Source organism: Mustela erminea, chromosome 13 (assembly GCF_009829155.1).
Source record: "Mustela erminea isolate mMusErm1 chromosome 13, mMusErm1.Pri, whole genome shotgun sequence".
Taxonomy (NCBI): Eukaryota; Metazoa; Chordata; class Mammalia; order Carnivora; family Mustelidae; genus Mustela; species Mustela erminea.
In genome coordinates, this window is record NC_045626.1 from 16,633,735 (window position 1) to 16,868,003 (window position 234,269).

General features: G+C 45.8%; 2 protein-coding genes, 4 long non-coding RNA genes, 1 other non-coding gene and 1 pseudogene across 15 annotated transcripts; 4 read left to right on the forward strand and 4 right to left on the reverse strand.

Moving 5' to 3' along the window:
- The first annotated feature begins 6,835 nt into the window (after nucleotides 1-6,835).
- Nucleotides 6,836-8,068, forward strand: LOC116571543. Its single transcript, XR_004277905.1, has 3 exons — nucleotides 6,836-7,631; nucleotides 7,710-7,867; nucleotides 7,983-8,068. It is a non-coding gene; the product is annotated as an uncharacterized LOC116571543 (long non-coding RNA).
- Nucleotides 8,069-13,708: 5,640 nt separating this feature from the next.
- Nucleotides 13,709-17,288, reverse strand: LOC116571544. Its single transcript, XR_004277906.1, has 3 exons — nucleotides 16,849-17,288; nucleotides 14,705-15,301; nucleotides 13,709-14,046 (listed from the first exon to the last, which is right to left on the reverse strand). It is a non-coding gene; the product is annotated as an uncharacterized LOC116571544 (long non-coding RNA).
- A 5,490-nt stretch (nucleotides 17,289-22,778) lies between these two features.
- On the reverse strand, nucleotides 22,779-82,629 carry MALT1 (MALT1 paracaspase). Of its 2 annotated transcripts, XM_032309493.1 has the most exons (17): nucleotides 82,174-82,629; nucleotides 73,245-73,411; nucleotides 61,932-62,053; nucleotides 56,981-57,140; nucleotides 54,700-54,878; nucleotides 54,056-54,152; nucleotides 53,509-53,541; nucleotides 50,808-50,834; nucleotides 48,840-48,872; nucleotides 42,911-43,114; nucleotides 34,563-34,740; nucleotides 33,705-33,779; nucleotides 33,228-33,355; nucleotides 30,739-30,888; nucleotides 27,800-27,957; nucleotides 27,170-27,295; nucleotides 22,779-26,206 (listed from the first exon to the last, which is right to left on the reverse strand). In XM_032309493.1, the coding sequence occupies exons 1-17, from the start codon at nucleotides 82,446-82,448 to the stop codon at nucleotides 25,766-25,768; spliced, it is 2,553 nt and encodes an 850-aa protein (XP_032165384.1). In that variant the 5' UTR covers nucleotides 82,449-82,629; the 3' UTR covers nucleotides 22,779-25,765. The 2 variants fall into 2 exon arrangements, with proteins under 2 accessions (XP_032165384.1, XP_032165385.1); XM_032309494.1 differs by lacking the exon at nucleotides 53,509-53,541 and having other exon boundaries at nucleotides 82,174-82,628.
- LOC116571542 lies at nucleotides 60,847-61,325 on the forward strand (annotated as a pseudogene).
- Nucleotides 82,630-87,054: 4,425 nt separating the features above from the next.
- On the forward strand, nucleotides 87,055-87,157 carry LOC116572549. The gene has a single exon (XR_004278402.1). It is a non-coding gene; the product is annotated as a U6 spliceosomal RNA (small nuclear RNA).
- A 24,539-nt stretch (nucleotides 87,158-111,696) lies between these two features.
- On the forward strand, nucleotides 111,697-228,233 carry ALPK2 (alpha kinase 2). Of its 5 annotated transcripts, none has more exons than XM_032310529.1 (14): nucleotides 111,697-111,859; nucleotides 112,243-112,841; nucleotides 126,818-126,945; nucleotides 130,193-130,310; nucleotides 156,601-158,314; nucleotides 188,925-192,120; nucleotides 195,548-195,695; nucleotides 198,962-199,089; nucleotides 199,190-199,225; nucleotides 203,819-204,093; nucleotides 205,315-205,403; nucleotides 208,785-208,970; nucleotides 214,272-214,320; nucleotides 227,474-227,551. In XM_032310529.1, the coding sequence occupies exons 3-13, from the start codon at nucleotides 126,837-126,839 to the stop codon at nucleotides 214,315-214,317; spliced, it is 6,045 nt and encodes a 2,014-aa protein (XP_032166420.1). In that variant the 5' UTR covers nucleotides 111,697-111,859; nucleotides 112,243-112,841; nucleotides 126,818-126,836; the 3' UTR covers nucleotides 214,318-214,320; nucleotides 227,474-227,551. The 5 variants fall into 5 exon arrangements, with proteins under 5 accessions (XP_032166420.1, XP_032166418.1, XP_032166419.1 ...); XM_032310527.1 differs by lacking the exon at nucleotides 208,785-208,970 and adding an exon at nucleotides 209,011-209,228 and having other exon boundaries at nucleotides 111,706-111,859; nucleotides 227,474-228,233; XM_032310528.1 differs by lacking the exons at nucleotides 112,243-112,841; nucleotides 208,785-208,970 and adding an exon at nucleotides 209,011-209,228 and having other exon boundaries at nucleotides 111,706-111,859; nucleotides 227,474-228,233.
- Nucleotides 115,254-160,671, reverse strand: LOC116571945. Of its 2 annotated transcripts, none has more exons than XR_004278055.1 (5): nucleotides 160,474-160,671; nucleotides 148,339-148,463; nucleotides 134,653-134,871; nucleotides 124,251-124,341; nucleotides 115,254-115,517 (listed from the first exon to the last, which is right to left on the reverse strand). It is a non-coding gene; the product is annotated as an uncharacterized LOC116571945 (long non-coding RNA). The 2 variants fall into 2 exon arrangements; XR_004278056.1 differs by lacking the exon at nucleotides 160,474-160,671 and adding an exon at nucleotides 156,579-156,612.
- LOC116571946 lies at nucleotides 197,363-207,866 on the reverse strand. Of its 3 annotated transcripts, XR_004278059.1 has the most exons (5): nucleotides 203,671-203,820; nucleotides 202,567-202,665; nucleotides 199,395-199,655; nucleotides 198,432-198,486; nucleotides 197,363-198,296 (listed from the first exon to the last, which is right to left on the reverse strand). It is a non-coding gene; the product is annotated as an uncharacterized LOC116571946 (long non-coding RNA). The 3 variants fall into 3 exon arrangements; XR_004278058.1 differs by lacking the exon at nucleotides 203,671-203,820 and adding an exon at nucleotides 207,631-207,866 and having other exon boundaries at nucleotides 197,363-198,486; XR_004278057.1 differs by having other exon boundaries at nucleotides 197,363-198,486.
- Nucleotides 228,234-234,269: the final 6,036 nt, after the last annotated feature.

Below are 234,269 nucleotides of genomic sequence, written 5' to 3' on the forward strand. Positions count from 1 at the left end.
CCGGCCGGATTCGGGCTTCGTAGGTCTGAGCTACAACCAAGGGAACCCTCCTTTCCAGCAAGCTCTCGGAATCTGACGCTGGTGCCCTTTTTTTGTTTTTTAAATATTTTATTTACTTGAGTGAGCACACACGTGTGTGCACACGTGCAAGAGCGGATGGGGAGAGCCAAGTGCCCGCTGAGCACGGAGCCCAATGCCGGGGTCGATCTCACGACCCGGAGCTTGTGACCTGAGCTGAAATCGAGAGTCCTACGCTTAACCGACTGTGCCCCCCGGGGTGCCCCTGATGATGTCGGTGACTTTAAACCACAGTTTGGAAAAACTGGGAACTGAAGGAATGATTCATGAACACCAGAATTTCTCTTAACGTATATATATAAGGAATACACGTGCAGTGTAAGTAAATTCTAAAATGCAGAAAAAGAAAAGGCAAAACGTCACAGAAATGCCACCAGTCAGGGATGCTTCTCTCTATGTTCTGACGTCTGTCTTTCTACTCTTCTCCTGTGTGTGCACATCCCGGCTCTAGAAGGGGCACGCCCTGGCCAGAACGCTCGGCAGCTTGCGTTTTGCACTTAACGATGTATCTTACACACTCTTCCGTATCAATAATAGAAGTGTATGTCCTCTTTATGGTAGACTTTCCGGCATGGGTGGAGATCCTGGTTTTGGAGGGTCGGGCTGGGGTCTTTTACTTCCCCTTGGACTTGCACGATCTTATCTAGCCAACACCTACTAGCCTTGGGTAAGGCCGGAACTTGGGTTCACTTCTGACCCTCCGTGCCCTTCATTCCCTACACTTCATAGAATCCTTCCCCGGCCTGAGAAGTGGGGTGCTCCTGGTTGGGCCAGCAACAACCTTTGCTGGCTTTCTGGGCAAATATCCCCAGACTTCAGAAAGCCGTCAGGGGACTGGCCGGCCTCCGCCGCTGATCCTGAGCGTTTCTGGCTCCAACGGCACAGTCCAATCTGCAAGACTGGCAGTTTGGGATTCCACGGACTGTCCTTTCCAAGTCCCACCCCACCCCCACCCACGGGAGCCCCACGGGGACCGGGTTCAGGATGGAAACATGGGCCCAGGGAAAGCAGAGCCTGCCGCCTTTGAAGGGCAGAGATGGCCCCCCCCACCCCGCCCCAGCTCTGTCCCGAGGGCCCCCACAACAATGCAAAGTTCAAATCTATGGTTACTGGAAAGCGCATTTGGGAACAATCAGGGGCCCCCTGACCTCTGACATGTGACCTTAGGCCCACCCTCCCTGCGGGCTGAGACCAGGCTTGAGTCCTTGGAACCAAAGGGGAAAAATGTGTTAGAGAGGCCTGTTTTTTTTTTTTTTTTTTTTTTTTTTTTTTTTTTTTGAGAAGAAATGCACTTAAAATATAAACTCTTGTAAACTTAAAAAAAAAAAAAAGGTAATTGGAAAAATTGGGTTCAGTCTGAGAGGCAAACAAACAACAAAGCAAATCTTTTCACCTCCTGTTTGAGGCTGTAAAGGGGCTGCATTTGTATCTTCCCGGTGCTTTTATGACCTGGGGGCCAGCCTTTCTCTGCCTCTGGACTGGGCCGGCACAAAGCCCGGCTAATCACAGAGCCGTTTCGGAAATGAGGGTCTAGAATGGAATTTCCTCCACACGCCCCCCCCTCCCCCCCAGTCTGCAGCTTCCCCCTCTAGAAGGCTCTGGGCCCAGCTCCGCACAGGGCTGGAGAACAAAGGGACTGTCTCTCTCAATTTTCCCTGGAGCCTAAGGAGCCTTGTGTTGTACAAAAATTCAGTGAAAGCAGCTCTTCTGTTCCCTTCCCGGAGCTAGGGCTGCCTGAAGGAAGGAAACCGGGGGGCTGCATGTTTGTGGCACATACTGTGTGTAGAGCTCTGTGGGGGCAACACAAAAATGCATTTTGTACCTAGGAGCCTTGCCCTCAAAGAGCTTCCTATTTATCTGGAACGTCAAAACTCATGAGAACACCAGGGAAAAGTCAACTCATAATTCAAGATGGCCGTCCAAGTGACTGACCGATGAGAGGTCCAGGCCTTCAGAGTCCAGTAATTGTGAAGACAGAGGCCGTGTCTCCCTCATATGCGGAATTTAAGGAACAAAAGAGCAAAGGAAAAGAAAAAAGAGAAAGAGGGGGAGACAACCCCAAAACAAGACTCTTAACTCTAGAGAACACACAGTTGGTTACCAGAGGGGAGGCCCTGGGCAGGGGGATGAGGGAGGTAAGTGAAGGGGATTAAAAAGACACTTATCATGAGGAGCACCGAGTGGTATGTGGAATTGCTGAGTTGCTCTGTTGTACACCTGAAACTACAGTAGCACTTAGTTATCTATGCTGGGAAAAAAAAAGAGTTCAGTAACCGTTTAATATCTGTGGAGCATCTCTACTAGACACATCATGGGATGGGGCGTCTGGGGGGCTCAGTTGGTCATGGTCTTGGGGTCCTGGGATCAAGTCCTGCATCTGGGCACCCTACTCAGCAGGGAGCCTGCTTCTCCCTCTCCTTCTCCCTCTGACCGTCCTCACTGTTCATGCTTTTGCTCTCCCTCTGTCAAATGAATGAATAAAATTCTTAGGAAAAAAAAAAAAAAGCTATAGAATCACAAAGACCCTACGTGTCATCTCAAAAGATGGCTGCCACCACTTCTTTCCTTCCCCGTACATGCTGGCCTCTGCCTCTTGAAGAGGCGGAGTCTACTTCCTCATCCCCTTGAACCTGGGCTGGCCTATGACTGCTTTGACAAATGCATATGGTGGAGGTTATGCTGTGCTGGTTATTGCCAGGCCTCGCCTGGAAGAAGACTGGAAATTTCTGCTTGTGTCTTGGAACCCAGCTGACAAGAAACTACATGGAAAGTCCAAATGGAAGGACAATTCAGGCTCCAGAACTTTGAATCTAAGTGTCCCAAAGAAGAATGGTTTAGGAAATTCCCCTATAGCAATGGTAATGCCAGAAGAAGAGCCCGCCTGGGGAGGTGAGTCTATCCTCAAACACTGATTTGTGGAATTGGAACAGATTCCAGGAAGATGATTTCAGTTTTAGAAAAGCTGGAACTGAAAAGCAGACAGAGAGAAGGTGTGGAACTCAGGGCTCGGGTCCTCGGCGGTTTACAGAATCTCTCTCTGTCTTCCATAGACACCCCATAGACCCCCGTGTCTGTGGAGCAGCGATCACACATTCCTAATACACAGTCACACCGACAGCAAGAGAAGTAGTACATAGTAAGTACTCAGAAAAAGAACAAACTGCCAAAACATTTGATACGGAGAAAAAACGCTACAGGTCATCTAGAGGGGAAAGATCACGGGCTTGACAGCCTCCCGAAGGGTTACAGTAGAATCAGAAGAAGGATATTCCTTCTTCTGATGTAACATATGCGTCCCAGGGCGTGGAGGGACCGTGGAAAGCATCGTTTTCACAGCCAGTGAACAGTCTTCCAAAACGTGATTTTTTAACAATCACAGGGTATCCGTCTCATGAATAACCACAATTTATTAAACTCTCCCTTGTACATTTTGTGCATTTATGAGGTTGATAATTTTGGCTCTTATAAATAACACCAAAATGAAAGTCTCTGTAAATAAATTTTTGCCTGCATCTGATCTTTCTTTGAAGATAGATTCCTAGAAATGGAGTTAGTGGGCCGAAGGGTGATAATTTGAAAATATTCTTGATACTTGTTGCCAAATAGCCTGCTGAAAGCGTTGCCAGGCCGCGTGACGTCCAGCAGTGTGTCACAGGCCCACCTTGCATTCAGCTTGTAATGGAATGAGAAGAGGACATAGAGCTGCGCCCACTTAGGTGCTCCTGTTTGTTTTTAAAGATTTTTTTATTTATTTAAAAGGGGGGGGGCAGAGGCATAGGAAGAGAGAGAGTCTCAAGCAGACTCCTCGCTGAGCACGGAGCCCGGCATAGAGCTCCATCTCACGACCCTGGGGTCATGACTTGAGCCAAAATCAAGAGTCAGACTCTTAACTGATACACCCAGGTGCCCCTGTATGACCTTGGTTTTAAAGATTTTTTTATTCAGTTGAGAGAGAGAAAGAGAGAGGAGGGACATCTGGGTGGCTCAGTCGGTTAAGCATCTGCCTTTGGCTCAGGGTCCTGGGATCGAGCCCCACATTGGGCTCCCTGCTCAGCAGGTAACCTGTGCGTAACCTCTCCCCCTCCCCCTACATGTATTCCTCTTGCCCTGTTTCTCTGTCTATCAAATAAATAAAATCTTAAAAGAAAGAGATAGCAGAGTTGGAGGAGAGCAGGGCAAGAGGGAGAGGGAGAATCCCAAGCAGATGCCTCACTGAGTGTGGAGCCCATCGTGGGGCTTGATCCCAGGACCCTGAGATCGTGACCTGAGCTGAAATCAAGGGTCGGTCGCCCAACCGACTGAGCCACCCAGACCTCCCTGACCTTGTTTTAAACTAAATACATGAAAATAGATGCAAAGAGAACCCAAATGGTTAACGGTACCTAACTGGGTGTTGGGGGCTCAGGGGAGATATAATTCCTTCCTTACACTTTCGTGTGTTATGTACAATTCCTACATAAGTTGTGTACTCCTTAAAACAGGTTTTTGTTTGTTTGTTTGTTGTTGTTGTTGTTGTTGTTGTTGTTTTTTTGTAAAGCAGTAAAAGTAATAGAGCAGGAGGAACACTGGGCTCCGGCCAGGAAAACTGTGGTTCCAGGTATCCTGCTGACAGCGGGGTTGCCAAACCAGCTGCCAGGGGTCTCCATGAGGGGCTCCCTCAATGACCGGGGCTTTTAGAAGCCCTTCCCCTGAGGCCCACTTCAGACTAATGGTGTCTGCATTGTTAGCTGGGGTGGGGCCTGGGCATGGGTATTTTCAGAAAGTGACCCACCTGTCCTAATGTGAGACTTAGACCCTAAGGTGAAGGATCTAAGGATGGTCTCGAAGGCCGCGCTGAAGACCTCAACCCTAGCCAGGCTGGGGCCATCTCTGGGGCCGGGGGTGCTGGGACAGAGCACCCCCCTCACCTGTCTGCCTGCAGTGCTGAGCCCCGCAGGTGGGGCTAGGCTGACTCATGTCCGCCAGCGTTTGCAGACAGTGAGTCAGAACCAAGCAAAACCGCATCGCTGGCAAGGGCAGCCAGGGTCCCCGTCATTCCTAGAGCCGCAGAGGTCAGGTGGGCGAAGCCAGGCGGTGGCTGGCTTGGGCCCTCCCTTCCCGTGTTAGGGAAGCCGCACTGGTCATCTGCCTTTTTGGGGGGTTTGTGGTTGAGGAGAAAGAAGTGGAGGTGGAGCAGAAGAGGGGACAGGTAGGGCCAGGCTGGTGACCTCCTGCGCGTCATCTCGGCCAACGGGGAGCTGCCACCTCACGCTGGCCAGGCTCCCGGCCTCCTCTGAAGCCTGGAGATTAGGGCAATTTAATCCCTTGCTCCTCTCCTCTGGTTATTTCTGTGGGGAAGGGGGCTGGGCCCGCTGTGGGTTCCCTCAGCAACAGGGCCTGGCCCGGCTCCATGGTGAGGAGGCCCCAGCTGGGAAAAGCAGTGGGGGAAGGAAGGGAGGAGCCCCGTCTTTCTAGGGCCTTCCCTTCTCCGAGGTGGTGGGAGCAGTCGACACCCTACAGACGGGGAGGGGAGGTCTTTAGGGTCCTCAGGTCCTCCCCGGAGGGGAGAAGGCCAGAGAGGGGCCTGTGGCCATAACAGAGCTCATTGTTCAGGTGCTGAAAAGGCGGGCACAGCCCGGCCTGGCTGCAGGCCGCGAGAAGAGGTGTTGGAGAGTTCTGGAAGCCGATTTCCCTTTGATCAAGAGGAGGAGGAGAGGGTCAGGTCCGACAACCCCGCCTGGAGGCTGGTCCGGGCCTACAGCCCTCACACTTGCATTTTCTGACCAAACTAACTATTCCCCTGAGTGTTTCTATCCATGGAGCTTCTTACAAGCTTCTCTCTCCAGTGCCCTCCGCGGCAGGGATTCTAGTCCTCACCCCACGATGGTTCCATCTTCCCTGTATCTTGTGGTGATCACGGTTCCCTCTCCGCAAGCCTCTTCCAGCTCTGCCTCGTCCTGTCCGTCTCTCCCACCTCCTTGTTCCCATTAATCTTTGATTACACCCCCCGACCCCCCACACCGCGAAGGCAAACGAACGTCTCCCACCCTCTTTCCAGGCACGCCCTGCTTCAGGACAATAAAGGGTCCGCCGGCCTCGAGGGCGCCGGCAAAGCACCCCGGCCCGGCCTCGCCGCACAGGCCCACGTTGGGAACCAGACGTGAGACACATGCTTGAGAAAGGTTCGGTCACTGGTGAGTTTTAGACGTCTCGGGACTCACCCCTGGAAGCTTCAGGATCTAAAAACACGGCCGCTCTAAAAGCTTCCAGACTGCATCCAGGAGTCGGATGTGACCCCAGGTCAGATGGGACCCCCCCGTCTGATGTGAAGTCCCTTAAAGCATAAATGTTTTTGGGTGGAGACCTTGCTGTTTTTAGTCATTTCCCAAATGCCGGTTCCTTAGGGACCCTTGTTTCAACCTGGCAAACATCGCGAGATGAAGAGTCACGTTAAGGACCCAGGAGACCCAGCCACCCCCCTCCCGAGGTGCCTTTTTATTGCTGACGGCATCCCCACCACAGCGGAAGGGCACTCGGGCTCCTGGAGAGCAGAGCTGGGCCCCCAACCCAGCCGGTGAGACGGCGCAGGCTGGATTTGAACTTGAAACACTCAGCCGCCCGGGGGCTCTTTCTGGAGCGGCTACTGCCTCGTCCTCGTCTCGCCAGTTTTAGAAAGGGTTTGCCTTACCTGAGTCCTCGGAGGTTTGCGCCAGGAGACAAGTCCATTAGGTCGATGCACTTGAAGTGGGCTGGAGGCAGTGTCTCAGCGGATGCTTTTAGTGCCTGTTAAGCAGGTGGGGAAAGAATCAGATCAATGCAAGGAACACGATGTGTGTGAGGCTCCCTCATAGGGCCTGTAGACCTGCCCGTGCTCCCAGATGCTCGGACGAGGCTGGAATCCTAAGGCCTCCGAGGAGAACGGCTTGGCCCAAAGACAGAGGTGGTGGCTTTTCCCATGCTGGGGTGATTTTAGGGGAAGGGGACCTTCCTTATGGATGTATCCTTTAGATCCAGATTGTCTGCTATGAAACACGCCTGAAGAGCCAGCATTAAATCATTGTTCTGAGGTCCTCACTCTGTCTGGAGTCCTTTCTCCAAACAAATATGCCTGCAAGAAGGAAACCACCAGAGCGACGGGCCGTCTTCCTGGAAGGCAGCAGAGAATGGCCCTTGTGGGCCTGGGGAGGAGTAGGGGGAACTGAAAGGGGGGCATGAGGGCCTCAGTGTTCTTCCCAAGACGTCTGGGGGAGTATATTTGATTGGATGCTATCTGTGTTGTCATCTCTGCTGGGTTTTCCTGCTCTTCTCTGCTAGTATCTGACGGAGAACAGAAAAGGATGACGGAGAAGGGGGCGTGGGCGGATGGGGGCGGAGGAGGGAGCGTCTGCCTAGCTTGGGTAGAGAGGGAAGGTCTCACCTGGCACACATGTGTGCACAGGCACACACACACACACACACACACACACACACACACACACACACCCTGCACCATTTCGAGAGAATAACAGTGCCACCTGCTGGTTCTTTCTGTGCAAAGACGTCTCCACACCTTCCCTGAGGAGGCGGCGGCCCAGGTAGGTGTCATCCTGTCCTGATTTACTCTGGTTTCCCACGGTTGCAAGTCCCTCCTCACCCTCCTGTCTTTTTCTCAGAAAGTGAGCCAAGCCGTGAATGTGCCTTACAGCGTTCCCGGCGGTGCTCCGGGCCAGAGAGACAAGACTCCGCGCACAGACTCCCTGCGGAAAGTCTGGCTTCTCGGTGTCTTAGAACCCTGGCATTGTCCTTCTAGCAACAGGCTTGAGGAGCAGAGGTACGTGGACAGTAGGAACTGATCACGGCCACTGCCCCCCACCGGACATCCTAAAAAATCTGTAAATTACCAAAAGAGCAGAATCAATAGTTGCCTCCATTTCTGCTTCTCTCAGGTGTGGTCTCTCCAGTAACAGCTCATCTGGCTCTGTTGTAATTAAACAAAGTGACATCCGTCTGCAACACTGAGTCCCCACCCCCAACCCCCACACCCCCAGGCAGGTACCTGCAGGGAGGCTCCTCCCATAGCTGGTGATGTCAGGGTAGGAGGAAGCCGGCGCATGGGGCTTTGTTTTCCTCCCAGGAACGTGAAGCACAGGTCACAGGTGATCTTTATCTCTTTGGGTCAACCAGATGGTGACTATGATGAGCTCGGCCTGGTGCCTCGAAAGCGTCCTGTCACCACCGCTACGAAGGAACCCAGTGGGTACACCATAGGCACGTGCAGCTAAGACCCAGGATGAGGGGGCAGGCAGAGTGTTTTAAAAGGACTCATTACAAGGCATCGAGATGACTACCTGGGATGCTTCTGAATGATGGAGGAGTTCAAGGAGTTCTTTCCGAATGCTAACTCATAGATCCTTGAGGAATCGCCTGGAAGCGACTGGCCAGGAAAGGGAACGCCACCAGCACATCATTAATCTGAGGCCGGTGGCAGCAGAGTCAGGACAAGGAACAGGCTGTTCTTCCAGTGCCCTCGCTTCCGAGTCAGAGCCGTGAAACGCCCTGGTCAACAGCCTGGTTTTGCTCTGCGCCTGCTGGGTATGGGAGCCACCTCCTTGGAGGCCTCGTGGCCGGTAAGGAATAAGGCTCTGAACAATGATTCTGGATGAATCTAAGCAGGAAACAGAGAAGCAGCGGAGGGCTTACGGAGTTCCCTCTCCTCCCCCAAGTGTGAGTACAGGTGCCATCAGGCTAAAATGAGTATCAGGAGAGCTTCAGGGGCACCTGGGTGGCTCCGCGGATGAAGCCTCTTCCTTCAGCTCAGGTCATGATTCCATGGTCCTGGGATCAAGCCCCGCATCAGGCTCTCTGCTCAGCAGGGAGCCTGCTTCCTGCCCCCCTCTCTGCCTGCCTCTCTGCCTACTTGCGATCTCTGTCTGTCAAATAAATAAATAAAATCTTAAAAAATAAATAATAAAATAACCTTAAAAAAAAAAATAGAGCTTCCAGGGGGAGGACCCGGATAGGAGAGCACACAGAGGCCTCAGCGCCTACAGGGGGCGGTGGAGGGAGACTGCGTTTCCCAGCCTTCTTTAGCTCCCACGGGCAGCCTGCGTTCCTTGGCTTGTGACCCCTTCCTCTGACTTTAAAGAGCTTCCCCCCCAGTCTCTGCTTCTGTCACACATCACCTTCTTCCATTACCAGCTCATCCCCTTGTGATGGCGCTGGCCCACTCCGATAAGGCAGGATAGTCTCTCTGTCTCAAGATTCATACCCGAATCTGCAGAATCCCTTTTGCCATATAAGATCACAATCCGGGGATTAGGATGTGGGGAAATCTGGGTTTTTTTTTCTGCCTCTCACACTGGGCAGTCAGGGCAGAGAGACTGAAAGGCATTAAATCCTTCCATAACATCAATTTCTCCAAGTCCAAGGATGCTGGGACACCTCACCCATGAGCTAGCCATTGAAGTGCTGGACTGGGCCAATGTGAGCCGTGCTTCTGGACATGTCTCCCACCGTGGGTGCAAGAGAGGGTATTCTTGGGACTCTCTCGAGCTAGGGGTGGTGAGATACTGGTGCAGCTCCAGCTTCTCCCTCCAGAAAGCAGAGGAAGCCTGTTAAAGTTCAATTATCAACGGGGAGGGCCACTGGGGTTGCTGGGGAGATGCCCTTGTCCACAGCGGTCATGGGGAATGGGAAATGGGTTTCATAACAACCAAACCTCATCAAGTTCTTTTGGACCATCTCTGAAGAGACAGTCTGTGGCTATGAGTTAGAGGAATCCAAATGGAAACCACAAACACCACGTGTGAGCATTTCCTTCTGCTCTTCAAGGAACCGGGTTCAAAGGAAGAGTTCCCATCCGCGGAGACATGTCTGAGTTCCTGCATCCTAAAACCTCCAGGATGGTTCTGGCCACAAATCAGCCCTGCTGTCAGATCTTGCCGCGGCTTCTAGGATCTGATCTGAGCTCACGGGTGCCTCGGACCAACACCACCACCCCCCGCCCACCCCGCCCCGTCGCAGCCCACGCGGGCCCTGAGGGCTCCAGACTTAACTACTCCCCTTCTCTCCTGGTTCTGTGGCTTGGATGTCCCCTGGGGGATATGCTCTACAAACCATGGTCCTTGGGTCTGCATTGAGGAAGACCCACTGGTCAGTTCCCCTAGAGCCTCGCTTCCCTGCCTCACTTCCCCTCTCTGAAGAAGGCTCGCTCGCTCCATCTACGGTTGGGGATGGCCCCAAGTTTGGGGTAAGCGCACTTTCCCTCTTGAAAGCTTTTACGGTTCACACAGCTCTTTCGGTCTTTGACCAGGAAGAAAAATCTCAAGGGTGTGTCACATGGGAGTTTGTTAAGATGCAAAGCAAGAAACATGCAGCCCTGGTGACATTTGGGGGCAGATAAGTCTTTGTTGTAGAGGCTCTCTTGGTCTCTGTGACATCCCCAGCTTCTAACCACTAGATCAGCTAGCTACTCCTCGGAGCAGCAGGGCGCGGCAGGGCGGGGTGGGGGGGGCAGTTTTGCCCCCGGAGGACATGTGGCAAGATCCGGAGATGTTTTTGGATGTCAGACCTGGGAGTGGGTGGGTGGGGAGGTGCTCCTGGCATCCAGGAGGTCTGAGCTTGCACAGGACAGCTCCTCGGAGCAAAGAGTGATCCGGCCCCGATGTCAGTGGGGTCAAGATGGAGAAGCTCTGTTTGAAAGAAGTGGAAGTGGACATTTATAGTTGGTCCAACAGGACGGGGCGAGAAAGTCCTGAGGGAAGGACATGCCCCCCAGAACAGAGTTCATATCCCAGTCTCTCTGCTGATACAGCTGGAAATAGTCCTTTGGGGGCCATCATTGCCGGGATGAACATCCTCCCCAGAGGCCCTTCCTGGCAGGAGACTCGGGCAGGCGAGCACAGGGGAGAGCGTGCTTGCTTCCTCTCGGGCCTGGCTGGGGCCACCCGGAGAGAGTGAGCAGACGGGGGTGCAGGGCTGGCCCGGAGAAGGGAAGTTCTGGAAGCACGGAAGCCACGGGCTCAGATGCCAGGCTGAAAATCCAGTCCCCAAAGGACCGTTCGCAGCCTCGGTCCCCACACAGCGGGCAGGGCTGTTGGCGTCCTGCTTGGTACTTTCTGTCCTTTGCATTTGGTTTTTGTTGTTTTCGTACCCCATTTCTGTTGACACACTAATAGCTCAAAGGACATGCAGACATCACCCAGTTGTGCACAAAACCACAACAGGCCTCATTTACGAAAACCAACGAACAGGTAACAAAGGAAAAAGGGGGTCAGCCCACCTCTGGGGTGCTAGAGGCCTTCGGTTTTGTTCTGTAAGCCTGGCTGGGTGCTGGGAACTTCGGAGACGGGGAGGCGGGGGTTCCTGCCAGTCAGAATAGCTGGGAGGTCCCTCCCCACAGCCCCCGCCTGGTGACAAAGCGGGGGGTGCAGGCCGAGGGGGAAGGTCAGCTGTGGTGGGGAGCCACAGAGTTCCTGAAAGTCCCCGCGTGCTCCGGCGACAACCGTGTTTGCAAACCCTTTTCTTTTGCCCTCTCAGTAGCTTGACATAGAAGAGCCAAAATGCGTTTCAAAAACCAAGCGCAGGAAAACAGACCATCATTCTTGATCTCCTGTTCCACTTCCCTCTGCCCTTTCGCATGGAGGGATCGATCCCACAACCTCCCCGGGCTGTCTCCCAGCGGAGGGGGGCTCTGGGGCAGCCAAGTGGAGAATGAAGAAGCGACAGGAGAGGAAGAATGAGGATGGCCTCTCTCTGGCAGCGGTTCTCAAGAAACGCTGGAGTGGGAAAACGGCGCATTTTCTCTGGTCCTTTGGTGACATGATTCTCCCACTGAGGCGGTGGCGGAAAGAGGTGGTGTGACCGGCCGGCAGACGTATGAAGGATCCTGGGGTCGCACCGCTGACTTATTAAAGTTCTCATGCGGGTATTACTGATCCAGACGGACAGATGTGGGTCAGGGCTAGCTCGTCCGGCCCGGTGACCCTGACGTTGCTCCAACATGGGGGGCGGGGCTCACCCACCCACCCGTGAGCTCCCCCAGGACATGGTTGCCCCCAGCCCATCTCCTGGCTGTCCTCCAGCCCCTAGTGCTGCGCTGGTCAAAGAGGGGGTCCTTCGGCCATGTCCTTGGAGCCCATGTGCTCCGGGCCCCATCACTCACTTTCTCGGTGGCCTTGAGCAAGTCAGCCGCTGGGCGTCTGTTCACTTCTCTCCAGCGAGGACTTGATATCGGCACCTCCACTGAGTGAGGCAAAGGCCCGAGTGAGAGAAGCCAGTCCAGGGCCAGGCTCACGGGCGATGCTGCCTAAACATCAGCCCTTAGTATTAGGAGTTCAAGTTCTGTCTTGTTCGGCTTTGTATCATCAAAGACCAAATATCTCAGGTATTTGACTGCTTGAATTTTTTTTGTCCTAACTACTTCTCAGTTATGTACCGTACAGATTATTTTCAAAGTGATATTTGGGGGGGGATCTTGAATGCCTTTGGTCCCATTTCTGAACGTGGGCAGGAAGCCCTCTGGGGTCCTCACTAGGCTGCGCTGCCGGTTCTGAGTGGCCAAGATGCGGGAACGCAGTTGGAGATAGACGGGCTAGGACACTGTAAGGGCCAGAGTGATTCCATCCGGTTAAACAGTGATTTTGCTGTTTATGCAGTAAAATTTAGACTGACCCCCTCAGGGAACTTACTTAAAACAAGTCCTGGAAACCAGTTCCAGGTAACAAAGCCCAAATACAAGGGTGGGTCAGGCCAGGTGGAGACATCTGATCAGTGGGGTGGGGGTGGGGGCGCATACTGTCTCCCTAACTACCAAGGAGTATGGGCCCTGCCCTTTGCGCACCAATTCTGACCAAGGTGATAGGCTGATTCAAATACCTACTATAGGGTAAATTGTACTTCAATTGGTCACTTATGTGTGACCTAGCATGACTGTGCAGCTTTCCCTGTGTATCACAATTTCCTTGGTCACCTGTACATGGCCAGGCCCAACCACATGGCCTTTGCCCTTAAAAGCTAGTCTGTAAGGCAGAGAGAGGTCGCCCTCCCTGTAAGAGGCGAGGCTCCAGCCAGTCGGTTTCATTCTTGATGCTTGGCACGAAATAAAGGTTTGCCTGACCTTTGCTTTGTATGAGTCTCATTCCTTTGACCTTGGACCCAACAGACACCCCAGGCTCTGGGTCGAAGCATCCCTGGAAAGCTCACATGAGCCCTGTGGCCTGGAAAGCCTTTCCTCTCTGCCTTGGCTTCCTTCCATTTTTTTCTCAGCGAAATCTTTCTGCAGATCTCTGCCTTTTCTTTGAGGTTCACTCTCTGTGCCCCAGGCTCAGAGAGGCTGCAAATGAAAAGTCACAATAAAAACCAGGAGTGGGAACAATGTGAGTGCACTTAACTTCCTAACAGTTCGCATTTAAAACGGGTAAGATGAGGGTCTCCTGGGTGGCTCAGTCTGTTAAGCGTCTACCTCCAGCTCAGGTCCTGGTCCAGGAGTCGTGGGATCCAGCCCGGGTCAGGCTCCCTGCTCAGCGCAGTCTGCTTCTCTCTCTCCCCTTCTCTCCACTCACAATGAATAAATAAGTAACATCTTCAAAAGAAATAGAATGGTTAAGATGGTAAGTTTTATGTCAGGCATATTTTACCACAATTAAAAAAAAAATAAAATCACTTAAAAAAATAAAATCCCAAAAAAGTGGAGTGGGAGGGGCGGAGGGGCCTTCATTCTTGATGTGACAACCGGCTCCAGGAGGTTCATTCAAGTCCAGAATCGCGACTTCCAAGTTGCCTTCTGTGAACAAGCCCCCTCTCCCCTCGCTGCGTAGGGGTGGGGCTGGGGTTCCCGGCGCAGCTCCGACTGCGGGTTCTTTCCTATCGGTACCAGGAGGGGCTGCGGGTCTGGATTTGTTGACTGTTCCTCAAGGCGGGGGCTCCCGGCAGAAGGTTCCAGGGGCATGTGGCCACGCCCATGCCGGGGAGGGGCGCTTCTGAGCATCTCCGCGCTGTCTGGTGCCAGGGCTGTGGGAGCAAGAGGACAGACAGGACAGGGGAAGACCCCACCACCGGTAAGTTTGGCTTGGCCGAGCCTGGCTTTCAACAACCACCGTGTGGACAGCCTCTCCTGCATTCCCGGGCTTGTCCAGCCTCCTGTCGTCGTACTTAGCCACCAGCTGGGTTCGGGAGGCCCTGAGTGCACGTGGAAGCTCAGGGTTACACAGATACAAAACTGCTTCCTCCTGGGTCTTCCCGAAGTCGTTTGGGAAGGGCCCCTGGGGCTCCCAAACCTGTGGGCCCAGGACAAACCCAAGCCTGTGCTGCCCTCTGCTGGTCATCCCGACCCATGGCATTCCCTGGGTCTCTGAACCAGTGAAGGGGCACCTGGGTGGCTCAGTGGGATAAGTGTCTGCCTTTGGCTCAGGTCAGGCACGATCCTAGGGTCCTGGGATCGAGCCCCACATTGGGCTCCCTGCTTGGTGGGGAGTCTGCTTCTCCCTCTGCCGCTCCCTCTGCTCATGTTCTCTCTCTAATAAATAAATAAAATCTTAAAAAAAAAAAAAAAAGAACCAAAGGGAAACCAAGGCAAGGGCAGCCCCAGTGGGCAAGGGCAGGCCCATGAGGCTTATGGAGAGATGCAGACCTGAAAGGGACCCCATGGGCCCCTCATGCAAGCTCTTACCTGGTCTTACCCCTGGGCTTGGGGCCCCAGCCTGCCTCGCTGGTCCCAGTCACTCTGTGTGGATGCAGGCTGGTGTTCATCCTTGTAAGCCATTTCCAGCCCTGAGCTCTCTCCCCTTGGGGCTCAGGGAGCTTCCCCTGCCCTCTGCAGTGGGCTCTGGCTGCTAGCTTCCCTGGGGGGCTGCACCGGGATGTGCCCTCTCAGCAGCTTATCTGTCCACCATGGCCACCGGCTCCTATTTTCTTTCCAGAACAGTGTTCTAGGTGCTGTCCGACCCCATCTGGCAAGAGTCCCTCTCCTGCCTTCAGGCCACTCTGCCCGACCCTGCAGTCAGTCTGAAGGAGTATGTGACTCGGTCGTGCTCTGTCTGACCACCTGCAAAGTCCGCCAGCTGTCCAGAGGGCGGTTCCAGAGCAGCATGAAACACAAAGCCCTTCACCATCTGGTTCTGTCTTTTTTTCCTGTCTGTGCTTGACACCAGTGTCACCTCCTCCCTTGTTGTTCAAACGAGAGGCAGCTTACTGTGTGCAGCCCAGCAGCGCGGATTCCTACAGCACTCTGACCTCATCGTGACCCCTCTTGCCTCAGTGTCTGCATCTGTAAAATGGGGAGAATAGTAATAGTATGCCTCATAGAGCTTTTTTTCTTTTCTTTTCTTTCTTTTTTTTTTTTTTTTAGATCTTATTTAATTACTTGAGAGGGAGAGAAAAGAAGGTAGGAGCAGGGAGACAGGCAGAGGCAGAGGGAGAAGCAGGTTTCCCACTGAGCAGGGAACCCTATGCGGGACCTGATCCCAGGACCCTGAGATCATGACCTGAGCTGATGGCAGATGCTTAACAGACTGAGGTATCCAGGCATCCCTATTTATTTCCTTTTTAAAGACATTATTTATTTATTTGAGAGAGAGAGAGAGAGAGCATTGAGGGACAGAGGGAGAAGCAGATGAGAATAATTCATGATGTAGGAGAGAAGGGATACCCAAAGACTGGAATTTGGTGGAGGGAAAGGAGGCGGGACCCCGAGGATCCGTGGGGGGATCAGACGGGAGGAGGTCGTGCAGGGAGCGTGGGTGCAGATGTGGGTGTGCTCCTGTGGGCTGCGGTGGCTTCCATTGTCTCCGGGAGGGCAGAGGCCAGGCTCCCAGCCAAGCGGGAGAGGGTGGCAGGAGGAAGGAGGGTCTGCAGAGGAAGAAAATGTGTGTGGAAGGCTGTTGGGGTGGAGTTTCGCCAGCTAAACAAAGGGAGAGCCAGTGGAGGGGGGTTGGGGGGTGGGGGGCGGGAGGGGTGCGGTTGGTGTTTGCTCCAGTCCAGTCCTAGTACAATGAACGGGAGCGTCCAGATTAGGCAGGAAAGTAAGTTAAGAGAGGCTGGAAATGAAGTTAGAGCCACCCACCGCCCACCCAGGTGAGCCATATGGATTCGGCCGAACAGTTACTGTCGAGGGGACGGACACCGGAGGAGGTGAGCTGAACACAGAGTTTGGATCAGAACAGGAATGGTTTAAATTGCTTTCTGGGGTGACAGGTCCAGGTAGCTCCCGGGAGGGGTGGGTCTGGTTTGCAGGAAATGGTCTCTGCTGATGAGTCAAGGAAAGGAGAGAAAATACGCCGGGTGGGCCGCCAACGCGGGGCTGAATTTCCCGAGAAAGATGATGGGACACAGGACGGAGCTCAGGCTTCAGGACACGTGCCAAAGCCTCCACCCTGTTTTTCAAGATGGGGTGGGGGCAAGAATGAACTGTTTAAGAATGCTTTCTTACTTTGCAACGACGTGGATGGAACTAGAGGGTATTATGTTGAGCGAAATAAGTCAAATCAGAGAAAGACAATTATCATATGATCTCCCTGATATGAGGAATTTGAGAGGCAGGGCAGGGGTTTGTGGAGTAGGGAAGGAAAAAAATGAAACAAGATGGGATCCGGAGGGAGACAAACCATAGGAGACTTAATCTCACAGAACAAACTGAGGGTTGCTGGGGGGAGGGAAGTAGGGAGAAGGTGGTGGGGTTATGGACATTGGGGAGGGTGTGTGCTATGGTGAGTGCTGTGAAGTGTGTAAGCCTGACGATTCACAGACCTGTACCCCTGGGGAAATAATACATTATATGTTAATAAAAATAATTTTAAAAAGAGAATGTTTTCTTACAGAAATCTTTCTGCTTTGGTTTTGAGATTCCCTGGTTCTCACATTTCAAGGGAGAGAGCTGGGGCCGGAGGAGGCGCACTTCTCCTTCTGGCCAGGAGGGGGCGCAGGAGACCGCAGCCAAAGAGTGACTCCGGGGAAAGCTCTGGAAAACAAGGTGGACACAGCTCAGGAACCACCAGGCATCCTCTGCCATCAGTGTCCTTCTTAAGACAGGCTTAAGACAGGAGCCACCGGGAGGTCGGTCTTCTTGTGGATTTGTTTCCTAGCCAATTCATTTGCTCAGTGCCTTAAAACAACAGACCTTTATTGTCTCACAGTGCTGGAGGCCAGAAATTTGGAAGTAGTATGACTAGGCAGAAATTGAGGTCTCGGCAGGGCCGTGCTCCCTTGGAAGTTTCTAGGGGACAATCCTGCCTTGCCACTTGAGCTTGCGGTCCTGTATGTACCCCTGGCTTCTGGTTGCAGGGCTGTGCTCCCTTGGAAGTTTCTAGGGGACAATCCTGCCTTGCCACTTGAGCTTACGGTCCTGTAGGTACCCCTGGCTTCTGGTTGCTCCCCCCAACCCTGGCCTCCTCTGTGTGTCTTCTCTTGCAGCTCTTACAAAGACACCGAGCACTGGATTTAGTGTTCCCCAATCCAGGATGTTCTCGTGTCCACATCCTTGATTACACCTAAGACCCTATTTACAAATAGGGAGTTACAGGTCCTGGGGATTAGAACATAGAGATATCTTGTTTGGGGTCACCATTCAACCCACTAAACTTTCTTTCTTTTTTATGTATTTATTTGACAGAGAGAGAGAGCACAAGTGGGGGGAGCTGTAGAGGGAGAGGGAGAAGCAGGCTCCCCACTGGGCAGAGAGCCCAACATGGGGCTGGATCCCAGGATTCTAGGATCATGACCGGAGCCAAAGTTAGATGCTTCATGGACTGAGCCACCCAGGTGCCCCATCCCACTGTACTTTTCTGTTCTCTTTAGGTAAATAACCCAATGGGTGGCCCACGTTTTATTTTGGTGAAAGTATTATAACAGTTACTGAGTTTTTACTATAGGCCTGCCATGCTAAGGTCCTTACTGGGGCCCCTTATGCAATACTCACAAGCACTCCCGAGGCAGAGACTCCTGTCTGCACACAGGAACAGGGAGGCATTAAGATGCGGGTAAGCTATGGGAGCAGAGCTTCCAACCCAGGCCGCTGCCGCCGTAATCCCATGCCGCCTCTCAGTTCTTGGTGGGATCTCATTTCTACCGAGAAGTTGTCTGTGATTAGAAGTTAGAAGAATTTGGGGTGTCTGGGTGGCTCAGTGGGTTAAGCCTCTGCCTTCGACTCAGGTCATGAATCCCAGGGTCCTGGGATCAAGCCCCGCATTGGGCTCTCTGCTCAGCAGGGAGCCTGCTTCCTCCTCTGTCTCTGCCTGCCTCTCTGCCTACTTGTGATCTCTGTCCGTCAAATAAATAAATAAAATCTTAAAAAAAAAAGAGTAATGTTTCAGTGTTTAAAAATATTTTTCATACACTTAGAATAATGAAGTATCAAGCCATACTGTTAACACACCTCATGAAGAGTCACTGTTTGGGGACACCTGGGTGGCTCTGTGGGTTCAGCAGCCAACTCTGCATTTTGGCTCAGGTTACAACTTCAGGGTCCTGGAATCAAGCCCTGAGTTGGGCTCCGTGCTCAGTGGGAAGTCTGCTCAGGATTCACCCTCTCTTTCTGCTGCTCTCCCCACCCCCACCCCCTGTGCACACACTCTCTCTCTCGAATAAATAAATAAATCTTCAAAAAAAAAAAAATCATGGTTGGCTCTTTTTCTGGTGATATGGGAAAACTGTAAGTTTAAGTTACCAAATCAAGATGCCATTCCTTCTGTTTTCAACGTAGGGTTGCGCACTTCAAAGACTTGTATCTCTTAGATACAATATTTGATACTCCATTAAATATGAACATTTAATGTCATGCCACTTTTGCACTGACTGAGCATTTAGGACAATAATGATTGGGTATCTCTTCGTCATTGGGTAATCAGCAGCAGCACTGGGGAATCGTAATGGGCTCTGGTCTGGGTTTGAGTTATCTTGCTTCTGCCGCTTGTCAGCTATCCAGGGTGAATTCATGTCTTGATTTAGCCAAAGTTTCTTCATCTGTAAGTTGCAAGGCTGTTGAGAGTTAAATGCGGTTGTGTGTAAAATGATTGTACGTAGGTAGAATGTGAAACACTCCACCCCAAAAGCTTGCTCTCCTTCCTTTGCATAAACGTGTGGATCTGAGGCTCCTATGTATTCATTCGATAATGTTGATGAACCACTTATTCTGCAACATAACGGATGCACGCTACCTTTAAAAAGTTTGGAGAAAAAAAAATTTAAAAATCAGTTTGGGGATGAAATCACGAATAGAAAAGGGGATAGTTTGCCCACAGTGTTATTTCTTGCAATATATGAAAAGTAATCCAAAATTATTTTCAACTATGGGATTAGCTTTAAAAATCACTTACAGATGTTCACCTCCAGCCATGATGTAATGATAGGACTGGATTCACTCTCCCACCTTAAAACAACTGGAAAGCCACACACAAAGTATGAAACAATAGTTTTTAGATATTGGACAAAGGTCAGAGGTCACGATCTGTGAGAGAAGGGAAAGATAAGGGAGGATTGTGGTTCCCAGTGCTTGGGCTGCAGCAGAGGGAGGTTCTGGAATCCTGTCCCATCTGGACAGTTGTATTGTGGTTATGTAGGAGAACGTTCCTGTTTTTAGGAAGTACACACTTAAGTGTTTATTTAGGAGCAAAAAGTTAACCCTTTTGAATAGCTCAGGAAAAATATCATTTGTAGATGTATGTAGAAGATAGACATACAAACATATATATACACTTATGAGACAGAATGATAAAACATGTAAAAATGTTCACATAGGGAAGCAGGGTGAAGGGAATATGGGAATTCTTTGTACTGATTTTGAAGTTTTTCTCTAAGTTTGGAATGTTTCAAAATTTTAAAAAATAGTCAAAGCCTGGTGCTTCTTAATTCTTAATTCTTAAGTTCTTAATTCTTAAATTCTTAATGCAGGAATACTCAGCCAACCATTTCTACTACTTAAATGCTGTTCCACAAACCCCAACCATGATGCAAAAAACTGGGAATTACTTCAGATTTGTGGTAGGTACTTCAGACTTAGCTACTCTGTAACAGGTAGAATAAAAGTATTGAAGTTTAGCAAATTTACATGTCTATATCTATATTCGCAAATTACAGAACAGCTGTTTCCTAGATAAAAACTGGGAAATCCAGGGAAGCAAAGACAAATAATTCCCAGCAGAGAAACACTGCTAATCAGTGGTCTTTGTGTGTAGACAGAATGTGCTAGTAACTGGTGACATTAGATTTTTTTTTGAAAAGTTTGAAAGTTTTTGAAAATGGATGCTCATTTTGGGGTGAACAACATTCACTAGCAACTTATTTTTAAGCATTTCTTAATTTTTCTTTCTTTTTTTTTTTTAAAAAGTAAACTATCCACCCAAGATGGGGCTTGAATTCATGACCCCAAGATCAAGAGTCCCATGTTCCACCTACTGAGCCACCCAGCCAACCAGCTAACCCAAATGCAACTTATTTTAGAAGGCGATGCTACATTGCCAATACTATGAAGAGTATTTGGTAGGAAGCATCTTAGTAACACATAATACATACCATACTGTGTATGTACTGACTGGTACGGTTTTGAAAAGGCCTGATTTGAAGGATGAGACCCTTTTCAGAGAGCAGGCTCTTCAGAGGACTTACCATCTTGGTCCTGGCAGCCTTGCAGAGTATTGGAAGCCCTCTGATGTTACATCCTCGTCCCCATTGTGCAGATAAGGAAACAGAGGCACAGAGCCACAGGGCACACTTCAAGCCACCCTGCTGCTGGGTGCTGAGACGAGCGAACTCCTCCTCTGTAACACCACACTTTGTGTCTGATGCTGAAATATTTTTAGTGCTGTCAAATTGTAAAAAAAAAAAAATTAAATACATTTATACAGACATTCTCATGTTCTGAGTATCTTTTTCTTCACTAATTCATCTTTTATCAGTATGAGAAATAGGTCCTATAATTCAAGGGAAGTATTTAAAAATACATAGTTTAGTTAGGCCTGGGTAAAACTCATAATGTCAAAATAGAAAAACAGGTTGAAATTGCACAAAAGCAATATATACATTAAAAAAATATTTATTAAAAATTATTTGTTTGAAAAATAGAGTCCGTGCACGAGCAGGAGGGACAGAGAGAGAGAGAGAGAGGGAGAGAGAACCTCAAGCTGATTCCACACTGAGTGCACAGCCCAGTGTAGGCCTTGATCTCAAGACCCTCAGATTACAACTTGACCCAAAACCAAGAGTTGGATGCTTAACTGACTGGGTCGGATGCACCACCCAGGTGTCCCTAAAAGTAATGTGTAAATTCTGAGTGTTTGGCATCAGTTAACAGTGAAAAGCAATGATAGTATATAAATACCAGGGGAGGGGCGCCTGGGTGGCTCAGTAGGTTAGGTGTCTCTCTGCCTTTGGCTCAGGTTCATCCCAAGGTCCTGGGATCAAGCCCCACCACTGGGGAGTCTGCTTTGCCCTCTCCCTCTGCCCTACCTCCTCTTTCCCTGTTCATGCTCTCTCTTGCTCTCTTACTCAAATAAATTTTAAAAATCTCTAAAAAAAATTAAGTACTAAGGGAATATTCAAATAACAGGAAACAATTTAAAATTTATGAGGTCTTTTGTTTAAAAACCTCAGATTGAATCCTTATATTAAACTTGTGCCAATCTATGTATCAATGAATCAATTATCTGAGCTGTGGTTACATGACTGTATTTCTGGACTCTAACAATTTTGACTACCAAAGAGACCACCTTATGGTTGCTTTTGTGTGCAAGTAGGGCTACGAAAGGTAACAAACACTGGGGAAAAAGGAAAGGTCTGTTGTCCCTTTTCCATGTTGGTATCCTTCAAAGACTTTTTCAAGGCTATGATTTATTTGACCTGTTCACCTTCAGATGGATACCACGTTCATGTTTTATATTTGATGATCCATGTGTTGATTTCACTTTTTTGAATTAGAAATCATGTAACTTATAATTGCTAACTTTAGAACTTTTTGTTATTAGGGGCACCTGGGTGGCTGAGTGGGTTAATGCCTCTGCCTTCAGCTCAGGTCACGATCCTGGAGTCCTGGGATCAAGCCCCACATCAGGCTCTGTGCTCAGCAGGGAGCCTGCTTCCCTTCCTCTCTGCCTGCCTCTCTGCCTACTTGTGATCTCTGTCTGTCAAATAAATAAAATCTTTAAAAAAAAAAAAAAAAGAATAGAACTTATTGTTACTTTCCAGAAAATACCCCCTTCCCCAGAAATTTATATTAGCTTTGGATTTAGGTGAGATTTTACTACCCTAGTATCTTCCTCCCACTGTAATTGGTATCAGTGGGTTACTCTTCCGAAATGCTACTGCTGTATAAAATCCTCTGCTAATGTTATAAAGCAACTGACGTAAGAAGTCAACTCACATAAAAACATGGCCGAAGAGACAAAAAAAATACACAATTGTTATTTTATTTGTAAAATTTTTTGACACGAATTTTTAAAAATTGTTATTTAAAAAAAGTTTTAAAATTATAAATACACGCTTTTAAAAACTCAAATATACAGAATGAACAGCTGCGCAGTTGAATGTGGAAGCAAGCTGTATGTCCGCTGCTCTGCCACCACACAGGGCTGGAGGCTGGCACGCGCGGAGCACACACCTGGAACACGTCCATCCTCACAGACGGCCCATCGGATACTTCACTGGTTACTGGTCTACAGTGACCATAATTAAACACTAGTATATAAATTGCTTATTATTAGACAAGTTCTGTATACACTCTGGATACAAGTACCTTATCAGGCACAATTTTCAAAAACTTTTTCCTGTTCCATAGGTTGTCTTTTCACTTCCTGGATGGTGTTCTTTAAGAAAGTTCATTTGGAGGACGTGCCAATTTATTTTTTTCCTCATTGCTTGTGCGTTTGATGTTGTATACAAGAAACCCCATCGCTTAGTCCAAGGTCACAAAGATTTGCTTGTATGTTTTCTTGCCAGTTTCACAGTTTTGGCTCTTATATTTAGGTGTATGATCCATCTTGGGTTGAAATTTGTATATGGTATAAAGAGGGGGGATCCTTTAGCATGTGGCTATCCAGCTGTCCTAGGACTAGTTGTTGAAGAGATTACTCTGAATGAATGCTTTGGCACTCTTGTCAAAAAGCAATCGATCGTAAACATCCTAAGTTTATTTCTGGATTCTGTTATATTTTATATGCCCTCAATCCATGTTTATCTTTATGCCAGTATCACACAGTCTCAATTACTGTAGCTCTGAGGTTAAGTTTTGAAATTGGTTAAGTCTGAGTCTTCCAACCTTGTTCAAGATTGTTTTGGCTTTTGTCTTTTGCATGTGAATTTTATCAGTTTGTCAATTTTTGCAAATGAGCCAGCTGGGATTTTTGAAAGGAACTGCAGGAACTCTCTGAAGCAATTTGGGGAGCATTTGCATCTTAACAGTGTAAAGTCTTCCAATCCATGAACAACGTATTTCCATATATTTAGGTCTTCTTTAATTTCAACAGTGTTGCATAGTTTTTATTCCTCTTGATGCTATTGTAAATAGAATTTACAGAAAATCTCAATTTCAGAATTCACTGCTGACATTGAATGAAATAAAGCTGATCTCTGTATATAGATCTCTTATCTATCCTCTAGTCTGGTGAATTCATTAGTTTTTAAATGAATTTCTTAGAATTATAAGATTATGCCATCTGTACATACACAGTTTTACTTCTTTTCCAGTATGATTGACTTTTCTTTTTCTTGCTTAATTCCCTATCTAGAACCTCAAGTACAATGTTGACTGGAAGGCATGAGAGTGAACATTCTTGTCTTATTCCTGATTTGGGGGGAGGATATTCAGAATTCAGTCTGTTGCCAAGAATGATGTCAGGTGTGGGTTTTTTGTAGATGCTGTTTATCATATTGAGGAATTTCCATTTTATTCCTAGTTTATTAAGTGTTTTTTATCATGAAAGGTGCTGAATTGTATCAAATGTTCTTTCTCCCAACTGTTAAAACAATGAAGTCAATGAATGTAGTAATTTAGTGCTTTATGAACATGGAACAGTTGATCTTCATTATTTATGAGTCTGTTTGTAAATTTATCAATTTATTTGTAAAATTTGTTTGTAATCCCCAATCAAAACTGTTGGCACTTTTATGATCATTCATAGATATGAGCAGACCCATCAATTTCCTGATACACACGTTTCCAGCAGGGGTGAACAAGGACGTGCTCTGCCTCTGTTTCACTGCCCACCCCCAGACCTGACCAGAAGATGAGGGAGTGGGTGCAGGGCTGTGTAAGCTTTGGCTCTGGGGCCAGTTGGACAGGTATGAATCCCAACTCCTGGCAGTTATTAGTGGGGTGGCCTAGGAAGGTCACTTAATATTTCTGAACCTCATTTTCTCTTTTGTAAAATAAAACAGTATACCAGGATAAACTGTTTTCAGGATTTAAGATTATAATCTATTTGAGATATGAATACACAAACACTTCCCCTAGGAGCAATGGCTCTGCATTCACTAGTTCAGTATCCATAGTGACTTCCTGGACTATACCTACTGTGAATAATGAGAATTGTCTGCATATGACATTGATTTTTGGATGTTAAACAAACCTTGCATTTCTGGGATAAATCTTACTTGGTCATGGTGTATAATCCTTTTTATATATTGCTAGACTCAGTTTGCTAGTATTTTGTTGATGACTTTTGACTCTCCATTCATAACAGGTGTCGAGCTTTTGTTTTTTTGGAATGTCTTCACTTGGTTTTGTATCAGGGTAATACTGGCTTCATAGAATGAGTTGGGAAGCGTTCTTTCTCCTCCCATTTTTGAGGAGAGTTTGCAAAGGACTGGTGCTAATTCTTTAAATGTGTGGCAGAATATATCAGTGAAGCTCTCTGGGCCTGGTAAGTTTCTTTGTGGAATGCTTTAAAAGTACTAATTCAATATTTTTTGTTATTGGCAGTTGCCTTTTTGACATGCTTTAGGTAGGATGAAAGGTGGTAAGATCAATTCATTAAGAAAATGTTATCAAGGAAGACATATCCAGTGTTTTTAAGATTCAATAAGTAGCTGCCAAGATTATCCAGAGACAGAAGTATCCTGCTGTCTTGCTATAACAGAGACAAACATTTCATCATCTCTTCATGTGCTTTCATGACTTTAACAAGAAACTTCGGCCTGTTCTACATAAGATTTATATACAAACATCTTAATTAACACTTGCAGTAAAGTCCTGTAATCACAAATTAAAGTTTGTACATTTCTAGATTACATACAGACATGTATATTTACATATTATCTTTAAATCTACCTACAAACATAATACCTGTCTCAGAACCTGTCAGAAAGGAAGTGTGTAGAGGGATAAACACTGGAACAGAAATCTGGAGGTCTCAGCGTTGGGCCAGCACTAATGTAAACAAGATGACGCAATCTGTTTCTCCCAGTGATGAAACTAGGTTAAGCCTGATGATCACCAATGTTTTTTTTCCTGATTCTCATAACACAATGACTTATTCTACAATGCCATTTCCATTTTTCTTACTTCAGTGCTCAAAATGAAAATATTTTTGTTACAAACAACTCTTAAAAGAGAATGAAGAGGAAGTCCGTCGGTCAATAATGTAACTCCAACACTTTAAAAGTCCTGGGTTTGCCATGAAATATCTATCTATCACAGATCTTCTCTCTCTACAGATCCAGGTTTGCTTTTTTATGATGCCTCTCTTCATGTCAGTACTGCTGCCCTGGAGGCATCTAGTAATTATGATAACTTCCCAAAATAAGGAGGTCAGTTTTCAGAAATTCGGAGCCCCTCAGAGAGATTGAATGGCATGTCATCAGTTGTCTCCACTGGCACATTGCTCCTCCCGAACTGGCATGGATAATGGTGGGTGTGGTGACTTGAAATAAATGCATCTGCCATCCGGCTGCAGCGACAGTCATCTGATGGCAAGACGTTACTGGAGTTACCAAGGTGTGAATGGTAAACACCGGGGAATGAGTCCTGAGATGAGGGGTAACGGCCGGTTCCCGCTGAGGTGGATGCCGCGGTCTGATAAGGGCCGTTACACATAATACACGTTTGGAAGCAAGTTTTCCTGCCCAAACCTCGATGAATGTCCAGTTTGGCAATGAGGGGTTTGCCCACGTTCACCTCCTGCTTCTCTTCGACGGTATCTTCCAAACCTGAGTACTGATACGACAGGCAGACTGTGAAGATTAGATGTTCCTGAAAAGGAGAAGGAAGAATTATTTTTATCAACTGTGAAAGCATGCCGATCTTAGAGTATTACTGACATACACAAATACACACGTGATCACACAACAACAGCCACTCTCACTCCCCTTTCCCAGGTTCCAAATCCTCAAGGCTTGTTTACATCTTTTCTGCATTAAAAAAAGCCAGCTATAATCACCTTCCCTTTCCCTCAGTCAGTACTTTGAACTGGTAGAATTCTAGTTCTTGCTACTGGCAGTTACCAGAATCACGTGATTCTGGACTGTATTCCGGATGAACAGTTTAAAGGCATTTTTCTAAGCAGCGGGGCTTAGAAAACTTACCCTGCCCTACTAGTGGAGATAGGGAATGATCCTTTTTTTTTTTTTTAAAGATTTTTATTTATTTGACACAGAGAGAGACACAGTGAGAGAAGAAACACAAGCAGGGGGAGTGGGTGAGGGAGAAGTAGGCTTCCTGCTGAGCAGGAAGCCCAAAGCAGGGCTTGATCCCAGGACCCTGGCATCATGACCTGAGCTGAAGGCAAATGCTTAACGACTGAGCCACCCAGGTGCCCCTGGAGAATGATCCTTTAATGAAAAAAGCTGGCTTTACACCTAGGCTAAAAGTTTAGCTGTTTTAAAAAACATGAAATAATAATCCACAGTCCTGGGTGGAGAAGCAGAACCAAATCAGATTATAGGGTTATTCCAAAGACAAAGGAGACTATAGGTAGATTAGCTATGAACAAGGTGATAATTGTCTTTTGTTCTTTTACTAGAAAATGATTATTTGAAGATGCAAAGGTATTTAAAAGCACACTATGCTCTGAATCTCTAACTTTTCAACTGCGGAGAGTAATCACATATTCTCTCACCCAAAAATCCTCAGGCCATTACCAGGGACAGAACAGAATATGACAAGGAATTTTCACTTCCCCAAAGTCAGTAGTTAATAAACAGGAAAAGGAATAACCTTTAATTTTTGCAGCGAGCTCAGCCTAGTGTAGAGGCAATGCTTGGGAAGATCCTTGGACACTAAGTAGCTGCCGGTTTCTTCAGGTGTCCCTTTATTTGCATCTTTGGGATCAATATCTAAGTCCTGTGAAAATCAGCGGACATTATTAATGAAATCAGTTGAAATCACAACATTGTCTTTGACAGTAAACTATCTTTTTTTAAAAACTTTTATTTATTTATTTCAGAGAGAGAGAAAAAGGGGGAGAAGGGCAGAGAGAGGCAGAAGCAGATACCCTCTGAGTGGGGAGCCTGTTGTGGGGCTCAATCCCAGGACCCTGGGATCATGACCTGAGCCAAACGCAGATGCTCCACTGCGAAGCCACACAGGCATCCCTATAGCAGTAAAATATCTTTTTTTTTTTTTGACAGATGGAGATTACAAGTAGGCAGAGAGGCAGGCGGGGCGGGGGGGGGGGGTGGGGGAGGAGCAGGAGCAGACTCCCTGCTGAGCAGACAGCCCGATGTGGGGCTCGATCCCAGGACCCCGGGATCATGACCTGAGCCGAAGGCAGAGGCTTAACCCACTGAGCCCCCCGGGCATCCCTATATTGTGCTATTTTAAATAAAGAAGAAAGGGGGTTCTTACAAGAGGAAAATCGGTGACATAGGCATCGCACATCAGGACATCGGGTGGCTTGTGGACTATGCTTGTGTAGATTATCATGACATTGGAGAATTCGGCAGCAAACCCTAACTGAATCTGAACGCCGCACTGAAATTTAAGACACATACTCTCTGGCAGTTCTGAAAAAGAACAAAAAGAACAACTTACAAATAATCCCTTGAGGAGCCCTTTGGTAAGTTTTTTGTTCAGCAACAGACAATTGTTCCTTATGGGGCAAAATACATGGAGAGATTTTGCTTTCACTTAAAAATGTTCTAGAACTAATACATTATTCAAAGATACAAAAACACCCAGGCATGCACTTACAGAAAGAAAAAAACCCAAAAACCCGTGTTTTGCTGATCAAGCAAATAAAAATCTTTCATTTACTATTAGCTTACAGTTCTTGTCCCTCTGCATATGTCATTTTTTAAAAACATTTTATTTATTTTGTTAACAGAGAGACACAGAGAGAGGGAACACAAGAAGGGGAGTGGAAGAGGAAGAAGCAGGCTTCCTGCAGAGCGGGGAGCCCAATGCAGGGCTTGATCCCAGGACCCTGGGATCATTACCTGAGTGGAAAGTAGATGCTTAATGACTAAGCCACCCAGGTGTCCCTGCATATGTAATTTTTATAGTAGTAATCAAAAGTATCCACAGAATTGTAGAAAAATTTTCACTGTTGCCTCAATCTTCATTGAAAATAGTCTTTAGGGGCACCTGGGTGGCTCAGTGGGTTAAGCCTCTGCCTTTGGTTTAGGTCATAGTCTTAGGGTCCTTGGATGGAGCCCTGCATTGGGCCCTCTGCTCAGCGGGGAGCCTGTATCCCCCCCACCTCTGCCTGCCTCTCTGCCTACTTGTGATCCTCTCTGTCAAATAAGTAAATAAAAATATCTTAAAAAATAAAAAAGAAAATAGTTTTTAATAAAGTATAATGTCACTGAATATTTGTTACTGTGAACAAATCCAGTACTCTTGAATATTTCTGGGTTTTATTATTTTTCTATCATAGTCAATATTTCTTATATATATGTACTTAATGCTTTAGGATTATTAGATATAGCTGCTTGATGGTTTCTCATATGTGATACTCTCATTTACATATAATATTTACATATATTTACATACACTTACATAGATCTCACCATACATTTCCAAAATGAAGTAGTATTTTCTAAGTATTTACCTAGTTGATGGGATTAAAAAGGAAAAACTACTCTATCAGAGTTCTAATTTTTTTTTTTTAAAGATTTTATTTATTTATTTGACAGACAGAGATCACAAGTAGGCAGAGAGGCAGGCAGAGAGAGAGGAGGAAGCAGGCTCCTTGCTGAGCAGACAGCCCGATGAGGGGCTCGATCCCAGGACCCTGAGACCATGACCTGAGTCGAAGGCAGAGGCTTTAACCCACTGAGCCACCCAGGCACCCCTATCATAGTTCTAACTTTATTTTCTCTAATTACTACTTAAGTTTATTATTTTCCATATTTGTTTCTTAATTATTAATATATTCTCAAATTATATAGGCTAAATTTGCATTGTTTGATGATTAATTAATGTTAATGTTTAATGATTAATGATGTTAATGTTTCTCCTTTTACCATTTTGCATGAGCTCTTTAACATACAAAATACCAAAAAAAAAAAGTGCTCTCTTTCCAGACAAACTACAGCTCTAGAGCCTGTTTGCCTTGGTACGGAGATAGTTACCTACATCTAAAAGACAAGAAATCAGTATTATTTAAAGACCACAATCTTTTCATTATGTTTTAAATATTTAGGCCAAGAACTCTGGTGTAAATGTGGTTCTGTTCTGAGCAGCACCCATTCACTCCCTCACTCAACAACTACTTTACTGAACACATACTATGTACCAGGCATGGTTCAAAGTCATCAGCAAACAGAGGAAAATATTGGACCAGCCCATGTGTAAAGTTTCTTTCTTCCTTTTTTTTAAATTTGAAGATCTAATTGACTTTATTAGGCAATTCATGAATTGGGCAGCAGCTTGTCCACCAAGTAAAGAGATGCTCCCTTCATTTCATTTCATAAACTTTTTTTTACTGTTGAAACTTATCACCATGATTTGTTATTGCTGTTGTTTAGATCTTTTTTAAAGGAAAAGAATAAATTTCAATTACTTATCCAATTATCTGGAAAGCCAAGACAATACATTTACAACATTTTATATTTTAAAGTGCTTTGACATATTTAGCCAAAAGTCTATTTCAGAGAACAGACTATTATGAAAAACAGACTCTTATACAGAGATTCACCATATATAATTTTCACTTATCTACAATAAGGGATTCACCATGCAAATATTTGGGGCTCACAGCAAATGAAACATTTTTACTTCAGTCAATAATTTAAACTCACCTTTTCACTAAATCACATAGAATTACCAAAGATAATTAAGTTACAGATAGGATTTCCCCCTCACTGTCTCTTATCTTGCGCTGACTCACTGATGCAAGAGTCGCAGGGAGAGAATTCTCAGTAATACCCAGGAGCATATAATATTTACTGACCAGCACGCTTGTTTCTTCGCATGTGAGATCGCATCCAATAACCAACAGCCTTCCAAGGATCAGTTCTTGCCCCCATTTATAGATAACAAGTTTATCAAGTGGTAGAGACAGGATCAGAACCCAGGCCTGTCTGATTTTTCAAACAGCACACTTCCAACAGCTCACAATTTAAGAAAATCCAAGGGACTGTATATTAGATAAGTTGTTTAGTTTTGGGCTTGCCTACCAGGTTAAAATACTTTCACGAAAAAATCGAGAGAAAAACTATCAAAAAACAAAACAAAACAAAACAAAAAACCACAACTATTTATCCAGAAGGGAAAAAAACCTCCTTCATGATTTAATAGAGCATATCGTAGGAAAACCTCACAAGAACCAGGCCTCACCGTACCGTGTGCTTTGGCCCACTGCAGATTCCGCACCAGAGACTCCGCAGAATACGCTGTTCCCTGGATTGGGTCAGTGAGTGCTCTCTTTTCAGACAAGCTACTCCGAATCTCTAGAGCCTGTTTGCCTTTGGTGAGGTGACATTTACCCATATCTAAAAGATAACAAATAAGTATTAAGACCACAATCTTTTCATGTTTTAAATATTTAGGTCAAGAACTCTCCTGCAAATCCAGTTACGTTCTCAGATCACTCACTCAACAGCTATTTTACTGAACACCTATTATGTGCCGGGCATGGTTTAAAGTAATGGGAAACAGAGAAAAATATTAGGCCAGGAAACTTCTGAAGATCCCCTTTTAGCTTTTATCTTCTATAATTCTATTATCATATCCCTAATATCCTAAGCCTTAAAATGCACAAAGAATTGAAAGTACATTCCTTACTTCAAAGATTTTTATTTATTTGAGACAAAGAGAAGAAGTGGCGGGGAAGGGCAGACGGAGAGAGAGAGAGAAGCAGGCTCCCTTCAGGGAGCCCAATGCAGGGCTCGATTCCAGAACCCTGGGATCCATGACCTGAGCCAAAGGCAGACGCTTAATGACTGAGACGCCCAGGCGCCCCTGAAAGTACCTATCTTTACTGAAAGGGCAGCCATGATAACTTTATGTCTATACTCTGTTGAGAAATACATGTATTTAGTAAACAAATGACTACTTAACTATGCGAAAGGTAAGATTTCATGCCCATCTTTGCGTCAGACAGCTTTATTTTTAAGCAAGGAAATAATGTGTTACAACTACTGATATGGTTAAAGGACCACCATTCCTCTCCCCTGACTCAAAATAACCACTGTTCAATGTAGTACCTATATTCCCATGTCTGTCTTAATTTTCACTCATGCACAGGCATTGGTAAGTGGTTTATGCTAATGTTTTAGTTTTTTGTTTTTTTTTTTAAAGATTTTATTTATTTATTTGAGAGAGAGACAGAGATAGCAATAGAGAGCATGAGCCAGGAACAAGCGGGAGAACCAGGGTCCCTGCCGAGCAGGGAGCCCAATGTGGGGTTTGATCTCAGGACCCTGGATCATGATATAAGCTAGAAGCAGTCGCTTAACTGACTGAGCCACCAGGTGCCCTTAATGTTTGAGGTTTTGAACTTAACAAAACTGTTATCCTATATGCATACTCCATTTCATTAACATGTTTCAGGCAAAGACTTGTGATTACTGATAAATGTCAATTTAAATTTATAGAGCCATATATATCATATGCTTTAATATGAACAAAATTATAGTTTCTCTTACTTCTGTATGTATTATTATTAATAAATAAAGTTATAAAGTAATAATATCTGGTCTTTGATATGTCATTACTTATCTGGAAAAAAAAGAGGTAAAACTAAGATTGTTAAACAGAAGAATCTATTCTTAAATAGAAGCCAAATATAAAAACCAGATAAAAGCAGAACTTTTCCGGTTGAAGCAGGATGGTGGGAGGAGGTCAAAGCTCTGGTTGTCTATGTTAAATGGGAAAGTGGTTAAGTCAGGTGATCTAGCTAAGAGATCTACACTGATAAAAACATCAAAATAAACAAAGGTGACTCATGGCTCTTAGTGAAACACTCACGTATCCTATACTCCACCTGCCATCTTTAGAACACCCTTGAAACTCTGTTTCTCATGGGCTGGTTTGCAAAAGGATTGCCTTTTGGCATGGCTTCTAAAATGGCATTTCAAAAAACACCTGGCAATCTATATGTACTTGTTTGGCCCTCGACAGGAGCATAACATTATGCTGAGAAGAAAAGGGAACACAAGGAAATGGAAGACATGCTGTGAGCCCTCTAGGGTCATGTCCTGAAAATAGAATTTAAGAACCATGAAGTCCATAAAAAAAAAAAAAAAAAAAAAAGAACCCAGCCTTTTCCACCCAAGTCTCAAAATTTCTGCAAAACTGGATCAGTCTGATCCTGGGAGAGGATGTTCTCAGGACAAGTTTCTCTACAAACAAGCCGACAGAGCCATGCACCAGGCATGAGGCACAAACGAGGTACAGAGCTCTGAGGATGAAACTTCACTGATTTCGGTCTTGCCCAGGACCAGCCTTGTAGCTCGAGTCATGCTGCACAGATGGCACAAAGCTTAGTCACCAGGGAGAGGAGGAGGGAGGAAGGAATCAAACACGAGTGTTGCTGAATGTTCTAGAAAAAATTGCTTTATAAAAATAAATACTGGCGCGCCTGGGTAGCTCAGTCAGTTTAGCGTCTACCTTCGGCTCAGATCGTGATCCCAGGGTCCTGGGATCAAGTACCACATCGGGCTCCCTGCTCTGTGGAGAGCCTGCTTCTTCCTCTGCCTCTCTCTGTCTCTCATGAATAAAATAAATAATCTTAAAAAAAAAATACTAACTCCAAACCTGCACAATAACGGTAGGAATAAAACAATCATCAGAGAACCCCGAGTAGCTTTCTCTTTATTTTTTATTTTACCTTCTGCAACTTCATCCAGTAACACAGTAATTTTCTTGTCTTCTAATAATCTATCTTTTAAAAATTTCATAAAAATTCCATTTGCCAGCCCGGAATGCTGGATTTCAAAAGCTTCTGCTCCTTGACACCTTAAACACAGCAAAAAGACAAATTTTTTAAAAAAGTAAACACTTGCCACACGGGACTTGTGTAAATACTCATGAGCCTCATTTGCTTCCCGGCCTTTTGCATGACACCCTCATTGCGGAGCTTATCTTTAAGCAGGAACTAAATGCTGGGGGGGGGGGTAAGTAAAAAGAAGATGCCAAGATATGAGGAGCTAAAGTCCATTATTTAACTCATTTATCCTTTCAAGAATTATCAAGGATGAAAATTTATGCCTACATTCCTATGGATATATCTAGGCTTCTCATCTTTCATCAAAAAGAAGTCATTGAAAAATGAATGCATCTTGAACACGAATGTAAAATTCCTTACGTGGCGTATCCAAACACAATATTGGCAGTGACTTTTAGCGCATCCAAGATTGGGATAGTGTCATCATAGTCGTTTCTATTTAAAAGGGAGGAGGGAGAAGGACAGATACAAATATGAAAAAAGTTAAACAGCATTTTAAAAAGAGCATAAGTAATAATATAATGGAAAATCTGATAATGATATTCTATTATACATAACTGAAGATTATAGATTCAAAATGCCTTTATCAAATCAGGTACATATTTACCCCTAAATAATCTAGGGCTCTTCTGCTGTTGAGATAGCAGACAGGCACATCACCTTTTCTCTGGTTAGCTTTAAAACTGAAGTTACGTCTGAACTCTGGCCCTGGTTTCTCATCCGTATGGGCTGAGCAAGCACAGAACTGTATTTCCGAGAGGAATAATCACTGGTGCTATTCCGTAGGAACCCCGTGACCAACAACTGGGATCCACACCTTCAAACACCTGGTCTGGCTACACTCCCATATCTGCGAGACCAGGACTGACAGAGGCCCAGCTCTATGTGTACTGTTTCTATCAGTTCCGGGAGAAATCAGTGCAGTGAGGACTAGAGACATCTACAAACATTCTGAAGAGCTGAACCTTCTGGAATATAAATACATACGCATACCCTTTAGTTCCTCACTTTTGTTCTATAACAAATAGGAAAAAAGTTAAAGTGATTAACTACAAATAGAGAAATGGAGTTTCCTCCTTGGTCAGTTTCAATCTGTAATTACAAACTCACAAGCCTGAGTGCTTCTCAGCATTCCCAGGTTTGCCTTTGATTTCACTGTCAAGGCTGGTATTTATCTAACTCCAATGAGCTTTGTTTAACAAAGATGAGGCAGTTTACCTTTTCCTACACATGTCCAACAAGAACACGTTAAGCCCAGTTTCTTTTTCTTGCATCAGTTTCAGTATATTTTGCACACAGAGACAGTTTTCAGACCTATATGGATTTGGAGCATCAACAGGGACCATAAAGCTGTTGCCAAAGTTTTCATAACCATGCCCTGCATAATATAACAACCCTGGAAAGGAAAAAAAAAAGTGGTAAAAATTAATTCTAAATTGCACTTTGAACACACATGTAGCACTCTTTAGGAAAAAAAAACCCAGACTTTGTTTTCAAGTTAATGCAAGCTTATTTAAGAGATATCCAATTATAAACACAGTCCATGTTAACTAAATTTGTACAGAAAATTATTTTGACAACAGTCTTCAAGTATTGCACTTAAACCAACACTGAGATGCTGTCCTAAAGTGTATTTTAATTCGTAAAAATAATACATTTGTAAACAAAGGTATAACGTGGAATCCAATTTTATCTCATGATGTACAACAAAGAAAAAGGCTAAAGACTTCTTTGTTGACTCCTGTGTCTCCTCCGTGAGATCAGGAGACCAGGAGCTCCCGCAAGGCAGGGTTGGTATTATCTTTATCTGTGTAGTCCTGGCACACAGCAGGACTCAGTAAATTTTTAACGGATGGACAAATAAACACAGTTCAGACGAGTAGCAACGGCCATATCCAGAACAAGAAATTCCACAGTCATTTCCACAGAATGTGAGTAAGGGCTATAAAAATATAAATGTAGCTTTCTCTAAGCAGAGAAGGGAAATCTGTTTTCATGATTATTTTTTCTTTTTCTTTTTTTATTTTTTTATTTTTTTTTTAAAGATTTTATTTATTTATTTGACAGACAGAGATCACAAGGAGGCAGAGAGGCAGGCAGAGAGAGAGAGGGGGGAAGTAGGCTCCCTGCTGAGTAGGGAGCCCGATGCGGGGCTCGATCCCAGGACCCTGGGATCATGACCTGAGCCAAAGGCAGAGGCTTTAACCCACTGAGCCACCCAGGCGCCCCTATTTTTTCTTTTTCTTAAGAGATATAATTATCATTAATTTTCCATCTAGAGTCTCTTGAATTAATAATCTAAAATTTGGGTTCCTTTTAGTGTTCCATAGATGAGTCATTATTTCTTTGCTGAGAAATGATAATATAAAACGTGTACCAAACAACTCTGAAGATATTCTTGAAAAGAAGTTTATTTTGGCTATACAACGACTCCCCCAAGACATCAATATGGGCTTCCTTATAACAATATTTGATAGAGATACTTGTGAAGACATCCTCCCCTGAGCATGCAGTTTCTAAGGTCCACTGATGCTCTCTCAGCATTCTGGGTATGACGACTTCTATGGGACCCTATCTTTAACAGTATAAAGGCACTGAGACAGGGAACAGAAAAGCTAATCCTTTTTATCTACAGGCCCAATTCCTAGCAAAGAATGGGGCTCTGAACACTAAAACAATGTGTTTCATTCGGTCCTAGAAGGCAGGACCCCGGCCTACTTTACTTGAACTCCTACTAAAATGGGAAACATGGTTCTTTCTTATGTAACATTTCAGGTAACAAATGACAAAATGGGCGCATTCATTTATTCAGTGTGGGTTTATTCTATCCCGTCTGTGCCCTGAATGAAACCATGTAGGCACTGAAAGAAATGAAAAAGAAAAGGAAGACAAAGTTCCTGGCCCAGGGAGCCTGCAACTCATTCAGTCCTGCTCCTGCTGTTAGTCAAATAACAAAGAAAGTCAGCACATAATGAAATGCCATAAATTATGTGGTTAAGGAAACCCTGCCTGATAGGAGCAGGGTGCAGAGGGGAGGCAGGGTGAGGTGAGGCAGCGGTGGGTGGCCTTGAGAGCCCGAGTGCAATCTAGAAAGGGAGAGAGAACAGTGAGGTTCATTAGAGGCAGGGACGGCGGCGACAAACAAGGTGAGGACCCAGAACGGCCGCTCACAGAAAGGAGACCAGCCCGGCCAAGAATCCAGGTATTGCTGTAAAAGGGAGTGAGACCGCATTGATAGGGAGCATTTTGAAAATCACGACACAGGGAGTGGATTTAAGTCACTAAGCAATGAAGATCAAGTAAGTGAGAAAACAACCTGAAGAATAAGGGAGAATATTTGCAAATCATGTATCTAAAAGGATAACTTGTGTCTAGAATATGTAAAGAACTCTTCAATTTGACTACAAAAAGACAAATACCCCACTAAAAAAATGGGCAGAGGACCTGAATAAACATTTCTCCAAAGAGGATATACAAATGCAAATAACTACATGAAAAGCAAAACAAAACGATGAGACACCGCTTTGCACTTACTAAGGCGGCTATAATAAACACAGGCAATAACAAGTGCTGGCAAAGATGTAGAAAAAGTGGAAACCTCATTTATTTCTGGTGGGAATATACAACAGTGCACGCACTTTGGAAAGAGGTGAGGCAGTTCCTCAAAAAATTAAACTCAGAATTATCCTATGACCCAGCCAATGCAAGTGCAATCCAAGGTACACATACCCAAGAGAACCAAAAATGTGTGTCCACACAAGAACGTGTACACGAGTGTTTGCAGCAGTGTTATTCACAAGATCCACACAGTTTAAAAAACCGACATGTCCGTCTGCTGATGAGTGATGTGGTACGCCCATACAGCGGGTGATTATCCAGCCGCAAATATCACACAACACGGATGAACCTTGAAAACATCATGGCATGTAAAAAAAGCCAGACACAAAAGGACATGTATGGAATGATCCCATTCTATGAACCGTCTCAAAGAGGTAAATCCATAAAGCTAGGAAAGTGGATGTGTTGTTGCCAGGGGTGTGGGATAAGGAGGAATGAAGAATGAAGCTAATGGACATGGAGCTTCTTTTTGGGATGATGAAAACGTTCTGCAATTAGGTGACTGATGCACAGCTCTGTGAATATATACTAAAAGCCGCTGAACTGTATACTTCAAAAGAGTAAAATTTATAATTCTTTATCAAGTGCAGGTACCCCTTGCTCTTGAAGTTTGCATCAGACCACTTTGCTTTTATGAAAGACCTACATTGGTATCCACCTTTTTCTTTTCTTTCTTTCTTTTTTTTTTTTTAAAGATTTTATTTATTTATTTGACAGACAGAGATCACAAGTAGGCAGAGAGGCAGGCAGAGAGAGAGAAGGAAGCAGGCTCCCCAGAGAGCAGAGTCCAATGCGGGGCTCGATCCCAGGACCCTGGGATCATGACCTGAGCTGAAGGCAGAGGCTTTAACCCACTGAGCCACCCAGGCGCCCCTACTGTCCACTTTTGTTACTCAAAAGAAACCCAAAGAGGATTTCTGCTTCGATGAGAAAAGGCAAAAAGTGAAAAGAGCGCTGAGGGTATCTGCGGCCGGCATGAGCCCTGGAGGGGCAGCGCGGCCCCTTTCCCCAGGAACCACACCGGGCAGCTCAGCAGCAGCACCAGTGCTGTGAGCTGTGTCTGTGAGCCTCTGAGCTTCGCCTCCCTTTGGTGCGTGTATCTGTTAGCAAGATGTATCCTTCAGTAGTAAAGAAGCCTGTTTGGGTCTGGGAACGCTCAGGCACATGGTAAGTGCTTCTTCCCCTCAGAGGAGCGCTCTGCGTGCTCAGGACAGGGGACCTGCGTACAACATGGGACGCTCCTCTCCATCAGTCTGTTCACAGCTTCTGAAAGCCAGCTCTGCTGATTTCTAACCTTCATGACCCTGCTCCGGTGACCATCTCCTTCCTGTCCACCCAGATCATGACAAGTCCTCGAGGGTCTGCTCGGGCTCCGAACACTCGGCAGGCTCTCACCCAGTTTCTGGCTTTCTGACACATGGCAGGCTCGCCCCGCTTTGAAGCCCTGCAGCACCTCTCGGGGACACCCTACAGTTCTTTGTAGGTTTCATTTCTTGTCTAAAAATCACAATAGACAATCATCGTACACACTGGTAGAGATTTTTCATGGTTTTGAAAGCACCTTCATATACATGAACTGATTTTAATCTACATAGCTACCTTTAAATAATTTATATCCTTATTATATTCTTGAGAAAATTAAAAAGATCAAATGACTTGCTTAAAATCATATAGATGGTAGGTATCTGGACTCTAAAAAGGTATTTTTTTCCTCATATTAAGTGCCTTCTAACTTTGAGAATATAAATATATTAAGGGACTTCTAATTTTGAGAATATAAATCATGTTCTTTATTTTCTGGATCTCCTTCAACACCTAGCATACTTCTTTATCTGGGCTATGGATATAATAAGAAACTCAGTACATGCTTTTTGAATGCATTAAATTAACAGTGCAAACCAATCAGGACAGAGGTAGATGTGGAGAACGTCCCACAAAAGTCTGATTTGCAGTAGAAATGGCACCATTTCTACCACCGGTATTACTAGCCAGCCAGCCAGAGGGCTTGGGGATTGCCCCCGCTGTATCATGTAATGCGTCTGTCTCTAATAAGACTTACAACTTGGGAGAAGGACCAACTCCAAGGGAAGGTTCGGCCTCCAGTGACCAGGGAAACCTACGTGTGGTCTGTTATTTCAGTGCCATATGTCCTGCTCTGCAATCACCGAAACTAAGGCACTTAGAACAAAATACCTTTTGTGCTCCCCAAAATGATTTATGAACAGTGTAATAAGCATTTTGTATCAAAGTCTACATCCAAATTACATTGTGGGAGATTAAACATTTTTATGCAAAATAAACTAGCCCAAATCATGGTATTTTAAGAACTGCATCTGTAAGTACTTATTAATTTAATTGACTATCCCATTACTCAAGGATAGAGGCACAGAATAGGTATCTTTATAAATGACAAAAAATTCAATGTGTTTCAAAACACTATCCTATCAATTAGACCCTTAGGGAATTTTATTTCTGGGGAACATGATTTCTAAGAATATAGTTCATTACAGCTATGCATTCTTGTCCATAGAGAAGGACATAGCTTCGGTGAAGGCTGTCCCACCGTGCACTGAGCACCGTGCTCTGACCATGACCGCAGCCACCGCAGCAAACTACATGGCTCCTCCCCTGTTCACACAAAAGTGCTTTAACTATATGGTTATCATCTCCTATGATCCTTACGACACATCTCTCATGACCAGGGAGGTAATATTACTGTCCCCCTTTTACAGACGGGAACACAGTAAACAGACACTGATGAATAGTGACAGGGCCAGAATCTGGACGCCGGCCGGGCTGTGCTCCTGCTGCACTGTCTCGTGGTAACTACCGCTGCCATTCTAGTAACTTTACTCTCAGAAAATACAAACCGTCCGTGTACTGGTTATTCATGGCCTCACTATTACGATCATCTTAAAACCTCCATTTAAAAAAAAAAAAATGGAATCTGAGGCTGAACCTTAATATGTAACAACCTGGAAGCCGGATTTCTCTAGTTGAGGCCTGATGTGGAATGCCACCAGGTTCAAATCTCCACATAAAGTGAAGGAAAGTGGAATTCAGGAAATTACAACAATAGTGGGCCAGGCACCGGGATAATTATTTTATCTTATTTATTCGACAATCACCTCATTATGTTAGTTTACCACTTCATAAGTCTTTTCAGGCTTATGAAAGTGAACTAACTTGGTTCTAGTTACACACCGGTCAGCAGAAAGGCCAGAGTGTCGGACCTGGGTGAGCTTACTTGAGGCCCCCCTGCTTTGCCACTCAGCTCCGCTGAGCCGAACGACTCCTCTAGAGTAAGTAAGGCTTTGGCCGTATTCTGACCAGGCTCCTTCAGCATCCTCCTCCACAAAAGCACGGCAAAACTGCCGCAAGCGAGGAGGGTAGAAAGGCACAGGGTGGGGGAGATAGCAAGCCAAACAGTTGCTCCCTACCACAGTTACATATGGCAACTGGAAATCTTTATCTCCACTTGTCTGCAAGGACACATGGCAGAAATCAGTTATTCCTGCTCTTAGTGTGTTTTTAAAGTTTATATCTGTTTTAAAAGTGAATTACCTATTTTCTGTTCTGTTCTGTTGCAGTTTTTGCTTCTTTTATAAAGCCGCGGGCAACAGGATATAAAAGGGCATAAACTTGAGTGTATACTTTCCCTCTCTGCAGTTGTTCCCGCTGGATTTGCTACGCTCTGTCTCGACCCCTCCCCCACGGGATACGAGCCGTGACCTGGGGCTGCCGACTGGAGGTGAAGGTGCAGGAGAAGGGCCACCCCGTGAGCCTCTACCCCACTGACATTTCATGCAGATGTGCCTGATGTTTAGCATATTCACAATACTTGAAAATATAATGCAGTCACTCTGTTAAGACACCAATCAGTAGGATTTAAAAGCCACCTAGCTTTCGGGATGCCTGGGTGGCTCCGTTGGTTAAGCATCCAACTCTTGGTTTCAGCTTTGGTCCTGATCTCAGGATCGTTGAGATCGAGGCTTACAACAGGTTCTGTGCTCAGCACGGAGTCTGCTGAAGAATCTCTCTCCCTTTCCCCCTTCCCCCGCATTACCCCCCCTTAAAATATAAATCCTTATCAACTACTTTACCAATCTAAACCCTAAGTTGGCTAATATTTTTCCCTTTTGTCTCATTCCTTTCAGTGATGCTTTAGAAGCCTTTCCTGATACTTTATAAACAGAGGTAAATTAAATGCAATAAAAAGAATCAACAGACAGAGAGGGATCACAAGTTGGCAGAGAGGAAGTCAGAGGGATCACAAGTTGGCAGAGAGGAAGTCGGGCGGGGGGAGGCAGGCTCCCCACTGAGCAGAGAGCCCGATGTGGGGCTCCATTGCAGGACCCTGAGATCATGACCTGAGCTGAAGGCAGAGGCTTAACCCACTGAGCCACCCAGGCGCCCCTCAAAACACCATCTTAATCTAGACTAAAAACATATTAAGCAATTGCCAAGAAGGCACATTTGTACAGTATATTCTACCATATTTTCATAAGAAAAATGAATGTCCTCACACAGAACTACCACTCTACACACTCATAAACAAGGTTATGTTATTACAACATCAACCTAAGAGTTGAAATCCCAAATTTGAGATATTTACTTTGTTTTTTATTTGTGTTACAACTGTAATCCTATTATTTTATTTAAGAGGAAACTCATTTAAATAAGATTTTAAGATTCTCCCCATCCCATATATAATGACATGCTGAATCTTGGGGAAAGAAAAGTTTTTTCTTCCATTAAAAATTCTCCTTTGAGACCCATTAGCAATTCCACCAAGCCCACTTCATCATATCAGTCTAATTATAAATGAAGGGTTAAACTTAGAAATTATTGGGGTGCCTGGGTTGCTCAGTGGGTTGAACCACTGCCTTCAGCTCAGGTCGTGATCCTGGAATCCTGGGATCGAGCCCCACATCGGGCTCCCAGCTCTGCGGGGCGTCTGCTTCTCCCTCTGACCTTCTTCTCTCTCATGCTCTCTCTCTCAAGTAAACAAATAAAATCTTTAGAAAAAAAAATAAACTTAAAAATTATTGAAGTAAAATAATTTGAAAGACACAGAAGCTAAACTGATACTTCAACACCAGCATGCCTAACAACAGGCCCGGGGATGCCATCTGGCTGGCAGTCACATGTGACAGCACAGTATCACCGCACGCACAGCCTGGGGGATAACCGCTCCGAGAACCTCGCCGGATGGCCTTCCGTGTGTGCTTCTACCCATTACAAGAAGTAACTTACCAAAGAAATCACTTACTACTGACAGCATATTCTGTCTCTAAAAAATCTGTACCGTATTTGTGGTGTTCTTCACATTTAAATGAGAGAATGAGTAAAATGATTACAAATTTACCATTAGAATTTCTGTAGGGGCCCACCTCTATGTTTGTATAGAGCTTTCGTTCACAAATTGCTTTCATATGCTTCATTCACCAATATATTCTTGCTAAATTCTAGTTCCTGCTAAAGGACTAGAAAATACTAGGCAATAGAAGAAGACTAAAACATACAGAATGTACACTTGCTTCCCTCTGTACCACACACACACACACACACACACACACACAGCAGGACGATACATATACGCGTATACGACGTGCTATTTGGTCATTGAGCTTCACTGTACTTCAGTTCTTATCAATAAAACACAAAATCAATTAAGACAGGAAAAAATTCTAGTAAGAACAATATTGTTTTGATAAAATAAGCGATATGAAAGTTAGGACACTGAGCTAATTGTTCACATGGAACTTCAGAATGAAGATTAAATCCATCATTTTCACAATTTCAGTTGTAAAATTAATTCACAAACAATTCATTCATACACTTCAGCTGGATGTGTTTACTATACCTTTCTCTGATTTTTGTCTCTTAACCTAACTTGTACAGTAACGAGTGGATAATTATAAAAACCAAGATCATAAATATCTTACCATATACTCCTTTGTCTAAAAGTAGTAAAAATTCATCCACAGCATTTCGCATCTCATACTCAGTGAGATCCAACAGTGAAACAACTTTGAAATCTAGTTGTCTTAACAAGTTGGTCAATTCATATACATCCACCAATGGTGCTTTAAGCTTGGGGTGCTCCCAGTAATTCATATTTCCTATCAAGAGAGCAACCTTGTCCTTTGCTGTTTAAAAAAAAAAAAAAGAAGAGGGGGTATTTAGAGGAGGATATAAAGATTAAAATAAAACCTATGGAAATGGTATAAATATAATAAAACAAATGCTTTACAAATAAGATCTCATTCTTAATTTCATCCTAGAACTATCACTTTATTTAGCAGACCACTTTATATAGTATATAGTATATATACTATATGTAGACCACTTCCTGTAGTATACTGAGGAACACAGGTTGATAAATCAAACAACTGAAACTTATCAATGCTTTCGAGAACCAGGCAAAGGATATTTATGACTCATGTGAACCCTAATGGTAACAAATATTAAATTTATACTTTTATTGAGTTACAACAAAAGAAAAGGATATTCAACTAGACTTTTAGAGCAAATTTAAACAAGCAATGTTAGTAATTGGGTTCCCATCAAATTAGGTTCTGTTTTACTGACCGTGGAAGATGTTAAAACCAAAAGAATTACCAAAAAGAGGAATAGGACAAATTCTCGTCAGAGCAAGCAAGGGGAAAACCAAAGAGGAGAGAAAAGCAGGGACTTAACAAGAACTCTATCTGTACTTTGTCAGTTGATGTGCTATCTCCTTTCAGCTTCTTCAAAAAAAAAAAAAAAAAAATCCCCTGATCTTAGGGATATGTGAAGACCTTTTGTATGAATATCTTAATAGTTTATTTTCTGACCTTAGTGCAGAGATGTTGCTCAAAGACGTACCCTCATACAAGGCATTTCTGTTTCTTAGGGCCAAACAGACCCAAACCGATGCCTTAGAAAGTGCCAGCTAGCTTTACCACATATAGAGCGTGGTAGAGGGCAGGTCCCCACAACCACAGCTTTGCTAGTCTGGGGTTAGTGTATAGAGATTGGAGACCGAGCCACGCCGGGAGAACAGCGAAGGGCCACAGCGGGGACAGGCAGCACAGGTTCTGGTGTGAACCACGCAGAAGGCTGTAGGGGAGCAGCTGACAGGCCATCACCAAACCGGCTGAGGAACCGCCGACCAGGGCTGGGTGACCAACCTCTGTCACTTAATGCTGCTCAGTAGTTGCTTTATAAATTATCATGAAGACTGCTCTCATGACTGAAACAGGCATAAATAATCCTGTTGCTGACTTGATGTCTGCAATATGGAATTGAATTTCAGATGTTTTAAATCATTAAACTGATGAAAACTCTTTGGTGAAATTTCTTTCCACAGAAGACTTAAGTCTAGTGTTAAGCCAGGTCTGGAGAAAAACCTGTGCCAACTCTAAAATGGGGCTCTCAGAGTGAAAGAACACCCGCTCTGTGAAAAGCCTCAATCCTTTCTTGTTGTGGTATCTTTATTCTACATTCACAGTCTTAGAGGCTTCTTGCAAGTTGCTTATTCTAATGAGTAAACATATTTTATTTAATTTATTATTTTTTTAAATTTATTTATTTGTCAGAGAGAGAGAGGGAGAGAGAGCGAGCACAGGCAGACAGAATGGCAGGCAGAGGCAGAGGGAGAAGCAGGCTCCCCGCTGAGCAAGGAGCCCGATATGGGACTCGATCACAGGACGCTGGGATCATGACCCAAGCTGAGGGCAGCTGCTTAACCAACTGAGCCACCCAGGCGTCCCGAGTAAACATATTTTAGAAAAAAAAATGAAATGATACTTGAACATTTCTAATTCTGTAAAAGTCACTTTAAGGCCCACGTGAATGATCATCTTTTCTCTAAAAGAAAAGGTCAATTATCAAGACTATTTTAAACACAAAGATTCAGACATAAAGCTTCTACTGAACTGTCTTCAGTTCTAAAAATCATTGGAAAAGTTGAGGACACTCAGGATAGAATTCAAGAGGAGGCAGTATGAAACTTAACATTGCCTTTTTAAAAAAATTTCTTCTTAAATAAACTAGATCTGTGCTCTTAGACCAAAGTACCCACCGCATGGCAAACTTAGTTGACTAATCCACAGAAAAAAAAATTCTCAGTAGGATCAGAATGTAGGCCTGTCCATAAAGTGACAGATTCGGCTTAATGTACCTCAGACTGAGGAAAGTAAGAGAATGTGTGTCTCTGCCTCACACAAATCATGGGGTTCCCAAAGTTATGCAGGCAGTAAAGTGTTTGTAAATCAGAGAGGGTTTTTTTGATGGAATATTATAATTTAATTCTAATATCTGTCCTAGACTAAGTTTTACTGGCAAAAACCAATTATAAGAAATACAACAGAAAAAAAATCACTGACATCTAGGGGAAAAGACCAGTTTTCAAACTATGCATGTTTTTGCTAATGTCAATTCTTTATTCATGGATTTAGTCATCTGTTTAGAAAGAACAGTCGGTACAGTTTACAGAAGGCCAGGGTTCAACAATTCAAGAACTATGTGGCTCAAAATATGTGTAGCAGCAGTGGCCAGTGCTCTTTAAAAAAATTTTCCCCAATGACAGTTAACAGCCAATTCCTAAAATGTCTTAGAGCATTTTCTTGAGTGTAATGGTAATAAAGATGATGGGTAAGCAATCTTACCTTGCCCAATCTGCTTGTGAACAGTTCCTGAACGACAGGCCAACTGGGGTGCATTTGGAATAGAGATGCAGACCAGAGTGGTCAACATAAGAGACGACAAAGACCCATTCCAGAATTGGTTGTAGAGAGGAAAAGGAAAAGCCAGACTTTAGAGATACCACAGAGAAAGAAGCGGTAAAATGCGAAGTGGGGGAGATAAGGGCAAGGAATCAAAGACAATTTCAAAATAGCAACTACATAAGCAATTCGTGATGGCTTGCAAGTGATAAAATAGATGGAAGAAATCTTCTGAAGAAAAAAAAACACTTACTGTAAGAGCCACCCACAACTTCTTGAACACAAACCATTTATTGGAAAAAGGAAACAAAAATGCCAGTTGATTAAGCAACAGAATAATAAAACCACTTCAGAAAGATATTTTAACTACATGATCCTAGGCATCTTCCAAAGCTTAATGCAATGTATTCTGCAAAAACCGATATAATGCTACAGTATTAATTCCACCTGTAATTATGTGTGTTACTCATCCTCTCTCATCCAAAATAAAGAATATTCTTAACTACCTGGAAAGGAACCTGGTGCAGATTAAGTGCTATTTAGGTATTTGTTAAGTAAAATAACCTGTTGACTATCAAAAATTGAGTATTAGCATCAAATCTGATGGAATATACAGTCCTTGTTGGTCTGCACAAAATCTTTTTAATCTCTACATCCTACAAAGTCAAGTCCAAGCCTACCTCTCCAGAGGTGGTAGAAGGCAGCGATCTCCAAGGAGCCACGCTATCCTTCCTTGCCCTCAAGGGTACAGACCTGCACCCCAGCTCCCACCCTGAATCTGGGCTGCCCTGTGACTGATTTTCTCTGAACAACACAGTTTGGTGGGACACCTGCCAGTTCGTCTAAACCTTAGGAAATCTGGACGACTCCCACTTTTGAGGCCCAGACACCATGTAAAGAAAAAAATTTAGGTACATGGCAAGACCACGCGGGTAAGGAGGGGAGGATGGGGAAGGGGAGGGAAAGTGAAGTAGGCCTAAGGTTGTACAATGAACGGGAAGACGGAGGAGTACAAGCCCCTTTTAAGGGGGTAACCACTATTTAGCACAGCTACCCCTCAAAAGCTACCACTTTTCAAAAGAACCTAGCAATCTGAATTTTGATATAACACCTGGTTAGTGATGACTGATTCTGCTAAAAAATACTATATGGACTGCCCTTCCTACCCCACCACCCCCACACACATAAAGGTTACCCAGTTTGTGCTCGCTTCTCTGTGGCCTGTGGTAATCTCATGTATGCCACCGCTTGGTTTGAATTTCCGACTCTGTGCTGAGGAGGCTCATAACTCTACCGCTAGCCCTAGCCCTGGCCGCCTCCTTCAAGCTCCAGATCCATGTCCACAACTGCCCACTGTACATCTTCACCTCGATGTGCTCAAATACCTCATGCAGGTTAGGTCCTAAACGGATAGTCATCTAGCCTCTGAATCTTGCTTTCCATTCTGTATTCTCGAACTCGGTGAGCTCTTGTTGTCCACCGAGTGGGCCAACCAGCCATCTGAGCAGGCCTGGTGATTCCTCTCTACTTTTTATGCCCTATAGCAAGGTAATGAGAACAGCTTACTGATTCCATCGCCTAAAGGTCTTCTGAGTCGGCTCTGTCTTCTGCGTTCGCATTGGTACTATCCTAGTTTGGATTCCCATGATTTCTTACCTAGACTACTGCAGCAGTCTCTGAATTTTTCTCCTAACAAAAACATCGTCTCCCTCCAGTTTACTTTCTCCGTCCATACAAGACTGGCCTTTCAGAGACAAATCACAAGTTTCCTTCTAGTGGCTTGCATGACAAACGGGCTCCTCAAGGGCTGGCGTCCTCCATCTTCTCTCCCACTTTCCCTTTGTGCTCCACGATTGTGTGTGACTTGCAGTTCCCACAAGACAGCACACTGGCTTACTCCCTACAATGCTGTGACTGCGATGTCATGCTTCCTGTCTGGAAGGTCCTTCTAGTCATCGTTTTCTTTCAGATCTTTTAAGTAATCTCTAAACACAAGGTGGGGCTTGAACTCATAACCCCGAGATCAAGAGTCGCAAGCTCCACTGATGAGCCAGCCAGGTGACCCTCTACTTTTCATAAAGCTGCTAGCATTGCAACCTCTGCGGCTTCTCCCACCTCTAACCTCACTAAGAGATAGCATTAACCGCTTCTGTGTAACATGTAAGTTTCCTGTTTACCTAGTTGTATGCATGCTGCCAAAACAAAATCATTCCACGGAAGTTGACTAGGTCCCAGAAACTGAATTCATCATCTTTTTCAGCTCCCTGTTTACAATTTCTTTTACAAATATCCAAAATAAAACATTTGGTCTCACTGTCATTTAAATATTTATAATGTCAAATTAAAATGTCTTGAATCTCTTCATGACCATCATAAAAGCATTATAATGTCGCATTTTGACTAAGTATTTTGTTTTCCTTATTCATTTATTTTTTAAAAGGATTTTATTTATTTGACAGAGAGAGACAGAAAGAGAGGGAACACAAACAAGATAAATAGGAGAGGGAGAAGCAGGCTTTCCGCTGAGCAGGGACCCTGATGTGGGGCTCAATCAATGTGGGGTGACATCAGTCACCCAACAGCTCCTATTTACTTACTTTAAAAAAGTTTTTACTTATTCATTTTGGAGGGTGGGCACCTGGGAGGCTCAGCTGTTGAGCAGCTGTCTTCAGCTCGGGTCATGATCCCAGGGTCCTGGCATCAAGCCCTGCATCGGTCTCCCTGCTCAGCAGAAAGCCTGCTTTTCCCTCTCCCTCTGCTAGCTGCTCTGTCTACTTGTACTCTCCCTCTATCTCTCTGTTAAATAAATAAATAAATAAATAAATAAATAAAATCTTGAGAGAGAGAGGGAGAAAGCTTGCAAGTCGGGTGCGGGGGGGGCGGCAGAAGGAAAGGAGGGCGAGAATCTCAAGCAGACTCTGTGAGTCACAACCTAAGCTGAAACCGGAAGTTGGACGGCCAACTGAATGAGCCACCCAGGCGCCCCTATTTTGACCAAGCATTTAATTAGTTTATTTGTTAAGTAGGCGTGGGGCCCAATGGGGCATGGGGTTTGAACTCTTGACCCTGAGATTGAGCCCTCAGCTAAAATCAAGAGTCATACACTTAACTGACGAATAAGCCACCCAAGGCAGCCCTTGACCAAGCATTTCAAAGCTCGACTCACCCAAAGGCTGATCAGCTGTTTGTTCTTTATTGTCTACAAAAACATAAAAATATAAAAAAAGATAAGGTGTTACTGTCCATGATACAAATATCTGCAGGGTTAAAGACACATGGAAACAATGAACAATAACATCAGCAGCATCAAAAGACAGCATGTGGTTTCCTAAGAGCTAACTAATAATTTTAGTATTTTCAGATTCTTGATAAACATACCTGGATGGACAGAGTAGAATCAGGAGAGGGGAATGTTTTCAGTAATTAATGACCACAGCTGGGGTAGTAATCCTTAATATGCTAGGGAGAACTCAGTCTGGAAATGGTGGGTGGTGGTATTAAGCAGTGGCAGGAATGCTTAGCAGTTGCTAAAGGCTTACCTGGTACTATTCTATGCACTTCGAATATAATGGACTTAAGTAAGCCTCATCTTGTCTATAAGGTACACACTTCCTCCACTATATAGACAGGGACTCTGAGGCAGAGGGATTGAGTCATTTGCTCGAAGTAATGGAGCTAGTCTCACTCCACAGTCCATGTTCTTTGCCAACTACATACATAAAATGAAAAACCTCCCATCCTGAGGACCATGCAGCAAAAGATGCAGGAAAAGATGGGATTGAGTCAGTAGTGTGTCTTCTATTATAGACAGGGTAGCTCTTTTTGCATTCTTAATAATATATTTAATTATTGTAGTCTATTAAAAGTTCATTTAAAAAAATTCTTTTTTTTCAAAGACTTAGTGTTGGGGGCATCTCTTGATTCCTATTGTATAAGGATATAATGGAAGTGGGGCCAGGAAAATCTTAGAAGCTTAGTGGTGGTTTCTTGCAGAAGTTTTCCTGATAGTTTTCACAATGTTCGCTGTACAGCAAGAAATAAGAGAACTTAGGAAAGGAGAATTCTAACTAGACAAAGAGAAACAGCTAGCTACATCACTGCATGGGTCTGGATGTCCGAAGCACATGTCCCCATGAGGCTCCGCCACAGGACAGCACACGGGTAACAGAGGCCTTCTAGGTTGTCTCATTAGCATCTGTGTAATAGACACAGACTGATCATCACTGACGGTAACAGATGTTTATTAGTAAAATATGGGCATGAAACTAAGCAGACCAGTTATGATGCTAAAATAAAGAGAAATAACTTATTGGGAATACGAAGGATCACTTTAAGTAATAAATGATGTAACTGCCTTCTTCACTGCTCGGGGAAGGGTTAGTTTCAGAGTATCTTCCCAGGTTCCATCACTGCCTTTCAGGATCTTGGGCCCATGCTGATGTCCCTGTCTTTACAAGGTCCTCAGTATTACTATGCCTTTCATCACAGCTGAGCCTTTCCCTTTAGCTTCACCTGCTCAAAATCGGATTAAAACTGGCCAACATGATGAATATTTCTATAGTGAGTCTTTTTTTCTTTTTAAAAGATTTTATTTATTTGAGAGAGAGAGAGGCAGATAGCGATAGCATGAGTGGGGGGTGGGTGTCAGGAAGAGAAAGAAGCAGGCTCCCTGCTGAGCAAGGGGCCTGAAGTGGGGCTCGATCCCAGGACCCCAGGATCACAACCTGAGCCGAAGGCAGATGCTTAATTGACTGAGTCACCCTGGCGCCCCTGCTGTCTGTCTCTTAGTGGTCCATGGCCACCTATTTCTCTGCACGGCACCAACGATGCTCACTCACACCCCTTATACTTCAGATAAAGGCACTCCATTAACTGCCTTTTTATGGCATAGATCATACACAATGATAAAAATACACATTGATATTTTCGGTAGCTGCAGTATATTTATTTTTCTGTAGTCTTATAATCTAGAATATTTTTAATATTTTCACTCACATGAAATTATCCCTCATGTAAGTACTAAATTCAACCGTAAATTGTATTATTTTAATAAAGAAAAAATTTACAAATATTATTATAGCAAAAGAATATCTAGTTATTGTAGTCAAGCTAATGTGTTGGTTGTCTTACTCACCAGGATGTCCAAGATTATTTAATTCATCTAAAATGAAGTAAGAGAAAATAGATTAGTTTTAAATAACTGAACAGCCAATTTAGCACAAATAGTAAGACTAATCAGAGAAGTAGGTTTCAAGCTATTAAATCAGGTTATAATATTTCATTAGTTTAGAACTTGTCAAATGCCTTCATGGAGAAGCCATGCCACTACTAAGCATGAAAGGATGCTACTGTGGATTTGGTGCAGGACTTCTGAGCTATCACTACTTCCATTAAGTGACAAAAAGCTGAATGGACTCATTCATTGTTTCTTCAAAGTTTTAGATATTCTGGCCTTTTAGGAAAGAATAGGTTTGTTGCCTCAATGGTAAACTTCGTGAAACTAAGAAACAATCTCTAAGAAAAATCTATGATTTTTTTCTTTTTAAATAAACTTTTAGTTTTAAAATGGTTGGAGATTTATAGAATTAATGTGAAGACAGTAAAGAAGAGTTCCCGAATACACCCATACCCAGCCTCCCTACTTTACCATCTTCTGTTTAGTAAGCGTAAGGTATATTTATCACAACTAATGAACCATTAATGTCCTTTTTTCCTCTGGGACCCCATGCAGAACACATTACATTTTCTTATGTCTCCTCGGGCTCTTTGCTGTGACCATTTGAGGCTTTCCCTGTTTCTGATGGCCTTGGCAGCTGTGAAGGTTACTGGTAGGGATTTTGTGGAAAGTATCTCACTTTGGATTAGTTGATGCTTTTCTCATGCTCAGACTGATGGAATGTGTGTTTGGAGGTACAGTGGTTTCAGAATCATTAACCCGTACTCTCCGGCTAAAGGACAGATAAAATCATCTAAGCAAATACCCATGACACTACAGCCATCTCTTTTTCCTTTACAAATCTTAAGATGCAAATTAACACTAACAATAAATTAGAAATATTATGCTGTTGCTAAGATGTCACAGAGGAACTTATTCTTATCTGCCGTGTAAAGTCAACGGAAGAGCATCATCAAATTGTACAGGGCTCCGCACAACTTCTCTGGCCTCTTGTCTCATAGACTGCATTCATTTCTAGTTACTTAGGTCAGCACCTTGTTCTTCCTTCCCCTCTTCACTGACGCTGCTGCATACATTTGTAACGCATTTAGATTCTTTGGTCACATTCTGCATTCCATCCTGGGAATCCCCCCTCCCCTGACCTCCTACTAAATGACTTGCATACATGTATTCGCCATTATAATGATCATACAGAATAGTTTCACTGCCCTAAAAAAAAAACAACTCCTGAGCTTCACTTATTTAATCCCCTCCTTTTGTCCTGACCAAATATCTTTAACAAAATACATAAAGTGAAATAAGTAATATGTTCTGCAGGTTAAAAAAAAAAAGACATGATATAGGACACTGTAAATGGTATGCATCAATCCATTAATTATAAAACATCTCAAATTTTACACTTTTTTAGAAAGAGAAGTTGGATCTAATTCTCCCATTTGAAAGTTTTGAAATAGTTGGATCTTCATCTCTAAGCGGGCTGAAAGGTTGATGTGAAAATTAGAATTTGACAGTGTGTTTGCTACTGTAAAAACTACAGAGAAAATCAGACAGCACAAGAAACAGCACAGCAAGGCAGTAATTTCCATGCATCGCCCTGAAGCCAAAGGGCAGTGCTAGTTTGTATTTGTTCTTAGAGATACCCAACTTTGGAAAGTTTAAAAATCATGCAATTAGGCAAAAACGAAGTCAGAGAAGTTAGAGGAGCTTGTTAGGATTTCTTCACATAGCTTCCCTCCTGTAAGGCCTCTATAGACAACAGGATTGGAATCCCCTTTACGCTAGAGAATTCCTGTTCAAAAGTATGCATTAGGACAAAAACAGTAATGACAGTATTTCCATGTGACACCATACAGATACAAAAGACAGGAAAACCCAGGAAACAAAAGATTTAACTTTTTTTTTACTTTACCCAAGTAGACCCCAAGATTATGTAATATTTTAAAGAAGCAGAAATTGAAAAAATACTTTGCTATCTACAAATCAAATTCTGTAAAACAATGTGATGTATTAAGGGAAGGTAACTTAAGTATTAAAATTTACTCATTAAAACTTATGTGAGTAATTAAAACAAATTTAAAAGCTTATGTTGAAACAGATTTTCCAGTTCTTTATATATATTATTGTAAAGATGATATGGTAGATTAACCTATAGACTTGTAGTTTCGAAAAATGGATCTTACCAATTTTATGCTGCAATAGTAATATTAGGTACTTGATAAAACACGTGTTTAACAAGAAATTGCCTGTCCTGAAACTCTCAAAGAAGCCACATTCGCATTTGAACAGCATATAATCGCGGCTGAAAGGGTGGCTAAAATCTTAAATGATTATCCATGATAGTACAGCTTTCCATTTTTTAAAACTAATTTTATAAAGATAAAAATTAACATTAAGAATAAATTGTAAAATTTCTCTATTCATAAGATGTACAGAAATGTTATTCTTATTTGCAATAGAAAATCAATGGAAAATTAGATGCTTTATTAATGTGTTAGTTTAACAGCATCCCCGGCAATTTACAAGTCCTGAGACTCAGTGAAATTTCTTTCTTATAGCTAGTATTTTTTCCATCACTGCACACAGCAGACTAGAGCACACCACCAATCCCCAGGGAACCAGCATGCAGGATATGTGGTTTCAAACCAAAGGATTACACTACCTTCAGTGCACTCCACTGCCTCATTTGTTCTTCCTTGTTCCAGAGAAAACAAATGTGAACATACTGTAATTCATGATCTTAGGAACGGCAGCCATCAGGTAAACAAAGAAACGAATGTCATAGAAATATGCTGGCAAACCAACATACGCATCAACCTTCCTACTGCTGACAACCTAACTATAAATGCATGAGGCTTAAACAGAGCAAACTCCCACATTATGAACTTTATAATGGGACTGTTAGTTAATCATCATTCTTTCCTTTCTATGTCTGTGATGCTTGGTTTTTAAAAGCATTTTAATAAGAATCTTTTCCCACTTAAATCAAGTTTTTTGTAACTAAAGTTTTAAAGAAAACTTTTTTTGCCACAAATGTTTATGATTGTGAGTTCAGTATGTATTCTCTCAAATTTCTACATAAACAAGATAACTGGCTATTTAACATGACACTAAATAGAATGGGATAAAAAGCAGAATTTCCACTGCTTTAATGTTTCATTTTATATAACTTATATCCACTTGACAGAACACTGAGTAAGATGGCTTACCTATGATGATTTCTACCTTCTTGCTATCTTGACTATCTCGATCATTATATACATGACACCAGTAGGTTCCCTGATGTTCCAGATCCACATAAGGTACCTGTTTTCAATATCAGAACACACACACACATACATTTGCTTTCAATTTAATTTTAACTGGCTTGGAGAGAAACTTATTTTAAATTAGGAAAAAAACCTAGAACCTTTCAGTGGACTTTAGACATTCTTAGATTATTTTCATTTATTAAACATTAGCAGGCAAACAATGCAAGGATTCTAAAAATGGTGAGTTAGGTGTAGTACTACTGGACATTTTAAGGATTTTATTTTGGAGTCATCTCTACATCCAGCACAGGGTTTAAACTCATAACCTCATAATGAAGAGCTGTACACTCCACGGACTGAGCCAGCCAGGTGCCCCATCTGACATTTTACTATAAGCCCTTACATATGGGCTAGTGTTTTATTCCAGAACTTTTGTAAACATAAGAATGAGTTAATATTGAATAACAAGAGACTAGAACTGAAAATAAGGTAAACATTAAAATACCCCAACAAATATGAAATTTAATGTTTGTCTTAATTTTCAATTATACTACTTATTTTATATAGCAACACAAAAAATACCCAAATAACCAACTTCTTACCATGTATAGCTTTTTGGTCTCATGTATTAATGGAGATTCATTTTTGAACCACTGATAGTGAGGAATGGGGCTTCCAACAGCAACACACTGTAAGACCAATGTGCTGCCCGGCATCAGCTTTTGGGACCTTGGTTCAACGCAGATTTGCAACCTGGATTCAGAGACACCATCCACACTTCCTTAAATTAAAAAAAAAAAACTATCAATGAACATAAATAAAATCTCTAGGTTAGTAAGAAAAATTTCCCTCCTTTAACTAAAACAAACAAAAAAACCCAAAAATGTGTTTTCAAGCTAATATTTTTTATTATCCTTAACAGTACCTCCTAAAACTATGTTTCATAAAAGTGTGACACTTTTAAAAATATTAGATGTTCTGTGGATAAAAGGATGCTGCAGACAAGTACATTTAGAAAATTCTGGGTTAAACAAAGTTAAACAGATTTTTTTATTGCATGACTTCTCAGAGTTTTCTCCTTTTGTTTTTTTAAGGCTTCTCAGAGCTTTAAGTGTTAATGTGCTTTGGTGTATTTAAATTTTTTTTTTTTTACGATTTTATTTATTTATTTCAGAGAGAGACAGAATGAGAGAGAGCATGAGAGGGGCGAAGATCAGAGGGAGAAGCAGACTTCCTGTGGAGCTGGGAGCCCGATGTGGGACTCGATCCCGGGATTTTGGGATCATGACCTGAGCTGAAAGCAGTGGCTTAGCCAACTGAGCCACCCAGGCACCCTGTTTTGGGTGTATTTAAAAGGACAAAATAGTTCAGGTGGCTTCCACATGTGTTTGGCCACAGATTCTTGTTGGTGGGGGCAAAAAACTTACTAACATCTTGAGTGATGTTCACATTCAACACCGAAAGTTCTACATTCTGCTGTTTGATTTCACACATTAAAAGGAGTTTTGCTATTTGCATGGAATAAATATGGATGGATGACCACTAGCATTTCTTCCTGAGGCAGACACCAGAAAGCATTATTACGATTTTTTTTAAAGATTTATTTATTTTAAAGAGAGAGTGAGCGAGTGAGAGAGAGCATGTGTGTGTGTGCATCCATGGGGGGTGCAGGAGGAGAAGGGGAGAGAGAATCTTAAACAGACTCCATGCTCAGTACGGAGCCCAACACAGGGCTCAGTCTCACGACCCTGAGATCATGACCTGAGCCGAAATCAGGGGTCCAATGCTTAACTGACTGAGCCACCCACACGTTCCCAGAAAGTGTTATTTACTGAAGACTCATGTGTTGCTCTAAGGTTCTCGAAGAAGCAGGACTTGTCAGTGTTAACACAGTATTAAGTCTCTATCATGAAACTCAAGGTCTTACACAGTGCAGGTAACCAGTCTTTGCTAAATGAACAGGATTTAATTTATAAACATATTAATGTTCATTACACACACAGAAATATTCTAGAAAGATATAAATAATTCCCTTGTTTAAAAATGACTATTTCTTTAAAAAAGATTTTATTTATTTATTTGACACAGAGAGAGAGATAGAGATCACAAGTAGGCAGAGAGAGAGGGGGAAGCAGGCTTCCCGCTGAGCAGAGAGCCCAATGAGGGGCTCGATCCCAGGACCCTGAGATCATGACCTGAGCTGAAGGCAGAGGCTTTAACCCACTGAGCCACCCAGGTGCGCCTAAAAGCGACTATTTTAGAGATTATTTATTTAGGTGTAGAAGAGCTAAACTGAGAAAGAAGAATGGAGATAGAGAGCTAACAGAAAGTTTGTTTCCCACCTATTCTTCTGTCTGCCAAAATGACAAAGAATATAGGTCTCGATTGTGAATGTGAATACAGAAAATAACATCTGATAGCTACTCTTTAGAACAGGTATATTTTTTAAATCAGTAGTAGTTACTGGCCCAAAAAGATGGATGAGAGAGAGGAGAAAACCAGTATGATGAAATGCTTTATTGCAGGGAATGATACACTACCTGTCCTTTCATGTCAAAGGCAACTTTAGAGGTTTTATTCCACAACCCGATTTTGCCAGAGTGATACAACAGTTGGGAAAAAGACATACAGCATAGAAAGAAACACGAGGGATGTTCCCAGAGGCCAGCAGCAGGTTTGGCCTACGGCATCTGCATGTGTAGATGTCCGCAGAGAAGGGATCATAGCACATGGGATGAAGTCGGAACAAATGGTGATCTTCTACTGGTGGTAAGTACGTACGTGAGCTTCCGGTTCCGTTTGTGATACTGTGAAATTCAAGTAAACATTCAAAACAAAATAAGGCAATTCCCACTCCAATATTCAACTTAATTTACAGCTTACCCTGGAAGCTTCCTGTTACTTCAGTGATATCACAAACATCCAGCTGTGACCACTGGCTGAATTCAAAGGTGAAATTATTATTAACCCGACAGACATAAAAGCCTGCATCTTTTACATGCACCGTGTTAAAAATAAGTTCTGATGCATTTCCGTTTGGAATCTGCAAAAGAATCAGCAAGAGAATGTAAATGAATGACTCATCAAAACAACATGCCTTGTGAAAATGTGCCGTGCAAAAAAATGTCGATTTCTCTGGAGATCTGAAAAGCATATTTTCCCCCCAGTTCTAAAATATTTTTTACTTAAAAAAACAAACATTTTGAATAATTTAAGACTGAAGTCTTAGAAATCCACACTCTTACAAATCCATTAACTGGAGAGTTAAGCTCTCTCCCACAGATCTTCCAAAAACTAACAGAAAAGTACCTGTTCTGTCATTTAAAACTGTACAAATCATTGGTATTTAAAGACTCTACGATGGCAAATTTATAAGTAACATAGAAAGTTAGGCCTGGTTATTCATTTCAGTTCTGGCCCAATTAGCTGTGAGTACATAAGCAAGTTATTTGACCTTGACACTCCATTTTCTCATCTGCAAAATTCCATAAGAGGACAGACTACTGAACCACCACTCTTCTTTCAGGGTCTGGGCTGAGAAGGGCTATGGACAATACGTCAGTGATGGGAAGAAATGATCACCCAAGGGTTTCCCAAGCTCTCCACCAGGGCTTTGGTCACCACATTAGGGTTTTTCACCTTTGCTGCTCTCATCGATTTGTAAATGCCACCTGCTTCTGGCACATTGCCAAGGGGCTTAGTGGAGTGCCTTCTTAGATTACAGGAGCTCCCTTTCAAAGTATCCCTCTCTCTCCAAACCCCGACCAACTGAATTCCACTCTCAGCCACTCGGAACCTGCACCAAAGCAGTAGTCTTCTGCGAAGATTTGACAACTAGGACGTCTGACTGCCCTTGATACCATGTTAATGTACTAAGTCTGCTATCCCCCAGACTGTTAATGCACATGTTGTCTCTCCTCAAACCTCCTACAATCAATCCTGCCTCTCTTAGCCACCGACTTCAGAGAGAAACTCTCCTCTTCCTGCCACCAAGTCACAAAGCTATCTATGTATCTCCTTGTAAATGCTCTCTTCTCTCCGTTAAAATGGAAAATGCGTCTTCCTAGCAAAGGCTACCTGGGCTTAGGATCTGTGGGGATCCACTCAGAACCTCAGACCTGGTATGCAGACTAGTTCAAGCTGCAGACATCTGGGATCAACTGGTGATTTCTCTATCTGAAAGGTGCAGAAAGCAGCCTTCTCAGAGACTCCCCTGTCTGACTAAAACTACACACTTCTGGGAAATGAGGCTACCATAAATTCCTTCTTCAGGGTAGCTTTATCCACCAAGAATAAACCTACCACAAATCCCCTCTCCAGGAGGGTTTTATGGCCGTGATGGTGATGAAGACGGGAAGACCACTTGCACCTGCATGAATAATCCCGTCAAACTTTCTTATCTCCTGTTTATTCTTCCAGAACCCCCTTTGCATTTTTTAAAGAAACCCGTCTGTTCCTCTCATAGGGGCCTTTCTCCCTCCTCCCTTTTCCCTACTAAATTAGGTATGTAAGGCTCTAACTTTAACCAGTAATGGAGCTACTTCCTTTGTAAGTTCCCATACGAATAAACTTTTTCTGTTGTCAATTTGTATTTTGTCAGTTAAGTCACAGGCACCCAGAGAATGAACATAAGAGGGCAGGGGAAAGCTTTTTCCTCTCCTGTCCATCCCACCCTCTCTGACCTCGCTCCTGCAATTTTCTCTCCGCTTTACCGTCTATTTCTCTTTCACTGCATCACTCTCGAAAACAAACTCCAGTCCTTTGTATCTTAAGTGAGTGAAAAACCCCAACAAGCCGTCCTTGACTCGCACCCTCTCCTCTCAGCAGCACTGGAAATGCTAACTACCCTTATTTTCTTGAGATAGTTTTCCTTTTAGGCTTCATACCATTCTCTGCCGGATTTCCTCCCAGCTCTCTTACAGGTTCTTCTTAGTCTCTTTACTGGTTTGTTTTCCATAACATAAACTTTCAAAGACTCTCCGGATATCCCATCTGCCTAGCTGATTCATGGAACTGTCTAGAGGGCATTTTGAACTTAATGCATCTAAAACGAAATCCTTGAATTTTCTCCTTAAATCCATTTCTTTCCCAATCTTCAACACCTCAGTACGTGATACTTCCCCAGATGCTTCTGTAAAAAACCCAGGCATGGCATCATCCTTGATCTCTCTTCTTTTCTTCATGCCCCACCTCTAACCAGTCAGGTGTGGCCCACTCCCCACCGCAATCACCTGATCGAGCACTCCGCTCCCTCTCCACCACCCTGCCCCTGTTTCCAGTCTAGCAAAGGCCTGAGCTAACTGGTCTTTCTGCTTTCTCTTGCTTCGCTTCCAAGCGGCAGCTTTGCGTCTTAAACACATAAATCCTATCATGTTACTTCTCCTGCTTAAGACAGTTAGTGGCTTCTAACTTTAGATCACTCTGCTGACTTTCCTCATAGTTCTTAACTCAAAGAATTCTCCTATTTGTTTGCTGTCTCTCCTCACTGAGATGGGAGCACAGGACCCTGGGTGTCAGTGTTTCCTCACCATGGCCTTAGATCAAGGCCTTGCACAAAACAGGCACTCATCAAGTACTTGTTAAATGAATACATCTTAAAATAACCCTATGGCCATAAAGGTAGTCTGACAAAACTCGACCTAGTGAGCGCTTTAAAATCTTTTACAACTCTTGGGGAGCCTGGGTGGCTCAGTAGGTTAAGCATCTGCCTTCGGATCAAGTCATGATCTCAGGGTCCTGGGGTGGAGTCCCGCATCGGGCTCTCTGCTCAGCGGGGAGCCTGCTTCCCTTCCTCCCTCTCTGCCTGCTGCTCTGCCTACTTGTGATCTCTGTCTGTCAAATAAATAAATAAAATCTTTAAAAATAAATAAATAAATATATAAAACCTATTACAACTCTTCAAATCTAAGAAGTACTCTCCACTCCCTACATTTTTACCTTTCTGAAATCAGGGCATATTTTACAAATGATATGCTTAATATAGCAAGTTTAATCTGTTACTTCTTCCTTTTTGAAAGACATTTATTAAGATAAAAGCAACTCTGCAACTGAGAACACGTTATAAATAACTTTAGTTACCATCTCCTGAAAACCTCCATGAAACATCCTGCCTTAAATTCTTATAATCCTGGATGATAGGAATTCATATTACAAAAAATGACACTCGGGGTTCTAACACAGGCCTATCTAGCACCAAAGCCTACATGCAACCTTCTACTACAGTTCAGCTGCTCTCCCTTACCTGTGTATAAGGGATGGAAATAAAAAAATATAAAACTACATATTTCTTCTAAGGCATGGGATGATCTCATTAAAGGAAAGATCATGATATTAGAATGGCTCTTTAACTTAGTTTCAGGTTTGCAAATGTAGACTTAGCACTGAGTCTGGATGAAAGCTCAGTTATTTGACTAACAGGATGAAAAGAGTATGGGGTTTCAAGGTACAGTCTAGGAGGGAGGGGGTTAGGGGGAGCTAGAGTGGGAGAAGAGAGAAGCCGATCAAAGTGAGACACAACACCAGTGTGCAGAGTAGCTCAAAGAACTTATAAGAAAAAAGAATTCCAATATGGGATTTTAAATTATTTGTTGGGTGGTAAAAGAATAATGCTTCCCTCCACCAGCCTGAATTTTACTTTGGAATCTACCACAATAGCCTAAATCTTTTGATATAATAGTTAAGTGGAATCTTCCATTAGCCTTCCATGGCACCTTAAAAATCTTTTAATTAAAGATTTTGGTTTTCTTTTTCCAGGTGGTTGGGAAGATGGTGGACATTGATACTGAAGGTGCCAACCCAAAGCAGCCAACTACCTTTCAAAATAAGAAGAGAAACTTGCTTGGAGAATTGGAAAACAGAAGCTCTTACAATACCATAAAAACTTTGGTATAGGTTTAAGATCCTCAAGGAGGTCATTGATAGTCCTACACTGACAAGAAATGCCCTTTCACTAGTAATGTCTCTATCCGAGGGCAGATTCTGTCTACTGTGATCAAGATGAAGATACAGAAAACCACTGTCATCCACTGAGATGTCCTCTACCCCATATGAAAGTAAAACTGCTTGGAGAAAGACCACTAGAATATGTCCGTACACCTGTCCCCCTGCTTCAGGGATGTCCAGATGGGCAATACTGTCACAGCGTCGGCCCTCGAGCAAAACTGTGTGCTTCAGAGCGCTCCACGTGACCCAGGCTGCTGGAACCAAGAAGCAATTCCAGAAGTTCTAGGACTAGAGGGCACACACCGCCAAAAAATATAAAGTCATTGTTCAAAAAGAATAAAAGAGAGAGAGGTTTGGGTTGGAACATAATTTTTTGTTAAGGACTTTTGTAGGGGTATGTTAGAATGTACTGGTGATAGATACTATTTGTGAACACTGTTGTTCTAAATAATCCCGATTTTCCATAATTTCTAGAGTTTAGAGAATCGATTTTATCATTGCTTACCAATTTCTAAAAAAGATTTTATTTATTTGAGAGAGTGACAGAGAGAAAGAGAGCACATGAGCAGGGGGAGGGACAGGGAGAGAGGCAGACTCCCTGGTGAGCTGGGAGCCCGATGTGGGGCTCAATCCCAGGACCATGAGATCATGACCTGAGCCGAAGGCAGATGCTTAATGGACTGGGCCACCCAGGTGCCCTGCTTACCATTTTTTCATAAGACAACTTTCAGAACTGCCTTACCAAAATAATGGTTATTGACTACTTCAGTAATAACACAGCCAAGTCTATCAGATCAAAATTCCAAAAAAACACACTGAGGATAATGATGTTAAATAATTTGCTATCATTCTCTCTTATGACAAGGGAAGTAAAATACATTTAAAAAGTTACCTCTTTATTCATTTTAAACCATTGATATTGTACAAACGGATGTCCAGTTGCCCGACAACACAGTTTGACAAACTGTCCAGCCAAAACTGCCTTGGACTCTGGGTTGACGGTGATCTTTATTCCTTTAAAAAAAAAAAAAAGGTTAAATAAAGTCACAGAAAAGAGGTTTTCCTTGTTTATATTTCTGAAACCAAAAAAACCAAAAAGCATTTTGGAAATAACCTGTCTATTCATCCTAGTTGTAAACTGCCCATTCATATCTCCTTCCCCATCAGATTAAGCATCTGCGAGTTCCAGGCTTTGTAAAACCAAGAGGAAAGAAATTCATCCCCAGAAGACTTTGATCTACTGTATGCCCCATGGCTGGGGAGAAAACTGTCATCTTTCTTCAATTCTTAGAAATATTTTTTTTTATATTCTAACCCCTCTGAAATAAGGATGCACCTTATGAGAGAAGTCTGCTAGACAGCAGCCAGAATGGGGCTCTTAGCGCCAGCTCCTCAAGTACTCGGTCATAAATGCTCATGTGGCTGGCACTTCAATGGACTTAGGAGCATTGTTGCAAGTGGTGGCCACTGAAAATGTCTTCAGGACACATTTATTTCAGAGCTGTGACTTAGCATTCAAATGAAAATCACTCCGTACACAGAAAGGCACAGAAACAGAACAGCAGGATATAAATCCGACATATGATATTTTCTCATCTGAAAAATGACTATCAGCACCAAAGCTTGGGACAGCTTTATTTTTTTTTTAATTTTAATTCTAATTATTTATTTATTTATATATTTTTAAAGATTTTATTTATTTATTTGACAGACAGAGATCACAAGTAGGCAGAGAGGCAGGCAGAGAGAGAGGAGGAAACAGGCTCCCTGCTGAGCAGAGAGCCCTATGTGGGGCTCAATCCCAGGACCCTGGGATCATGACCTGAGCCGAAGGCAGAGGCTTAACCCACTGAGCCACCCAGGCCTCCTTGGGACAGTTTTAAAGAAAATCCGAAGTCAATTATGGAACTACCTTCTCACTGCTTCCCCTTCACCCCCACCGCTATCTCCCTCTCTATCACTCCCTCTGCAGAAGCCTGCTGCCATGTCATTAGGACACTCAAGCAGCCCTGTGGGAGGCGCGAGTGATAAGGGAAGTGGCCTTATCTCTGCCAGTGGCCATGTAAGTGAACCACCCAAGAAGTAGATGGTTCAAGTCTAGTCAGACCAGACAGCTGAAGCTCTGTCCCAACAGCTTGCCCCCACCTCATCAGAGGCCAAAACTAGAGCCCAAACCAGCCAACTAAGCCATTTCCAGGTTCCTAGCCTCAGAAACTGTGAAGTAATAAATGGTTTTTATACTAAGCTTTGGGTTTTGGGGTAATTTGTTATGAGGCAACAGATAACCAACACAAAAGAAACCAAAGTTAGGAAACTCTACGCTATAATACATAAAACTGGGTTAGCTGGCTTCTAGGAAGGAAGAAGAAAAGATCGTTTAAAACTTGTAAAATGTAAGGGGTGCCTGTGTGGCTCAGTTGGTTGGGCAACTGTCTTCAGCTCAGGTCATGATCCTGGAGTCCCCGGATCGAGTCCCACATCAGGCTCCCTGCTCGGCAGGGAGTCTGCTTCTCCCGCTGACATCTCTCCTCTCGTGCTCTCTCTCTCAAATAAATAAAATCTTAAAAAAAAACCTTGTAAAATGTAATTCCCTGTACCTAGTTTTATTTTCTTTCTTCATCTATTTTGAATATGATCTCCTAACAGTATCTTTTTCCTCTATAAGCCACCAAGCCAAAGGAACAAAACAAGATTATAGTTGAAGAGGAGTTAGTCCAAGAGTAGCAATCTTAGTACCTCAGAGATACTTACCTTTCCAGAACAAAAATAGTATATAAGGTAAAATAAGTATGTGAAAACCATTCCAGAAAGATACCAAAACCAAAATCCAAAATGAATAAACACTTATTGCATACCTATTACATTTGAGGGTGTGGAGAAACCCTAGAAAATCTTTAGTAAAGAGAGTAGAGCCTCTCAAAAAAGAATTTAAAATGTTTACCAAGGGAGAACTTTCCTATTCATTAGTTCTTTATGTTGATGCCACGTTAGCACAGTATGGAAGAAGTAATAGTTCTGGAACCTGTAGTATGTGTTGGTTGAAAGGAACTGTGAAGACAGAAAATGGGATGAGTGCTCTCACTCTGGCGGGCAAATTCACAGCACTGCGTTTAAGGCTCCCAATGCCATTCTTTAGCCACGAGAGACTTAGGGTCACAACTTCTAGATACAATGATTCTGGTTTTCAAAGTTTATGTGTGATAAGAAAGAAAAAAAAGCTGTAACAACAAAAGAAGGGAATATAAATCTGAAGAATGGAGGATTTGTACCTAAATGGGCTTTAAAATGTGGATGTCTTCTAGCCATCTCCAACTTAATGGTCCCAGACTCCTCAGAAACAAAATCTACTCCTGCATGAGACCCATCCATGTCCTTTCTCAGCCTGTCCCCATGCATCCAGATACTCAGAACAAAAACTTAGCAATGCCTCCCGAATCCCTCTTTTCTTCCTCAGTTTCCACGTGTAACTTCTCTGCAAGTCCTGCCAGTTCTGCTTTTCCCAGTCTCCACATCGTCAGTGCCATGATCTTAACCCAAGCCACTGTCAGCTGTGACGAAACTATATTACAGCCTGCAAACTGGTGTCCTTGCTTCCAACCAGCAGCCCAAATGTTTCCTTAAAACAAATTAATCCAGGCTGCCTGGGTGGCTCAGCTGCTTGAGCATCCCACTTACAATTCTGGCTCAGGTCATGATCTCAGGGTTGTGAGACTGAGCCCCACCATGGGCTCCACGCTCAGTGGGGAGTCTGCTTGAGATTCTCTCTCTCTCTCCCCCTCTCCCCTCCCCTCCACTCGCACTCTCTCTAAAAGTAAATAAATAAAATCAAATAAAACATAAATTAATCTGTACACTCCTCTGGTTAAAACCCTTGACTAACCTATTGTACTCTGAATAAAATCTACACTCCTCAGCACAGTCAGAAGGTCTCCCGTAAACTAACCTCGTCCCCACCCATCCTCCTTGCTCCGTCTACACTGGTCGTCTCTTCGGAAGCCAACCTATCTTCTACTTTGCTACTTACAAGTCCTCTGCCGGATTTCCCCTCTAACCCCCCACTGTTTCACAGCAGCCTCTTTCTTTCTCATCATCTAGGTCTCTAGCTTCTCTGGGAAACGTCTCTAAACCAGCTATCCCCCACCCCCACTTCTCGATTACATTCACCCCACTTTGTGGTCTTCACTGCACTAACCATCTGAAATCCCTGGGTTTTCTTGTCTGTTTCACCCACTAAAACAGAAGCTTCATGAGACCAAGAACCTTGTTTGTCTAAGTCACCGGTGTACCCGACACCCAGCACTCTGCCTGGTGCACAGGGCACGGAGAGTGTTCCACATGTATTTATTGGATAACTGCGTATCATCACTGTAATAAAAGCTACTATGGCAGAAATGTACTGACAGCTTTTCATGTGCCTGGTGTTTTGATCCCTAACCTTCAAAATGACCAAATGAGTTAGAGATTAGTTAGATTTATGTGACAGTGAAGAAAATGAAGTAATTTGCAAAAAGTCCCCCAAATTACCTTGAATAAATTACTTAATCTCTCTGAGACCAATCTTTTTTTTCCCCATTGTAAAATGGCAGAACCAGAAGACAAACCTAGGTTTCCTTGGGCTTTAAAATCCCCATGTTTTTGTTAATCTAGTGATTTTTTTTTTCCTTCCACCTTTATGGAAGTATACTTGACAAATGAAAGTTCTATACATTTATAGCATCACCATGTGATAATTTAATACACATACACACTGTGAAGTGATTACCACTGTTGACCTAATACATCTGTCACCTCACATAGTTATTTTCTAGTGATTTTTTTTTTTAAGATTTTATTTTTAAGTGATCTCTATGCCCAACACGGAGCTTAAAATCCTAACTCCGAGACCTAGAGTCACATGCTGGGGCACCTGGGTGGCTCAGTCGGTTAAGCATCGGTCTTGGGCTCAGGTCATGATCTCAGGGTCCTGGGACTGAGCCCCGCATTGGGTTCCTTGTTCAGTGGGGAGTCTGCTTCTCCCTTTTCCCCTGATCCCCACTCCCCGCCCCCCAGCTCATGCTCTCTTTCTCAAATAAAGTCACACACTCCACCAACTCAGCCAGCCAGGCACCCCCCCACCATGATTCTTAATGCACCTCCCAAGCTGACCGTCTGCCACATGAGCCTCTTACTGAAGGGACAATGTCAGGCAGAGTGCAGTGTCTTGCACCATGGCAGTGCTTATAAACTGACCATGGCAAACATTCTCTCCTATTATACAAAGAGACAAGAGTGATGGAAATTAAAAGGCTTTCTCCCTTGGGACATCTGGGAGGCTTGGTCGGTTAAGTGTCTGCCTTTGACTCAGGTCAGGATCCCAGAGTCCTAGGATGAAGTCCCGAATTAGGCTGCCTGCTCAGTGGGGAGCCTGCTTCTCTCTCTCCTACTTCACTGCTTGTGTTTCCTCTCTCCCTGTGTTTCTCTCTGTCAAATAAATAAATAAAATCTTAAAAAAAAAAAAAGGCTTTCTCCCTAGAGTGTCTTATAAAGAAATGAGTAAATTTAATGGACAAAGGGCCCATAGGGCCAGGATATCTTAAAAGGTGTCCTTCCTTTGTTGGGGAAACAAAACTACATGATTTCTAATGTACGTTAAGCTCAGTTTACACATCTGTCCTGGACCATTCATTTCAGTAGTTTGGTCTTTAATAAGCAAGAAAATAAATACACGTATTTTTACTCAATATTTCAAAGACTGAGAATTGAAAGGCACAATCTGATTTGGAAACCGCCCTTGGTGAGTAGTAAAGACAAGAAGTCGCACTACCTCCCATGCATTAACCACACAAATTTCCTTCCTCCCACATAGTGCTGTGTGGCAGGGAACCATGGTCAACCTTAACCACCCTCACGGGGCACCCACTAGTCAGAAGGTGCGGATCGAAGGTAAGGAAAAAAGATGGACGGAGCTATGGAGGGTATACCAAGGCATATAAATGAAAGTTCTGTTTTAAAGGGTGAATGCAGTTTCCTGGCAAACAAGCCATTTTCAGATAACATCTGCAAAGAAGTCAAAGAGGTTTACTCGATTTCCTGTAAACTGGGGAGAATCTGAACTAGGTATGATGGAACATGAGGATTGTTCATTCAGCACACACCTATGAGATCAGAGAGTTGTGATAGTAAACAATAAAACTAAAAACCTGCTGGAATTTCAAAACAAATAAGTTAGGGTGACTCTTGACTTGACAAAAGGATTCACCATAGCTTTTCTTTAAGTTACCCCCACTCAGGATGCATTTAAATTTTTTCTTTTTTAAAGATTTTGTTTGAGAGAGAGAGCAGGCAAGCGAGAAAGCACGAGCAGGGGGAGCAGCAGAGGGAGAAGCAGGCTCCCCACTGAGCAGACAGCTTGATATGGGGCTTAATCTCAGGACCCCGGGATCATGACCTGAGCGGAAGGTAGCAGCTTAACTGACTGAGCTACCCAGGTGGTCAATGGATTCATTTAAATACTGATGTAATTTATAAACCGCTGTTCCAGGAACAAATCTATTGTATACATGACAGTATAACTGTTTTCAGAGGCTGTGAACCAAGATTTCTTTCCATCAGCTTCTATCTTAAACTCTTCCTTGGAGTTATTCCAAAAATTTCTAAGCTATCATCAAAAAGTCCCAGAATAAATACCATTTCTCTTCCTCCATCAATCTCCCCCCAAAGCAACCAAAGCATGTCCATGTATGTCCCTCTTCCAAGTCAGTTTACATTCTCACCTCCTGTGGCTAAACCTAGTCTCCTCATGATACCCCGTATGCTTCTGTATTGCTCAGTGACCCTGAATACCTCAGCGCAGACGGACATTCTTTCAGACCTCACAACTCCCTTTCTCTCTCCTCTTCCTTTGGCCTTTATTCCCATCCATACCATCACTGCCTCTTCTGCTTCTTGATATTTTCCTTTCAGAAATTTTTGTCACTCATGCAACAAGAAAAGTCCTTTGTAAATGAGATCTAATATGAGTACTTTTTAATTTGGCAAGGACAAAAAAAATTGCAGTCCATGGGTCAAAGAGGCAACTGGGGGAATAATTCATCTCCGAGCTTCCTGAATAACCCAGAAATTTCCTAGCATAATGGAAATGACATTGAGTTTAGCGTGGGGTCAGCAGACCTGGGTCTAATCCACTTTTGTCAATAACTGCGACTCTGGCTAAATGATAACCACTGGAAATCTCATTTTTCAGTGTCTGCTCACATTTAAAATTTAAATGTTCATGATGGTACACTTCTGTTCCTTCACAGAACTGTAAAGATAAGATGGTTCTGAACTAAAGGTATTTTGGAAATTAGAGAATAATATCCAACAATCTTGGTTTCTGTCTTTTTTTTTTAAGATTTTATTTGTTCATTTGAGAGAGAGCGAGAAAGAGAGAGCGAGCATATGAGAAGGAGATGGAGAAGCAGATTCCCCACTGAGCAGGGAGCCTGATGCAGGGCTCAGTCCCAGGCCACAGGGATCATGACCTGAGCCAAAGGCAGGCGCTTAGCTGACTGAGCCACCCAGGTGCCCGCTGGCTCCTGTCTTAAAGGACAAAAAAGGTGTGGGGCAAGTGGAAATGATGTGACTGAAGAGATCTCGGCCAGAACCATCTAGAATGTACGGAGAGTGAAGTACCTATTCTATAAAGAAGGAAATAAAATGAAAACATCACAGAGCTGGACCTGGAACCCTGGGATTCATTTAATGAAACCCATACATCAAATGTTAATTCTCTCTAAATAGCTCCTATCGTCTGGCCTCTGCTTAACCAGTTCCGGGCCAGGGCATTGCTTCCCTGGCAGCCATTTTGGGATCGGCATACCTACATAACTGATGGAGCTTATAATCACTCAGAATGTTTTCACTTAAAACAAAAAAGAAAAAAAGGAACATCCTGCACATCTAGGCTCAATGACATTTGCAAAGGACAGAGATACCAATGTCAGTTGCTTCAGGATCAGGATTTTTGATCGTTTAAGGAGAAAATTAAAGGTCTAAAAATCGTTACAGACTTCTGGTGCAAGCAATTTCAGCACACTCATTTGGCGCTCCCACTCCCCTCCAGTTCCCACTGAGATGACCAAAAGAACAAAACAGGGAAACAATCAGTGTTGGGAAATGGGCATGGGGAGCAGTTAGCCAACCATGTGCTGTGGGAAAAGCCCAATTAGAGAAAAAGCAGAAGAGGATAAACCTCAATCCTATGGGGCTCCTTCAGAAAATATATTAAGTGTCAGAGCCCGCGGAGAGCAACAATTTAGGCATGAGTTACCCTTAGATCCCACTGTAAGTGAGGGACCACTGAGGCTGGCTCCTACTCAAGGAGTTAGAGGTTCCTAGTCAGAGGCAGGGGAATACTGCCCCAGCTACTGCTGGGCTACCGAAACAAATAGTTAAAAGAAACCCAGTTTCTCAAAAAACAGAGGAATTCCTTATTATAGCCATCCCCTATGGCTGTATCTCTGGCTATTGGCCCACAACCAACCAGAATGGAATGTGGCAAAATAAAACTAAAATAAATTTAAAGTTTCCTCTTTTTTTTGGCCTTTGGGTCTGCAAGGTCTGTTCGGAGGCTCACATCTTTGAGAACTCAACCTACTCACCAAAAGCAGATCTCTCCACAGGAGAAAAGTCATTGGACTTTCTGTGGAATAAGAACTAATATCCTCCTATGAAAACTGTCTTACTACAAAAAAGAGAGAAAACATGAGAATATTTCCATATTGTATTTTCACGAAAAGAAAAATCCAAAGATCAGATAAGACTTGCTCTGCTTGTTTTTACGGTTGTGTTGGATGTGACCATTTCCAGGTTTGTCTTTCCTGTTAGGCTATGAACTTTTCCTAGGCGAGAATTTTGGTTCTATTCATCTTTGAGTCACAGTACCAAGTGCAACGTCTGGAATAGCAAAGGTATGTACTGGAATCCTGTAAGTGTTTACTGAACGAATGAGTGAAGTCCCAAATAAAGCTGACTCTTTCAGAGCGTACCTTCTTAATTATAATAGTTTTTATTCTCAATATCCTTACGAAAAAATTAAGATTTTTCTCTATAATTCTTATATTCTTTAGTCTAGTATCTGCAAATACAGTGGGTTTTAGATTATTCACATAAAATGCACATAGAAAGCTAACAGTAAATTACCTCTTCCTGAAATTTCTGAGCTTTATCAGATCCTAAAATATGTCCTCAAAAATCAATACTTAATATTCAGGAAACAACTGATTCCCAATGGATACTATACAGTTAATAGGACACAAAACTTCACAGAAATGGTGAATAAGTGTTAATATAGAAATGTTAAATAGAAACTGCTTTCCTTTCCCTGGTCTCCCCTCAAATGCAAGGAAGTCTGAGCAGATAACTCTGAAAAAGCTTGCAGACCAAATACGAGAATACTCCATATGGGGACACTGATGGTGAAGTGCTAATCCTACCATTTGGAGAAAAACACAAAGAACAGAAATGGATCTGTCAAGGGATTAGATTACTGATGTTTATTAAGTTGGCTCTGTATTCACTGCTGGTTGGTCAATAACTTCAGGCAGACTGTTACACAGAAACAAACATGTGACTCAGTTTCAGGAAAGCCCAGTGTCACGCATGGGAAACTGAAGACGTGGAAGCCCAAGATCAGAGGCGGGTGATCCCAGCACAGACCATGAGACGGGAAGCCTCTGTGGTTGACTAGAGGCAAGTTCACATGGCATCACTTCATGTAACTCCTTCAACTCTGCCAGGTAAAGATATTTACTCTCATTTTACAGACTTGGCAACCAACAGAGTAATTAGTGTTAACTACTGAAAAAAGATAATGAGATATAAGTTATATTTACTCCCTGGAGAGGTTTCTTAAGTTTTCAGAGGCCCTGGTATGGTATTCTAGGACTTTTGAGGACTTAGTAGCTAACTGAGGGCCCGAACTAGCAGATCTCAATTGTCACAACTCCTGGGTAATATTCAAGGCACTGGGGATATTAAAGTGAACAAATGTCACCTTATGAAGAAGTTCACTGACGGGTGACAAGCCACAATCTCATCTAGACGGGGGCTGCTCTAGCAGTAGTTACTCCTACCCTAGACCTCTTGGTAGGAAGAGGCACCGAGGACGGATGTCAAGCATCCAGTGCAATGTGTAACTCAAAGGAGGCATTTGTCGACCTATTTTATCATCTTTATTAGGCCTTGGGAAGCAGAGGATGAGCTGAGAGTCCAAGTCTCCTGCCTGGGAATCTAGGGTCCTTTCCCCTTTGTAGCAGACTCTTCAGTTACCTCACCAGCATCTGTTACGCCCTTTCTCCTTCCAACAGACCTACTTTTGTTTGGTAATCCATGTGGTTTCTGGAAAGCTGACTCAACCCAACTCCACTCCTGGTTCTAAGCCAGCAAGTGGGCACATACCATCTCCCTTGCCACAGTGACAGGTGCACGGACAGGCAAGTCACTGAAATTAGTTAACTAAAGTGAATTTTATGATTTTTGCTGGGATAAAGATGAATGCAAGGAACAGTCAGTAGAAATCTTGCAACTATGCAGAAAGTTACTCTTAGAAGGAAGCCAGTAACAAGAAAGGAGGGACAAAGATGAAAACAAGCCAATTCTTTGAAAACACTGCTGTCCTCAGCCTCTCTTGAAGCCCAACTTGCTTCAAGACTTTTCAGTTAGAAGATTCCCGAACCCCAGAACTGACAAAAATATGATATGAGTTATAATTTTAGGTTCCTCATGTTAAGTTTGAAATATTATCACAAATAGGCTGGTTATTTAATAAAAACTGCATATATCAAAACCATGCAAAATAGAGCACGAGTCCTTAGACCATGGCCCTCCCAACCTCGACTGGCTTCTTTGGTTCTAGTGGAACCTATGATGGTGAAGGACCACTGAGAAACGAGATCTGAGGTGTTGCTGTCATCAGTCAACTTAGATCACATGGTCTCTCCTGCCGGTAGTGCTCTAGGGGACCAACTCTACCTGTAGTTGTGAAGACAAGGGGCTTTTCTTATCCCTTGCACCAGACCTTGCAAGGGAGAAATCTCATTCAATAATATTGTTATATTCAGAAAAAAAAATCATGGTTGAATCAATCAACATTTCAAAAGTATCACATTGGTGAAATACTTAATCAATATGTCATATTTGCTTTATCTAATTTGTATACATACATACATATTAATAAATATGTATTTCTTTATGTTTTGGTTGCATTATTCCCCCTCCCCCCTCTTCCTTTTTTCCTTCCTTCCTAAGTAAACTCTACCCCCAAAATGGGGCTTGAACTCACAACCCCCAAATCAAGAACCACAGGCTCTACTGACTGACCCTTGGCTGCACTATTTCAACACGAGTTATATAAGTAGGACTTATATAACTAGGGGCGCCTGGGTGGCTCGTTTGGTTAACCATCTGCCTTCAACTCAGGTCATGATCCTGGGGTCCTAGGATCAAGCCCTGCATCGGGCTCCCTGCTTGACAGGGACCCTGCTTCTCCCTCTCCCTCTGTCCCTGCCATCCCCAATTTGCGCTCTCTGTCTCGCTCTCTAATAAATAAGTAAATTCTTGGAAAAAAAAAATCTTACCCCTAAATATTTTACTTTTTTTTTCCCTTAAAGATTTTATTTATTTATTTGACAAAGGGACAGCGAGGTGGGAACACAAGCCGCGGGAGCGGAAGAGGGAGAAGCGGGCTTCTCTTAACAACTGAGCCCCCCAGGCACCCCACTTTTTTTCTCCTTTTTTTTAAAGTAGGCTCCCCATCCAATGTGGGGCTTGAGCTCACGACCCTGAGATCAGAGTTGCATGCTCTCCCACTGGGCCAGCCAGGAGCCTCATCTCCTAAACACTTTAGCATATATCTCCTTGGAATAAAGACATTCTTCTACAGACTATACCACCATTATCACATGATTATTCCATAATACCTAATACATGTGTTAAATCCAAATTGTTTCACTTGTCTCCAAAATGTCTTCTACAGTTGATGTTTTTGAACCACAATCCAATCAATGTTTATGTGTTGCATTTGCTTTTTATGTGTTCTTTAGTTTCAACCTGGAGGGGAAAAAATGAGTCTCCATACATTTACATTTTCCAAAAATATTCAATACAATTCACTGGCAAATGAGATATTTTCCTCCAAGTTTGCGTCCATAAACTCCTGGAGAACAGACTCCAGAGAAGAACCCACCTGGGGGGCTAAGAAGCAGAAGAACCTCCGTGTGCTCCATAGCCTGCAGGAAGTCACTCAGTTCCGTGACGGTGCAACCTTTCTCACCCAACAGTTTCAGTAAACATAAGCTTGGACTTCCTTCAGGCTCCAAGACTTTAAGAGAACACTGCTCCAAGTCCAGACAACTGCAAACAAACAGATTTAATTCAAGTCAACAGTTTTCGTCAATATGATATGCCTTCTCTATGTCTGGCACGATTGCAGGTATTGTCGGGATAAATCATGAGTCACTGAGTGGTGAAAAGTTATTTCCATTATGAATGTTACTGTCCTTTCCTCCTCCTCCTGCCATCACATGCAATTCCTCTTACACCCTTCTCCAACTCAGCTCCCAAGACTACTAAATCAGAAGATGAGAGAAATCTTGAGACAGGATGTGAAAGAAAGTTGGCTTTGATATTAATAAAAATTTTTACCTTTAATTTGGGAATTCAGAGTAGGAAGATCAGATACATTTCTCTACTTGTTCTTGTGCTTTTAGAAGGCATAATACGACCAAAAAAGGGCACAGATCTTTGAGACATGTTGAAAAATGAAAAAACTTAACATACAGAATTTTGTATTAGCAAAGCCATGTGCCTACATTTGTATTCATATAAATAAAGATAGAGAACAGTGTTTGTTCTGCTTGATACCATTTTTATTACTAAGAATATGTGTTTGTTCTTAAATGTACAGAATTAACCTTGAAAAGAGAGCCAACATTTGCGATGATGTAGATGGAACTAGAGGGTATTACACTTAGCGAAATAAGTCAGTCGGAGAAAGACAACTATTATATGATCTCCTGATATGAGGAAGTGGAGATGCAACGTGGGGGGTTTGGGGGGGGCAGGAAAAGAATAAATGAAACAAGATGGGATTGGGAGGGAGACAAAACATAAGAGACTCTTAATGTCACAAAACAAACTGATGGTGCCTGGGGGGAGGGGGGTAGGGAGAGGGTGGTGGGGTTAAGGACATTGGGGAGGGTATGTGCTACAGTGAGTGCTGTTAAGTGTGTAAACCTGGTGATTCACAGACCTGTACCCCTGGGGCTAATAATACATTATATGTTTATAAAAAATTTTTAAAAAAGCCAAGAAACTATAAGTAGTAATTTTCCTACAGAGGGGAGCCAGTGCAGCAAAGCTCACAGCTGGATGATTCAACTTTTCACTATAAACCCTTTTGTACTGTCGAATTTTTTACTATATGTGCCCATTTTTCCAATAATCTTTAGAAGACTATCATTGCTACTGACATTCAAAGTTCTTCTAAGTACCTAGAAATACCCTAACTCATGGGTAAGACAAACGCTGGTCTTGGGTCAAACCTACCCAGTCACCTGATTTTGTAAACAGTTTTGTTGGAACACAGCCATGATCCTTCACAGACATGGTTACAAAGGTGGATGGCTGCTTTACTGTTATAACAGCAGAGGTGAGTCATTGGTCTGCAAACCTGAACACATGGACTATTTAGCTCTTCACAGAAAAAGTTTGCTGACCTCTGCTCCAAAGAATCTACTTTCTGTCTTTTTGTTAGAACTTTTTTTTTTTTAACTATCACTATTTAACATACATATACCATTTCCTTTTTAATGTCATTGCGTTCGGTAGGCATATACAAGGTTAGAAAGGTTAAGATCAGACTACAGAAGGCCATAAATAATGAGACAAGGAGTATGGACTACAACAATTTCATAGAAAGGGAAAGCACAAGTATGAAACATTCAAGAAAAGAAAAACAAAAGAGCCCCCCAAAATCTTCCCAAAGACACAAAACCAGCAACAAATCTAACCAAAGCCTTTAGATTATCTCCATGATATACTGTAGAATCCACACCTCACAGGGATCTGTCCCTTTCCTTCCAAATTAGAGTCCAATATAAACTCTAGCTTCTCTGTGAGGTTCACCCAGACCACACAAATCCCCCAAGCACGTTAGACACAGTCTCCTGATGGGACTTATCTTATATATTAAAGGTTGACAAATTCTGTAAAGGGCCATAGGGAAAATATTTTAGGTTTTATGGGCCATACAGTCTAGCAAATTCTTCTTTCTTGTCTTTTGTCTTACAATTTTTTAAATATGAAAACCAATCTTAGCCCATAAACTGCAAAAACAGGGGCAGTGGCCCAAATCTGGCTCAGGGATTATTGTTTGCAGACCCCTGTTCTCTATGTCTCAGCTGACACAATTCTGCCTTGAAACCGTGAGCTTTTCTTTCACAAGTGTGTCTTCTCTACCTAACTAGATTACAGTACTCCTTGAAAACAGAAACGCCGTATTTTTAACCCCTCAATACCTAAAATCTGTCTTGCGCATATTAATTATTCATAACTGAATGATAACTGCATGAAATTTTTTTTAAGGCTTTATTTATTTATTTGACAGAGACAGTGAGAGCAGGAACACAAATGGGAGGAGTGGGAGAGGGAGAAGCAGGCTCCTTGCTCAGCAGGGAGCCTGAAGAGGGGCTCTATCCCAGGACTCTGGGATCATGACCCAAGCTGAAGGCAGACACCCAATGACTGAGCCACCTAGGCACCTCTACTGCGTGAATTTCAACTCTAACTTAAAAGGCTGGAGGACTGGATAGATGGAAATGGTCAGACATAAGAATATCACAGCTGTGCCAGATGCAAGGTAAGCAACTTTTCGTATGACTTGGAACAGTCTTTTCTTTTTTTAGAGAGACAGGCCGGGGAGAGGGATAGAGAGAGAATTTTTTTTTTTTTTTAAGATTTTATTTATGAATTTGTCAGAGAGAGAGGGAGAGTGAGAGCACAAGCAGGGGAAGTGGCAGGCAGAGCAGGCAGAGGGAGAAGCAGACTCCTCTCTGAGCAAGAAGCCAGATGTGGGATTTGATCCCAGGACCCTAAAATCAGGACCTGAGCTGAAGGCAGATGCTTAACCAACTGAGCCACCCAGGTGTCCTATAGACAAAGAATCTTAAAGTAGGCTCCATGCTCAGTGCAGAGTCCGTCACAGGGCCTGATCTCATGACCCTAAGATCTTAACCCACTTAACCCACTGAGCCACCCAAGCGCTTCTGGAATATTCTTAACCCACATTCATTTTGATCGTTTTTATTAAAAGGCCACCATAGCATTTATTTAACGGTCATTCAAGATTTATAATTCTGTGGTGAAGTTGGTAATCTCATAACTTTAGGGAAAAAAAGGTTTTCAACCAAAATAATTTTTTTTTTTTTACCCCGTCGGTACTTAAAAAAATTTTTTTAAATTTTTTTTTAAGATTTTATTTATTTATTTGAAGGAGATCACAAGTAGGCAGAGAAGCAGGCAGAGAAAGAGGAGGAAGCAGGCTCCCTGATGAGCAGAGAGCCCAATGCCGGGCTTGATCCCAGGACCCTGGGATCATGACCTGAGCTGAAGGCAGAGGCTTAACCCACTGAGCCACCCAGGTGCCCCCAACCAAAATAATTTCAATACTAGTATCACCTATCTCATAGGACTGTTAGAATTAAATTAGATAATCCATGCTATAAGTACTTAGCACAGAGCTTGGCAAAAAATAAGCACTCAATAAAAGTGAGTTCTTACTATGCAATAAAAATATGGGCTATTGAAAGAACATCAGTTTCCTAATGATGCTGGTTCTGAAACTGTTTTCGTTTTTCTAAAAAAAGGTTTTGATTAGTTACTAGTTTGGTAACCTGATCATTCCTTCAAGGCCTCCTGTCTCGTTACTCACTAGGTATTCTTTTTTAAGTGTCTCAGTTAAATGCGTATATTCAATACTCTATTTTTGATAAATGTGAGTCATCATAATATATGTCAACTGTTCCCAAATTCTGGATGGCAGACTAGTGGCTAGTAAAATGATAAAGATAAGGACAATAAGACTGCCTTTTAACCTGAGATGATCTTTCCTATTTTTTTTGTGTTAAAGTCTCATTTCTCCTACGGAATAATGGTAACTATGATGAAAGCAACAATGAAAGTTGCAGATGCCCACCACTCTTCTATTTGGTAAGATTTTCTTCCCTTAGTCCCTGTAACACCCAGGTCAAGAAACCAGTATTAGAGATAATAGAAGGATTACCATTCTTTTAGATAATTAGAATATAAGATCTAAAAAAACAAGGATGCTGTATGCTAAATATAATTTTTTTTAAATGATTCAGAAAGATGGTCAAAATCGGGTACATAAAATTCAGAAGCCATCTCACCAAATGCGGCCGAGTGATGCTTTGATGTTTATACTGATACAGAAAAAAGCGAAAAACAATCTGACTTCTTTCTTCCAAATGAAGAAAGAGGTCGAGCTGAAGCAGACAGAAATTTCCAATACAAGACACACAGGAGAAAAATAAGATTCTGTATCTCCTTTTCTTTTTTACTGATTTTCCGCCTGGGCACTGGCTTTCAGATCAGATGATGCTTCTATATACCAGACTCTTTCTTTCCTTTTTTAGTTACATTCCTGTAAGACTGTGCTTTGAAGTGGTTTCTACTAGCCCTAATTTGGAATTTCTCATTTAAGTTAAAAAAACTATTACCGAAACAAATGGGCATTGCTCTTAAGAAAATATATTTGTATTTCTCTTCACTTCAAAAAATATATAATCAAATAGAACACATCATACATCCCTTAGGGTACAAACCACAGCACTGCTTTTCGCTTCTTTTTCTCTTCTTGGAACATTTACTCTTTGAAATCTCTCTTCATTAATTCAGCAACTACTTATTAATCATCTAAAACAGGCCATTTTCCCTAGGTATTTAGGATACTGGAGCAAACAAGACAAAACTTCCTATCATCCTGGATTTTCCTACAAGATGTAAATATATATATATGCACACACAGGCAGACAAACAGAGGTGTGTGTGTGTGTGTGGTGTGTGTATCGATCCAATGGTCATAAGTGCTCTGAAGAAAAAACAAAGCAAAGCAGGGGGCTGAGCAATGCTGGAGCAGATGTATGGGGTCATTTTAAATCATGTGATCAGAGAAGCCCTCACTGAAGGAGGTGACTTGTAAGCAAACACTTGAAGAGGGGAAGTCTTATGGTTCACCTGTGGAGGCTAGTCAGACTGCGGAAGAGCAAGTCCAAAGACCTTCCTGCAAGTGCGCAGAGAGTAGAGAAAGGGAGGAAGATAATGGGGTCCAAGAGGTAACTGGTAACTAACGGGTGTTTTTATCCTGAAAGAGAAAAGCAATTAAAGGGTTTTGAGCAGAGGAAAGATAAGACCCACTGAATATTCAAAAGAGTAGTAATTCTACTACAGGGGCCGGGGCCAAGCAGAAGTGAGGCGCCTACTGGAATGCTCCAGGTGAGAGAGGGCAGTGGCCTGCCCAGAGCTGAAGCTAAGGAGGTTGGATTCTGGATGCACACCGAAAGCGTAGCAGATGCCGATGGGACATGGCATATAAAAGGGGACTCAGGAATGATTTGGAAGTGTCGGGCTTGAGCAATCAGAGGGGTACAGTTGCCATTTCCTGAGATAAAGAAAAACTACGTGAAAAACAGGTCCGTGGGGGAAGACATGCCAAGTTTGGGACATGCTACCCTTAAGAAATCTTAGTCATTCACGACGAGATGGTAAATCGGCATCTACAGATACGAATCCAGGGGGTTCAAAGCAAAGATACAGACTGAAGATACGAACTGAGAGGAATGCACCCAAGTAGGTATAGTCCTGAGACTTAAGGATACACTGAGAAGGGGACTGGGTGAAGACACAGAGCTCCAAACTTCAGACACTGAAGAGACAGACCAGAGGGGCTGAGACAGGAGGAGAGCCTTTGTTTCAGCTTTGCACACGTTTTCAATCTTATCACAAACTGCAGGAGGGCAGAAGTCTGCAGCTATAGCAGGTGTGCAGAGATGCTTTTCCTTGGTCTGAGTCCCAGAGCCCCCTTCCTAAGCTCCCTCCTGCATGGAGTCCTGGCAGCGTTAGAGCCTCCTGAAAGCTGTCACCTTCAGGGTGTGGTGACACCTTGACACAGTTGTGTCACTCAGAACCTGCTTCTATCTGCATTGACAGCAAAGGCTGTTCAGTATCAGGGCGGTCTGGAATGGAATGAGGGCTGAGTTTGTATTTAGGGCACTCCTGTATACACACGGTTGTAGGAAACCAAACCGTAAGCCAGGACTGATTGTCAGTCACCCAAAATTATATGAAAACATTTACAATTACTCCTAATCTCTGATGGACAGTTCAGGATGGACTCTTGGGTTTTCCTCATTAAATTCTCATCTATTTGAGGAAACATGTATATAGTCAGAAAAAAGGGAAGAGAAACACTAGGCAACCTTGGAAGACTTTAGGGAGAAAGTCCACAACTTCATGGGAACTACTGTCCACTTGGACCCTCACATTTCATTTCCTTGATCTGACACTAGAGAAAAATACCTCTGGGACTTTCTGGTATGAGAGATGCTCTTCTAGCACCAGTATGAAATTACTCTGAAATAGCTTTTTTGTCTTAAATAGAGTAGGCATCACCAGCTTACCTTGCCCACTCAGATGTCACACTCCAGCCTCTAAGTGCCCAGTGCTAACCTTTTATTATACCAGTTTAATTCCGATTTCAGTAGGTATATGACTTTACTATTCCCCAATTTTCTAACCTGCAGGGGTGCCCCGACTCTCAACCACCAGTCACCTATTCTGAACTACTCTTCTCTATCTTGGAAGACTGGTGAAATCCCATCTTTTTCTTTTCAGACATCCCACTCTGGAATTTGCCAGATTTCGCGAATGCATGTGCTTTGTTGCCTGGGAGGCAAGACTGCCCTTCTCTCTATACTACCTTCGCCAGAGATGTGGCCTCAGACCTTTCTGTTAGTTTGCCACACGAACCATTCTGCGGCATTTGGCAAAAGCTGACTGAACGCTTGAGAATGAACACTGAGCACCTGCTGTCAGGTATCCACTGCTTCAGCCGTGCTTCCTCAGTGGCAGGGCCTTCCTTTCTTCTCTTTCCTCCACTGCCAAATTAGAAGTCCTTACTCTCAGGCCCTCTTCAGGGAAGTTGAGAGCCTTCCTAACTAGCGTACTAACCACAAACCAACCAAACCAATCACAGATCTGATGATCCTATCCCCAGAGAAGACAACTTTTTACACTGTTATGAAGTCCAGAAATTCAGAAATCTACAGACACAGTGTAATAGTATTTTGGATCTTCTTTGCATAGCCCCTTCTCCCTAAGAGAAGCACTGTTTTTTCCTTGAACAGAAAAGTGTGCTGTCTGCTCAATTTTGCAAGTTTATCACTTGTTAATTCCAACTTCACATCATTACTCCTCTCTGTGGCCAAAGAACCCTAAATCATCATGATCCTGGCTTAACCCCAAACTCTGAAACTCGAGGATGTTGCGAGGGCTAAAGTAGACAATGCAGGTAAACGCTTAGTGTGTTGCTATATACTAAATGCTCAATAAATGACAACAACCCACTGTTATTATTATTCACACCCAACATAGCATTTAACGTGTTATTTGTGAATGTCCCAGAATAACAGTCCATTACTAGAGAGGTCCTTGTGAAGAGGAACTAAATATTTGTCATCTTTTTATCTTCCGGAACTTCCAGCTCATAACAGACTCATACCTCAATAAACATAAAATCGTGAACAAATGACTCCCTTCTCAATTCAAGAATATGGTGTCTAAGGTTCTATGCAGAACACACAGACTGAACTGATGCCCCCTGTTCTGGAGGAGTTCATAAGAAAGTGTACAAATAATTATAGTCCAAGAGAAAGTTTAGTCATATGAGAAGTTTAAACAAAACAAAAAACACAACAACAAAAAACTTCTAAGGGATTCCCAGCCAGGCAGATCAAAATCCTAACAAGAGCAGAGAGGAGTGGTTCTAAGTGGGGTCTGGGCATCCCTAGTGCAGTTCCTGAGATCCTGTCACAGGCTCTGCAAGGTCCAAACGATTTTTTACAGTAACACTGAGATGTTACTTATCGTTTTCATTCAGTCTCTGAGGAAGTGTACATTGTGGAGTATCCAGTGTTACATGACCTGGGACCGTGCAACAGACCAAATGCAGAAGCCCCTAAAGGGGGCCGTTCTCTGCAATAGAGGCAAGACGCCGAAGAGACCTTTAAAATGTAAAAACAATGCCGCTTTTCCAACAAATTGTGTTTGTTTGTTTTGGAAAAGTTTTGTTTTCCCACAAAAACATGCAATTTCTGTTAACACGTAACAGGTTGTTCCTTTAAAAAGAGTTAATATTTTTAATGTTTCTTCGTTTTTAATTCCTAATAGGGTAACTCCGCATACATTACATGTGTGTAATGCACAGAACCCACATTAGAAACTCTGGGGTCCTCAATAATTCTTCACAGTGCGAAGAAGTCCTGAGACCAAAGGTCCGCAGCTCCTGGCCTGGGCAGAGGAAAACCAGTTTGACTTCGAGCTCAGGGCTCACGGCGAAGTCAACAAGAGAACCCGGGGAGGTGGTCTGACGGAGGCAGACGGCAGTTTTAGTTTCAGGCTTTCCCATCACCATCTTCTCCTACAGAAAAACTTCCAGGAAATCCTTCGCTTTCATTATCTCTTCACCTGCACTTCTGCGGCTTAAGCCTTCCTCCGGTCTTCCCGGCCTGCGCCCACAGCCCGTTCTTCCGCACCCCGGGTCTTTTGGAACCACGGCCCGGACCCAGCGGTTTGCAGACAGCCCGCCTTCTCTCCAGATCCTCCCGGGTCGACCTCCGCGGCTCGCTCTCGGTGGAGCCCCGGGGGAGGAGGGTCCGAGCTGGGATCTCTGGCATTCCCACGCTTTCCCGACCGAGTCCCCTCTCCGCGCCGCGTTCACCGCAGCCGCCCCCGCCGCGCTCCGGCCGCCGGAGCGTCGGTCCTCCCACCCGGGTGGCCGCTCGCTCCCGCCCCCCCCCCCCCGCGCCCCCGCCCCTCACCTGAGCCGGAGGCGCCCCCGACTTCCCGCCACCTCGGCCAGCCTCCTCCAGCCCCGGCCCTCGGGCGCTCGGTCCAGGCTCCCGCTGAGTCTCCGCAGCAGCGGCTCGGGAAGGCGGTTGAGGGTCGCGCCGGCCGAAGCGGGGAGTGGCGGCCCCGACGGCGAGGCCGGAGGCGGCTGCAAGGCCGGGGGCGACGGGGCCTGCGGCAGCTCCCCGCACAGCGACCCGTCCGTCGCCGGCGACCCCGCGACTTGCGTTGCTGCCCCCGGGCGCATCGCGGGGCTCGGCTCCAGCGAACCTTCCGCTCGCCCCCTCGCTCGCCCCGGCGCCGCGGAGGCAGGGGCGGAAGGAAAAATCCGACGACGCCGCACCGCACTCTGAGGAGGAAGCTCCGCTCCCCGCCCTGCAGAGACAGGTTTGCCGGGGGGAGCCGCGCGGGCGGGCCACGCCTGCAGCGCCGAGGGGGCGGGGCCTCTGGGGGGGGGCGGGGCCTCTGCGCGCGTGCGCGCACCGCGCTTTTAATTCGCCTTCCCCGGCCGCCGCCCGCTCGCGGAGGCGCGTGCTTCGGAACTGGGGAGGTGGAGTCCGGGCTTAGTAGGAACGGTCGGGCGGCTGCAGCTGGGGGAGGAAGCGGTGGAGGAGCTACGCCCGGGCGGCTCCACTGGGGCTAGGAAGCCTGGGGCGTCGGGGCTTCCCGAGACCGTGGGAGGAGGATTGCCTCAAGCCGGAGACCGGAGCTCACGGCTCTCCACCGCCGGCCCCTCGCCGCGCTCAGCTGACTCAGTGACTTGCGTGTGCCAGGACCCGCGTTGGGCAACCTCAGTCGAGGCTTCCTCGTTTTAGGGCTTGATGTGTATGGCACTGCTAAGGGAAGTGGTTCCTAGACATCAGATACCTAATGGAAATTTGCTCGAAATCTGTGCCTAGACTTTTTTTTCTTTCAACTGGGCGGCAGATCTTGGAAATGATCGTTTTTAGCAGGAATTGTCTGGTTTCCTCTGAGTCTGACTGCCTCCCATTGAACACTATAGAGTAGTTTGGGGCAAAAGGAAGCCATTTATCGAATGTGACCAGCTAGGTACTCTCAGAAGGCTTCCTTGCCCAATTTCCGGTGCCATTAGCTTTTGCATCACATAGGACAACAGGATTTTCTGTAGCAATTTGGGCACCCAAATTCCCCCTCACCTCTGGCGAGGTAATTAGTTGCTCCATGCGTTCTCCCATCACATTCTAGCACAAGCAGTCACTATCCCTTTTCATCTGGTGTTAAGTGCAGAGTTCAGAAAGCAGTGTAATGGCTAAGTGCACGACCTTTAAGATCCAGAAAGATCTGCTGGATTCTCGTTTTATGACTTTGAATAAGTTACTTAATTTTCTGCCTCATCTGTTAAAATGTAATTGAAAATATAGTAGAATGTATAGAGTTGTTACCAGAATTAGGGGACTTGATGTAAGTAAAGCATTAACTCTGTTTGTCCTATAGGAGATAACAAATGCAAGCTATTATCCTTGGAAATGCAAAAGCTCGTTTCACGCTCAGTTTGACTTGGTAAACCTTTCCCAGTCACTTCTGGTGCCGTCTTGTTTTGTTCTTAGTCATTGAACATATATGAGAGTCTATTAGCTGCACGTGCCAATTACAGAAATCGAGTTTTCTAGTTTTTATTGGTCTAGTCTTTATTAGTCGATTGGTCTTTCAAAATTGAGATTCAACAAACTTCTTTTTTCGAAGTCTGCTACATGGAAGGTGTTGCTTATGTAGCTACTCTCACACGTGCCTGGGGATCAAAATGCACATCTATCTTATCCACCCTGGGAAAATCCTTACCAATTTGATCTTTGTCCAATACAGCTCAGCTAGATACTAACAGTGTCCATTCCCTCCCATCTCCTCCTCAGCTTCTCCTCTTTTCCCAGGAGGACTGCCTCACTCATTTCCCTCTAGTCTAGGTCCTGTTTTCCACCTTGCAATTTTATTATTATTTTTTAAAAGTAGGCTCTACCCCGGTTTGGAGCTTGAACTCATGACCTTAGAACAGGAGTCGCATGCTCTACCAACTGAGACAGCCAGGTGTCTTGCAGTTTCCTAACCTCTTCATTCACCCCACCCAGCACCTTCTAACCTCTGCCATGGGCTGACATTACATTTTATGATTGGTCTTTTTCTTCTCTTAATCAAAGATTAATATTTTTATTATGTAATTCCACCCTCCTGTGGTTCTTTGAAGGGGCATAATGGTTTTTTTTTTTTTTAAGATTTTATTTATTTATTTGACAGAGAGAGATTACAAGTAGGCAGAGAGGCAGGCAGAGAGAGAGGAGGAAGCAGGCTCCCTGCCGAGCAGAGAGCCCGATGCGGGACTCAATCCCAGGACCCTGAGATCATGACCTGAGCCGAAGGCAGGCAGCGGCTTAACCCACTGAGCCACCCAGGCGCCCGGCATAATGGTTTAATAGGGAAAGTTACAACCTTTTGAATTAGCCCTGAATTTGAATCTTGATGCTGCCACTAACTGCAGTCATGACTTTAGGCAATTTCCTTGACCTCTCAGCTTCAATTTCTACATCTGTAAAAAGCAGAGATAATAGTACCTGCTTCAAAGGATATTATGAGAATTAAATGAGAGATAATAATGTATACATATAAAACCTGTTTGGGAGTAGATGCAGCGTTTACTAACACTCTTAAAATTGCCGCGTTAATTTTGGGAACAAAATAATAAACAGTAATTCAGCTTCTTTTCCTGTAACAACCATTACAATTATACAGAGATAGGAGAAACATTGAGAGTGGAGATCTGGCTTTTAAATGCACCTTAAAAGTTCATGCATATCTTTAGAGGATATCCTTGGGTGTTCTTCCTCATTAGTTGAAAGTGATGTAGGTCTTTGTGAATCCAGACAGTCTGCAAGAAGCTTGTGGTTTCTTTCTATGGAAATCCATTGATGTAATCTTCAAAATACAAATCTGGAAACTGACTCATAGATTTCTCGTCCTTTATACAATTTGACTTTAGATGGTACTTGAACTAAAAATGCCAGAACAACATGTTACTTCATATCTGGACAGGTTTTCAAAGACCCAGCGCAGGAGAAAACCTGCGGGTCCTGGGACTGGTATACGACAGAGAGGAAGGAAGCAGGAGTCTTGTGACTTAAGTGGTACCCCTTGCCTGCCACCCTTATTCCATACCAGCACCCTTCATGTCCTCTGACTCAGCTCTGTGTTGAAGCTACTCAGTGCACCCTCGGACACAAGGCTCCCCACATCCACTGCCCCTTCTTGCTGCTATCTCCCAAAGGACTAGGGGCATTTCCCCATTTTAACTTCAACTTTGGAATAGTAACTAAGTGTTGTAATAGCATTCCATAATTTTTCGTCATAATGAATCATCCAGAGCAAACTACATTTATTTGTTTACATTCATTCTTTCACTCATTCATTCAATTTTAACAAATATTTACTGATGCCTACCTTGTGCCAGGCTCTGTTAAAGGATAGTTTTTATTAAGGCTTTTTTGGGGGAGGGCTCAGTTTTAGACTCATGGTAAAATTGAGGGGAAGATACAGAGATTTCTCATATACCCTCTGCTCCCACACAGGCACCACCTCTCCCATTATCAACATTCACCAGCAGCAGAGTGCTACACTTGTCTTAACTGATGACCCTCCACTGACACATAACCACCGCATATACATAGTTTCCATTAGGATTCACTCTTGGAGTGGTACATTCTGTGAGTTCAGACAGATGTATACTAACATGTATCCACCATTGTGGTGTTATACAGATAGTATCTTCACTGCCCTAGAAATCCTCTGTGGGCCACCTATTCATCCCTGTGCCCTTGAACTCCCATGAGACTATCAACAGATAGTTGAGCAGCGATTTATGAGATGGAAGACATTCATGGGCAACACAGTCACTTTGTTATCACCACCTTTCCTTCCTATTCAAGAGAACATATCTGAACACTGGTATGATGATAGAAATAATTTTACGTATCATGATAGATATGGCATTGTGATAGGGAAAGTCCTGAATCAGGTCTAATTTTAGTATATGTGCTGCCGAAGCGAACGTGAATCAGGTCTAATTTATAATCTACAAAGCAAATCATTCAGAAACTCTGATACTTACACGATCACTACTAACTAATCACTGGGGACACATTTCAGCTGAAAATGGGAACTGCAGTTGAGGTGCCACTTCTCATGGCCAGGAGGCACTTTGTTGGGGTTTTCAAAAGAGTACTTTTCATCCACCCAGTCGTGTTCAGACTTTGTGACAAAAACAACTGCATTGGGCTTCAGTAAAATTAATGAAGGAAATCACTCCATAATGTTTACCAACTACCAATCAGTACTCTCTTAGGATGTAGGAGGAACACCGGTATTCCTCATGTTTGGCTCTACTTAAGAATCACGTGAGGGCAGGGTGTCTGGAGGGCTCATTTGGCTGGGCGTCCTGCTCGTGATTTCGGCTCACGTCATGATCTCAGGGTTGTGGGATTAACCCCTGCGTCAGGCTCCGTGCTCAGCCCGGAGTCTGCTTGAGATTCTCTCCCTTTCCCTTTGCCCCTCACCACGCTTGTTTGCTCTCTCTCTCTCAAATAAGTAAATTTTTTTAAAAAAGATTTTATTTATTTATTTGACAGAGAGAGAGGTCACAAGTAGGCAAACAAAGACAGAGGGGTGAAGCAGGCACCCTGCTGAGCAGAGAGCCCGATGTGGGCCTCCATCCCAGGACCCTGAGATCACAACCCGAGCCGAAGGCAGAGGCTCAACCCACTGAGCCACCCAGGCGCCCTCAAATAAATAAATCTTAAAAGAAAAAAAAGGATCACATGAGGGCATGGCCATTCATTAAAAAGTTAAACGTGCACTTTGGCAGCACATGTACGAAAATTGGGATTACACAAAGAAGATCAATTTGCCCCTGACCAAGGATGATAACAAATTTGTGAAGCATTCCATATACGTCTTTTTGTATCTGTATAAGATGATGGATGCTAATGAAACTGTTGTGATAATCACTTCACAATACAAGTAAGTCAAATCATTATGCTGTGCAACAATTACATCTCAATGAAATGGGGAAAAAATTAGACATAGAATTACCATATGATCCAGTAATCCCACTTCCGGGTATATAGCCAAAAGAATTGAAGGCAGGTACTCAAACAGATCCTTGTACACAATATGCATAGCCTCATTCACAGTAGCCAAAAGCTGGACAGACCAAATGTCCATTAACAAGTGAATGGATAAACAGAATGTGGTATGTACATGCAATGCGATATTACTCAGCCTTAAAAAGGAAGGAAATGCTGACACAGGATTACAACATGTAGGAACTTAGAAAGAATTATGTTAAGTGAAATAAATCAGTCACAACATGATAAATATTGTATGATTCCAGTTATATGAGGTACCTAAAAGAAAAATTCATAGAGACTGAAGGTAGAATAGAGAGAGGGTACCAGAGCTTGCAGGGGGAAAGAGAATAGGGAATTATTGTTTAGTGGATACCCTCTTGTTTGGCGTAGTGAAAAGGTTCTGGAAATGAATAATGCACCGTATTGTGAATGTACTTCATGCCACTAAATTGTATGCTTAAAAATGGCAAAAATGGTAAATTTTGTTATATATAGTTTGCCAATACACACAAAAAGAATCACCCAAGGAACCTGAAAAACATACAGATCCCTGGGCTGCAGTCCTCAGAGACTCTAATTTTAGTTGGTCTCAGATGGAGCAATAGTAGTTTTTAATGTATCCCTCAGGATATTCTAATGTACAGAAGGGATGCTGAACCTCCAGGCCAGTGAGGCTCAGCTTTGATTACACGTTAGAACCATTTGGCGAGTTTTAAAATACACTGATATTGGGGCGCCTGGGTAGCTCAGTGGGGTAAAGTCCCTGCCTTCAGCTCGGGTCCTGAGACCCAGGGTCCTGGGATCCAGGGTCCTGGGATCGAGACTGGCATCAGGCTCTCTGCTCGGCAGGGAGCCTGCTTCCTCCTCTCTCTCTCTGCCTGCCTCTCTGCCTACTTGTGATCTCTCTCTGTCAAATAAATAAATAAAATCTTTAAAAAAAATCCACAGACATCTGATCTCACATCCATCTTATTTCACTGGCTTGGGGATCCTGCCTGGTCACTGCGAATTTTTTTTCTGAATTCCCCATCTGATTGTAATATGCAAGCTAAGGCGAGAACCTCTGCTCTGAGGACACCCCAGGATCTCTGCCTTTTGTTCCACCTTGGGAGAACAAGTATCTCTGTATGTCAGTGATGAAATCAGGACCAGAGTGCAAGAGGGGCTTCTAATGAGAATCGAAGGGCCAAAGCCCACTTGATTCCTTCTCTTTCCCTCCGCAGAGTCAGAATAGTAAAAATCAGAGAAGCAAAGACCAGTAGAGGGCCCAGGAGAAAAGGGTGAAGATATGTTAGACTCACTCTTAGGAGAGAGAAAGGCTCTTTATTCTTCTCACAGGCATTTAGCTCCTATCAGCTTCTAACATGGACAGTGCTCTCCGTCCTATCCCCACCCCCTTTGAGTTCTCCTCCCTCCCCAGGAGGGGCTCAGAGCTGATCTGCTCAACTGGGGTCCCAAAGAATCAGGGCTGATAAGAGTATTCCAATCAAGGGGCTGCATTGCTGGTGCATGAAAAACTGTCCAGCTTATCCTTTTTTTTTTTTTTTTTTTAAGATTTTATTTATTTATTTGACAGACAAAGATCACAAGTAGGCAGAGAGGCAGGCAGAGAGAGAGGAATGGAAGAAGGCTCCCCGCCGAGCTGAGAGCCCAACGCGGGGCTCCATTACAGAACCCTGAGATCATGACCCGAGCTGAAGGCAGACGCTTTAACCCACTGAGCCACCCAGGCACACCCTGTCCAGCTTATCTTAAAAGAACATCGAGATGGTAGACATACAATGTCCTCTGAGCAATCCTAATTTACCTTCAGTCAGTCTTTTGTCACTTTTATCTTCTGTGGTATTTGTATTTCTGTTCTTCTGTATAAATCTTGGCTCTTTCTGCTTAGTAGGTCCTGTTGCATCCTGCTATCTTGTTTGGGAATGCCTTACTCCAGTCTTAGGTCCTTGGAACCAAGGCCAACTAGACAAGGGATAGGGTGGGGATTTAGTCATGCAGATGAAAGGCAATGTGGGATCAGAGTGGCCCCTAAAGATAGGAAGTATGGAGAAAGCAGATGAGGCCAGTTCTTAAGTAGATGGCTCATCTACTTATTTTACCTCTAGGCCTTGGGGTAAAGTAGTGGTTCCCCATTAATCTGTATCATTTCATCATAGTAGAATCCCACCATAAGTCTTTGGGCTGGTCACTTACCACTGGTGCTAAGTACTTTTAATGTCCCCTATATAACAATCCTCTCTTCCATTTTTACGGCCTCAGGAACCAACCAGACACTGGAAAGGGGACTTGGGGTTCCAGATCCTGGCTCTCCCTTCAGGCACAGCAGAGACGGGACATAAAATATAAAACAAACCTGTGCTTTCTAGGAACCTATGATTTTGTTGAGGAGATAAATTATATAAACATGAAAAAGTGGCAGAGCTACGTGTCGAACCTGAGGATTTTTGTATTGTGAAGGTGTTGAAGCTCAGTAGTTTTCCAGAGACTTATCAAAGGCCTAGAGATGGGTCAGGAACAAAGAGAAATAAACTTCTAGGATTAGGAATGCTGGACCCAGAGAGTTAAAGGAATCTGAGTAATGAAAGCATGATTATTTCCTGGGTAATAATACAACATATATTTTTTAAAATGTGGCAACTGTGAAGGTTAATGACATTAACCTTCGCATGTGAACATGGTCAGGTAAAAAGGTGATTAAATACATTTGTGCTGGCTCTCCTCCATGCCTCCAAAGGCGACCTGTTCTGCTTTCTGGGGTGACTGATGGAGGACCTCAGCAGACTTTCACAAGGTGTTAGTGATTGATTGACTGGGCCGTCCCTTCTGAGTCTGGGAATTCCTTGGCGTAGTACCTTGAAGACACATTTGGTGGGTCAGATTAGGGGAGTGGACTGGACACTAGGTCCCCTTCAATCCTAAGGTTCTAAGCAGGAAGGCGTCAGGTCCCAGAGGGAGAAGAGCATGTGATCTAAGACCAGCCAAGGAGGGTGACTGCAGCTGCTCCAGGATTGAGTTAAGCAAATTAACATGTAAATACAATTTATTTGTGTGAGGCAGAGGGGCAATATTTAAATGACTGACACTTCAGGTTTACCATATTAGTTATTTGCTAAGATTAGATGCTGTGAACAAGCATGCTATTTCAGGAGGATGGACACAGTACTAAATTAAAATGCAAGTAAGGGGCGCCTGGGAGGCTCAGTGGGTTAAAGCCTCTGCCTTCAGCTCAGGTCATGATCTCAGGGTCCCGGGATCGAGCCCTGCATCAGGCTCTCTGCTCAGCAGGGAGCCTGCTTCCTCCTCTCTCTGCCTGCTTCTCTGCCTACTTGTGATCTCCGTCTGTCAAATAAATAAATAAAATCTTAAAAAAGAAATGCAAGTAATATTTATTTGTTAGAGGAAAGGGGAGGAGAAGTACATGTTTAGTAGACCAGTAGCTTACATCATATTTAAGGCCTTTAAACATTAGTTATATGCTAAGCCTTACGTGCTAATTATTAATTTATTCTGTAAAGTCATCTCAGTGAAACCTTTTCTTTAAAACATTTTTTTTTTAAGATTTTATTTATTTATTTGACAGAGAGAGAAATCACAAGTAGGCGGAGAGTCAGGCAGAGAGAGAGAGAGAAGCAGGCTCCCGCTGAGCAAAGAGCCCGATGCGGGGCTCGATCCCAGGACACTGAGATCATGACCTGAGCCAAAGGCAGCGGCTTAATCCACTGAGCCACCCAGGAGCCCCATCTTTAAAACATTTTTGTAGGAGCCCAGTTGACATTATGAATAAAAGGGCATTTGCTTAAAGTATTCTGTAAGTTTTCCATAAGTGATAGTAATGAATTTTATTTAATAAGGTTTTGTTGTATATAGATCAGAGCTTTTAGACTCCTGGAAATTTTTATAGTATCTTTTTTTTTTTTTTTTTAAAGATTGTATTTATTTAATTGTCAGAGAGAAAAAGAGCACAAGTACGGGGAGCAGCAGGCAGAAGGAGAAGCAGGCTCCCTGCTGAGCAAGGAGCCCAGTGCTGGACTCCATCCCAGGACCCTGCGATCATGACCTGAGCCAAAGGCAGATGCTTTACCCAGGCGTCCTTATGGTAGCTTAATGTAGGTCGTCAATAATGATTTCATGGTAATGAGAAAAGCTTGACGCAAGTACATGTGTAGCCTCTGTTTAACTCTGTAAGCATGGGTGTCGGTCCTCAAGAGCATTTTGGCTCACCTAACCCAACACCTTCCCTTTCAGATGAGAGCCCTGTGGCCCAGAGAGGTTTTCTGTCCCTTCTTGAACATCTACATAGTAGTTCTCAATATGTGGTCCTTGGACCAACAGCATCAGCTTTTTAGAAATGCAAATTCTCAGGCCCCACCCCAAAACTGCTAAATAGAACCTCTGGGATGGGACGAGCAATGTGTAGCTTACCAGCCTTCCATGTGACTGTGACCCACCTGAATGCTTAAGAACTACTCCCCCCATACCTTGACTTTAAAATATCTTGAGGCAATAAGTTCCCTTAGATCACTCTGAGCCACATAGAGATTTACTTCCTGTTTTATGTCTAAATTTATCTCCCTGAAGCTTTGAAGGGCATGTCACACAGTCTTCACAAGTGTAGAGACACTTCTCTTACAATCTTTTGTGGGCAACAGCGCAGGATGGTCTCAGCAGAAGGGGAACCAAGCCAAGAGGGGGAGGAAGACAGAGCTGGCAGTGGGCAGAGACTGGGGGAACAAGCGCTGATCTTGACCCCTTCCCTATTACCATTATTTGATCATTTGTAGTCCAAGATCTACCCCAGAGAGCAGCGCAGCACAGTTTAGTTGTGGGGGTGGGGGGAGGTCTGGGTTTTTAAGACAAATAACACAGAATCAAGAAGTACAGAGTGGGGAGAAAACTTAAGAGCTCCATAGTAGAGAAGATGGGAATCTAGACTATTGGCCAACATTGTCCCAGAAATTCTCTGATTACAGGCAAGATAGAATCAAGAAGGGTCCAGCCCTCTGGGAGTTGAGCACTGTTGATAAGCTAAAAGAAGAGCCCCAGATGGACTGCCTGTGATCCATGGTAGGATTCTACTGCTCCCAACCCTCCTTGCTAACCCAGTAAGCAAAGAAATCCAGGGATTGGGATGCCCAAGAAACTGAGGATTCGGAATGCCAAGGGAGAAATGTGGGGCCACTGTTTCTGAGGACTTCACAATGCTCTTCGGAAGGACGATGCAGTAGGTGGTTACTGTTTTGTCTGCCTAGAATAGAACTCCCTTCTCAGAAATACTGCTTCTCAGTGTGTGTGTGGTTCAGCAGGAGCCCCTAGTTTCTTACCAGTCTGTTTCTTTAACTCAGTGCTTGGCTGGAGGTAGGCATAGTCTCCAAGCTGGGCCAGTCCTAGGAATTTCTGACCTTCAACCAGAGGAAGGAGGTCTCAGGCTGTGTCAGGCAGCAAAACTGGAGTTATATATCTGAGCTGTTTCGTAGGCAGGTCCCCCCGCTGGCTGTGTGAGGAAACTGGTCAAGCTGGCAGCAAAAAGTGACTAGTACACTGAGAAGGAGAAACGAGAGGCAGAAAAAGGATTGGTGATGTTCCTGTCCCTGGCTATGGTCATCCCAGAGGCTGGCTCATATCTGCCTTTTCTGCAGTTCAGTTGGCTGAGCCAACAAATTCCTTTATTTTTGCAGTAAGGGAAAGGGAAAAACAGGTTCTTCAACCTTCTTCTGTTGAGTACTTGGGGCCTACAAACTACAATGATAAAAGACAAATGAACAGGAGGAAAGGTTTATTTTGTATGCACAAATGACCCATCGAAGGAAGCAGCTGGCTTCTTGAGTGGTTGGAGTTAAAGGATTATATATCTGATTTAGTAGAAGAAAGGGAGGAGGGAAGAAAAGCCTTGTTATGGGAAGAACAAATAGGATTTTTTTAAACATCCTTTTTAAAATTTACTGTAGAAACAATATGAAAATGGGAGAAAACATTAGCATCAAAAATGTCAAGTCAGGGTGGGCGGTTGGGGGAACCAGGTGGTGGGTATTAAGGAGGGCACGGATTGCATGGAGCACTGGGTGTGGTGCAAAAACAATGAATTCTGTTATGCCAAAAAGAAATAAAAAATGTTAAGTCACTTTTTTTTAAAGATTTTATTTATTCATTTCTTTGTCTATGCTCGCTTCGGCAGCACATATATTTGTCAGTGAGAGAGAGAGTACATACAGCAGGCAGAGTGGCAGGCAGAGGCAATGAGAGAAGCAGGCTCCTCGCCAAGCAAGGAGCCCGATGTAGGACTCGATCCCAGGGCCCTGGGACCACGACCTGAGCCGAAGGCAGCGGCTTAACCAACTGAGTCATCCAAGTGTCCCCAAAATGTCAAGTCACTCTTAAAAAAGATTTGTAATTTTGCAAATAGGTTTCTTTAGGAAAGGCAAACGGGTTTTAGGAAAGAAGAGGAAGATAAGGTTTGTGATAATGTTTGTCTACATACGTATGAGAGGTCTTTCCATCTTCAGGGTCATAAAACTGTCCTGGAAGGGGGTTTTGGGGTAGGTTTTATTCATGTTCTCCCTCTCAGAGTAGATCAGCTCTGAAGAGGAATTTATGGCAGCCTTCTTTCCCAGAAGTCACTGCTTTTAGTCAGATAAGGGAAGCTCCCAGAGCCACCCTCCACCCCCAGTCTGTTGAGTCTCAAAAATGTCTTCAGCTTACAATAATATTACGCCAAAGTGGCGTATTTCAGTGTGCCATACTCTGCTCCCGTCAGTGCCGAAGTGTCTCACTTCACAACGCCCTTCTGTAGGTGCTTTAACAAAATACCTTGTAAAGTTCTTAATTATTTTTACTTCCTTTTCTTCTCAAGATCTTATTTATTTATTTATTTGAGTGAGTGAGCAAGCCCGTGTGTGTGTGTGTACAGAGAGAGGGGCAGAAGGAGAGGGAGAGAGAGAATTCTAAGCAGACTCCCTGCTATGACCCTGGGATCATGACCTCTAAACCAGTCGGTACTGGTTAAGCCACTACTGGTTAACCAGTACTGGTTAAGCCACCAAGGTACCCCTCTTTTTTTTTTTCTGGAAGATTTATTTAAGAGGCAGAGAGAGGCAAGGGGAGAGGGAGAGAGAGAGAATCTGCAAGCAGACTCCCCTCTGAGCAAGGAGCCGGACAGAGGGCAAGCCCTAGATCATGACCCCAACCCAAACCAAGAGTTGGACACCTCAACTGACTGAGCCCTGCAGGTTCTCCTGTTTTACTTTATTTTCTAAGTGGCTACAGGATCAATTCATACTATTTTTAAATTTCATATTTCAAGAGCAGTTTTAGGTTTTATTACTGAAGTAATCCACATCCACTTAATGCACAATATGAACCAATTATGCTTTTCTCTTTCTGGACAGAAATCACTCTATGGACTGCTTAGATGTTCCTACATTTTATGACAGATCCCACAGGAGTATCCCTGGAAGAAATATTTCATGTGTGTGGAAGTAGTACCGTCAGCTCAATGGCCTGTAGCCTAAGGTCATTTTTATTGTTGTTTTGTTTTAAAGATTTTATTTATTTGTTTGAGAGAGAGAGAGAGCAGGCGCAAGAGCAGTGGGGCGGGGAGTGGCAGAGGGAGAAGCAGACTCTTCCCTGAGCGGGGAACCCCATGCGGGGCTTGACCCCTCGACCTTGAGATCATGACCTGAACTGAAGGCAGACACTTAACCGACTGAGCCACCCAGCTGCCCCTAGCCTGAGGTCATCTGTAACATCAGTTGACCAACAGTAACTCAGCTTCATTCCCAACTGTCTTTAGAGCCCATCGGTAGATACTCCCAGATTCTGGTGACTTAATATTCAGGTGATTGGTCAAGTGTCTTCTGTTTAACTGAATGCTTTAGACCTATTTACTTCAATACAGGGGACAAGTGTATCCCTAAAATATGGGGTAAGGAAAGACCAAGGCAAAGAAAGCTTAAATGCCCCAGTCCTCTCACTGCTGAGTGCACACTTGCACTGCGCTTACCTTGTGTCAAATCAAAGAATGTGGACCCTTGAGATTTGGCTGCAAACTTTTGGTTTCGCCCTGTTATGTTTCCTCCCTTTGTGGTTAGCTGCTTGGGAGGGGGTTTCCGGAGATGTGGGCTATATAGTTTGTTTCCCAAAATATTTTGCATTGTTTTGGGTGGGAGAGCCTATTGTCTACTCTGTAATACCTCGATCTCAGAGAACTAATACAACCCATAGCCATAATCACATGAGTGTAGTGTGTCTCTCAGTGGTGACACATTCTTTTTTTTTTTTAATGATTTTTAAAAAAAGATTTTATTTATTTGACAGACAGATCACAAGTAGGCAGAGAGGCAGGCAGAGAGAGGAGGAAGCAGGCTCCCTGCTGAGCAGAGAGCCCGATGTGGGGCTCGATCCTAGGACCCTGGGATCATGACCCGAGCCGAAGGGAGAGGCTTTAACCCACTGAGCCACCGAGGCGCCCTGGTGATACATTCTTTCATAAGAAAAGAAAACGTTTAAAAAAAAACATTATTTTTTAATTTGGTAAAATATACGTAATATAATTTTAACCATTTTTAAGTGTGCAATTTGGTGGCATCAAGTTCTCAGTGCTGTGCAACCCTGGCTACCATCCATCTATCCGGAGAACTTTCTCATCCTCCCAAACACGAACTCTTGATCCGTTGCACAGCCGCTCCCCACTTCCTCTCTTTCCCTCTGGGCTCTGGCACCCTCTATTTGGCTTCCTGTTTCTGTGAATTTGCCTATTCTAGGTACCTGACATAAGTGGAATCATACAGCATTTGTCCTTTTATTTCTGGCTTATTTCCCTTCTCATAACACTTTCTAGGTTCGTCCATGTTCTAGCATGTTTCAGAATGTTACTTTTTGAAAGCTGAATCACATTCCATTGTATGTATAGACCACATTTTTTAAATGCATCAGATGATGGGTATTTGGGCTATTTCTACATAGAGTCTGCACTTACAATTCTTTTGGGTATGTATCTAGAAGTAATTATGTTTAACTTTTTGAGGAACCAAGGAAAGGAAAACTTACAAGCTATCCTATTTTTTTCTTCACTAACCACAAGTTGTATCTGCAGGCCCCAGATGTGATGTGACAGAATGTCTCAGATTACACTGTAGCCTGTTGCGTAGACCCCAGAGCATGTGAAATGCTTTAGAAGCTGGTCTGGTATTCCTGCTACAGGGCATGGTTGGGGGAGGCAATGCACTTTGGGGTATCCTATCTGAACCCATGATACTTCCTTACAGAAGAGCTCTACGGCTTTTCCCAAGAGGACTCTGATTTTTTTGGCAACTCTAAAACTAACTGCCTTCTTGGGTTGCTCCAGATTGGGGCCTTTATAGAACTGGACTAAATCCCAGAGCTTCTTTAGGGAAGACTAGGAAACCAGCTCCCTCTTCCAAAACTGCCAAATCACATTCATCATCGAGTCCTATCACTTTTTTTTTTCTTCCTTGGCTCTTGATCCCCTTTCCTTTCTGTCTCTGCTGCGACCATTCTGGTCCAAGTTACGCTCATCTCTCTTGTGAATTCCTAAAATGGCATCTCTTGCTGGTCTTCCTCCAGGCGCGCTTCTCCACACAGCCAGAATCATCTTTCTGAAGGTCTGATCTGACCACGTCCCCGACAGGGCTTTGGTGGAGGGGACCAGATGGGACGATTATAAAGTTCATATAGAGAAGTAAATAGGTAACAACGAGGAGGTTTTTAAAAATCAAGAGTAATGAAAAGAGACCAGCCTTTTCAAATATCGAAATAGATTAAAGAAGCCATAAATACTTAGTTTTATGTCACACCTGGGTAGGCAGATCAATGGAACAGAATACGGACTGCAAATGAGACCCAAAACAGATGAGAACTTAAATTATAATGAAGACGGTATTTTAAATCAGTGGGAAAAACTGGATTTTGATTAGTTGGGTGTTGAGGCAAATGGGGAAAAAATTTGTTTCCTTAACTCATGCATCACACTAAAGGAATTTCCAACTTCACAGCATTTTAGATAATATTTTTAAAAATGAAACCATAAAGATGCAAGAAGAGAATTCGGGAGAATGTCTTTATATTCAGAGTAGGAAGGGCTTTCTGAATATGAAAAATCTCAGATGACTTAAAAGATTGGTGAATTTGTGTATGTACAAATGAAGATTTTGTTTGTGGAGAAAAAGCACACATAGTATAAAAATGCAAAGGACAAACTGGTCATTATATTGAAGACAAGGGGTATTATTCTTAACATGTAAAATACGCTTATAAGATAACTGAAACATTAATTATGTTTCAGGAGGAGAGTCCCTCCTGTATACCTTCTTGGCTCCCTATGTGCACCTGGATGAGGGCAGAGGTCTGTCTTCTGCTTGTCTGTGTGTCCAACCCTCCCCACCCCCCAACAGTGTCAATTACTAACAATTATTGGGCACTTAGCATATAGCAAGTGATGTATTAGGAACATTCCACAAGTAACTTGCCACCACATCAACCTAAGGAAGAACCTATAATTATTCTCATTTACCAAAGGAGTTTCAGGGAAACAAAAATGTGTCCAGGGCCACCCATCTAGGGGCATGTATGCTAATGAAAGTGGATTGAGTTTAGCATTTTGGTGCATAATTAATTCTTACCAGTAGACTGAGCCATAACATTAGATTATGAAGCCCACATTTGAAATAGCTTGGTATAAGCAAACTTAAGGAAATAGACTCTCTCTAACCAAGTAACTTGGGTCTCCCTTACTTCAGAAGTACAGGAGTACCCTGACTATTAAAGACAGTGTCTTCTTACTGCCTCCTCCCCCATAATGCTAATTTTAATCAATGAAGGTGACGTCTCATCAAAGTGGACCCTTTGAGTTTCACGTCTTTTAGGTAAACATTTGCTCTCTTTGGGCATTCTTTTTAAAATGCTAATATTTTCCAAAGTTAAGACATTGAATTCCTAAATGTGTAATGGGTATGAGTTTATCACAGACTTTTCTACTCTAGCCTAAAGTAGAATAGAGGAACATGGGGCTAAATGTAGTTACATGATGTGGTGAAAGGTGGTTGATTGTCCCCCAGTGTCTTTGTGATTTTCGTCATGTGGTTCACTGTCTGCTTGCCTAGGGTGTGTGGGAGGGGTTGTTGTTAAAAATGAAGATTTCTGGTCTTGAACTCAGACCCACTTAGTCTGAATCTCTGGGAATGGACCCCTAAATCCCGCACTGGAACAAGAGCCCCAAGAGATTCAGATGTGTGGTGAAATTCAAGACTAACTGCTTTAAGGGTCAATGTAAACTCCAGAGAGAATGACATGAAAATATCCCGCCATGTATGTTTTATTCTCATCGCTATTTCCATACTGGTATGAAAATTATGGGGAGGAATCCCCAACACTGCACGGTAAGGGCCAAGGGGATACTAGAATGGGGGAGAAAATGGAATTGAAAGAAAAGATCTAGGGACGGACACTTCAAAAGTTTCGGTGTTTCCTGGAGCTGGTGCTGGGCTTCCCAGAATAACCGTAGTTGATGTTACCAGCCTTTCAGGAAGTTAGTCCTTTGGGAGAGCATGAGCAGACATACTGCCATGAGAAGGCTCTGTTATCTAAGACCCGTCCATTCATTCGGTCCATGACTTGACCGATGGCTTGAGCCATCGCCAGCCCGGCACTGAGCTAACTGCTGGAGCTGTGGGGCCAGCAGGTGTTTCTCATAAAGCTTACAGAGCGGTTGTGGGGAGAGTTAACCCCCGAGAAAACTACAGGGTTGACAGTGATTGTTATTTTCAACACTTGAGTGAAGTAAATTAATTAATTAATTAATTAATTAAGTTGCTATGTCAATGATCAAAATGGAAAGCTACGACGTTATGGTATTTCAGCTTTCCTGTATGGGGGATGGTTAAAATGAGGAAATCCTCGGTGCTTTTAGGGTTTGAGACATTTTATTTGCAGTGAAAGGGGCTGGCCAGACAGTGGGTAATGGGACGTCCTGGCTCAAGTATTAGCTGATTATGTCAGCAGCAGGACAAATGGTTTGCTCATCATCAGGAATTATTTTATTTTATTTTATTATTTTTTAGTTTTTAGAAGATTTTATTTATTTTTTTGACAGACAGAGAGAAGGTGAGAGAGGGAACACAAGCAGGGGGAGTGAGGGAGGAGGAAGCAGGCTTTCTACGGAGCAGGGAGCCCGATGCGGGGCTCACTCCCAGGACCTTGGGATCATGACCTGAGCGGAAGGCAGATGCTTAATGTAAGCTGAGCCACCCAGGCACCCAGGAATTAATTCATTTTAATGGTGCAGCTTTCAGAATAGAGCAGACTTATTCTCTATTCCCTGCCCCTCATCTTTGACTATGTCTGAATCTGGGCTTGTCAGAATATGTAATTTGGGTAAAAAGAGGAAGTTGGATTAGGTAATCGTGAAGTCCCTGCAGTTATTTTTGTTCCTCTAGCAAAGAGGGATCCTCTGCTCCTCTTAGGCTGGAAGTGGAATGGAGCGGAAAGAAGTCTAAAATGCGTCTCAGGTAAGTCTAGACAGGTGTAGCTACACAAAGCACGTCCACAGCACAGCTGGTTCCAGGCGCGGCATCGACCGTGCCCTCCTGGGCCAGAACCACAGGAAACGGAACGATGGCCTCAGTCCTCCAAGACTCCCCGAGTGCAGCTGAGGAAACTACACAGACCAAGTAGTCGGAGGTGGCAGCAAAATGCACTTGGCTGTGGCAGCTTTACCCTCCTCCTCTGGGCCAGGTTGCATTTCCAGAGAGGAAGTTAGCACAGCCTAGCGCGGTCTTCCTGCCCGAGTCGTTAAAAAATCCTCACCATCACCACACTGACTTTAGGAATTCCAGGAACTTGGGGCGCCTGGGTGGCTCAGTGGTTTCAGGCTCCTGGGATCAAGCCCCACATCCGGCTCTCTGTTCAGCGGGGAGCCTGCTTCCCTTCCTCTCTCTCTGCCTGCCTCTCTGCCTACTTATGATCTCTCTCTCTGTGTCTAATAAATAAATAAGATCTAAAAAAAAAAAAAAAAAAAGAATTCCAGGAATTCAAAGTGCCCGAACGAATGGGAGGCAAGTCCGTTCAGAGAAGGGAGGCGCAGAAGTGCTGGATCGGGGGGCCTGCTGGGGGCTTGTCTACAGGAGGTGCCCCTCAAGCTGGGCCACGAGGAGGTGAATGACCAGCGCACAGGGTTACAAGATGTTGTGTTTGGGTTGTAGGTGTATTGGTGGGGGTAGAGTGCCTACGGCGGAGGGAGCAGAGGTCATTGAAAGCATTTCGACTTACTGGTCAAGGTATTACTGTCGTAGCTCACGTGGTCCAGCTTAATGCCAGTAGAGAATAAATTCTCTTTGAGAAGTCTCGGAGGAGTCAGTGACATGTGCCATTGACAGTCTGTGTCATTGATTAAACTCTGATCGTTACCCATCCACTGGCGTGAGGGGATGGCTGGTATGGATCAGAAAGCTGAGGAACCCGGGCAGGATGAATGTTTGAATACAAGGCTCATACCCTCCTCACAGAGGAGCAGACCCATCCAGAACCAAGACCTACATTTCCCTCAGAACTTACTTCTGGGCCAGCTCTCATCATGGGACAATAGAGGACTTGGGAATGTCCACCTGAGATGTTTAGCTTTATTCTGTTAATGACGCAGGATCACTGAAGGTTTATTAGCAAGGGAGAGATATAAATAAACAACAGTGTTTCTAGAAGACTGGTCTGAAGTCTGTTTTGTTAGTAGCCTTTGCCTGTGGTGGCTGTGGTGCTGGGAAGTGGGGATGACCGTGATAGATGTGGAAAGAGGAGGCTGGTGGGCTACTGCTATGGTCCCATCACTTAGGGGTGAGGGGAGTTGGACAGAAAAAAATGGACTCAAATTAACCCTCATGGAGTAAAGGCATATGGAGAAGTGCCTGTGTAACACAAAGGTTAACTGGTTGCTATGTCGTTACTGCATATGCAGTCACAACTTGCAGGTCAGAGATGACTCTCTTTCACCCTGCAGGAAGGTTCTCTTTGTGTTCTTGGGAAGACCAGTGTGGACACCTAATGAGAAAAGTATCTGTGAAATAGAAAGAAGGGCCATGTTTTCAAGGCTGTAGTCACAAGCCCTCTGATGGTGGCAGCAAAAGGGGAGTCTGCTTGACTGGCAACACCAAGCTCAGAACTCAGCCACATGAATCTTTTACACACGGAAAGGGACAAAACTGCATGAAGCTTGGACAGGACCCTGGAGTTCAAGAAAGGGAGAGGAGGAAACAGGGGTAGAATGCTTCAGAAAGCTGTGATTTGGAGGAAACCTCTTTTGTGAAATTTTGCTCCCCTTAAGGAACTTAAACGTTTCCTGCTCATTTATCAATTAGGTAGAATTGACTCGTCCCTTAACTGACCACGCAACTATCAAAGTAAGTGGTAGGAATAGGAAACATAGGAGTTTGCCAAAAACCCTGATGTAAGATCATGTAAATCTTACTATGCTTTTAAAGTCATTGTTACAAATGCAGAATCTTGGGCATTCAGGTCTCAAAGCTACCTCCCTGCCGGAGATCTGCGGTAAAGGAACACAAGAGATCTTTCTGTCCAGGAGCACACCATTTCCCCTGCTACCTTTACGTTTGTTGGAGGACGGGCTCATATGCTGCCTTGTTGCATAAGAGAGTGGCATAATGACCCTGTCAAAAGAGCAAGTGTTACACCAGGTGGCTGGTGCTAATTCTTGTCTTAGACTTTTGGCTCTCTGGGTATCCGTCATGAGGAATATCATGTTCAGGAGGATTTATTCACTAGGTATCTGTTTCTTGGATTCATAGCAATTGAGATCCGAAGTAATCATTCAAAGTCACAGGTTTATCCAGTAGGTCTGTTTGTTGACATGACTCTAGAATAAAGGTCAGGTTAAAGGCATCCAAACTGGAAAGAAGGAAGGAAAATGTGATCATTTGTGATCATCTTATATGTAGAAAGCCCTAAAGACTCCTCCAAAAAAAAAACAAAAAACAAAAAACCAAAAAACCTACAACTGTTAGAATTAATAAATAAATTCAGTGAGGTTGCAGGATACAAAAACAACATACAAAGATCATTGGAATTTCTACACACTAATACCAAACTATCTGAAAAGGAAATGAAGAAACAACTCCATTTACAATAGCGCCAAAGAAAATAAAATACTTATGAGTAAATTTAATTGAGGAGGTAAAAGACTTGTACACTGAAAACTATGAAACACCGATGAAAGCAATTAAAGCAGGCACAATTAAATGGAAAGACATCTCGTGTTCACAGATTAGAAGCATTAATATTGTTAAATGTCCATACCACCCAAAGTGATCTACAGATTCAATGCAATCTTTTTTTTTTTTTAAGCTTTTGTTTTTAGGTTATTTCTATACCCAACACGGGGTTCAAACACATGACCCCAAGATCAAGAGTCTCATGATCTTCTCATCTCTCAATGCAGACTTTATAAATATCCCAAGGACATTTAAAAAAAAATAGAAACAGGCAAAACAATCCTAAAATTCATGCAACCACAAAAGACCCTGAATAGCAAAGCAATTTTGAGAAAGAAGAACAAACCTGGAGGCATCACTGGTCTTGATTTCAAACTATGTTACAAAGCTATAGTGATCAAAACAGTATGATATTGGCACAAAAACAGACACAGAGATCAATGGAACAGAGTAGAGAGCCCAGAAAGAAACCCAGTCATTACGGTCAATTCATGTTTGGCCAGGACACTCAGAAACACAATGAGAGAAGGACAGGGTTGGGAAAACTGGATCTCCATATGCAAAAGAATGAAACGGGACCCTTATCTGTCACCATATACAAAAAGCAACTTGAAGTGGGTTGAAGATTTGAATGTAAGATCTGAAACCATAAAATTCCTAGAAGAAAACACAGGGGAACAAACTTCTTGACATTGATCCAGGCAATGTTTTTTTTGGATATGACACCAAAAGCAAAAATGCACTAGAAAGACTACATCAAACTAAAAAGCTTGTACAGCTAAGGAAACAATCAACAGAGTGAAAAGGCAACTTACAGAACAGGAGAAAATATTTGCAAACCATATATAAATTGTACCCCAATAAAGTTGGGAAAAATGGAAAAATAATAAAGTACAAATAAAAGTCATTTTAAAAGGGTAGACAAGGGATCCATTAACTGCTTCAGTCTATTTTTTAAGCAGCTTTACTGAAGTATAATTTACATAAAATTCTTTCATTGTTAGTGTACAATTCAGTGATTTTTAATATACCTGAAGTTGTGCAACCATTACCACAATCCAGTTCTAGAGCATTTCCATCATTCCAAAAAGTTCCCTCACACCCTTTTAAAAAAAGATTTATTTATTTGAGAGAGAGAGAGTGCAGGCGAGCAAGCATTCATGCATGAGTGGGGGAGAGGGAGAGGGAGAGGGAGAGAATTCTAACCAGAGTCCCTGCTGAGTGTGGAGCCAACGTGGGGCTTGATCCCAAGATCTTGAGATCATGACCCGAGCCAAAATGAAGAGTTGGACATTCAACCAACTGAGCCACCCAGCTGCTCCCCTTCATGGTCTTTTGCAGCTAAAACCCCACCCACCTCCAGACCTAGAAAACAACAGATATGTTTTCTGTGTCTATAAATTTGCCTTTTTTGGGACATTTTATATAAAAGGAATAAGTACTCAAAAGTACTCCTATGTGTTTCGCTTCTTTTACTTAGCATAATATTGAATTTATTGTAAGTTGTAGCATCTACCAATTTGTCCTTTCTTTTTTGTTGTTGAATAATATTCTACCATAAGTATGGGTATGCCATATAATTTGTTTTACCCATTTTCTGGTTGTCAGGGACCTGGATTGTTTCTAGTTTTTGGAATGCAGGATTTTGTTGGGACATGATTTTCATTTCTCATAGGTAGATACCCAGGTGTGAAATTACTGGGTTAGGTTATATGGTAAGGATATGTTTAATGTTTTAATAAATTGCCAAGCTCTTTTCTAAATGGGCTGTGCAATTTTATATTCCCATCAGCATTGTAAGAGGGCTCCAATTTTTGCACATCCTCATGGATACTTGGTATTGTCTGTCTCTTTTGTTAACAGCCATCGTACTGGGTGTGCCGTGGTATCTCATTGTGGTATTTGTGTTTCTCTAATGACTAATGATACTGAACATCCTTGCATGTGCTTATTAGCCATCTGTATATTTTCTTTGGTGAAACATCTATTCAAGTCTTTTGCCTATTTAATTGGATTGTCAGTCTGTTGTTGAATATATATACATGTGTATCTGCACACACATACACACACACGTTTTCCATATATGGGTCCCTTATGAGATAAATGATTTGCAAATATTTTCTTCCAATATATGGTGTGCAATGATGTCTTCTGAGGTAAAAGAGGTCTTAATTTTGATGAAACTCAGTTTTCTAATTTTTACTTTTATGGATCATGCTTAGTGGAAAGGACAAGTGATATAAGAACTCTTTGCATAACCCAAAGTCACAGTTTCCTCCTGTGTTTCCTCTAGAAGTTTATGATTGTCACAATTATTTACATTTAGTTCTGTGTGTGAGAGAGAGAGAGCATAAGGCGGGGGTGGGAGGAGTGGGAGAGGGAGAGAGAGAATCCCAATCAGGCTCCACCCCCAATGCAGAGCCTGTTGGAGGGCTCGATCCCATGACCCTAAAATCATGACCCAAGCCAAAACCAAGAGTCAGATGCTCAGCTAACTGAGCCACCCCGGTGTCCCCTGTGAGCCATTTTGAGTTAATTTTTGTGTGTGGGATAAGGTAAGTTTCAAAGTTCAGATTTTTTTTTTTTTTTTGCATATGGATATCCAATTGTCCCAGCACCATTCATTGAAATGGTGCTATTCTTTCCTTTGTTGAATTATCTTGGTTATTATTTTTGCCAAAAATCAGTTACCATAAATGTAAAGGTTTCTGGATTCTTAATTCTGATATATCTATATAGACTATCCCTCTATATGATCGTTTGGCCAGATTGCACGGTTTTGATTACTCTGGCTTCTAAGTAACTTCTAAAATCCCGGAGTATAAGTTCTCCAACTTTGTTAATTTTTGTCAAAATTATTTTGACTGTTCTAATTCCATTGCCTTTCCATAGAAATTTTAGGATCAGTTTATCAATTTCTACAAAAACCCTTCTGGGATTTTGATGGGGATTGTGTTGTATATAGATCAATTTGGGGAGAATGGTACCCTTGACAGTAGTAAGTCTCCCAGTCTGTAAATGTGGACTGTCTCATTTAACCTAACCTACTTTCTCTTTTCAGTGTTTTATATAGTTTTTAGTACACATGTCTTTTTGCTTCTAAGTATTTTTAAATTTAAATTCAATTGAATTAACATATAGCGTATTACTAGTTTCAGGGGTAGAATTTAGTGATTCATCAGTTGCGTATAACACCCAGTGCTCATTCTATGATGTGCCCTCCTTAATGCCCATCACCCGGTTATCCCATCCCCCTACCTCCCCTACAGCAACCCTCAGTTTTTTCCCTAGAGTTAGGAGTTATTGATACTATTGTGAATGGAATTGTTTAATTTTATTTTTGAATTGTTCATATATAGAAATAAAATTGATTTTTGTATATTGACTTACATCTTGTGATTTTGCTAACCTTGTTTATTAGTTGTAGCAGCTTGTCTGCTGAATCCTTGGGATTTACTACATATAGCATCTTTTACTTCTTTTCTTCCAGTATGGATGCTTTAATGTTTTTTTTCTTTACTGCCCTGCCTAGAACTTCTTGTACATTGTTGAATAGATGTAGCAAGAGTCACATCTTGATTTTCCCCTGATATTAGGGAAATAGCAATAATAATAATAATGTTAATAACAGTAATTCTGTCACCATTAAGTAGAATATTCACTGGGGGTTTGGTTTGGTTTTGCAGATGCCCTTTATTCTTAATTTCTGAGAGTTTTAAATCATGAATGGATGTTGTAGTTTACCAAAAGTTTTTTCTACCTCTGTTGAGATAGATGATCATGTAGTTTTGTCTTTTATAATATTAACAGTGCATTACATTGATTGGCTTTGGTGTTAAACCATCCTTGCATTATAATATAAATCCTAGTTGGTCATGGTATATAGTCTTTTTTTTTTTTTAAAGATTTTATTTATTTATTTGACAGAGAGAGATCACAAGCAGGCAGAGAGGCAGGCAGAGAGAGAGAGAGGAGGAAGCAGGCTCCCCGCTGAGCAGAGAGCCCGACACGGGACTCGATCCCAGGACCGTGAGATCATGACCCGTGCCGAAGGCAGCGGCTTAACCCACTGAGCCACCCAGGCGCCCCGGTATATAGTCTTTTTAATACATTGCTCACTTTAGTCAGTAATATTTTGTTAAGGATTTTTGCATTTATATTTTTGAAAGACATTGGTCTTTGGTTTTCTTTTCTTATTATGTCTTTGTCTGGTTTTGGGGTACTAGGGTAATACTGAATTTCTATTGACTGCTTTTTTCCTGTGTAAGAATACACTGTCCTATTTCTTTGCATGTCACATAATTTTTTGTTGGAAACTTGAAAATTTAGATCATATATTGTGGTATCTGAATTCTTGTGTGTGTGTGTGTGTGTGTGTGTGTGTGTGTGTGTGGTGTAAGTGAATTCTAACCACTCCCCCCAACACACACATTGCTGCTGCTTGGTTATTTGTTAGTTTAATAGCCTCGCTGAGATAAAGTATGTGGACACAGTTATTTCTACTCAGTTTTCCTTAATTTTCTCTCTTCTTTCCTTCCCCCCCCCTCTTTTTTTAAATAAAAAATTGAGAGAGAGCATGTGGGAGCGCATGAGCAGGGGGTGGTGGGGCAGGGGCAGAGGGAGAGGGAGAGAATCTTAAGTAGGCTCCACGCCTAATGTGGAGCCCAATGTGGGGCTCAATCTCATGCCCCTGAGATCATGATCTGAGCCAAAATCAAGAGTCAGACACTTAACTGACTGAGCCACTCAGGCACCCCTCTTTAAATTTTTAAAAATTTGACTTCCTAGAGGTCACTCCTGTGTCTGTATAGCCTTGTGTCAGCTAACAATTGGACAGAAGTTGTGCTCAAATACCTTGAGCCAGTAAACCTTCCATCCTCTGCCAGTGTATCTATGCGTGGGTAGGGGAACACATTCAAGCTTTGGCTACGTTTGAATCTGCCCTGATGCTTACTTTCTGCTGGGTCCTTGCATGGCTCCTCTGTGCATGCTGGGAATGCGTGGATGGATAGCTGGGTCCTCCCTGGTCTCCACTGCACACTCCAGCCAGACAGATGCTTGCCCCAACCCCAATTCCTTTCTCAAGCTAGTAGAGCAGTTGGCCTTCTCCATTCATCTGCTACCAAGAGTTACTTCCATTGCTAACAATACTGGGCATAGGTGATTTCCACGGCTCCAGATCCAGCGAGTTCTCTTCAGCTGTGGCAGAGAAAATGCCAGGGTTCCCAGCCTGCCCTAGCAGAACCTCCATGACCTTGGAGCTTGGTGAGGGAATGGGAGAAAGTCTGGGCAAGAATACCATAAAGACTGATTGTTAGTGCCCCAGATTGAGAACTTTTTCAATCATAAGTGCTTCTCAAATTTTTGCACGCCTTTGGTTTTTATCTAGAGCACCAAAATGGCTGCTTGTCTGTATCACCCAATCTTTCTTTTTTTTATTTTTTGTATTATCTATCTTTATAGTTGCTTTCGAGGGAGAAGCTCTTCCAGCCTCTTTATTCAGTCAGAGCTAAAGGTCTTAACTCCCATTTCATTATATTTTTAATGAGGGGGAAATGTAGTTTCCAAATCAAAATCCCAGCCGTATCAGTCTCTTAGTTGTAAAGGGTAGAAGTTCTGACAGCAGCAAGGAAACTGAGAATCTCAGATATGTGGGTTAATGAAAAAGACGCAAACTAACCCAGGATATTAGCACAGATGAAATAACATGAAAAAGGGGGAAGGGCTTGCTGCAGACCCAGCTTTACTCTCTGCTCTGCCTGGAGGAGCATGGACAGTGGGTAAGTACGTAGAGAGATGGACGCTTTAGAAGCCCAGGAAGAAACTATAGGAAAAAGACAGATTTCTTTTTCTGTTGTCATTAAAAAAAAATAACAACATTTGCCATTTCTAAGTGTGCAACTCAGGAGTGTTAAGTACATTCACGCCGCTGTGAGACAGAGTTCCAGAACTCCTTTATCTTGTAAGACTGAAACTCAGAACTCATGAAACAATTCCTCCTTCCTCACTGCAAGATCATTTTTAGTATAAATTCATAGGTTCTGTATATCAGAATTTCACAAATAAAAGGGCAAACCATAAATTGGAAGATAGGGTCCATATCCAGCAAATTACATATGAAATACTTTTATATGTGTCAAAGGAAAATACTCAAAGTTAACCAAAAAAATTAAGGAGACAATTAGTAAAAGAAAACAGGCCAATGAACTCATGAGTCAATACCGAGCCTTATTAATAAGCAGAGAAATGTACATTAAAATACCAGTGTTGTTTCTTATATCAGCCAGACTTTTTCAGTGATGTGCTTAGTGCCAGACGTTGCCCTCTTGGTGAGATGGGTGGGCTCAGACCTGCTGGTGGAAACTACTAGCGTTTGATCTGACAATATGTTTCAAAACCTTAAAATGTTCACAGTTTTCACCCATTAAAGTCACTTTCTGAGTATATAAGCGCCCAGAAAGGGGAAAATGAAAGAGATAGAAGGAAATATGTCAAAATGGTGGCTTCTCTGGGTACTGGGATATTTCAAAATCAAAATATCAAGGATTACCAATAAAGAGTTTACCTCTTGTTAGAATCAGAAGTAAAGCCTTAAAAAGGAAAATTTTATAAAATAGTTTAAACAGCATACACAAGTATGTTTTAGAACTTTAATTTCCATGCATTGTTCAACTAATTAATTTTACTTAGTAATTGTGATATTGGACTTATGGCTTAGCATACATATTTACGAAAATTGGAATTTTGCTCCTCTTCTGAGAGTTGTAATGCTTTTTTAAAAAAATGTCTGTTTTTAAAATTAAAGCTGTGCCAGAATTTTATCTTGGAAGTTGAAATCTGGATATTTTTTTGCAGTTAGTTAGACTTTCATATTTAGTTAAATGGAATTTTACCCTAGTTTTGATCCTTGTGGTTTTAGGAAGCTGAAATATGGTACTTTGGGAACATGATGGATTAAATACTTCCGTAAGGTGCTCTGTGAACCTGATTCCCATTTATTATTTTGAGACTCAGGGAGAAAATGAAATCTAACTCCTAAACTACATTCATATATTTGGAAAAGCCCCTCTTAGATATATGAATTCAGAGAAAATTGCATTTTAAAAGTTATTTTGTAAATATTTTTTATGAAGATTTTAAGTAACCTCTACACCCAGCAAGGGGCTTGGACTCACGACCCCAGGATCAAGAGTTGCATGTTCCACTGACCGAGCCAGCCAAGAACACTTTTTGCATATATTTTTTAAACTTCATATTCTCACAAAGAATTTTGTCTGCTACCTGGTATGAAAAACATCAGGAGAGAACTCAGTCCCATTTACACTGATATTTCTGTTGCCACCGGACTTAAGGGATCAAAATGCCTGTTGAGTTGACCTACCTGATTGGCAATACAGGGAACAGAATGAAGGTTGCGAGAGTTGGATTTGGGTCATGTCTACCGAACAAGATGCCACACACAGTGCAGAAACTATGAGAACCCCTGGACCCTGGGTAGGGATGGACTGTTGAGAGAGGGAACCCAAGCTGATGCTCTCAGTGGTGGGGGACTCTCCCCAAATGTTGACTGTGCCCTGAAGCTGGAGTGGCTGTCTCAGCTCCAGCTTGGCCCAAGGACCCTGGCAGAAAATCTGATCTGACCTAACATGTGATTGGTACCAAGCCTCTGCCAAGAATGTGCTCTGCTGGAAAGGGCATTCATCACTCCTACCATTAGACACAGACATTTGAGGGCCTTCTCTGCCAGGAGGGATAAAATGAGAAGATAAACTCCTCACGTACCAATTCAAGCCCAATTTATGGGAGTGAAAAGAAGCTTGAGAACCTAATGAATTGGCTTTAAATATTCAGATTAGTTGGGAACTGACTAGGTCTGGTCCCCAGCAAGCCTAGAGTAGGCAAGGCATTGCGAGGTGCCCATTCATTTGAGAAGCCAAGAAAATAACCAAGCCCCAAAGGCCTCTGAGAGAAGCAGTTAAAGACATCTGATAAGAAATATATTTCCAACTCTGCTCTTCAGACTGACAGTCCCGTTATTAAAGGAGGGTTTTGTTTTTCCTCCTCTAGTTTCAGAAAAAGAGGTAACTTACATGTATTTTCTTCTATGCCATACGACTTGACCTGGAATGATGCTACACATCGTTAGGTCTTCATTTTTAATCACAAACTCAGGTATTTTGGGATGCTGTTAAAGGGGCACAAATATATGCCCTCCTTTTTCTCTTTAGCACTTTAAGCCTTCCATCCCCTCTTTGAATAATCACAGAAAATTCAGTGTCCTGGCCTCACTGAGTTCAATCCCAAGGTCTGCTTCTGATTGTCTTCTGCTCCTGTCCCCCAAACCTAAGATTAAAACAGAAATTCTATGGCTGCAGGTTAATGAGATAAGCAATAAAACATATCTAGGCAAATCTATTATCTATAACACATATAAATATAAATATACATATAAATGTATATTTTAATCCTCTGCTCCTTAAACTTATTTTATACAAGATGAATGCTAGGCACTGACTGTTTGTCAGGAACAAAAACAAGTTTCATAATGAGTGTCAACTTTTCCATTTAAGAACTCCCAGGCAACAATTCTCTCATGACCCTATACGTCTGTCTACCGCACTGGGACGTTGGATCCCTTTTGTCTTTATCCTATCCTGTTGCTGCGTGGTAACTTTTGTTTATTTTTTATCATCACACCTTCCTCTTATCTGCTCTCTTAACTTAATGTTCTCTCCTTTTACTTGGAAAGAGCCTCTGTGAAGAGGATCCAGCTTTAAATAAAACCAGCCGATGGCCACCGTCACCAAGGAGAGGTAATTTCTACACGTGGTTGCCTTTCATAGATGTGTTCCCAACGAGACAGTCATACTTTAGAGTCTCTCAGCTTTCAGAAAACTGAGAAACAGAACATATCAGCCGTATACTTCTTGATATTTAATAACTTTAGATGATGACTTTTCCTCTTGTGAAAAATTTCATTCCTTCCTGGTGTAGTGATGCATACATTGCACTGTGTAAGAACAGTCTGCTTTTGAGGATTCCGCTGCCCGGTACAGAGTGAATATATCCAGTTCTGTCCCTTTCAAAGTCACCCACTCAGAGCTGCTAATTTTAGCCGTCTCTGTGAGTGTCCTGAGACGTTTCTTTCCAAGCTGTCCGTTTCCAGGTGTGGCACACACTTTTCCAGAGAAACAAAGTAGTTACAGAAGAACACGTCTGGATTTTTTTTTAATCTTCTGTCTTGGACTTGGACAAAATTCAATAAAAGAAATGCCCCCGTGACAAATTCTACTTTGGTATGTAACATGAACAATTCTTGACAGTTTGACGGATTTGGGGGGGGGGGTTCTTCTAAGGTGTGCTTCCTCTCTTCTTACTACTATGGTCAAAATAGGAAGAGAGAGAATGTGTGTGCGTGTGTGTGTGTGTGTGTGAGAGAGAGAGAGAGAGAGAGAGAGAGATTGAGAGAGAGAGAGGAAGGGAGGGAGGGGTGTGGGGGGAGGACCACGACAGGGGGAGGGAGGAGGGCGGATCCTGCCTTGCGGTGGTTTCTGCGTTTTTCAGAGAACTTCAGAGAACGACTGTAACGCCACTTCTAAACGAACAACATCATGCCTCTTCTTTCTCCTCGCCTCCACCCCCTTGCACCCCCTGCACCGGTTTCCTACGTGTGCTTCAGATGCCTTGTATTCTTGGTATGAGAACTGCCCATGTTACTCTGGCCTCACAGACCTTATCAGACAGCAAGATTCTGCTTTTCTAAGAGGCAAGGCACTAAACCTGAGGTCCTGCACAGCCCTGAAAGCAGTGCTCAGTGTCCCAAGCCTCGGGGACAGAGCCTCGGGGACAGCTCCTCTGCGTTTCGTCAGCTCACTGGAGCTGCATTTCACCAGCCCCCTCTGCCAGGGCCTCCCCGGCGGCGTCAACAAGTGTCACACCTCCTGCAGAAACAGCCCTCAAGTTTCATCACAGGGATGCTAAAAAATATTCTCCAGCTTCAGCAATGACCTAGTTCATTCAAGGGCAGAGGAAAAAAATGTCTTCTTCCAGAAGTTCCCCGGGGAACGGAATTTTCCCTCTTAGGAAGATAGGAGCTTTTCTGGAAACAGACCCAACTGTGCTTTGACCCGAACGTGGAAAAGACCCCGAACCTGGTAACTTCTCTGAATCCCCTGTCCCAGGAGCAGGGACACCCAGTGAATACCTCCCACACAGCCCGGGGAGCCCACAGCCGAGCCAGTCCTCTTATCACGTCTCTTGGATAAAAGGTATTGAAAAGTAAGTATCTAGCCTTTGGTTTTTACATAAGGAATGGCTGCGCTTTAAATATGTAGTTGTTTGCATTATCTGCAGTAAGGAACAAAGCCGATGGTTTCCTTAGGACCTAGAACAGGAGGGAACAAGGAGGGGCTGTCTGGCATATTTGGCTATCTAGGGTTTTAAAGTGGTCAAATTATCATTTGTAGTTTAGGTCCATTGAGACCCTTTTTTGGAAATATTTTTCTTGTCTGTTTATTTTGACCTGGCAGCAATTAAAATAGACTCTCTCACATCAAGGCTCTCTCAACACGTATAGAAAACAAACATATAGGATGACTCAAAGGAGTGATCCGCAAAGGCTTTGCAAAGTAACCTGAAAAACTGAAGTAATTACCCAGGTAACTCAGGCCCCAGATCCTTTTGCTTGGAATATTTGAGGATTTTAGTCAAAAGTTATTGCTTGAATTATATGAATGATTGAAAATCCCTACTCTCTGGGTAGGCTCAGAATGACACCCAGAATGCAAGTTGCTGAAAAGCTATTAGGCATTTCAAGATGGCTGACGCAGACACTTATTGAGTCATTAGATAGATTTCCTTTCCTCTCTCCCCCCAAGTTTTTTTTAAAATTGAAGAACACTTAGCATGACACCTACTATCCTGATGAATTTTACAGTGTACAATACAGTATTGTTAACTATAGGCATGACCTTGTACTCTAGTTGTTAAACGGAATCTTTAAAAATCTAAGGCAAAAAGTCAATCAACAAATCCACCAATAAAATGGCACCACTGTCATATTGCATTTTGATGAACACATCTCAACTTGAAAACCACTGATTAAGGGTGTCAGTTACAGACATCTGGCAATCATTTAAAAATAGATAAAAGCAAAAACATCATTTAGAGCTGCTTCTGCTCTAATATTTCCCTTTGCCAACCTTTTCCTGAAGCAAAGGTATCCTTCATTTTTGAAGCTTAAGTAACCAGGAATGGAAAGAGAAGATTTTTTTTACTAAGGGTAAATTGCTGTGAGGCTTTGGTACCAAAATCCAGGATGCTGGGAGTGACCTCAATCAACAAACTGACAAATCCTGTATTAACAGGCACTGATGGTCAATAAGCATGTTCAGATCTGGGAAATCAGGATTTAAAACAAGTCTAGTGCCAAAGTTATTTTGAAGTTTTACAAAAACAGTCACAGTTTGGGGCAGACTTTTGGGTCGGGTGGAATTCCTGTTTTTGTCAGCTGCAAAAATGATCCTCCCCCTGCCCCCATCTAATTCATTTTTAAGCACCCCATGCACACCTACATGTAGATATGAGCCTATGCAAGCAGGAAACAGTGGGTGTTGTCACCTGGCTGGATGCGCGGGGGAAGCAGGGGTGCTGAGTAAAGTCCAGGCTCTAGAGTCAGATTTCCAATCAAATCCTGACTCTAGCCCAGTTTCCCAGCTTGTCGAAACTTCTCATCTATAAAATGATGATAGCAACATCCAATCTGACAGGAGTGATGGGGACATGAGTAAATGTACCTAAGGTATGTGTTACATCCTAGCTTCTCCCCAAAGGCCAGTTCTTCTTGGTTAATTTTAAAAAACCTCTCTCTCTCTCTCTCTCTCTCTCTCTCTTTTTTGGCTAAAACTACCAAATGCTTTCATAATACAAACTATTAAAGCAGTAGGAGCAACACATTTTTGATGACATGATTAAACAAAAATAACATAGGAAATTAGATTTTTCGAGGAATCTTCTGACCTTAAAAACAGTGTGTTTGAGACCAAAACAAAAGGGACTATATTTGAGAACACATCTATGATAAATAAGAAAAGCTATTTTTTGTTTGGAAATGGTTGATGGGACATATATTATCTAAAAGGAGAGGCAGCGATTTCTCAATATCATCTGGCCTGATACTTCTTAGTATATATCAGTACTGTATTTATATGAGTTCTCATAATTCATAGGAATGGAGGGTCAAGTTAAATCCATGCATACAAGTTGATATCGCTGTGATGATTATGAAAATTAAGGCACAAATCCAGTCTTTTGTCAAAGTTTCTAGCTGTGCCTTTCACTGATCCCTTTTTGCTTGGACAGAGGCAGAATGGAGTGAGGGCACGTGAGACTGAAGTGGGCTGGCCATAGCGGCTGAGTGGAGACAGTGACTGGGTGGACATTTCAGGAGCCATGAAATTTCGAGGTCAGTCATGGAAGTGCATAATGAACAGGATGCTTCCTGGTTCTGGAGTGAGGGCGAGTCAGGCACAGAGGGATGGAGCAGACAAGGGTCACAAGCAGGCCTCATGGAACAGCTCCAAAGAAAGCTATCCACATCTTTATCACTGCACTGTCTTTACTGAGCTATGCCACAGCTTCTGCCCTGGCACACCAGAGTAGCCTGATAAATTCTTTGTTTGAGCTACTGACAGATCCCCAAGGAATCCTGTTATTCTGGGTTTAATTCTACCAAAAAAAGTAATCTAGAAATTCAGAAATGTAAAGAAACTTGGGAGAAGGTAAGCATATCATCTTAGGGTTGGCAAAAAGGAAAGAATAAATGCCCAACCTCCAGAAGAGAAAAGGACCCACAACTCACCTTGATCTTCACTTCGGTCCTGCTCTTGGATAACCAGGCTCATTTGCTCCTCAGTTGGTAGTTCAAGATTTTCTTCTACTCCACTGGTTCTCAAACTATAAAGTGCAACAGCATCCAGAGAGCCTGTTAAAATGCAGGTTACTGGGTCCCTCCTCCAGAGTTTCTGGTTCTGAAGGTCCCAAGAATTTGCAGTGCTGGCCAGTCCCCAGGTGATGCCAAAGGCGCGGTCCAGGGACCACACCTGAGAACCATTGCTTTAGCCGGTTCTTTGGCCTGTAATTCCTGAGGAAAACCAATTCTTTTCAGTCACTAACCTTGCCTCCTTCTCGGGAGATGTGGAAGGCCCAGCCACAGTATGCTAGAGCTGGGGTGACTATAAAAGATAAGCCCAGGAGTTGGCTTGCAGGCAAACATCTCACAGTGAGTGTGTTTGTGGGGGATACTGACTGTGGGCCCGGCACATGGAGATGAGCGGTCCACCATTTGGGAGACAGCTGTTTTGTTTTGTTTTGTTTTTCCCCCGAGCTGAGGCTGTCAGGGGAGGCTTCAAGGACAAGCTAGCACTTGAGCTGGGGTTTGAAAACTGGTGGGACTGATCGTAAGAACCAGATGGAAGGTGGTCTTTCTGTGGAAACAACAACAAAAAGCGAAACAAAACACAAAGGCCAGAAAGAGGAGGCAAATGCAAAGGGAGCTCAGAAATTCATGTGGTTATATTAGGCGTCCCCAGAGCTTTCTTGGAGAAGCATTCCTTGATTAATCTGTCTAATCTTAAATGCTTCCCTTCTGCCGGTAGCTTGGCAAAGGGACGTCGCACGAGGAGATGTGGAATGGAGGGCCCGTGGTAGGAACTTCAGGCGCCATGGGCCAGGGAGGGGAAGGTACGGATGCTTCAGTATGCTTTCGAGAAGGAACAATCAAAAATCAACTCAGACTAGCTTAAACCGCAGCAACTGCGGGAGTGTACTGCTCACACAACAGAAAAGTTCAGGGGTTCGGTCAGGACCTCGGTTCTGGTTCTCTGCATTTCGGGAGATTCTGCTCTTCTCTGTGCTTTGCTTTCAACCTCCAGCTGGCTTTCCACGGTCTCAAATGGTACCCTCCTCCCCGGGGCTGCGCACGCGTTCTTTTTCCTGTTTACAAACTTGAGCTTTGCGCTGATTGGATGACTCTTGAACCACTTTCTGGAGAGAGCCGCGTGCTGATTGGCTTAGAACTAGGTTCACAAGCCAATCACTGAGCAAGAGTACGTGACCAATTTGGACCAATCAGGTCCCACGAAGCGGGAAGGGTGAGGTCCCGCATGTTGGTTCCCAGGCTTGAGTGATGGGAGAGGCGTAGGGGAAGGCAGTGAGGACAAGGCAATGGCCAGGAGGTTTGGGATATATTCTAAAGTGAAAGCATCTCTTCCCTTAGTCACGAGGATACCTCACCGCTTAGGATGGGCCTGCTTTAAACTCCAGCCCAAACAAATGAAAAGAATCTCCCGTAGGAGAGTCCCGTGTTTGAATGCAATGCACTCACGGATGCAGTACTACTCCCCTGCTTTCCTAAGGGGCGGTGGTGCTCCTTACCTCTAAAGCACCCTTTACCAAAAAGTATTCGATAATGAACGATAAAAATAATTTTTCAGGAAACAAGACAAATGGAGGCAAAACCACAAAGCCTTCTCCTGAGACCGTCTGACTGGCTGGGGGAAGGGAGGTGGATGAAGGTGGCCCAGGGGACGCTGGCCCTCCCCACAGCTCCCCTTCCTCGACCCAGACAGGAAGGGGACAGAAGGGAAGATAACTTTTCCCGGGTGCTCCCCTTTCTGCAGAGGCCTGAAACGGCACACCTCTTGGTCCACTTTAAAACAGACATTCTCTCTAAAGAGGGACACAGGTTGCCTAGAGAAAGCAGAGGACAAGAGGAGAGGGGACCAGAGAGAGGGTGTTTTCATGACACAGTGAGGACTCTGATGACACATGCCTGGATGGGACACCGCCTTCAGCCCACCATCTTCAGCCTTGAACCAAAGTGATGTTAACCAGTTAATCCACAGCAGCTGGTCTCATTAGCAGCACTGTCATGCTCTGTATGTTGCCAGCATCGTGATCTCTCCTTTCCATTACCCTGAGAGAGGACAAGGATAGCCCCAGCAGAGGAATATGTCCTCTGAACAGAGTGAGTTGAAAATCAGAATCAAGAATCAGGGACTCTGCCACAGACAAGTGGTGTGACCTTGGAAAAGTCACTTGAGCTGCCTGTCCCAGGGGAATTTTTCAGTTGTAAAATCAAGGAGATACTAAACTCTCTCATAGGTTTCACTGAACCTTGAGCTCTCTGTTTTAGCCCTCCCTTAAAGAATTGGAAACTCTCATAGATTTTAAATAGCAGAGGAGAGGAGTACTAGAGGAAAGGCTCTATTCTACCTTAAAAAAAGTTCAAGCAACTTCTGCATGCAGAGTAAGAGGCAGCTGGGGCTCCGTGGTCTGCACAGATATGTGCCAGGCATGCTGTAGGCACATGGAGTTGTTCAATATTAATATTTAAAAGTTAAATTGCATTTTTTAGGTAACATGTATAAATTTAAATTATCCAAAAGATCTGTAGAGACAATCACTGTCCTTAACAGGTTCCCCACCCCTCTTTCCTTGGATACTTGGACCTTCTCCCGGCAGCAACCACGTTACTGGTTTCTTGTCTGTTTTTAGAATCCTTATATGTATAAATATGCATATTAGCATATTCTTCTTGTTTTGCCTCTACAAGTGATAGCATACTCTACACTCACTTCTATATTTTATTTTACTGAACAATATACCTTGGAGATCATTTCATAACAATGCATACAGAACTGCCTTACTCATTTTTAATGCCCATTGCCATCAGTAGAAAATCCCGTTCAACAGATAAACTGGAACCATATTCCTACTGATGAACATTTTGGTTGCTTGCAATTTTTTGCTATCACAAGTAAGTCTGTAATGAATGTAGTATGTGCTTATGAAATGTTTGTCTCCTTCTTGCCTCTATTTTAAAAATTAACTTTATTGAGGCATATACCGTATAATTCATCTTTTTTTTTTCCTCACCCACCCCACACCCCTATGATTCACCTTTTCTAAGTGTTTACTTCAATGATGTTTTTAGTAAATTTACCTAGTGGTACAACCATCACCATCAATCAGTTTTGGAACATTTTCATCACCCCCAAAAGAAACCTTGTTGTGCACATTATTATTTTTTAAAAGTAGGCTCCGCATCCAGCATGGAGCCCAACGTGGGACTCAGACTCAAGACTGTGAGATCAAGGCCTGAGCGGAGATCAGGTGTTGGATGCTTAACCAACTAAGCCACCCAGGTGCCTTCATGCACATTTATTATTAATCAGTGTTTTTCCCTCAGCCTCCATCTCCAGCAATCACGAATCTACTTTTGGTCTTTATGGCTTCTTTTTGATATCTCATATAAGTGGAACCTTACAATATGTGGTCTCTTGTGTCTTGTTTCTTTCATTGGAATGCTTTTGAGGTTCATCTGTTTGTACCCAGTATCCAAGTTTGCTTCTTTTTGTTGCTCCACAGTCTCCTATGGTTGGCTTTACCCCACTATCTATCTATCTATTCACTAGTTGAACATTTAGGTTGTTTCCAATGGACATTTAGGTTATTTCCAATTTGGGGTTATTATGAATAATCCTGTTAGGAACATTTGTGTGCAAGTCTTTGGGTGGGTATATGTTTTCATTTCTCTTGGGTAGACACCCAGGAATGGAATTTCTGAGTCTTTTGTTCAATTCCTGTTTAACGTTTTCAGGAAATGCCAAACCGTCTTCCAAAGTGTCTGTCCTGTTTTACATTCCCACCAGCCGTGCTTGAGGATTTTCTCCACATCCTCGCCCATATTGGGCTGCCCATCGTGTTATACAGCCATTCCAGTGATTGTGAAACGCTATCTCATTCATTACGGTTTTAATTCGAATTTCCCTAATGACTAATGATATTGAGCATCTTTTCCGGGGCTGCTTTTCTTGCCTCTATTTCCCACACACAACCCTAAAATCATACCCAAAAAAGACAACAATGCTTGAACTACAACAAACCTGAACTCCTAACCCTACCCTGTCACTCACAGGCAGCGAGGAATTAAGTTTGTTACATCAATGCTTTTAAAGTTACCTTAAGCTTTAAAGTCATTATCTGTGAAGTGGGCAAAAACACCTGCCTTGATAGTTTTGCTGTGAGCATTAAATGTGATCATGTCCCTGAAGCATCCAGCCTGGCGGCTGACTCATACAAGGGACCCAAGACATGTTCATTGTGTCTCTCCCCGCCTGTTCGCCTCCTCCCCACCAACCTCCCCAGATTCCCAGAACCCATCTTTGGGGAGGGTACTCTTCCCTAACTAACATGGGAGAGTAGGCATAGTTACTCAGTGCGTGCAGGAACCCAGTGGCCATTGGATTAGGCTGGGTAATCAGAACTAATCCCTGCTGTCCCCAGTGAGAAAGCACTGTGACAGCTGGCTTTCCTGCCAGCTCCCGAGGACCTGGTTCCCCGTTATCTGCACGCGGACTGAGATTGCTTCCCTGACCCTGTCAACTGACGGCAGCTTTCCTGCTGACAGCAGCCACGCCACCAGCTATCTGAACGGGGCAGACTGGCCAGAGGAAAACTTGGCGACAGTCGAGGGCTCTAAATATTCAAAGAATTCTCCTGTAACTTTTGGTCTGTTCTCTAACTGAAGAGGAAGATATTTGAGTAATTTTACTGATCTTAACCCCAAAGCTCCTGAGAGCAACTAACACAGAGTTCTTACTCTGCCATTTAGAAGAGCTTTATACGTACCCAAGTCATTTTCCTAACAATGAGGTCGATACTGCGATTATCTTAGTTTTATGGATGAAGAATGTCAGCAGAGCAAAGGTGAGCCGGCAAGGGGCAGAGCTAAGATTTGAACTCAGGAATCCGGCCTTTCGTCACCACATCCTTTTACTGCTCTGTAAAGGGCCCAGTCCATTTGGGAGTATCTATCAAAAGGGAATCTGGGAGGGCTCTCTGATTCAGCAGCTTCATTTCGTGGTATTTAATACTGAACCACTTATGTGCCTAAGGAAGCATGTAGCAGGATGGGTTTTGTTTTTGCTTTTATTTTAAAGATTTTATTTATTTATTTAGTTATTTGACAGAGAGAGAGAACGAGAGATCACAAGTAGGCAGAGAGGCAGGCAGAGGGGGGTGTGGGAAGCAGGCTCCCTGCTGAGCAGAGAGCCCAATGCAGGTCTCGATCCCAGGACCCTGTGACCATGACCTGAACCGAAGGCAGAGGCTTTACCCACTGAGCCACCCAGGCGCCCCTAGGTTTTGGGTTTTTTGTTTTGTTTTGTTTTTTGAGGTTTTTTTGAGACACATTTTGTAAGTGTGAAAATCTCCAGCCTGGTTCTATGTCCTCAATACAAGAACACACAGATTAAGCCTGGTGTTGCCGTGCTAGGCAATACTGATGTCTTTGAGTAGTGTTTCCAACATGGTGCGGCCCTTTATGGATTGGATTGACATTGGAAGACTGTCTATACTTACTACTAAGTAAGATAAACCAACTGTCTGGGAAATTAACACAATTTAATGCCATGCATGCAACAAAATTATATATGTATGTTTAGATGACTATACACATGCATGGGTAGAAATTGTATAGATATATTTGTGGATACATATATAAATATAATAGAATATAAATGTAAATACACACACACACACACACACACACACACACACACACGTATATATATATACTGAGACGATGATATACATACATGGATAGTAAAATGCCTGAAAGTCCAGGAGACCCTTCCTTTTGAGAAGGTACTGAGATGGAGGGAGGCTTTGCCTTTATATGTATTTTTACTAATACAAATATATGCATTTATAATCTGTGCAATTAAAAGTAAACCAATTTTTTTTTTTTTAAATGAAGCATGTTTGGGGCACCTGGGTGGCTCAGTTGGTTAAGCATCTGCCTTTGGCTTAGGTCATGATCCCAGGGTGTTGAGATCGAGCCCAACATTGGGATCCCTGCTCAGTGGGGAGCGTGCTTCTCTCTCTCCCTCTACTGCTCCCCCTGCCTGTGCTCTCCTCCTCTCTGTCTAATAAATAAATAAGTAAAATCTTAAAAAGAAAGAAAAAGGAAGCAGCTCGTTCTGGACTCCACAGTTTAAAAAAAAATCAAACAAACCCCCCCACACACACAAATAAAATCATGCAAATCTTGCGTTCCTTCCAGTTAGCATGTTACCTCTCCATAGTGTCTCCACGGCCCCCTCTGGTCATATCAGTAATTCAATATTGGTTGTCCACATCTAGCTGAGAATGATAAATCTGTCTTCAGGGGTTCTAACCTTCAGAGAAGCCACGAAACATGAACCACAGCCTGACTTAACTGTCCTCTCTCCTTTACAGTCAGTACCGCGCTGGTGACTGAACCGTCTCTATGAGTCAAAGAGCCTGTTTGTCAGTGTTGTAACCTGTGGGACTTCAGTGTCAGGAAGCAGTCACCTGGGGAGGAGTCAGAGATGACACATAAGGTTCCCAGTGTCACCCCAGCTCTTCTTGGCAGTTTGACTTGTCCTTTCTTCCCTTTCCATCCATAGCAGTGGACCCTGGGCATGGGAATTGGAGGAGCCGTGTCTTGAGATTATTATTACAGGTGAATGTTCCACGAGGAGAGATTTTTAGACATTTAATTGGTATATCACTTAAAAAAAATAATTGTGGTAACCCACAGCAGGAAAGGAAATTGATGAAACCAAGTGCCGTCTTTCCCTAAAGCCTACTGATTATCACCTCAGAAACCAATTATGTAGCAGATTCTCCCTGGGCCATTTCTATAAGGATTATTCTAATCCTTAGAATATTAGCATTATCTCCTTTCACAGATGAAGAACTTTGACCAGGTAAGTGGCAGAGCTACATGCAGATTTGTCCCTGACCAGTGACAAAGACTGGGTTGGGTGAGTCCTCAGTCCTATGATGCTTACTGATGAGGAGAGTTTTCTGGACTCTGGGGCCCTTCCTCTGCTACCCTCCTGGTTGTCTGAGTAAGTGTCCTAGGAATGTGGAGAGCCAGGGGAGTCACACACTTCTGCCCCGACAGCTGCTCCGAAGAAGGGTTGCAGAATGGTGTAAAAAGGACTGAATACTGACCTGTGCTACACCACGAAAGAACCTTGGAAATGTACGAAGAGAAAGGAGCCAGTCACAAAGGACCACGTAGCGTGTGGTTCGATTTACCCGAAATGTCCAGAATAGGCAAATCCACAGAGACAGAAAGGAGATTAGTGGTTGCTTGGGGCTGTGTGTGTGTTTGGACGGAGGGACAGGAGGATCAGGACTCGAAAACTAAAGAGTGGGGGATTCTTTCTGGGAAACGAGAATGTTCCAAAATTGATTGTGGCGATGGTCGCACAACTCTAAATATATTGAAAGGGACTGAATTGCATACTGCAAATGACTGAATTATATGGTATGTGAATTACATCTCATTAAAGCTGATTTAAAAAGAAGTGTCGTTGAGCTCTCAGCCTCGCTGCCAGTTGTATGGGCTAGTTTTTTTTTGTTTTTTTCAATAATCATCTGAGCACTTACATATGTGCTTAGTGCTGTACTAAGAGCTCTACAGGCAATAACTCATTTGATCTTTATAACAACCTATGATGTATAGACCATTTTACAGATGAGGAAGCTGAGGCATGGAGGGGCTCTGACATGCTTATTGACAAGGCTAGTAAGGAGCGCAGCCGGAATGTGAACCCAGGGTATCTGGCTCTGGAGCTCTTAACCCCCTGTGCAACATTGCCTCTCAAATATGATAAATGGTTGTATTGGAACCAAAACTTCTGACTCTTACTCCACTGCTTTTCTTGAGTAGGAAAACCTATCCATGTGCCATGTCCAATCAATATACTAACTGGGGATATAAGATATGTAAATTGCATGCTTATCATCTTTGGGAAATTTACCAGACCAACAATAAATATCCCAAATATCCTTATTTGGAGGACAGTTCTAAATCTGACTCTCTATGCCTCTTTCTCTTGCCTTTCTTTCTTTCTTCCTTCCTCCTTCCCCTGCCCTCCTTTCCTTTCCTTTTTTTTTTTTTTAAGATTTTATTTATTTATTTGACAGAGAGAGAGAGAGATCACAAGTAGGCAGAGAATCAGGCAGAGAGAGAAGGGGAAGCAGGCTCCCCGCTGAGCAGAGAGCCTGATGCGGGGCCCAATCCCAGGACCCTGAGATCATGACCTGAGCTGAAGGCAGAGGCTTAACCCACTGAGCCACCCAGGTGCCCCTTTTCTTCTCTTTTCTTTTCTTTTTCCTTTCCTTTTCTTCTTTCTCTCTCTTTCTGAAGCTATACTTTTATGTGTTTGCCAACCCTTGTTCTGTATTTTATACTAAGTTAAACCAGTAGAGGAGGTCATGAATACAACTTGCACTTTCAGTTGTAAAATACCATAAAAAATTTGAAATTGGTCTTGAGTTCCATTCTTACTGCATTATGCTTACATTTAGCCCTAACATTGTTTGTTCAATAATACTGAGAAATATTAACTTTTATCTCAAGTCAAACCCACAGCTCTAGCTTCCATCACCCGCTCAAACCTCTGAAACGGATAAGCAGACACACGGGCATTAAGCAAAAAGCTGCTGCTTTCTGCGCAGGTTTGTGGGGGTGGGGTGGAGGGGCAGCATTTCCTCAGCATTTCCTTGTGGGTTCTCTGTGCACTGTGGGACCCATGCTCATTCTGGCTTAGCCATCTAGTCATACAGTAAATCAGCCACACTTACCACGTCTTCTCTAAATAGTGTTATCCTTGCGCAAGGTGGCTGCCATGATAGTTGTCCTTTGGAGTTATTCGGTTTTGAGACTTCTTTCAACCTAGGTGAGAGAGTTTTTCCATTAGGCATTTCTGTGATTGCTGAGTAAGTAGTAAGACATGTCAAATCTGGCCTTTTTATACAGATCAGAACCATCAACCATCAAATGTACTTATCACATAATCTGGAGTGCAGGTGTCTCTTTGCCGTCTTGAAGATGGAGTTTCTTTCTGTTCTGTTCAACTAGATTACCATCTTTTTTTTTTTTTTTGAGATTTTATTTATTTATTTGTCAGAGAAATAGAGCACAGGCAGGCAGAGTGGCAGGCAGAGGCAGAGGCAGAGGGAGAAGCAGGGTCACTGCGGAGCAAGGAGCCCGATGTGGGACTTGATGCTGGGATCATGACCTGAGCCCAAGGCAGCTGCTAAACCAGCTGAGCCACCCAGGCACCCCACCAAATTACCATCTAGATCGAGAGGGGCTTATGATGCTTTTAAGTATAACCCCTGTTAACCATAGTCCCCTTGGGTCCAGTCTCTGCACAGCTGAATTAAAATGCTCTATAACCAAAACCCACTGGAAATGCAATTCAAGTCTTTATTAAAGAGTGTCGAGAGGGTTCAATTAACAACCACAGAACAACAAAACTTCTTACAATCCTCCCTTCTGCCTCTCTGGCTCAATCTCCCACACTCCTCCCACTGCATCCCTGCAGCTCCTCAGGCTTCTCTTCCTGCCCTCGTGCTCTGTTCCAAACCCAAGCAGTTGTCTTCCGTTTCGATGCTAACATACTGCTTCTTCAGCTTTCTGGCTCTTTCTCCCCATTAGCTGAACCTTAGGTCAAAGCACAAGGTTGCTTCCTGTACAGGAAGAAAGGAAAGGAAGGAGAAAGGGAAGGGGGTGTATTCTCCTAAATTATGTTTACCCTGCTATTCAGAGAGCTTGGGTGTTTCAGTTTGGGAATTTTTTTGTTTGTTTCCAAGGAATAACCTTATTTCTAAACAAAATACCTAGAGATTAAGGAAATGCTGTGGGAACATCAGAAGCTGCAGGACAGGCCTAAAAGGGGAAGAAAGAGCTAAGGGTCATTCATGAGCTGAATGTTCCCGGGGCTGTGTCAACCAGGCAGGGCCGGCCTTGGGATCCCACAATGTGGGCCTTACACACTGATCCCCACCCCCCCCCCCGAAGGGCCCCAGTGCCCAGTTTTTGCCATCACAAATAGCTTAATCATTTTTGAACAGGGACCCCGTCGTTTTCATCTTGAACCAGGCCCTGCAACTTAGAACCAATTCCTAAACAGTTAAGAAACTGGTCCACTCATACAGAGAGAGGTCCCCCTCCTAGAATACAGTTGTAACCAGGAAGATCCAGCCTCCTCCACCCAGAGCTCCACTTGCTCCTGCTGTAGGACCTTCAGCACCTCTGGAATCACCATTTGCAGGTCTAAGTGCCCCTCTCCCATCCAAGCCAAACGGATCCTACTGTGAAGGGGGCTGGCCTTCTCCTTAGCTTGGTGGCACATGACACTTGCTCACCAAGGTAAGGAGAAATGGGAGCCTCCCATGTGGACGGTGTGAAATGTTATTTACAAGCATGGGGCTCTCCAGAGGATGGTTTGGGCAGAGCGGTGCTAGCACTGTACCCAGAGGATATTGTGGAAAGGGTCCTCTGGGTTTGGACAGACCTGCCTTCTTAGGGGGTGTAAGTTGCGCACTGCACAACTCTGGGGGTGCCCTGCACGCTGACAGTGTCAGCCAGCACCGCTGCGAAGGATGCTCAAGGGCAGCAGCCGCTTGAGCTGTGTGACCTTGAGCAAGTTGTCACATCTCTCTGGGCCTCCGCTTCCTCCTCGGTAAGGGGCAGGAGGTGCTAATCACCATTCAGGGAAATTAAAAGACATGAAATGAACTAACACACATGGTGACTAATCAGGTGTTAAATGCCTTCTTGTATCCGGGAGCCCAGACTTGCCCAAAAATGCTAGGCAAAGGAGCAGTACTTTCCCCATTTCAAAGTACCCCCTCCTTGAGATTCATCTGCATGCCATCAGCTCCTCTATTTTGGAGGCAAGTGTGGCTGTGTCCTTTTTGAGTCCAGTGAAAAGACTTTGAGGACAGAAAGAAAAGAGAAAGGAGACATGGCAGTGGCTGCAGGCTTAGGTGATTCTCTCTCAGTCTGGGCTCGGGCTGCCTGACCCTCCTCAAGGACCTGTGGTTCTCCACTGGGGCTGCCCTCCCCAGGGAAACCTACGATGTCTGCAGACATTTTCATTGGTCACGACTTGGGGGAGGGGTGCTGGTGGCATCTGCTGGGTGGAAGCCAGGGGTGCTGCTGAGCCCTCGAGAGGGCCCATGACAGCCCCCTGCAGTGAAGCATCTGGTCCTGAGAAAACCAGCCCATCTGCCCGAGGGCCAAGGTGCAGCCTTTTCCAAGCCAGGGAGTGGTGCTAGCTCCTTCCCTCCCAAAGAGCCACCGAGAAAGTTGGAGGTGTCCCGGAACCACTGGTGTGATGTCAGGGATTTTTGTTTTTCAGATTCACGTGGCATGAAAGGATGACAGACTCAGGAGAGCCCCAGAGGCGCACACTTCGTTTTCTATCTACATTGCTTTCCCAGAAAGTTCCTGAGAAGTCAGATGCCGTGCTTCGCTGCATTGTATCTGGTAACCGTCAGCGGCTAATTACCCTCTGAAATCTTCCTGTGGACTAGGGTTTTAGGTTCACAAAGAGGGCATTATTAAAACGTCATTTGTGGGAAGGATCTGGGATGTTTGGCCTGAGTGGCGGGCAGAACAACTAAACCTTCTATGATGATTTTTCTTTTCTTTTCTTTTCTTTTCTTTTCTTTTCTTTTCTTTTCTTTTCTTTTCTGGAGGATTTCTTCGAGTAACTTCCTGGACACGTTTTAGTGTTCTTTTTCACTTCACATTGTGGTTCTTGGTGAGACGACTCCCATACTGGTTATTTTTTTCAAATAATACACTCTTCATTTCCTGTGTGCATAGGAATGGCATGAATAACTTTGCTTCAGACAACTTACTGAATTCTTCCATCGCTCATTCCTTGATATCCCCAAGCTGGCTAGATGCATCTCCGGCAGCTTGCCATCTTCAGGTGGCCCAGTCAGCAGTACAGAGGCCACAACCAAGGCAGAGGGTGCCCAGTGGAGGAAAAGCAGGGACCTGGAACTGGAACTCTCCCCGGACTGGAGAGTGCATAACCCAGACCCGAGCCCAAATAGGGACCCCTAGTGGTAAGAAGGATTTAGTATTAAAAGGAAATAGTAGAAGCAAAATAAAAGGGTAGCGAAGTACCTTGTACCTTGTGAGCTGTTCTCCTTCCTGGATTCTGTCCCTACTTTCCGAAACGTAGAGGCACCAGTGGTCTTTCTTGAGGGTTCACAGAAAACTCTTCTCCCCTGAGATCCCTTTTTCTAGAGAAAAAAAGAGCCAGCTTCAGAAATGGCCAGGCTTCCTTAGCTAAAGTCATAATAAAATCTCATCTCTGGTCTGGGGGCTGGGGTACACAACTGTGTGCTCAGGCTCTTCGATGAGGGCAGAGCCAAGCCACCCCCACTTCTTGGTGTTTGTCCACAGCCTATCGTAGGAGGGACAGGCCCAAGTCCACCACTGGGCCTTCATACTCCGCGGCTCCTCAGGAAGGCCCACTGCTTGGACATGCCCCGAACGTGGCCAACAATCCCCACACACATTAGCCAGGTGCTTGTGAAACATTCTGGAGGTGGCTTTTAGTATGTGACCTGCAGGTGAGCGTAAGAAAACAAGGGTAGGAATTTGGGGTGAGGTTTCCAGCAAGCGGAGGGAGAGAAGAGAACCGCCCACAAGGTCTAAGATACCACTTCCCTGTGCCGGTCTCATTTATGGCTGATTATTCAGATCTATACTGCACAGAAGGAAAATACCAGTCAGCCATGAAGAAACGCGGGGCATCAGCCAGTCCTGATCAGTCTGAATTAAAAACATAAGAAATGGGAGTGCAAGTGATTAGAATGAGTTTCTCAGGTCCAGTTACATACGTACTTTATTTACCTTCTTCTTCTTCTTTTTAAAAGATTTTATTTGTCAGAAAGAGAGAGAGAGCACAGGATGGGGAGGGACAGGCAGAGGGAGAAGCTGGCTCCCCAGTGAGCAAGAACCTAATGCGGGTCTCGATTCCAGGACCCTGGGATCATGACCTGGGCCGAAGGCAGAAGTTTAACCAACTGAGCCACCCAGGTGCCCCTATATACCTTCTTAAAAAAAAGAAAAAAAAAGAAAAAAAAAAGAGTCAATTATACACAAAAAAGGAGCAATTAGATGCTTCCTAAGGAGGAACCTAATCAAACTGACTGTAAGGGGGGACGCAAGGCTGATAAGAACAGGAGGAAATGAATTATGATCAGCAACGTCCTTAATGGTTTTTCAAGGAAGCTCATTTTTGGAGGTTTAGTCATTTGCCTGGAAGGGACTCAGCCAAGACACCGGTAAAGAAGGATGTGTCCTTGCACGCAGATCTGTCTGTTCCCGGTTCAGGGGACTGATGGGGCACCTACCTAAATGGGTGGGGGCAAGGAGTAACAAGCGCAGATGCCACCAAGCACATTTGTGGTGTTAGCACAGAGGTAGCCTAGCTGGGAGACCCCGAATCAGACGAGACACAGAGAGGGAGGCAGGGCTCTGAGCACACTCAGCTCTTGTCCATGGCACAGGTCGCAGAAGCACATGGAGGGGCACCTGGGTGGTTCAGTGGGTTAAGCCTCTGCCTTCAGCTCAGGTCATGATCTCAGGGTCCTGGGATTGAACCCCGCATCGGGCTCTCTGCTCGGCAGGGAGCCTGCTTCCTTCTCTCTCTCTGTCTGCCTCTCTGCCTACTTGTGATCTCTGTCAAATACATAAATAAGATAATTTAAAAAAAAAAAAAAGAAGCACATGGAGTTCTCTCAGTGGTCTCGGGGGTTGCTCACCAAATACGCTGAGATAAATCAGACTGAAACACAGGAAGGCTGGATCTAGAAAGTGTCTTGTTTCCCAATACTGGGCTTTCCTCCTACACATATGGCACATTTTGATACATTTTCAATGATACAGAGGCTCGGGGGGTAGCTCCTTGAGACACACTGGAAACCTTCCTCTGCCTGTCACAAGGGGGAGGTGGGAATCCCAAGAGGTGACTGGAATTCCTGGGGGTTTCACCAGATGAGTCCGCGAGCATCACAAGGGCCAGGCGAGCTGCTTCGGAGGGAGAAGGCATAGGGCAGTTCCCGTGATGACCTCACTCAGGTACGCACAGTCCCAGCCTGGGACACATACACCCCGGTCTCCTTCACCCTCGGGAGGCCGCATTGGCTCCTCCCGTCCATTTTTCCCTCCACCGACCGACCGTGCCATAACAGACGCTCCGCTCTGAGCACTGCTAAAGTATAATTTTCCAAAGGTCGAGGGACTTCCATGCAAATACGAAACAAACATTTCAGTGGTTTCGTTCAGTTCTTTGAGTAAAGAGGGAACTGCACAGTGGGAAGTCCTGGTCAGAGGACATTTGAGGAATTAGGTATTTATAGGCAATTTAATAAAAAAATGTTAGAAGATTGCTGACCTAGGTAAACCCCTGGGTAATGTCCTGTAGGTCAATAAGTCATGACTTACAGAGTAATTTTTTTCTGCCAGGCAAAGATGACTTAGATCTCCGTTGGATAAAAATCGACCAGTTTACATGTAACTTTACTAAATCTGGGAATTTTCATCAGTCATTGCTAAGCGAATGATGCATTCGAGTCAAGGGAAGGGAGATTTTCCGGTTCCCCGGCTGACATACTTTATCATGCTCACCCATTCTCGTTAGTGGCTTTATGATCTTCTTTCCTAAAAATACTTAATGTAATAAGAATATTCTTATTTTCTTCATTATCAGGTCAGCCCAAGCCAGAGGTAACTTGGTATAAGAATGGCCGAGCCATCGAAGAGTGTGGCATCGTTTCCAGCTACGAATTCTTCCAGAATCAGTATATTCACGTGTTACACCTCTATCGGTGAGTCAGCGTGCCTCTGTGGACCATTTGCAAAGGTCCCTGCATTCTGTCATTGTCATTCTGGGTGCTATCAGGTAAGGCCAAAAGATTGGCTCCTGTTGGCCTTTTTTTTTTTTTTTAACATATAATGTATTATTAGCCCCGGGGGTACAGGTCTCTGAATTGCCAGGTTTACACACTTCACAGCACTCGCCATAGCACACACCCTCCCCAGTGTCCATACTCACCCCCCTCTCCTGACCCCCCTCCCCCTGGCAACCCTCAGTTTGTTTTGTGAGATTAAGAGTCACTTATGGTTTGTCTACCTTCCGATCCCATCTTGTTTCATTTATTCTTCTCCTACCTGCCAAGCCCCCCATGTTGCATCTCTACTTCCTCATATCAGGCAGATCATATGATAGTTGTCTTTCTCCGACTGACTTATTTCGCTCAGCTTAATACCCTTTAGTTCTATCCACGTCGTCGCAAATGGCAAGATTTCATTTCTTTTGATGGCTGCATAGTATTCCATTGTGTATATATACCACATCTTCTTTATCCATTCATCTGTTGATGGACATCTAGGTTCTTTCCGTAGTTTGGCTATCATGGACATTGCTGCTTTAAACATTCGGGTGCACGTGCCCCTTCGGATCACTACATTTTTATCTTTAGGGTAAATACCCACTGTTTGCTTTTTATATCCTAATGTACAATGTTGTGAGCAGGTGTCAGCCGGCGCACCCAGCTGAGCTCTGCCTGGCAACTGTTCCCACACCTGTAAGTTGCTGCCGTTGATGGAATCAACAACTTTATCTAGAATTGTATTCAAGGTGCCCAGCCTTTTTCATTCATTAAATGAGCTTTTCGTTTAATCTTGCTCTGTCCGGCAAGTCAAGAAATTCAACAGGGTTTGGGCGCTGTCATCCGACCTTTCTTGCGAAGGGGTAGGAAGGAGGCGTGGCTGGCGGCGACCCCATGGCACACTGGCACTTGTGATGGTGGAGGGCTGGAAAGCAATGCCTTCCGGCTTTATTTTAGGAAGTGGTCTGGTTCAGTGCGGTGGTTTCTATTCTTTTTCGTTTCCCCAAGAACTATTTGTTCGGATGAAATCAGGAAGCTCCGCGTGGAAGTAGAGAAGATGAGAGAACAGCTTTGGTTGAAGCTGGGTGGAGAGTCTGTGCTCTTGGGCCCCAGGGCTTCTGAACGGGTAACGATGCTCCTTACGGGGACTCTGAGGAGCCTGAGGTCTGCAGAGTGTGGTATGAAAGTGGTAGGCACACGCATGTGCCGATAGCCTTGGATCTGAGAATAACAAAGGTTAAGACGCGGGTGTGAATTCTGGCTCTAGTATTTTCTGGCCGGTGGCTGTAGCCAGCCTTTGAAACTCTCCAAAATGGAATTTCTTTATCTGCAAAATAAAAGGACTGCTGAGAGAGTCAAAGCGAAGTTCCTGCTATGTAGTGGTTGTTCAGTAAACAACCACTTTCTTATCTTCTCACCCACACTTTTGTATCAAAGTATGATCAGAGATCATTTTATCGTGGTTGAAGCGCTTGACTCAGCTGGCCTACAGGATAGCTAACCTGATATTCAAGACATTCATTTATTCATCTTCTATTCAATCCTTTAAAAAAAAAAAAGTATTTATTTATTTATATATGAGGGAGAGAGAAAGAGTGTGTGTGTGCAGGGAAAGGCGGAGAGAGAAGCAAAGTCTCAAGCAGACTCTGCTCTGAGCTCGGAGCCCGTTGCCAAGCTTGATCTTACCACCCTGAGTTCGCAACTTGAGTCAAAACCCAGAGTCAGGCATTGAACCAACTGAGTCACCCAGGTGCCCCCATCTAGTACTTAATTCTTTAAACAATCTTTATCAAACAACTATTACCTGGCAGGCATGTTACATAACGCTAGGGCTAGACATGGACAACACAGATGTTGTCTCTGCCTTCACGAAACCTCAAGTCCGGTAGAGAAGACCCAGGGTGAACAAATCACATGCCGTCTTCCCCGTTGCTCCCCAGTATACTGGGATCCAGACCAGTTACCCCTTGCTGCCCCCCAACATGGAGCAGACTTTCCCGCCTCTTCAGTTCAAATTTGCCAAGACCTTCCCCTCCCTCCTCCTCATCCTGTTCAACTCAGAATCCATCTGTACGGGTCACAGTAATCGTAGTTACCACGGCTCTGTCCAGGCTCAGACATCCTCTTCTCTCTTGCACAGGCCCTCCCGCTGGTGCTTATTTATTGCTTCAGATTGACATAGTTCAGTAGACTCTGGGTTTTGGGGCAGGAACCTTCTCTGTTTCACACTAACGCATCGCCCAGGGCTTAGTACAGTGCAACGTACATATTTAGTAAGAGGATGGGTGGGTGGATGCTTTAAATATACCATAAATAGACATGATGTTAATTTAGATCCGCGTTGGCAGACTTTTTCTATAAAGGGACAGATAGTAAATAGTTTAGGCTTCGAAAGCCAAATGGTCTCTGTCACAACTATTCAACTCCACCATTGTTGTGTAAAAACAGCCATAGGCAATATATATATATATAAGAACACAACCATGCTTAAAAAATATATATATATTGCCTATATACATATATATGTGTGTGTATATATATATTTTTTAAAAATATTAAAATCTTAAAATATATATAAAATCTTAAAAAATATATACACACACACACACACATATATATGCCTATATAAATATGCCTATATAAAAATATACACACACACACATATATATGTGTGTGTGTGTGTATATATATTTTTAAGATTTTATATATATATATATTTTAATATTTTAATATTAAAAAAAATACACACACATATATATATGTATATAGGCAATATATATACATATATTTTAAGCATGGTTGTGTTCTTATGCCTATATATATATGTGTGTGTGTGTGTGTGTGTGTGTGTGTGTGTGTGTATTTTTAAGCATGGTTGTGTTCTAATAAAACTCTATTTACGGAAATAAGGAGGGGACCAGATTTGGTCTGTGGACTACAGTTTGTCAGTCCCTGGTCTAGCTATAAGATCCTTGAGTAGCTACATACTGTACTTCTTTGTATGTTTTCCATTCTTGCCTTTGTCCCTCTGAGCACTCAGTGCATATTTCTTGATTAATTTTAGTCTCACACTAAGCTAAAATATCATACTCACTTTTTTTAACCAGAAGAGAGACCCAATGGGTGAGTATCCTTTTCCTGACGGAATGCCATTTAAGAATTGAGGTTTGTTATTTCTGTTATTTGCTGTTGATACGGGACCGGAAATGTAGGCAAAACCAGTTTGTGGGTAAGGGAGCTAGGGGATGAAGGAATGGGAAGGCCGTGACGAAGCCCAGGGGCAGGTGGGCAGGTTAAAATGGGAAGAGAAATTTAGGAAGAGACCTTGAGCTGCAAACGGGGCATGGAGTCCTCATTCTCGTCCTGGAAGTGCAGCAGGGCACTGGTTTACGGTAACAGCTGAAGATGTGAGATGACAGAATGTACTCTTTCCAAACTCCTCTTCTGCCATTTTGAAAAGTAGCCCACTTCCTAGAAAAAGCATTCAGTCATGGTGCGAGGAGTATTGGTGGGACAATATGATAATAGATGAGGTTGTACTTTTTCTGCTTAGTAGTCAGTGTGCTGGGTACTACTCATCTTTTGAAAGTTCCGACTTTTTATACCTGTAAAGTTCTGAACCATAGCTGCCCATGTGCATCTCCCAGGGAAATTTTAAAACCCCCTAATGCTTGGCCTTCAACCTTGACTAGTTCAATCCGGACCCCAGGTGATTCCAGTGTAATTGCCCAAGGTGAAAAATTCTTGTTTATTTATTTATGTATTTATGTATTTATTTATTTATTTAATCTCTACACCCAATGTGGGGCTTGAACTCACAACCCCAAGATCAAGAGTTGCGTGTTCTTCCAACTGAACCAGCCAGGTTCCCCCGAGATGAAAAATTCTTTATATCCTAAAATACCTGCCAAGTCGTTTGGCTTCTATGAGCAGTTAGGCAAATGAACGGTATCTTGTGCCAATGCCTTCCAAAGATTAAACGCTGGTTGTTCATTATAATATTAGTCTCAGATTTTCTTGCCATCATCAAATCACCATAAACCACAAGATTTAGTCATCACTCCCCTAAAGAAAAGTACTTTTGTTTTTAACCTCCCTGAGTTTAGTCTTTGGGTCATTACATCTCCACTCTTGGATGTTCCAAAGCTCCCATGTGAAACACAGGTGTATCCCAGGGTTGGTTGTTTGTTTGTTTTCTGGTTTGACAGACCCGGTCTGCATTTCCACTGTGGGGTCACGAGCTGATGAGTTGACCTCCCGATCTTCCCTCTTTCCTCACCTGGCATGGTCCTTCTCCATCCTCCCTGGGTCCTCCTCCACATGCCCCTCTAATCTTGTCACACCACATACTTCGGACAAGTGAGACAGCTCGGGGGAGACTGGTCAGTGCTGTTGGGACCTTTGCATACCACAGGTCAAGTGTGCTCGGCAGGCAGAGGAGTGGAAAGCCGGGAGAGCACTCCAAGGGCAAGCGACATCAATAACAGCGTGGTTTTCACTGTAGGATGAAAAAAAAAAAATTTTTTTTTTTTCAGAAGATGTGGAGGTTGGGAGGAGGGGAGGAAAATGCAACTAGATGTTTTCTACCTCATAGAAAGCAAGTTGCAAAGAGCGCGTACACAAACGAGGAATTGTGGTCTCTTCTGAACATGATATAAAGAAAGACAGCTGAACAAGAGATAAAAATCTGTCCAGGAACCCACACCTAGAGAGCGACACCCCTCTTCTCAGCAAGGAGGCCTCTTAGCGGTCATGATCGTGAGCACAATGACAAGAGAAGCAGAAGGGAGGGGGATGGTGGGGGAGGGTGGACTGCGCCCCCCGAAAGCCTGGAGCAGAAGGAGGGGTGAGGCTGCTCCTCCCGCCTCTCCTCAGCTCAGCCCCGGCCCCTGCAGAGGACCTGGTGGGGACCGTGGCCACGAGGCCTGCACAGTCACCGCAAGTCAGTCTACTTATGATGTGTGCGGGTTGAATGGTGTCCCCCCGCAAAATTCATGTTCACCTGGGTCGTCAGGATGTGACCTTATTTGGAAAGAAAATGTTTTCAGCTGTAATTATTTAAATGAAAGTGAGGTCATGGTGGATTAATGTGGGTGTTAATTCAATAACTGGTGTTTTCATAAAAAGGAAAAAGCAGACGCAGAGGAGACATAGCCATGTGAAGATAAGCAGAGACCACAGGGCACTCAGCTACAAGTCAGGAAGTGCTGAGGACTCCCTCCTCACTACCAGAAGCTAGGAAGGGGTAAGGAAAGAATCTTCCCTAGAACCAACCTTCAGAGAGAGAACCTTGCCCACACCTTGATTTAGGACTTCTAACCTCCAGAACTGTGAACGAATACATTTTTGTTGTTTTCTTGCTACCCTCTTTGTAGTACTGTGTTATGGCAGCTCTAGGAAATGAGGACATGGTATATCTGAACATTCTAGAAAAAACAGTGCTGCCATTTGCCTACCCTGACTTAGGGCTGACCTTATCTGACAATGTAGTACTCCTTCCTCCCAGTACCAGCTGGGTTCATCTGGGAGGCATCTATGGGTCTGGAGCCAGGAACATTTTTCCAGTTATGCCTCATATTGGATATCGATTCCTCAAGAACTTGAAGGAAAAATCAGTATGAAGGTTTCCTGGGTCACTTGTGTTTTTTTCTCCCAGGGGACATTTGGCCATGTCTAGAGATATTTTTGATTGTCCCTGCTGGAAAGGAATGCTCCTGGGATCCAGCGAGGAGAGGCTAGGGTATTGCTAGACATTAGACATTGCCTGGGGCAACCCCCCACAACAAAAAACTATCCAGTCTACAGTGTCAATGGCGTTGAGGCTGAGAAGCTATGTGATAAGCCACCACAAAACAGAGGGCCTTGAATCAGCACTGGCTTATTATTTCTCATGGTTCAGTGGGCCGGCTGTGGTTCTTCTGCCGGCTTGGCCTGGCTCACCCAATGCTCCCACCGACCGCTTGAGTCAGTTGGAAGATTGGTTGAGCTGGAAGGTCCAAGACAGCTTCACCAACAGGTCTGGCCATTGACGCTCGCTGTTGACTGGGCCACCTCAGCTCTCCTCCATGTGGGCTCCTGTCCTCCAGTAGGCTAGAACCTCTTGAGCTCCACGGTAACGCCAATCCCAACACATACCCCGGTCAGAGCAAGACACCGGACCCAATTTCAACATCACGAAAGTAGGTGTGGAGTGGCGAAGTCAGAGTGCAGTAGGGCACGGGTAGTGGATGGGAGGAATTCATGGCGAACTGCGCAATCTACTACCCTCTCTATCCATCGAACACCTACCTAATTAATCTTTTAAAATCACTTACTTGCAGGCCTCTTTAACCTGCTTGAAAACAACTTTCTAAGCCTCCCTTTTTGCCTATAGAACAATTGTTTTCATTCTTAATACATTTATTGATTCTGCAAACATCAAGGGTACCTTGTTGGTTCTCATCCCAGCCCGAGGTTGGAGGAAGCCTGGTGGTGAGAAGATGTCTCGCCCCTGTCTTCTGTGATCTCACAGTCCAGCGGGGGAAGCAGACACGTAAGAGGACAGTCAGCACAATGAGTTGGGGTTTTTCCTCCTGACCCAAGCCAGTTCCGACACCAGCTGCCTATTGTTCAATCCTATTCCGTTCTGACACCGAATACTCAGAGGGAGCATCTGACCCCATTGGTGTAAGACCTCACTCCCTCAAGACTGCCCTCCTACCCCCACTTGAGACACCAGATCACCCACATTTCTCTCTGACTGGCTACAGAGTCGGGGGGTTCCCACGATCTCCTCTCCCTCCTTCAGGTTCCATGGTTTGCCTGACCAACTCAGGACTCAGGGAAAACACTTGACTTACAATTACCATTTTGTTAGAAAGGGTACAATTCAGGAACAGCCTAATAGAATCACTACGTAGGACAGGGTGTGGGGTCAGGGTTGCCAGGCTTGGTGACCTCTCCAGCTATGTCACTGTCCCAGAACCCCTACATTCACTGACCTGGACCCTTTCTGAACCCTGTCCTTTAGGGGTTTTTATGGACCTTCCATTATGTAGATATGACTGACTGCATCAGTGGCCTTTGGGATGAACATAGTCACGAGCTCCTCTCCCTCCCTGGAGGTCTGGGGTTGGGGCTGGAGGTTTCAACCCTGTAATCATGCCTTGGTCTTTCTGGGACCAGCCCCCTCCTGAAGCTACTTAGGGGTTCCCAGACACCAGTCATCTCATTACCATGCAAAAGACATCACTCCCGAGATGTCAAGGGTTTTCAGAGCCCTGTGCCAGGAACCTGGACAAAGACTGAATATTCGTCTTTATTTTACCACCCCAAGCATGTGCTAAGACGGAGGAGAAGATGAAAGCATCCTGGAAGACCAGAGTCAAGGCAGTGAAGTCAGCCTCTCCCTGGTAGGGGTAGGTGAGGGCCCAGTGCAGATGCACTGGAAAGTTTTCTCCAAGGTTCCCCAGCAACAAGCCCTGAAGGGCCATTTCCAGGCCCTTCAGGGCTTGTTGCTGGGAGGGAGAGGAGGACCATGCAAGCCCTAGGATGAGAAAAGCATGAGCAAAGGCATGAGGGCACGGCTTCCTGGGGTGACGGGGTGCATTCAGTCTCTGGCCGGGGTACTGGTAGGGCCTGGCAGGGGAGCAGCATGCAGAGAAGGACAGCCAGGAGGGCGGGCAGGTGCTGGACCGAGAACCTATGTGTCCTGGCTAAGGGGTTTGCACCCTTGTCCTGAAAATGATGTTCAGACTAGGAAGGAGTTTGTGGCAGCAGAGGGTCATGGGAACATTTGCATTTTTAAAAACCTCCCTCTGACTGGGACCCCTGAGGTCAGTCGGTTAAGCAACTGACCCTTGATTTCACCTCAGGTCATGATCTCAGGGTTGTGAGATCGAGCCTGGCTTCCACTCTTTGTTGGAAGGCCAGCTCCTCGGGGCAGGGACTGGGATTTCTGTTATCCCTTATCCCTACAGCCTCGTGTGTTTGCAAATGATGACAAAATTCTCCAGGTCCTTCCCCAAAGTCCACACTTTTGCTGTTGCTGTGCTCTGCCGCTTATTAGCGGCGTGGCCTGGAGCAAGTCAATTAACTTCTCTGTGCTTTGATGTCTTCATAAAACGATTTTTTTGAGATTAGCCATGCAAAATGGTCAGCAAAGCATGTATTACGCATGCAATAAATATTAGTTATTAACTATTAGTTAATTAGCTATTAATTATTAGTTAGTAACCAGTATCATTTTACTGTTCACTCCCTAAAAGCAATGTGGTTCCAGAGTTACTCTGTATCACTCTGCCCTAGCTTATAGTAGCTGTATTTAGAGCCAGGATACTTTGATGTGAATAGTTTTAAAAAGTGTTAGAATCAGTGGAGCATTTTCTTTCTTTTTATTTTTTTACTTTTAAAGATTTTATTTGTTTGACAGACAGAGATCACAAGTAGGCAGAGAGGCAGGCAGAGAGAGAGGAAGAAGCAGGCTCCCTGCCAAGCAGAGAGCCTGATGTGGGACTCGATCCCAGGACCCTGAGATCATGACCTGAGCTGAAGGCAGAGGCTTTAACCCACTGAGCCACCCAGGCGCCCCCAGTGGAGCATTTTCAAAGACCGGAAACAACTGGACATTTAGCAGGGGAGCTGGAACCCAGACACCGGTTGAAGCTGCTTTTCTCATCCATATTTGTGCTCGAAACCCTGTTTGGATGGTTTTTAGATGGCGCATTCTATGATTTTAGCAATACCTTGGACTTTCTAGTTATTCCTCACACCTAGGTGGACAGATGGATGCCAGGAGCTTTGGGATACTGTTATATTCTCGAAGCCATTCCGGTTTGTAACAAAAAGTTGTTTACAAGTTTTTGTTGTCTGAGTTAAAGACTTTGGTTTCTGGAGGGCTCTTGCTGGACATGATCACCCAGAGAAACTCAAAGTCCTTCCAAACATTGAAGAAACTTGAGTTGTTGGTTGAGAGAGAATCTGGGCAAGTGAGTATTAAGGAATTGGTTTAAAACCTCTCTATTCCGGCAAGAAACCCTTCTGGCACACATCCTGCTAACAGTAGAATTGTTACCATCAACTTTACTTACAAAGGACAAGAGGTTATTTCCACCATGTAAAACAAAGATCTGAAGCTGGTTTGTCTGGATTGACTGACTGATTATTTTTTTTTTTTAAGATTTTATTTATTTATCCGAGAGAGAGAGAAAGAGACAGTGACTGGGGTGGGGTTGGGGTGGGGGAGAAGCAGGCTTCCTGCTGAGCAGGGAGCCTGACTCAGGGCTTGATCCCAGACCCTGGGATCATGACCTGAACTGGAAGCTCACACTTAACCGACTGAGCCACCCAGGTGTCCCTGGGTTGTCTGAAGTAAATCCCAGATCTTATGCATTGTATCATCTTCAGCAAGTTATGTAGCCTCTCTGAGACTCCGTTTTCTCATCTGCAAGAAGGGGATATGATAGTACTGCTTTATGGGCTCGGTATGGGGATTAATCAAGATGTAAGATGAATTTAGGATACTCTATAAATAATAGTTATCTTATGCTATCTCAACATGTCTCCACACTGAACTGTGATTTGGGAACTGATTAAAAATAGGGCAACTTGGAGATAGGAAAGGTGACAAAGCTTGGCAGCATTTTCCCTCTGCTATTTCCCTCTTAGAGGATAAAATATAAATAATGTGTTTCATCAAGGAACCATCAGGTAGAGGGGTGCCTGGGTGGCTCAGTCAGTGAAGCGTCTGCCTTTGGCTCAGGTCATGATCCCAGGGTCCTGGGTTGGAGCCTCACATTAGGCTCCCAGCTCAGCAGGGAGCCTACTTCTCCCTCTGCCCCTCCCCCTTGCTCATGTTCTCTGTCTGTCTGTCTGTCTGTCTCTCTCTCACTCTCAAGTGAATAAATAAAATTTTTTAAAAAAGGGAACCATTGGGTAGAAATAAGGATGACTGAATCTTGCTATGTCTTGACTAAGATAGAAAAGGCATTTCATCTGCAGTTGGAAAGCATTTTGTGAACTTCATGTTCCTGTGAGCTTAAGTAGGTGTAACAAGTCTTAAGGATGACTGGTTGAACTTTCAGCACTCTGAAGGCCTCTGTGTTCCCAGGTCAGCATTCCTCCTGAATGAATTCAGCGTCGTGGTCATTCCTCAGACCACGCCTAGAGTATTTCTTGAATGAGTCCTGAGGGTCTGACGAGAAACTCCCATTTAGTCCCCAGGGTAATATGTCTGTGCTGAGAATCCACAGCCTGTCCTCACATTCTGGTTTTGACTTTGGTTAGGTAAGTGTGTCGGAGGAGTGAATGGGACCCTCCTCTTTGGCTGGGGGCTGGACTTGGGCGGTTGGTCTCACTATGGTGTTGGCTCTCAGGGCATATTATGCTAATATGGGAACAGGTGACAGTTTGATCCAGGAGCCCCTCCCAAGATGCTGGGATGGAGAAAGGTGCAGTAATCCCTGGAAATTGGACGTGGGCTCCTTGTCTTTGTAAATACCACTCCATCATCACCTTCTGAGGTGAACTTAGAGCAGATGGTAACATTAGGGAAGTTCTGGGCCAGTTGGGGTTCAGCCTTAATTTGTAATCACAGAACCTTGGTCCAGCACTTCTGATGATTGACAAGATGGGGAGTCTCACTGCTGTCGCAATCACAGCATTAATCCTAGCAGTCATTTCACTGACTTCTCTTTTAATGGTGAGCATCATAAAGAAGGTATTTGATGAGGGCAGACCTCTACTTGGGGGAAGAGCTGGAACCAAATCAGGCCCTGTGAGTCCCAGGATGGGCTTTGCTTCAACCCTGAAGGGAGGGGCTCAGGGCAGGGGGTTAGGGGTGGGGGGGGCAGGACTAAGAACAAAATTTGGTTTGGGAACATCTGTCCTTGTCCTGGCCAGCACAGCCTTATTTTCTCCCTTTCGTGCCCTCAGCCAAGGGCCTCCCATGAAATTACCTCTATCATGCCCCATCATGCCTGGAGCTTTCCATATCTCTGACTCTATTCCCGTCCTCCCCTTTTAGTTCCTTGTGAGCCTTGGACCCTGCCTGCCTCCAGACTGCATCACTTCTGACTGCCTGGTCTGCCCTCTCCCTTCTCCTGAGTCCTACAAGTTCGGGCCAGTCCCAGCACCTCAACCTCTCAGTTCCTAAGACTAAATCCAAATGATTTCTCAGTACCCCTTTGCAGTCCAGCCCTCCTCCCCTCTCTCCCACACGTCTTTACACAGCCACCTATCTGCCTTCTATCCCTGGCGACAGGTTGGTCTTTTCTATAATTTTATACAGATGAGATCATAGAGCATGTTCTCTTCTGTATCTGGCTGCTTTCGCTTGCCATAATTATCTTCAGAATCATCTGCATCCTTTCTGGTGTCAGTAGTTCCTTCCTTTTGTCATTGAACAGTGTTCAGTGTTTCATTGTTTGGATCCACCAGAAGTTGTTATTCTATTCACCTGTGGATGGACACTTGGGTTGTTGCCAGTCATGATGCATATTTATTTGTATTTGTGTTTATTGTGAGCATCCCCCAGCTGGAATGTAAATTCCACAGGAGCAGAAATGTGTCCAGTATTCCCTGCTGTGCCTCCAGGGCCTGCTCTGTGCCTGGCTGTCATCAGACGTTCAGTAAGGATTTATGGGATAAATTACATAATGGATTCAAGTGCTTTTGTTGTAGTCTTCACTATTTTTGCCAAGAGAGTGGGAAATGCTGATAGGGTTCAGGCACACTTCCTCAAAATATGTCACCTTGGCATATTAAATAACTTAAGCTGAAGGAATTATTAAAAATGGCAAGAGGAGGAAGGTCTGAGCCCTCCACCCCCTCCACCAACTGTCCTCTCCCTGTTTCCCCGAAACAGGTCATAGAACTCCTATGTGAAAGGTACATTCCCTGTGCCTGGAGGACAGAGACCATTTTTATCACCAGATACAGGGAATTTGGGGCAAGAGGAGATCTGTACAAACAACCCTGGAAAACTCATTCTTACCTTCTAGTTACTTCTTCACCATTTGTTACCTCTAGCCCAAACCCCTTTGTCTTATCAACTCTTCACAAACTTATTATTTCTTTGCCTAAAAGGTATAAAAGCTTTCTGTTCTTGTTACTTTTTGGGTCTTCATTCTCTTGTGAAAGCTCTCTTATATGTGTAAAAATTCAATAAAATGTGTATGATTTTCTCCTGCAAATCTGTCCTTGTCATTAAATGTTCAAACCCATCCAGGGACCCTAACAGGGTTTAGGAAATTTTTTCCTCCCCTGCAGAACCATTTCATGGTTCCTCCCCATGGACATGGGGACCTGATTTTAATTACTGTGTCTTGGTGGTCAGCTGACTATGACTTTAGAGACTGTGCAGTCTAAGGGGATCATTATATAATTATAAAAGACCTCCCCTACAGCCCCAAGAGCTGTAGGAATAGGCAACTATGTCAACAACCCCTGGGGCCATTTGAGCTCCAGTGAGTCTGAACTTCTGGTCATTATGTGGCTACCCCCCTCTCTGTCCTTGTCATTTCCCACTCCCTGGATTGCCATGCCAACGGGGCAGGGGTTCTTCCTCCTCCCAGCCTAGACCAGCTTTCCTACAACCTGGGGTTACTCCTCCCAGGTGCCTTGTGGCTCCCTGCTTTCATGCTGGCTGCCAGGGGCCTCACCTACTCACCCACAAGGTCCCAGGACATAGGAGTGAGGCAGAGGCGCACTGAGATGGCCCCAAAGAATGACAGAGAGGGACATCACCAGCACCAAGGCTGCAGTGCAAAGAGAAGTGACCCAATTGTCCCGGTTTCTTGCCTCCCGGGCAGCTTTTGAGAGAGAAGTTCTCAGGTCTGGTTTTGTGCATTCCCCCTTCCTAGGGTGCAGTGGTTGGTTTTCTAAAAAAGCACAACTAGCTCCAGCACCTACAGAGCTGCCTGCGAGGGCAGCCCATCAGGTACTTATTGGGAACTCAGCTCAAAGTGAGCAGTGAGTCAAGTGACAGCTGATATTTTTCTAAGAATTCACTAAAGGGACTTTCACTCTTTAGAAACACTGGGGTCCTGAAGCTGGACGTGAACCTAAGACCTTGCTCCTCAAAATTTATTTCAGAGCAGAAGCAGCAGCCACCACCCCCGGAGCTCATTAGAATGCCTGAGTCCTAGCCCCTACCCCTGCCAATCAGATTCTGCATTTTAACAAGGTCCCAGGGGATTCTGTGCACAGTGACACAAGGAAGCCCAGCTCTAAGGATAATTCCACTCCTGGCTCTCTGTTACATGTGAAGAACTCTAAAAAATATGACACTCAGGTCCAGTACCTAAGAAGGGCAGAGGTGATTGGTCAAATCCCATTGATTTTTTACTTTATAGATCACCTAAGGCCCAGAGAGGTCATGGGACTCATCCAAGTTCTTAACAACTGGTTAGGAAAAAAGCCAGGATCAGAAGCCAAAAGTTCTGTCTCCCAGCACCCACAGGTCCTATTATATTACTCACTGCATTTCCCTCTACCAGAGCTATCGTCCAAAAACAAAATCTACTTACATGTGTGCTGCGGTATAACTCAAAAAGAAGTGATCATGAGAACTGCCTTCAAAGATCAAGATTAATGGAGGGCCTCCTGTATGCCAGAGCCATTTAAGACCCTGGGGACCCAGGAGGGAGCACAGTGAAGTCCTGATCTGATGGGACAGGGATAGAGAAGGAGTCATATATTAGTCGCACCAGCAAAACCAGCAGTGTCAGGTGACAAAGAGTAGAAGAGGGCAAGGAAGGGATGAGTCTCAGGAAAGAAGGTGTTTTCTGCTGAGGTTCCATAGCACAGGTGGGAAGGGTAAGAGTGGGACAGTGGGTAGATTAACCTGTGGCAGAGTGTTCCCTTCAGAGGGACCAGAAGGGGCAGAAGGAAGCTGGAGGTGGGAGCATTCAAGGTCACTGTGGCTGCAGAGAAGACAGGGCAGAGTGAGGAAGACTCACAGGCAGCAATGCCATGATCCAGACAAGAGAGGAAGTGGCCCAGTCCAGGGCTGTCCTGGAGCAGGTGGCAAGAAGCCACCAGGTTCTGGATCCATCTGCCAGGAGTTCCTGCTGGATTGGATGCAGAAGAGGAGTGAAAAATGGGACTCTGACGTGTGCCCCATGAATGATTAGTAGAACGGAAGGACGAATTTTTTTGAGACAAGAGCAGGTTTGGATAGAAAATTCCAGAATGTGATTTGGGGAATGCTGGGTGTTTGATGAGTTAGCAGCACTGGTCTTGCAGGATGTGAAGTTAGCTTGCTCTTACAAAAGAGCTCTGGGTCCTGCAGTGTCAGGGGGTGTGTTCTTGGTCCTGTGCTCAAGATGCCATGTCTTTCATAGATGGATTTACAACTTAACATAGGAGTTTTTCTATTGTCACAATGTACCTTGAGATTTTTGGACACATTCTGGGCATTATGCTAGCCTGGGTGCAGGGTAGGGACTATTTCCAACCATCTTTGAGTTTTCTTTTGATAAGAGGGTTCCGTTGTCTATTAACTAAGCCTGATGGTAGTAATGCTATAATTGTTTATTTGTTTGTTTTTTCTCCTTTCTGAAGTCAGTTGGCTTCTTTCTTATTTAAAGACTATCTGGTCAGCCACCACTACACCCAAAGGCTCAAAATGCTGTCAAAAGCTTAGTGCTTTTATGCCAAAAAAGAGCCAAGAAATCACTCCTGATACACGCCAAGCAAAGATCCTTCCTCTTCCATCAATTTACCAGCTCCCCTACCTCTTTCACAACCACACATGGGCTAACATCCTTTTTAGCTCAATGCCTCTGAGCTCTGGCTCCCCTTTAGAGTCACCTAAGAAGCTTCGAAACCACCCGTGGTGAAACCCATCATCTTTGAAATGCTGCTTAATTGCCTTTTTTGGTAGAGCCCTGACCCTGGTATTTCTCCCCCTTTTAAAATATTTCACTCTTTAGAGCAGTTTTAGGTCCGGTGCAAAGCTGAGCAGAAAGCACAGTTTCCATAGCTGCGCTTGACCCATCCCCCTGCGCAGCCTCCCCCACCGTCAACAACCCCCACTGGGGTAGTAGCGCTGTTACTCATCAGTGAGCCTACAGCAGCCACCATCCTCACCCTGAGTCCGCGTCTTCTGTTAGGACTCACTGTTGGTGTCGCACAGCCCCTGCTTTTCTATGACCGCGTAATGACACATATTCAACAGTATAGTAACCTACGGAGTGCTTCACTGCCCTAAAAAGTCCTCTGACCCTGGTACTTTTAGAAAGCACCCTTAGTGACCGTAACGTCCAGCCAGCCCTGAGAGCTCCCAATTCCCGGCTTCCTGTGCATGGGGCCCTGCTGTAAGCCCTTGTAGGAATAACCTCCCTTCGTCCTCATGTCATCCTCTGGTGTGGGTCCAGTTACGGTACTTTCGTAGCTTGTCCATGTTGCACAGTGAGTGGGCAGCGTATGGACCCCGGCAGTCTTGCCACTAAGTCTGCCCCTTCACCCTTGTGCTGTACTGGCTTTGCATTCTGCCTCTCTTCTCTGCTCAGAATTACACTCGGGTGAAGGCGAATAGTAGAATTTCCACTGCCGTTCACTCATGCGCCATGCCCCTGAGCAGAACTCTGTGCCTTTCAGCCCCCAGCTCCGGTCCTTTAGGGCTCTCTCCCTACCAGCTCATTCCTTCACTGTCCCTTACACACGATCTGCTCCTTCCAGCTCTGGTACGTCTGCCAGGAATGCCCTCCCCACTTCCCCACCAGCCAAAATTTAATCCTTCCTACTACACTCAAGTTGCATGCTCCTGGCACACTGTCTCAAGATCAGGGCCACCCTGACCTCTCCCCTCCTAGCACCAGAAATGCTCCCTGCCTCAACTGTGCTTTTTGGGATTCAATGACACTAGAGTTTGCAAATTGTCTATTGCTCCCCATATAACACCTGAAAGTCTTATCTCTCTGCAAAAAGCTCCCCTGGGGAAGGAGACAAGTCTTATGCTGTCAATTTCTCTCCCCTGGTTTCTGCCTGTGGTCTCAGTGTAAGTATTGATAGTGTCCCTTTTCATCCTCAAAACTGTTGTGTTTAAATAATAAAAAACAAAAGTGGCCCTGCCTTTTAGCCCACTGTGCCCTCAGTCTCACCTTGAGGCTGTTTCTTCTGCCTGGAGTGATCAGCTCCCTCCCCCACCCCAGCCAGATACCTACTTCCCTGCCAAAATCCTACTGTGTATTTCGTAGGCCTGCTTCAGCTTATTAATTTATTTTTTTTAAGATTTTATGTATTTATTTGAGAGAGAGAGTGAGCAAAAGAGAGAGAGCACAAGCCAGGGGAGGGGCAGAGAGGCATACTCCTGCCTGATTCGAGACTCAATTTCAGGACTCTGGGATCATGACATGAGCCAAAGGCACTGGCTTAACCCACTGAACCATCCAGGTGCCACTGCTTCAGCTTTTGAATATCCAGGAAACCTTCCCTCATTATCTTGCACCCCTGACCTGAATCTCCATAATTGATTGGATTTTTAATTGCCCTTACCACGTACTGTCCTGTATTGTAGCTGTTGGTATATCTACATCATTTCTTATTGGCTGAGAAGCTCCTAGAAAGGGCCTAGGAATTTACCATCTTTATTGTCTACACAGAGCCTACTATAGTGCCTTACACGTCGTAGTTGTTTCTTATAATTTTTTAACTCTGTTACATAAGACGCTCACATCTTCCCAGGGCCTCAGTTCCAACATCCATGAACTAAATCATCTCTCTATCTGTCAGGGTCTAACCAGGAAGACAAAAACTATCTTCGGGGCACCTGTGCTGCTCAGTCAGTTAAGCATCTGCCTTTAGCTTAGGTCATGATCCTAGGGTCCTGGGATGGAGCCCCACATTGGGCTTCCTGTTCAGCCAGGAGCCTGCTTCCTCTCCCTCTGTCCCTCTCCCCACTCATTCTCTCTCTCTGTCAAATAAATAAATAAATAAATATTAAAAAAAAAAAAAAACAACCAACTACTTTCGAACATTCAATGTGGGGTTGTACAGGTGAGTGATCCCAATGCGGGTCACCCAGAAGTGAGCACCAGTAGGAAGCCACCATTCCCTAGGCTGCTCGGGGGAGGGGAGGCGGTAAGGCAACTAGCTCTGGGTTACAAGGCAGAAGCTGGAACCCTGTGGGCCTGTCCTGTGGGACCTGGAGCTGCTGAAGAGGACAGAAGGAATGTCCTCCTAGAAACAAAAGTTATAAAGGGTGACTATTCCCTTCTCCCCCACTCTCCAACCTCCTGCCTCCCTGTAGTCCAGTGCAAAAGGATGCCAGTGGCCCCAGGAACTGGGGAGTCTGGGCCTAAAGGGTCAGCACTAGGAGGCAGAACAGAGCAGGGAAAGGAGCAGGGGTTAGGGTAGGGAGGCAGGTGGGCCCAGGGGCCACACAGTTCCAAGTCCCCTTTCAGTCTTCAGACTCGTGGTTCAATAAATCCATTGGATAAATGAGTAAATTGGGAAATGTATATGGAAACGCCTCATCGGTGTTGAAATGTATCTCACTGCTTATAGAAAATACGATCAAGAATTGTGTGTGTTGCTAGTATTAGAATTCTTCTATCTCTACAACAAACTTAGCTTGAGGGCATGAAAAAACCCAAGCCTTTCTTATTCCTTTAGTCATTCTGAATAATTCAATCCACCAAATTGATAGTAGCAAGCAAGTAATAAGATACAGACAGTCGGTGTAAGAGAATATTCTGACCTTCACCTGGCGCTGTGATGGCGGCAAGGACCCGGATGTCATCATGTATTTACTGAGCCAGACGCTCTCCCTCTGCCTGCGGCACGGGCAGGCAAGGCTCAGAAAACCCACAGGGCGCGGAGGGGGTGGGAGGCCTCCAATGTCCCCCCACCCCCAACATTCCTGGCTGCCCCGGTGAAGACATTGCTGACATTTTGTTCCCAGATGTTGTTTTCCTCCCCCTGGAAAGTGGCACAAAGTAAAACAGAACAACACCTGAAGCCCAGAAAGGATTTCGTGTCTTACCTTCAGCCAATAGTTGAGCTCTGGCTCCCACAAACTCTGTCCTTGGGGCGTCTGGTCAGATGCAGGGTTTGTTCCAGCAATTTTAATCTTGTTGGGAGAGTTTTCTGGGGGAGCAGAGGAATGACCTCCAGGAGACAAAAGGGAGAAGAGAAGCAACTGAGCCGGGGAAACCCACTTTTCAGTCCACATGGGAGTAAGTCGTTCTGTTTTATGTGTGTCAGTGGAGTGGGGAATGAAGAGGTAGACGGCGGAGTGTGTGTGAAAACCCAACCCCCCAGGGGGGCAGTAAGGGTGGGGATAGGAATGTAGGGGTTTCAAAGGCGATCTGGACTGATAGGTCTGTCACCCCGGTAGCTAGAGGAAAAAAAAATGATTCCTTCTCTTTTCGCACCTGTTACATTCTATTTCCCAACCCCCTATTTTCATATTCTTGCTTGTCCTGTGCCCTCAGTTCTCACTCACATTTATAATCCTCGTTCCCAAAGCACAAAACCAACCATCCTAAGTTGGCGAGATCCCAGGGAACTTCTAAGGTTGGCACCCTCCCTTCCACTCCTGGATTGATGGACCCAGCCTTCTGCCCCAAATTAAATCGCGGAGCCCCATGTACTGAGCATTAAATCAGAATCTCTAAGGGGTAGTGGGACCCAGACATAGGTCCTCTTCCTCTTAGTAAATCAGGAAATTGAGGCCCAAAGAGAGGAAGTCATCTGCCCAAGAGAGCACCTAAGTGATTACAGTGAGCACAATGTCAGCCCTCCCTGCTGCTGCCCACTGCCAGAGTTCAAGAGCCCTCCTCTGCCAGCTATTTGCTGTGAGAAAATTGCTGAGAGCATTTTAAAGCTTCCCTTGGTGAATAGCTTTAATTAGTGGTTTTCAAAGTGTGGTCTATGGACCCCTAGGGTTCCCAATGACCTTTCAGAGAATCCAGCAGATCAAAACTATTATCACAAAAATACTGAAACATTATTTGTCTTTTCACTGTGTTGACATATGGAGTGATGATAAAAAGCAAAGGATGGGAAAACTGTTGGTGGCTTAGCATGAATCTAGGCAGTGGTTCCAAATTATACTAGCTGCCGTAGAATTCTTCACTGCTGTACAACTGCAGTTAAAAACAAACCAAAACCCAAAACATTTCACTTCATATGTTTCTGATGCATCAGTAAAAATTGTTAATTTTATTAAATCTTTTTTTTTAAAGATTTTATTTATTTATTTGACAGACATCACAAGTATGCAGAGAGGCAGGCAGAGAGAGGGGGAAGCAGGCTCCCCGCTGAGCAGAGAGCCTGATGTGGGGCTCGATCCCAGGACCCTAGGACCGTGACCTGAGCGAAGGCAGAGGCTTTAACCCACTTAGCCACCCAGGTGCCCCAATTTCATTAAATCTTGACAAAGCCCTTTAACTGCCCTGTAAGGAAATGAGAAATATGTTCAAAACATCTCTGCTGGAGGGGCACCTGAGTGGCTCAGTAGGTTAAAGCCTCTGCCCTCAGCTCAGGTCATGATCCCAGGGTCTTGGGATCGAGCCCCACATTGGGCTCTCTTCTTAGCGAGGAGCCTGCTTCCCTTCTTCTCTCTCTGCCTGCCTCTCTGCCTACTTGTGATCTTTGTCAAGTAAATAAATAAAATCTTTAAAAAAAAAAATCTTCTAGATTTCCTTGAGAGGATAGTCATCTCGAGGGAAAGCACCTATATGATTGTTTAAGTTGCAAGCTGAACTAGCCGCTTTTTCATGGAGTATAATTTTTGCTTGAAAGAACAACGGACAAATGATTCTCAATCCTCAGATATATGGTGAACATCGTCTTGAAAACAAACAAAGTAGACCTGCCACTTCAAGGAAAACTAAAAGTATTTGTTGCTAGTGATAAAAATCCAAAGTTTTTAAAAAGATACAAACTTCCAATTACAAAATAAGTAAGTCCTGAGGCATGGTGACTATAGTTAATAATGCTGTATTGTGTATTTGGAAGTTGCTAAAAGAGTAGATCTTTAAAGTTCTCATGACAAGAAAAAGAAATTTGTAGCTATGTGTGGTGATTGATGTTAACTAGATTTCCTGCGCTGATCATTTCACAATGTATGCAAACCTTGAATCATTAGGTTGTACACCTGGAACTAATGTGGTGTTATATGTCAGTTATACCTCAATTGAAAAAAAAAATAAAAAATCCAAGTGTTCAAGCTATCACTGCAGTCCCTTCTCTGAACTATGAACTTCCACTTTCTTCAGATATTCTTTCTGCCTCTTTCATCTCCTTCTGGGACTCCCTTTATACATATGTTGTCTCTGAGATTCTGTCCACTTTTTTTCCATTCTTTTTCCTTTCTGCTCTGAAAACTGGGTAATCTCAATCCATCATCTTCAAGTTCACGGCCTCACCTCTGCTCTTGAGCCCTCGAGTGAATTTTTCATGTCAGTCATTATACCTTTCAGCTTCGAAATTTCCATGTAGTTCTTATTTACAATTTCTGTCTCTTTACTGAGACATTGTTCTGACATTTTCCTTTCGTTGTTTAGACATAGCTTCTTTTAGTTCTTTGAACATGCTTAAAATCGCTAATTAAAATCTCTATCTAGCATGTCCACAGATGGTTTCTATTATTTGCTTCTTCCTTGTCCCCCAACCTATGGGCCATGCTTTATTCTTTCTTTGCATATCTCCAATTGTTTTGTAAAGACTGGACATTCTAAACAATATAATGTGGCCACTCTGGAAAGCAGATTCTCCCCCCTTTCCCACCATTTGTTGTTGTTTGTTTAGTGACTTTTCTGAGCTAATTCTTTAAATCCGTATTCTTTGTTGTTTGTGATCACTGAAGTCTCTGCTTGGTTAACTTCAAAGGAGATGTCCTTAGATACCTGGAACCAGTAAGTCTCCCACTTTTTGTTGAGGAGCTCTGTGCACATGGTGGGGCAGGCCTTCAGCACTCAGCCAAGCAGTGGACAACTCTATCTTAGCCTTCACTTCCTGCTAGCACAGAGCTTTCAGGTCAGTTAGAGTTGAGAGCTTAATGTCTTCTCAGGTCTTTCCTGAGCATGCATACAGCCCTGGACAAGCTCACAGCCATACACATGTGCACGGCCCTCTGGATTCCCAGAAACATGCTGGAGATTTTCAGTGCCCCCTGTGGACATCTCATTCCCTAGCCTTCCCTTTTAATCTTTTTGGTTAGCCTGTTGTTTGTCTCACCAGTTATCTAGTGCCTCAGGCAGCCATGATGTTAAATAGTTGCCTCTGAATATTTTCCCAACAAATGTCTCAGGGAGAAGGTTGTTCCTGCTAGTTGAACTCTGAGTCTGAACACACAAAGACAGTCCTGTGAGTGTGATTGTTCAGGGGGCCACCAAACAGGTCTGATGACAATTCCCTGGGAATGGAGCTTTGCAGTTGCTCCAACACTGTTCTGCCCCTTCTGGTGGCTGCCAGACTGATGATTTTTACCATGATTGTCAACACTTGGTTTACCAGACTCCATGGAGGTGGGGATGAGGGGTAGGACAGGGAAAGTGACACCACCAGAAAATTTGCTATTCTTCCTGAGATTCAGCCATTTTTCTTGAATAAATCCTCCTCAGATTTTCCAATTGACTTTCAGAATTCTGAAAAAGCTGATTCAGATACATTTTGCCAGCATTCTTATTATTTTTATGGAGGAGAAATGTTCAGAAGTTCTTTACTCTGCCCTTTTACTGATGTCCTCAGCCCTTCTACTGCTGCCAAGCAACTTAGCACAGAATTGACTTACATTGTTATGATCAATTAATATCCCTAACTAGTATTATTTCCCTATCTAGAAATTTCAAAAACTTATATCCTTCATCAGAAGCTTGACAGTTTCCCAATACTTCCAAATTATCAGTAGGAATATTAATTAATGTGATTTAAAAAAATGTATAATGAAGTGTGTTAATGTTTAGGAGATCTCATGAACCAAGTTCCTCCAATTGAACAATGTATGATGTTACAAAATCACGTCTGAGTAAAGATGCATGTAAAATGCAGTCAAAGCCAATGGATTTTATGTAACTTGCTGATAGGGTTTCAGATCCAACATTGCAACCAGTCTTGGTATAGTATCAAAGATTTTCCACAATCATATGAAAAGACTATTAAAATACTTTTCCTTTTCCAACTTCATATCTGCGCGAGGCCAGATTTTCTCCATATACTTCAACCAAAACAATGTATTATTACATCACAATGCAGAAGCAGATTTTTAAAAAGCTATCATTTATTAAGCCAGATATTAGATGTGTGAAAAATATAAAACAATGCCACGCTTAAGAAATTTTACTTTGTTTAGGAAAAATATAGGTACATAGGCTATTATGTATCATATATGCTATTTATGCTAATGTTAATGAGCTTATTTGTGTTATTTTTAAACGAATAAACATTTAAAATTTTTTGTTTTAATTTTAATATGGTAAATATTGATAGATATAACCCGTAAACAAGCATTCTTGGGAGTCCTCTGTTGTTTTTGAGAGTCTATAAAGAGTTCTTGCTGCTCAAATATTTAAGAACCTCTGGTTTAGACCAACTCATGGGGTTCAAGCCCAGAAGAAGCCCCATCCACTTAAGGTCACATGGAGCTCTTTTTCTTTAATATGGAAGTGATTAATTTAGAAAGAACCTAGAGGATTCCAGCAAGACTTTTACAGCAAGGTGGAGGAACGCTGCTGCTTCCTTTAGTCAAAAGGAAAGATCCACAAGGAGGGAACACAACTAATTGTTCAGGGAATTTCTTCCGGGATGCTTCTGCATTCCTGTCAAATGACTGTGGGGCACCACAGGTCACTCTGCCAGCATCTTGCAGATTCTAAAGCCCAACCCTACTCACACCCTTCCAGCTACTCCCTCTGGAGTCCCCTCTTTGAGCTTCTCTTCTCTTCCAGTTGCCACCGGACAATGCAGCGCAGAACTAACCTACAAGGTTCTTGCAGAAATTCAGATTATCTCCCCCAGTAAGTTTTTAGTCATTTTAGGGCTGGACATGACGCGGTACGCATCTCTTTGACTCTGGTTTGGCACTCAACGTAATACTGCGCACCACAATGAACTCGTCACGAGTGTTGTCATTTGGCCAATGAAGATGAAAACTTAAGACAGAAACACTTTATTTGCAAAAATGATCTCTCTACATTGGCCACTTCCCTTTTCTGAATGTGAGTTTTTTAACATGACATACTGAGCCTGGCTTCAGAGTAGAAGGCTCTGGTTTCCTAGCCCCCTTCACCACTTACCAGCTTGGTCACTTCGGGGAAATTACTCAACCCACCCCCCACCGACCCTCTGTTTTGCACGCAGAGGAATGGCACGCACATTGTTCACTAGCGGGGACATTCAACAAATGCCATGCTCGTGGCCGAATTGCTCCCTCTCTTCTTTAAGATGCTTAGAGATAATGATCAAGGACATGTCAACCACAAATCGTAAGTCTCTGAAAAGAGGTCATTAGCCAGTGAGAAGAATTCTACCTAATCAACTTCTGAGAGGTCAGTTATATTTCTCCTCTTAAGTAAATTAAGATAGTTTGTAAATCTTCTATCGGCTAAAATACATACTTCATAAAATCATACATTACTAAATCCTAACATTCTCCCCTTCGCTTATTTAGTCCTTCAGAAGTGAAATATATTTAACTCAATCATTTTCTCCACATTTTTTCCTAAAATTTCTTTGGTTTTCTCTCCTTGGTTCTTGAGAACCATCTCTGTTCCCTGCCTTTAATGCTTTCTTACCTGGTCCTCTGGCCTCTCTGTCTTATTTTCTTCTCTTCCCTTCTGTTTTTCCCATAAGTCTTGGTGCTTTCAGGGTGGGTGGTTTCTCTGGCACTGGGATCACGGTCTGGATAAATCAGGAAATCGGAATTACTTGGGATGTTCCAGTAGACCATGGTACTGTCCTATGCTCCTTTTAAGTCCAAAACTGAGGACAGGTCTCCAAGAGCTAAGGAAGAAGAGGCAAGATGGCAGTGGTGTGGGCCATGTGATTATCAAACAGAGGCCCCTTTCTCTTTATTCAGGTTTAATTCAGCTCCATTGAGATCTATGTGTAAGTAATGAGGACGAGGATGAGGCTGTCTCCAAGGGCAGGCCCAGGACAATTTGTAGCAGAATGTGTTTGGGATCTTTTTTTTTTTTTAAGATTCATTTATTTATTTGGGGCCCCTAGGTGGCTCAGTGGGTTAAAGCCTCTGCCTTCGGCTCGGGTCATGATCCCCAGGTCCTGGGATCGAACCCCATGTCGGGCTCTCTGCTCCGCCGGGAGCCTGCTTCCTTCTCTCTCTCTGCCTGCCTCTCTGCCTACTTGTGATCTCTGTCAAATAAATAAATAAAAATATATTTTTAAAAGATTTATTTATTTATTTGACGGGGGAGGCACAGAGGGACAGGGAGAAGCCGACTCCCTGCTGAGCACAGAGCCTAACATGGGGCTCCATCCCATGACCTTGAGATCACAACCCAAGCTGAAATCAAGAGTCGGATGCTCAATTGACTGAGCCACCCTGGCACTCCTGTTTAGGGTCTTTAAAAGCAGATTCTTAGGCCTTTTACCCATGGGTTTCTGTTTCAAAAATTTTAAGCAGTTTCCTGATGATTCTTCTGCACACTTCTTGAGAACCCGAGGTAATCTGGTTTTAGAACTCTCACATCTTTTTTGTTTGTTTGTTTTGAGTTATAGTTGACATACAACATTGTGTCTGTTTTAAGGTGTGCAACATATTGATTTGATGCATTTACATGGCCATAGCAGTGTCAGCTCCTGTCTCTATCCCATCGTGTAAATATCACTTATCACTTCCACATTCTTATAGAATATATATGGCATAAACTTTCTGCTTTGCCAAGCCCCTTCACATTGATTTTTCTCATTTGAACTTCAGCATAACCTTGTGAAGTCGACAGGAGGGGCAGGTACTATTTCCTCTGGAAAGTCACCCTAAATTCCACTTTTCCCCATGCTGTTGCCCAAGGTAAACCCAAAGATCAGCAGTGGCCAGCCTCAGCCACCCCTGACTGGCTTCTACTTGGGAACCAGATTATTAGAGACCAAGATATTAACAAAATTGCAATTAATCTATGATTTTTGAAATATGAGGCATGTGTGAGCAGGTACCCAACTATTGAGGGCTTATGAGCACATAGGAGCTTGGAGAGACACAGGGAAGCAGGCCTTCAGGGAGAAGACAGAGAATAAGACTCTGTGCCATTGAATCTCTAACACTGAGCCTTCTGGCTTAGATACTGGTGCACATTTTACACAGATCAGTCAATAAATATCTAAATATGACCTCTAAATCTGGCCAGACCCATAGCTGCTGCCTTCCGAAAATGCTGGTTGACTTCTAAGCTGCATAATGCGTGGAGTGAGACCAGCAATGTTATAGCTGCACTGAGGTCCAATGAGATAAATGAGTGTAAATTATAACAAGTGTAACAAGTGTTTATCCGGACTGCAGAGTCTGAAGGGAGGCCCTAGTGGGAAAGGTCACCGAAGCCTGTTAGGTTGGAGTCAATAAAGGGAGGGGCCACGGGAGCACCGTCTCTCCTGGAGCAGGGAGAGCAGGCTCAGCGTGATCTAGGATCCAGTTTCTTCCCTGCTGGACCCACGCCGAATGTCTGACTTGGTCCAGGTAAGTCAGGATGGCATGTGGACACAAGTTTCCAGCCAGAGGGACTTGTGGGGTGGGGTTTGGACTTCACGGTCATGTAAAATGTAGAGAAATGGCACCATTCTTCATACACATAATCCCAGCCTGATACCTTTATAGCTTCCTGGCAGGAACCTTGCCTTCTCAGCACAGGCTTAAGAAGAGCGATGGCTTATGCCGTTCCACTGCATGAGGTCGAATTCTTCAGCTGTTTGTGTACAAGGTCTCCCTCCAGATAATATTTTTTTCAAATTCCCTAGCATAAAAAAGACTTAAAATACAAGGAGAGAAGAAGAAAACCAGAATATCAGATGCTTCCCCATTCATCTGAATAATTCTCAGCATTTTTCAAGTTGGGGCAAGCATGTGGAAAGTTCTATGGGAAAGTGCGGAACTTCCTGGATTCTCAGCGTGAGCGCAGCTGGAACTCAGAAGCTGGTTTGCGGGGAGCTCACAAGCCCCTTTGCGGGGAGACCACAGATCCCCTTGAGGGTGCAGCAAAATCATGGGGGTTTTCTGGGTGCCGTGACATGAGAAAGGTTGGCATATCCATCCAAATGCGGCAAACTTACCTGTGTATTCTCTTCATCCCAGCTGTAGCCCAGATGACGCTGCTGTTTACCAAATCTCGGCTAAAAATTCTTCTGGAATGATTTGCTGCTCTGCTTCTGTTGAAGTCAAGTGCTCAGCAGAGAACCCACAGCTCTCTCCTGATCCGAAAGATGGCGGGGGCACGGGATGGAGACATGCAACAGAGGCATGTGCGCAGGAGAAAACAGATCAGCTCGATGAGAAAGAACATCCTCGTGAGGGGGAGGAAAATGTCTCCACAGGTACTGCCATGTCAGCTGATTCCCCCTCCTCCAAATTCAACTGTTCCTGCTCACTGCAGGCCAGTAGTGACCCTCATGCCTCCAGCTCAGAAAATCCCTTGGATGTTAAAGGAACGAGGCCAACCGAAGAGGCTCGTGATCTGGGTGACGCCGAGGAAGTTGCAGACGGGCTGCTTTTTTCTAATTTAAGTCGTATTCCCGCCAACCACAATGTATATTGCCACAGGACAGTCCATTCCCAAGGATCGAGGCTAACGGATGCCTTACACAGTGATGGCTCTCAGGAGGGAGTCTCGGACTCTGGCCAAGCAGACCCCACAGGACAGAAATACATCAGCTTCAGCCTGCCGCTGTCGGAGGGGACTGCATCCGTCTGCCCAGGTGACAGGGCCTCGATCAAGCAGCAAGTCAGCCCACAGGTGTCCAGCGAAGACTCTGACAGTGACTATGAACTTTGCCCAGAGATAACCCTAACCTGCACCGAGGAGTTTTCAGATGATGACCTAGAGTATCTGGAATGTTCCGACGTTATGACGGATTACTCTAATGCAGTTTGGCAAAGGAACCTGCAGGGGACTGAGCATGTTTTTTTATTAGAAAGCGATGACGAAGAGATGGAATTCAGTGCGTCTTGCCTGGGTGGGTGTGAGCATCTCCTCGGTGAAATGGGTTGTGGGCCTCGGGTGTCGGATGACATCGGGCCTATGGAGGCCACCACTGGCCTCTGCGGTTATCACTCACACCCCCAAGAAGTGGGGGTGAGGAGCGGCCAAGCCTCCACCCACAGTCCCTCATCCCTGCAAACGGGGATGATTCTGACTTTGGGACCTCACTGGGACTCGACGTCTGCGGTGACAGACCAGGGGAGATATAAACCACCCGCTGCTTCCGAGGCCGCTGAAAATGATTATCCAGGAATTCGAAGAGAAACCAGAGACAGCCATCAGGCAGGAGAGGAATTCACCAGTGACAATCTGCTAAACACAGATAAAGCAGTGATCGAGACGGCGATGCAGCGCTTGTCTGGTGAGTTAGAAAAGCCAGGGGCGAGCCAGTGGCTGGAGATCGCAGCCGAGGGAAGAGTAGGGGATGAGGGTTCGTTAACCAAGAGGGGCTCAGAGAAACCTGCCAGGCTGAGGCGGCCCAGCATGAGAGGAAAACCCAAGAAACCGAGCCCCAACCTGAAATCGAATACAACAGAAAGCACCTTTAATCTCTTCTATCCCAAAGAACCCGTTAAGCACCCACGAACCCAGAGTGATAAAAGAGACGGTTCTTGGGCCAGAGCAGAAGCTGACTGGAATTCCCAGCTCCCTGCAGGACAACGTGCTAGTCCGGTCCAAGCAGAGCGAGAAGGAAAAACCCCGCAAACTCCCCTGGGCTTACTCCCCCAAGGAGGCTTCTCGGGAGAAGGGATGCCCGTCCAGAACCTGATTGAAACAGGTGGAGTTCCAGACTGGAGTGCTCATCCTCGGGTAAGACTCCTCTTTTTAAAAATTACTAGATGAAAGGTATTTGTGTGTGTGTGTGTGTGTATGTGTGTTTCCCTTCCCTTCGTAGTCATGATCACTGGGCCACAGTGCAAATCAAAAGAAGTCTCCCAGTACAATGAGGGTACTTGTGAATGACAGCTGCTGCTGCTGGGAAGGAAATCTGGTTTTGAAAAAAGGCCCAGATAAACCCTAAGCCATCCTAATTATAGCAAAAGACAGATAGGAGTAAGAGGCACTAATGGGATTCTGGACAGCTGGAAAGAGAAATTTGATATTTTGTCGACTGCATGTGTTTTACCAGGCAATGTCCCTATTCAGAACATTTTTCAAGCAAATGTTTTGGGTGAAGAGTTTAAAAGAAAAAACAATTCTCTTTAGTCATTTTTCAGGAGCACTTTGAAAACGATAAGCGTTGGTTTTAATCAGAATTTATAGTAAAATGAAAGATTTCGGTGTGTCTCATTGGTGTGTGGAATCTGTTTCGCAGAGCTGGGGAAAGTGGACAGAGTCAGTTTTCTGTGCCCCAAAATCAAAGTAGATTTTTGAACGAATGTTTGTTTTGCTTTTCTTAGATCACAAAGTATTAGAGAGGCTAAGAAAATACTGCCAGGGAATACTGTAATACTGTTTCACCCTATTACTGATTGGGGGGTATATTTGAAAGAGATGGAATTAAATTAATGGGAATAAGGCACAAAAGATATTGTGTCTCATATGTGAATTTCTTTAATTTCAAAGGGTCCCAAATGGGCTTTGGACTGATGTTGTGCTGCGTGGCCACGATTTTGTTTTTGTAACTAACCACCTAAGAAAAGTTACTCAATTGTTTTTACCACCTGTGTTCTCCCTACCCCCAAATTCGTAATGGAACCTAGTGCTGTTTTTGCAGATGAGACAGACTCTAAAAAAATTAAATATTGCCAAACCCATTCATAGTTACTGAACTCTAGCTATGAAAAAGTAAACATGTAATACATCGGTTTCTAAAGACCCAGACCTGAAATAACCAAACTAAAACTCTCCAGATCCGAGGTAGCTTTTTCCTGACCAGATTGTCTGCTCCACCCGGCCAAACTTGCCACTTACAAATCACACTTATACTTTATTTTTTGCAGGAGAACCAGCTTTATGCTATTTGGTTGTTTAACACCTACCACGGGGGTGATCACATGCCAAGGCCCACAGATGGGGATGCCCAGGATAAGTTTATGGAGATGGTTTGGCCAAAGATTAATACAAAATGAAGTTGCAGTGTTAATTTTTTCATGTCAGTAGACATAGCATTTTCTTTTCTATTCATAAAATGCTCTTCCTGGCTCAACTAAGTACCTTGTTAGCATTGTTTCTCCACACTGAGCATTTCTTTGGGCAGATTATCTTCATGATGAAAGGTGACGGGGGTGAACAGGTAAAGCGACACTTGGAGAGGAGGCAGCTGGTGACAATGTTAGTGTTAGATCCACCACGGGGAGAGGCTCCGGGTCTGGGGTGGGTTTTGTGTTTTGTGGCGCGACTCCAGCAAGTACCTGAGACCCATAAAGGTGACTCTTCAGAGAGCTCGCACTCTGCAGGTGTTAAGACTGTCCCTGACTATGCTGTGCTCAGTAACAGAGCCAGCCTTGCACTCAAGGGCGACCAGAAACGTGAATGGAAGCTGTAGATTCAGGGGTGGTTCTGTGCAGCCTGAAGTTAGAGATGGGAGCTCTGTATCTGTGGCATTTTTTACCACCACCCCCCCTTCGCGTAACAAAAGCAGAAAAATTCTTCCCCAGGGCCAGGGGCACAGTGAGAGCAGATTCTTTTATCCATGCAGAAAGTTACTTTCTAACTGTGGGAGATGCCCCAGTCCCATACATCCATACAAGATAGAAGCCAGATTTACAACAAAGGGCTAAATACCATTATAAATGTGACACAAAACCATGAGAAGGTCCCTGGGAGCTAAATCAGACATTTAAATAATACTGCTGGAAAAAAAAAATTGGTGGATTTTTTGATAAGTAAGTCAAAAAGACATTTTAAGTATTTATTCTCAGACACCCAAGACTTTGGGAATTTAAAATTCGAAATGGTTAAAAATCCTTGGTTGGGGGTAATACTGATGGATCTCCCCACTCTTGACTCTTGGCCGATGCACTTACCTTTAGGTGCCCTTTTGTAGAAACAGTGACCGTCAGCTTATCTTTTAGTGGTTTGTCTCCATCTGTATATTGCTTTTAGCATTCTGAGGAAAAGTCCATACCTCAGTCTGCATTTTAAGAACAAGGAAAGAACCAAATATTGTAGAAAGCCCCCTGCCCACACAGAGGTCTCCGGGAGTCTTTACTTCCTGTCCTCCCCTACTGCTTTTACAAGGTAAGGCCATCTTGTGCTGATTTGTGTGGAAAGAGTATTTACCCAGGCTGGGATTGGAAAGCCCCCAGTTTCTCTCCATTTATGGAAGATTCCAAAGTTAATCCCAGTTTGGGAGTGGAAAACAGAGAGGGTATCCCGGGCTAACTTGAATCATCTTCAAGGATCACACGGCCAATCCCTCACCTTGGTTTGGCTCTTGTCTTACGATCCAACTCAGAGGCAAAGACCTGACGACCTGCCCGGCTTAGGTTTCCTTCTAGCCACACGGGGGTAAGATCATCCTCACTCTTAAACCAGAAGCACTGTGTCTGCCCTTCTCCATCGATGCCCAGATGCACCCCAGAGAGATTTGCATTTCTCTGTGGGGTCGTGGGATCTCAAGTGTACAGTATGAAAGTACAATCTTCGGGCTTGAGAGTTAAGAATCTTCCTGATCAGGAGTCAGCACTAAGCACAGGTGAGTGAGCTCCTTGACGGAGGGGGTTTTGGTCACTGTATTTCTTTCACGGAGAAGTCCCAAGTCCTTGGAATCATGCTGGCCACATAGTAGGCACTCAAGAATGGAAAGAATAAGTAGCCATATGGGACGAGATTTAGTTCCATTAATTCTGTAATGATCACTGGTCTCAACTACTTTATGGCCTTTGATGTCATAAATATTTTCTTTGGTTCTCTTTACATACCGATTTTCCCATTACTAAACTGCTTCCCATTGCTCTTTGGGCCTGGCAATGGATTACTTTGTACTAAACTGTAAACACCTTGCACTTGGGGTCCCTTGTGAATGCTGGTGGTTCACATATAACCTTGGCCTCGTCAGTGCCTTGTTAGCTTTCCCAGATCGCTGGCTAGACCCAGGAAGACCTTACCACATCCCCCTAGCATTCAAGACCCTCTGCCATGTTGTTTCCATCTACCTCTGAGTGGCAAAGCAGACAAACACACTGGTTTCTTTATCTGAAAGATGAAGCATTCTCTCAGGCGTGTGGTGTTTCTTCTGTCTTCTTGCCTGGAATGCCCTCGCTTGGCTTGTTGCCAGCTCAGCTCCTCTCATCTTTCAAGGCCAAGGTCCTGCCAGGTACTTCAAGTGGCACCGCACCCCTGCAGCACAGTCCTCCTCCCTTATTAGGATTTCTCTTTCCTCCAAAACACAGCATTCTTATGCAAATAAGGTATAAGGTAGGGGAGCGGGCTCTGGACCTGAGTTTGGGTCCTGCCTTTCTACTTTCTGATTCTGTGACTCTGGGAAAAACTACTTAAACTCTCCTAGGCCCAGTTTCCTTGTCTAAAACAGAAATAATAATAATAATAATGATAATAATAATAATAATAATAATGCCTCACAGAGTGTTGTGAGGATTAAAGTCTTACTAAAATGTTTATCACAGTACCTCTTATGCAGTTAGCATTTAATGAGTTACCATTTTTATTTTGCTTATTACTTACTTTTCATCTCTCTACGGAGCACGGGGCTCAAACTCACAAACCCAGGATCAAGAGTCACACGCTCCAGTGACCGAGCCAGCCAGGCCTCCTATGGTTTACTTTCTTAATACGTATGTCCCCCCACCCCCATATTAAAGGCATATCGAGGGCTGGCTGTGAGTGGTTTTATACCTTTTTTAATTGAAACTTGTATTGAGATCATTGTACTTGCACACACAGTGTCAGAAACAACACAGGGAACTCTCATACACTTAGCCCAGGTTTCTCGGATGGTAACATTTTATAACACTATAGCACAAAATCACAACCAAGATATTGATATGGATACCATCCAGTGATCTTATGCAGACTTCCCAGTTTTGCTTGTGTGTGTGTGTGTGCATGAAGATCTCTCAAAATCTATCAGTTGTGTGGGCTTGTGTGATAAATGCGGTGTGAAACTTCATGCTAATCGGAGTTCAGACTGGTAGCGAGGCAGGTGGTTCCGTAAAACAATTTATGGCAGCTTGGAATGGGCATGGCCATCCAGTGACAGGCAGGACTCATAGTAGGTCGGGGTGTGTGTGTGTGTGTGTGTGTGTGTGTGTGTGTGTGTAGATATAGATATGTATTTTTTACATAGGAAAATATCAAGCAGATAATCTAAACCTCCTTGTAATGTAGTTTTCATCTCTGGGACAGAGCAACCTGAGGTTTGAATTCATCTGCATAATAAAATGCATCCCCCCCATAACAACTGTTTAAAAGGGCCTCCAGAAAGCTGATAAGCCAGCTCTCTGCTGATGATAGGAAGGGCCGAAGTTTATAGTCGCTCATCTCTTAGCATGCGGCAGTCAGGCCTCTTGTCAACACCACCGCAGACGGGCAAGTAACGCAAATATTTGTTTTGTTTTTTAATCACGAAGCCTACTGTGCCACTTCTGCCAAATGCCATTACTGCTCCGCACCGGCAGGATCACCGGAGGCCTAGTTCCCGAAGTAATTGTACTCAAGGATTGTTAAATAATCCGCGGAAAGTCCTACAGCCTTGCTACTCCCAGCGTGGTCTGCAGACTGGCTTGTCCAAGTACATACCCTCCAACCCAGCCCCAGCCTCGCAAAATGTGCATTTTAACCTGATTTCTGGGAGATTCCTATACATACTGAAGTTCCGAACGCTCTTGTCTACAGACAGGAGATCATGCTCAGATTAGAAAAGACCCAAGCAGGGACGCCTGGGTGGCTCCATTAAGCCTCTGCCTTTGGCTCAGGTCATGATCCCAAGATCCTGGGGTCAAGTTCCGCATCAGGCTCCTTGCTCAGCGGAGAGCCTGCTTCTCCCTCCCCCTGCCGTGCTCTCTCTGACAAAGAGATGAATAAAATCTTAAAAAATAAGTAAACAATTTACAAAAAAACAAGAACAAAAAACAAAAAACAAATCCTAAAGCAGAGGTCTGGTGGTGGCGGGGACCTTAACATAGTCTGGTTCCTGAATCTGGCCCTGGGACATTCGGATGCCCTTTGGTCCAAGCGTGGCTTGCGCGGTGGGGGTTTTAAAAGCTCCGGGATGGTTCTCTGTACCTGTAAGGGCCTATTTAGCTAAAGCAGCTCCATCGTGACCCCCCCCCCCCCCCCCTTCAGGGAACTTACTTAAAAACAAGTCTCAGAAACCAGTCCCAGGTAACAAAGCCTAAATACAAGGGCGGGTTAGGTCAGGTGGAGATAACAGCCCGAATGCAGGGATGAGTCAGGCCGGTGGAGACATCCAATCAGTGGGGCGCGCATACTGTCTCCTTAGCTATCAAGGAGAGTGGGCCCTGACTTTTGGGTGCATTTTGGGCTCCAATTCTGACCAAGGTGATAGGCTAGTTCAAATAGCTACTATGGGGTGAACGGTACTTCAATTGGCCACCCGTGTGTGACCTAGCATGACTGTGCAGCTTTCTCTGTCTGTTACAATCTCATTGGCCACCTGTGTGTAGCCAGGCCCAACCAATGGCCTTTGCTCTATAAAAGTTAGTCTGTGAGGCAGGGAAGGGTCGCCTCTTTGCAAGAGACAGCCCTGGCTGGTCAGTTTGATTCTCGATGCTTGGCACGAAATAAATCTTTGCTTGACCTTCGCTTTGTATCAGTCTTGCTGCTTTGCCCATGGACCCAACAGTACCTACAAATCTGAGAATCTTAGCTGTGCTTTAGAACCATCCCTGTTACTCTCTAAATGTACAGATGCCTAGGCTCCACCCCCGGAAGTCCTGAGGTCAGTGGTCCTAGGATCCTAGGGCTCAAGCTTGCAGACCTGCAGCCCTTAGGGGAATGGGAGGGTCGTCTTGGGAGGCTCAGGGTTGAAGCCCCGCAGAGTGAGGCCTCAGGGAGCTGAAGGTTGTACAGCCCATGAAAGCACCGTCTCAGGGATTCGGGCGCCCCTTGCCCCTGACTTCTCTCCAGTCTCAGCTGAGGAGTCTGGCCCCGGGTTACTCGGGACTACTTTCCAAACAGGCAATGGGTGTTCTCCACCCCAAAGATCTGCTGCTCTCGGGCTGTGTGTGCATTCCTGCAATACCTCGTATTCTGTGAGAATCACACCCTCTCCACGATCAGGGCTTCTGGGGGAAAACAGCATTGCCTGCAGGTCGCTTCCTAAACAGGTCGTCAGAAAACCAGAGACAGAAGCAAAAAACTGTGCGTGGGAAGTTCCCTCAGACAGTGCAGGGAGGCAGCCCAGGTGGGCCGGTGGTCGCCGGGGCAGATATTTTGAGACGCACAAGAGAACTGGGTGGACATGCTGGCAGCCCTCAGGTTAGGCAGGTGGGAGGGTGCTGAGGGTCGCGGGGACAGAAAAGGATCTCTGTGTCTGCGTGGCTGGGGGGTGAGTGCCACCCGGCCTCAGGACACACACCTCCCACCCCGCTGCCTGCCGGCCTAGAGTGCTCGTCTCAGGAGACAGGAGTGCGGGACAGCCCTCTTTTTTTTTTTTTTTTTAAGATTTTATCTATTTATTTGATAGACATCACCAGTAGGCAGAGAGGCAGGCAGAGAGGAAGGGAAGCAGATTCCCTGCTGAGCAGAGAGCTGGATGTCGGGCTCAATCCCAGGGCTCTGGGATCGTGACCTGAGCCGAAGGCAGAGGCTTTAACCCACTGAGCCACCCAGGCGCCCCACAGGCCTCATTTTTAATTGTATTCAAAGACGCCTAGAGAGCGTCTCTGCTGCCAGTGCAAAAGCTGAGCTGAAGGCTCTTCCCCTTCCTGCTGGAGATTCTCTACTAGACTCAGGCGCCTGGGGGTGGAGGTGGGGGGTTGGCCTAGGAGAGATCACGTGGGAACCAAGGCAGCACCTGGTCACATCCACGTCATTGCCCTACTCACCCATCGCAGAGGGGGGTCGCGTCACAGATCCTGTGTGTGGCCCAGAGGCGCCCGGGTTCCACGGTCTGCTTCTGCTCGGGGCTCAGGGCAGTGCGTCTCCACTGAGAGGGCCTGGATTACTGGCACCAGAGTCACCTGCGCGGTGATTTCAGATCTCTAAATCCTACTGGGCGCTCCAAACCAGCGCTGGGGGTGGTTCTCGTGGCAGTAAAATTCCAACCTTGGTCTTCATTAGACCGAGATCTCGAGGGACTACTACCCCTGGGGGCATTCCCGAAAGGAATCAGGGATTTTGGAAGCAACAGGAAGTTTCAGGCTTGTCAAGTGTAACCCATTTGCCCTAAGAGGGGGGAAACCCTTCACGATTGGGATGTTAATCTGCTTTCTAGTTGGCTTGGGCGGAGTGCCGCCTGTTCCTCACCTGCCCCGCAACTGAAATGAATACGGATCCTGATTTATTGTAACTAATCCAAAACAGGTGTGCTGTCTCCAGCTGAGCTTTATTTTAAGGAGTAGTTCAGGGACAGGAATTTGGGCGGCAGCAGTGGAGGCGGAGGAGGGCCCGCGGCTGCTTGGGTGGGTTTTGCTTGAAGCCAGTCTCTCTCCACGGACTTGGATGGGAGTTGAGTGTCCGAGACATGCCTTGTTGGTGTTTGTTGGCTATGAGGGAAAATGAACTTGATAATGGGATAGGAAAACTGTTGGACTAACCATCCGTCTATCAATAGAAATGATAAAGCTGTGGCAGAAAAGGGTGGGTGCAGCCCCCACTAGATCAATAGGTAAATCAAACCAAGTAGAGAGTATAGAATCAGATCCACGAATATATTGGAATTTGGTTTATGATGGAAATAGCACCTCAATTTTAGGAAAGAAACGTCTTCAATGCTGACACAATTAGCCATCTATGTGGAGACAAGAAGATAAGCCTTACAGTGGACCCCAAATAAATTCGAGATGGATCTTTGAGTTAAATATATATTTTTTAAAAACCCAAAACTATTGAAAAAAATATTGAGAACTGTTTTTATGAACTGGAAAGCCATAAGATCTTCTTGGGACACAAAGGACAAAAAAGGAAGAAAACATTGATCATTTTGGTTACATCAAGTTAATTTCTATATAACAAAAAAAAAAAATGTCACAAAGTTAAGTGAAAGTGACATACTGGAAGAAATATGTAGGACAGCTGTAACCAATGAAGATTAATTTCCCAAATTATATAAAAAGCAGATAAGAAAACATTTCCCTAACAATTGAATTTTAAGCAAAAGTAAAAGTAAGTACGAAGCCCATAGAAGAGATATACAAATGGTCACTAAACATGTGAGATGTTCAACTTCATGAGTAATTAGGAAAATATACATTTTAAACATGTAATATCTCTCACCTATCAGGTAGGCAAAAAATTTACAGGATGGGAGATAATATCAAGGTGTTGAGACTTTGGAGAAATGGGTACTCTGTCAGCGAGCGTGTAATTTGGTGATATCTTTTAAAACTTAAAGAGGGTATTACCCATCATCCTGCAGTTTCACGGGCCCAAGGAGACATGTACCATGATGTAGAGCAAGAAAAGTATATTACAAAAGGGTTCACACAACATGGTACCATGTAGCCCCCTCCCCGAACCAACCCATAACCATACACGTCATTTGTACCTACACGTGGGAGTACATGAAATATCTTTGTTAAGTGTAGAAGGAGCCACACCAAAATGACAACCGTGGCTACTCCGGGAGCGACACAGGAAATTGGTGTTGAGATAGGTGATGAGGAACGTTAGAGTTCTTAAGGAAACGACACTCATTTCTTACTTGTATTATTGAAAACTACTATTTTTAAAAAGGCGAATAAATGGAGGTCTAGGAATCTGTGATTTTGGTTCTGGTTCTGCCATTAACCAGTTTCGTGTCCCTGAGTTCATTTCTCCCCTTCTTTGGGCTTTTCCCCTCCGTTTTTCCTTAAACTGAAGAGCTTTGAACGTGAGGATCTCCAAGTTTCCAAGGCGGTAAAGTCCTGTGAATCCCTAATTCCACATCAGCTGCCAAAATAAATACCAAGTAGAAGTGGAAGAAAATGTGGACCTTAAGGTGAGGAAATCCTTTCTAAGCATAAGGAGGAAAATTGGTAAATTCTGCGTATGAAAAACCTTATAAACAGAATGTAAAAACAAATGAAAACTTAAGAGAAGTACGTACTAGTGATGTGTAGACAAAGAAAACAGCGTAAGAAAGGATGAACAGCTTAATCCAAAACAGGCAAAGGAATCACAGTCAATTCATTAAAAAAAAAAAGTACGATTACATCATAAACTTATCAGCTGACTTCCTTCACACTCTCCGTTTTTAGCGATTGCTTTTAAAGTGATACTATCTCCAGCTGATAAGACTGTGAGGAAAGAGGCTTTCTTCTTCACTGCCGGCGGACGTGCGAATTGGTATCATCATTCTGGGAGGCAGATCGGCAATATTCACTTCATACCTTTAAGATGCAGACTTTGGCCCAGTAACTCACCGTATGCAGTGATCAGAGCAGTTAAGACCTAGCATGAGAATGTTCATTGCAGCGTGACTTGTAATCATGAACCTTTGAGGACGATCTAGATCTTTAATGAGGAAAGGGCTGCTTAAATGTTGCGGTACAAAATCCTTTGGAACACCACGCAGCCATTACAAATCATGCTTTGAAAGCATTTAAGGAGATGAGAAAATGCTTGTCAACAAATGACAAAAACAACATATACGTACTCTCTTCCCTTGAAAAACTTGGTGTCGTGACGGAAAGCTCCAGCTCTTCCCCTGCAGTCCCATGGAAAGCCCTGGGCTCTCCTGTTCAATGCCTTTACACCTTGTTCCAATTCTAGCATAAATGAGTCCGTCTCAAAATCACTCATGGACCTGTGGCGTTTAAAAGGAAATAGCCTCGGGGGCTCCTGAGTGGTGTGGTTGGCTAGGTCTCTGACTCCTGATTTTGTCTCAGGTCATGATCTTGAGGTCCTGAGATTGCGCCCCGTGTCAGGCTCTGTGCTCAACGGGGTGTCGGCCTGAGGTTCTCTCTCCCTTGGCTCCTCCCCACTCCCCGTGTGCTCACTCACTCTATTTCTGAAAAATAAATAAAGAGAAAAAGAAATGGCCTCTCTTCTCTTCTCCCAGCTACTTTATAGTATAAATAAGCTCCATTCCATTTTTCTTGAAAAACAACCTACTTAATACTACAACTTTTCCCAAACCCTTAAGAAGCTGCCCCAAATCTAGCAAGACAACCTTCCTCTTTGATCAATGAAAATTAGTTCTCTTCGAGGCTGAAAGTTAGATGCTGAGTAGAAGCCCCAGGAGCATCCAAGGGGCCTGAAAATGACTTAACATTGTTAAAAATAGAACCGATAAATAGGGATAAAATCGCCTTCCTTACCATTTTCCTGTAACCATATATGGTGAGACTGTATTATGTGAGAGGTCAGGTTTCCCCAGGAGGAAAGCTACTCTGTAGTGGTAAGCAAGGTGTCCTGACTGCTTGCGAACCCTCCCCCCCATTCATGTAGGAAAGCCCAGCTCCCACAGTGTTGGTATTTAGAAGTGGAGCCTTTAGACGAGCTCATGAGGGTGAAGCCTCCATGATGGGGGTTCGGGTCCTCGTGGGCAGAGGAAGAGAGCCCAGAGCTGGCTCGCTCTCCCTCCTGCCCTCCCCCCCACTTGGTATGTGTGCAGATGCGTCTCTTTCCCTCTCCCTCCCCCCCTCCTCCTGTCTCCCTGTCTCTCCCTCCTTCTCTCTCTCTTTTCCTCCCTTCTCTGTCTCCCTCTGTGTATATATAATGTTTCTCTCCCTCCCTCCCCCTCTCTCTCTCCTTCTGTGTGTGTGTGTGTTTGTAGGTATTTCTTCCCTCTCCCTCCGTTCGCTCCCTCTGTGCCGTGCGAGGACACAGCGAGAAGGCAGACTTGGGCCAGCCAGGGAAGGAGTCCTCACCGCGCTGCTCTCCAGAACTAGGAGAAACCCCTCTCTGTTGCTTGAGCCGCCCCGTCTGTGGCATGTTGTTAGAACAGCCCAAGCCGACTGAGACGTCCGGCCACCCTCAGAGTTCAGAGCCCCAGGTAATGGGGGAGCCGTTCGGGGCACTAATGTGGTAAATTACTACAAAGCAAGCCTGGAGTCCCCAAGAGCTTTCATTTGTACCTAATTTAAATCAGAGGCTATTCACGGGGAGGTTGGACGTTCTTAGAAATGATGGTTTGGGTGGTGTTCTGTTCATTGCGTGACATTTACAGGACGCTTTAGTAAGGCATTTTTCTGAAACGGAACTTTTATTTACCAAAACCCAAGCAATGAGGCAGTCATTGCAGGCAGGTGTGTCATTAGAAAGCGTGACGAAGAAGCTGTGGTGGGCGGGCACTTTCCGATCGTCATCTCAAGTTCCGTCCCTGTCACAGTCTGCACCGGCTGGAGGGAGGAACAAGTGTTGTCTTCCATAAAAATAGTAACCATTCATAGAGGGTTCGCATGTTCCCAGGACTATGCTAATGCCCTGCCTTCGGTAGTAATCCCTGTAATAAAGATGTGAGCTGGCCTACAAAGCTCAAAGAGGTTAATTAACATGCCCGCGGTACATCTATTTTAAGGGACAAAACTGGAATTCACACTCACTAAGGAAATCCGATCAGCGCGGCACATAGGGAGGCTGAGGGTTATGGGGCCAGCGCATTCTGACAGATGGCAGAGTCAGAATCGTTCAGGTCAGAGAACCCCAACTGAGGGACCCCAGCATCCGGGGGGTGTATGAAGTTATCGAATTGTCCCCGCGGCCCTGTGCCCCAAGGCTCCTCCGTCACTTACATTGCCCTGCAGGTGCAGGTGAAGACCGTTTCTAGCTCCCCCTGCCCAAGATCTTTCTTCATGACCTGGAAGGTTTTCTGGCCACACAGGACAAGGTAGCTGGACGGAGGAGACCTCACTTCCCCGTAGGATGATTCTAAGGCAGGGGCCACACAGTTTGGGACCGGTGCCCCGTAGGGTCTGGTTCCTGTGTCCACACCCGCCACCTGTTCGGTCCCATGCAGGTGCCTCCTGTCCCTGACTCACACTCCTCCTCTCCTGTGCTCCCTGAGGTCACCTCCTGATAGGCTCCCTACATCCCTGCTGTTGAATCAAGGTCAGCTTTTTGGAGGGGATTCCAATGAAGACCACTCCCTAAAGCCTCCCATTAAAGGTTGCGTCTTGTATCCCTAGAACACCGAGGGAACTCCCTTTAAAGGCTTGACTGTGAAGGCATCTGGCTGATTCCTTAAGGCCCAGTGTTCAACGTCACTCATTTCATAACACTTGCAGAATCCTAATGCCCCGCCTCACTGTCCTGCCCTAATGCTCTCCCTTCGCCCAAGCCCTATGGCTCTTCGTTTCTCTGACTTTATGGCCTTTACTGCAAATGACACTGGATTAGATAGACAGTAAAACTGATCCATGATTCCTCACGGGCCAGGGGCGAGCCTTCTGGAACACACACAGGGCCTGAGCATCCGAGATGCCCAATACACGCCGAGTTGAACTCTGACGCGTGATCGGACAGGCCCGCCTGTGAGAGAGGATTTCAACTCAGCACATGGGACAGGACCTTCCGGGACTTTGTAAACCGGAGTCATAGGAAAAGATTTGAATTGTTGTAATTCATTTCAAACCACACAACGGAATGACTGGAAAAGTAGCGTTTTAGTTTACTAGGGTCACCGTAATAAAATGCCGTAGACCGGCTGTGGCTGGAATAACGGAAATTTTCTTTCTCCCTGTTCTGGAGGCTGGATGTCCAAAGCCAAGGAGGTAGGTGGCCCAGTAGGTGTCTTCTTGGGCCTCTTTCTGTGGGTTAAGGATGGCCACCTTCTCACTGCATGTGTCTGGTGTCTGTCTATGTCCTAACCTCCTTTCTTGTAAGGACATCAGTCATTTCAGGGCCCCCCGAATGACCTCATTTTACCTTAATTACCTCTTTCAAGGCTCTATCTACACACATCACATCATTCTGAGGTACAGGGGTTAGGACTTCAACATATGAACTGGGGCAGGGGGCACTTTTTACCCCCTAATGAGTAGTCTGTAAATCTCTCCTAGACCATTTTGAGGGCATGTGTCAATAGGAATGAAGATACGGAGAGTCAGTACTTAACTATCTAAACCAGGAAACTCCACCGTTCTGGAAAAGCAAACACGCCCGGTTCCATCTTATGGAATGAGGGTGACAGATGCTGGCTGGGGGGGCACCCCAGCAGGTGGTCCAGGCCTGTGAGACACTGTAGGAGGCTGAACAATGCATCTAAAGATGGAGATCTATGCCCCTGTCCCCAGTTCCTAGAACTTGTGACTATATTACCTTACTTGGTGAAAGGCACCTCGCAGCCGGAAGTCAAAGGTTTCGATTACCCTGGGTGGTCCAGTGACCCAGATGTAACCACAAGGGCCCTTCTGAGTGGGAGGGAGAGAAGAGGGTCAAAGTCTGAGAAAGATTTGAAGTCCCCACGCTGCTGGCTTTGAACCTGGAGGAAGAGGCCAGGAGTCTGGGATGGCAGGCAGCCTCCAAAAGCCTGAAAAGGCAAGGAGCTCTCTTCTGGAGCCTCTAGAAGGAATGCAGCTTTGCTGATACCGTGATGTTAGCCCGGTGAGATCCATGTTGGACTTCTGACTGCAGAACTGTAAGGTCATAAATTTGCTGAGAAACTACTACGGACAGAAAGGGTAATTTTTTTAAAAAGATTTTTATTTGTTTATTTGACAGACAAAGATCACAAGTAGGTAGAGAGGCAGGCAGAGAGAGAGAGGAGGAAGCAGGCTCCCCCCTGAGCAGAGAGCCCAATGTGGGGCTTGATCCCAGGACCCTGAGATCATGACCTGAGCTGAAGGCAGAGGCTTTAACCCACCCAGGTGCCCCAGAAAGGGACCCTGAGATCATGACCTGAGCTGAAGGCAGAGGCTTTAACCCACCCAGGTGCCCCAGAAAGGGTAATTTAAAAACAGAGTACCTGAAAGCAAGTCTGGGGATATCTTTCTTCAGGTTTTTTGCTTCAGACATCAGAGAAGGAATCCATTCATGACATAGACTTTGCTAATTCCAGTTGTCTTTGGCTTAGAAAATCTGATGTGCAAGAGAAAACAAGAAAAATGGCCATCTTTGCCCCGGTATTTGGCTTAATTTAAAATAACTATAACAGGGCAGCCTGAATGATGGGAGGCAAAAAACAAAACAAAACAAATAAAAAAAACCAAAAAACAACAACAACAAAAAACCAGGGTGCCTGGGTGGCTCAGTTGGTTAAGCATCTGCCCTTGGCTCAGGTCATGATCCCAGGGTCCTGGGATCGAGTCCTGTGTCAGGCTCCTTGCTCAGCGGGGAACCTGCTTCTCCCTCTCCCTCTGTGCTCTCTAACTCTCTCTCACTCTCTCTCAAGTACATAACTAAAATCTTCAAAAATAAGTAAATAAAGTAAGTATAACATTTGGGAACTCAGGAAGCCTCCGAGAGGAAGGACAGAGCCACGGACTCCACAGCTAATTTACTCGGGAATTCCTGGGTGCTGTCTGGACTCTGCCTGGAACATCTCCAGGTGCACTGACTCAGGTGTGCAGAGGAGCTGAGCACGCCGGTGAGGGGGCTGGGCTCCAGAGAAGGCCACGCCCCTGTGCACCTTCTGACCTCAGGGCTGTGTCGGAGGTCGGGAACTCCTGAGCAGCCTCCAGGGCTGGGCTCCTCCAACCAGATGCCAGTGCATGTGGAGCCCCGATAGTTCTTTGTCACGGGCAACAGTCCTGCCCATCGTAGGGTGTGTACGAGTGTCTCTGACCGTCTTACCCCACCTCACCCCTCTGGCTACTTCTCACCCCCACCCCAGCTGCCAAGGACGAATACCTCTAGACTTTGGCAAATATCCCCTGGGGGAGGGGCAAAAATGACCGGAAGTCCATTAGCTCTGGCTAAAGGCTGTACCCTCACCAGCGACAGGATAGAACAGCAGAGGCCCTCTAAATCCAGGCTGTGCAACAGAAACGTCACCCAAGCCACATACATAATTTTTTGCCTGTTCCCAAGTTGAGCAACCATCACCACTCTTGAATTCCAGAATGTTCTCATCATCCTCAAAAGAAACCCTACCCATTAACAGTCATTTCCTCTTCTCTTCTCCCCACAAGCACTTGGAAAACCCGAATTAATTTCTGTCTCTATAGATTTGCCTATTCCGGATATTTCATAGAACCAGAATCATACAGAATTTGACTTTTCTGTGTCTGCCTTCTTTCGCTTAGAATAGGATTATCCAGGGTCATCCATGTTGGATCATCTACCCACACTTCGTTCCTTTTCACGGCTGAATAAGATCACACGGTATGGATAGACGTGGTGTATCCATTCTTCATCCATTCCTCAGCTGATGGACATCTGGGCTGTTTCCACTTTGTAGCTATTAGGCATAATGCTGCTGTGAAAATGCATGTGCCAGGTTTATGTGTGGGCATATGTTTTCAGTTCCCCTGGGCGAATGCCCAGGAGAGGAGTTGCGAGGTGACTTTCCATCTAACTTTTTGAGGAACCACCATTCTGGTTTTCCAAGCAGCTGGACCATTTGCATCTCTACCCGTAGTACAGAGGAGTGAGCCACACACGTAAATTTAATTTTTTTGGAAGCTACGTTTTAAAGTTATAAGACAGGTGGAGTAAGCTTTAATTTTTTATTAACTGAGTAATTTAATTTTTATTAATGAAATATGACTGAAATATTATTTCAGTATATAATCCATATAAAAATGAATGAGATATTTTACTTTTTTTCCCTGGTATTAAGGTTTCAAAATTTTACACTTGTGTTGTCTCTCAGTTTGGATGCTAACTATTCACTGGAAAACACTTGATCCGTATTTAGCTTTCACAAAATTAACAATTGAAAGAATAGATTCATATACACAAATTGTTCCAAACTGCCTTACAAATTTTCCTATAGATCTCGCACATGTCAGCTTTTGGACTTACATGTCACTTAATTAAAATTATATCAAATGAAAAGTTCAGTTCCTTAGTTGCACTGGGAACATTTCAAGTGTTCCTTAGCGGCAAATGGCTATCTTCTGCATGGGACATCTCAGTTCTAAGTTATTTCCTTTATAATTGTGATTTTTTTTTTTTAAAGCATACTGCCCCAGGCCTCAACCTTGTTTTCTTTTTTTCCTCTCCTACAGCTGATTCAGTAACGAATTATCATTTTCTTTTTATTTTGAAAAATAGACTTTTTTTTTTTTCAGAACAGTTTTTGGCAAAATCGAGCAGGAGCCACAGACAGTTCCCATACGCTTCCCGCCCTGCATATGCACAGCCTCCCCCATTACCAACATCCCCACCAGCGTGGGACATTGGTTATGACTGATGAACCTCCACTGACACACTGACACACCATTATCACCCAGAGTCCACGGTTTATGATAGCGTTCACTCTTGGTGGTGTGCGTTGTGACTTTGGACAAATGTATAGTGACGTGCACCCACCATTATGGTATGTGGTTCTATTTTGTTTTTAAGAAAGGGAGGGGGGAGGAGAGAGAGCGAGCAGGAAGAGGCAGAGGGAGAGGGAGAGAACCTTAAGCAGGCTCCACACCCAGTACAAAGCCCCTGACTTGGGTCTCAATCCCACGGCCCTGAGATCACGACCTGAGTTGAAATCAAGAGTCGACTGAGCCACCCAGGTGCCCCTGTGCTTCGATTTTTAAAGGAAAGTGCTGTTTCCTGTATCCCATATATCTAGCTATGGTCTACCAGTTTGGACCAAGCGGCAAAGAGCTTCGATTGTCACCCTGTGAGCCCCTTCAGCCTCGCAGCCCTAACCCCGTGGAGCCTCTACGTTCAATACCAAGTTCCAACGCAGCCCCCCATGGCCAGGGCCTTCGTGTCCCCGATGGCATCCTGGCAGCCTCGCTGCTTGTTGGGCAGGCTCTTGTATCACTTTAAAAACAACAAGCCACCCCGCCCCCGAGCTGTCTATCAGGTTACTCAGGACAAAAGGGGACACTTCCCAGTTGTCTTTGAGGTCACAGGTTCCTGGGCTTGGGAAATCAGATGTGCAATTGAGGGCTGGAGCCGGGCTCGGGGGAGCGACTGCTTTCCCCTTGAAAGTGAGTTTTCATCGTAAGATGTCTAAGGACTTATGTCTGAAGGTCAAGGTTCAGCAGGAGCATCTGCCCAGAGTCAAGGAATCTGTGGCCCACTCCCTCAAGGATTTGGCGCTCATATAGGATGGTGCTTCTAATGTTCTCACCTGCACGCAGGTCACCTGAGAAGTTGTTGGAAAGCAGCTTCTGATTCACCAGGTCTAGGGCGGGGTCTGGGATCCTGCATTTCCAGTAAGTTCTAAGGGATTTCCAGTGACCGCACTTGGAGCAACCAAGGCTTTCGCCAGAAAGTGCTCGATGTGTCCTGCCTTTCCCTTCCACTCCGCCATCACACACAACTGCCCAATAGCTAATATTAGCTCGTGCTGATGGAGTTCAAATATGTGCCAGGCACTGTGCTAGGACTTCGGTGGGTTAACTTACTGAATTACCTCGCAACCCAGCAAGATACATCCTGCGGCTGTCCGGGCTCTGGGTCGGGGCAGGAAGGCGGGGTGGTAGGGTGCACCTGGCTTTAAACAGAGTCTGGCTGACTCCAGGCCCTCAGCCCTAACCACATTACATAGCCTCCTGTTTCCTTGTTAGGTCCGAGCTCCTTGTCTTTAGAATGAAAATAAACTCTGATAACTGCGAATGCCTCTGGGGAAGGCGACTGAGTGGGTAGTGGGGGTAGGAAGGACACTTCCCGGTCATGCATGCCCGTTCTCCAGGTACCTTGTGAATGTTGTACTGTGTGTGTGAGACCTACTGTGATCGAGTGATGAGCACTTTGAAAAAAACTAAGCCTGTGGCCTCCATCGTCAGAGCCATATACCACTCGGGGGTCAGTATCAGACCGGTTCCCAGGGCAAGGGCATCAGATATCTTTCTCCAGACTGGGCATTCGGCATCATTGGTGAATTGACGAAGGTTCTTCAGGCTCTAGCCATAGCCTTCCCGTCCTCTTCTAAGACCCTCCCCACATGCTACTGCAGCAGTCTTCCTCAAACCTGAACCTGGGAATATCATTCCCTTGTTTAAATCGACAACACCTTCCTGGCTCCAGCCAAACCTTGGTGGACCCTCTCTCTACAGGACTAAATCTGAATGCTTTGGATGACACGTATGGATCTCCATATCCGGGCAGTAGGCTCTTGCCAAAGTCTCCCGGCTACCTCGCCCTTCCCATGAACCCCATATCCTAGTCATTCCAGATGACGCAGGGAGGGGGACTTCCCTGCCCCACTGTCTGGTTCATGCTGTTTCCTTGACCTGCTCTCCCGAGGGCACCCTGGCTGATCCCCTCCACCTTCTCTGCCTCCTTACACGGAAAGTAAATTCCAAGAAGCCAGTCTTTGGCTGCTGATGTCCCTTTTCCAGCAGCTGTGATGAGGCCTGGCACACAGAGAGCTTTCTGTAAGTGTGTGTGGAATAAAGGAATGAAAGAATTAAGAAACATAAAGGCACGGGCAGCCCATAAATGGATTCTGGGTCTTTCCCTGATATGCTGGTCCTTTCCCCTCTCCCTGAAGGAGAATTCATTTCCCCCATAATGTTTTATTCCTACCTCTCTGCTTGCATTTACCTTACAGTACAGCTGTGTGTTCGTTCAACTGGGCCGCTACTGTGCAGAGCCGTGTGGAGGCAGACTCTGGGTCTGATTCATCTGTGAGGGCCCAGGACAAACACAGCGCTGAGTTAGATCTCATTCGAGAGGCAAGACAAACATGAACAATCATTTCCCCCCACCCCCTCCAGTCTGCTGCCCCCACCACACTTGCAGAGCTGAGGAGGGGGAAGGGGGCGGGCGGGTGGTAAAATTACAAATTCCGTAAGTTCCCCTTTCTGCTGATGCTTGAAAAATTTATCTTTCTGAGTCAGCACAGGTATTTTGATATTGCCTTGAGATTTCAGGCTTTTTTTTTTTTTTTTTTTAAAGTGATGGCTTAAAAACAAGTGCTTTCACATTTACCATCAAACTGATGGTGTTGGGTGGGAAAATAACCATCATGAGAACCCTCCCTCCCTAGCTCAGGGCCCAGCTCTGACAGTAAATGCAAGGAACTCCCTAGTCACTGCCTGTCCATCAGCAGCTCGGAGAAGGTCCAGCTCAGGCCTGGCCTGCTCCCTGGAGGGACATTCTGAAGTGGCTGGCACTGATTACAGGGGTCCAGAAGCCCGGCAGCAACCAGGGATAGACTCTTGGTTGTCCTGAATTCCACCCTCCTGACAGACCCCTTACCACGGAAGCAAGTGGGCCCTCCAGAAGAGAGCCAGCCTCCCTAGAGCAATCCTGTGGCTAGAACATCATTCTAAACCTCAAGTCCACACCACCCATCACGGGGCAAAGCATCACTGCTGAGCCAGCTGGAGACAGTGGGGGAGGGCAGGCCAACAGGACAGGCCCGGAAAGGAGTGGGTTGCTGTAGCGGGTTGAAAATTGTCCTCTCAAATGTATGTCCGTCCACCTGGAACACCAGAATGTGACCTATTTAGAACTGGGGCTTTTGCAGATGTAATTAAAGAGGAGGTCAAAAGACAGGAAGGATTCTTCCCTAGAGCTTCAGAGAGAGCATGGCCCTGGGGACACCTTGATTTCAAGCTTCCGGCCTCCAGATCTGAGAGAGGAATGCGGGTTGTTCTAAGTCACCCACTTGGTGGTCATTTGTTCCCGTAACTTGAGGAAACCGATGTGGTCGCCAGGGGTGTGTCCAGGGATATGTCTGAAAGAAAAATTTCTGTTTTTCCATTTCTGCCTCTAGGACCCACTTCCAAAGTAGCTCAGGAGACAAGGGTCGCCTCAAGGGTGAGGTGAAAATGGTCAAAGGTTGTGCCGAGGAAAGAAAACAGCTGGAAAGAAAAAGGCATCTGTTCTTACTTTTGTTTAGGCGGGACAATGAGTTTTAGCTGGATTTTGTTGAGAGAGGAGTTTTCTAAATTCCTTTCTTCTCAGATTAGGGAGCCGTATATCTGTACACACAGCGGGAGGGCGGGAGGGTTCGGACAAGTGGACACAGCCCTTGGAAGGTGCCCTCGGAGATGCTGGGACAAAAGGCTGACAGAGTCAGGGCCCGGAGGGACACGTCTGCCCAGACTTCACACCTCCTGGTATCAGGATTCTGCCTGCACCAGCTGAGGGAAACCGTGAGCACAAATCTTTCCCCTGCTTCCATTTTGGGACGTGGAGAGTAGCCCAGCACCCATATACCAGTGTGGAAAACTCTGACACCAGCTCCCACAGGGGTAGGAGCAGAACCAGGCAGAACCAAGGACCCGGGATTTTCCTAAAACAATGTTCAAGTTATTGGATCGGAGGCAGGCCTAGGCAGAGAGAAAACTGTTACTCCCTACACAGTCCTCAGCTTCCTATGTGTGATGGAGAGCTCCAGAGGAAGACAAGATCAGTTCTAGAAAAACAAAAACAACAACAAAACCCATGGCTTCCATGTACGCATGCTTCAGGGAAGAAATATATGAATTTTCAATCCACTGTCAGGACAAATATCAGCTCAGAATAGTTTCTGCTCTCCTGGCTCAAATCATTGCACCAAATCCAGACCTTGTCTTTCTTCCTTGGGTCTCCCAGCATTTCCCTAACAACTTCAGCTTCCTGAAACTTCTTTCTGAATCATTCTGTTTCCTCCCATCTACAGTGGGAGAGTTGACGTTGGTGGTTCCCTGAATTTCCGGTCTAATCACCACATTCCTCTTTGCTCCTCCCCTGGCCTTTGATTTCCTTCATCTTTACCATGCAGGGGTTTTCAACTTAACCCTTCAACCACACATTCTAGCCGTACAACGCTGTGTCCATAGTCACTTGGACATGGCCACCTTCAGTGCCTTGTGCCCGCTGGAACAAGTGTTCTGATTCTTCTGGACAGTCTTGTTTGGAACCTCAGTCACTCAGGGTAGAAACAAGAGGTGCTTCTCCCTCTCTCTACTCAAAAAAGAACTGATGGCTTCAGTTTAGATCTAAAGAAGACCGAGCCCAACCAAGCAACCAATTATTAGAGATGAAGATTTAATTTTAGTAGAATACATGTTAACCAAAGCACAGGACCCTCGGCAATTTTTCAAGTAGCCGATCAACATCTCAACAGAGAACGAGAAGAGACCCATACTCCGAAGATGCAAAACCTTCCTGGGTTGGCAAAGACACCCTGACCCAAGAACAGACTGGATGGATTTGACCTCTTTTCTGCACATCTGCTGTGTGCCTCGCACAAGGATGAGTAAGCCTACCTAGGAAATTTTGCCTCTGCTGAGCAAAGCTGTCTCTGAATCTAATCGGGTACTATGCTGCCTGCTGGGTATCTGTGCCCTTCTAGAACTGAACTCTCTGGGGAGACATTTTCTAACCAGAAGCCAAACCTGGGCACAGCTCTCTCCTGCTACTTACAAGAGACAGATGGCAGAGAAGGGACTCTTCAAGCCCATGCTTACATTTTCTCCTGATTTTTCGGAACGACTATCCGAGACAAGTGACCTGCCTATATTTACATTTATATTCAGATTTTCCGTGTGCCCAATGCCATCTCAGCTGTGCCCCACGAAGCCAGGCTAAACAGACAAGGTAGGAGTGTCATAACCATGACACGTATTTCCTGTTTCTAAAGTTTACAAGAACTTGCTTTGTACAGTGTATTATTTTCAGGGCAGTAACAGTAATTGCTACTATGTCGGTTTTGATTTTGCTCACAAATTGTAAAAACTGTAAAGAGAGAGACTGATTTGAAAATGCTCTCCTAAAACCTGACTAAGGGTTCATTGCCTCCCCCCCCACCCCCCCGCCACCCCGTGTTATTCCATCTGAAATCTACATAGACATTTCGGGCTGTGGGAAGCAAACGGTGCCACACAACTCACCCCCCGCTTACAACCAATAGCAGGAATTCAGTCCAAGGCTCCCGTGGGCCCCGGGGAGGAGACTGATGGGCTCAAGGGGGTCTGGAAACCCCTGCAATGATACACAGAACCGTGTAGGTAAAACAAGATTTGGGGGAAGAAGAAGAAGCCAAAACTTTTCTCAACCCCAAAAAGCATTAGCAGAGTTGGGGGCTCTACCATTTTGCTCTGTGGCTGTGAAGATTTTCATCAGCTTGGACTGCAACTGTGAGCCTCCAGAACTCTGTGGGGTGGGCTGGAGGGCCCCTATGTCCGAGCAGCGCAGCCTACTGGAAGCACAGGCCCTTCACTGCACCCAGGAGGGAGAAGCCCCAACTCTAGAGGCAGCACAAGAATCAGGACACGGGGCCGTAAGGTGACCAGCCCACCGTCTTCTCCCTGGTCCTCTCTGGGGTGCCCACGGGCTTCTTCTGGATCAGGTTCGTAGGTATGACGGCAGGCTGTGTCTCCTGCTCTAACAGCTCTCCTAGCTCACGGAGAAGATTAGATCTGGAAGCTTGACGAGTCCAAGGGAAATCTAGCTCCGAGGAGAGGGTGAGGTTTAAGCCCCATTTCAGTGTTTGTGATGTTTACAAGGCAGCGCGACATAGAACACCAGGGACCTCCGAGTCAAGAGATACCCTCCAGCCTCTCACTTTACTGTGGAAGAAACGGCCTCCGAGGGGCCGGTGACTTCTCCAAAGCCACTTTCCATGGCGCTGCAGATCGAGGACCCGAGCCAGGTTTCCGCACTGATTCCATTTTCCTTTAACCTTCTCATCCAATCACCGTGTCCCCAAGACTGCAGAAAACCGAGAGACTCTTCAGAAAAGGAATTCGAGAAAAATCACGACCCTTCCCAACTCCGTTTCCCTTAGGATTTCATAACTCCTCGCCGACCTCCATATATACCAGGGCAAGGATGAAGGCTGCTTTTCTGACTCATTGTACTTGGCAGCTGAATATGATGGAGGTCTTCTCGTCTGTTGCGATAGCTGGTGTACTTGTCCTTAACCTTGCACAACCCCAAGTCCCAAAGGTGTACTTTTCTATGACATTTTACAGATGTTACCTGTATTAACATACGTAAAGCACTTAGCACAGTATCTGCCCCATTTTTAAAAAAAATTTTTTTAAAAAGATTTTATTTATTTATTTGATAGAAATAGACACAGCGAGAGAGGGAACACAAGCAGAGGGATTGGGAAAGGGAGAAGCAAGCTTCCTGCTGAGCAGGGAGCCCGATGCGGGGCTCGATCCCAGAACCCTGGGATCATGACCTGAGCCGAAGGCAGACGCTTAACGACTGAGCCACCCAGGCGCCCCAATATCTGCCCCATTTTAAGGGCCACACAGGGCTTAGTGATTGGTAGCAAGGGGAGCACCAGCTTCCCAGCACCTGAGAGGCACGAGGAACAGGCGGATCTGACTCACACGTGATGGTCCTTTGCTCACACCTTGTTTCCAGGCAGAGATTCCACCAAATGTACAAGAGGCCCTCGGCCCTAGGAAAGGACACATGTTATGGAAACCCAGTCCCTCCCAATAAAAAGATCCAACTGGCATTTTACCAACTCTACTGCTTTTCCAAGAAATCAGGATGGGATTGGAGCGCCAGCCGGCTGCAGATTCCTGGTCTCTGGGAGGGCACGGAACGCAGAGGAGCAGGTTGATTGACAGGGGTCACATTTCGGGGTGAGGATTTCCGACAAGTGTCCTCCACCTTCTTCTGTGTTATTGAACCGTTCAAAGCCTTTAAGTGACGCTCCTTTCTGGGCCACCCGGCAACTCCTAAAAATAAAGTCAAGTTCTGAAATATTCTAGCTTGCCCATTTCAGGGGCTATTTCAGGGGTGCTGCCCCAGGTGGTGTGGATTCGCTCTACTGAATGACCGAAAGGCTGAAGGACGCTGTACCCACAGCAGGGGGCTCAGCAGACACTGAGAAAGGGGGAGGCGCAGGGCGAGGCTGCAGCCGCCTGGGGTGGCCGGGAGAGGGGAAGGGCCCGTTAGACGGTTCCTGGAACCATGAGGAGGTGGAAATTGATGATGCATGTACAACTGGGGAAGAACATGGTGCTATTTATGTCTAGGTCAGATAAGGAAGAAAGGGCATTTAAGGAACATTTTAAAAGAAGCAGGAGTTAGAGAAAGAAAATTATCCACCCCCCAACACAACCCCCCACCCCGCAACATCCCCCCACCCCTCACCCCGCCCCTGCAACCAGCACACATCAGCCTCTGGCAGTATTCCCAGCTGAAGCAAGGATCCCAGTGGCTTGACCTTCCTGGCCCTGGGGCGTTGAACTTGGCCTTTAGAACATCGGCCTCGCCTTTGATGGTCCATCTTCTCACATTTCCCCATTCCCCTCCCCCACATCTTCAAGATCACCTTGCCTCGTGCCTTTTTGATCCCTTGGCACTTAGACCAGCCCCTCGAGTCCCCTTTCCAGGAGCCATACCCTTGCCCTTTGTGACATCAGCCATCATACTAATGTCTGCCCAAAGCCACCCACATGCCTCCAGAAGGTGTCCAAGGCCAACCTCACATGCCCTTTCCTCCATCCCCCAGCAATATATTTCCCTCTTGGATCCATAGGAGGACTTTTACCCACAGCAAACAGAATGGCCAACTCTGGCCTCAGACACGAGGACCTTTGCCATTCACTTCACTACAAGTGTGGGTAGAAGGTCTCACTGTTGTCCTAGTTGCTCAAGGACGCCCGTGAGCTCCCAAGTCTTTTCTCTCATTCTGCTCCACTGGCCGCAGCTTGTTGACTTCCATTTTTGTGCTGCTGTCCTCTTCCCGGCAAGAGGACAGCTCAACACCAGGCATCACCGCTTCATGACAGGAAGAAGGATTGGGAGAGGCAAGGTACCTGCTCTATCTGTGCCTTCTATAAGGAAAGCAAAAGCTCCTCTGTAGTCTCTTAGCAGAATGCCCCTTGTGTCTCGTTAGCAAGAACTGACCCCTTGGCGCTGTCTCGCTACGCATCTAGCTGTTTATGTGGTTTTCCAGCTTTGTTGGTTGGAGGTAGCAGGGGAGAAGGGGGTTGGGGATGCTGTTGAGTTAGTCAACCGCGATGCCTACACACGGCTCAGTAGAGAAGATACCCAAGACTGCAGAGAAATGTCCAAGAATCATCTGAGAGTTGATAAAAGTAATATAAGTGTGCAACATCGGGGGGGCGTCTGGATAGCTCAGTAGGTGAAGTGTCTGACTCTTGATTTCCACTCGGGTCATGATCTCATGGGTCATGAGGTCGAGCCCACATCAGGCTCGTGCTCAATAAGGAGTCTGCTTGAGATTCTTTCTCTCCCTCTCCCCCTCCCACACTCTCTCTCTCAAAAAAAAAAAGAGTGCGACATCTGGTCTTCATAAGGCAGGGCTGTATCCATGGAGTTAGAAGAGGAAAGTTAGGTGGTGACCTTGTTTCCTCTCCTGGAGCAGCACCAATAGCTAAAATCTATCCATTTGGCTGTTGGCTTGACTTGTCATAATTGTTATTTATCTTTTCCATGTACATCTTGTCTCTTCAGCGGGATCATAAGCTCTTTGGGAGGAGGGATCTTATCTCTTACCACCTTCTATTGTGAGTGACTAAGTTAGCCTCATGGACTTGGTTGGCATTGAGGACACTCTCGTTAATGAAGACGAGTGTAACTCTGAACCTCACGGGGCTGATGAAGAGACGTCACAGCTTTCCTAAGGGGTCCTCCTGGGGAGGCGACAGTTTTGAAAAGGCTGGCGAAGGAAGCAAGGCGTTTATAGAATGAGAGGGTGTTGCTAGAGAGGGGGCTGGAAAATGCAGTAGGAGCAGAGGGTAGGTTTTCAAGGGCAATACTGCTAAACGAGGTTTAGAAGTGTTACTAAATGTGGTCCACCATTTTCTTTCCTTGTCTTCAGTCATGTGTTTATTCAAGCAGCAAGTTATCGGAGCCCCTACTGTGGGCTAAGGTTCTGGAAATTCAGAAATGAATGACAGAGTCCCTGTCCTTAGGGCTTGTGAGGAAGCTGGCGAATGAACAGGGGGTCATGTTGCGTAACAAGGACCATTACAGTCTTCTACCCAAAATGTCTCGGGACCCCAGGACTGCTAGCTTTCACATTAAGCAGGAGTTCCCAGCCTCTTGGTGGTGTTTGCATGAACTTCTCTTGTTAGAAAACTCAAGTTGGAAAGGGCTTTCCAGCCAGACAGACTTGGCTTTAAATCCTGGTTCTGTCATGGACGACAGGATCTTGGGGGAGATTTCTAACCCGTGAATATCAGCGACCTCATGTGTCGGTTCTCAACGGACTGCCCCTCGGCTCGCCGTGCGCCCTTCCCTGCATGCTCACTGAGAAGGGAATTTCATTAACCATTTCTCAGTTCAAGGAAGCCCGGGGTGACGGTGTGAAGCGTTCTCAGCAGGGGGCGCTGGAAGGACACTGCGGGAGGAAGATGGTGCTTGGCATTTTCAGTATGGAGTGTGTGTGTGTGTGTGTGTGTGTGTGTGTGTTTTCACCCCACAGAGCCGGCCCAAGCACGGGGCTCAGAACATGGCCCATCTGCTACCTTGTAGGCCTGGCCTAGGCAGGATCTTCCTGCAGGCCACTCTCCTCGGGAGCCAGAGCTCTGCATGGCCCCCTCTTTGCACCCACATGTGGCCCCAAATACACTGGGCTGCCATTCCCTGTCTTTACTCCTGCCACATGTTGCCCACCCACTGTGAAGGCCCCAGCGCCTGCCCCTGCCAGGGCCTAGACCACTGCTGCCTGCCTCTGAGCTGAGTGCTGACTGCCTGCCCCCGGCCCACATGTGAAAGGGTGGTCTGTGGCTCACCCAGCAGTTCCAGACTGACTCTGGTCTGGCTAACCCAGTTCTCTGTCATCTGGCGGCCTGTTTCAGACCTTCTCCAGCGAGGTCTGAGTAACTAAAAAGCTGCCCTTCCTGGGTGCTTAGAGCACGGTGGGGTCTCCCCTCCCGCTAGCTGACAGTTACTCTTCTATGCAACTAACAACTGTAGATTTCAACCACCCTTCCTGGAGGTACTGTGTGGTTGCCGTCTCCTGACTGGACCCAGGCCGTTCACCTCATCTGTGAAGAAGACACGGTAGCATCAGTCTTTCCGATTTACTTGACCACTGAAATGAGAAAACCTATGTAAAGTCCAGGGCTCACAACTCTGCTCACCAGGGCCGCTCAGCTTTCTCTCGGTCCTGGCCACTACTTTCTTTTCACAGACAACAAGGGAAGCTAATGTCAGCCAGAGTCAGGGATTCAACAGGATGGTGCCTGGTGCCGACAAATGTGTGGTTAGCCCTGGAGGAGGAGACTGAGGGTCAGAGAGGCCCAAGAGGTTACTTGGGGTCATGTATACAATACTGTACTGAGCTGAACTCAGGTGCCCAGACCTCGGAGTCCACACTTCTCCCACTGCACTGGGCGTCCTCCTGGAACCCCAGACCCACCCCATCTTTTCATCTGAGTGAGAACAGCTTTCTGGCCACCAGCGCCTCTTGAGTTTCAACACTTACTCTGTAATGAGAACAGCCGAGCGGCAGGAGAATCACTTGCCGGGGTTCTTTCACAATGACCTCCCTGAGAGATCTCCTCCTAAAAGAAAGGCCTGACTCATTTGAAAGGTGTGAGTCTGTGGTTTCGCTCTTTCTCTGAGTCAGTCTCTGAATGAGACCCAAGAAGCCTGCCCTTGGAACTGTGTCTCAGCCTTGACGAGCAAACACTGGGCTGTTAAAAGTTCCACTTTGAGAAAATCCCATTGTTTCAAATAACATTTATGGAATTTCACATCAGCAGTGGACTGTTTGTGTGGCTTGTTGCCTGGACATAATTTCCAAAAGGCCAGCAGTCTTTGTTATGCTCACTGATGCTTCCCTGGTGCTTAGAATAGAACTTGGAACGTAGTAGATGCTCAGTAAACGTTTGTTGAGTAGATGAATCTACACAGTCAAGGGTTTGCCATACTTCTTTACCTATGTGGGGCTTCACTCGGCTATTTTAAAATGGGACTTCATTTTTAAAGCAAGAGAGGGGAGGAGAGAATATACATTAACAGGAACATGACTGCTCTGGAAATTAAGGCAAGATACCGTGGTTATGCTGATGTATCTCAATGACCAAACTCTCCCTGATCAAAACTTATTTGTCCTGTGACTCATTCACTCCACACACCAGTGTCTTCTAGGTGTCAGCCTATAACTCTGGTTTTTTTTTTGGGGGGGGGGGTAATAAACAATAATGGGTGGTTAAAATCCCAGTAAGTAACATAGGGCTTTTTAGTGGGAGCCCTTTGGGAAAAAACTGTCCAGTACCTGGCAGAGAGTTCTACACAAGGCAGCTACTCCATAAATGTCTGTTGGCACTGAGGATAATGTGATGATGACAGGATCTTAAAATAAAGGACTGACACCGGTAGCAAAAATTCAGGCCAGGGAAGAAGGTTCAGGAAAGGGTCGTGGTGTTTTTAACTGGACAGTCTGCCTTCATTTCTCAAGTCATGCCCAGGAAGCTACCCCAATTTTCTTTCTTCATATTTCAGTATATTTGTACTAATAATCTCATTATGAAAAAAGTGAACGAAAAAGGCAAATGGAAAGAGCATAGAGGTTCAGGTATAGAGGTGAAACCATACACATCTTAAACTTCTTGATACTAAGAAGAAGAAAAAAAAAACACACCCTTGCTTTGTGTTTCCCAGAAGTGATCTTCCTTGTTTTCTCTTTTCCATTTTAAGGTGATGGGGGATACAGAAAGAGAATAAGTACATTTTTCTTTTTAGAAACACCGGGATGTGATTCAGTAGTGCCCCAGCTTCTGGTTAAAAGACTTTTTAAAAATAGAGTTTTCCCAAAGTCAGGAGCAGACGGGAAGTCCAAAGCCCTTCAGCTTGGAGAGGTTTCATGGGTGATGTTGGCTTGAGCTCCCTGATCGTGCATGGTTCATTCATTTACTCCTTCTTTCAACAAGTGCTCATGGTGCACCTGCCGGGTGCTAATCGCTGTAACTAACAGCCTCGAAGACCACATAGAATGGGAGCTCCTTCCCGACTATGGGGCAGATTGCCTGTGCTCTGTCGCACTACCAGGGACACTCCCTGATACGCTGGAGGCGGTCAAGAAACATTTGTTGAATCCAAGATGGTCCCAGCCCTCAAGGAGTGGATAGTACAGGAAATGATACTGAGTTTCTTCTTGCTCGTGAGGCCCTTTTATGCCAATAAGTTCAGAATTAAATGAACGTCAGGGTGGGTTGAAGGAGGAGAGATGAGAGGGAATCACTGGTGACAGCAGGTAGCCTTGGGGGGGTGTCGGGGCGGTGTGGCTCTGCTGGTCTCTCTCCCACTGGTAGTACGTAAAGGGATTGACTGCAGGGCAGAAGACCCAGGATTCTCCCGTGCGGTTTCTGGGAGTGAGCCTTGGGACTTGGAGCCACACTGTGCCCAGAAACATTCCAGGTTGGCTTTGTTATGCCCTGGGAGACTCTGTCTCTTCTCCTTTATAAGCCCAGGTATCAGTTTCTGTCCTATCGAAAGGGGTTGCTCTAAAGCAGGGTAGACGGAGGTACTTGCCAAAATGTAGCAGCAATTCCCTTTTTGTTGCCTGGGCGTGATTTTGACGTGTGTTGAAATAATTGATGAAATTCAAGTTGTAAGAGATAAGAATGTCGTCTAAGATCTTGTTGCTTCCTTCAACAATAACCGGTATCATACAAGAGTCAGGGTTTACTCCTCACAAAGTGAGTTTCCTCTCTTCTTACTGCCCTCCCCTCCCTCTCTCCCTTCCTCCATCCGTTTCTCTCTCTGTCTCTTCCCTGAATCTTCTACTTCTCATGGGCATGGTCCGCCTGCCACGGGACATCCGTTTTAAAGTGGAAGAGGCATTGTAGAATTCTATAATCCTCCTGGGGCAGAAACAATTGGAAGCGCTGGTGACCCGACATAACCCCGTTACTTCATTAGAAACAGGTTCAAAGGACAGGCCTTTCTCTGTTCTTTAGTAACATTATTAGCCATTACTGGGGACAAAGTTTATTCAGTGCTACTTTACAAGCCTTGTATATTTCATTTGTTATGATCATGTGAAATGTATCTTTCTGGAGAGATGCACGCAAGCTCTGGTGGCTTAACTTGATCAAAATAGTTTACATTCAGTTTATTTCTGTCTTTCCTCCTGAGAGACAAGAAGGCATCATCCGACTGTCGGAAGGCTTTTTGTTTAAAATGGGGAATTTGACCAAGGGTCCCCTGGAACATAGTTGCTTAAATGTGCATTTCTCCAGGAAGTCTCTAATAGCTAGAGAGGGTCTGGGGACCGGCGTTTAGATTTCAATCATTCCTGCTTCCCCTCTTGTCCATTATTACAGTCATCGAGGATTAACATTCTTGGGCTCACAGGAATGCCCAATTGTGGGCTCTCCTAGGAACAAGTCTATTAATATCACTTTCATCTTCCTAGGTGCAAATTCGGGAAACAGTCAGGGAGAGAGACTTTCTCAGCCAGCTGCCAGCTTTCTCAGATCCTGCTGGGGAAGAGTCTGCATTTGCTGAGACCACAACAAATTCCTTCCCCAACGCAGGAGGGATCGATGAGGAAGACACATCCTTGGCCCGATACGTGGAGCTAAGAAGCTGTACTCAATGTCCACAACACGGAGAAAAGCAGGACAGAAAAGACCATGCACTTGGAGGTTCCTGGCCAGAACCAGGATATGAGCTGAGCATCCCAGATGCCCATAATGAAAATACATCCCTCCGGGAGCTGTCAGTGCTTCTCCCCCAAGAGGACAGTGCTGACCCCTGGGAGCCCAAGGCTCTCTCTGTTGTTTCCCCGGAACCCGAAAAGCCCAGACTCACCCTGGAAACTCCATGCGATGAGCCAGGGGGCAGGGAAGCAGCAAGTGTGTTGGAGCATCTTGAAGCACGAGACCAAGGAACACGGGACACAATGGATTCTCCTGCTAGAGCCTCAGCTGATAGATATTTGCCTCCGGAAACTTGCTCCACGGACTTAGAGCCGGCGGAGATTCAAAGCAAAGTATCTGATTCACGTTCTCCTGATAACGAGACGCCGGGCATCCTCTCTCATACGCAGCATTCTGAGCTCCCACAGCACCCGTGCAGGAGCAGCAAGGGGGGAGACTCTGCCGCGCCGCCTCTTTTTACCAATACTTCTGCCTGGAACATTTCGCAGAAGGCCAGCGAAGGAGGCACAGGGGAAAATTTAGCAGAGACGGAGAATGTCACCTCCGCGCTGGTCTCTGCAGTCCAGCCTGGCCGGGAGAGGCCAAGCCCCGGCAGTTCCGGACGGTTTGAGGAAAGACAGCCGCTGTGTTCTGACAACAGCTCTTCTGTGCAGTTTCCAGAAGGCGGTGACGAGAGCCCCAGGACCCGTGCCCCAGGCACTGCAGACACACCAGCCGGAAATGGTTCGGTGGTGATGTTTCCTCCTGAGAAGCCGGTGTCTTTAACTGCTAATCTTGAGGGTCTTCAGGTGACCAGGGAAAGTGGGGACACATCGACCGTTACTATGGCCACCAAAGTCCACCCAGCCAAATACCTCCCTGTTTCAATCGCGGAGGACAGTCACCCCAATGGTCCCAGGGAGAGTTCCCCTCAGGCTCTGGAAGGAAATACTTGCCAGCTTCCTTCCAATGCACAGTTGGGCCATATTTTTAATTATTCCACAACGGCATCTCTAGAAGAGCCCTTTGGCCTGGCTCCCGGGGGGCCAGAAGTCCACATCCACGTTCCTCAGCTCCCAGAAGGAGAGGGTTTCTGCCGCACTTCCCCTCTTCAGACTGATAACCATTCTGGAAATAAGAGCCCGGCCATGGACGGAGCAGGCCGGAGGAGCCTCGAGGAGCATTTCCAAGACAAAGAAAGTGAAACAACACAGAGGATCCAGCCAGAGAGCTTACCCCAAAAGAGTTCTCCTCCTGAAGATGATCTCCAAGAAAGCTGGCCCAGGATGCCAGTTGCCCGAGGGCAGATAGACCCAGTGTCGTCGGACTGCTTATCAGCAAACTCCAGGGAGGAGAGAGGACAGAGCTCAAGCTCGGGGACTAGCGTGTGCAAGGCAGCTGAAGCCGCTGTGGAAGTTGGAGGTCAGGCTCCAAGCCACATTTCTCCTCTCTCTAATATCCCACTGGAAGAGTCCAGAGGGAGCAGGCCAGGACTTTGGGAAACAGGAAGCAAGCTCAAGATTATAACTCTGGAAGCTTCCATTCCAGAAGTCTGGCCACCCAGACAACAGCCAGGTTCCGAGTCCAAGGAGCTGGAAGCGGGTCCTGACGTTCTCAAGGCTCACAGCCCTCAGGCTGAGTCTGGCTCAGCACTTGCCATTGACAGAGAAACGCTCGTTAGTGGAAAATCAGCCAGCCGTGCATCCTGGAGGAGGCTTTCGCCTGAGTATTTGAGCCAACCCAGACTCCTAGAGTCATCAGTGGATCCTGTGGACGAAAAGGAATTAGATGTCGCAGATTTGCTATGCGAGCCTTCGAAAACTGGAAAGAGGGAAAACGTTGACGGTGTGAGCCAAAGCCAAGAGGGCCACCGAGTCCAGGCGGATCACGCTGCTTTCTTTAAACGGTTTCTGACCCGCCTGAAGGTCGTGGAGTCCTCTGTGGACCCCACGGATGCGGCAGGTGGGACGGTGTGTGCCCGGGCTGAGACGGCGGGGCCTCCCGCGCCCTCCGTGTCTGTTGTCAGCGAGGTCAGTGAACAGGATGCTGGGCCCATGGGCCAGAGACCGGCCGTCCAGCCCGCCGTCTTGCAAGTCCCGAGTCCTGACGAAGGTCAGGGAGCACGTCCCCGGGCGCATGGAATCGGCCAAATGCAAGAGGGCAGCGACAGAAGCTCGGGGGAGGCTGAACGCAGTAAAAACGACAAAGCAGAGTCTGTTTTCCCCACTTTACCTCTTTCTGATGGGCCTGCAGTGATGACTCACACATGTGTTGGAGCGGATATTCGCGACTCCTCGGGTCAAATTCATGACGTCTCTGAGAAGGGTGTAGTGGGGCCCAGAAACCACCCCTACACATTTTCTGACTCAAAGGACAGAGGAGCCATTGAGAGTGAGTGTGGGAAACATCCACCGTCTCCCAGTGCTCTTACTCGGTTGCCTTTTACCGCCTGTCCTGAAGGAAACATCACAAACTTTTCAGAAAGACACAAAATCCAGGAACCTACAGGGGAGGAGCCCCGCACCGGGGAAGCCACATCCACCGGCGCATCGGGCTCGCCTGCTGTGACCTTGGCCTCCACGGCAGGTGGATGTGTGTCGGAGAAAGCTCCCGAGATACTGCCGTCCCCGTGCCAACAGGGCTCCAGCCTGGGCTCTGGGCAAAAACCCAGGGACGAGAAGCTCGGGCACTTGGCTGCCCAGACCCTCAGCTTCCCCAAGTCCCCCGCAGCAGGGAGTGGCTCCGGGGAGGTCAAGAAGCAAGAGGCTTCAGGGAGAGGACCCATAGCTGAGGGCGTGAAGAAGAAACTTCTGTCCAGGGTGGCCGCCCTGAGGCTGCGTTTGGAGGAGAAGGAGAATGTCAGGCGGAGGTCGAGCCTTCTCAGAAGGACTCCTGCACCCCAACCACCGGCATCAGGCACAGACGAGAGACAAGACGCGGAGGAGCCGCCTTGCAGAAGAGACGGAAAAGGTGAGGCTCCGCGGCTGTCGCGGTTAGCGTTTGGGCTGGCGAGCCGGAGGCCCAGCTCCTGTATGCAGATTGCCGGGCTCTACCTCCAGAGTTTTTGATTCAAGTTTCGGGCTGGAGAAAGTGGCTTCTTTCTTTCTTTCTTTTTTTTTTTTTAAAGATTTTATTTATTCATTAGAGAAAGAACACACAAGCAGGGGGAGAGGCAGAGGGAGAGAGAGAAGTAAGCTCCCTGCTGAGCTGGGAGCCCAATGCGGGGCTCCACCCCAGGACCTGGAGATCATGACCTGAGCCGAAGGCAGACGCCAACCATCCGAGCCACCCAGGTGCCCCGAGAAAGTGGTTTCTAACAGGTCCCCAGGTGATCTCGAGAGAGAACCGCTAGAAGAGGCTGCCTGGAGGTAGGTTTAACCAAGGGAGTGTGATTAAGATGGCTTTCTGTTTAATTATCCTTTAAAAAATATTTTAAAAGATAAACAGAAGCATTCATCAGTGTAGCTAATTAGTATAATTAAATAGACCACACACTAAGCAGGATTTACAGAAATAAACATTTAGGTACAATTTGGGACTCTCCTCTTTAATTGGTGATTTTCATTAAAAACAGCTAAATTGAATCCTGGATTTTCTTCCAAATGTGAACATAAAATTTCTTTCCAACTTACCCTCCTCTTTGTCTGAGTCTAAAGTGCCCTGGGGACTCCGTTCCAGGTTTCAAACCAACTGAATCTCAAAGCGCTATAAATGCTGTCATCACTGCTTTGCAATGGGAGTACTGCCTCAACCCCAAACTCCACCCCTTAACCCGAATTTTAGCCTCTGTTATTTCAGAGCTCTTCTTTCCCTCCCCATGGGTGGGAGGAGTCAGAAGAGAAGACTCCGCAGCCAGTGATGCCATCTGCGCATGTGGGATCTTGATGCTGGGGGCCCCCTTAACGCTAAGGGGGCTTTGCTCCTCCTGTCAGAGTTTTCAGACCTCCACACTGATGCTCCTTATTCCTGTGGACACCGCGGGCCCTCTGCGCCTGCTGCAGGCAGGATTCAATACAAGACTCCCTTCAGAACGTTTGGGGGCATCCAGCCAGCTCTCTAGGAGACATGTTTTAAAACATTTAAAGTTGGGGGGCGCCTGGGTGGCTCAGTGGGTTAAGCCGCTGCCTTCGGCTCGGGTCATGATCTCAGAGTCCTGGGATCGAGTCCCATATCGGGCTCTCTGCTCAGCAGGGAGCCTGCTTCCCTCTCTCTCTCTCTCTGCCTGCCTCTCTACCTACCTGTGATCTCTCTCTGTCAAATAAATAAAATCTTTAAAAAAAAAAAAAAACATTTAAAGTTGGGGCACCCAGGTGGCTCCGTCTGTTAAGTGTCTGCCTTCAGCTCACATCATGATCCTGGGGTCCTGGGATCCAGTTCCAAGTTGGGAATCCCAAGTTGGGAATGCTCAGTGGTGAGTCTGCCCCGCCCCGCCCCTCCCCAGCTTGTGGCTCTCCTCTCTCAAATAAAGAAAAAAAAAAAAATCCAAAAACCCACATATTTAAAGAGGATGGAGCAGTATTTTATAAGATTTCTAAAGTGGTTTCAGCCCCAAGGGAAATGTCTATTTGGAATCCCTGTCCGTGGTTTTTCGAGTTTCTGTAGGAACAAGGACGCTGCGGGTAAGCGCGGACTGGTGGAGCTTGTGCTGGGTGTCCCCAAGACCCCCTGGGTCAGCGCAGTGCTCTTCTGGGAGGGAGGCTGCGCTCTCAAACCACAGACCACGCAGGGAAGGAGTTAGTATGTGGGGGGGTGCTGTGCCTCACATGACTCAAAGAAATAAAACTGAGTAACCTTTCCTGGGGACATTCAAAGCTTTCTATTCTAGTCTTTCCACCCGACACTTGGCCAGAATACGCACAGAAGGAAAACCCAGCCACACTCCCAGGCTTCCCTGTAGCTCCTTCATCTCCATCTCTCCCTTCCTCCCACCCAAAGAGAGGTCCTTTCGGAAGCCCCGAGACCTCTTGTCCAAGCCAGCTTTCGAGCTCTCCGGGACCCTCATTTCGTCCTGCTGCCCACTGTGTGCCCTTCCCTCTGTCCCCCCAACTTTCTGTGTTCAGAACTCAGAATGCGCAGTGGACAGGGTTGGCTGCTTTAGGAACATTCAGGTATCCACAAATCATCATGAAGGCTGCCCCTGCATAAGTGTTGGAAGGGCCCTTGAGGAATTAGGTCCCAGAGGAGGAGGCAGGCTGGGTCTGGACCGAGAGTTTGAGACCAATGGCCTCAGGACCTAGCCCAGCTAGCCCCATCGGCCATTTGCACTGAAATGGAGGTCGCCATCGATAAGCACTTGGTATGTTTTCTCTCTCCCATCATATTGTCAGTATCTTCAGCTACTTCCTAGTTGGGGGACTTATTCCCTGATCAGCCCATTATCACTTTCTGGGAAGAAAATAAGCTTTTAAATGTGCATTCTGTTGCCCACATGTCTGTTGGCGTCAAGGAGGGAAGAGAGGCACCTTTAATCCATTGGCGCCTTCCAGTGGCCAGTGGGATTCGCGGGAAAGGGGCAAACAAAGCGTCAGCATCGAGGACTTCTGGCTTGGCGGTGGATTACGTCATGTTCTGGGTTACCACAGCTGCGGCGTTAGGGAAGTCGGTTTGCAGAAGATTAACACCAGGTTTCCAGTAACCTTATGGCCCAATCACTCTGCCCACCTGGCGGGGTCCGCCGTCCGTGTCCCGTTCTAATGTCTGTCCTGCCGCCCAGTGGCTGGCCTGAGTAATGACACACTTCCCCATCCGGCAGTGCGCTCATCCCGGGTTTAATTAAAAAGGCGATGTTCAAAGAGCTCAGGCTAACCCCCGAATGGTTTCTTGCTCGCTCCTATTTCATTCAAGAAGATGCTTCTCTTTTGCTAATGAAATTGATGTCAGACATCACTGCACTCCGTTAGGATGTTTTCAGCCAAGACAATAGATCAAGGGGAAAGATGGATGAATGTCATTCAGAGATAACCCACCCATCTGGATTTTATTCTGCTCCTAATCCCCAGCTCTGATTTTGACCTGGACCATCTGGTGATCCTTTAAAAGCATCTCTATTTGGCCCAGGTTTATAGGCTAGGTATCCCCAGCCCCCCACCCTCTTCTTTAAAAAAAAAAAAGTCTCTCACATTCTATTTCACTTTGTGCATTACAGAGCTCACTCGTGGAGTGTTTTGTAATGAAAAATGAGGTGGATTAGTTCATTTTTCTGACTGTTTAGGTATGCCACTTCTCCCCTCAGACACTTGGCTTCCTCATCCATGAATGGAGGGTAATAGTTATTATCCCAATTTGGGGGATTGTTGTTAGCATGACATGTGATACAATGGCAAAGTCTCTTCCCCACCATGAAGTCTTTCTTTGCAACTGTTGTAAGAACACTGACCTGCAAATCTCTCCTTCACAGCTCCGATATTACTGAAAAAGATCCAAGCCGAGATGTACCCTGACCACTCCGGGAATATTAAATTAAGCTGCCAGTTTGCAGAAATTCATGAAGACTCTACTGTCTGGTGGACGAAAGATTCAAAGTCAATAGCCCAAGTACAGAGAAGGTGCGCTATTTGCCCGATCACTTTTCACTGCTGTTGCGTGTTTCACAACGTAGTTCTAGAAGAAAATTATTATAGGAAGTGAAAAGGGAAACTGAAGTCGAAACCCCACACCCAAAGTATCCAAGACGAGTAAGTAACCGAAGACAGATGTCTAGACAGAGGAAGCCATGGAGGGTTTTTAGCCGGGCTCTGCCATCCCTGAGTTTTGGGGCCTCAGGAAGTTAGGAAACTTTTCATGATGTTTCTAGAATCAGGGACACGGGTCAGATCATCTTCTAGGTGGAGGTTCTGTGGTCCCAAGAGTACAGAGCTCTCTTCTGCATGTCTGTGAATTTGGCTGTGTTCTCTGTGTCATAATTCCCATGAGCCTGACAAATTCCAATGCTGAAAAGGTGAACCCAAAGAAAGAAGAAAAGGAAAACTACCTCTCCACCATGAGGTCGTTGAAAGCAGCAGCTTGGAGGGTGATAAACAGCCCTTTCTGAGATGGGAAAAGCTGTTTGGTTCTGGGATGGAGAGGAGGGGAGGAGGGAGAGAATCATTGCCGAGAATTCTCGTGTGGAATGAACCTGGCGAACGGCTTCCTAGAACGCGGTGCTGGCAATACACGCTCGCTCGGGTGAACTGCGGACCTGGAGCTTCATCTGACACACTTGAGGGGGCGTGGCTGGTTCTTAAACAGATCACTGGGCTCCGTGGAAACAACTGTCACTCCAACAGTCCTCAGGTGCTTTTTCTGCCAAAGGAGGTCCCTGTTCAGCTCCCTGAGTCACCGAGGTTCCTACCCCCTTCATCTCGCCACAAGTAGCCTGAAAAAGGAAGCACAACCGGAGAGCTTTCTGTCGAATGAAATCAAATGGGTCCGCTGGGAACCCATGTCCGGAAATTAGGTCCCAAATGCAACCACGGCAGATTTGAGCTACAGTTTCTTTGCCGTGACATCACTCCAGAACATCTAACTGGGTTGTCACGGATGGAATCACGTTTGCTGCCTAAAACGCTGCCCTCATCCCGCCCGTCTTATGTGTGGCTTCAGAAGAATTTTAATGGAGAATAAATGACTTGATTTTAAAATCAAGGCTGCTCCCTAGAGCTTTATAGAAAGGAAGCACTCATTATTCATTTAAAAAACTTGCTGTAGTTGTCAGCCAAGGATAATTAACCAGTGGGGGTTTCCGCCATCTTGCTCTGAGCTCAGAATTGGCACCGGAATCCTTTGGGTCCCTTTTCCATCTGAGATGTCTTTAGAAAACCCAGCCTCCCTCTGGGGAGCATTTGGCAACAGTAGGCTTGCCCTGTGCTGGCGATGCGTGGCCAAGCCTTTACGATCTTAGACGCGCCGGCTTCTCTCCTTCTTGGCCACACTGGTTTAGGGGCACCCCTTTGCCGCTTCTGTGGTTTATGGGGACTATTTGGGAGGCCTGCGTCCTCTGTATATCAAGAAATCATTTACATTAGTTCGAGTGGCTTTTTAAATGTTATCGAATTTCTTTCACCTTAATTCCAGTCCCTCCAAGAAGTATCTCACTGCCTTGTAAAAACATCATTTCCCAGAAGCTGAAATCTCTCAAGCAAGTATAATATAAACACACAGCCAAGATCTCTTTCAGCTCATTAAATAATGAAGAACCAGGAAGATGGTAAAGGAACATTTGAGAAATGGAGATTTATATAGTCTGTGGGGCAAATCGATAATACTTTTGCAAACAGGTACAAAACTGGTTAATATTTGACAGATAATAAACACTGAGGGTTATCTTTTCTCCTAGACAGAACTTGTAAGTTGCAAGTTAAAAATGTCTCTGGGGGTTCTATTTAAACAGCAAAGTCAGGTACAGGAGCATTCTCCCATAATTAAATTCTCCTTGGGTGACATGTGAAGCACAGGAAGAGGCCTCCAAGGTTCTCCGTCAGGTGTCAGAGGATCAGGGAATTTGGGTCAGAAGCCACACAGAGAGATACCACCCCAGGCCTTCTGTGACTCAGCGTTTTGCAGCCCAACAGGAAATCTTCTGCTCGTGACTGGGACTGTCCACTTCCCACCATGCATTCAGGACGCATTCAGAGGCTGTCTCGGTGGATGATGTATTATCATTTCATGGGCTTTTCTTTCAAGCCATTGGTGCATGAAACATGTGTAAATCAGAGACTTGATGTCCACTGAAAAACCAACCGAGCGTCTCTACTTCGGAGGCTAAGCAACCGAGACAGGATAAGTGGAATCTGGGTTTGAATTGTGAGATGACCCAAAACTGAAACAGACAAACCTGGTGAATGTTTAACAACATTCCGAACAAAACTACAACAACATTTAATGTAACTTTTTGGCTACAAAGTAAATTTTTAGTGTGAGACTTTGGAATGAAGATTGCAGCGTTAGCCATAATTCCCATGATCCCAGATTTGAGGGGAATGATCCCAAATCACTTGAAGAGGCAGCGTCTTGAGATCAAGGTGAGGACTCCAGACTCAGGCTTTCTTGGTTCAAGTCCCAGCTCAACCCAGCTGTGGGAACTTAGGTCATGTGCTTGACCTCTGTCTGCCTCAGTTTTCTCATCTGTGAAGTGGGGATAGTAATACCACTTCTCTCATTACATTGATCTGTGTGTGACATGAAATAGATGTTTAAGTCATCAGTACGATGCCAGGTGCATACCAAGTGCCAAGTACACGTTAGCTATCATCATCATCGTCACCACCGGTTTTTCTGTTCATAGCACGGTGCCTGGAACTTACAATGTTGAATGGGTGGGAGGGCGGATGGATGGCTGGTATTCAGTCTGGGGGTATCCTATTTAAAAAAAAAAAAAAAAAAAAACCTCAGCCACGTGTCCTTATTTACAGCAGAGACCTCCTTTCTCTTGTCCCTTATTGTGTCTGTGTTTAGATTTGGGTTTGGAATTTTCGGGTCTCCTTTAAGCACAGGGCACCTGGACTGGTAACATAATTGAGGTGAATTCTGAGCAGAAATGTTAATGACAGCCCCCAGAATCCACATTTCTGGTTCTTTACTAGCAGCAGCCGAACCTCTCAAATGTTTCTGTTTTAATATCGCATGTTGGAGTGAGGGTGTTAAGCCAAAATCGCGCTGATCGTCCCCTCAGAGGAATGAAGGATTTGAACAGCTCATCGAGGTCTTGCTCTTTAGCCAACCCACTGGCCCAAAACATGAGGGCAAGGAAGCATGTTTCTTTCTCCATAAGTGCATTAGAAACCTCCAACCTCAGGACGATGAAGCATTCAAATATTCATGCCCCCTATTGCAGTGCGGGTGACAACTCCATTGTGTCCTTGGCCATCATGCAAGCTGGTCAGAAGGACCAGGGCACCTATGACTGCTGCATCAAGAACAGTTACGGAAAACTGACCACTGAGTTTAACCTCACGGCTGAAGGTAAGCCTCGGCGGCTCAGTTTCAGGCGAGCTCTAACTCCCCTGCCCCCCAGTTCAGAATGCCCATGCGTACTGAACGCCCTCTCTTCCTTTGCTTCCAGTTCTGAAACAACTCACGAGTCACCAGGATCTGAAAGGTAAGCCAGTCGTTGGTTGTCCAAGGACATGGGTCCTCCGTAAAAGCGTGAAATAGCTCCTGGAATCAAGGGCAGAAGCAGTATTCCTGCTGACTCTTCCAACCAAGTAGGACAGAGCACAGGAATGACTGAGACACGAAAGACAATTTCAAGCTAGTTGCAGGCCTACCGTAAGTGCGGGAGATGACGACTGTCCGCAAGTGTTAACGAAAGATCAGACTGCAGGTGCGGTGCTCCAGGACACCTTGGTGGGCTTTGAGGGAAGACTCCTCCCTGTAAGCCTCAGGCTGGTGTCCAGGCCCTCTGCAGGCTGTTTTCAGCCTCTGGCACTGTTGTAACCTGTTTTGCATCTTCAGTTTGCTTGGCAGTTTGACTAGCCCATCCGATTCCAAAGACAGCCCGGTGTCGAGGGGAATAACTTCGTTTGCATCTTAATGAAAATGAGAGATGGGTTTGGATGCTTTCCTTTGGTGTTTGGTGCTGGCATGGCAACAGGCAAACAGGGGGCTCCTGAGCAGTCACCTGCCGCTGGGCCACCTAGTGTAGCTTGGTGGAGTCCATGCTTGGCCTGTGTTTCCTCTTAGGGAAAATTCCCTGCCCCCGCACACATGCCCATCCCCACCCAGTGGCTGCTGGGAAATGTTTAACAACCTGCCCAGGGTGTGTGGGGGAGGGTGCACTGATTTGTTGAGTTTTCTCATTTCTGTGGTGTAAATACTATCACCATGGCCAATTTTCACTGCGCATGTGAGAATGGAGAAAACACGGAGCCAGGAAGAGATGCCCACCGGCAGCGGGAGCGAGCTGGCTGTAGCCCACCCGTGCACACCCACCTGTGCACGCCTACCCATGCATGCCCACATCACTGACCATAGCTTTTTGCACCTCGTAGGAGCTTTGGTGACTTTTAGAAGAGATGTGAATAAAATGGATAACTCAGTTGATTCAGCCTCATAAAGAAATTCACCTTGTGGGCTGATTTTTAGACAAACAAAAACACCCAAGACGGGGAAGTCTTTGTGGAGACAAGACAGTAAATGTGATTATGATGGGGGGGACACCTAGTTCATAAAGGGCGAGGAGCTGGGATCTTGACTTAGAAATGGTCTAGCAGGGGCGCCTGAGTGGTGCAGTGGGTTAAAGCTTCTGCCTTCGGCTCAGGTCATGATCTCAGGGTCTTGGGGTGGAGCCCCGCATCAGGCTCTCTGCTCAGTGGGGAGCCTGCTTCCCCCTGCCTCTCTGCCTACCTGTGATCTCTCTCTCTGTCAAATAAATAAATAAAATCTTTTTAAAAAAAATAAAAAAGGAAATGGTCTAGGAAACACGTATCATGATATTTATATCATGATATTTATCGGCAACAACAAACAGGCTCTTTGCAAACCTATTCAAATGCTACGTACCTGTCTTTAGTTTGGAGTATGCTTGTATGATTTCAGATCCCTTTGCCATGTCTGCCCCCCCATCTCTCTAAAAGTCTAAATATGCAAAAGGATGTCCTTCCTCCTTATGCTTGAGAAAACAAAATAACTTCCAGAAGAAGAGCTTCTCTGTGTCATCAGCTTAGCATTGCTGGGTGTTCACATGCCGGATACTTGCCACAACCTCGTTCATTTAGGTTCGCATAAACTCATCTTTCTAGGTGTTTATCAGTTAGGAACTGGTAAAAGAGACCCCAGTGGGGATGAGCTGCTGGTCACCTTATGAAAACAGTGCTGATGTAGCCCTGTGACTCCAGCCAGAGGGTTTGGGTCTAGACCCAATGACATCACCTCCTCCAAGTGTCAGACCCCCCTGTGACTGGGGGGAGGGTCCGGTGTCAGTGACTCCCTGGAAAGTGAGGGGATCCCGTACTTTCCTCCCCACCCCTTGATCTTTCAGATGAAGAAGCCTCAAATGACTTCTTGATCACCTTTCTTGTTTGGGGGAGTCTCTCTCACATTTTATTAATTGAGTTCTCTAGAGGAGGAACAAATAATATTTCACAAGTTGGTCCCTAATTAAAAAACTAATAAAATCAAGCTTGTGGGAAGTCCCCAAATGAAAGATGGTCCAAATAAAACACAAGCAAGCACAATTTAATGATAGCACACAGGCTTTCAAAAAGAAGTCCCAAGATTTATTTTTTTCCCTTTCATTGTTTTATTTTTAAGTAGACATTTCCGTTGGAAATTATAGATGGGATTGTTAATTATACCTAATATAATACTATATAGAAAATATTCCCTTATTATTTCTAAGCACATAGTCTGGACAACTTTTGTGTTAAATCTGATGCATTTCTAAGTACTTGGTGCACACATTTCTGTTAAGAATAATTGAGTTTCAGGAATTTGGGGGGATTATGCAAGAAAACATAATGGGGAAATACAGCTCATATTTATTGGGCTCTGATGTGTTTACACAAAACACTTCCTATGTTCACTAAATTGTATTAGGACCCAAACAGTTAACATGAAATTAATCATGTAACTAGAATTGAGATTTGGATTATATGTATTAAAAAAAAATCCCTTCTTCATTTTGTGATCCCATTTTTAAATTTAACTTAAGAAAAAACTATCCTCTTCTCCATAAATTAATTTCTTTTTCTGGTTCTTTCCCTAAGGTTGACATCTGTGATACAAGGATCTCCTTAAAAATCTGCCCGGGAGGCGTTTGGGTAGCACAGTTGGTTGGGAGACCGACTGCTGGTTTCGGCTCGGGTCATGATCTCTGGGTCATGAGAAATGGTTGCCTGGGAAAATGTCCCATGTGCTTCCTGTTGCCCTACTTTTCCAGCCCAGTTCTCTCTAGAGATCCAGGACAGGTTACTTGGCCAGAGGCTCCTGCTCGGCTTGGTGAAATCTTGGATAGTCTTTCTGTCCACTCTCCACTGGCACCTTCAGCCCTTTTCCTATGTGAACCACTCCCTCCCCCTCTTCTTTTTCTGTCAGTAACTAGGCCTCCTGATTCATCCCCAGAGAGGGAGAGACGCAATCCCAAGCAGGCTCCACACCAGCAAGGGGGCTTCATCTCACGACCCCAAGATCATGACCTGAGTCGAAATCAGGAGCTGGACACCCAACTGTCTGAGTCCCCCCAAGTGTCCCAAGAATAATTTTATCTCCTTATGCCTTTAATAGCTAGCTTCAGGCATAGACTGTTCTTAAAACACATGATCTGAAAATATTTTTAAAAGCAGAGAAAAAAATGTTTCTCTGTGCAGTCAAAGTAGAAATGTGAAGTGAGATTTTTCACACGACCCAGGATTTCTTTCTTCCTTAAACATTCAGAAAGATGCTAGTCTTTATCGACTTCGAGAACTGGAGGACATTTTAAAAAATCTAAACAAAACTTACGTCACTGAAAGCCGTCTTCTTTTCTTCTGTTAGCCCATCAGAATGCTGACTGCTTGCCTCTAGTTTAAAAAGGAGCCTTCTGATTGCCTCCATTGTCACCTGAAACATGGAGAATCAAATCTGAAGAAAGCTCATGCTAGAAAAATAATTCTACTTATCTTTTACAAATAAATCCAAAATGATTAGACTTTTTTTTTGGTATTTCTTCAGAGGCAGTTCCTTTTACTGTTTGGTTTTTGTCTGCCTCTTTCTTTCTTTCTTTTTTTTTTTTTTAAAGATTTTATTTATTTATTTGACACCGAGAGAGAGAGCACAAGCAGGGAGGAGCGGAGGTTGAGAGAGAGAAGCAGGCTCCCCATTGAGCAGGGAACCTGACGGGGCCTTGATCCCAGGACTCTGGCACCATGACCCAAGCTGAAGGCATGTGCTTAACCGACTGAGCCACCCAGGCGCCCCTGTCTGCCTATTTCTTTTGTCTACCACAGACATTCTCAGCACAGGGAGGCAGTATTGCTCCCGAGAAGGCAAAAATTGCTTCTTAAGGAGGCAAAACAGAACAAAACAAAACAAAACAAAACCCTGTACTCCGATTGTGTGTGCAGCACAGATATACACATAGTATGTACACAGATATACAGTACAAGTGTGGAATTAAAATTTCAGGGTAGGAGCAATTTGGAAAAAAGTCTAAAAAGACTCCTTTCAAAGGGCAATCATGAGAAGAAAGGTTGAGAAGCATCGCTCTATTACACCTAATCACTGGTCCCTCCTCCGTTCTGCACCCTTCACCTGTCTTTTCAACTTGCCTTTAATGACCTTGCACGGTCCTGTCTGTATTTTCCAGGTCTGTATAAACTGCTTTTCCTGGGGAGCCCAGGAAACATGAAATTAATCGTGTAACTCGAATTGAGATTTGGGTTATATTAAAAAAACACCGCTTCTTCATTTTTGCGATCCAATTTTAAAATTTAACTTATAAAAAAACCTGCACTGTTTCAACTTCTTTTCCTTGCCCCAACCAGTCTTCTCCCCTCTCCCTGGCTCCGCGGAGGCCTCGCACGGGTGTTCCCCGCTCCCCCTGGAGGGCTCACCCCCATCCCCCACCATCTCATCTCTGAGCTGGGCCTCGGTGGGGAGTGCGGTTTCCGTCCGGGCTCTGCGGGCCAGCCTTGCCCTCAGCCCTGTGTGGCAACACGCGTAGCCGAGAAGCAGCACTGGGGGGTCTTCTAACTAAAGGCGAGCTGTGTTTCAGGATGTGAAGAGATCGAATTCAGCCAGCTCATCTTCAGGGAAGACTTCCTCAGCGACAGCTACTTCGGGGACCACCTGCGCGGTCAGATCGCCACAGAGGAGCTGCACTTCGGAGAAGGCGTCCACCGGAAGGCCTTCCGCAGCAAGGTGATGCGGGGGCTCACGCCCGTCTTCCAGCCCGGCCACGCCTGCGTGCTCAAAGTGCACAACGCTGTTGCCTATGGGACCAGAAACAACGACGAGCTCATCCAGAGGAACTACAAACTCGCTGCCCAGGTGGGTCCACCTGCCCGGAAGAGTCAGCTGGATGGGACTCAGCCCGAGTCTGGAGGTCCCTCCCTGGTGTCTGACCCCACCTGGGATCCGTTCTGTTCCTAGGGTGCCCCATGAGGTCCTTGAAGGTTTGAGTCCACTTGGACACAGGACGTATGCAAGCTACACAGGCTGCCCGGATCCTCAAGCATCCCCAAGAGAGCAGTTTCTAGATTGCTTTGCTTTTTTGGTTTGGTTTATGGAGGGGTGTGGGGTATAACCAGAAGGCCCAGTCTTTGTCCTGTTTCCTGCCTTTCTGAGTTTGAGCCAAGACTCCAGCCAAGTTCACGCCTCCCTGTGTTACTGATCACAGAATCTTGAGACAAGAGGAGATCTGGGCTTCCCTCCCTGCCTCCCCCTCCCGCTTTGACGCCAGCTTTTGGGAGTGCTGGGACTAGCTCTGTCACAAGCGAGGTGCCCTTCTAACACTGTCCCCTGGAAAACAATTAGGTTAGACTTTGATGAATCTCCTGGCTACTGCCAAGCCACCCAGGATGGTCTCAGACGTGCTGATGTCAGGTGGGACTTGCGGCTCATGAAGGCAGCCCCTGTTCTGAGGATAGGATTTTGCCAGCTGTATTCCTTTCTCCCAATCAACCGTTCTTTTTTCTATTCTTTCACTTCATTCTCTTTCTGCCTCAAGTACCATCTGGTCCGGTCAGGGAAAAGCCCCAGCATCCAGACTCCCTCTTGGGGAGGCCCTACAGAGTGGAAAGCAGAATCCAGTTTGCTTTTCCGGGGCAAACAGTCTTGCCAAGGTGTTCACTACCACAACCCTTGTCACACCCCTGAGGAAGACTTCAGATGGGAGAGCTCACAGGCAGCCCAGCAGGTTCCCCCAAGCTTTACCTGACATCCTGCCCTGGGGCCAGTCCTCTTAGCCCAGGGTGAATTTCAACCGTGCACGTTCTAGAACTTTTTTAGTTCAGGATGCCTGGCCCCAGAGACCGCTTGAGCTTTACCTGGAGAGTTCCTTCAGGTCTCAGAGAAGCTCTTCCAGTGGACAGCTCTAGGTTGTAGCGATGCAGCTGTGTAGCAATCACTGTTACTTCTGGGCCCCCAACAAGGGGATGGCTGGGTTTGAGAATCCATTGGCTCGACCCACACCAGGAAACCTGATGGGCTTTACCGCAGCTCTGAATTTCCTCTAATCACTTGTCCTTCCTATGCGTGTGGGTGATGTAGGAATGCTACGTCCAGAACACCGCCAGACACTATGCCCAGATCTATGCTGCCGAAGCACAGCCTCTGGAGGGCTTTGGAGAAGTGCCGGAGTAAGTGTGTTTAGCTGCTCTTGGGTTCTCACTTGGGATCTGTCGGGGACTTGGGGGGCTGGAGCGAGGAGAGGGTGAGAAGGACCAGCAGGACGAGCATCTCACCTGTCTGTCTGTCTGGGAGCTATGAAAGCACACGTGTGGGCTGCTGTCCTGCTCCTTACCAGGTTGCCAGAGGCTTACAGAGAGATATTTGGTACATATTCTTTAAATCAGGGCACGTAGCTATGTGCGTTTATACGGATAGATGGATGAAGAATGGGTAGGCGGACGGAGAGGTGAATTCAGTAAGTGTATCGTACTAAGTAGAAAAGAATTGGGTAGGAAATGAATGGGATAAATGTATCGTGTTAAGCAGAAAAGAAAGAGTGTCTACTTCATGGATATTACAGTGTCTCAACAATAAGCCCGCCCAAGAGAACACGAGTCTATCGCAAAACAATTACCCTACGGTGAAAATAAAGTATGGTGCCGTGTCTAAGAAGAGTGAACTGGGGATCAGCAGTGTAGGAACGTACCACCCCTTTCCTGGAACCCTGCAGAGAGGAATCACACTGATTATTTTCATCCACTCGTTGGCCAAATATGGACTGAACCAAGCAGATGTTTGGGGGTCTGGAACTTGTGGTTGCTAGCCTGCTCCTCTGGTTGAGATCGTGTGTGGGGGTTTAAGTGAAAAGAGAAAGAGGTATGCCAGGGCACATTGGAGATTTCAGGTACAACAGCCATTTGTGTATCGGTAGAAACCTGGAGAGGAAGGAAGGAAGGAACTGTTGCCTTCATCGACCCTGTCAGCTCACAAAGGGGCAAACATACTCTCCCTGAGGTGGTATATTGGGCTTATCGTATAGAAAGCCCAGTGCTTTCTGCTCTTGGCCAGGAAATGCTTAGCATACTTATTGAGTTCACAGACATCTCTCAGCAACTTTAAGGAAAACTAACATAATGCAAAGAAAATACACAATTGCTTTTCTGTTCAATCCCCTGAGACCGCAGTCTGGAGTGAGTGACGGCTTCGTGTCACGGGCTCTCACATGTTCTCACTCTTCTCCGGCCCCATCCCAGTGTCTGCCCCCAGCAGTTCTCAAGGAGGAAGAGGGTCAATTGTGTGAGCTGTCCGGAACGCACAAGACCGCGGCGCCCTCGGGTGGGGCACACCCAAGTTTTGTGTGACTTGACACCACAGTTTGGGTGCTTTCTAAAGAAAACAACACAAAATTATGGATATAAAGATCGGTGCAGGGACTTGAGAAGGGCTTATGCTCGCGAGGGACTCGGAGCTGATGAGTGCCATTGGCAGCCCCGCATATATGCCGCCAGCCTAAAGATAGATTGGGACATTTGGTGTGTAAACACCTGTCCCTTCCTTACGGGGGAAGAATTTGTGAGCGTATGAATGGTAACATATGGAAGGATGGGGGTCCTCGCAAAGGCATCTGCTCCTGATTCCCTGCTCACTGGACCAAAATCAGAGGATTGTGCACTGGGAAACACACACATGCACACACACACACGCACGCACGTATACACACACACATGCGCGTACACACGCACTCACACGCAGACCTCTCCCCAGCGGCTGTCCTTGCAAAGCAGGGGCTATGTCTCTTTTGTGTTTGCTCTCCGGTGAGTTTTCGAGATTCTGGCACAAGCTACTGGGGAGATGTTTATTGGATGAAAAGAATAGGAGGGTGAGTCGCCAGTCACCGAGGTGGGGCCGAGACAGGAGTCTGGGGCCCGCGAGGAGCTCGGTTTGGGCTGGGTTCAATCTGAGATGCCTTTTAGATATGGATCGAAGACAGCAGGAGGCTGGACGCGTGAGTCAGGGGCACAGGGAAGAGGTCTGCACTGGGGATAGAAATGTGGAAACCGTCGCCCTGCGGACCGTCCTTCGAGCAAGGAGGTCACCAGCTGGTGTGGGCAGAGCGAGCAGAGCTCTCTCTCAAGGCTGGGGAGACATGAGGCTCCAGCGAAGGAGACAGGAAGAACGTAGCCAGTGGAGCAAGGAGACCAAGGGGAAGTGAGTTTCTGGAAGCGGCGGGAAGGTGCTTTGAGAGCTCAGCTGTGTCCAGTGCCACCGAGGGCACGTAAGACCGGGGCGCAGAGGAGACCGTTGGACTCGGCCACACGGGTGCTGCTGGAGTCCTTCGTTGGTGGACACGCCCCTGTGAGGGGGTTCCAGGGCGATTGGGAGGGGAGGGGTCGCCCACCGTGAGGCTAAACTGACCTGAGTTTGGGTGTCAGCCGTGAGTCAGGCGTCGAGGGGCGGAGAGCTGTCCCAGCGTGTCGCGGGGCCCCGGCAAGGATGCTTCTTAGAGGGAAAAGCGGGTGGAGGAGGCGGGAGAATTTGCTGGCGAAACATCCCTGAGCATGAGAGGGGTTGGCCAGACCCGGACACCAGTGGGAGAAGAGGCGCAGGGGGAGGGGGCGAGGAGTCTTCCTCCATGGTCGGGGGCGGGAGGGGGAAGCTCTCTATGAGTGTTTCAGTCTTCACGGTAAAACAGGAAGCGAGAGCGCGGCTGGGGAGGGGAGGAGCGGGTGTGAAATACCATCTAAGGTGCTACAGAGAATGGGTTGTGCTGAAAACCGCAGTCGGGACGCATCTCTTCTCCCCCGGGGCCGCCATCACTGTTGTGCAGTGTGCCGCCTGATCTCCCTGCTCTGCCCTTGCCCCCACACGGCCCCTTCTCCGCAGAGTGGCAGAGTCCTCCTGCCACAAGGGTGTGTGATTGCGGCACTCCTCTGTCCAAGACCCTCCAGTGGCTTCTCATCCGAATGGTTTTTCAAATGGCCTCCCAGACCCCACAAGTTCTGGCTTCCCATTTGCCCCCTGTCCGCACCCACTTGCTCCCACCTCCCCTTTGCTGACCCTACTCCAGCCACACAGGCCCCTCCCTGCTCTTGGAACCCACCAAGCATGCTCCTGCCCTGGTGCCTTTTCCCTTTGTTGTTCCTTCTACTTAGAATGCTTCTCCCATAGATACCCTCATGGCTCCCTACCCCGCCTTCCTACAGGTCTCTGCTCAAACGTTCTTTCTTAGCAAGGCCTCCTCTGCCCTCCCTTAGTAAAACAGCATCCCCCTCCCCGACCCCAGTGCTACCTAGCACCTTTCCACTGCTTTATTTTTTCACCTAGCCCCTGGCACTATACATTGACTTGTTTATTGCCTGTCTCCCTCATTTAAATGTAAGATCCTTGAGCGCAGAGCCTCTGTGTTCTTTGCTGTTTTCTGGAACAGCATCAGAAGACTGAGATAGAAACCACTGAATGAGTATTTGCTGAATGAATGGAAGGGAGGAAGGAGGAAGGAAGGAGATGTGATGAATGGACACAGGGCCGGTGGGTCACTGAGACACAAACATTCATTCCTACATGGGCAGTCAAACTCCATCCCAAGGAGGGCTTTCCGACCAACTCGAGGCACAAATGAAAGACGGGAATACATCTTCCCACCTGCTGAGCAGTCATTGTGGTCGGGGTCTGCCTACCTCTAGTGGAGTCCAGGAATTTGTTCTGCACCTGCTTCCCCCAAGTGAAGACAGAATACCCTCAGTCGCCGTTTCCAGGTGAGAACGTGATGTGTGGCCGTGCTGTCTTGCCTTCCAGGATAATTCCTATCTTCCTCATCCATCGCCCTGACAACAACATCCCGTACGCAACCGTGGAGGAGGAGCTGATCGGCGAGTTCGTGAAGTATTCCATCCGGGATGGGAAGGAGATCAACTTCCTGAGGAGGGACTCGGAGGCTGGTCAGAAGTGCTGTACCTTCCAGCACTGGGTATACCAGAAGACGAGTGGCTGCCTCTTGGTCACGGACATGCAGGGTGAGGAAAGCAGCCTGACCTGGCTTGCAGGGGTGTCGTGGGGCCTGGAATGTTCCTTGGGGTGTGGATGGGAGGAGAGGGAGCGGTCTGCCAGATGCCTTTAAGCATCTTGACCAGCAGGAGGTGTTACTAATGTCTCATCAGAAACAAGCCTGAAATGAGCAGCCAAACGGAGTAATAGAGTGCATTATAATAATTCACGCCAATAACACCTATTAGCACAGGTGACCGAAGACTGGCTTGATTGTTCTGTCCTCTACAGGGGCAATTCAGAAATGTAGAGGAAAATCTGACTGTACCAAAAGATAAATTAAGACGTAATCGTTGGTTCTTAATAGGGCAGTTGCTTTAGATTTTCAAGCCCTGCTGGCTAGTTTGCACATTTTCAATTTATATGCAAATCGATGGGAGTGCATTTTTCCTATGAAGTGGGGCTATGACAATTAGGGTACCCAGAGAGACCACCCTGAGACAAGTTGCAGTTTGAGGTTCCCCAAGACCTCCTTTTGTTTCAATAATTTGCTGGAAGGACTCATAGAACTCAGAAAATCCTTTACACTCTTGGTTATGGTTTCTTACAGTGCAAGGATACAGACTCAAATTAGCAAAAGGAAGAGACTCGTGGGGCAGAGACAGGGGGAAGCCCGGGGGAACTTCCAGGTCCCCTGTCACAGTGGAGCCGCATAGACAGCACCAACGTCTCCCAGCAGTGATGTGTGTGGCTGTGTGCATGCTACTGCCTTCCAGGGAAGTTCGCCCAAACCTTGGTGGTCAGAGTTTTTACTGGAGATCCATCCCATTGGCATAACTCGCCTCAAGATGGACTTTGGTTTCTAGCCTCTCCAGAGGTCACACCACCACCCCAGGTAGACAAAGACGGTCTTACCAGGTGGGTCATTCCAGGGCTCGGAGGTTACCTCTCAGGAGCAGGGTGGGGATTGAGCCTTTATTTGGGCAAGGTGAGTCCTTTCCTGCACACTCATGTTCAGGTACAAATATTGGGGAGGGGATCCCAGGCGACCCTGCTAGGAGAGAGGAGTATGACAGGCAGTGAAAAGGCAGCCAATAGGGAGCCTTGGAACACAGCCAGCTCCTGCTGAAGGTCACTAAAGGTCCTGCCTGCTGGGGAGACTCTGGGAGCTTGTGCAGAGCATGCCGCTCAGAATTATCTCACACAAGAAGGGAGGGAGCAGTGGTATTTATACACCAGTTGTCTTTAGCTACCAGTGGGCAGCTACTCCTGGTGTGGGTGTTAATGCCCCTGAACTTGACACCTGCCCACGGACAAGCCAAGCTGAGCAAAGCAGGCTCCCGTGAGCTCAGGCAAAGAGATGCTGGTGGCACGGGGATGGGGGGTAGCCAGAGTGCACGGAAGTGGTTAGGGTGAGGACAGTGGGTGGGGCACCAACAGTTTCTACTACAAAGGTTTTCCTTTTCCTCTTCCTTTCCAAATAATACTGTGAAGAAAAATCTGAGCTATAATTGTATGCCCGCTGTACGTCAGACCTTGTCGTTGATGAGGATCTCCAGCTCTTGTTACAGCTGGTGGTAAAGAGCAAGACGGCCTCTGGGTTCTGTTCCCACGGCTTCCTAGCTGTGAGCCTTGGGCAAGTTACTTCCCTCTCTGCGCTTCAGTCCTTTACCTGAGTGGTGAGGGGGTAGGGGGGTGTTGGGGGGCTCAAACAGGCTGGGAAGTCACGTAGCACAGCACTGCCACAGAGTGAGTGTACCCCGATTTTTTAAGCTTTTTATTTTGAAATAAACACAGACATAAGACATTGCAAAAAGATTCAAGGACATCCCCCTTTGCGTATGTACTCATATTTTCCTGTGATTTCTGTCTGATCTTTGTAAGACAAAAGGAAGACATAAGACGTAAGACAAACGGAAGACAGAAGTCTGAGAGGAAGACATTAGGATCCCATTTTACGGATGAGAAAACAGAGGCCTAGAGACAATGCTTTAATTGCCTGCTGTCACCCAGCTAATAAGCAGAGGAGTCCGAGACCCTGCCCTGTGGCTTCGGACTCCAAAACCCAAGCTCTTTCCACTAAACCACAAATTTACCAATTTGTGAGAGATTTCCAAGTGTCTCCTGAAATTAGAGCATCCAGTGAGGGCCTTCTTGAGGGCCAGCTGGGAACTGCAAGGTCAGAGCCTTGCGGGTGGGGTCGATCTGCATATTGGAGGCTGCACACCTGCTCAGCTGCCTTGGAGACTCCGCTGCCACACGTACACACACGCACACACGTACACATGCGCACGATCTTGATACACAGCTCTCTAGTTAGACTCCGGCTGTGTGGGTCTGGATTCCCCCCTCCATCTTTTCTCCCTCAGAGTTCATTTTGCAATAAGTATAGTTCTTCTGCTGAAAAGCAGCACTCCGGAGCTCCGTGCAGGGTTCGTTTTGCTTCTAGGCACCTGCGAACAAGCTCCGTGGAATGTTACATCTCTCGGTGAACGGCGTGTGCGGTCCACTGCGCTGGCACGGTGTCTAACGGGGTGTTTTTACTCTCTGCTGCTGGGGAAAATCTTGTTACTGTCATCATCTTTGTGGAGGAGATAGCACATCCACTCTCTAGAGAACCCGTACATTTTCTGATTTGACTGAGATGCCGGAACTAGGATGAAAAAAAAAAAAAAAAAAAAGCCCAAACGAACCCAAACTCAACTATGACCTTCTCAGACTCTTAAAAGCGATCCCTTCCCATGTTGCCGTAGCTTGTTGACAGGATTGAGGGGGGTTCGGCAAGTTTGGGGGTGAAAGCCCTGCGTGTGGTTGGACCCTGAGATCTGCCCGTCGCTGAGACCATGAGGGTTCCTAAGAAGCAGTCACCCCAAAAGACCCAAAAACCCAAGTTCTGGAGAACAAATTCCTGATGCTGCCTACTTCCTTCCTTTTACCAGACACGACCCGCTATCCCCCGCTACCTCCCATGGCTGCACACTAGAATTCAAATTATTACCCTTTGGAGATTTTGATTGAACTGCCAGCAAATTACTGAACTGAGACGTTTCCTTTTCAAAATTATATTCTCTTTTTCTCCACTGTGAGTGATAGCTGGTAATGGCGAGAGGCGGGAAAAGCGATCCACAAGTTCAAGGACCTTTGGCCAAATGACTTCTTGAAATTGGACTAAAATGCAGCTCAGAGCTGAGATTTTTAAATACAGAGCTCCACAAAAACAAGATGTCCGAAGAGGGCTTTTACAATTTGGTGCCCTTTTTTTCTTTCTTTCTTTCTTCCTTTCTTTTTTTTTTTAAAGCGCAGCCCCTGTAATAAAGGCTACATGAAGCACTTCTGCATATGTTCTAGTTGTTAGCTTTGGGAGAATGAGGTGAATCAGTCGCCCACTGCAAAAGCGGCCTTTAAAATGCTCACTGGCCCTCCGAAGTGCCGGGTCTGATCAGCTCACAGGGGCACGTGGCAAAGCGGCTTCTGTCGGACCAGCCAGCCTGAAGAGCCGCATGGCCTGTGTTTTTGCCGTGCTCCGGACAGAGGCTGCTGACTCAGAGCATTAACCCATTAGTGTTCCTCTCCTGGGCCTCTGAAAGCAGCGTTCCCAGCGTGGAGGCTCACGGAGCTTAGCTGCCATCACGTCTGACCTCGGGGGGGACTTGGGAGAGAGAGGACGCTGGTTGCTTGGTCCACACCCCAGACCGGTTTCTGTGCTGCCAGTCACCTGAGAGAGCGGGTCACCCGCGGCCATGGGAAATACAGTGACCACAGGCCTGTGGGGGACAAGACGTAGGGGCGAGAGGAGGAGGCAAGTCAGACAGACTGGTGGGGAGCACCGTGGACTCCATGCTCCGCCACGGAGGGCCTGTCACGAGACTGTAGGAGCGCCCTTGAGGCGGAGGCCCACTGAGCTGGAGCCCGCGCCCATGGCCACCACCCTAGAGAGACAGGAGCCGAGCTGCTCCCGGGTCTGGCAAGGAGAGTCTGGAGAGGCCCGGGGCCATCCACCCTCTGGGCGTCGGAAGGGCTTGTCTTCCTCCAGATCTGGAAGAGGTCAGGGATGCGGAGTGAGACGGAGACAGGGTGAAAGCCTGGCTCTTCTCTGCGGCCCCAGGGGACAGCGACTCTTGGCCTTCCCCTCCCTGCAAGACTGAAGGATTTTCCGTTTTCTGTATGTCTCTGGTTCCTCAGCCACTCTCTTGACTGCTCCTGCTGGAGAGGCAGAGGTGAAAAGCCTTCTGTGTTCTTATGTTTCCATCAAGGATATTGTGGCTTTTTGCTGAACCAGAGTGGGACGCTTGGGCAGCCGTGTGGATGGCTGTTGTGTTGGTAACCACCCCCACATGGTTTAATGGGTAGAGGTTAGGATGAGTCAAAGGGTCAGACCATGGGTCACAGCGGTCAACATCTCCAGGCCAGTGGTGACAAGGGAGTGCTTCCCTGGGCCTAGAGCCAAGCCCGAGAATCTTCCCTCCTCGATTGGGAAACCATCTTTATGGAGATGGGAAATGGCAGGGCATGTCTAGAGTTTGGCTTGGAACAGAACCTGTGCCATCTTGAACTCTCTCGCAGCTGACCTCACTCCCCACCCGCCGCACACATGCACGCCACCTGCCACTGCGGGGACCCAGTGGTGCAGACCAGTCCCCCGTTGGAGCTCTTCTAGGGAGAGAGCTTGCGGGGCAAGCAGCGAGCTTCAGAGCCACTCACAGGGCTGCTGACCTCCCTTCTCCTATAGCAGGGATGGGCCAGGCACACAGGGGGCATCGCTGCCCAAGCTACAAAGGGCGGCGGGGGGTGGTAGGCCCCACCGTTGGATCCCAAGAGACACAACTCCCCTAAGCCGCTGTCCTAGGGCTGCCATCCCCCCATTATTATCCTGCCAAGCTGGATGTATGTCCAAAAGGCTGTCAGTGTCGACAGAAAGAGGCCTCTACCGATGAAACAAGGAGGAACGTGTGTTTCTGTAGGAAAGGAAGACAGGTGGGGCTGTCACTGCCCCTTCCCCGGGAAACCCTGGCCGGTCCTATCCCAGGAGCTCCGGGTAACACAAGTCCCGTTTCTGCTCTCTCTTCCTGTAGGTGTAGGAATGAAGTTAACGGACGTTGGCATAGCAACACTGGCTAAAGGGTGAGTAGAAAAAACCCCAGCACATCTCATTCGATTCTGAGCTTCCAAAGCCCTGCCGGGCACACGCTGTGGAACTGACGGGGCCAAGTCGATTTCTTGTCCTAACTGCGGATAACAAATGTTCCTGGGATGAACTCAATTCGCTTCTCTCACGTACATAAAATATTTATGGGCTTTGTTCTCCCAGGGAAACACATTTGTTTTCTAACTTTGCAACAAACAAACAAACAAAAAAAGAACTCTAGGAAAACAAGGCAGGATGAATTGCTTCCAGGAGGGCGGGGTCGGCGTGGGGGGAGGTGGTGGTCAACGCCAACATGACTGGAATTTCTTTTAATCATGAACGTTCCATCTTTCTGCCTTTGATAGCTTCACTATTAGAAACTTCTTAAATTTCTTTGCATTTGAGCACAGTGAATTCAATTTGCATATTTTTAATGTGTTCCCCACCCCCATCCGAAAAAGTCCTTCCGGAGGCTCCCACACTTCCCTGGAGGTGGTTTCAGGAGCAATTGGCAAGGGAAGAGCTGTGATGAGTTACTCTGGTGTTTGCGTGGCTTTGTTTCCCAGTTTAGTGTAGGGCACTGCTTGGTTCCCTGTGGGCTACGCCCAGACAGCACTGTAACAACTTACTGGGCGTATCTCTTGTACACCTGTGCCTTCTGTCTGCTTTGCTGGACCACCGTTGAGAAAGCAGGCGATTTGTGGTTCTTAGTGAACATGAAGTTCTGAGTTGGACCCATGTCCTAAGACAGTCTGTCACAAGGACGAAATAGAGGGGCAGATGACGTTTAGAAGCGGTGGATGGCTTTTGCATTATTACTGTTCAGGTATGGGGAGGCCAGTCCTTTTCTGGGTGGAAAAGGAGACAACAGCCATCAAGAAGGGTTTGTTGCTCATGGTCCCCAAGAGGGCTGGACCATGGTGTTCACACAGGGAAGCACCAGGCTCAGTTGGGAGGCAGAGTGGGGAAAGCATGAGCAACGACTTTGATTTGGTTTCCAAGGGAAGGATTGGGTGAGGCAGGGAAAGCAAGCTTGGGATTGGCCAGTGAAAAATGCCAGTGGGCTCTAGGATGGGGGGGGGCTGTACTTGTCCGGCCCTGGGGCCATGAAGAAAGCTGTGAGACCCCAGGAGAGAGGTGGTGAGAACAGGGCTTGAGATGGGCTAGTTTGCATAGGAAAGTTGTTCTCGGAGGCCAGTGATCTACTATCTCTAGGAACTGGCTAGCCCTGGGAAGGGCAGTCTCTCCACGGTAACAAGACCCCAGATGTCAAAGCATCAGAAGCAGAGTAAACAGAATGGCCCGAATAGAGCTTACTCTCTTACGGCTGCTAAGGACTTAACCAAAGAACTTTCTGGTTATTTCCGCCCATCGACATCAGTGGAGCTTCAACGAGTAAACCCATCTTCAACCTTAGTGAAGGACAGAGAGCAGCAGAGGGATGAGGGGCTAAAAGAGAGACTTTTTTAACCTCCAGATCATTGACTCGGACGCACTAAGTTCTCACTGACGACACAGAGCTTCTGACATGGGTTTAGAACTAAGATACAGTTTGGGTATTTTCCTTCCCAAGAGCGGCTCAGGAGAAGACAGTTTTGTGTGGGGATTCTCTCCGTGCTGCATCCCCAGGGCCGACGAGAGCCCTGAACGGCAGACAAATCTAGAAACTGGGTCGTAGCCTTGTGCATGTGAGGAGAATGTGGAGGGAGGCGTACAGTACAGTCGGGAGAAGGAGGGTTTGAGAGAGAGCCGGGTTCAAATCGTGATCGTGCCATTTACTTGTGACTCTCCCCGTGGCAATCTCGCTGCTTCTTGCGTTATGGGAGTCTGTCTGGCCGGTGGTGTGGGCGTCTAGGCATCCTGCGTGTGCATGGGACAGTGCTATCTCATGCCCACCGCCCTCGCGCCCACGGAGTTAGACCTTTGTCCTGGACAATTTCCCCCACTGCGAGAAGAAAACATATGGTGCTGCTATCTATGAAGGGATTTCTCTGGACCTCAGAAGCATTGCCCAAGTAAAGCAGATTCCGCGCTCTCTGTGGGACCCTGCAAATTCAGTCCAGCACGCACACCTGGTTTGAATGCTGGTTCTTATCTTACTGGCTATGTGGTCAGGTGATTTTTTAAAAAATATTTTCAAGATTTTATTTATTTATTTACTTGAGAAAGAGAGAGATGGTGAGAGCAAGTGTGTAAGTGGGGTGGGGGAGGGGTGGCGGAGGAGGGAAATGGGCAAGCCAACTCCACACTGAGTGTAGACCCCGTCGTGGGGCTTGATCCCATAACCCGAGATCATGACCCCAGCAGAAACCAAGAGTTGGGAGCCTAACCGACTGAGCCACCCAGGCATCCCTGGTCATGTGACTTTAAGTTCTAGAAGCCACTGATCTACAGAATGTGGACACAGAGGGTTGTCACGAGGAGCCCCTCCTCCTGTTAATCCGCATCGGGGCCCAGAAGCTCAGTACACATGTGATCAATATCAGTCTCCCCTCTCCCTCTTGCCTCAGCCTGACGCCAGGGTAGGCAAATTTCATTCCATTCTTTAGAACAACTTTCCACCAAAACAAAGCAGAAACCTGCCCAAGAAGTTTCAAAAACTAAGACAAGCTTAAGAGCATGATTACTTAAGACATCTTTTAAAAGCATCTTAACAGTTTCCAGGAATTCGTACATTTTGGTCCTCATTTAAAAAGAAATCCAATCCCTTGGTCTCGTTCTCAGCTTTCATGTGACTTATCTGGCTTGGGACAAGTGCCCAATATCCATTAGAAGAGCTGATGGATGGAGCCCAGGGCAAAATGTTGTCTCTAAAATGTTACTTACGGCCTTTCCTCCCCAGGAGTGGTCAGGGAGGAGACGGGAGAGAAGGAAGTTCTGAAGCATCTGAGAGCTTTGGAAGGGATATGAGATCTTCTTGTCCATTGTTTTTTATAAACTTTTCCTTAAACTTTCCCTAAGTCCCAACCTTTTTTACCCCAAAGAAATGTTTCTTAGAAGCCCAGTTTAAAAAACTGGTAAAAGGGGGACCCTCAATTGGAGATCTCTTCAGAGGCCCCTGGGAACCCCTCTGCTCTGGACTGAGAACCAACAATTGGGACCAGCCTTCTTACTTCCCAGCTGAGGAGCAGGAGGTGCAGGGAAAGGCAGGCTGCTGGCAGGCACCCCAAGGAAAAGGGTCAGATCCTCAATATCGGAGCTGAGATTTGACTGAAGAGACTCCCCAGGGAAAGCCAGAGCTGCAGCATGGAGCGCAAAAGGCAGAACCTGTAAGGTTCTCATTCAAAGGCAGCTCCAAGACAGGCTAAGGAGACTCCAGGGGGAAGGATCGCAAGCCCAGGAAGAGGCTGGGGGGCACTGCAGATGCCAGACGGCCTCCGGAGAGCAGGAGAGAAGACTGATGGCTGAGGGTCCATTATGCACTTTCTCTTAATCCTTAGTAAACACGCTGGGGGGCTGAGTTCATCCCTGCTGGAAGAGGAGGCGCCTGGGGAATGGGCACCATCCCAAGAAGCAGTGTTCCTGTAGGCAACATTACATGTGGTCTCTTAAGCACATTAGAAAGATACAAAGCATGGATGGGAGAAGCATGGGGAGGCTAGTCTAACTTACTTTACTAATAATTAATACAATCAAAATAATAAACAGGGACATCTGGCTATCTCAGTCCGAAGAGCATGTGACTTTTGATCTTGGGGTCATGAGTTTGGGCCCCAGGTTGGGTCCAGAGATTACTGAAAAAAATAAACTTAGGAAAAAACATTTTTACATAATAAGTGATACACTTGTGGTTTTTTTTAAAAAACTTATTTATTTGAGAGAGAGAAAGTGAGACAGAGCATGAGCAAGGAGAAGGTCAGAGAGAGAAGCAGACTCCCCGTGGAGCCGGGAGCCCAATGCGGGACTTGATCCCAGGACTCCAGGATCATGACCCGAGCCGAAGGCAGTCGTCCAACCAACTGAGCCACCCAGGCGTCTCCACTTGTGGTTTTTTTAAAAGAGCAAGAAAGAGGTCTCCCAAGTTTAGGACCCACCCTTTTCTGGCCAGCAGTATTTAGGATCTTTGGCACGAACAGAAGCCATTGTGTCATTTAAAGAAAATAGTCCCTTCTGTCTCAGTCCGCACTCTGTATTTGGGTGCTGACCTCCCAGGAAGTGCAACCTGTCTTGTCCTCCTGTTGAGTGAAGGCAGAGGGAATGCGACGATTTTGAAGGCGGTTATTTGCCATCTCATAAAATAGAATGGGAACAGTCATGGCTTATTCGTTTGAGGCTGCTTTACCTCCTAGAACGATCCTTAAGGCAAAAGTATGTCCTGTCTCTCCTGGGAGCCAGAGAGAGGAAGCTTCTGGAAACCCATCACCTGTACCTCAGTACCCATGTCTTCCAGCAGTGGTAAGCACGAAAACTTCAGAGCACAAAGAGTGGCCAACAGCACCGTCACCACATCTAATAACCCATGTTCTCTGCACACCCAAGATACTGACTGGACAGTTGAGTATTTTCCCCATTTGAAACTGCTCGGCGGTGGAGAGTTCTTGGAAGGGGAAAAGGGAAAACACCTAATTCCATAACTAGAGATGGAGACATTTAACTTCACCAAATCAAAACCTGCGTAAACCACGGGCAGGGGAGCAGACCCGCGGGTGTCCCAGTAGGTCCTGCAAACACGCGCCCCTCCCCCGCGGAGCCGGGGAATTTCTGGGGCGATGATATGATGGTGATTCGCCACCAGAGGGCACCAGAGCCAATATGTTTTCCCTTTACAGTCTTCAAAATAAAAGAGCTGAGTTTATGTCGCGGGATTAAAGAAAAACAAAGAAGAGTGGGCTGGGCAGATTTCTTTCCAGTCAGTAAGCACTGGACCATTTCGGTCTGATAGGAAGGGCCCCAAAGGACAGTCCTCAGGCTGGCCAGCATCCAGTATCTCAGATTTCTACACTTGAAAGAAAGAAGAAGCCATGAGACGCATGGCAATGTCTAGTGTCCCTTCCACAGAAACCAAATTCAGGGGACCCCGCGGGAGAACAGACAAGAGGTGATGGGGAGCCCCGTGTCAAGGCAGGAGCCTGATAAGGACAATGGTTCCAATAAAGTGGGCTCTGCTGGTGTCGGTATGTCCTGCTCACGTCCTACCAGCCCTGAAGAAGAGAAGAACTAAGACAGACTCCCACAGTTAGTCCAGCTGAGCTCCAGAAAAAGGCTCTGCCCTCGCTGCCAAGAGCAGCCCACCGGGGAGTCTTGTGTGCCCACCGGCAGCCACCAGTCTGCAACCCTGGAGAGAACCTGGAGAGGAAGGACAACACAAGCTCGGGGGTGCAAAGAAATAGGATTTGTATTCGAGAGATGCAGCCCTACGAGAGGCTTGTGCATGTGGTATGTGTGTGAGTGTGTGTGTGTGTACACGTGTGTGGTGACTCCAGGCAGGAGTCATGAGGACAGAATTTCCTGACATCCCGTAAGTGCTTCTCACAGCAGGGCTGTGTCCCCACAGAACCCACACAGTCCAGCTGAGTTGCCAACGCAGGCTTTGGAGGACCGTCTCTCAGGTCCTGAGAGAGACACCTTACCCCATGACGATCTGCTTCCCCCCACGGCCCCCACTGTCATCTGCTCTGGAGGGCAGTCTGCACCCTGCTTTAATCTGATCAAGCCTTGGGCCAGTAGAGCGCGTTGGCCAGTGGCTGGTTTGTTTGGCCAGTCTTGGCCATCAAGGAGGCCTGGAGGCCCACGAACAGAACATTTACCTTTTCCACAATTTTGGCAAGGCTGGCACTACGAACAATGTTGTTGGTGTACGTTCCGGCTCCTGGATCCCAAGTCAGCAAGGACGTACTGTTCCACGGAGTGGGGATAGCATGGCGGTCTCCTGGTCTTTGCCCAAAAGTCTTGCAAAGGACAGCTTATTGAAGTGACTGAAGTTGGACCTGTGGTGTTCTCCCACTTCGTTGGCACTACCCCCCAGCCTGGCCATCCCCAGGACTGGAGGGACCTGCAGCCAGGCTCCTTGTCATTTGCCATCCAGCTTCAGTGGCAAGTCTGAGCAGACAGAACATCTGAAGAGCTGGGTGGGATTGAGATGGGCTCTGTGGGACAGTCTGGGAGACAGGAGGGGGGAAATGGCAGGTGAGGAGGAACGGAGGGTCACAAGGGTCAGGGTTCACAAAAGTCTGGATGAAGACCGGACTGTGGAGAGAGAAGTTCTCAGAGCCTTCAGGAAGGTCCTAGCAAAGTGCCAGGTTACAGGGATGGAAGAGAGAACGTGCTGCAGAGATGCCACCAATGCAAGTGTGTCCATAGAAGACTCGAAAATTTCTAGAAGGTAGCTAGAAAAGGGAGTGGTGTGTGTGTGTGTGTGTGTGTGTGTGTGTGTGCGCGCGCGCCCCATAAAGAATGAGGGACTCACTGTGGAGTGATGTTCCAAAGGAGCTGAAGCTCCTCCCTGAGGCTTTCAGAGCTCGTCACCTACAGAAGGGGCCGCGGCCAGCACCACCCCACCCTGAGCACACTGGCAATGTGGCCTCCACCAGCAGCCCATGCCCGGGTGCTCTCTGACGGGGACACTTCAGTGGGAATGCTGATGTCCTGTCATCTCAACTGCTGGGCCCTGTGCCCTAAAGGGGCTGCCCTCTCTGCTGCTAAGATTTGAGGTTATGAGTGGAGCTTTGGGAATCATAGCTCTGAGACGGAAGACAGTGGGTGCCCCTCAGACTGCCTCCATCAGAGCTGTCTGCTCTCCAGGATCCCCTCCGTGGCCCTCCGTGGCCTGACTCGAGTGTGGGTTTCGGATATGAAGGAGCGTTCTTCCTGCTTCTGGTGTGTCTGTGGGGACGGGACTCGTGGTCACAAGAACGGGGACCATGGTGGATGCCTGGCTCTCCCTCACCTCCCCAGGGCCTGCCTCCTGCTCTCACTCCCTGGGGCTCCCAGCACAGAACCCCTCCTGGTTTGGTGGGGGAGGGGGTCCTCCAGCAGCAAGGGAGCAGGAACCATGCAAGAGTGCAAGGCTTCTAGGATGCCCTTGCCAGCAGGACCAGAGAACCAGACTCGTGGGTCGCTTTTGCTTTTCTCTCTTGATGATTCCGCTTTTTTCCCCAGCCTTGGGCGGATGTCAGGGAAGAAAGCGCCAGGGCTGGTTTCCATGGAGGCTTCCCAGGCTGCTGCTGAGCCTGGGGCCTGAGGGAGGAGCCGAGAGGAAGCGTCAGGGTGAGGGCAGGGCAGGCGAGGGCAGGGCGGGCTGTCAGTCAAGCAGCGGAGCCTGGACAGCTTCTCAGGGACAGGGAACCCCTTGAGCAGCTGTGTGCGCCCATGATCTGACTGACCCTGGGGGTGGTGTGGGAGACGGCCCAACAGGGCCAGCAGCAAGGACAGTCCCCGGGGGGCTCCGGTCAGAGTCTGGGTGAGGTGCTGGGCCAGGGTTCCCATGGTGCCTGTGGGGTGGGGTGCAAAGGTCCCCTCTCCAAAGGGAGGAAGATCCCACAACTGGTGCAGAAAACACAGATTCGGTGACCTCACAGCATCCCCTCCCCCAAAATGCTCAGTGACTCTTACAGAAGCATTTCTGAAAGGGATTGTGTGAAAACAAGATTCCTGTTGTCAAATAATCTTGGGAAACCCTGGGTTGGATAAATGTAGGTGTCTCCTCAGTGCGAGACTTTGTACAGTGTTTAAAGAGCCTGTGGGTGATCTCGAGGCCCAAGGGCGCAGGGAGAGAGATTACAGAGCGTTAACTGTGGTGCTCACACCACAGGATGAATTTTTACTTCAAAGCATCTTGTGGGACTATTGCTCCTTGGAACATATTTCAGGAAATACCGACCTGCGGAACAATTACATAGCATGGGTCCCGAAGCCTTCCACGGACATCCTCTGGCCTCATCCCTCCTCAGAAGACCTGCGCTTGCCCAGAACGTCCTCCGAATCTTTGCCCATGTGGTTCCCTCTGCCACATAACCCCCCAGCTCTCCCTCCTGTGTGACTCCTGCCAGGACCCCCCTTGCAGTAGGGAAAGCCCCATCTCCCAGGTTCCTGTAGTTGTTTATCACATACAATGTGATTGTTTGTGTGTTTGTCTTCCCTACAAGATGCCCAGCTTCTGGAAAAGGGCGGCGCACCTTATCAATCCTTATCAGCCCCTCTTCCTTCATGTAGGCCATCTAGCTGGTGCCTCATGGAGGAACCGTCGAAGAAATAGAGGGTGTTGGCAGAACTGTAGGAATTACCAGATGGTCCCAGAGTGAGGGGCTGTCCTGGGCCCCTCCTTTCCTACATGTAGATCGGTTCTATTTACTCATAAATCCAGCCCTGGCTTTGTTGTACACACGCCCCCCCAAACCAGAGGTTTAGTTCAATTGCTCACCCCTATCCTCAACCTGAATTCTGGGTCCTTGTAGTCATTCCCTATAAATTAAAAATTAAAAGTTTCTTCAGAAAGGATATCAAACTAAAACTTCCATTATAAATGGCCTCTGGCTTGCTTCTAAAAGGATTGCCCAAAGTATGGGGATTCTCTATTGCTGCTTCTGGCCCCGCAAAGTTTTCTTTAACAGGCCCCTCAGTAAGCCAGACAAAAACCTTAACTCGTTCGACAGAGCCAGAGCTGGGAGTCTCTGCCGCTTGTCTCCACTCACTTCCCCCTCTCCAGGTGTGTTTGGAGGCGATCCATGGCACAGGGAAGTCGTGATGAGCCGAGAGGGAGAGAGAGAGAGAGAGAGAAGCCAGCCATGCCTTCAACTGGTGATTTTCGTATGAGTCTGATTAACAAGATGAGGGAAAAGAGGAAGAGTTGTTCAGCAAGAAATCGGTCTAGCATGACTGCCAACACGTAGTGACTACCATGCTGAGTTGGGGCAGGCTTGTGGAAACAGGATGTTCCTAGGGTGTCGTAGGACACAACTTTCCGAACAAACCATATGCCTGTGTTCCAATCTAAATAGAAAAGTGTCTCCAAGGTGCAGTAGGGGTGACTTGATGTCATCACACTTCACTTGGTCTCCTGGCTCCTCCAGGTGGGGTTTCTGGACCAGCGGCATCAGCATCCCGTGCCCCACCCCCCCAACAGCTCCTTAGAAATGCAAGATCCCAGACGGCAGTCCAGACCTACTGAGCCCAAACCAGCATTTTAACAAGATCCCTGGGTAATTTGTATGCTCCACTCCCATCCCAAGGGAAACATAAATTAAGCAAAGTCCCCATTGGGTAACGTTCGTTGGAATGCATGTAGGTCCTATTTACAGAGGTCATGAGGGAGGACAGACTGATAGACATCAAGTGATGGGCTAGAAAATCATACTAATTTGAGGTGAAGGATAAAAAGATCCAGTTAGTAAAATTCCCCAGAGCTAAGCTTTCTATGGAAACGTGTGAAAAAGTTCCTAAGGTCCTATTTGTTCCATTGTATTGATTCCCGGGGACACCATATCAAACGACCACAGACTAGTGGCTTAAAACAACAGAAATATATTCTCTCACATTCTGGAAGCCAGAAGTCTGAAGCTGGGGCAGGTGTCTGCACAGTAGGTCCTTCTGGAGCTTGTGAGGGAGAATGTGCCCCACACTTCTCTCCTGGCTTCCCAAGCTGGCTGTCAATTGTCAGCCTTCCCGGGCTTGTGTATTTCCCACTCGAGTCTCTGCCCTCTATCGTCATGTCGTCACGTGGTATCTCTGGTGTGCCTGTATCTTTTTTCCCCTTCTTGCTCAGACACCAGTAACATTGGCTTAAAGGCCGACTTTCCTCCAGGGTGAGTTCATTTTGATTACATCTGTCATAACACTCTTTCCAAATAAGACCATGCTTCTCAGGTTCCAGGAAGGATACACCTCTTGGAGGAACCAAGTTCAACCTGGTACATCCATCTAACAAGAACAACAGAGGTGAATTCCATGGGGGGTCAAGCTGGAGAGATGTCAGCCTACTTGAGATTCAGGGTCTCCTCTACTCCTGCTGGTGGCGAGTGGCACATGGGGCTTGCAAGGGGGACCAGAGGCAGGAGAACCTGTATTCCCCATTGCTTGGTGCTATAGGAGAGCTTTGTGTCCTTTGAAACACTCGGAGCTAATTGATCTTTGAATGCAAAGGATGTTGGGCTGTTTTTTCCTAAGGCATCGGCCATGGCTGTGAGTTTGAGAGACGAGGAAGTCATGGCAGAAGTCCAGCATCCTTACTGAGACCAAAACTAAACTGAGAAAGGAGAAAGATTTTTAATTCTGCAGATGTTACATACCAGAAAAGATCTACAACTGAGCTAGGGAAGGGGTGGAAGTTCATTATTGCGTGACATGCCAAGTTGAAGGTCCAAAATTAGACCCAGAGAGAAGGAAAGGTTCAGAAATGTGGTCTGGAGACCCTCTGGGCCGAGGTGAGGCAGCTCTGGGGATGGGCCTGGTGTCCATTTTTTTCCTTGACCTTTACTGAAAAGCCTCCCCTGGACAGGTATGTTGGGAATCAGGTAGCGTCCTAGGAGAGATCACAGTCTGTGCAGAGATGTGAGGCATTCCTTGACTTCTGAGAAGTGGATGTAATTCTCCTAAAGATACGGGGAGGACAGAGATGTTTCTTCCCATAGTGAGGATAGGGTCAGGGAGGGCTCCACTGGAATGCACTTGAGGTGGGGGCTGAGAAAGGGGCTCCTAGACCAAGCAAAACAGCCTGCTCTCTCTAGGACCTCCACAGGTTCATGGCCATCTATAGTGAAAACCAGCCTCAGTCCCTGCTCCTCTGGTTTTCCGTGAGGACTCGAGAGAGGGATCTAAAGGAAACGAAGGGGCCAGATTTCCAGGAACAGCTCTGGGCTCCTAGGGGCTGGTTGTGAAGGCAGCTGGGCTGCCCGGATGTCCTGCTGCTTTGCCCACACTCAGCCTTTCTCATTCCAGAGCACAGGAACCATTACGTCAGGGCTCCCTTGTTACCCGGCATCACACACTCGGCGGCCAGACAGTGCTTAAGGAGTGACTCTCAAATTTTCTGGGAGGCACAAGTGTGAATTAGTGATTTTTCTCTGCAGAGACTAGATGTTGTCTGAATGTTTAAAAGCCTCAAGGCCACCTGAGACAGGTGACCGTGACTTGTGTGACAAGTGCACTTAGGGAGGCTGCCCTAGCCCATGACCTTCCTAGTTTGTATGAGAAGGGAAGCCTCCCTCGAGCAGGACAGGGTTGGGTTTCCCATCACATCTGACAAGCACAGGCTGAGAGGCAGACTCGCGTCCTGCCTGGGTCCTGCCGGGGAGCACTCAGGCACCAGAGGGATGCAGGGGGGTGACATTTCAGCCTTTCTCGCGGGGTCTCCCAGAAGATAGAGGCATAAGGATGATGTGGTTGGCAGTGGAATTGCTTCTGCCCTGCTGGATTCAACTCCCGTCTCCAGACTTTTCCTTCAATGAGGGAGCTTGGCTTTTAGGAGCCAAGCCGTTTTTTCACAAGCAAATGGACTGCGGGCTCGAGGGGGACAGGGCAGTCCCTCACAGCAGGGAGAGGCAGGGAGAAGGCTGGATTTGTAACAAACTTGTCAAGATAGAGCTGCTTCCTGATGTTCTGGACCCAGAGATGAAGGAAAGGAACCTTTTACTCCCTTAACAGCTTCAAACCCACTTGGATTTCATAGGGAAACGCGCACCATCCTGGTCCCCATTCATTCCAGGTTCGCTCACCTCTGTGGTTCCTACCAGCTGATGGAACAGTGTGGATTTCTTGTTTGTCCTATTAATTGGGTGTGGCCAGAGCTCTCTCCCACCCAGGGGGCCCGGTTTTGGGGACAAGCTCTCTGTGTGGTCTGGCGGGACCTGCACGCGGAAGGACCCTGGGCTTCGGTGAACGCATGCTCCACTGCTGTCTCAAATGTCTTCCTAATTTTTGAACATGGTGCCACGGTTTCACTTTGTATGGGGCCTACAAATTATGTCAATCATTCCATATACCATATACCATATACCATATACCATATATATACACCATATTCCATATACCATATACCATATTCCATATACCATATATATATACCATATTCCATATACCATATACCATATTCCATATACCATATACCATATATATATACCATATTCCATATACCATATACCATATACCATATACCATATTCCATATACCATATACCATATACCATATACCATATATATATACCATATTCCATATAGCATATTCCATATACCATATACCTGCTCCCCCATTCACCTCCCACACCCTTCAATCTTGGCTTCTACATCCCTTCCACAGGATGAAATGTTACTGATCATCAAATAACTTGACCAACATTAACTGAATCAATACAACACGTCATGTGTTGAGCTGGGGGGGGGGGTCTGTGTGGATTTTCTCATTTCATCCTCTCAACAGCCCATCAAATGGCTTTCTTGGTGGGTGGGGAGATTGGGGGCCTAGAGATTTGTCCCCTCAAGGAGGATACTAACCTTCTGTGATTGGGGTGTGAAAAAACAGTCATGTATAGTTTGAGTATTAAATGTCCCAACCCAAAGGAGAACCCCGAGACTACTCTGAGGCCGGTCAGGATGGTCCCTTCTAGAACCCACCAGTGACAAAGGCCCATTTTCTTCTCCTGCTGGGGAGCCGGGCAGGGGGTAAAACAGGACAGAGCTCTGCTCTAGAAGGAAGACTGAGGGGAGCACCGTACCTTGACTTTTATACCAACTTGCTTTGTTTTCTTGGCTGGTGCCAGAAACTCTGGGCCTAAATTCCTTTAACTATGAATCGAAAGGTCTAAACTAATTTCTTCCAGCCCCATATGTAATTCCAGCCCCATGTATAATTTTTTATTCAGATCCTCTGGGTGGGATGGGGTGGCTTTTAGACCACCAGGACACCTAAATTTTGGCAAGATGGTCCAGCCCTCATCACTACGACTAAAAGAAAAGGAGCAGTAGCAGGTTATTTCAGTGGGACCATAAGCTTCTAGAACACTTGTGCAATCCCAGGCCTTGGGTCTGTCCTGTGCATGCCGGCGGGTCTCTGCCTTTACTCCATCCTACAGGGTTGGTTTTTCCTGCCGATGGTTGTGGCAAACATGTGCTCGCCTAGAGCAAGAATCAGTATATTTTCCATGTGCATTAGTCTCCCCTGTTAAAGCTGGTGGGATGTCCTGTTTTTAAAAAGAACGTGTCCTTCTACCCAAATTCACAGGTACAAAGGATTTAAAGGCAACTGTTCTATGACCTTCATCGATCAGTTCAAAGCGCTGCACCAGTGTAACAAGTATTGTAAAATGCTGGGGCTGAAGTCACTTCAGAACAACAGCCAGAAACAGAAGAAGCCAAGCGTCAGTAGAAGCAAGACTCAGCCCAACTCTACCCCCATCAGGAAGGTGGCACCAGGGACCCCAGCCGAAAAGAAAACCTCTCGTCCCCTATGAACTGCCGGCCACCTGGCAGCGGTCACACACAGTCTCGTGGGTGGAAATCTGAGAACACTCGAGAGAGAACGTGTAGCGGTGTGACCATCCCATTTCTGGCTGCCCCGGTGCCACCCTGCTTCCAAGCCCACCACCTACTGGCCTCCTCAGAGTGATTTCGGGGCAGGACTTGTGACCAGACGTGCGGAGAGACGGAATCAGCTGTCCCTCCCAAAAGACGCTCCATCGTTGTGCTCACCGTTAGCATGTCTACTGACGTCACGTTATTTGTCTGCTTGTGTGTTGGCACGTGGTTGTGTTGTCAAAGACTTGGTGCTGAGGAGTGTCTGTCCACAGCCCATCCCCACACCATCCCCCCTTCCTTTCTGTATACACAGAAAAACGTGAATTCCTCCATTGGGTCAAGTTGCCCCACTAGTGTTGAATGTGCTGTTGTTGCCAGAGGTGGTTGCGAACACGCAAGGCCATTTCCTTCATTCTTCACACATCAGACTATAATTCTCTGTTTAATTAAATTCATATTTAAACCAAGAGTGTGAGATGCAAAGTTTGGCACAGACATTTGCTGCTTAGAATCTGTGCTATATTCTGCCTTCCCCCAGGATTAGTAACTCGGTGACCTCCTACTCAGCTCACTGGAGCGCGACACAGATGCATCTGCGTTTTCTCCCCATTCCTATGTCCTGGTGAAGGTTCCATCACAGCTCTGCTCTGTAAAACCAGGGCTGACCCCATCGGAGGCCACGGGAAGAGGGTGCAGAGCCTGGCTGGGGCACCCCAGCTCCTGGGGACCCCAGGCCCTGCCCACAGCCCGCAGGGACTCCTTCCCAGCCAGTGGGGGGGTCCCGCCCAGTTGCAGGGCAGAACGACAGTGGCCATTCACATCAGGCAAGAAGAAATGACAGAAAGATGGCTCGGGGATACTTTTATGCACCCCAAAGTGGGAGAGAGTATCTGCCCACCCCACTGGTTTGTTGCGGTTGTTGTCGAATTAACAGACTAGTTTGGAGAGTAGTCTAAGGCTTATGAGAAAAGAGTGGAAAGTATGGAGGGTCCCCGTATGCTCCCTCACCCCCGCTCCGTTATTGTCCCCTATAACTGTCATCGTGCATCCGTGGGACACGGTTATCACGCTTGAGGAGCAAATGTTATACCTCATGACTCATCAGAATCCATAGATTACATTGGGTTCAACTCTCCCTGCTCTGCCTTCCTGGGTCTGACATACATGTGATGACGTGAATCCTCCGTGACACTATCCTACAGAGTGGTTTCTCTACCCTACCGGCCCCCTATGCTCCCTAATTCATCTTTCCTGTCCCCTTGCCTCCAACTCCTGGTAGCCACTGGCCTTTGCCTGTCTCTGCAGGTTTGCTTTTTCCAGAATGTTCTATATACTTGCTGGACTCCCAAAGTAGACAGCCTTCTTGGATGGGTTTTGAGGACGATTTTAACCACTCCCTGACTTATCATTAGGTCACTTCTGAGCAGTGTGACCCACTCTTCTCAAACTGGAAGTGCACACGGGCCACCCGGGATCCTGTGAAAATGCAGGTTCTCGTTCAGCACGTGTAGGGAGGAACCTGAGATTCTGCCTTTCTAGCACATTCCAGGGGCTCTCCATGCCGACCAGGGACTGCAGGGTATCTACACCACAGGGCCCCAAACTGTTGAGGGGAGTGGCTAGACCTCCTAGAATTCACATAACCGCCCCCCTCCCCCGAGAAGCACCAGTGACTTCTCAGTGTGGATGTGTGAAACCACAGGAGGCCCCCGCTCGAGGCCATGTGAGGGTCGGTGTGGCCTCCCTGGAGGGGCAGCGTGCCTCCACAGAAGACGCCTGGCTTCTGCTCTAAAATATTGTTCTCCTTGGGCCCCAGCTTTGGATTAAGAAAAAGAAGAACAACAACATACATGGGATTTTTGTCTTTGAAAAGGGACTTGGAGGAAACCCTTCAGTCAGTCACGTTTCATCTTTTCAGAAAATCTGCTACTGCCAGCTGTCCTCCTGAAGTGATTCCCTGGCTATAGATCATAAGATGCTCATTTTTCTATGAGGCAGCCTGCAGCCTGCTTTCCCCACAGAGATCCTATAAATGTATTTAGCCACAGAGTTCTAGAAAGTTCTGTTGAGCCCTCTCAACAGAGCAGAGTACTTTCTTTAGTTATCATTTATAATTATAAACATAATATCAACACAAGCAATAAGAAATAAAAATATAGAAAGGTACAAAGTGAAAAGTCAAGTCACCCTGTAACCATCTTCCCCTCGGGCTGGCTCTGAAGTTTGATTTGGAGAGACGGTTGAAGGGAAAGGCTTTTCTACTCCCAGATTTTGCATTTGACAGTCAGTGCACAGGGTAGTTCTCTTGGTTGGAGGTGTTCTTGCCTCCTTCCATGGATGCTTAGATTTTTTTTCCCCCCAAAGTGCCTTTATTGTTTATTGTCATCTGATTTCATCTGTCTGAAAATATGGGGAGGACCAGGGCCACCAGGGGTGTCCATGGTGGAATGTGTCCCAGCCAGGGCTCCTATGGATGGCCTTCGTGGGGCTGTGTGGCCATCTGTCCGCCACCCAAAGCCTGACCTTCTGTTCTGAGATGATCAGTCGTTTTCCTTGCGCGAATGAAGTGAGGGTGCAGTGGGCTTCCTTACACCAAAGATAACGGTTCTGGGCTCTCAGTCAGAAATGCCCACACCGGTTGTCATTGTTTTTAGCTCAGTTTGTAACCCGGTCCGTTTCCACTGATTTTCCTGTTCGTCTTCCTAAGTGGGCTGTTAGGTCTGTAGACCGAGGCACTGAGCTGGGCCAGCCTTGTGGGTCCAGCTGGGGATTTGGTACCCAAGGCCCCGGGGTAGCCGTGTACATTAAGCGTCTCAGTTTCTTAAAGGGCTCAACCGTGGAGCTCTGTGATAGGCAGATGACAAAAATAAATGAATGTCTCATTAAAATGGGCTTCTGTTTTCAACAGCAGGTTTATCACTAAGAATGGCAGAGAGCTGACGCCTTCTTGCCAATGGGCATCAGGTCCCGGAGAGGTCTCATTTCGGATGGGCCGATGGCTGGCTTGTGTTCATAGTTCAGTTTCTCTGATGGTACTCGGCCTCCCCAGCCAGGCTCCTGAGAAGCCCCGTATTAGCAAGGGGTTTCAATGGATTCATATTAAAAAGAATGTCAAAGAAGCAACAATTATTTTCTAATCATAAAGCACTCTCCTGTCTGAATATCCAGACTGGTGGGGGGGTGGTGTTCACCTGGATGCAGGTGGGAGGAGCCGGCCACTCCCCCCCATTCCCCTCCCCCCACTAGCTTGCTTGAAGCGGGGATGTTCCGCTCCACTGGACCACGTGTGCCAAAGTGAGCAGATTGGCATTTCTCCCCCACTTGGATCTGCAGATGCCACTTGGGCTTAAATAGTTTAAAAAAAAAAAAGAAAAGAAAGAAAGAAAACCAAAGCGACAGCAAACCTCCTCTGCCTCCCCGCACAGGGTATGTTTTCCAACGCTTTGCTGTAGCGGCTTTGGAACCCTTTGAGGGCCTGCGGGCACTGAAACCGGTTTTGTGAAAGCCTTGGGCACGGTGGACGCCGCGGGGACTGCGCGGTCCCCGGAGGGCAGCCTTCGGCTTTGCGATACACTCAACAAACAGTAACAAGTACTCAGCGCAGCACCAGATCAAGAAGTTTTCAAGTTCTGCTTTCCACAGAAGCCCAGATGGTTCCAGAGAGAAATCAGCTCAGAGGTTTTCTCTCCCTCCTTTTTCTTCCTTCCTTCTTTCCATCCTTCCTCTCTCTCTCTCTTTCTTTCTAGAATTTATTTATTTTAGAGGGAGAGAGAATCTCAAGCCGACTCCACGCTGAGGGCAGCCTGACGCGGGGCTCCATCTCAGGACCCTGAGATCATGACCGGGGCCCAAACCAAGAGCTGGATGCTTAACCGACTTTGCCACCCAGATGCCCTTGGAGGCTTTTGTCGCCCTCAAAACCACATGTTCTGGATCGGATTTGACCTAGAAAAGCCATCTGTCTGCTTCTATTTTAGGGAAGGAAGTGCCGCGTTCATATCAGAAGCAATTCTAATGACCCTCCGTCTTCCGCTTCATTCCATCATTTGTTCTTTCTCTGTCCGTGTCCGGGAGGAATGAGAAGACGGTGCTCTCTCTGGTGTCTGTGTCAGTGTCCTGGGGCTGCCCTCTGGTGTCTGTGTCAGTGTCCTGGGGCTGCCCTAACACGGGCCACAGACTGGGTGGCTTAAATAGCAAGAGTTTATTGTCTCCCGGTTCTGTGTCCTGAGTCCTAGATCACGGTGCTGGCAGGGCCACCATCCTGACTGGTGCCCAGGAAGGCTCTACCCCAGGCCTCTCTCCTGGCTTCACCCGCGACGGCGGGACTCTGGTCATCACGTGGCTCTCTCCTCACGTGCACATGTGTCTGAATTTCTCCCTTTTATAAGCTCACCAGTCATACTGGAGGAAGGCCTGCCCTGACGACACTTTAACTTGGTTCAGACCCTATCTCCAAATAAGGTCGCATTCTGAGGTCTTGTGGATTAGGACTTTGGTGTATGAGTTTTGGGGGAGACAATTCAATCCATACAGCACCCCTGCCTTTCGTACCCATGCTGCGGGCAGTTTGTTCAGGCTCGGAGGCCAGGCCCGAGAAAATCAACATGGTGCCTGCACGACCCCCTCAGGGCCTCCCCTGACATCAGCCCACAGGAAGGGTCCCTGCTCACTGGGAGACCACCCACACCTCCAGCTCTCGTCATTCCCGGAGAAAGATCTTCATTTGGGTGCCTCCGTGTCCTCTCCTAGAGTCTTAGAGAAATCTCCCCCCTTCTCAAAAGCTGGAGAAGTAGCCACAGCTGCCACTGAATCCCAGGGCCCAGGGCCGCCTCCTGCCCCGCCCTCCCGTGGTGGGACGTGACTGAGCAAACCATCCTCGGCAGCCCCCGGTGGCTCACTCATTTCAAACCACTGCCCACCTTGCGGTTTTCATTCCCATCCCTTCTAGATGCCCCTGTGCCCACACACCAACTTCTGAGACGCTCCATGGTTGACTCATTCATTTTGTTCAGTGTTTATCTCCCCCATTGCAGTGTAAGCTCTATGAGGACAGAGATCTTCGTCTCCTTTGTTTACTGCTGGATCCCTAACGCCCCAGAGTGCCTGGAACATAGCAGAGGCTCAATAAATACTTGGTGAAGCAATCGTCCCGTTCCTTTAATGCCTAGCAGTTTGCAGTGGCTACTGTCTCCAGACTGTGGTCTGGATTACGGCTGTTCTCTGGTTGCTCTCTGTATATCGGATATTCTTCCAAACGCTTCATTCTTTTTGTTCGTTTCAGCAGATCGGAGGTTGAGACTTGGCCCTCTTCTCCCCTCTCCCATTCACGAATGTAGTAACACCTCTGCCCGCCCTCCTCGGTCCTGTGGCGCCCTGAAGCCCCTCCCCTCTCGGGTCTGCTCACAGCCTCTTCCAGTTTTCGTTCTCCCGCTGCCCTTTTTTGGTGGGTCTGTAAGTAACCCGCAATACCCCACTCTTAATCCCATCTCCCTGTTCACCCGTGGATTCCAGAACTTCTAGGGACCTGGGGCAGGAAGAGGTGGAATTAATCTGGGTGGTGGTGGTGGGGGGGGTCCTCTGTGCATAAGCCCAGGGGCTGCTACTCACCCAGGAGAATCAGGAACATGACCGCTTGCGCTGGGCCACAGGCTGGCTGTGAACCTCAGAACGGTCACACGCAAGCAGACCTCTATACTTTCCAGTCCGAAATTCCAGTCCAGAATTCCAGGCCCAGCTCTCCAATAGCCTATTCAACATCTCCATCTGCATTTCCAGCTGAAGTCTCATACCTGGTCTCAAAGTCTCAGACCTCCAGCCCTGAACACTTGGCGTGCTCCCGCATCTGCTGCTCCCAGTGTCCTTCAGCGGGGACGAAGGCAGCTCCATGCCTCCTGCTGGCCAGGCCCCGGGCCTGGCAGTAATTCCTGTCTCCTCTCCCCGCCATGCACCACACCTCGTCCGCTACCAGATGCCCCTCCTTTCCCTTGAATTGTATCCAATACCGCCTCGATCCCTATCTCTCCTGCCCGAGGCCTCATCATCGCCCATTTGGCCTTCAGCAGTGGCCTCCTAACCTGCGTCCTTGATTCTGTCCTTGTGCCCATTTCAGGCTGCCCCCCCCCCCTCGAGAGCAGGCAGAGTGATCCCATTAAAACCAAGATCCTGAGATGCTGTCTTAGGACCCTCTGCCACTCCTGCGGCTTCCCATCTCCTTCAGAGGAAAGGTCCAGTTTGTTACTGAGGCCACAAGACCCCACAGGATCCCCCAGATCCTGTCTCACTTCCTCTCGCCACTTGCTGGTGCAAGGCCAGCAATCTTCCGTCCTTTGCACTTGTTGTCCCCTGCCTGGAATGTTCCTCTCCAGATATCCACCACCTTCTGCAGGTCTTTGCTCAAAAGTCAGCTTCTCGGGGAGTCCTTCCCTGACCACCTGAGTTTAAGTTGCTCCCCCTCCCTGATTCCCTTATCCCCCTCCAGGGCTTTATTTCTACAGCCTTTATTA

Coding starts and splice junctions, on each gene's coding strand:
- MALT1 (XM_032309493.1), bottom strand. CDS start 82,448: ATGCGCCCGGGGGCAGCAACGCAAGTCGCGGGGTCGCCGGCGACGGAC. Junction 33,780..34,562: donor TTGGACATGTGTAGGAAAAG/GTAAACTGCCTC, acceptor CCTTTTAAATAG/AAACGACTATGATGACACTA. Junction 27,296..27,799: donor ATGTCACCGATTTTCCTCTT/GTAAGAACCCCC, acceptor TGATTTTCACAG/GACTTAGATATTGATCCCAA.
- ALPK2 (XM_032310527.1), top strand. CDS start 126,837: ATGACAGACTCAGGAGAGCCCCAGAGGCGCACACTTCGTTTTCTATCT. Junction 130,311..156,600: donor CACGTGTTACACCTCTATCG/GTGAGTCAGCGT, acceptor TCTTCATCCCAG/CTGTAGCCCAGATGACGCTG. Junction 214,321..227,473: donor ATAGCAACACTGGCTAAAGG/GTGAGTAGAAAA, acceptor CCAAATTCACAG/GTACAAAGGATTTAAAGGCA.